The sequence below is a fragment of the Balaenoptera musculus genome, chromosome 5 (assembly GCF_009873245.2).
Source record: "Balaenoptera musculus isolate JJ_BM4_2016_0621 chromosome 5, mBalMus1.pri.v3, whole genome shotgun sequence".
In the NCBI taxonomy this organism is placed as follows: Eukaryota; Metazoa; Chordata; class Mammalia; order Artiodactyla; family Balaenopteridae; genus Balaenoptera; species Balaenoptera musculus.
Window position 1 is genome coordinate 14,847,074 of NC_045789.1, and position 268,356 is coordinate 15,115,429.

The 268,356-nt window shown below is 37.6% G+C and overlaps 1 protein-coding gene across 11 annotated transcripts; it reads left to right on the forward strand.

The window, feature by feature from the left end:
- Positions 1-33,538: 33,538 nt before the first annotated feature.
- Positions 33,539-242,528, forward strand: PDLIM5 (PDZ and LIM domain 5). 11 transcript variants are annotated; one of them, XM_036852964.1, is made up of 17 exons: positions 33,539-33,622; positions 36,789-36,926; positions 96,813-96,964; positions 143,465-143,507; positions 145,506-145,597; positions 154,149-154,166; positions 154,446-154,618; positions 154,981-155,017; positions 179,289-179,405; positions 181,460-181,600; positions 182,342-182,473; positions 189,765-189,952; positions 222,161-222,335; positions 231,949-232,129; positions 234,557-234,677; positions 237,447-237,562; positions 238,991-242,528. In XM_036852964.1, exons 2-17 carry the CDS (start codon positions 36,831-36,833, stop codon positions 239,078-239,080), a joined length of 1,872 nt encoding a protein of 623 aa, XP_036708859.1. In that variant the 5' UTR covers positions 33,539-33,622; positions 36,789-36,830; the 3' UTR covers positions 239,081-242,528. The 11 variants fall into 11 exon arrangements, with proteins under 11 accessions (XP_036708859.1, XP_036708852.1, XP_036708855.1 ...); XM_036852957.1 differs by lacking the exons at positions 179,289-179,405; positions 181,460-181,600; positions 182,342-182,473 and adding an exon at positions 151,717-151,731; XM_036852960.1 differs by lacking the exons at positions 145,506-145,597; positions 179,289-179,405; positions 181,460-181,600; positions 182,342-182,473 and adding exons at positions 148,553-148,569; positions 151,717-151,731.
- The last annotated feature ends 25,828 nt before the right edge of the window (positions 242,529-268,356 follow it).

Here is a 268,356-nt window from a genome sequence, read left to right on the forward strand (position 1 = left end):
TTTCTAGAGATTAAATATATAATATCTGAATAGAAATTATACTAGGTGTGATTAAAAGCAGATTAGACACCACAGAAAAGATTTGTGAACTTGAAGACACAGCAATAGAAACTATCCAAAATGACAAACATGGAGGAAAAGAAGATAAAAAAATAATGAACAGAGAGAGCATCATGACAGAAAGGACAGTATCAAGTGTTCTGACATACGTGTATGTGTGTCCCAGAATGGGAAGAGAAGCACAAAAAACTGTAAAAGCAATGGCTGAGAAATTTCCAAAGTTAATTAAAAATATAAACCCATGGATCAAAGAACATCAACAAAACCCAAGCAAAATAAACATGAAGAAAACCACTCCAAAGCACATCATAAATGCATTGCTGACAAGTCCTGATGAAGACAAAAATCTTAAAGGCAGCGTGAGAGAGAGAAAAAAAGAAAATACAGGGGAACAAAAATAAAGAAAACAGGAACTTGTTGTCAGAAACTATGCAAACCAGAAGACATGGAACAATATCTTCACGTACTGAAAGGGGGAAAAAAAAAAACCCTGCCAACCTGGAATTGAAATGCAGTGAAAATCTCTTTAAAAATGAAGGTGAAATACAGGCAAATAAAAACTGAAAATTCATCAGCAGCAGACCTACACTACAAAAAAAAGTAACAGGAAAAACAAAAATAAAATGAGACCAGATGGAAATTTGGATTCACACAAAAAGTAAAGATGCCCAGACATGGGTAAAAGATGGAATATAAAAGGTATTTTTCTTTTATTTTAAATCCCTTTAAAAGACTATTGACTGTTTAAAGCAAAAATAATAGTGCATTGTAGAGTGTATAATATATGTAGAAGTAAGGTATATGACAAAAAAAGCACAAAGAAAGATGGGAAATGGAAGAATACTGTTTTTAAGTTTCTTACGTGTGAAGTGGTATAATAGTATTTGAATGAACACCATGATAAGTTTAAAAACATACTGTAGATCCTTTGAGAAACCATGAGAAAATAAAACAAAAAGCTTAGGCTAATAAACCGATAGTGGAGACAAAATGGAATACTAAAAATAATTAATCCAAAAGAATGCAGGAAAGGGGCAGGAGGCAGGGTGGGGTGGAAGAGCTGGAAACAAATGGGACAAATAGAAAACAAATAGTAAGGTAGTAGATTTAAATCCAACTCAGCAATCCTACTTCTTGGTATCCACCCAAATGAACAGAAACATATGTCCACACAAAAATCTGTAAGCACCTCTGTATAAGTTTATAAAAGCTAAACAACTCAAATACCCATTAACTGGTGAGTGAATGAATAGAATATGGTATATCCATATGATGAAATACAGCACTAAAAAGGAAAAAACTACTTAAACATGCAAAGACAGGGATGAATCTCAATATATTATGCTAAGGGAAAGAATCCATCCACGAAAAAACTACACACTATATGATTCCATTTATATGAAGTTCTAGAAAAGGAAAAATACAGCAACAGAAAGCAGATCAGTGGTTGCCAGAAGCTGGAGTGTCAGGAAGAGGATTCACTACAAAGGGGCAGTGGAGGAACCTTTAGGGGGTGATGGAATTGTTCTATATCTTGATCGTGATGCTGGTTTCACAACTGTGTATATTTGTCAAGACTTGTTGAATTGTACTTTTAAAGCTACCCCTCAATAAAGCTGACATTAAAGTGAATTAATGATTTGACAATCACATTTTAAAAATAGTAAGTTGACATTATAAGTGAGCTAGTGAACGCCCTTGAAATAAGACCCCACTGTGGAGAGAAGGGTAACTCATTGGAAGAATGTGAGTGGAAAAGATTAGCAGAATAACCCATGTTCCAGGAATCCCGGGACTGAGTATATTAATAGAGACCCTAATCCCTTCTCTATAGAAATCTGTTAAAATGTCCTTGAGAGCTTTGGCAACTCTCTTATCTAAACAGAAAGAGTGACTTCATGACAGCTACTGTGCTAACTGATTTCATGTCAGAAGCATCAGGTGATATGGCAAGTTGGAATGCCCTTGTATTTTCTACCTAGCTCCAAAGAGCAAACAAACAAGCCTCATTTGACTAATCGAGGCCAGCTGGTTTTGGTCTTAAGCAGGCGCTGGATTAGGACAGATGACAAATGCTTTTGAGATAGATGTGTATAAACCATTTTAGAGCCTGAGGCAGGGCATATCATACTACAAGTGGAAGAGCAGGAGGCATAGCTGGGGAAAGAAAGCAAACTTTAAACTAAGGAGCAATGTGACGTTAATGCCAAATGTCAAGTTAGAAGGGCGAGCCAAAGATACACCTGTCTACTTCTAAGGCTCATTAAAGGGTTTAGAGGTTGGATAGTTTTAAAACCTCTCTAAGCAGGTAAATGCAATTGAATTTTCATTCTGTTTACCATGTAATCTCTCACTAACTCCTTAATTCTTAACTTTTTGACATATTTAAATTTTTTAAATAAAAATAATCCATGAACAAGATTTTTTTAAAAGCCTTGAACAGGCACAGAAACGTATTTTAAAAAATGAATGCATCTCTTCCCATTACCCATGTCTATTCCCTTCTAGAAACATAAGTCATGTTAAAGTCTCCCGATTTTTGTGTAAATGTGATCTTTATGCTGTGGCACTTAAGATTTAGAGATTTCTTATTTCTAACACTATACATATTTATATCATCAAGCGTCACTCTGATTTTCCTTAAGAACCCTTGCTCTCCTGTTTCCCTTGACCCCCCCCCCCAGCATCTCAGGTAACAGCATCCTCACTCATATGCTAAAGGCAAAAATATTGGGATCATTCTTGATTCCTCTTTATCTTAAAAATTACACTCCATATTTAAGCCGCAAGCAAATACCTTCAGATACACTCCTAAATTATTGCAGTATTCTACAACTTCCTACTATATCTACCATTACCACACCTAGATTCAAGCCACCGTCTTCTCCTAACTGGTTTCCCCGATTCTATTTTACCTTTTAAAGTTTGGGTAACTTATGGAATTATGTCCTACCCATATTAGAAACCCTCCAATGACTTTCTGGATACTGGAATGAAATCCAGACTTCTTTGTGGGCTACAAAGCCTGTCATCTTGCCTTTGGCTACTTCCCTGATCTCACATCAGACTTCTCTCCTTCTAGTTCATTTCACTCCAGTAAAACCTGCCTCCTTGCTGTTCTGAAAACAAATTCAATGCATTTCCTCCTCCAGATCTTTTTTGTTTGTTTTTTGCTTTTTATTCTACCTGAAATTCTCTTCCTCAGATATTTGTGTGGCTCACTCTTTTGTGTCACTCAGCAGTCTACTTAAATGTCACCTCCTCCAAAAGCTCTTACCCCATCCCATCATGTCATTACTCACTTATCCTTACCTGCTTTATCAATCTCTATGGCATTTATCACCACTTGAAATACTGTATGTACCTGTTTTATTGCCTATCAGATACACTAAAACGTTAACTCCATGAGGAAACAGTTTACTTTTAACAATAGTTACATCTCTACCTGGAACAGTGTCTGCCATAGAACAGAGACTCAGTAAATGTTTTTTGAATGAATTAATGAACCTTCAGCATTTTAGCTATCTAGATTGTTTAATGAAATGCTTCCTACTTCATTAAAATATAATCATTACTGTGATCACCAAGCACAGATCAATTAGAAGTATCTGTTGTTTTTCTCTATCTGAGATGCAAAAAAAGAGCTAACCAAAAATAACTGAACTAAGTCCATTGCTGGTTTTTAATATATTATCAATAATCAAACACACTAGACTGGTGATTAATTATGTCTTAGGATCTTTGCCTTAAGGTAAAGAAAAAAATTTAAAAATAGTGTTAAGGTTTAGGTATTTCAGAGGCTAGTTATTTGATCTATTCTTTTTAGACCGACAATCTCATTCCTCAAGAAATCTTGGCAGATGTCTCCCAGTGAAGGTTGGATTCATCAGCATTAATCACACATTCATTTGCTCCAGACACTATACTGGCTTTCAGGAGTCTTCAGGGCTGCAGTGTTCTATATTAAGCTGGATCGCTCCGATCCAGCTGGTTCTGGAATACTGCCAAAGCTAGGGACATCTTCAAAGGCCTTTTTAAAATTGCAGGGTAGAACTGTATTCTCTGAGAGTTTGTGTTCTTCATGACAGAGATGATGATCTTTCTTAACTTTGGACAACATTGTTAATAGATGGTTTCTATCTATTTACATCTACAAGAATACACAACACACCTGAAAGGAAAATTTGAATCACTCTTTACATCCCCCAATTTAAACAAATGAGATCCAAAGCACCCTCAGTTTGCTCCCCCAGCATATGTAACAATTTAATCCATTTCTCTGGTCCCATCATACATCTGGCAAGAGAGCATCTAGTAATTAAGTAAAACAGCCAATTCAAGGGGAAAATTTTACTCTGTTCATGGTTTCCAGTGAAATGCAGATGATGTTAAAATAAATTTAGGATGTTAGTCTAAAGTATTGCTAAGGCTGCCTTAATGAAAAGATGTCTTGATTTGAATGTTGCTTGTAGGTTTCACACACTCAAGTGGTCCTCATTTAATCAGGAAAATAATAAAGTCTCAGATAGGCTAGTAATTTAATCTAGTAATCAGGTATTGACATAAATCCATAATATTTGAAACCCTTAGATAGGAAGGGACTAGAACAGAAAGAATGGACTTACCAAAAACTGGATTATAAACTTATCTTGAGTTTAAAATATAATGAAATCTGTCTAAAGTGGCGATTGTGATGGTACTGATGGGAAACAAGGTGACATGGTTGAAAATCCATGGGAATTACCCACAATTGCCTTAAAAGTCAATAAAAAAATACCAGACTGCTTTCCAGATATAGTTGTTATATTTGTGGAATTGTCAATTGATCCATGTAATAATAGGCCTTATTAAAGCTAAGTTCTATTGTACTTCTTTAGTCCTCTCATTTGTAGTGAGGTCAGCGTGGATGTCTTCTTTAATCATCTTTCTACTGGTAGTGACCTATGTAGACTGTTCTTTAAACAGGAAAATGTTCTAGGGTTTTGATGAAACTGTAACAAAATTAAGGGCTTCTCCCTGAGCTAAGCATGCAATAGGCACTCAATAAATTCGATTTTCTTTCATTTTTATGCCATGTTGTCTAATTTCTGAAATGATGCTTGTATTCAGGTTTGGATTCTATACTGTATTGTCTTATATTTGCTAGACAGGGCCATGAAATAAATAGAACATGTAGAAAAGCTTTTACCCTTGAGTATCTGTTACTGCATATATAGCTTTCATTAAGAACTTGTTTATAACTTTCAAAGGAAATAAAAGGAAAAATTACTCAGTGAGTAGTGGAGTGGTAGAGTTTAAGAGATTCTCGGCAATGTTATTTTGAAGAATAAAAATAATTCCAAACCAAAAATAAAAAGTAATTCCATACAGAAAAGCACTCATGTTTGGCCAAATAAATAGCTACTTTCCACTATATAGCACGTTACCTCTCTTTCAACAAGGTTATAGTGTTCTTCGTATCTCAAGGGATCTCACAGTTTATAGAGATCAAGTAGTGGGGATGACCTGGCATTCTTGGACAGGCCTCAAAAAAAGGAATCAGTCTGAAGGATAAAGAAATGTTTGGTTTAGTCTATTCATGACTGTATTTATTGTTGTTTATTTAGGCACCTATGGGCCAATATGAAAATGCTTCTTCTTCCGTGTGAGTAAAAGTAATTACACTATAAACTAATTTTATAAACCAATCTCCATTGTTATAATTTGGTATATTACTGTTAAAAGATACACAACACTTTCCTTGGTTCCTAACTGCCTTCTTGGCTCTCCCTATAACCTCATTCACTGTTATTACTTCCTTCCCTATTTTTCTTTGTACTCTTAGGAAAAAACAAACAGCAACAAAAATATTTATCTCTTTGCAGAAATTCAGATACCATTTTATTTGTTTGTTTGTTTTGAGTAGTTTTAACTTTATCTTTGTATCAAAGAAATGGATGGAGGGTAGACTGGAATGGCAGTGCTCTAAATCTGAGGGAGTTAAGAGCCTCAGTTATGGAATCACACGTACCCAAACTGGAATTCCACCTCTACTATTTACAAGCATTGTTACCATAGAAAAGTGACTTAACCTCTCTGAGCCTCGGATTTATTATCTATAAGATGGAGGAAATAATAGCACCAGAAAGTAGTAACACGGGGCTGAGAAAATTAAGTGAGATAATGAATATAAAAGTGCGTGGCACAGGTCCTCACACACTGTAATACATGATAAATGCTAGCTAGTGGTTTTTCTGTTATTCACAGTGGTTCCTATTCTTTTCTCCCTTACCAATATTCTATTGTAAAAATGTTCAAATATACAGAAAAATTGAAAAAATTGTACAGTGAACACCCATGCATGTTCCACCTAGATGCTACAATTAATATTTTACCATACTTGCTTTATCACATATCTGGTCATTTCTCCAGGCCTCTATCCATCTAGCAATCCATCTGTTTTAGTTACTGTTGTGTAACAAGTTCTCCAAAACTTAGTGACTTACCATAGAGCTGTTTTGTTATGCTCATAGATTCTGTGAGTTAGGAATTCAGACAGGGCACAGTGGGGTTGGCTTGTCATTTCTCTACCATGTCTGTGGCCTCAGCTGGGAAGGCTTGTTGGCTGGGCACTGGAATCATCTGGAATCCCCTTCACTCCCATGTCTGGGGGTTGCCAACATCACACACCATTTTTAAAAAATTTATTTTTTGCTGAAATATGGTTGGTTTACAATGTTGTTTAGTTTCTGGTGTACAGCAAAGTGATTCAGCTATATATAGATAAAGATATAGATTTAGGTATAGATATAGATACATAGATATATTATTTGTCATGTTCTTTTCCATTATGGTTTATTACAGGGTATTGAATGTAGATCCCTATGCTCTGCAGTAGGACCTTGTTCTTTATCCATCCTGTATATAATAGTTTGCATCTGCTCATCCCAAACTTCCAATCCCTCCCTCCCCCACCCCCTGGGGCAACCACAAGTCTGTCCTCTATGTCTGTGAGTCTCTTTCTGTTTCATAAACAAGTTTATTTGTGTCATATTTTATATTCCACATATAAGTGATATCATATGGTATTTGTCTTTCTCTTTCTGACTTACTACACTTAGTATGATAATCTCTAGGTCCGTCCATGTTGCCGCAAATGGCATTATTTCATTCTTCTTTATGGTTGAGTAGTATTCCACTGTATATATGTACCATGTACCACATCTTCTTTCAGATACCATTTCTTTTTTTTTTTTTTTTTTTTTTGGCCGCCCTGAGTGGCCTGGGGGATCTTAGTTCCCTGACCAGGGATTGAACCCGGGCCATGGCAGTGAAAGCGCTGAGTCCTAACCACTGGACCTCCAGGGAATTACCTCAGATACCATTTTGAATAGTTATATAGGTAATACATGGAGGTAGGAATGACAAGTTTGGAATCTGTTAAACAGGAAGCAAAGTGGAAAAATCTGACGTTGAATGATCATTAGTGGAAGTGGGCATTTCCCTTTCCCACCACCTCCCTGGTGTTGGTATAACGTTAATGAAAAAACAGGAGAGAAATCAACTATACTTCAATAAAAAACAAAACAGGGGCTTCCCTGGTGGCGCAGTGGTTGAGAGTCTGCCTGCCAATGCAGGGGACGCGGGTTCGCGCCCTGGTCTGGGAAGATCCCACATGCCGCGGAGCGATTAAGCCCGTGAGCCACAATTACTGAGCCTGCGCGTCTGGAGCCTGTGCTCCGCAACAAGAGAGGCCGCGATAGTGAGAGGCCCGCGCACCGCAATGAAGAGTGGCCCCGCTTGCCGCAACTAGAGAAAGCCCTCGCACAGAAATGAAGACCCAACACAGCCAAAAATAAATAAATAAATTAAATGCTGGCTTAACTCCTAGAGAGTTTCATTAAAAAAAAAAAAACAAAAACAAAACAAAACAAAACAAAAACAGAAGAAGAGATTACTCTTTAAAAAAAAAAAGGCCTAATGTTTTCTTTGCATTTTTATTTCCTAAGTTCGTATATCAGCCAAACTTCAACCACTAGCTAGGTAACCTTGGACAAGTTACTTAATCTTTCTAAACGTCTGTGTCCTCATCAGAAGTATGATTTAAAATTGTTGTTACCTCTTAGGGTTGTTGCGAGAATATGCACACAAAACATCTAACCTAGTGCATTGTAAACAGTAGGCACAGAAGAAAGAGGACTATTATTATTTGTTATTCTTCTTAAACTAGGTAAGCAAAAACTTCATGCAGTTATACTGAGAAACACACTTATCCCTTTTCTATTGCTCCATCCCACAAGAGAAATTCACTTATTACATAAATATCTATTGAACACCTACTATGTGTCAATCACTGTGATAGGTGCTAGGGATATATTGGTGAACAAGACAAATTCTGCCCTCATGGTGCTTATGGTCTGGAAGGCAAGGGTGACATTAAACAATAATTACTCAAATTATTGTGTAACTACTATCATAACAAGGGCTGTGAATGGAAAGTGCAGGTGCTTTAGAAGGAGTAAATGCAGTGTGTGGAGGTGGATAACTTACTCTGAAGAGTCAGAGAATGCTGCCCCAGGAAAGTGACATTTGAAATGAGATCTAGAGTCAACAAGACAGATTTGGAGGGGTGGCACTGACAGAATATAGTGAAGTCATTCAAATGTATAAATAAAGCCACAAAAAAGATCTCATTTCAGCTAAAGACATTTTTATTTAAAAGTGATAGAAGAAAATTTCCTCAGGGTCCTTACAGTTGGAAACTATTATTATAGGGTATTACTAGATTATTAGACTAAACATGAATATTAAGGACATTTTATTTAGGAAAATACATTTAAATGGATTGATTTGTTACAAAGTCAGGTGTCTTATATTTAAAAAGCTAGAATTTTAAAAATCAATCTTACTAAACTTCAGGCTTCTAAGGTGCAACTTGCAAGTGGATAAGGTTTTATTTGCTTTGGGGAGTTTTTTATTTGTTTATATTTTTAGGCATCGTGAAGTGGAAAGAACATTGAAACTGATGTCAGGAGGTCTGGGTTCTATTTCTGACTTATTTGCTCACTGGTGAGCCATAGGCAAGGCATTTAAAGTGCTGCTTCCTTGGAGATATTACTTACAAAACCCTTGCATGACAGAAGCCTAGCAGAGCAGCACTAGCTAGCTTAGGAGATGACCTGATGGTACGGATTAGGGTCAGAAGGTTCCTGAAACTTCGTTCTTCTTTCATCTGTTTGCTCCTCTTTTCTGGCTTTATGACAGTAAAGAATCAGATGTCTCATTATCTTAAGATTGAAAGGAAAGTAAGAGAAAAGAAAAGACCAGCAGCTTTTGGTAACAGCAATGGAAAAAATTAATACCAGCAAAAGTTAACAAGTGTAAAGAGGACATGATGGGAATTGAAAATTTATCACTGCAGCTACATGGCAGTCTTTTATCTTCTGAGTGTGGTTGGGGTCCTGTTGCCAGAAATAATCATACTACTATGAGAACCAACCAAACTATTCCTATTCTCTCAGAATGTTTTTTTCTACATCTTGCTCTTTTTCCTAAGCAAATTTCTGCCTTCCCACATTCCACACTTTCTTTTTCAGTTTCCTTATCTCTTCTCCTTTGTTTTCTTTGCTTTCTCTCTCGTACTCTTTTCCCTATTCCTTCTACTTTCCGCTTTCTATTGCTTCATCCCACAAAAACACAATCCTTAATTAAAATTCCCTGAAGCAAAAATGCATTTCAATAAAAACCTTAACAGTTATAATCAGTTGTTATAACTACATAGAACAATAGCAAACTTGTCAAACAAATAACATAGAAAGGTCATTCCTCATGTTGCCCAGTACTACTTGCAAGCTTTCATTTGCAAGATAGTATCCTCCCACTCACATGGTGGCACTTACGTTTTTTAAGGGAAAAAAATGTGAAGAGTAAACACTACATTTATGCTCAATGTGTAGGCCAGTCTGAGCTAAACATATTATGCTCTGGTATTGTCAGATAATGTTATTGTTATTTTGCAGGTGGGCTCTTCAAAGAAATTATTTGTCAATCCAATCCAAATAGTGGTCATAGTTATATAGATAAGAAAATAAACACAGGTAAATAAACCTGAAGGAAAAAAAAGAATAGATTGCCTTAGATTTTTGTGGAACTCACCAGGGTATATTTTTATCTTCAAAACTAAGAAGTGAATTATTTTTGGTGAAATTATTTACATCCGACATTATATTTGCGTAAAGATAACCAAATGTCATTATTTTGGAGCTGTTACTGATAATGCTATAGCCCAAGAAATCCCTCAGCATCTCCACCATTTGTTACTACATGGTCTATGAGCCAACCATCTTGGAACAGACTAGCAGAGAAGGAAACTGCTCTATATAAATGCCAGAGTCAGAATGTGTGGCAACCCTTAAGGGTACAATGGAGTGCACTCCAATATTATTCTTTGGGTTGGAATTGATTTTTAAGGATTCATGTCAGGAACTTCCCTGGCGGTTCAGTGCTTCCAATGCAGGGGGCACGGGTTCAGTCTCTGGTCGGGGAACTACAATCCCACATGCCACGCGGCACAGCCAAAAAAAAAAAAATGAAGTCAGTGGACAGGCTGTTTGATCTAGTCAAATTCTTATGGATCGGCTAGGGTTGGGTTAGAAAGGAAGCCACTTAGAACAAATGAAAGAAGTCCAAAACCTCTGGCTCTGTTAACTAAAGTGTCTCATTTGTTACTTACTGTGAGAGACAGAGAGCTAATGAAACAGAAATTCTAAACCTGTTATCTGAGAGCTCTTTGAAATTGTTTAAATTCTCAACTCTTTGATAAGGAAAAGCTAAGATAGTAATAACAAATTGGTAGCAAGTGCATGCACAAAGGAGAAACAAAGAGTATGTTTTATTAATGTTATAGAGAAACAAATATTAATAGAATCAATAAGCTTGTAAAAAGATGAGAAAAAAAATTTTTTTGGTGTTCAAGTTGAAAATCTAAGCGAGAACTTTGATTCTTTGGGAAGCCATCCCATAGAGATTGAGTTATAGGCTAGTCTTTCTTTAACAATCCCAGAAAAAAAGCCAGAGTCCTTTCTCTGAAAGCTGGAAAAACAGGAAAAATCTGTATTTGTATTTTGCCTGTAGTCAAGTCTAAATGACCTGAGGGATGGTAGGTGGCACACCCAGGAGTCAATAGTTTCTAAGTAAGATTGCTTCCTAAACGTCAGCAACGGGGCTAGGAGTTTCCTTCCACTGGAAGACATTAATTTCAAATGCTACTCAGGTAGGTAAGCTACAAGCTTAGAAATTGGATATCTTCATAGCGAAGTGTTTTAGTAATGGGAAAAAAGCGGAAATTAGTAACTTTCCGCTTTAGGAAAAGTTGGAAAGAAAGCCCTTGTTAGTGCTTTCCCACCCTGGTCTGGGGAAGGTGTGTTATGAGCATCATAAGTGACCTACTGCAGTAGTCCCCGGCAAGGGAAAAGTCCATCTGGTTACCGCAAGAGAGTGAGGCTGTCCTTAACTTCATTCACCTCATTTTACTCTGATTCTATTCTTGCTGAGCAAAGTTCTAAATTTTATTTTTCAATTAGACTTTCCTAGAAGTGAAATGACCTGAACCTCCCAGATTGCTTCACAAGTATCCTTTGTTATAAATTAATAACCTGAACTTCTGGGTTTTTCATCAGCTTCTAGTGAGATTACTTATAGCACTAATGTGTCCCTGAAAGTCTGTCCGTTCCATAGTTGGACTAATAAAAGTGAATTCTCAACATGCTCAGTTTTCATCGTTGGCCACCTCACGAAGATTTATTTACCCTGAGAGTTTCAATCTGAAAAATCCTGCCAATTGTTTTCTTTTTTTTTTTTTTTACTAACTCTTTAAGAGTAACACGGATGAACTAAAATTCACATTCTTTCACTGAACCTGAAAACTAGTTTGGGAAATCTTGTCATGTATAAAACTTATTTTTGTTTAAAACGATATATAAAACTTTAAAATTATATTATTGATGGTAATCACTGAGGCTGGGTAATGGATACACTGGGAGTTTTTTATATTATTCTTTCTATTTTGTTCATGTTTGAATATTCTACTATAAAAAGTAAAAAAAACAAACAAAAAGACGTATCAGGAGATTTAAAATTCATCTTCAAAGAGCTCTCTAAAATTGAGGTAACGTGATTTGTTCACTGCCTGGATTTTCGGCGTGTTTGTCTCCATAACAAGCGAAACTTGAGCTCAAGTTACTGGGGCAGTGCTCTCAGATGTCTACCAGCTTTGCCTCTGCTCTTTCTTTGCCAGGAGGTACTATATTTGGATTTGTGTGTAACAGGTGATACTTTGGCTCAAGTTGGAATGAACCAACTCATTTCTTTTCCAGGAGGGATTGATACTTGTTTGCTCATGCGGATCACATTGAACTATCTGTGAAATAGATAGGATTTTGATTCTCCTAGGGGTGTTTCTGCTTTCTCTTAAAATAACTAGACGTTCTCCTTGTACTCTAAGGTCTCTGTCCCTTTGTACACCAACAGGATCTCTTATTCAAAACTGATTTATGCTCTTGTCTCTAGGTCAGAAACGCTTAAGTGTTTCAGAGGCTAAGTTCGGAAATGACGACACTAATTTAATTATTATATGTATAATTCACATATTATATTATACTATATAATATTGTATAAGTTCAGTATAAAATTCAAAATAGTATAAATTGAATAAATAGTGTAAATAATATACTTTATAAGTAATATAAAATTATATTAAATATAACAGCGAGGCTCCAAGCAGTTTTCAAGAAATCTGACCAGATAGAAAACTAGAGATGCCCTGTTTTTTCCCCCCTAAAGATTAAATCCTACGTAAAAAGACTTATCAGCCTAATAAATTTCATTAAAGGAGATGTTCAACTGATGTTAATTTGGAAAATGTGCCTCGTTTATCTCACTGTGGTATTCATTTTGCCTACGTTTTTCACAGTATTTTTTGTCATATTACTTTAATACTATGGTATGTTGAGAGTATTTGTTTAAAAAATTATCAACATTTTCTTTTAATGTTGTATGTAGCTTTGACTAAGATGGCTCTATTAAAATTGATGAAGGTGTCCCTATATCAAGTGCCTTGGTTAAATTAAAAAATAAAATAAAATTAGATATTAAAAATATCTAATAGTTTGGTTTTATCTAAACCGAATTTGTGAATATTTTATTTTTCAGATTTAATTTGGATGTTTGACTTTGTATTGATGGAACAACCATATACATGTTCTCAAATTTTTCTTCCTATGTTACCGACCAGGGTCCTTGGCCTCCTTAATCAGTAGAAATTAATCAGAAGCCAGACAAGGGGCTTCCCTGGTGGTCCAGTGGGTAAGACTCCACGCTCACAATGCAGGGGGCCTGGGTTTGATCCCTGGTCAGGGAACTAGATCCCGCATGCCGCAACTAAGAAGCCTGCATGCCGCAACAAAAGAAGCCTGCATGCCACAACGTAGATCCCACGTGCCGCAACTAAGACCCAGCACAGCCAAAATAAATATAAAAGAATAAAATTTGAAAGATTAAAAGAAAAGAAAAAAAAAAAGAAGAAGCCAGATAAGAAATTCAGGCAAGGCTTTACTGGGGCCCCTGCTGCAGCGGGGGGGAGTGAGAACAACAGGTTCCCTTGCTTGCTCTCCCCGGGGCGGAAGGCCGAGCTTGTCCCTTATGTGGGGTGAGGGTAGGGGTGTGTCCAGGGGTCGGCTGGAGGGGTGGCTTAGCGGTTTTGCCCACCCCTTAGGTCGTGTTGTGTGAAGGGGGCATGCACAGTGCCCTGCTTTGCTCCAGGCTCTTCCAAAGTGGCAGTTGGGTTTTTTGGCCTCTTTGTATCTTTTGTCCAGAATTTGCCCTAACTGTGCATGCATGCAGTTATTTTTAGTGCCATATAGTTTCCTTGTATTTGTAGCTCGAGGAGAGATGTGTCCAGGTACAAGCACTGCAGCATTGCAGCAAAAGGTCCCAGGTCCCAGCCTGTCACATCACCCTATGAGAGACTCTACACACTTATTCTTAAGGGGTAAGGGGCCGAAGGTCTCTTCTGAAACTTCTTCCTACGGGACAGGGGCCGCAGACCCTAGCCTACCCTAGAGCTGTAGAAGTCCCTCACTGACTGTTCCGAGGACCTGTAGGGACCTGGGCCACTTTCCACTGGAATGGGCTGAACTCCTTGGGCCATCATGAGCCTTACTTCAAACTGTTGGAGCTTAAAAGACACAAACTTAACCAAAAGGTTAAACAAACAAGGGCTAAGAAGGAGAACAACAATAGCCATTAAAGGGCCAGAAAGGGAAGGAGCCAGGCTAAATTTGGGCTTCCTTAACTGTTGACCAGACAGGGGAGGCGATGTTGCCCCACCAAAATTGTGAAGCCACTCTGCCGGGGCATATATTTCCTTCATATTAACTTTTACCTGTCCTGTCCCGTTGATCCAAGTGCAGCAGGAAGTATCAATTACCGCACAAACTCTACCTTGTTCTGCCAGAAGGTACTCAAGGGCCAGACAGTTGTCAAGAACCACATCAGCCAAGGAAATAAGAGAAGTCCCAAGTCCCGTTAGGGCTTCAGATAGGAACCAACCCACTACATCATTTTACTTATCTGTTGATGGTGCCTGTCTTTTGAATAGGTATCTCAGCTCTTCCACTGGCTCAGAGGTGTATTGTTCTTCTGTTGTGACCTGCGGGGTCTCTGGAGGTAAAAGCTTTAGTCTGGACAAATGTACCTAACTAGATACCCCTTGCATTTTGACGGCAGTAGGGGTGGTTAAAATAACTTTATAGGGGCCCTTCCATTTTGGCAATAGTTGGTCTTGTGGGGGGGGCCTCTTTCCAAGTTTTAAGAAGAACTTGGTCCCTGGGGTTTATTTGTGAAGGAACTGCTCCTTCCTCTGTATTTTTTAGTGGGAGCTGGCAGTGCCTTGTGGGCAGAGTCCTGGGTTGCCTTCTGAACTTGTCCTAGAATAATATATCTCAGGATCTGGTTCACTTCCTCATCCAGTAGAATGTCAGTAGTAAGAAAAGGCCTCCCTTAGGTCATTTCAAATGGGCAAAGTCTCAGACCACTTCTGGGGGCTACACGGACCCTGAGGGAAGCAATAGGAAGGAAGTTGTTCCAGAGTTCATGAGTTTCTTGGCAGAGCTTTGCTAAGGTTTTCTTTAAAGTATGGTTCATTTTCTCTACCTTCCCTGAAAACTGGGGGTGCCAAGAGGTGTGTAGCTTGTAGTCTATCCCTAGGGCCTCTGTGAACCCCTGTGTGATTTTGGCTATAAAAGTGGGCCCGTTATTGCTCTGCAGGGACTTTGGAAGTCCAAACCAAGGAATTATTTCTTTTAAGAGGGACTTACAGACTTCCATAGCCTTTTCAGATCGGGTCGGGTAGGCTTCAACCCATCCTGTGAAAGAATCAACAAACACCAGAAGATATTTATAACCTGATTGTGGGGGAATTTGGGTGAAATCTAACTGCCAGTCTTCCCCCAGTTATGTCCCTCAGTGTTGAATTGGCCTGAGAAACGAAGGGGGGGATTGGATGGGTCTGTGGGTTATTAAGGGCACATAAATCACAGGCAAGCGTTACTTGTTTTACTGTCCTTTCAAGCCCCTTCCCTGAAAAAGCCTTTTGCATCAAGTCCCATAGTGCACCCCTCCCATAGTGGGTGGCACCATGCAACTCTTAGTGACTTTGCATTGTTGGGCTTCAGGGATTAGAACTTTATCCTCCTTTTTATACCAGCCTGTGCTTCCCTTCTCATAGCCCCATTTCTCAGCATTTTCTTGTTCCTGTGGGGGATACTGGGAAAGGCTAGGGAGTTCAGGGGGGCCAATCACTAGAGCCATAACTTGTTCAGGTTCCTGCAGTCGAACTGCCTGTTTTGCAATTTGATCAGCTTTGCTGTTCCCTTGGCTCACAAAAGAGCCATCCCTCTGATGGCCTCTACAGTGGATTACTGCCACCTGGGTCAGAAGCTGCACTGCTTCTAAAAGAGCCAGAATCAAATCTTCATGTTTTATGGGGGGAATTTCTAGCGGTTAACATTCCTCTTTCTTTCCAAATGGCAGCATGAGCATGTAGCACGTGGAACCCATGTTGAGAGTCAGTAAAAATATTTAATTTCTTATCCTTCACTAATTGCAAAGCTCTCATTAATGCAATTAGTTCAGCCTCCTGGGCTGATGTCTGGGGTGGCAGGGTCTTGGCTTCTATGACTTCATCTAGACTAACTGTTGGCATACCCCGCCTTTTGGGTTCCCATTTCTACAAAACTGCTCCCATCAGTAAATCATTTGACCTCAGGGCTGTCAAGACGCTCATCTAGATCAGTCCTGCTGGAGTAAATTTGTTCTATGGTCTCTATACACTGATGCAGTAAGTCTCCACTCTCGAATGCCAGAGGCAGAGTCGCTGGGTTCAGGGTTTGGCATATCTTTAAGGTAATGTCGGGGGTGTCCATTAGGAAGGCCTGATATCTTGTTAACCTTCCCCCAGTCAACCAATGGTGTCCTTTGACCTCCAGCACAGATTGTACATGATGAGGGGTTAACACATCTAAATGTTGTCCCAGGGTGAGCTTAGAAGACTCATTAACCAACAGGGCTGTGTCTGCTACTGCCCGCAGGCAGCTTGGCCATCCCAGGGCCACTGAGTCCAGTTGTTTTGAAAAGTAAGCCCCTGGTCTCTGATCCGGTCCCAGTTTTTGGGTCAGGACCCCTAGTTCTATCCCTGACCTCTCGTGAACGTGTAGTGTGAAGGGCTTGTCCAAATGTGGAAGCCCCAGTGCTGGTGCTTTACTCAACTCAAGCTCTAGAGTCTCAAAGCCCTGCTGGCGGTCCTTATTCCATTGAAGGGGTTCCCTTTCTCCTCCCTTTAGAGCCTCATATAGGGGTTTGCCCTAAGGCCATAACTTGGAATTCAGATACGACAGAACCCAGCCATCCCGAGAAAGCCTCGGAGTTGCCTCTTTGTGGTTGGAGATGGTAATGCACTAATTGCTGTTTTCCTGTCTGTGGCCAGGGCCCGTGCCCCTGGGGTCAAAACAAATCCTAAATATTGAACCCACTGTTGTGAGATCTGAGCCTTGGAAGTAGAGGCTTTATATCCCCTTTTAGCCAGAAAATTTAGGACCCTAAAGTATTTTGATCTGAATCTTGTTTGGTCTCACTAATTATCAATAAATCATCAACATACTGTAGCAGAGTTCCCTTCTCAAGGCTCAGTTCCCTCAGTTCCCTTGCTAATGCGTTTCCAGAAAGATGGCGGCTGTCCTGAAAACCCTGCGGAAGCACAGTCCGGGTATACTGGGTAGACTCCAGGGTGTCAGGGTCCCTCCATTCAAAGGCAAAAAGGTATTGAGAGTCTGGATGTAGGGGAATACAGAAAAATGCATCTTTGAGGGCCGAAACAGAGGAATACTGGGTGCTCCCTGGCACTTGGGCGAGGAGGGTGTGTGGGTTTGGCACCAGTGTGTGAACAGGGATGACTGCCTCATTCACTGCTCATAAGGCTTGCACAAACCGATACTCTCTGTTAGGCTTCTGAATGGAAAGGATTGGGGTGGTGCAAGGGGATTGGCAGGGCCTAATGAGTCCGTGTTTTAGGAATTTGCTGAGCAGCGGTTGGATTCCCCTTAGGGCCTCAGGCTTTAAAGGATACTGTCTCTTCCAGGGGTATTTTCCCCAGGCCTTAATCTTGTTTTATTGGGGGAACACGTTTTGCCCTTCCTGGCACCGAGGTATCCCAAGCTGCAGAATCTACTTGTTCTCTAATTTCTTGAGGGGTGTCTTATCCCAGTTACATTTACTTAAAAATGTAATCATATCAGACTTTTTTCCCTGTTGACAGATTTTATAACAGAAACAATATGCACTTATTGACTTCCAGGAACCCTAGGTACAATGAAAGTATTGTACTTTATGTTGATGACCCTAAAACAGGTCTGTATTAATTAAATCCACAAGTTTAAGCTAGACAAGTTAATTTCTATACAACCAGAGATCTCATAGTTTTCCCGCTTGAATTTATTTATTTATTTATTTAAAAACTTTAATTAATTAATTTATTTATTTATTTTTGGCTGTGTTGGGTCTTCATTACTGTGCGCAGGCTTTCTCTAGTTGAGGTGAGCGGGGGCTACTCTTTGTTGCAGTGCGCGGGCTTCTCACTGCGGTGGCTTCTCTGGTTGTGGAGCACGGGCTCTAGGCGCACGGGCTTCAGTAGCTGTGGCACACGGACTCAGTAGTTATGGCTTGCAGGCTCTAGAGCTCAGGCTCAGTAGTTGTGGCTCACGGGCTTAGTTGCTCTGCGGCATGTGGGATCTTCCCAGACCAGGCCTCGAACCCATGTACCCTGCATTGGCAGGCAGATTCCTAACCACTGCGCCACCAGGGAAGCCCTCCCCCCCCCACACGCCCCCCCCTCCAGCTTGAATTTAAAATGGTCCTCTTTTTTTTTTTTTTCCTCAGTCTGGGGACTGCAGATGAATCAGGTAGTTCCTGAGAGCCCAGGCAGAACAGTTACATTGCAAAGGTGGAGGAGAGAGATGCAAGCCCCTCCAGCTCAGGCAGACTAGTTATATTGCAAGAGCAGAGGCGGGAAAAAGGCAAGCTCCTGTCTTTTCTTTTTGTTCTTTAAAATCCCACTAAGTAACCCGAGGCTAGAGTCTCAGGCAATGCGGGCTGCATTGGTATTTCAAGGCTTAAGTGCTCCACCATGACCACAATGTCAGCAGAGACTTGCAGGAGCAGTTGGACAGACAAAACCACAACACAAACAAAGATACCAATCACGAAACTTAAAGACACAAGCAAGAAGTTTTCAGGATAAAGGGGATGGGAGTGCAGGTGCGAGGACCAAGGGAGAGGTAAAGGGAGGGGGGACAGAAAAGACTGAAAAAGAGAAAGAGACAGAAAGAGAGAGATTGCCTTTTCAACCCCTCCCCTGCGTGTGTCTATTCAGGCACCGACCTGCGTGCTTCCAGAAAGGGCCAGGGAAGGAGAAAGCACCCTGTCCACTACCCACCGGCGTGATCGAGCCCAGAAACCAGCCAGTTGTACGTTGTCTGTGGGTCCCCAACCAACAGGTGGGACCCTCACCCACGGGTACACCAGTATACAGAAACCTGCCGCTTCAGCCGGTTCCCAGCGGGACTTCTCTTGGTGGCAGGAAAATAAAGGTGAGAATATCGGGATGACCGGCCTTCCAGCTACTACACGACATGAGGTTTGAACCTCTATCGCTCTCATAATTCTCCTGTCAGGAAGAGCCCGCTGGACCAAGGTCTGCACCGTGTGAGGCGAGCCTCTCCCGCCTCTGCTTGTCACCTGTCCAGGTGAGCCGTTGCCGGCCAGAGGGAGCAGGTCTCGCAAGCTGCGAGGAGTGACGCTGTCGCTGCCCGATGTCCACTCTCTCGGAAGGACAGGACAGAAGTGGGAGAGGACAGAGAGAGGAGAGGACAGAGAAGCAGAGAGATTTCAGGAGAGGGAACGGGACAAAGGGGAGGGGAAAAGGACAAAGGGGAGGGGGGAAGTGTTGCCTGGATGAGGGTACTGAGGCCCCGCAGGGGCCAGGAGGGTGGACTTACGAAAAGCGCTGATGCTGAAACAAGAGGTCCAGGCCGTTGCTTGTCACCCACAGGGAAGCTGCGTTCGGTGGTCCCGGAGGTGCCCAGATCCTCTCCCCAGAATGGGACAAGTGCCCCACGCTGGGCGCCACAAAGTATGTTACTGACCAGGGCTCTTGGCCTCCTCAAGCAATAGAAATTGATCAGAGGCCAGATAAGAAATTCAGGCAAGACTTTACTGGGGCCCCTGCTGCAGCGGCGGGGAGTGAGAACAAACAGCAGGTTCCCTTGCTCGCTCTCCCCGGGGCGGAGGGCCGAGCTTGTTCCTTATGTGGGGTGAGGGCAGGGGTGTGTCCAGGGGTCGGCTGGAGGGGTGGCTTAGCGGTTTTGCCCACCCCTTAGGTCGTGTTGTGTGCAGGGGGCATGCACAGTGCCCTGCTTTGCTCCAGGCTCTTCCAAAGTGGCCGTTGGGTTTTTTGGCCTCTTTGTATCTACTGTCCAGAATTTGCCCTAACGGTGCATGCATGCAGTTATTTTTAGTCCCATATAGTTTCCTTGTATTTTGTAGCTCGAGAAGAGGTGTGTCCAGGTGCAAGCACTGCAGCATTGCAGCAAAGGGTCCTGGGTCCCAGCCTGTCTCACCTAGAGAAATTCATTTAGGTTCTGTGGAGATTTTAATTTGACTTTTTAAAAACTCTTTTTCACATACTGAAAGATATGTTATTATTACAAGGCCTTTTTCTGTAGGGAAAGCTATAAATCTTCATAGAAATAATGGTTTCAGATTAAAATATTTAAAGAAAATTTTCCTTATGATCAAGTTTAGAGTTTTCTCTCTTAATCCTGAAATGACCTTTATTATGATCAATCTTTTTATCTTATTGTAACTTATTCACCTAATAGTTATGCGAAGACATAAAAATCATCAAGTTTACAAACTGAATTAGACCCACACTGGGCTGAATCAGACTTGCTTGAAAAGAAATTTTCAGAGATACAAACTTTCATAATATACTCTGTAAAAGCACCCACTTATTTTACATGTGCTCTGTAGTCAAATATTTTGGTCTCAAAAACTAGCTCTGCCTATACTAGCCAGCTGTATGACTGTAAGTTATATTAGCTCTGTACTTTCATTTCCTATCTGAAAATAATAGTACCTAACTCCTATGGTTGCTACGAGGATGAAATACATATAAAGGATTCAGAAGAGTATCTAGCTACTAGTATTTAATAAGTAAGAGTTATTGTTCATAATTTTAATTTGTTCCATATATATTTGTTATGTGTATATGCCAATGTATATAACAATGTTACATGTATTAATATATACAAAAAATGCTACTCTTAATTTTCAGTTTATTAGAAAAGTAAAATGCTTTCAGAGAAAATTTGAAAAGCACAAAAAGCAAATAGAAGTAAAATATAATTATACCAAGTTTCACTACCCAGAGGCAACCATTGATAGCATTTATATCTAGACTTCTTCCAGAATTTTTAAAATATAAGATTTAATGTCTAAAGTAATAATATTTAAGTAAAAATGGATGAATTTTGTTATTTATATATCAAAAACTGCAGTTATTTTGTTAAAGCTTTTAATTCTGAGAAGAAGCAGGTATCGAACTTTGGCTAAAGAATAGTTTAAAGATATATTGTTGCATGAAATAATCAGATTATGAAGATAGTTAAAGATTCCAGTTTCGTATCTCATAGATTTTAAAAAATGTCTTGTTTACTTTCTTCATTAGTTAACCTTTTCACAGCTGGCAGAAAATGGCTTTGAGTAAGTTCCTAGAATTCGTCTTATGAAAATAAATGCCAATAAATATGTGCATATTACATACTGGCAGAATTTGATGTGATGTATATTCCATTTTCAGTGGAATTAAGTATAGTTTTGGTTTATGTTATTGATCCATATTTATTCTTTCATATCATTCCTTATCTTAAAAATAATTCTGTGCTTTAATCAGATTTTTGATGAATTGATTCATCATTCTTAGTACAGCATCCCTTACATTTTGGCTAGGAATGACATGCTTTAATGCATTCCACTATGACTACACATGTGGACACCTTCCAATGAAAATATTAGTTTCTTTGCTTTTCCCAGAGTATGTAAATGGATTTTAAAAATACTTAGTAGAGGTACTATTTTTTGGGTGGAGAGATTTTACTGTAAATAAAGCTTGCTATGATTAGATTTCCTCAAGGATCTTTCCAATCCAAAATACCACTTGCTTAAATGACCTTACTTGTACACTAGTCTTGTTAATAATTATGTCCTCATAGCTCCACCACTGATGGGAGAGACACATGGAAAAGCATGAGAAATTCTAAACCCAGACAATGTGAAAAACTACCTAATGGATCAGTAAAGATTACATCAGTGGTTTGGGACAAAACCATACTTAAAGAAATTTAGATTTAAACACCAATTAAATTAAAATTAATTTGGGGCTAATATAAGTTTATATTATTATGATGAATTTAGTCAATTCATGTAGTTTTAAAAAAACAAATGCGTGTTGCTTTATTCTCATTATAGATATATTAAATATTCTATAAAAATCTGAAATTTAGAAAATTATAAAGGAAAAAAATAACAGCCTCATAATCCCATCTCCCAAAGATGACCACTGTATATACTTTATTATATATATATAGACAAGATCTTGATTTAAGAAGTATTTTATTTGTGATAAATAATTGCAATTTTTACTAGCTCTTTTACTGGTTAGAAAATTGACAATATAGAAAGAAAATATTTATTTCCAGATTTTAAGTGACAGTGAGTCATCACACAACATTTTAATAATGGGAATGCTTCTAAACAACTGAAAATGCTTAATATAAAGTCACCCATTACAAAAACCCAAAAAGCAAAATCTAATATTTTCCCTCAAATGAGTTTGCTTTTAAAATCACTTATATCAACAGAATATGAGACATGGTAAATCCTCAGTAAGTAAGCATGCATAGCATTGTAATGATTTATCCAGGGTGGTGATGATAAAAAGAATCACCAACAATGTTATCAGTCAGGATCCTGAGAGGAAACAGATGGTACCCTCAAAGGTATTTAATTGAAAATAACTTAACAAAGGGACACTGTATAGAGGTGTCGGCACAGTGTATTCTCCAAAAATGACCTAATACCTTTTATAAGTAAAATCTTTCTAAGTGGGCACTCTCACAGTGTGCCTTATTTCTTCACATTTTCCTTAACTAATTTAGTACAAATGTGCAAGATGTTATACATGGAAAGCTAACAATTTTCAAATTTATCTCTTTTTGGTTTCCTAACACACTTCTTCTTAACTCTTTTTACATGAAGGTAAATTGGAAACAGGAAAATGAATAAGGTTTCTTCCCAGCCTGTTTTGCCTCCCGGGCCAGGGAGATTGATGTCTTGGTAGTACCAACTAATAGGGAAGTTATGCTGAAGGCCCATTTCTTACTTTCTTGACTCTCTTCAAATAATGTTTTTCTTCAGCTTTTTCAATGATTGACCTACATGCTTTGTTTCTATCTCATCTCCAAAATCATATATTGGTCTATCCTTTCAAACTCCCCCAGACTCCTCAAAGAAATGATTTTATCTGAGCAAAACATCAGACTGGCTAAACCTGGATCTTATCATGAGGAATATTACTCCCCTTCTGCAGTCTCAAACTTGGAGCTCCTGAGGACTTTTTTCAGTGTCTTTACTATCTACCCTTCTCATTGATACCCCTCACTTACCAATTGGATTTTTTTGCTTACTGGAAATTGCCAGTGAAATGCATATTCATTTTAATACTTGCCACTCTTTCTTCAGTATCAGTCAGTTATTAATACCACCCCCAAAACCCAGACTTGAAACTTGAAAGCTAGTTTTAACAAGTTGAAACTTCTTTTTAACTTCTTCCTCAAGCACACGTTTACTCAGATACCTAAGCTTCACGGATCTGTTCTTAGAGTCTTTCTCATCCATTTCTTTCTTTCCATTCTCTGTGCCTGTTTTAGTTCTGGCCCTTCTCCCAGGAGTCAGTAGTAAGCTTTAGAATGACAGTATGCCTTTCTCCCTAGATTACCAAATGTTTCTTTAGGTATTGAAATAGTTAATACTTCCTCTCCATTCCGGATATTAAACGTTAAATACTCATACCTATGAGTGGTTTATTTATCTTTCAGGATTAGGACTTAAAAGATAAATTGACTTAGAGTAATGTAGGAACTTTTTAAAGACTGGCACTTTATAGTTTATTGGGTGCAACTGTAAAAGCTCATCACAGCCATGTCATCTTATAATTTAAAGTTTCTGTTATTTTTGAAGTACTGCAAGAGGATTCTGAGTCATACATCGGATAATAAAATGTTGGCGCAAACAGTTATACATGGAGGTAAATACTGTTTAGGTGGAATATTCTTAAAAACTCTTCCTGCTAAATTAGTTAATCTTTTGATCTACTTTTCTTTTCTAATTTAGCTTTTTGTGCACTGGTTTTGATAAAGTGACGCTAATATGGTTTTCTTTGTGGTGAGTGCCTCATTGCTTAGGCCATGGTGTTAATGAGGTTAAGGACGTTGGTCTGATTTCCCAATGGTTCAGTTATCTTCCTGCAAGTCTGTAGTCACACACTGACCTTCAAACCATGGCCAACCATTTCATAAATGTTAGTCATGAGGGAGACAGAGTAGGGGAGTCAGAATGGCTCAGTGTCAATTCATTCTAAAGCAAGTTAAGGCAGATGCCCTACCAAAAGTGGTTTAGGAGTTTTGTCTTCTCTTGTTTAGAAGTAACTCAGCATTTATTTAATTTCCATAATTTGCTACAGATTGCACGTCTATGGCCCTCAACAATGTTAGTTGCTATAGCTTTCCACCTTCTTTCTCTGGTCTTTAAGCTGGATGGCTTACTGAATTTACTGAGATGCAGTGTGTTGAGATGAAAAGGGCACGGTTTTTGGAGTCAGACCCTCTGCTCTACTTCTATCACTATTTAGTTGTGTGCCCGTGGTTAAATTTCTTGATCTCCAACTTTCTGATTCTTCCTTGGAAAAAAATACCTACTTTATATGGTTGTAAGAATAAAATAATATACATAAGTCAAGAAATAGTACCTGCATAATAAATGCTAAAGTTCTCTATTTGTCTTTTGTGATACATAAATAAATCTAATCAATTGGTTAGGAAAGTTTCATACGGCTACCTTTTTTTTTTTTAACATCTTTATTGGAGTATAATTGCTTTACAATGGTGTGTTAGTTTCTGCTGTATAACAAAGTGAATCAGCTCTACATATACATATATCCCCATATCCCCTCCCTCTTGTGTCTCCCTCCCACCCTCCCTATCCCACCCCTCTAGGTGGTCACAAAGCATCGAGCTGATCTCCCTGTGCTATGCAGCTGCTTCCCACTAGCTATCGATTTTACAGTTGAGGCTACCATTTGTTTAACGCCTACTTAGTGCCAAGCACGCTTTATATATATATTATCTCTACTCCTCATGATAACCTCAAAAGGTAATTTACAGTTATTTCTTTTAAGACGAGGAAACTGAGATAAGTTGCTGCTATCTGGGATGCATGGTTTTCACTGAAGCACAGGACACAGTAAATTGGGGATATAGGGATATTTCTAGGGAAGTGGTTTTTAAGCATAATAGTTGGATGATTACCTGGAGGGGGGTTGTTTGTTAAAAAGGCAGACTCTTGGGGCCCATCTGCAAGGATCCTGGGTCTGGAGCCCAGGAAATTGCAGTTTTAACAAGCTATCTGTGCCATTTTGATACAGTTGGTTCTTTGGAGGGCACTTAAATAAATATCAACCTATGCATCATTATTGAATTTGGTTCATTTCCCTTACACCCCCGGCTTTAAACTGTGGTAGGAGGAGGAGGAGAATTCAGAGGCAGGCTATCGCCTGTAGGCTAACACTAATTTGCATAGGTAAATAACACGCTCAACTCTTCATTACCTAAAGATGCTTACCCTCTAGTGACACCTCTATACACTGCCTGCAGTTCTTGATGTCTTGTCAACCTGGATTCATTCAGGCTCTAACTGTATTAGCAGCAAACAGATGAGGAGAAGCAGAGATGGGACTGTTACAGGGTAATTCCACAAATCGCCCTGTGGAACTGTTACAAGCTGCAATCTTTTGCAACTTCAATTTTCCTGACTGTAAATGGGATGACACTTGTCGTATAAAGTTATTGTAAGGATTACTACACTGTCTAGCACATGGCAGGTATTATAAGTGGCAGGTGTTATTATTTATTTATTTATTTATTTATTTATTTTTGTGAGATATCAAACATGATGACAAATATTAAAGCACTCTATAAACCAGCTCACATTAGGAAACCCTTCCCTCCAACATAATCTTTTGGAGAATGTGAAGAAAACTGTGGACTATAGCCATCCAGTGAAAATATAATAATGCCAGTCAACATAGGTAATTTAAAATGTCTCAGATTTGGTTCAAGATGGCAGAGTAGAAGGACGTGCTCTCACTCCCTCTTGCAAGAGCACCGGAATCACAACTAACTGCTGAACAATCATCAACAGGAAGACACCGGAACTCACCAAAAAAGATACCCCACATCCAAAGACAAAGGAGTAGCCACAGTGAGACACCAGTAGGAGGGGTGCAATCACAGTAAAATCAAATCCCATAACTGCTGGGTGAGTGACTCACAAACTGGAGAACACTTAATACCACAGAAGTCCACCCACTGGAGTGAAGGTTCTGAGCCCCACGTCAGGCTGCCCAACCTGGGAGTCCGGCAACGGGAGGAGGAATTCCTAGAGAATCAGACTTTGAAGGCTAGTGGGATTTGATTGCAGGACTTCAACAGGACTGGGGGAAACAGAGACTCCACTCTTGCAGGGCACACAAAGTAGTGTGCGCATTGGGACGCAGGGGAAGGAGCAGTGACCCCATAGGAGACTGAACCAGACCTACCTGCTAGTGTTGGAGGGTCTCCTGCAGAGGCGGGGGGTGGCTCTGTCTCACCATGAGGACAAGGACACTGGCAGCAGAAGTTCTGGGAAGTACTCCTTGGCGCGAGCCCTCCCAGAGTCCGCCATTAACCGCAGCAAAGAGCCTGGATAGGCTCCAGTGTTGGGTCGCCTCAGGCCAAACAACCAACAGGGAGGGAACCCAGCCCCACCCATCAACAGACAAGCAGATTAAAGTTTTACTGAGCTCTGCCCACCAGAACAATAGCCAGCTCTACCCACCACCAGTCCCTCCCATCAGGAAACTTGCACAAGCCTCTTAGATAGCTTCATCCACCAGAGTACAGACAGCAGAAGCAACAAGAACTACAGTCCTGCAGCCTGTGGAACAAAAACCACATTCACAGAACGATAGACAAGATGAAGAGACAGAGGGCTATGTACTAGATGAAGGAACATGATAAAACCCCAGAAAAACAACTAAATGAAGTGGAGATAGGCAACCTTCCAGAAAAAGAATTCAGAATAATGATAGTGAAGATGATCCAGGGCCTCGGAAAAAGAATGGAGGCAAAGATCGAGAAGATGCAAGAAATGTTTAACAAAGACCTAGAAGAATTAAAGAACAAACAAACAGAGATGAACAATACAAGAACTGAAATGAAAACTACACTAGAAGGAATCAATAGCAGAATAACTGAGGCAGAAGAATGCATAAGTGACTTGGAAGACAGGATGGTGAAATTCACTGCTGCAGAACAGAATAAAGAAAAAAGAATGAAAAGAAATGAAGACAGCCTAAGAGACCTCTGGGACAACATTAAACGCAACAACATTCGCATTATAGGGGTCCCAGAAGGAGAAGAGAGAGAGAAAGGACCAGAGAAAATATTTGAAGAGATTATAGTCGAAAACTTCCCAAACATGGGAAAGGAAATAGCCACCCAAGTCCAGGAAGCGCAGAGAGTCCCATACAGGATAAACCCAAGGAGAAACACGCCGAGACACATAGTAATCAAATTGGCAAAAACTAAAGACAAAGAAAAATTACTGAAAGCAGCAAGGGAACAATGACAAATAATATACAAGAGAACTCCCATAAGGTTAACAGCTGATTTCTCAGCAGAAACTCTACAAGCTAGAAGGGAGTGGCATGATAAATTTAAAGTGATGAAAGGGAAGAACCTACAACCAAGATTACTCTACCCGGCAAGGATCTCATTCAGATTCAATGGAGAAGTCAAACGCTTTACAGACAAGCAAAAGCTAAGAGAATTCAGCACCACCAAACCAGCTCTACAACAAATGCTAAAGGAACTTCTCTAAGTGGGAAACACAAGAGAAGAAAAGGACCTACAAAAACAAACCCAAAACAATTAAGAAAATGGTAATAGGAACATACATATCAATAATTACCTTAGGGCTTCCCTGGTGGCGCAGTGGTTGAGAGTCTGCCTGCCAAGGCAGGGGACGCGGGTTCGAGCCCTGGTCTGGGAAGATCCCACGTGCCGCGGAGCAGCTGGGCCCGTGAGCCACAATTGCTGAGCCTGCGCGTCTGGAGCCTGTGCTCCGCAACAAGAGAGGCCGCGATGGTGAGAGGCCTGCGCACCGCGATGAGGAGTGGCCCCCGCTTGCCGCAACTGGAGAGAGCCCTCGCACAGAGGCGAAGACCCAACACAGCCATAAATAAATAAATTAAAAATAATAATAATAATAATAATAATCTTAAATGTGAATGGATTAAATGCTCCAACCAAAAGACATGGGCTCGCTGAATGGATACAAAAACAAGACCCATATATATGCTGTCTACAAGAGACCCACTTCAGACCTAGGGACACATACAGACTAAGAGTGAGGGGATGGAAAAAGGTATTCCATGCAAATGGAAATCAAAAGAAAGCTGGAGTAGCAATACTCATATCAGATAAAATAGAATTTAAAATAAGGAATGTTACAAGAGACAAGGAAGGACACTACATAACGATCAATGGATCAATCCAAGAAGAAAATATAACAATTATAAATATATATGTACCCAACACAGGAGCACCTCAACACATAAGGCAACTGCTAACAGCTATAAAAGAGGAAATCGACAGTAGCACAGTAACACTGGGGGACTTTAACACCTCACTGACACCAATGGACAGATCATCCAAACAGAAAATTAATAAGGAAACACAAGCTTTAAATGACACAATAGACCAGATAGATGTAATTGATATTTATAGGACATTCCATCCAAAAACAGAAGATTACACTTTCTTCTCAAGTGCGCACGGAACATTCTCCAGGATAGATCACATCTTGGGTCACAAACCAAGCCTCAGTAAATCTAAGAAAATTGAAATCATATCAAGCATCTTTTGTGACCACAATGCTATGAGATTAGAAATCAATTACAGGGAAAAAAACGTAAGAAACACAAACACGTGGGGGCTAAACAATATGTTACTAAATAACCAGGAGATCACTGAAGAAATCAAAGAGGAAATCAAAAAATACCTAGAGACAAATGACAATGAAAACACGATGATCCAAAACCTATGGGATGCAGCAAAAGCAGTTCTAAGAGGGAAGTTTATAGCAATACAATCTTACCTCAAGAAACAACAAACATCTCAAATAAACAATCTAACTGTACACCTAAAGGAACTAGAGAAAGAAGAACAAACAAAATCCAAAGTTAGTAGAAGAAAATAAATCATAAATATCAGAGCAGAAATAAATGAGATAGAAACAAAGAAAACAATAGCAAAGATCAATAAAACTAAAAGCTGGTTCTTTGAGAAGATAAACAAAATTGATAAACCATTAGCCAGATTCATCAAGAAAAAGAGGGAGAGGACTCAAATCAATAAAATTAGAAATGAAAAAGGAGAAGTTACAACAGACACCTCAGAAATACAAAACATCCTAAGAGACTGCTATAAGCAACTCTATGCCAATAAAATGGACAACCTGGAAGAAATGGACAAATTCTTAGAAAGGTATAACCTTCCAAGACTGAACCAGGAAGAAACAGAAAATATGAACAGACCAATCAGAAGTAATGAAACTGAAACTGTGATTAAAAATCTTCCAACAAACAAAAGTCCAGGGCCAGATGGTTTCACAGGTGAATTCTATCAAATATTTAGAGAAGAGCTAACACCCATCCTTCTCAAACTCTTCCAAAAAATTGCAGAGGAAGGAACACTCCCAAACTCATTCTAGGAGGCCACCATCACCCTGATACCAAAACCAGACAAAGATACTACAAAAAATAGAAAATTACAGGCCAATATCACTGATGAATATAGATGCAAAAATCCTCAACAATATACTAGCAAACAGAATCCAACAACACATTAAAAGGATCATACACCATGATCAAGTGGGATTTATCCCAGGGATGCAAGGATTCTTCAATATGCACAAATCAATCAATGTGATACACCATATTAACAAATTGAAGAAGAAAAACCGTATGATCATCTCAGTAGATGCAGAAAAAGCTGTTGAGAAAATTCAACACCCATTTATGATAAAAACTCTCCAGAAAGTGGGCATAGAGGGAACGTACCTCAACATAATAAAGGCCATATACGACAAACCCACAGCAAACATCATTCTCAATGGTGAAAAACTGAAAGCATGTCCTCTAAGATCAGGAACAAAACAATGATGTCCTCTCTCACCACTACTATTCAACATAGTCTTGGAAGTCCTAGTCATGGCAATCAGAGAAGAAAAGGAAATAAAAGGAATACAAATTGGAAAAGAAGAAGTAAAACTGTCACTGTTTGCAGGTGACACGGTACTATACATTGAGAATCCTAAACTGCCACCAGAAAACTACTAGAGCAAATCAATGAACTTGGTAATGTTGCAGGAAAAAAAATTAATGCCACAGAAATCTCTTGCATTCCTATACACTAACGATGAAAAATCTGAAAGAGAAATTAAGGAAACCCTCCCATGTACCATTACTACAAAAAAGAATAAAATACCTAGGAATAAACCTACCTAGGGAGACAAAAAACCTGTATGCAGAAAACTATAAGACACTGATGAAAGAAATTAAAGATGACACCAACAGATGGAGAGATGTAACATGTTCTTGGATTGGAAGAATCAATATTGTGAAAATGACTATACTACCCAAAGCAATCTACAGATTCAATGCAATCCCTATCAAATTACCAATGGCATTTTTTTACAGAACTAGAACAAAAAATCTTAAAGTTTGTGTGGAGACACAAAAGACCCTGAATAGCCAAAGTGGTCTTGAGGGAAGAAAACGGAGCTGGAGGAATCAGACTCCCTGGCTTCAGACTATACTACAAAGTTACAGTCATCAAAACAATATGGTACTGGCACAAAAACAGAAACATAGATCAATGGAACAAGATAGAAAGCCCAGAGATAAACCCACACACATATGGTCAACTAATCTATGACAAAAGAGGCAGGGATATACAATGGAGACAAGACAGTCTCTTCAATAAGTGGTGCTGGGAAAACTGGACAGCTACATGTAAAAGAATGAAATTAGAACACTCCCTAACACCATACACAAAAATAAACTCAAAATGGATTCGAGACCTATGTAAGACTGGACACTATAAAACTCTTAGAGGAAAACATAGGAAGAACACTGTTTGACATAAATCACAGCAAGATCTTTTTTGATCCACCTCCTAGAGTAATGGAAATAAAAACAAAAATAAACAAATGGGACCTAATGAAACTTCAAAGCTTTTGCACTGCAAAGGAAACAATAAACAAGATGAAAAGACAACCCTCAGAATGGGAGAAAATATTTGCAAACGAATCAATGGACAAAGGATTAATCTCCAAAATATATAAACAGCTCATGCAGCTCAATATTAAAGAAACAAACAACCCAATCCAAAAATGGGCAGAAGACCTAAATCGACATTTCTCCAAAGAAGACATACAGATGGCCAAGAAGCACATGAAAAGCTGCTCAACATCACTAATCATTAGAGAAATGCAAATCAAAACTACAGTGAGGTATCACCTCACACCAGCCAGGATGGCCATCATCAAAAAGTCTACAAACAATAAATGCTGGAGAGGGTGTGGAGAAAAGGGAACCCTCTTGCACTGTTGGTGGGAACGTAAATTGATACAGCCACTATGGAGAACAGTATGGAGGTTCCTTAAAAAACTAAAAATAGAATTACCACATGACCCAGCAATCCCACTACTGGGCACATACCCAGAGAAAACCATAATTCAAAAAGATACATGCACCCCAATGTTCATTGCAGCACTGTTTACAATAGCCAGGACATGGAAGCAACCTAAATGCCCATCGACAGACGAATGGATAAAGAAGAAGTGGTACATATATACAATGGAATATTAGTCAGCCATAAAAAGGAACGAAATTGGATCATTTGTAGAGACGTGGATGGACCTAGAGACTGTCATACAGAGTGAAGTAAGTCAGAAAGAGAAAAACAAATATCGTATATTAACGCATATACATGGAACCTAGAAAAATGGTACAGATGAACCGGTTTGCATGGCAGAAATTGAGACACAGATGTAGAGAACAAACGTACGGACACCAAGGGGGGAAAGTGGTTGGTGTCGGGGGGTGGTCGTGTGATGAACTGGGAGATTGGGATTGAGATATATACACTAATATGTATAAAATGGATAACTAATAAGAACCTGTTGTATAAAAAAATCAATAAAATAAAATTCAAAATTAAAAAAAAAAAGACAGCAATGGTTACTGCAAATAAAATATAATGTCTCCTTACCCACATTAAAAAGCAGGCAAAATTAATTTTAATTATATGTTTAACCAAATATAAAAAATTTTATTTCAACATGTAATCAATATAAAATTAATGACATTTTACATTATATTTTTCATGATAAGTCTTAAAAATCTACTTCAATTATAGCTCAATTTGGGCACTACATTTTCAGTGGTAAAGTGAAATGTAGTCCTTCCCAAACAATAAAGTTTATGTTTAATGGAAGCATGTTATCCTACTTCAGTTTTTAAATTTAAATTAAACTTACATAAAACAAAAAATTCAGTGCCTCAGCCGCAGTAGACACATTTCAAATGCTCACTAGCCACACGTGACTAGTGGCTACCGGTTTGGACAGAGCATAGTTTTGGGTCTTCTCTAGAATTCTGTTTGCACTTCTAGTGGACTCACGGATCCCATGAGCCTTGCTTTACATGTCCCTTGGTTAAGAATTGTCCTTTTCACATTTTATAAGCCAATTCACTGTTTAAAAGAAGCCTACAAGTTACTTTCTGTATGTTCACTGAACATTATTCAAATTTGCTCATGAATAAATTCCTTGGGCTAAATCAAGCAACTTTACAGAAACTGCGAAGTGAACTATTGATCTGGATTTAGAAAAATAAGCTGAGGCTATAATGGTTGAACCACTTTTGGCCGCTGCTGTTTATCACGGTCTTATGGTTTGATAAGAGGAGTTAACTTCTAGATATTAAAGTCACTGATTTTCACTTTCCTGACAAGTAAACGTTAAGAGTCTTCACTTCTCAGGGCACATAAAGCTCACCCAAAAAACCGGGCAGTGGCTGCTGAACTTGCATAGATAGGGATTTATCCAAAGCCCTCTCCTATTTTAGCCAAAGCAACTGCTCGCCAATTCAAAGTTTCTTTAGAGAGAAATGCATCCACTATAAAACAGGCAGGGGGAGCGGACTTTTGCCAGGTACTGCTCAAAACCCCCTAAGACTACTGCCACCGAAAGTCTGTAGTGCAATTGTTTCACCGCAGCGGCTTCAGCTCGCCGCAGAAAGCCCGCTCGCTAGGCGCCGCAGAAAGCCTTCCTTCTCCCAGCGCCTCCCAGCCCTGCTCGGCCCGGGGGCGTGGCCGGGGGCGGAGGGGGCGTGCCTTGTCTCGGGGGCGGGGCCTGTGGGGGTGAGGAGCCAGGAGGCGGAAGTTCCCGGGGGCCGTGGGGAGGGCGTACACACCGCGAGTCACTTGTCAGCGCTCGTCTGAGGCGGAGGTATCGCCGCGCCGGACCCGAGGTGAGTGGCCGCCCGCCGGCGATGCGCGTCTCGGATCCCGGGTAGGGAGGAGGGAAAGAAGGGGTCGCCGTACGCAGAGCGCGTGGAGGGAAGCCCAGCTAGTGGAGAGGAGGGGGCGCGCCTCGCGCCGGGTGGCTGCTCAGGTGTTTGCCGGACGCCGATCAGCGGAGGTGGGAGAGCGGCGTGGGAAGAGGAGCGCCCGGGAAAGGGCGGCGCGGGAGCGGGCCCCAGGCCAGAGGACGGGCACTGGAGCCCGGGCGGGCTGGGACGAGAGCGGCGGCGTCGCCGGGCACGCACCGAGGCGTCCGGGGACACTCGCGTCCCGCGCGAGTCTCCTGGGGGTGTGGGGAGGAAGCGGGTCTAAACGGGAACGGCGTGCTGATTTTTTATTTGCTCTCACGCTACTGAGAAGCATTTATCTCCCCCCGAATATTTAGGATTGTGTAACCTGTTAGGGGACAACTTCCGTGCGTCCAGAAATAAAGCTTGTTTAAAAAAACAAATCTGTCACGAATGCCAGATTTATTAGTGCTCGCGTACTTGGTGGGGCTTTTTTTTAAAAAGACTGTGGTCCCGTTCGTTTGACAGTAAGTGGAAAAAGGAAAGGCGTATGGACAGGGCAGTCCTAGGAAAGAAAATTCGTGGCTGCGCTGGGCAGGGTAGGTCTCGGGTGTGATCGCCGGATCCTCTCCCAAGTCTGCCTTCCTGACCACGGGGCCGTTGGAAGCCGCCTGCCTCCGGAGCGGCCGGCTCGGGAACCTTATTTGGCAAACAGGGCTAGGCGTGAACCTCTGCTGGAAAACTGTCTCGTCGGTTACTTTCACCCGGTGCCCGCGGCTTTAGTTCTTCCGCTCTACCTCCGCAGTCGCTCCATCTGGGGAAGAAGAGAATCTCAAGATAACAGCTTTCATTTCAGACCCTTCTCGGAGAAATTCATCACGAGTTCTTTCCCTTCTCCCACCCACCGAAGGAGCTGGGATAGGAGTGTGGGAAATGCCAGGCTTCCTGCCTAAGGACTAGAGCGAAGACACTGTTTGGACTTTCCCCTAAAAGACAATCCAGCACGGTACAGAAGTGCCAGCATTTTCTACGTGCTTGAAAGCAGAAAGGCTGCTCAATATTTCCTGCCTGCTTGGTATTTTAGGAAGAGTTTGGGCACTAATATTACCAGCCCTGGAAAAGGCCAGTAGTATTACAATTGCTTCGGTTTCAGAATATTTTAAGGCACGTGAAGCTAGCAAAGGGAGAGTAGTGGAAGGGAAACGACACTAGAAATGAACTGACGCTGGTTCTGTAGTGTGGCTGTGACCTTGCCAGTGCTAGAGATTTTAATACCAAATGGGAGAAATCAGGAAGGGAGCTCGCAAGTAAAGGGAAGCTGCAGGTACATAGGTTGATATATGAATTAAACACATTTTCTTGTAGGGAATATTGAGATCAGAGGAAGTGGAACCTCACTTTCACATTCTTCTCTTGACAAAAAGTTAAAGATTAAAAAAGAAGGGGGGGTAGGCTGCCTGTGAAATGTCTGTTGGCGTTACACACTTTTGATCTATATTGTGTGCCATTATCCAGTCTTTCTCTACAACTTCTCTGAAACTCTTCTCGTTTATTACAGTGAGAAAGCAATTAGATTATGTGTGGCTCTTTATTACCTCCTATTTGTTTTTCACATATATTAACTAGTTTGACCTCTGGTTTGGCCTTTTCATCTTTTTAGTGTTTGTTGCATCAGTATTGACGTAATGTATTATTGGCTAGTAGTTCAGTGAACTACTATGCCAGTGGAAAAGCCCATTTTGTTTCTGGGCAGATGCAGGGCAGATTTTCACTGATTTTTCTTTAAGAACTGGACTTATTTGAAAATTTTGCCTCATTTTCCCCATATGAGAAGATGGAATCTGCTTGCTTTTAATATACCCAGTGGTTCGCATATCTACATCTGCCACTATTAATTTGGTGTGATGGAATAGAAATTTTCAATGGGTTAAAAAAATGGAATAATATTTTAAGACAGATAATAGGTGATGATTTGGCTGAATAGCACAGATTTTCCAAGGAAGCGTGTCTGAAACAGCTTCTTTTTTAAAAATGTGGTTTTAAAATTATTACACATCTGTTATATTATTATTTTTAAAGGGGGAAATAATAGGTGTCTTAGTATTGCATTTTAGAAGACCTCCATTCCTCCCAGTTTCTCCCGCTCACACATAACCACCATAACAACCAACACCAAACTCCGAGTCACGCTTTTTTTTCTTGAGTTTTTTTTTGTTATATAAAAGTACTACCATGAGAGTCATTATGAGCGCACTTCCAGCAAAACACAGAAGAAAGAAAGCACTGAAGCGCTGGTTGTTTTCTAAAGCTCTAATTCTTTCATGCATTAAGATTCACCTTTTATTCCTACCATGTTTAGTCAGACTTATACACTGTGTGGTAAATGCTCGCTCCACTTTGCCTGATGAGGTGTGTATATAAAACAAAAAGCAGGTTCTGATTGAAATATCATTGTGCTAGAGTATTGCCCATCATTGCCTGTCTGAAGGAAATGTAAATAATTTCTTTGCGTGGAAAATAACATGTCCCCAGAAGAGGAAATACAAGTTGTGGTTTATAATTGGAGAGAATAGTTTCATGCATTAAAAAACAACTTCTCGTTTTAAAGAATTTAGAGTTTGGAAAGCATGAATGAGAGTCTACTGATTTGTAGTTCTTTTCATATGTTAGGGTAACTTAGAATTTAAGTAAGTGAAATTGAAGGACTCTTGCCAACTGCAGGCAGAAGGACAGGGAAAATCATTTTGAATTAAACCTGAAATAAAGATTTGTTCTTTTTTTGTATAAAATGAAGTGTTGTAAAGTACTTTGAATTAAAGTTTGTATGCAAGAAGCCACAAATTGTATTGTAGCAAGTTGTAAAACTGATCAAATGTCTAGAAATATACTCTAATATGGAATTTTTAGACTATGGAAATTGGCATGAGTTTAGAGATTATGTATTAGCTCATAGATTCCTTTTCTTCGACTGAAATGAGAACTTAATATGACTTATTTTGCATATCCCCTCTTCCCCCCAAAACAAAATACTGAAGATCATTTAGTTGAAATATGTAATAGGTTTTAATATAAACATTTTTGTTAACCATCTAATTTTCTTTCACAGTTTCTTTCATTTTTGGGGATTGGACTTTGAGCCATTAGAACCATGAGCAACTACAGTGTGTCCTTGGTTGGCCCAGCTCCTTGGGGTTTCCGGCTACAAGGTGGCAAGGACTTCAACATGCCTCTGACAATCTCTAGCGTAAGCAAACTTTACAGATTTTATTGCGGGTGTTCATTCAATGCATAATCCTAGAAACATCACGGCCGAGTTGTTGAATTCTCTGATGACCTGCGCTCTACTTAATAGAATTGCTTATGGAATATGATCTCAGCAAACTTAGTTATCTATAGTAAAGGATGGGCTGGGGAGGGAATTTAGCAAGGATAATTGATTTCAGTTAAACTTATTTGCCCCCACCTTAATAATAAAATTGAAAGCATTTAACTGGGGGGACAGACTCCAAATCTTTGAACTGTCGCTAATTTGGGGAGTTCTCTGGACCTTAGTTTCTTCATATGTAATAGAAGTTTGCACTGTGGGATTTTCACGGTCCCTTTCAGCTCTAAAAGCTGTTTATTAGAAACTGTAGATCAATATTGTAAAATGACTGTTTTTGGTGTTATTTCCTCAGCTCGCTCTCTGGTGAGGGGTTAGCCTACAGTAAAATGGCCCAAAGCTACTTACCTATGAAGAGAAAATGAAGAGCTTGGATGGCCAACTAGATAGTCAGCCTTTGAATGCTTAAGATTTGGCTGTTTACCTCATTATGGATTTAGTTTGAATGTATTCTGTGTATATATTTTAATGATATGTTTTCATGATGATAATGACATTGATGGAGTAATTATAGCTTTCATTTATTGAGGTTTGGCTGGGTATCAGACATTGTTTCACTTTTATCTCCAGTAGGTAATTATTGCTATTAATTACTTGTGTAACATTTCAGAGGGTTTTTTGTATATTCAAATAAATATGAGTATCTATTCCCCTTTTACTTACATGGTAGCATCTTAATACACACTGTTCCACACATTGCTTTTTTTCTCAACAATTTACCTTAGAGAGCTTTCCCTGTTACTAGAGTTTTTTTCTTTTTCTTTTTCTTTTTTTTTTTTTTTATAACAGATGTATAGAATTCTTTTGTAGGGAAGTAAAATTTATTTAAGCAATCCCCTATTGAAGGGCATTTATACTGTTGCCAGTATTGCTATTACAAGTAATGCTTCAGTGGATATCGTATATACATAATTATATATGTATAATTTTGATAGGTTATGCCAGTTTGCACTTTTGTGTAATACATAAAAAAATCTATTCCCCCAACAGCATTACCAGCAAACTTTCGGATTTTTGCCAAGTTCTTTACCTCATCTCAGTTAATTCTCACACCAACCTGTGAAGTAGTGGTTTTATTCTCATTGTAAAGAACTGTGCTGTGAGCTCCCATGGCTGGTGTGGAAGAGCTGGCTTTCAAGCAGTTAATGCTCTGCCTCCTCCCCAATAAGCTTTATCATAAATTTAGGTAGATTGCTTCTCTAGTTACATATTTAGAGAGTTATCTTTTGGTTTAATTATATATGTACTTATTATTTAATTATATAGGTATAGATACTTATATATATATATATATATATATATATATATATATACACACTGCTTCTTACAGTATGTATATCCAACTCGATTTTGAAAGATTAAAAATAAGTTTGTAACAATTACGTATCTCTATTAAAATACTTCAAATCCCAGTTTGCTAATGAAGTTTTCCTTGTTTCTTGGCTATGGATTTTTAAAATAGTTATCTTTATCAAATTCCATCTTGATTCCAGTTACTCAGATTTTACAAGGAAACACATGTATGTAATCCAGCCTGAAAGTTTTAAGACTTTGCCTGGTTGGATGAAATTTTAAATGTAAAGCATCTGTGTGAAAATGTGTCTTGTGATTTATTCCTGTTTGAGGGGAGCAGTATCTTTTTGCCTCCTGCTGAAGAGCTATCATGAAGAAAGGAAGAATATTTGAATATTGTCTGTTTTCACATTCTGTTTACATTATTTTACATTAATTTTGAATATCCTAGTTTATGATAATGGGCTAAAGAAAATGATGGTTTAAATACTTCCATTTTTTGCTGAAAAAAAAGTTCAGAAGCAAATTAACACCTAATGAAACACACTTTGGTGTTTGATTGTAGAAGTGCAAATGGAGTATGTAAATGTTGTGGTACCATACCTTTAAAAAAGTTTTCTGTGCTTCAGTTTCCTGGCAGACAGTCTGAGTGCCATGTTGTGATGCTGATACAACAGAACACTGTGTACATACATATGTGCCCTCTCCTGGCGCAGAAGAAGTGCTTTCCTTGTGTAGACAGAGTGTTAATTAAAGGATTTTGAACACACTGATTAAAAGAGACTACGGTAACAAAGCTGCTGAGTTATTTCTGTTCTCTTACAAAAGTCTCTGCCATCTCCTGTGACCTTTTTGGGCCTTGTGCAGTGGGGCATGCAATTCATTCTGGATTGGCGAGGAGGGGAGGCGGAGGAGAGGGCATGTTGGTGCAACTGTGCAGCTAGGCTGTTGGCCTTTCATTGTAGTTATTTTTAACCCCTTGTGGGGTTCAGTTTTAACAGGCCCAGAAACATTGCCTAATAAAGATGGGTGCCTAATAACTAAACTATATTGTGGTAGTAAGATTATTAATGTTATACCTCATCTTAATTAGTTCTCTGGTTATATTTATTCTGCCTCAATTATGTAAAATTATTGGGATGTATTTCAGTGGTCACCAGATTATTTAATTAATAGTATCAAGAAGCAATTAAAACCTGAAAGCATGCCTTAAAACATGTAATTTAGTGATTCTCTTATTTTAATAATGTATGTGGAATTCTTAACAAGGTCTGGCATGGTATTCTCTCAGTTGTTATATTTTACAATAATATGAAATTAAAAAGAAAAAATTTAGAGACTTGAAACATCAAATCCCCCATAATTTTAGGGAACATAGCAGTTATATATTTTTTTACTTACGGTCTGTTGGAATTGATAAAGAAAAAAAAACTTACAGGTTTGTGCTTAGCTAGGAACCTGCATCTATATATAGTTCAAAAGTATACAGTATTTCCTCTGGTCATGTATTATTATGTTGAACTCCAAAGGGCTCTTTATGTTCTCTTATAATATTGGAGCTCTGTGATATCAAATGTATTTGAGATAAATAAGCCATTGGCTGAGACTTGAACATTCTGTTTTCTTGAGATTTTGTTACCAGCGTAGCAATATATGGATTATGACTTGCTTCGTAAAGCATACAAACTGTAAAATTTTAAAACTGTAGAACTGTAAAACAGTAAACAGTTTTACTGTAAAACTGTAAAACATTACTGTCAGATTTTGTTCCCCGTCTCTTTTGTATGAGTTTTGCATACTTTTTTAGTAGGTGGGTTTCTAAGATAAGATTGGTGATTGTTGCAAACTTTTTGAAAAGATCCTCAAATTGCTGTAATTGCCTGATCCCATGTCACTGTCTTCAATTTCCTATCCTTAAAGTGATGTGTTGGCTACTGGAGTTTGCAGGCTGTCTTTTTATGACCCTGTATTTATGGAATTGCCTTGAAGCCATGGTATGTGGGGATGGGTTTTATTGTAGCAGTGTGGGTTTGTTGGTCTTTGCCAATATATTTTATAAGAAGAAATAGGAGACTTGTTGCACAATTCAAGGCGATATTTTGGCAAGTTGCTGACCCTCATGATGGAATTACAAGAAAGATAGTGTATTTGTGAATAACATTTTAAGTACAGCATCCTAAAATTGAAATACTCTGCTTGTGTTATTTTCTGATGTATGATATTAGAATTTTTCCCTTAGCTGTCAATATTTGGATTTCCTGAAGGTGATCTCCCAATTCTCTATAAACACATCTATGGTGTTTCTTTAGCAGATAAAATGAGGTCAGACATTTTAATACCCAAATAATAGAGATTTTGATTCTCAAGAGTTAGGGGAGGATCATTTGTTACCAGGTCAGACAAGATTTTAGTTAGATTTGAAAAGCAGAAGACATGTACCATTTCCTGGAGTATGGAGTCCTGTTTAGGAGTATTACATAGAACAGAGAAAGAGCCGTGGAAACACTTTGCTGTGAATTCATTCATTCAGTAGTTAAAAGGATACTTCCTAGAAGCCACTGAAGAAGAGACAAAACATTGGGGAGTACAAAGGTTGGGGAGAAAAATAAATACAGTACTAGACAATGTCATAAGACCTGTCACAAGACAATATTTGATGGAATGATAGAGATACAGATAAGTGTTTCTCAGTTTCAGTGGGCACAGACCTTTCATATCTGTTTAGGGGTAGAGGGTTGGCTTCCTACAGGAGAAATTAATTGAACTGGTCCTTGAAGAATGAAATCTGAACACCCCAAAGTCAGTATTTCTCTGTGTTGGTTTTCAGTTCAAAGTGAAGACGAAGACTTTTTCTTGCCATTGCTTGAGTCTGAGTGAAGCTGTGAATATAGCTGAGTGATTCTCCAGACAGGCCAGCTGCAGAGTTTCCCTCCTAGAGGCGGGCAGAAAGAGACTTTCAGTCCTCAGGCTGAAATGGGAGAACCATCCTCCCTTGAATAAATGGGCCCATTGTTAATTTTAAGCTGTTGAGTATTTTCTTTTACATTCCCTTCCAACTACCCTGTTATTATGCCAAGTGAGAAAGTTGATAATTTAGCTTGTTTAACTGCATAATGTACATTTCACATGTATGTTCACCCTCTGCTTTTAAAATATTAATCACCTTTTGTGGGGGGCTCAGAGACCTGTCTTTTCCCACGTGGCAGTTTTCTGTCATCTGTGGTCCCGAGGGTCAAGAATCTCAAGATAATTCTGAAGGTGTTTTTCTGGTTTGTTATTTGTAAAGAAATGAAAATCTTTATCAGTATGTTTTATTGTAAGTTAATAGTTTGAGGAAAAAAAGGCTTTTCTTTTTTTTTTTTTTTAGTTTTTAATGAATATTGGACATTTTGGAGAGTTATTGGTTAAAAGGAATTTTACTGGTATGCAGGATTTCTGTATCTGATGGAAGAAACAATATTGTAGAGACTGGGTGAAGTAAGAATAGCACTTTAGACCTAAGTAAGGGAGATTTTCATACAAGCTATCCACCTACTCATGAGTTAGGTCTAATATTTGCTTACTTAAACTCAGAATAACCAAAGCCTATAGACTTGTTTTCAGTCATTTTCGAGAACTTTCAATGCAAAGAGCTTGTCTTTATGATGGTTGTTGGTTAGGCTGCAGTGTGAATATATAGTTAATCTGAATATACAGTTAGTCTTTGTCTGAAATATCCTGTTTGCAGTAGTTCTTACCCAGGTTCCCATGCACTGCAAGACTCGTCATGGCCTTTTCCCCCAGTTACAACTGCATGGAGGAGAAATCCGATATGAGTTAGTTAATCTAGGAGCAAACATTGCTCCAGGTAAAAAGGGGTTGTTTCTTTGGCATCTTATTATTATTATTTTTAATTAATTTATTTTATTTTTGGCTGCGTTGGGTCTTCGTTGCGGCGTGCGGCTTTTCTCTAGTTGCAGCAAGCCGGGGCTACTCTTTCTTGCGGTGCACGGGCTTCTCATTGTGGTGGCTTCTCTTGTTGCAGAGTATGGGCTCTAGGTGTGCGGGCTCAGGAGTTGTGGCACTCGGGCTCAGTAGTTGTGGCTCACAAGCTCTAGAGCACAGGCTCAGTAGTTGTGGCGCACGGGCTTAGTTGCTCCGTGGCATGTGGGATCTTCCCGGACCAGGGCTCGAACCCGTGTCCCCTGCATTGGCAGACGGATTCTTAACCACTGCGCCACCAGGGAAGCCCCTCTTTGGCGTCTTATAAGAGATAATTATGTTTCAGCTTTAGGAGGTGAGACTCTAGGCCTTTGTTTGAATTTTTGAGATGTAGAGATATTGAGTATACAATATAAAACTTGACAAAACAAGATCCTCACATGTGAAGTGTTAATATATGTATGGATTTGCAAATAAGTGACATAATATTGGGAATGAAAAGAAAACATTAGTTTAAGAAAGTAATGAGCAGTGACCATGGTGACCCCTAATTTAGGTATTCTGGGTACAGAGGCACTGTGTAGCCCTGCTGGTAATTCAGGTTTGTTTCTTTAATTACAGAGTGGGAAAATCACTTTTATAGCATAGACACTCTTTTTTTTAAAGGTAATAAAATATTTAGGTATGGACAGAGCAGACAGTATTGAATGAGTGTTTAAAGTCAGGCTTGGAAGAATTTTTTATAGTATTAAAATGGAATCTCTCAAATCTTCACTTCCCCATCTTCTGTCACCTTATTATTATCATTTCTTTCTTGTTGCATAAGTGAAGTTATCTATCCTTCTGTAAACACTCAGATTTCTTTTACAGCTGAGTTTGTTACCCATTTTGTGTGATAATTACTGGAACAAAGTTCATCAACCTCATTGGCATTTAATCCACCCGGCAGGGCTAAGTAGTTGCAGCAAATGTGCCTGTCCAGCCTAAATGGAGGAGAGTAAAATAAACTGGGGGACTTGATGGGAGGGAAAGAACAAGTTAGATTGAAAGAGAAAAAGAAATAGGCAATTTTAAAAAGGTCACAATGGGAACAGTTATTTACTGGGTCAGATTTGGTACTCAAGAAATCTTCACCCTTCACCCTTTTCCCCCTTTTAAAGTTTGGTTAATTTATGCTTTTCTTTAGGTAAGATATTCATATGAGTTGAAAGCCAAATGACTCAATAGCGTTTAGAGGAAAGAGCCTCCTGTTGTCCCGTCATTCATTTCCTCTGCCTGGAAGCAACCAGTGTTAGCAGTTTCTTGTATACTCTCAGGGATAATCTATACAGATGTGTGAAAATACGTATATATCCTCATCATCCCCCTTTCCAACACAAATAGTATCCTTAAAAATCTGCGCTTTTTTGGGCCTTTTGCTTTTTTCACTTAACCCCAAATCAGTAAATATATCCTTATTCTTTTTGTACAGCTGCATTGTATTTGGATTTATCATAATTTATTTAACCAGTTCCTATTGATGGACAATTAGGTTGTTAGGTTGTTTCTAATCTTTTTCTTTTAGTAACAATGTAGTGTAATTTTTGCATCAATAACTATATCTATCTATATATGGCATATATATGAGCATACCTGTGAGATAGATTCCTAGAAATGGAATTGCTGAGTCAAAGGGTTGTATGCAATTGTAATATATATATATTTTTTTTTGCAATTGTAATTTTGATTCATATTGCCAAATATCTCTATAGAGACACTCCTACCCACAATGAGAATGCCAGTTTCCTCATACCTGTGCTAGCACACGTTTGGACAGACTTTCATCTTTTCCAGTCAGATGGGCCTATTTCCATCTTTCTCCTTTTTTACAGGGCTTAATCACAGGTATTCTACAGAGGATTCTGTATGTTTTTAAGTGGCTCTTTTTTTTTCCATTTTGCGTGAGAATATACAAAATAAAGATGTGCTGACCTTCTTTAAATGATTTTATTAACTTCTGGGGGGATGCTATTTATTTGAATTTTTTCATTTAGAGCTTTGGTTAATAATTATCCTCTATCATTTGTTTCCTATTTCCAAACGGATTTCCTCTCTCTGTTAACATATTACTTCCAATTACATGGTGAAAGATTTTTTTGTTTTTTGTGGAATAGTTTTTGGCATAGTGCCCTGTCATAGACTTTCTGAAAAATTAAGCAAATCACATTTAATAGATTTCAGGTTGTTGCCTTTGGAGTTTCTCCAGCAGCCTGATATATTGTGGAATTTCACATCCTACTCTTCTCTAGCTCCCCTTATGGATGTGACAGAGAGACTGACCATAATGAGGTATTTGGCCTGGTCCTTGGACATAGTAAAATTCACCCTTAGGAGCCTCCCTGTTTTCATATCAACTGTTATTCTCCAGTGGAGCGTAACAAGGCACAACGGTTTGCAGTGTTTCATAGCTTAGTGAGTCAGGCATCGTGAAGGCATACTAACGTGTGGCACAATACATTTCTTCATTTTACCTGGGCGTAAGCAGCAGAGAGTGTAAGTGTTGGTAACCTTGGTGACAAGAAGAGTCAGAATGCCAGGGATGTTTGTATTTTATGTGCTTAAAGTTGAGGGGAGGAGGGATTTCCCTTTACTATGCTGTAAAATTTTTAATATGATGAGAAGTGTTTGGAACTAGATAAGAAGTTGCACCATTTGTTATTTGAATTCTGTGACTTGTTAAACACTTTTTCCTAGGATTCAGAAAGTGATTTAACAATGACCACTGTTCTTCATTATAATTATCTTGGGTAAATTTTGATTTACCAAAAGAGGAAGTGTTTTTTTTTTAATGACATTAACAACCGACTCCCATTTACCATTGATTCCATCAGGGGCTCAAGTGTTGTGATTTGGTTCCATTGAGAATCCAGTTACAGTATTAGACCAGTACTTCTCAAATGATTTCTGAGATATTAACTTTTAGAGATGGTGAAACTTAAAAATTTAGTAAGGTTGTGTAATGCTAGCCAGAGGAGATTGTAGATATGTTCTGAAAGTGTTTTCTTCTTGAGAAAAGATACTGGAGGACAAATATCCTTTAGAAAGCAAATGCTTTGTTGCTTAACTAGCAACCCTTAGGGATGTTCTGGAGAAAGACGTTTGTAAATAAATACAAGCATTGTTATACATGTAATTTTCATGACTTTGGACATTCTCTTGAAGTATCTCCATGCTACTAACTTCCAAATATTCTACAAATGGTTCTTTTAATCGTTTTATATAGGCATTTCTGTTTATATGTACCTTTATTCATTCTGGAAGATTCTAGTTCGTATCAAATTCTCAGAGTGACACTTTGATAGCTTAGCAGACGGAGGTGTTTCCAAACTTCATCAATGTCTTGTTGCCTCCTAGGCTGTTTCCTCATCTTCAGGGTGGCACCTTGCCGAGGCAGGAATTCTAAAATCCTGCATTTAATATATTAATCCCGTCAGACCCACTTGACAGAACTCAGTTTACAGTCCAAAATGCCTGTTTTGAACCCTGAAGTCCTTGGTCTCTTTATTCTTCATGCACGGTACCGTTAGCCCTACCCATCCATCAGGGCACGTTCATATACTAGGTGCTCTTTGAAATGTTTGACTGCTCCGACTCACTTGGGTCTCCTTTCTTTCCTATATTAAATAATAATAATGAAAATACACTGACATTTATTGAGCCCTTGCTATTGTCTAGGCCCTGCTGTAGATATTTTGCACATGTTCGATTATTTAATTCTCATAGTGACCCTCTGAGGAAGTATGATTTAAAACCTCTGATTTGCAGATGAAGAAACAGAGAGACAGAGCAGTTAAATAAGATGCTCAAAGTTACACAGCTAGTAATTGGTTAGGCTTAGGATTTGATACCAGACAAACTGAGTAGTAATACTGTAATGCTTTTAACCAGTATACTCTGTTTTCTGGGAATAGGTGACAGTTTTCACTACTGACAACCAAGTTTGTATGTGTTTCTTAAAGAGAGAATCAAAGACTTGTGTAAATGGGAGTAACTGAGATTATTTTTAAAACTATGACTAGTTTCTAAACTAATCGTTAACATCATGAGTGAGATTTTTAAAATGTACCTTCTAGGCCCAGACTTTGAATTCAGGATGTTTAGGGATTCTCGCATGCCTTATGGATGTTTCTCGTGTACCATCGAATCCCATTTTGTACACTAATGTTTGGGAACGTTATGTAGCTTTTATTTTTAAAAAATATTTTTACTATGGATCTTTTGTTATTTAGATCACTTCATCAAAAAGATTAAGGCTAAATTGCAATGGAACTGCCACTGACTAAATAATGTGACAGATCTGCTTTTCTCCAACTACTGGTCTTTTCACTTTTTTCAGAGTTCAGTCAACATAGGTCAGATCCTTTTTGGAAATAAATGTCAGTTTTAATAATATATGATATCAGGCTTCAGTTCTATTTATGACGCTGAAAGTATCTTTAGAACACTTTGAAGTTGGCGCGTTACTTATAATATTTTAATACTATAAAATTTAATAATGAATGTTAAATTTACCAAAGACTTCTGGAGGAATCTTTAGTAAATTTAACCAATATTTAACCAAGTATATAACAAGTATAGTTGGTTTTGTTTCATACCTCATTGTTAAGCCTAAAGTGGTAAAATTTATGTTAAAAGGAACTGCATATAGTCTTTTTAAGGCCAAATTTTTGGTCTTCATATTATGTTTCATGGTGGTACAGTTTAAGTACATACAAATAGGTCATATACTTTGCTAAATCATGAACCTCTCTCACCAGGAAAAAAACCGCTACAACTCTGGGTCTTATTTACTCAAGATCATATTAAAATTCCCCGCACATGTTTAATAGCTTTTGACTGATGATCATAATGATGATGGGGACAAATGGGAAGCTGGGTTGCGGTTGTAGTTGTTTCTTCTAGAATTGTTTTGTTAATGAAAATGATTAATAGTTATAATTAGCTGATGAGACATTTTGGTTTTCTTTGTTTTTAATCCTAGTCAGGGTTTGTTTCTAGGAAACGCCCCCAATGTTACTTAATGTAATAGCCCTCTGCCTCCCTAGGTACGGAGTCTTCCTGTGTGTCAGCCCGAGTTTGTTTTCTCTGTATTTGACCCAGTGGTTCTCTTTCTGTCCTTTAGTGTCATGCACAACAAAGGATAGCCCTCGCTCACATTACAGCCTTTCCAGTAGGTGACCGAGTTGTATTTCCTTTTAAGTCTTGTGGATCTTCTGTTGGAAGCCATTTCTTCAAATGTTTCTTTCTTGACGGTTGCCTCTCTTCACACCCCTGAGCATTTGCCTTTAAAAGCAGTTCAGTTTTTAAATGTCTCTTTATGTGTGACTCCCAGAACTGAACCTAACACTTCATACATTAAGACCAATGCAGAAGTAGAGTTACTAAGTGAGGAAACTGATTTTTGTGACCAGACAGTGCAGGGTTTAGAACTGCCCTGGGGACTGGGCTTGCTAGAATTTTTACTGTTTTCTCTGTATACTATTATACTGTTTGAAATTTTTACAATACGTGTGTCTTTTGTTTAAAAAGTGAAAGGAAATTAAAACTGGACTGTGCTTTGTAGACATGCAAACTCAGGCTTGTCTGGACATATATGGAAGTTAGGAGAGCATGAGAGGGGCAACTGTTTGTGTACGTGTGTGCTGTTTGCATGAAAGATAAAGGGACTTCATGGGAAGGAATTCAAGAAACACGTAAGTGAGGTGTGTTCAAGCTTAGTCCTTGGAGATTTTATTATTATTATTTATTATCTTTTAGGAGAGATGAGTAAATTCCTGGTACAGCAGAGTACGTCCTCTTGGTATTGTCTTCTGATGCTGCCCTTCTCCTGAATGGCTCATGCCAGAGCCCTAAGAGAAGGTGTTAGGTAACATATATTCGTTAGTCTCTTACTGTGTATTAGGCTTGGATAGAGAGGGTGGTTCTCTGTTTTCTGACAAAAAGGTACATGGACCACGATACGGAATATAAGAAGGAGCTTGGAAGTAGGAGAGGACATATATGTAGCGAGACTTGGGCAAAGACCACAGTGATATGCGCTTTGATCATACAGCCTAGTTAGGATGGTAGGGAACTTCTCGACTAGCGTCTATAGAATCCGTAGAGGAGATAGAAGTAGCAGCGGTGGACAGAATTTACTGTTCCTACGTCTGGGCATGGAGCCATTTATTCAGTATCATTATTGAGCACCTACTGTGTGCTCAGTCCTGGTCTAGGCACTGAAAGTACACAAAACAAAGTCATTATTGTTATGAACCTTATATTCTAGTAAGAGGGGCTGTTAACTCACAAGTGTATCGATAAATAAGCAATGTAATTTAATAAGGTGATGTGCTAGGGAATAATTGGGGGAAGGGTATATGGGGGAAGGGTTTTACCTTAAGTTGGGCCGTCAAGACAGGCCGTTCTGACTGAGGAAGCAACATTGACTTAAGAATAAGAAGCCAGTCATGGGAAGAGGAAGGAGAACAGCGCTGCAGGCATCAAAAGGCCTGGAGACAAGAAAGAGCTTGGCATGTTCAAGGAGTAGAAAAGCAGTGGCAGGAGTGCAGTGAGCAAGGAGGCAAGTGGAATGAGATGGGGGATGGGAGGGAAACCTAGTGTCAGAATAAGAGATAAGGAGGCTTAAGGGAGTGAGATGACATTGGGGGTGATGGTGGGACAACTGGGGGTTTGAGAAGGATTCTGATTCCTCTGGATGAGAGCTGAGCTAGGAAGAGTGGGTTACTATTACTGTGATTTTACCCTATCTGCAAGCTGGTGTGTTTTTAAATTGGTTTTGATAGAAATTTCAGGGGAAGAATTCCAAAAATATTTTGAGCAAAGGAATAACCATATAACCTTCCAAGGTGGCTACTTGGAAGTAAGATACTCATTTTAATATGTTTGTTTGGAAAAGTTATTTATAAGTTGTAACACATACATTATTATTTTCTCATTGTTATTTGCACACTGATTACAGTTTTTCTCTTTTGTGTTCTTTTAAGTTTTATTATCGCTGTAAGAAGTGGCTTGTTTCCCAGATGGCTTCTGTTTTCATTTCCTTGTGATGATATGACCTTTTCTACTTTAATAAGGAAATGTTGCATACACCTTCAGGAGTTGTATACAGATTATGCTGGTAACACTTTTGCTAGAGTCTGCCTCAAAGATAAAGTGAGTGTTAGGGTGTTTATTCTAGGTCAGATATGTTGAGCTGGAAAAGATTTTAATAGTGTCTATTTTTATTTATTTTTATTTTTGGTTGCGTTGAGTCTTCGTTTCTGTGCAAGGGCTTTCTCTAGTTGCGGCAAGCGGGGGCCACTCTTCATCGCGGTGCGCGGGCCTCTCACTATCGCGGCCTCTCTTGTTGCGGAGCACAGGCTCCAGAAGCGCAGGCTCAGTAGTTGTGGCTCACGGGCCTAGTTGCTCCGCGGCATGTGGGATCTTCCCAGACCAGGGCTCGAACCCGTGTCCCCTGCATTGGCAGGCAGACTCTCAACCACTGCGCCACCAGGGAAGCCCCAAGTGTCTATTTTTAAAAAGAATGTTTTAGCCTGTTGGTTGGTTAATGTGCCCAATGCCAAAAGTTATGTTTTGTGGCCTCTTTATTATTTCAAGTGGAGGGAGTTTATGAGATTTAATGTTTTTCATTTCTGAACCTTTCAGAGAGGTCACTTGAGCGGGATTAACATCTCATAAGAGAAGGCTGACAGTTGACACTTCAGTAAATTCAGATTTTCATGCCTTAAATACATTGTTAATGGATAAAAGTGTTGCCAACATCATGTAGCTATAGGTCTGTAATAATAAATCATAATGCTTTAGCAAATGATGTAACTTCATACTTCATATTTAAGGTCAACTTCTTATAAATTCAGGGAAAGAATGAGTTTCCTATGAGTTTTGGGGTATATTTGCAAAATAACACTTTACAGCCAATTTAGGAATATCTGTGTTATATTAAGTATGACAAAATAATAATACTAGTGTAAAAGAACTGTCACTCTAGATAAAGTTTTCTTAACGACTTTATCTTAAGATTTAAAGTAATCTAATAGTAATTAATTTCCAGCCTTAAAAAAACACTACAGGCAGTTGTGATTATATCATGATGAATGGTCAAACGTCCATGACTCTGTTTTATTACCAAAGCTAATATAATAGTCTTGTATTTTTTATTAATTTTTTTTTTTACTGCAGTCCTTGAAGGTTTATTTTTTCTCCCAATATACCATTTTAAGATTATATTTTTAGTGGACAATATTCTACATGCTGTTTAGTGTAGTTATTACCAGTGCAAGCTCTGGAGCACAATGCCTGCCTGTGAATCCTGGCTCTGTAATTTACCAGCTATATATATCTGGACAAATTACTCGACTGTGCCCCAGGTCCTTAACTGTCAAATGGGGGAAAAATAATATTTACATCATAGGTTTGTTGCATTGAATAAATAAACACCTGTAAAGTGCCTGGCACATAGTAAGAACTCAGTGAAGTTTACCTAATAAGAACAGAGGTTATCTTAGAGTAATAACTATTTACTAGTAATATCTAGTTGAAGCAGTTTTGGCACTATATATTTCTAGATCCCTCACTTCTTAGATAATGTCATCTTCCAAATTAATTCTGGTTTTCTTTTTCATAGGTTTTTATAGAAGATTCTTTAGAAGCATGCTTCTCAGTACACACACAGACATACACATGCACATGCACACACATACACACACTGCAGTTTGAATTATTTCATGTAACATCTTTTATAGAAGGTACATAATAAATATTTGTTGAATGAATAGCCCATTTCCTTCTTCCGTCTGTCATGATCTGGCATAAACTCTCAAAGAGATCTGAAAGGAGGGTTTGCACCGGTAATAACCTCCAATTCGACATTCTTTGCTTAGTGATTGCCATTCACTATAGTTTTTTGTTTTTTTAATTCTTCTAAAGAGGCATGGTAAGCTATATTGCTGGTGAGAGACAGTTGCTCTAGGGAACAATTTTCTCCTCCAGTGAAGGATAGACTTGATTATAAGAGAGAATATATAAGTGGAATGTAGACTAGGCAAACTTAGCAATGAGTCTGCCATTTGTACCATCTCTTTCCAGGAGTTTTGGTGCATCAGCCTTTGTGTATTGGTCTCTGTGATCCTTACCTTGCCCTCCTGCTTTTCTGTCCATAGCCAACTGGACCTGGGATGGGTGCTTGACCATCTATAGGCAGTGTAGCAACCTACAGACAAAGCTAGAAGATCTGTATGTGGTCATACTATTTGCAAGCCTTATGAATTTTATGAAATATAAAATTTAACTACTCTGAACTTAAGCTGTACAAATCAGTATAAATAAATCATTGCTGTTCCTTCGTTGACTTATTTATACTTACTCCACAGATATTTATTGAATGTTGTTATATGCCAGGCACTGTCCTAGGCCCTGGGAATACAGTGGTGTGAATAAAACAAAGTCTGCCCTCCCAGACTTACACTTTAGGGAAGTGAAAATAAATAAATAAAAATAGTTGGTGATAAATAGTATGGGGCAAAGCAAAGGAGTATGGGGAAAGGGAGTGGTAGTTGAATGTGAGTTACTGATTTATAGAAGGTGAGCAAATAAGGCCTCGTAGATAAGGTGACATTGAACAGAGACTTGGATGAAGTGGGGCGGGGGAGAGAGTATTTTGGGCAAAGGGTAAAGACCATGAGATGAACATTTGCTTTGCATGTTTCAGGAACAGCAAGACTTGAGTGGCTGGAGTAGACTAAGGGGGAGAGTGGTAGAGGATGATTTTAGAACGTTGAAGGTAGTTATTTCCTAAGATTAATTGTATTAAAATCTACAGCAGGTTAGTTGATAGGACAGAGGCATTTTGCCGCTAGTTTAAAATAAGACCTTGTCAACAAAGTGATAGGTTTGGGTTTTTTTGGGGTTTTTTTTTTTGGTTTGTTTTTGGAAAACAGTACTGTGGTACACAGAAAATATTTCTCTGAAGTCTGAGAAGTCTGCTGACTGCAGTGTTATTTTATTCAGGATTGATACTAGTTGTTAATGTATTTGAGGCTTAAAAGGTTGTAAATATTGGTATTTGTATCCTTAGTACTGTTGTTCATATGTAGGAAGAGTAACTAGAAATGAGAAGTGGTGTCAGATTTAATATATAGTTCAGTGATAGTAACTTTTGTGGAGCGGTGACTGCTCAGTAATTTCATTGCTGTCACCCGTACAAGAATATTTAGTTGGAAAGATAAGGTGAAACAAAAAATTATTTTTGTCTTTTCTCTTGTCTCCAAGATTTTGGTTTTACCCTTATTTTTCAGTTTTATAATGGAGATTGAGAAATTTTGGTATCTGTTGGGTAATTACTAAAGTTAACAGGCAGATTTTTAAAGGCATATTAGTATGTAAAATGATTCAGTCTATTTAGGGATTTGTCAAATAATATTTGAAATTGCCTTTTAAGTTTTACTTCCAGAAACATTTCCTGGGAAGCTGTGGTCTCATTACAATGGATGATCATTAAAACATTTCATTTACACCTGGCAGGAATGACCCTTTGAAGTCAGCTAGCTTCTCAGGTGGACCGGTAATCATTGTCCAATTGTCTTCACTTCTGTTACAGTCACAAGACTGTGTTCTGTTGAAATTTAAAATAAAAATAGCTAAATATTTTCTTGGGGAAGGGCAGTTTTCCCAAAGTATTTATTTTATTATCACCATTAGCCTTCATCTTTTTTAAGCTTTAAGTTTTATTATTGCTGGACAATTATCTGTTATCCCAGTGAAAAATTTCATAAGCACTTGTATTACCTTTTCCGTCAGTGAAGCCCCACCCTTTGAATTTGTCTGAAGCAGGGACAAGAAGTGTTATAAACAAATTTTCTCATCAAAGGAGATTGCTGTGTAAAGGACAGGTTTATTCTAATGGAGAGCTACTTTCTAATCTAATGGTAAAGCTCTCAATGTAATCCAGGTAATTTGTTTTTCTAGAGTTGTTAACAATTTTAGACGGATTTTTCAGTGACTTTGTGAAGCAAGTGTTTTCTTCAGCAACATTTGGAAATTGATTTATTTATCAGGCTGTTTAAATAATTAGGTCTTGTGCTTGTCTGGTTTTGATAATTCACATTTTGGCAAATGCAATAGACTTGAGTTTCATGGTCAAATTTGGCCTTTGCCAGAAATAGTGATTATTATTTGCATTGATGTTAATTTTATTTTAACCTCAATACAGTCAAAATTTTTTATTTTCCTCTTTAAAGAAAAACTAAAAACGATAGCAGAAAAGTAGAATGGTGGTTAAAGGGGCTAGGGGGAGAGGGAGATGAGGAGTTGTTTAATGGGTATAGAGTTTCAGTTTTACAACATGAAAAAGTTCTGGAGATCTGTTGCACAACAGTTTAAATATATTTACCACTACAGGACTACACAAATTGATATGACTTTTCTTTGATCAATAGAAAATGACCAGCTTATAAGCCTTTGCTATTTCTTATAAGTGTTACAAATATGTATTCTAAAAGAAAGATTTTTTTTTTCTTGAAGTGCCAAAGAAATAGTAATAGCATTTAGACAGGAATGAGTAGACAGCAAATTACTAACTTTTACTTGAAATTGTGGGAACTAAAATTTAACTTCAGGGATTGGTATAGTTATGGTAACATGATTTCTTAACGAAATTGAACCAGATTTACCAGGGAATAGCCTCTATATTTAAAAACAGTGGAAAGTTTGTCAGAATTGGCAAACCACCTCCCAGTTCAGTAACTCTAAGGCAATTCAGTTCTGTGTTCTCTTCAAACACATGTATATATCACAAATATTATATTTATATATAACATATAAATATATATGCTCCCAGGTCTTTTAAACTATTAAATAGTAACTCTTAAATTTGCATCATATCTAAACTAAAAAATGTTGTAAGTATGCCTACATATCTCATGAGTATGAAGTATGAATGCACTTGACAATTTAGTGTTAACTGATTAACACTCTGAAACTTGATTCTTCATATATTGGTGCAACGTGCATACAAAGCTTACACATGCATGAGGAAACCAGTGTCGTATTTCAGTTCTGATGGTCTAGAATCATTCCCCTTGTTTCCTCTATAGTTTTGTAGCACATGTTATTTCTGATTGGTTGTTGTTTGTAATTCTGATATTTTGAACATTTTAGTGTAGGTGGATAAGAGTGTCACTTTGTTTTTTAGGTAACTCAAACTTCTTCCCACTTCTTTCTGCCTAAAAATATAGTCTGTAGAATTGTGAAGAATCGTTATATTTTAATTAAAGGTTGTTCTTTGTCATTGTCATCTTTTTTGTAAGCAGTAATTTATTACAATCTAATTTTCAAGAGGAAACAAATTTTGTTTACTTTCGATTATAAAAATTTTATGTATATATGTATACACACACACACACACACACACATTCTAGTTGAAAATGCATAGGAAACAATGACAAAAAAAACTGAAACCAAAACAAAACACCTCACCAAACCTGAAATCCAGCTACTCAGAAAACTGTGGACATTTTCATGAGTATCCTTAAAAACAGACACTTTACCAACATTCTTCATGTAACAATTCATCTTGGATCTTCTTCCATCATCAATATATAAAGACTTTTATCATCTCTTTTTTTGGTTGTATCTTGTTTTACTGTGTTTCTCCATACTTAAATATTTTGAGTTTTTATGTTGATAGTTTAGAAGAGATATAACAAGTATAGGGATAGAGAGGCAGGATATCATAGTGTGTAAGAGCATGAACTCTGGAGCCAGTCATTGTGTGTTCAAATCCCAGTACTTACACTTTCTTGCTGTGTGACCTTGACCAAATTACAAAGCTCCTCTGGGTCTCTCCTTTCTCATTTGTAAAATGAGATTAATTAGTAGTGTACTTATATTGTAAGATTACTGTGAAGATTGAGTTCATATTTTTTAAGTACTTGGAATACCTGGCAAAGAGTGCACGCAATATAAATATTAATATAAACTATTTTTGCTGTTATTATGGGTATAATGGTTGCTAAAATTTAGTGAGAGGTAGATATCAAATGATTTTAGGTATTTAGTCCAGGCATCAACACATATCCTTTTGCCAGTTCCGTATCTCTTCAAAAGTTTGTGCATGATACTATTAGGTATTTGTTGAATGGAGGTAGGATGAGGGGAGGGTGGTAGAAAGGAGGTTTTGAATTTCAGAGACCTGGATAGAATAACTGTGGGCAGTTATCCAAGCTCTTCTGGCCATATTGCCTTTGGCGTATCTTGGGTGGCCTTTGACTAGAGCTGCTCTAAGCAGAGCCAGCCCTACTTGCTGTATCTTGGAATCTAGGGAATAGTTTTAAAGGTTCTCGATCCAGTAAAAGGCAATTTAAGTTAATATGAGTTCGTGAATTTTGGCATGGAGTCTAGCCTGGAGATGCACTCTGTAACCTTACTGACCATTTTCTTTCTTTTTGTGTTTATTCTTAAAGCATCAAAAGTAGCATGCGTTATTTGAGACACTTCTTTTTTTGGAATTTGCCTTTTTGACTTCTCCATGTATATAGTTTTCTTTTTTTAAGTTTAAATTTGGGGGAAAAGAACTGTGACTTCTAGTTTTTCATATTAAAGTGGTTTTAAAAAATGGCCTAGAATAGATGAAATGAAACAAAAAATTTAAGAAGATTTGGCCTGTGGTTTCATGGATTTGTAAAATTTTATTTTAGTGTAGTCTTCTATGAACCTCCTTAAAATTAATGAAAAGTTATTAATCAAATGATCATTTTTTATGGTAAATATAAATTTAAAATAATATTTGATTTCTGCCTACTAATTTTTATGTATATTTCACTTTTGATAACAAGTCAGGCACATAAGAAGTTAAAGAAGCTTACTGTGACCAGTAGAATATGGTTTAGTGTAGTATTTAGTGTACAGTCACCCCATATATCTGGGGGTTCCATATCTGCAGATTCCGCATCTGTGGATTCAACTGAATCGAAAATATTCGGAAATTTCCAGGAAGTTCCAAAAAGCTAAACTTGAATTTGCTATGCTGGCAGCTATTTACATGGCATTTACATTGTATTTACAACTATTTACATAGCATTTACATTAGATATTATAAGTAGATGATTATTATAGAGATGACTATTATAAGTATTCTAGAGATGATTTAAAGTATATGGAGGATGTACATAGGTTATATGCAAATACTATGGCATTTTATATAAGGGACTCACGCATCCCTGAATTTTGGTATCTGCAGGGGATCCTGGAGCCAATCCACCCTCCTCCTTACTGAGGGATGATGACTGTACCAGGTGACAGTGAAGCTCGGTCTGGCTGTCTGGCTTGAAGTGTTTTTTTTTACTTCTAGTTCTGTAAAAAAATGCCACTGGTAATTTAAGAGGGATTGCATTGAATCTGTAGATTGCTTTGTGTAGAATAGTCATTTTCACAATATTGATTCTTCTAATCCAAGAACATGGTATATCTCTCCATCTGTTTATATCATCTTGGATTTCTTTCATCAGTGTCTTATAGTTTCCTGAGTACAGGTCTTTTACCTCCTTAGGTAGGTTTATTCCTAGGTATTTTATTCTTTTTGTTGCAGTGGTGAAATGGGATTGTTTCCTTAATTTCTCTTTCTGATCTTTCATTGTTAGTGTATAGGAATGCAAGAGCTTTCTGTGCATTAATTCTGTATCCTGCAACTTTACCAAATTCATTGATTAGCTCTCCTAGTTTTCTGGTGGCATCTTTAGGATTCTCTATGTATAGTATCATCTCATCTGCAAACAGTGAGAGTTTTACTTCCTCTTTTCCAATTTGTATACCTTTTATTTCTTTTTCTTCTCTGATTGCTGTGGCTAGGACTTCCAAAACTATGTTGAATAATAGTGGCGAGAGTGGACATCCTAGTCTTGTTCCTGATCTTAGAGGTAATGCTTTCAGTTTTTCACCATTGAGAATGATGTTTGCTGTGGGTTTGTCATATATGACCTTCGTTATGTTGAGGCAGGTTCCCTCTATGCCCACTTTCTGGAGAGTTTTTATCATAAATGGGTGTTGAATTTTGTCAAAAGATTTTCCTGCATCTATTGAGATGATCATATGGTTTTTATTCTACAATTTGTTAATATGGTGTATCACATTGATTTATTTGTGTATATTGAAGAATCCTTGCATCCATGGGATAAACCCCACTTGATCATGGTGTATGATCCTTTTAAAGTGTTGTTGGATTCTGTTTGCTAGTATTTTGTTGAGGATTTTTACATCTATATTCATCAGTGATATTGGTCTGTAATTTTCTTTTTTTGTAGTATTGTTGTCTGGTTTTGATATCAGGGTGATGGTGGTCTCCTAGAATGAGTTTGGAAGTGTTCCTTCCCCTGCAATTTTTTGGAAGAGTTTGAGAAGGATGGGTGTTAGCTCTTCTCTAAATGTTTGATAGAATTCACCTTTGAAACCACCTGGTCCTGGACTTCTGTTTGTTGGAAGATTTTTAAACACAGTTTCAAGTTCATTACTTGTGATTGGTCTGTTCATATTTTTTATTTCTTCCTGGTTCAGTCTTGGAAGGTTATACCTTTCTAAGAATTTATCCATTTCTTCCAGGTTGTCCATTTTATTGGCATAGAGTTGCTAGTAGTCTCTTATGATGCTTTGTATTTCTGCGGTGTCTGTTGTAACTTCTCCTTTTTCATTTCTAATTTTATTGACTTGAGTCCTCTCTCTCTTTTTCTTGATGAGTCTGGCTAAAGGTTTATCAATTTTGTTTTTCTTCTCAAAGAACCAGCTTTTAGTTTTCTTGATCTTTGCTATTGTTTTCTTTGTTTCTATTTCATTTATTTCTGCTCTGACCTTTATGATTTCTTTCCTTCCACTAACTTTGGATTTTGTTTGTTCTTCATTGTCAGGTTCCTTTAGGTGTACGGTTAGATTGTTTATTTGAGATGTTTCTTGTTTCTTGAGGTAGGATTGTATTGCTATAAACTTCCCTCTTACAACAGCTTTTGCTGCGTCCCATAGGTTTTGGATTGTAGTGTTTTCGTTGTCATTTGTCTCTCGGTATTTTTTGATTTCCTCTTTGATTTCTTCAGTGATCTCTTGGTTATTTAGTAACGTATTGTTAGCCTCCATGAGTTTGTGTTTTTTACCTTTTTTTTTCCCTGTAATTGATTTCTAATCTCATAGCATTGTGGTCGGAAAAGATGCTTGATATGATTTTGATTTTCTTAAATTTACTGAGGCTTAAATTGTGATCCAAGATGAGATCTATCCTGGAGAATGTTCCTTGTGCACTTGAGAAGAAAGTGTAATCTGCTCTTTTCAGATGGAATGTCCTATAAATATCAATTAAGTCCATCTTGTTTAATGTGTCATTTAAAGCTTGTGTTTCCTTATTTATTTTCATTTTGGATGATCTGTCCATTGGTGAAAGTGGGGTGTTAAGTCCCCTACTATTATTGTGTTACTGTTGATTTCCCCTTTTATGGCTGTTAGCAGTTGCCTTATGTATTGAGGTGCTCCTATGTTGGGTGCATAAATATTTACAATTGTTATATCTTCTTCTTAGATTGATCCCTTGATCATTATGTAGTGTCCTTCTTTGTCTCTTATAATAGTCTTTATTTTAAAGTCTATTTTGTCTGTTATGAGAATTGCTACTCCAGCTTTCTTTTGATTTCCATTTGCATGGAATATCTTTTTCTATCCCCTCACTTTCAGTCTGTATGTGTCTCTAGGTCTGAAGTGGGTCTCTTGTAAACAGCATATATATATGCGTCTTGTTTTTGTATCCATTCAGCAAGCCTGTGTCTTTTGCTTGGAGCATTTACTCCATTCACTTTTAAGGTAATTATTGATATGTATGTTCCTATGACCATTTTCTTAATTGTTTTGGGTTTGTTTTTGTAGGTCCTTTTCTTCTTTTGTGTTTCCCACTTAGAGAAGTTCCTTTAGCATTTGTTGTTGTAGAGCTGGTTTTGTGGTGCTGAATTCTCTTAGCTTTTGCTTGTCTGTAAAGCTTTTGATTTCTCCGTCGAATCTGAATGAGATCCTTGCCAGGTAGAGTAATCTTGGTTGTAGGTTCTTCCCTTTCATCACTTTAAATATGTCATGCCACTCCCTTCTGGCTTGTAGAGTTTCTGCTGAGAAATCAGCTGTTAACCTTATGGGAGTTCCCTTGTAGTTATTTGTCATTTTTCCCTTGTTGCTTTTAATAATTTTTCTTTGTTTTTAATTTTTGTCAATTTGATTACTATGTGTCTCGGTGTGTTTCTCTTTGGGTTTATCCTGCTTGGGACTCTTTGTGCTTCCCAGACTTGGGCGGCTATTTCCTTTCCCATGTTAGAGAAGTTTTCGACTATAATCTCTTCAGATATTTTCTTGGGTCCTTTCTCTCTCTCTTCTCCTTTTGGGACCCCTATAATGTGAATGGTGGTGTGTTTAATGTTGTCCCAGAGGTCTCTTAGGCTGTCTTCATTTCTTTTCATTCTTTTTTCTTTATTCTGCTCTGCATCAATGAATTCTGCCATTCTGTCTTCCAGGTTAGTTATCCGTTCTTCTGCCTCAGTTATTCTGCTATTGGTTCCTTCTAGTGTTTTTTTCATTTCAGTTATTGTATTGTTCATTTCTGTTTGTTTGTTCTTTAATGCTTCTAGGTGTTTGTTCTTTAATTCTTCTAGGTCTTTGTTAAACATTTCTTGCCTCTTCTTGATCTTTGCCTCTGTTCTTTTTCTGAGGTCTTGGATCATCTTCACTATCATTCTGAATTCTTTTCCTGGAAGGTTGCCTATCTCCACTTCATTCAGTTGTTTTTCTGGGGTTTTATCTTGTTCCTTCATCTTGTACATAGTTGTCTGCCTTTTCATTTTGTCTCTCTTCTGTGAATGTGGTTTTCGTTCCACAGGCTGTAGGATTGTAGTTCTTCTTTCTTCTACTGTCTGCCCTCTGGTGGATGAGGCTATCTAAGAGGCTTGTGCAAGCTTCCTTATGGGAAGGACTGGTGGTGGGTAGAGCTGGGTGTTGCTCTGGCAGGCAGAACGTCTGTCTTATGCCATAAGGAAAAGGTACTGGATCTGAAATCAGATGTTCTGGCTTCTCATGCTCTTCATTATTTATGTAGTATAAACTTGGATAATTTTTTTCAAATCACTAAGCAACATTCTCATTATAAATCTGGATAATTTGCTACAGAACTTTATTGGGAATGAAGTTGAAAAATATGTAAATGAAAGGAATTTTTTTTTTTTTAATTTGCAGAATAAGTTCTGAGTTCATATTAATGTCATTTTTTCCATCTTAGTAATATAATCTTTAATAGGGGCTTCCCTGGTGGCGCAGCGGTTGAGAATCTGCCTGCCAATGCAGGGGACACGGGTTCGAGCCCTGGTCTGGGAAGATCCCACATGCCGCGGAGCAGCTGGGCCCGTGAGCCACAATTACTGAGCCTGCGCGTCTGGAGCCTGTGCTCCGCAACAAGATAGGCCACAATAGTGAGAGGCCCGCGCACCGCGATGAAGAGTGGCCCCCACTTGCCGCAACTAGAGAAAGCCCTCGCACAGAAACGAAGACCCAACACAGCCATAAATAAATAAATAAATAAATAAATAAATAAAAATTTAAAAAAAAAAATAATAATAATATAATCTTTAATAAGTACTTGGAAGTAAGGATTCATTGCCTTTTTAAAAAGTTTTCATAGAGGTCTAACTAATAAAACAATAACTGGAAAGCATCTGTGTATGTTTTCTAACACAATTTGTTCTCCGTGGAGTTCCTTTTTCTGTAATTGGGAAATTCAGTATATTTACATTTCATTCATTTGGTGAATTTTGATAGGCTCTGGGGATACAAAAATGCATAAGATGTATTTCATTTCCTTGGAGAGATCACAGTCACATGGGCCATACAGACTTAAAAAAAACAAGTGAATTTCAGCAGAGCATGAAAAAGCTTTATTAGAAGATGAAAGAGTGCTGTGTAAGTTTTGGGGAGAGATTAGTTATAATTGTGTGATATTATGTACAGGACAAGACTCGTATTTCTGTTATTTATCTAGACATGAGTAGGTTATGCCCATATGGGGCTGTTGGACTGTAAGTTGTCATGAGTAGCTTTGTGGAAACCGCATGTCATTAGTCAGATGGGGTCTTCTGTCCACCAGAAGTGCCTCTGCTGTTAAAAGATGGGGTGCTGTGAAGGAAAGGAGTGAAAGGGGAAAGAGAAGCTAATGTTTTGAGAACAGAATCACAAGGTGAATGCATGCCTTAATGGGCATCTGTTACTTGACAGAAGGACAGAAGAAAGTACAAATCTCCACCTTTATCTTTTTGAATCTGGCCAAACTCTATTTCTCTCTTGTTCGTCCATCTTTGCTAGTTTCCAAGTTTATTTCTCTTAGGCTTATCTGTTTAGTTATGATAGCACTCTAGGATTACAACTGCAATATGTCTTCTTTTGGTTATATATTATTATTGTGCTAGAACTATGTCATCAAGTGATATAATAAAATATTCTACAAATAAAAGCATTTGTTTCACACATTGCATGACCAATGTAATATATATGCAGTTGGGAAATTATGTGGTTAAAGTGAGGTGAACTAGTGCATACCTCTTATGCTTAAGGAATATTATCACCTCCAGTGGCTATTCTATCTCTTAAAAAACATAAATCATGTGGCATCTGTGTGGTAAAAGGTGAATGGGTTATAAATCTGGGCTAAGGATTATAAGAGGTCTCAAAGGTCTTCCTCAAGGTCAGGAGGGCAGAACTGGGGAGTCATTGTGCTTCTCAAGATCCCTTAGATTCACCTCTCAGATGAATCCTACACATCTAAGTTCTGCGACCATGATATTAGTTGTATTTCTTATGCACCAACCACTCAGAGTAGATCTGTAGGTTACTACCTGTAAGTATCTACCTTAGCACTAGAATTTCTTTCCTTATAATAGTCTTTACATTTTTTTGTATTTGGAAATATTACCAAATAATAAAGGATACTATTCAGTAAGGATTCTTTTGCTTTTGATAAATTAGGTAAGGTTTACATGTAGCTTCCAGATAAAAACATTATACTTGCAGTATTAAGGCTGTAGGAGATAAAAGAAAGATCTTTTGTGAGTAGGATAGGCTGGTATGTTAGATCTCATGGTAAGCTCTCTAGAGGGAAATGCTGACATGACTTTTCTCATAAGAAACTTTTGGGTGACAGACACTTCAATTTGCTTATTTAGTACTTTTCATCAATGCTTTTCCTTACTATAAGTTCTTTATGGGGTGGCAATGTGCCCGGGTAAGAGATTTGCCTTTGTAGACTCATTGCAGTGCAGTCTGAGTGGATGTTTGCTAAGGTATGTTTCTGTTTGCCTGAGTGAGGTGCCCCCCATTCCCTATTGATTTTCTTCTTCTCCTTGTCAGGAAAGTGGACATGGTGCTTGGACTTTCTTGCTACCATTTGTGACAATTAAAAAGTAGATGAGGGGCTTCCCTGGTGGCACAGTGGTTGAGAATCTGCCTGCCAATGCAGGGGACACAGGTTCGAGCCCTGGTCTGGGAAGATCTCACATGCCGCAGAGCAACTGGGCCCATGAGCCACAATTACTGAGCCTGCGTGTCTGGAGCCTGTGCTCCGCAACAAGAGAGGCCGCGATAATGAGAGGCCTGTGCACCGTGATGAAGAGTGGCCCCTTGCTGCAACTAGAGAAAGCCCTCGCACAGAAACAAAGACCCAACACAGCCATAAATAAATAAATAAATAAAAATTAAAATTAAAAAAAAAAAGTAGATGAAATCTATGTATGTGGGTGGCTGAGGAGAAAGAATGAGGAGCCTGGGACAAGGATGTCATCGTGGAACTGCCTTGGACTCTTACCTTTACACCTCTCTTTATGTGAAGAAAATAACAATTTCTTTTTTATTAAAACCTCCGTAGAAGGATTTTCTGGTATGTGCAGCTGAATATAATCCTAACTTTGCTTCATAGGAAGCATTTTGTTTTATCTTCACGCCAGAGCCTTTGTTACTAAAAGCTATTAGTACATGCCAGATACAGATTTTGTCAGTGAACTTCAACTAGTGTTGAACTTGACTAGCTGGTATGGAGGGATTATGAGAAAAAAGCATATATTTCAATGTAATTTGAAATTAATATTTCATCAGGAATCATGTGATTCAAGACCATTCTCCTCCTGAACAGGAAATTGAAGCAAACTTTGAATCCAGATAAGTTCTTACAGTTTGGATTCTGTAAGTTGTTTGCAGCTTTCTGATCTCTTGCAGCCTGGCCATTCCTTAAGATACAGCCCCTAAGACGATGGCACATACACGTATCCAAAAAGTTGCTGGGTTTCTCCTTGCTGAATTTAGCCTGCTGGTACTCCACGGGAGTTATTCTGAAGTGCGGTGGGCGTATTCAGACTTTCCCTTGAGTACTTGCGGACGGCTGTGTGCGTTTCTTAAGAAGCTACAGAGGGTGTAGAGGAGTCTCTGGAACAGTGTTAGTCGGCCCACCTGTATCAGAATTACCTGCAGTTCTTAATAACAATACACATTTCTGTGCCTCACTCAAGACTCACTGAATTAGAATCTGTAGGAGTAGAAAGTGGGAATCGGTGTTTTTAACAAGCAGTGCAAGTGATTCAAGGACACAAATACTTGGGAAGTATTGTTTTCGAGCCTTTCTGCGTTCCCCCAGCCTCTTCCACAAGACCTTCAAGTTGCGTGTTTGTATTAAGACGCTGAACTAGCCTGTCCCGCTGGTGAGCGCATCCTGCACTGCGGGCGTTTGTTGTCGATGACTTCCAGCTTCCGGAATGGTGGCTTTGTGTGTGAAGTCAGCTTTTCCATCGATTTTACATGAGTGGTTCATGTTTGAGGAAAGTACTTTATCTTGGAGTAATTGGTACTATTCTTGAATTGAAACAATTTTTGTCTACAAATCGCCAGGTGCTTAATGGTGCTTATTTGACTTGCAAGATTCATATTCGTTCAGGTTTTCCAGAAACTCCTACTACCTTCATTTTATTGAGGCGATCTTTGTTCTCTTTCATAGGTGTTAACTTTTTAGTCGCTCTTGCCCAAGGCCCTTTAGAAAGGGAAATATAATTTTTAAAAATCGGTGCCATCCTTACAAAAACTTACTTATACCTTTGAAAAAATGCAGTGTCACTTCTAAACCATATCTTTGCCATTAAATGCGTATTATAAGTAGCCATAAAAAAACTCTTGTTATTTTTTTGGTACGAAAATTTCATTTCCAGGTAAGATATATAAGCAAGCAAAACCTTTCTCTGAACCTGAATCGGTACGTCTGTAAAATGAAACACTTAACACAGCTTACAGTGTTTGTACTTTTTGAGTCAGTTCTTCAGCCATGGCAAGTTCAGTTTAGCTAGCAGGTGTTTTTGAGGCCTTCTGGTGAGCACGTGTTTTTCACTCCGCCTTACCACCTCCTTCTTTATTGAGCTGTTTCAGTCATCATAAAATGCGTTGCCCTTTACTAAAGCGAATGCCGAATGCCGTAAAGGATTTGCCTCAGGGGCAACTATTTCTCCATGAGTTAAGGTGGAGTAAGAGTACTAAGGAAGTGAGGTCAACACAGAGTTCAGCTCATCTCCTTTTTCGGAAAGTAGTTTTGCAGGAAGAATTACTTTGCACACCACCCACTGAGAGTGAGGCAGTTCAGAAGATGCCCCTTTTGGAATGGTCATAAACATGTGTTTTCTTCTGTTGATGAAATGCAAGTAGTTCTTCCGTCTCAGATAGTATGTGGGCTCTTTTTAGTCATGGGGGAATAGAATGGATGATCGAGACAAGTAATTATCCTAGCAGCTGTGAAACAGGCACACATCAGTCTGGGACACTGTCCCTGGTTCTAGAATTTGACAGGCCGATTGGGAATGTTTGATCATCTTAGGTTACATGAGATGCAGTTCCTATGAATGCATATGCATGTAAATTATATATACTTTAGACACACACTTGTATGTGAATGATAAATATCACGTAAATGGTGAAGTCATTCTACAGTTTGATTATCAGGCAGTTAAAATTTGTTGCTTTTATGGTTTTGGTCATAATATGAACCTTACTAATTAGGTGTAGAATGTCAAGAATATTGCCTAGTATCTGGTAGTATCTTTTAAAACAAGTATCTTTATCTAAAAATTAAAGTTTAATGAACTTGTAAAATATTCAAATAATATAAAGTATACAAAGTATAAAGTAAAATTTCCTCAGACTTTTCCAGCCTCCTTTCTTAACCAGATGTATTCTTTCTGGCTTTTTACTCTTTATTTCTCTGTTCCAATGTGCACCACTCTCCCCCACTAATACATGTTGTTCTGCAACTTTCCTTTTGTTCTTTTTTTAATATAAATTTATTTATTTTATTTATTTATTTTTGGCTGCGTTGGGTCTTTGTTGCCGTGCGCGGGCTTTCTCTAGTTGCGGTGAGCAGGGGTTACTCTTTGTTGCGGTGCACGGGCTTCTCATTGCGGTGGCTTCTCTTGTTGCGGAGCACGGCCTCTAGGTGCCCAGGATTCAGTAGTTGTGGCTCGCGGGCTCTAGAGCGCAGGCTCAGTAGTTGTGGTGCACGGGCTTAGTTACTCCGCAACATGTGGGATCTTCCCGGACCAGGGCATGAACCCATGTCCCCTGCATTGGCAGGCGGATTCTTAACCACTGTGCCACCAGGGAAGCCCTTCCTTTTGTTCTTTAATATGTATCATGGATATGTTATCAGGCCAGTACATATAGGTATTTATTATTGATGTACATAATTTATGCATCAATGTTTTTTAAGTAATTATCTTTATATACAGATTTTTAAATGAATGTTTGCTTATTTATTTATTTTTGCCCAATACATATCTTTATGTGGCTGTTAATAACAGAAAAAGTTAAATATAAAGAGTAAGTAATCTTATTAATGAGTGTTTTGGTGAGTTATATGCAAATTTCCAATTAAAATAAAAAATAATCTGAAAACAACCTAAACATCTTTGTCAACAAGGACTGTAAAATATTATAAACTCTGTTTATGAATATTTTTCTGTATATTTGATTCTATGTAAAATAAGACTCAAATGATTTCAGATTTTTTTTTAAATCTTTGAAACTTTGACATCTGCAAATATGCTTTCCATTCAGTTTTTCTCAAAATTAAAAATATGTAACTAATACATTATACCTCTAAAAATGTTTATTTAAAGATTTATAAAGTAGCCAGAATTACAATCCCATATGCTATATATTATTTATCTATAGTACTTAAAATTCCTGAACATGTCCTTCCATATAACAGTGGATAAAAAATTAGTGAGATGACCCAAAGGAGTAAATGGTCAAAATTAATTTCTTTTGTATATTGCATTCTTTCTAGAATTTCTCTTTAGTTTGATATTTATAATCCTATTTTATGTAGGCTGCTATTAAAATAAGTCAGTGTTTCTGATAATTGTGCAAATGGTAAATGGCAGCAGAAGCCAATTTAGGATTGAAAAAAAATGTGGCTGGTCTGCTTATCATATGATCCAGATATGAAAAACTGAGAGATGATTCAAAAAGTGATGCTGCAAGAAGGTAAATGATTCTTTTAGACTAGCGTTTTACTGAATAGCCAATGTTGCAGTGTTAAGGTTCAGTAAATTAATTTGGGTTCTACCCAGAAGAAGGTAAGAGTGGATTCTTAATATACCTTTCAGTTCTATGTTTGGTTCTTTTTGTATTATATGTGAATATAAATTTTGTACTAAAATATTAAATGACCGTGTACTGTTGTTTTTTACACAGCTTTATCTGTCAGAAGCTCTTTATTCTCTATCTCAGTCACAAAGCAGCACTATTTATTCCCAGTGGAAATTTTTACACGCTAGTGTGAACCTTGTTTGTGTTCACTAACAGAGATCCTTGATATTTTGATTTAGGGGTGTGGTCACTTGCTCATTGTATAGAAAATGCAGTGATCATCACCTTATTCAGAATAAAAGCCAGAAATGGATTCTGGCATTGATTTAATTGGCCTCTAGCATTTGCATTTGAGATGAGAAACTTAACCCACTTCCAAGCTCTTGAGCTATTCAAGTGTTTGATTAAATCATTTCCTTTCATAACTTCTTAGCTCTGACATTGATTTTGATATTTTTGAGTTAATATGATCATGTTGCTAGTTCATACTTAATCCTGGGACAATTTCCTTTTCTTTTTGAACTGGGAATAAATTGGATATTGAATAATCTCTTCAGAATGTATCTTCAGTGTTTGGCTAACTTGCGGAATACATCACTTGCATATTATATTGCTATTCCTTTATGCCTTCGCGAGTTTTCAGTGACAACCAAGGCTCATAATCTTTACAACTGACACGTATAAACTGAGCTTTATATTTTCATAGCATTGGTAGGATGAATATCCATTTCATCATCTCTATCTCATTTAAGTTAGAGATTTCTTATGCCAGAATCAGATAAGGGAAGGAATATCATTTTTATAGTAAGATGGAGATCTTTCACCTACTTTTAAAGTATGCTGCTCTAAAAATAATTACATAATTATCAATATTGGTATACTTTTTTCAGCTTTAAGATCCTGAACTAATTCCAGAGTAGCTATTTAATTTTAAGAGGTGCTTTTCCCCCCCTCATTTCGCAATGGTTAAGAGATAATAGGACCAAATTAAATGTATGAAGCAGAATCGCCTATATGTGTTTTGTAGATTAAAAGACACTCCAGATGTTTATAGCACAGTGTGTTGGAATTAACTGATTTTTATGTTGAACTAAGCTTTCTTACCTAGTAGAAGTTTAGTGTTTTTTTGGTTGAATTACAGACAATATTCAAATACATCTTTTTTCTTTTTTTTTTAATTTTTATTTATATTTGGTCGCACTGGGTCTTAGTTGCAGCCGGCCGTCTCTTAGTTGCGGCTCGTGGGCTCCTTAGTTGCAGCTTGCTGGCTCCTTAGTTGCGGCATGTGGGCTCCTTAGTTGCGGCAGGCAGGGTCCTTAGTTGCGGCATGCATGTGGGATCTAGTTCCCTGACCAGGGATTGAACCCAGGACCCCTGCATTGGGAGCACACAGTCTTAACCACTGCACCACCAGGAAAGTCCCCAAATACATCTTTGAGTTTCCATGATGGAAATAAAAAAGAAAAAATACCTTATAATCCTAGTAGGAAATATATACTACCAAGAAAACTGTGCATATAAATATTTATTTTGAAAATGCAGAAATGGAATCACTATATATGTTTTGTAGCCTAAATTTTTAGCTTTATTGATGTTTAGTTGGCATGCAATATCGTACTCATATTTAAAGTGTACAATTTGATAACTTTGGACATGTCTACACACCCCTAAAACTACTCACCACAATCAAGAGAATGAACACATTAATCACCCCCAGAAGTTTCCTGGGAGCTCTTGTAGTCCCTTCCTTGCACTCCCCCACCTCCCCGCCGTCCCCTCATCCCAAGCAACCACTGATATGCTTTCTGTCACTATGTTACTGTAGATTAGTTTGTATTTTCTAGAATTTTATATAAATAGAACTATATCGTATGCACTCTTTTTTTTTTTTTTTTGGTGTGAGTTTTTTCACTCAATTATTTTGGGATTCATGCATGCTGTAGCTAACAGTAGTTCATTCCCTTATATTACTGAGTAGTATTCCTTTGTGTAGATATAGCATTGTTTGTTTATTTACCTGTTGATGGGTATTTGGGTTATTTCCCATTTTTGACTATTAATTTATGAAGAAAGCTGCAGTGAACATTCATGTACAAGTCTTTGTAAGGACGTGTGCTGTCATTTTTCTTGGTTAAGTACGTAGAAGTGAAATGGCTAAATTATATGGAAGGTATATGCCTAACTTTTTTAGAAATTGCCAAACAGTTTTCCTGAGTGGTTGTACCATTTTACATTCCCATTAGCAGTGTATGAGAGTTCAGTTTCTGTGCATCCTCATTAACACTTGGTATGATCAGTATTAATTTTAGCCATTCTAATAGGTATATAGTATCTTTTTTTTAAATCAAGATAAATTACTAGAGTCTTCAACATGTGACATACTGTTCAAGTTTTTTTTTTTTTCTAATTGAAGTGAAATTCACTTAACAAAAGTAACCATATTAAGGTGAGCAATTCAGTTGCAGTTTAGTACATTCACAGTGTTGTGTAACTACCACCTTTATCTAGTTTCAAAACATTTCATCACCCCGAGAGGAAATCCCATCCCCATTAAGCAGTTACTCTCCGTTTTCTCTTCCCCTCAGCCCCTGGCAACTACCAATCTGCTTTCTGTCTCTTACATTTACCTATTCTGAATATTTCATATGAAGGGAATCATACAATGTGTGGTCTTTGGTGTTCGACTTCTTGAACTTACCGTAGTGTTTTTGAGGTTCATCCATGTTGTAGCAGATATTAGTACTCCATTCCTTTTTATTTGGGAATAATAGTGTATTGTATGGCCATATCACATGTTGTTTACCCATTCATCAGTTGATGGATATTTAGGTTGTTTCTAATTTTTGGCTGTTGTGAATACTGGTGCTGTGAACATTCATGTACGCATTTTTGTGTGGACATATGTTTTCATTGCTTTGGGTATATACCTATGAGTGGAATTAGTGGGTCATATGGTAACTCTATGTTTAACCATTTTAGGAACTGTGAGACTGTTTTCCAAAGAGGCTGCACAATTTTATTTCCTAACAGCAGAGTTATGAGGATTCCACTTCTCCACATTCTTGTCAACACTTGTCATTGTCTGTAGTCATCTTAGTGGGTATGAACTGGTGTCATTGTTGTTTTGGTTTGCATTTCCCTGATGGGTAGTGATACTTTTTTTATACTTTATGGACATTTGCATATCTTTTATGGAGAAACACGTATTCAGATTCTTTGGCCATTTTAAAAGTAGGATATTTATCTTTTTATTATTGAGTAGTAAGAGGATTTTTTAAAACATATATTCCAGAGGCAAGTTCCTCATCAAATATATGATTTGCAGATATTTTCTCCTGTTCTGTGGGTTATCTTTTCACTTATCCTTTGAAGCACAAACGTTTTTAATTTTGATGAAGTCCAATTTATCTATTTTTTCTTTTGTTGTGCCTTAAGTGTCACATCTAAGAAGATTTGCCAAACCCAGAGTCTTGAAGATTTACTCCAATATTTTCTTCCAAGAGTTTCATAGTTTTAGCTATTGCATAAGTAGATGATCTATTTTGAGTTAATTTTTGTGTATGGTGTGAGGAAGAGGTCCAATTTCATTCTTTTGCATGTGGATGTACAGTTGTGGAAAACCATCTTTTGGTTTTAATTTATTTCCTTAATGACTGATGATGTTGAATGTCTTTTTTTTTAATTAAAATTTTTTCCAGCTTTACTGAGATGTAATTGACATATAACATGTAGGTTTAAGGTGTGCAACATATATTAAAGTATATAATGTATATATTGTGAAATGATCACCACAATAAGGTTATTTAACACATCCATCACCTCACATAATTGTAATTTTTGTGTTTGTGGTGAGAACGTTTAAGTTCTAGTGTCCTAGCAACTTTCAAGTATATGCTACAGCATTGTTAACTATAATCACCATGATGTATATTAGATCCCCAGAACCTATTCATTTTATAACTGGATTGAGCATCTTTCGTTTGCTTCTTTGCCATCTGTGTATTTTCTTTAGTGATATATCTTCTCCTACTTTTTCACTTAGTATTCTATGGACTGAAATTTAAGTATATAGATCATTCAGTTATTGACATTGAAAGAGATCGAATTCCATGATCCTTTTAATCAATGAATAATATTTAATTTCATGAATATATTATGATTTTTAAAACTTTGTACCATAAAGATGGTTATTTACTATTATAAAAACTGTTACCCTGCACTCTTATTTGACAAAAGTAAGTACTTAGAGGTCTAATTACTAGGGCCAAAAGCTTATGAATTCTTAAGGTTTTTGATAATTATTGCTAAATTGCCCTCAAGAAAGACTATACTCCAACAGTGGGAGCATTTGAGAGGGTCAGAAAAACCTTTAGAAGCATGCATTGACCATAGAATATCGTAATGTGCCTTCTCATTCTACATACTAGATCTTGATTAGACCATACTATTTCTTGACTAACTTTCATGTCTCTGGGGACATTGCAGCTTTTTTTCTCCTTCTGACACATGTTTCTTACATATTGTTAAGATTTTTATAGCTACATTTCTTGGTGCTTTTGAGCTCTGTATATCTGGAAAGTCCCACACATCTTTTAAGGTTGAAGCCAGTGTGGCCCTCCTCAATGAAATCTTTCTCAGTTTCAACCCCAGAGTGTAAATTTATTCTAAGCATGCAGTACATTTTATATATTCATCTTTGAATTCCAGAACCTACCACTGTGCCTGGCATCAATACTGACTAGTTAAACTACGCATAGATCAAATCAGGTTTCTGGTCTATATTATTTATATTCTACAGTGTATCTTTCATATTAATGCTAATTTCAACTTGAAAAGTTTATTGGTGTGATTGTACCCCTAACTTCTAGCATTAAGTGAGAGATCATAGTTAGGTTTGGGAATCTAGATATCATCAATATATATGTTAAAATAATTTTTTGTTTGTTTCAGGATTTTGTAATCTCAAATGACACAACTGTATGAGCCTGGTCTGGTTTTACTGTTTAGAATTACAGAATAAAAAGTTTTGTTAAACTTTAGCTTCAGATTTTTTTAAAGATTTTCCATTAAGTTACAGTAAACTGTAAATACGGTTCAGTTAAGGTTGTGTTCTAAGTTGACCTTGACAACATCTTCTGTTAGGTAGCATGCCAAAATTAAAATGGAGCTTAGTTATTAAAAAAAAAAAAAAGGTTTAGTATCGTAGTTATTTGTCCATCACCTCTAGGCTTACAGATTTGTCCATCAAGCAGTGAAGACATAAATTTCATATAACCAACTGTCTAGGAAATTTTTAAAAATTAGAATCTTTTGAATGTTAAATTGAAATTCGTAAGTAAATATATTAGTTGCTTTGTATGTAAAAACAGAAAGGACTATTCTATTAGAATTCTTGTAGAAGTCTTACTGAATTGATGAATATGTAAGGGGACATTTTTGTGAAGATCAGTACAAGCCGTTTCCCAAGGAAAGTCTGGGGAGGTATTTCTGCAACTTGAACAGCGCTCATGCAGGAATGTAAATTGATACAGCCACTATGGAGAACAGTATGGAGGTTCCTTAAAAAACTAAAAATAGAGCTACCATACGACCCAGCAATCCCACTACTGGGCATATACCCTGAGAAAACCATAATTCACAAAGAGTCATGTACCACAGTGTTCATTGCAGCACTATTTACAATAACCAGGACATGGAAGCAACCTAAGTGTCCATCAACAGATGAATGGATAAGGAAGATGTGGCACATATATACAATGAAATATTACTCAGCCATAAAAAGAAACAAAATTGAGTTATTTGTAGTGAGGTGGATAGACTTAGAGTCTGTCAAACAGAGTGAAGTAAGTCAGAAAGAGAAAAACGAATACTGTATGCTAACACATATATATGGAATCTAAAAAAAAAAAAATGGTTATGAAGAACCTAGGGGTAAGATGGGAATAAAGATGCAGACCTACTAGAGAATGGACTTGAGGACGGGGGAGGGGGAAGGGTGAGCTGGGACGAAGTGAGAGAGTGGCATGGACATATATACACTACCAAATGTAAGATAGATAGCTAGTGGGAAGCAGCCGCATAGCACAGGGAGATCAGCTCAGTGCTTTGTGAGCACCTAGAGGAGTGGGATAGGGAAGGTGGGAGGGAGACGCAAGAGGGAGGGGATATGGGGATATATGTATATGTATAGCTGATTCACTTTGTTATACAGCAGAAACTAACGCAACATTGTAAAGCAATTATACTCCAATAAAGATTTTTTTTTTTTTAAAGTAGGTTCATTTGGATTGTACCTGCAGAGAGATATTAGAGTTACATTTATTCCTCACTTAAATTCAGTGGTAAATTTAAAATTGAGTATCCCCATGAGTGATTTCAGAGGTCTTTTGCTCATGGCTAAAAATGAAAATTAAATATATTTAACAGAGACGCTTTTGTGTTTTTAGTATTTCATTGACTTTTTATATATTTTACTATTGTAGTGGTGTATTTCCAGCTCAGGATCTTCACACATACTGATCTTCTTTTTTAAACTCTCTCTGCCTGGCTAACCCCTGGACTTCCTGAGTAACCTGGTTGACCCCTAGACTGGTTGAGATAGCTGTATTATTTGCTCTCATATTACCTTGCATTAAAAAAAAGGCAGTACACTTATGAGAATTATATTTAAGTGCTGTAATTATGCTAATTATTTAATTAGTGTCTACTTTCTATACTAACTTCACCAAGGCAGAACCTGCATTTTTCTTGTTCACCACTATATTGCCTATTTCCCATTGCCTCCTTGGTGTATAATGGATGTGTACAGAATGAATGAGTACATGCATGTAGCCATTGTAAGATGAGGAAGGGGAAACTGAAGCAGGAGGGAAGATGTCTGAATAATATATAACTTTATAATATATAAAGTTTTGAGGGTTTTTCCCCCCCCTCTTATAGCTGCTTTGGAAATAGGTTCTTCACTCCTTATTGTATGACTTTTCACAGAGTAATTATATTTTTGATCACAGCTCTTTGCACTTAATTATGTGACCTTATGATTATAACTGTCTAATATTTTACTCTCATTTAGCCTGTCAGCGAAAACAATAGCTGTAAAAGCTGTTAATGGTATAAATTTCAGGAGAAGGAACTTTGCCCATAGGTTTTGGTGGGGTTTTTTTAAAGTTTTTTTTGGATGTGGACCATTTTTTAAAGTCTTTATTGAATTTGTTACAATATTGCTTCTGTTTTATGTTTTGGTTTTTTGGCCGGGAGGCATGTGGGATCTTAGTTCCCTGAACAGGGATCGAACCCACACCTCCTGCATTGGAAGGTGAAGTCTCAACCGCTGGACCGCCAGGGAAGTCCCTACCCATAGGTTTTTACTGCAAATGATTTCATGGAATTCTTTAGGGTTGGGCACTCTGGTCTACTTAGTAGGTAAAAGAAATTCTATTCTAGTCTTTCATGAAGAAATTCTATTCATTATTCAAGATAAGATTGATTACACCACCTGTTCATCAAAGTATATTTTGTGTTAATAGACGTTTCTAGAAAAAGTGAAGAAGACACTTCTATAAGACACTCTATAGAAGACATTTCTTATGGTCAAGAGGCATGTAATAAATTATTATTATTTTTATCTAATATAATATATTCGACTAGATTATATTTTATTATTATTTACTGCTGTGACCACAGGTCTGTATTCAGTTACAGGAGATGAAACATAAAATTGAGAGAAAAAGTAATTATTTATGTCTTCTCTTCTCCTTTCTTGAGAGTACACTTAAACTTTCATTCATTTATTTATGTATTTATTGAATATGTAATACATTTGTAAGGTTCAGATAACAAACATATATAGTAAATAATCTGTTACCTGTCTGCTCTTCCCGGTTCCAAATGAGTAACCTCTTACCTCTGTAACCCCATATCTCTGTCTCCTGTGTGCCTAGCCTCCAGATCAGTAACTGCGATTAGTAATTTTTTGAGTATCCTTTCAGAATTTTTTCTATGTAAATAGAGACATATGTGAATTTGTGTTTATTTCCCCCTTTCTTGTACAAATGGTAGCATTTTGTTCACACTGTTCTGTGCCCTGTTTTTTTTTTTTTACCTTAATCTGTTATCTATATAGATCTTGCTTTATCATTACTTGAAAGCGTCCTCATTTTTTTCAGCTTTCTTGAGGTAATTGACAAATAATTTCTTTTTTTTTTTTGCAATTGCAAAGAATTTCACTATGTAGATGTTCCATAACTTATCAACTATACCATCAGTTCTGCTATCATGTTTTGAAAACATGAATTTTTTCCAACACAATCGATGTATCAGGAAACAATTTTGCACAGTAATGTGAACCAAATTTTGCATTTGCTTATGTGTGATTTAGTCTGGGAGAAACACTAGATGAACATAGAAAACTGTACCCAGCTGAACCAAACTGCTTAGGAATACACAAAATACATACACCTCAAACATCTGCTTATCAGTTTATCAGACATGTTAGGAGTCACCTCCATCCTCATCTGGTGTTACAACTTTCCATCCCACTTTGGATAACCCTCCTTCCATCACATCGAAATAACCAACTCCCATGCTATAGCCCACTTCTACTAGCAAACTTCTGGTCTTTTTCAAGGTAAAGTCCCAGTGTTGTGCCTTTAACCCTATTTTCCCCAGAAGCCCTATTTTCCCCATCAGGTTCTTATGGTATGATTTTGCACAGCACAGTGATTTCTAGGAACGCATGTTGCATTATGGCAGAATGACTGTGTATGATTTCACCCATGGGTGAAGATATTTGTAGGATAAATTCCCAGAGGTAGAATTGCTGCATCAAAAAGTATATACAGGAGTACTTCATTTTATTGCACTTCACTTTACTGTGCTTTGCAGGTACTGCTTTTTTTTTTTTTTTTTTAGGTACTGCATTTTTTATAAATTTAAGTTTGTGGCAACCCTGAGTCCAACAAGTCTGTTGGTGCTGTTTTTCCAGCTGCATTTGCTCACTTTGTGTCTCTGTGTCACATTTTGGTAGTTCTCACAATATTTCAAACTTTTTCGTTATTACTATATTTGTTATGGTGGTCTGTGATCATCTTTGATGTTACTATTACAGTGGTTTTGGGGTGTCATGGCCTGCGTCCATGCAGAACCGCAAACTTAATCCACAAGTGCTGTGTGTGTTCTGTCAGCTCCACCGACCTGCTGTTTCCCCATCTCTCTCCCTCTCCTTGGGCCTCCCTATTCCCTGAGACACAACAATATTGAAATGAGGCCTATTAAGAACCCTACAGTGACCTCTAAGTGTTCAAGTACAAGGAAGAGTCAGTCAGTGCGGCAAACGTCACTGTGGTCCTATTTTAAGAAGTTGCCACGCCACCCCAGGCGCCAGCAACCACCACCCAATCAGTCGGCAGCATCAACACTGAGGCAAGACCTTCCCCCAGCAAAAAGATTACAGCTCACTGAAGGCTCAGATGACGGTTAGCATTCTTTAGCAATAAAGTATTTTACATAAAGGTAAGTACACTTTTTAGCCATAAAGCTATTGCACACTTCATAGACTACAGTATAGTGTAACCATAACTTCTGTATGCACTAGGAAACCAAAAAATTCATGTGACTTGCTGTATTGCGATATTTGTTTTATTGTGGTGGTCTGGAACCGAACCCACAATATCTCCAAGATTTTGCCTGTATACACACTTGTAATTTTAACACGTATATTGCCAAACTGCCCACCAATATTGTATGAAAGTGTATATTTCCCCACATCCTGGCAACACACAGTTATCACATTTATAGATCTCTGATAGGTGCAAAATAATTTTAGCATTTATCTACTTTTCATATGTTTTAAGAGCTGTATATATTTTCTTTGGGGGCAGATTCTTTTAATATTAAAACCTTGTACATAGTGGAGAATCCAAACGTGGTATTACTTTGCCAATGGTGACTATTCACACCTGACAGTATAATTTTTTTCAAAGTATAATTTTTTTTCTGAACAAGTTACTGTGCCTGTCAGCAAAAGCAGCTCCTTTCAGAGCATCTAAAACCTTGTAAGAGTATTTGAAAAGTTGTGAATTTTATTAACATCTGTGAATTCTTTCATTAATTTTTAGCCAAAGGGACATGTGTAAACACAGTTAACATTTTAACAGATCTTCCAAGCTAGGGGATCCATACGCATAATATCCAGCCTCAGGAAATTTTACATAAGTTATGCATACATTTTTCTTTTTACACTGGGGGAATTGAAGGCTGAGTAAAGAGAGGAGGAACACGCAAAAAGTCTAAAAAGGTAAAAAGGCAGAAATGATGTTTTGGGTATTCAGGCTTTTATGTATCATAAAACAAGTTATAGCAACTGAAATGATATCTGTTTTTTAAAATTTTATTTACTTCTACTAATTTTAAAAATATAGAGTATAAAGAAGAAATATTATAAAGTTGCCCATAATCACGTTGTCTAATCCCTTCTGGTAATTCCTGTTGACACTTAGAAAAAAATATGTTTCTAAATTTCTAAAAAAAAATTTTTAACTCTTTTAAATATCATGATATTTAAGGCACAGAAATTGGTCTTTGATGTTCTAATACAGTGTTATTCGTAGTGTTGTCCAGAGAGTCGTCAGTTTGTGATAACGTAAGTTCAGAAATTAAGTATTTAGAAATTTTTATAGCATTTTGACCCAGTAATTTTATTTTATCTTATTTTTAAAAAATTTTTATTGCAGTATAGTTGATTTACAATGTTGTGTTCGTTTCAGGTGTACAGCATAGTGAATCAATTATATATATACATATATCCACTCTTTTTTAGATTCTTTTCCCATATGGGCCATTACAGAGTATTGAGTAGCGTTCCCTGTGCTGTACAGTAGGTCCTTATTAGTTATCTATTTTGCATATAGTAGTGTGTATATGTCAATCCCAATCTCCCAATTTATCCCTCCACCCCTTTCCCCCTGGTGACCCAGTGATTTTATGTCTGTTGAATCTAGTAGTAGAAATTTGGGACTTTTATTTTATACACTTTTAAAATTAATTTTTCAGATAATTTTTTTGTTGTATTTTTATTAAGGTATTGGTCTGAAACAGATTGGAGATTTTTTAAAAAACTGGCTCTTCACAGATGCTTTGAAGAGATATGCTCTATATTATTTCATTGATCAATCATATTTCATTGATCAATTATATTTCATTGATCAATCATACTCCTACCTCACCAGCCTCCTCAGAGAGAGGCTTCTGTCATCATTCATCAGGGGCATCTTGGGGAAGATCTTCCTACCAAAATTAAAATGTTGGGAGGAAATATGGTACTGCCCCATCTTGGAAGGCAGAAACTGGGCAGGCTACCTTGTCTCTGCCCTAGGTGAGCCTATGAGTTGGATTTTGGAGTAAGATTAGCTCAGTAAGAGAACTGATTTTAAAATGAAGAAAGGAGATTGGGTGGAGGGGGTCCTGTCTTTTCTGCCACTTTCCCTCTCTTCCTTTACTTTCTCCTCCCTCTTTCCCCTCTTTTTCCCTCCTGTCTTCTCATCTTCAGCTTCCTCAGTTTCCCTTCTTTTTTGGTCTGCATGGTTAGAAATTTTGACTGAGGAATTTTTTTTTTTTTTAACTTGTGTGATGTATGGATACCTATTTTTGGATACCTGAGAGTTAATCAGGGTAACGGTTTAGAGCTAAACTTTAAGGGAGAGAGATTTGCCTCCTGCTTTATCCAGCCTAGTTTATCTAAGTTAGAGGGACAGATAGATGGGATTTAAGGGAATAAACTGTGAAGAGTAAAATGTGTACATTTGGCTGGAGGGTACAGTGTGTTATCTCAGGAGGGAGAGCGACAGGTGATGTGCCGGGTGGGAGGGCAGCCCAGCTGGGGTCACAGGATGGACCTTGAAATCACACTGCCTGGGTTCCAGCCTCAGCACTGTGACTTCCTAGCTCTGTGACCTTAGACTAGTAACTCTCTAAGTTTCCTCACTCACAGATTAGGAATGCTAGTGCTTTATCGTGTCTTTCTGAGGTTAAATGAATGAATACCATCTAACTCTGCAACGTTTCTTCCCCTTTCCTCCTCCTCTTCTGTATTATCAGCATCAAGCCTGTGCCAGGCAGCATGTTGAAATAGATATCTGTGTGGGTGTTGTCACTGGTGCAAGTACCAGCCAAGTATTTTGCAGGATGGGCACGTAGTCAGATTTCTTCCTTCCTACTTTACCGTTTTGAAAGTTTTGTTGTTGATTTTTAAGTCAACAAACAGAAGTTTGTGATAGTGGCTATCTTTTTGTTTTCAAGATCGGAGGTATTAGATGTATCAGATGTTGGGTATTTCTGAAATTATTCAGTTATTTCCCATCTCCCCATGGAACCAATGGTCACAAACAGGCATAGAAAGTTATATTGTTAGTGGCAAGACACCTTAGATTATACAGTCTAAATTATCTCCCTTCCCCCGCCACTTATTTTCTTAAATAGCTGAACAAGCTCCAGACAGATGCATTCAGTGTGGGTGTACTTCCTTTTAAAAATAACTTTCTTGAATATTAATTCAGTATTTAAATGATTACTACAAGAGGATTCCTTAACCTTTCTTTAGCCAGTAGAATTTTTAATTAAGATGGGTATTTTTCACTGATCTCTCCCAAAATAATATTGTTTTATAGTAGCCTTTCATCATGTAGACGGAAGGTGTTTTTGATGGTGCAAGTTCACATTGGGACAAAAATAGGAGTAATATTGTCCAGGTCAGATGTGAATTTATTTTAGAGATCTGCCAAGTTTCTCCTCCTAGGTGTTTGTATCTGTCACTTGGCCACCAGAAGAAATTCTTTTCTTACCAATTAAACCACTCAAAATCTGACAACGGTCCTGTTTTAAAAGGCCCAAACATCTTACTACTTGTACCACCTTCGCTATCTGAGACTTGCTTCTTATCTATCAAACACTCAAGAAAGGTCATTTGAACATCTAACTCCAGACCACTCGGAGTTCTACCCCTTTTATGGTTTTACTCTTTTGCTTGTTCCTGTGAGCTCCTAAACTGCAGGTTGTGATTTTGACTGTCTAACATCTAGTTACTTAATATGAGAGTTTATATTTATTCTATACAGAATGATAGGGAAATCGACTGCGTTTAGCTCACACAGCATATTTTTATTCCTGTTTGGAGTGATTACTGTTACATCTTTATTGGACAATTTAAATATTCAGTGTAGAGATAATTTATAGTACCCTGAATAATCAATTCTTTCTGGCCTAGGAAACCTCCTCCTCTCTCATTTCTTCCATTTACCAGTGTCGTCACAGTTTAAAAGAAAGTTACTGTACTTCTTTTTGAAAGTATTTTGAAGCTATGCTTATTATTTATTTTAATAATATAAATTCAGTTTCTCTGAACGCTAGCTAGATTGAAACTCAGTTTTCATTTTCTAGCACTTGCTATGGTAAAACAAAAAATTTTTGCAATCTGACTGAGATGACTGATGTGTAATGAGAATCAGAACTTCATGATTATATTACTCTCATGGAGAAAGCCCATTTACAATGTGTGACTAAAATTATGTAACGGTTTCTTGCATCTGGCCATTTACTCCCCAATAATTTATTGTGTACTTACTCTGTTTTTCATGTTCAGGTTCATGTATCTCCTGTGCGGTACCCGTGGCATGTGGCTGTCTGCCTTGTGCTTAGACATACCCAGAAATAGGAATCTCATTACTTTGCAAGGAAACCATTTCATTTCTGGAATGATCTGAATGTTTTCAAGCCCTTATCTGTGCTGAGAATTGAAATCTTTCTTTCTGGAACCTGTACCCACGGACCCTCGTTCCTGCCTAGAGGATTGTTAGATTCCTGGGTCCTCACTCATACTTTCTAGATGAGAATCTCTTGTAATGAGTCCCCATCACCTATACTTTTAAAAAGTGCCCTGAGAGATTTTGATCAGCTGAGTACGGGAATCACTGCTTTGTAGAACACAGTAATTCTTGTCCACTATCATATACACTCAGTCTTTTCACTTTTCAGCAGTGAACATGGGGGTGCATATATCTTTTCAATTTAGTGTTCTCATTTTCTTTGGATAAATCCTCAAAAGTGGAATTACTGGATTGTATTATAGTTATATTTTTAATGTTTCGAGAAACCTCCATACTGTTTCCCATAGTGGCTGCACCACTTTACATTCCAGCCAGCAGTGCAGGAGGGTTACCTTTTCTCCACATCCTTGCTAATAATACCTATCCTTCTCAAATTATTCCAAAAAATTGTTGCTGATTTTTTTTTATGATTGTGGAGTAATTATCAAGTGAAAATCAAGAAAGATTTCATTTATTTAATTAAATACCTAAATATAGTTTTAGATTTTGAGTGAAGAAAATAAGTATACTAAAACATCCATTTCATCTGGGGCTGGGTCACGTCTGCCAGTTTTTGGGTTTTTTGTGTGTTTTACATTGCTTTAAGGAGAAAAGTTTTTGGTTTGCAAATCACTTTGGTAGGGCAAAATGCCTACTGTCTCTCCTTCCTCCCTTCTTGCTTCCAAACAAAATGAAATATAACAAGAACAACAACAAAACCCCACAATACTTACTGAAAAAATCTTTACCCTTGAAACTTGCTGTAACTCTTCAGAGAATTCTCAGTAAAAATTTATGTTTCTATTCCATTGGTTTTGTGCCAGAACAGTTTTTAGTCCCTGAAGTGTGCCTGTGGTTAAAGAATCTGTTGCAAGGGATATGTTTCTCACCTGAGTGTTTCTGAGCTATTAGACATTACATGTGAGCACATTGGTCTCTAGTTTATGTCTATAATGTTGAACAGTGTTGCTGGAGAACTTACGGACTAGTTACAGGCTTTTACTTCGGAGTAAGAGTTTTCTAACTCAAATAATATTGTAATATGGTGTGCTATTTTCCATCTTACTTGGAAGTTGGGGAAATGGCTTACAATAATTGTTAGCAGAGAATAATACCTAAGCTAACCAGGGGTTTGCCAGATAGATTTTCTTGGAAATGTATTCTTAACGTTTAACTTTTTGAATAGATGTTTGCATATATCGAAGAAATTTTAAGGCAAGATGTTAACCCGTGAGATGGAAGAGCAAATGTGACATTTTTCATTTGTTATCTGATCTTTGTCGTTTTGCATATGGAAATGGAAGGTTTTGTAAAAAGAGAAGGTCAACAAGTGTCTAGCATAGTGCCTGGCATGTGGTGAGTACTCAATAAATGATAGTTAGTCTTATAAATATTATGTTAATTTCACATACTTCTAACAATTAAAAATATAACTCTGTTACCTCCTCTTTCCTGCCCCCTCTCCCCCACATACTCTCTCTCTGTCTCTTACACACACACACACACACACACACACATGCATGCAAGATACCTTAAGCACTGGTATAATCAGGTACTCAATAACCATTCACTGAAAGAATGGAATTTATGTCAACTACCGGGTTGGCCAAAAAAGTTCGTTTGTTTTTTCTGAAAGATGGCTCCAGTAGTGCTTAGTTGCCTTTAACTTTATTTGAAACAATTTTGTTAGATTGTATTGTGACAGCTGTCATATCAGCATGAATTTTTTAAAAAACTTATCAAAACTGGTGAAATTTTGTGTAGCCATTTCAATATTCAAGGTAGAAGAAAAAAAGCAACATTTTTGGCATATTATGCTTTATTATTTCAAGAAAGGTTAAAATGCAACTGAAACACAAAAAAAGATTTGTGCAGTGTATGGAGAAGGTGCTGTGACTGATTGAACGTGTCAGAAGTGGTTTGTGAAGTTTCATGCTGGAGATTTCTCACTGGACGATCTCCACGGTCGGGTAGACCAGTTGAAGTTGATAGAGATCAAATCGAGACATTAATTGAAAACAGTTACACCATGCGAGAGACAGCCGACATACTCAAAATATCCAAATCAAGTGCTGAAAATCATTTGCACCAGCTTGGTTATATGAATCACTTTGATGTTTGTGTTCCACGTAAGTTAAGAGGAAAAGGCCTTCTTGACCATATTTCCGCATGCGATTCTCTACTTAAACGTAATGAAAACGTTCTGTTTTTTAAAACAAATTGTGACGGGCGATGAAAAGTGGATACTGTATAATGTTGTGGAACGGAAGAGCTCGTGAGGCAAGCAAAATGAACCACCACCAACCACACCAAAGGCCGGTCTTCATACAAAGAAGGGGATGTTGTGATTGTGGTGGGATTGGAAGGGATTCCTCTATTATGAGCTTTTTCTGGGAAACCAAATGATTAATTCCAACAAGTACTGCTCCCAATTAGACCAACTGAAAGCAGCACTGGACGGAAAGCGTCTGGAATTAGTCAACAGAAAATGCATAATCTTCCATCAGTATAACGCAAGACCACATGTTTCTTTGATGACCAGGCAAAAACTGTTACAGCTTGGCTGGGAAGTTCTGATTCATCCGCCATATTTACCAGACATTGCACCTTCAGATTTCCATTTATTTCGGTCTTTACAAAATTCTCTCAATGGAAAAAATTTCAACTCCCTGGAAGACTGTAAAAGGCACCTGGAACAGTTCTTTGCCCAAAAAAATAAAAAGTTTTGGGAAGATGGAATTATGAGGTTGCCTGAAAAATGGCAGAAGGTAATGGAACAAAAGGGTGGATACGTTGTTCAATAAAGTTCTTGGTGTAAATGAAAAATGTGTCTTTTATTTTTACTTTAAAAACCGAAGGAACTTTTTGGCCAACTCAGTACCTTACCTCAAAGACTTTTAAGTAAGACGTTGGTCTTTCATCATTCAGGAATGATCAACAGTTGGTAGTACTGATATTTTTGATTTATACAAGAAAAGCTCTGAGACTAGATTTACCTGTAACCTCTGCCAGTAAATTCTTGCTTTCTTTAACAATAATGGCTTTAGTCCTATCCTTATAGTTAAGTGACCCTGGGCTCTTACTGTGAAGGGAAGAGGTGGTTTGATTCATCGAAGTGCTGATGTAGTAAGTGGGAAACAGGGTGAAGATGAAACAGCAGACGATATGCTTCAGGCGTATTCTACCAGGCAACCAAAATCTTGGCCCCTTCCACTCCCTCACTCCCACCTCTGTGCAGGCTTTGCACAACTGGGAACAGTGACATTGCTTAATAGACTTTCCCTGACGGCTGTCAGCACCCTGACCCCTGCCAAGTCCCATTTGCCCAGAGCTCAGACACATATGGCACACCAGTCGCACTGAAACAAGAATCCTTCAGTGTTGCTACAGTCCCTTTTACTCTTAGTTTAAAAAAGGAAAAAAAAAAAAAATAGTGGCATTGACGTAAGAACATTTCCTTTTCATGTGTAGCTGCTGTTTGTGATCACGTGTTTGCTTTCTGTGGAGGGAGTAAAGCATCTAGGGTAAATCAGTGTTTTGTGACTAGAGACCCGAGTGCTAGACGTGATCTACCAACAATTGGTGCCGTCTCAATAAAAGCCAACTGTGCAGGCTGGATTCCTGGTCTAGAAAAATAAACCTGGGATGGCAGGAAAAGGCACAGGAGACCCATAAAGGTGTATTGGTAGTAGTTCCGACCTAAAGAAAGAGAGCTGGAAGGAAAGGATTCCCAGGGGGTTTTTTTGTTTTTTCTTTTTCCCCCTCAACAAATCCCAAGCGGGATAAATAAAATAATTCATGTACAGAAGTGTTAAATCCTTGGGTCCAAGTTTTGATGAGTCTTAGTTCTTAAAGGCTACAAATGTACAAAGGAAAACTGAGATCACACTTCCAGAGATGGGAATGGAGTGAAGACTTACCCATCTTCTTTAAGGGATGAGAGAAAGGGCATGGTAGAAACAGCACTGAAAGGAACCAGGAGTTGACAAGCATGGATTTCTTGGAACAGTATGGTATCCAGGAGTAAGAGTTGTAAATGTAAGCAGTCTGTTCTAAGCAATGAAAACGTGACGAACACCCACATGCGTTGATGTGGAAGCAACTTGTGGACTTAGATTCTTCTGAAGTTATTTATTGTCACTTACTATTCCCTTTATTGTATGCCTGACATTTAATTAGTTATCTGCATTTTTATATGTTGGTTTTCTCTTTCCAGTTGATTGACGTAAAGTTCCACGAGGGCATGGATTCATTTTGTTTGTTGTTTCACCGTGTCTAGAATAGCCTGGCACATAATAGACACCTGGCAAGTATTTGTTAAATGATGGAGTGAATGAGTATTTGGTTTCCCCATTAGCCTAATAATTTATTCTTATAGTCATTAGCATCTGGTCCATATGCACTCACTCAGTATGAATGAAGGCGTAACTCAGCATTAAATGCCAGAAGGCTCAGCTGCTACCAGTGGAAAGAAGATTCTTGTCATTTAGGCTAATTCATTCTAAAAGAAAAACTCATTTGGGATCTGAAAAAGTAGATAAGCTAGATTCTCTTCTCTCCTAATTAGCTCCAAAATCCAACCTTTTGAGTTTCTGATGTTGACACAGTTTCAGGTTTTTGAAAAGCACCCATGTTTGCCATTTTAGTGTTTTGTAATGAAGAAATGAGAGTAATATGTATGAAGTAATTGGAGAATAATACAAAATTCATTTTAGTGCCTGAGTAACAGATACTGATTGTAATGACTTTAGACTAATGAGAGGTTGTAAATTCTGTGTAAATATTTATTATGGTTTAGAGTTGAAAGGGACCCTAGAACATTTGATCCAACTCTCCTGTACAGCTGAGCAGAATGAGGCCAGAGGGGTAAATGACTTGCCCAAGGTCACAGGATTTGTTAGTGGTAGAGCTAGAATTACCCTCGGGTTTCTTTTATAAAACTAAGGATCGCAAGGGTGTGGATAACGGACATTCTCATACACAGTTTGCAGGATTGTAAATGGCTGCAAATATTCTTGCTGGCAATCTAGTGTCGCGGATCAAAAATTTAAATGCACATACCTTTTTAGAAATAATTCCTAAAGAAAAAGTCAGATGAGTGTGCCAAAATAAATGTACAGTATTATTCATCACTTTGTTTAACATAAGAGCAAAAAAAAAAAAAAAACCGGAAATGGGTTAAATTATTAAATAATAGCCTATTTACTAAATACCTTTAATTTCCAGTGTGGTGAGTCATCACATGTTTATTGTGTATTATGTTTAAGTCTTTGTACAATGAACCTGAAGAGAAATAAAAGATGTAGTTCTTGCCTAGAAGGAGGCTCCTTGCTAGTCTTCAGATCAGCAAACTGTCAGTTACAGTTTGAGATGAAATAAGGATAGAAATGAAGAGTAAGTATCTAGAAACTTCTGTCATTTGACAGAGTAATTTTATGTTTATTGACTCTGATGATAAAGAATTTGGTCTTATATTTTGAGTGGCTTCTTTAAATTTTGTTTTTTCAGTAATTTATTGTAGATTACAGAAGAATTGGTAAAGGCAAATGGGGGGAAATCTTTCTCCACAGATGGTATCTTCCACCACAGATAGTTTGAGGAGCACTGCTTTCTGGAGAGTTGCAATACATGTGGGAAAAGTTAATTAGTAGAAAACGGTAGATGAGGGGAAGGGCCATACCTGTTTTCAGAATTCAGTATTGAATGTAGTGCCTCATTGGAATAGAGACTCTTATTAGATGTTAGTGATTAATGCTATGAAGATTTTAAAAGTTTAAAAGCGAGTCCCCGCTTTTTAAAGCTATACTTATCTGCCGTTAGCATGTGAAGTCATGATTTTGCACCACTTTGAATAAACATTCATTCTGTCCTGAGTTCTTAAATTTTCTTGATGCTAACAGATTTTTGTTTTTGTTTTGAAACATCTTTAGCGTGTGGGTTTTGAAGGGCTTGTGATTTGTTTCCCCTGTCATTGAAGTATGCTGGCACTGGTGGTTTCGGAACCACACTTTGAGAAACAGTGTTCTAAGATTTCACTAAGTCATTAGTTCGGAACATTTCTTTTGGTCATAGATGCCTTTGAGAATTTGGGGAAAGCTGTGGACCAACTCAGTGGAAAATACATGTATACTTGCACACAATTTGCATACAATTTTGAGGGAGATTCATCTCACCATCGAAAAGAACCTTAAGAGGAGGGAGGGTTGAAATGTGTGAATTTCAGTGTTAATCTGTTCTCAGGGAAACTAGAGTTGACTAATTCATTTTGAACCTGTATAGCTCTCTGACATTTCTTACCATTTTCCTTATTATTATAGAATGGACTACATAGAAACACTAGTTTCTCCATAAGTAACAAATTTGTTTGATTTTGAGATGTTTGTGGATGTGCTCTTTTTTTTTAACAAACCTCCATACTGTTCACATTTCTGGTAGAATTATATTCACACGTGAACTACAGAGCACATTAAATCTCTGGGCTTAAACACATATGGATTAACTGAATGAAAATGTTATGTGGCATCTTAATAGTGAATTGCAGTTTAAGAAGGCGTGTTTCTATTTTATTAGGTCACTGGTAGAGAAGAATAAAGATGTTTCGATTAAGTAGGACTCATCAAGGAAATACGTTTAGACTACTAGAACAAACATATTAGCAGAGCAACATATGTTTTTTAACTAGGTAGCTCAGTGGCTACATAAGGAAAGAGGAGTAATCACCCTCACTTCCGTTTGCTTTTGTAAGGCAAAATGACACATACTTTGAGGTATTCTCTTCGTTGCTACCATATAAGGTGTATTCTCAGACTTTTGGGTAAAACTGATTACTGTTTAACTCATAAGCTAAAAAATAAGGCCCATAGTTAAAGTAACCAGTGCGCACGAGTCAGGATTTTACAAACATACTCACTGAGAGACATCAGTGATTGCTTGTTTTATCTCCCTATTCTGACCTACAGAAAGCCAAGTCAGTTTATTTCACAAAAAAAGGTGTTCAAATGAATTCAAAGTAGCCTCCAGTTTTAAAGGGGCACATTCACATTAGACATCCAGGCCAGAGATTGACATTTTGTATGTAGTTGAGTTACATTTGTAGGCCAGTGGAGGTGCCAACACTATATAACAATAAACAGTGCAAGACAGAACACCTTTAAGGGTTGAGTGTAGTAACGCAGGGCAGATTAATAAGCACCGGAGTGGTAGTAAATAAATTGGGATTTGAAAAAAGGCTTGAAGGATATGTTTGGACAAAAATTAGTACTTAGTGTTCTTCTCCTCAATTTGGTGGCTGAAAACTCTGACCATTTTTCTTTATTTGTGGTTTTTCTTGGTAATTGAGTAGCATTCATCATTTGGCAGGGAAACAAGTTCTGTGAGTTCTCTCTTTTGGAATAATGCTCATTTAGTCTTAGGTATTTTTTGGGGGGGTGGTAGTATAAAAAAATCATATTCACAGTATTCTGGGAAGTATGTGGGAGATAAACACCTAGATACTTTCAACCATAGGCTCATAACTGGATTCATATTTTTTATTCTACAGTAGGTACTACTAGAAAATACATTTTAAAGCAAAATTAAAGATCGCCCATTAATTCGGTAGTTTTTAAAATGAGATTTTTCTCCGTGCTTTCCTCTGCCTCACGAAGATCCTGTTGGTAAGATGGGTATAATTTTTTTAGTATATGTATTTCTCTGAATTTTGGTAACGGCACTGTTAGAAAAACAATAGCTTTTCTTTTCCCATGGTTTAGTTCCCATGGTTTTTGGACATGGGAAATTTCTGTTAGTGTTTCTTTCTGTAGCTGTCATATTTATGTGTTCCTTTTTTACATTTACTAAGCCTGATGGCATTCCTGTCATACCCATGGCGTTAGGGTCACACATTTCCAAGCATTCCATATTTGTTGAAAATATGCAGAAGGTTGAAAACTGGACGTTGGCAGTGGCTTATTATATAGGTACCTGTCTTCTATTTGTTACCTGTAGCATATAATAGGATTAATACCAATCTTGATCTTATTAATCGGATTAATACCAGTTCTTTTGAACCAGCATAAATTGTTCTCAGTAAACATCTGACTAATACAATGTTATCTGTATTATAAAATGATCTCTGTAATGTTCTTGGGCACATATATTTTCAAAAAATCATTTCTATTGCTGGCACCTGTTCTGAGGTTTGGAACTGCTGGCTTATTTGCAAGGGAAGACAGAGGTCTCTGTGTGCATATTGAGAATTCCCTATGATTTGGAAGGATACATTTCATTAGGGAATTCTAAGATAGTGTTGGAGTCACTGCTATGACTAAACATTTTGCCTTTTTATGAAAAGGCTGCAGACAGTATAGCAGCTGTGTTAAATATTCATTTTAGAGAGAAAGCTTAGGCAGTTAGACTTACTTAAAATGATATCTGCCATACTGGGTTCTAACTTTTAAAAATGAAAGCTCTATACTTTTTTTTTGCTATGAGTTCAATGATTGGTTTGCTTCTGTGATGTGCCTCTTAAGAGGTAATAGCTATGTGGAAGGGTTAGTTTAACAGGGATAGCTATAACTCCTTATGAATCCCAAGTAGTTTACTTCTTTATGGATAAGACAAATTTTCTCTTCAGTGTGTCTTTGAGATCCTTGTCTAAGTGGTATGCTATCTTGAGATAGTATTTTACTTTCAATGCAGTTTTCTGAAGACATAGTACTACTTTCTCCTTTTGTTAAAAAGTTTTAAGAAAAAATACTGTTGGAACCGCACATTTGTATAGAGGCTAATAAGCATTTGGGAGAGGTTTAGTTATAAATTTTACTTGAGTCCAATAAAGATAATGACATGTTTGATGACATACATAAATATTACTGTGAGTTAATTGGCTCTGCATCATAGTTATTAGTTATGGTCATTTAGGTTATTTTAGTTATTCAATCAAAGTGTAAGATCTTCTTGCTTCTATAATTAGTTACTATCTTGATGTTCTGTTAAATATTTACACTATTTTGTGCACGTGCACGGTGATGTACAACACACCCAGAGAGAAGGCCTGGACCCCAAACCAGGGACATCTCATGACCCTTTCTTCGCTCGTGACCTTGGTTCCCTATTCTGCCTTCTTCCCAGTGCCCTCCCTTGTCATGTGTTCTTCTGTTTTCTTTCCTTCCTGCCCTTCCCTGACCCCCAGTTCAAGATTTCTTCACCAGTATCACCTTATTGATTCTTATCCTTTGGCCTTTTGGTACAGTGGCCAGACTGTCCTGGGAAGTGGTGATCTTGAGGCCACCATCCTGTGGGAATGGAGTTTGGAAAATTCAGACTTGAATAGTGGTAAGCAGGGAAGGAGGACACGGGGAGCTGGGGTTCTGATTCGGTGGCATATTAAGCTCTTTTGGTAAGTGAAGAGAAAGTTTAGGCTTAGGAGAAGCAGAGGGAAGAGAAGAGGGGTGTTTGGTCTTCCTTTAAGGAGGGAAGGGAAAAATCAGGTCTGACTGGTCAGTTTGAAAAGTTGTCTTCTCTGCCCTTAGGTGCTTGGGGTAGATGTCCAGCCTATGGGAATTGATGGCGTAGTCTGATAACAGGTGGTTGATATTAGATCCTTTCTTATCTAAGTCAATGGGGAGGCTCAGTAAAGATACCATTCTCTTGAAGAGCATACAGTTGTCCTAGTTTCTGCATCAGTAAACAGAAGTTCAGAGGTAGTTCTGACATCTGCAGCCATGTCTGCTTGCAACTTAAGTGAGACCACAAAGCAGTGTTTTTAAAGACGCATACAGCTACAATTAAATTTATGGAAAACTGGACAACAGTACTGAAAAATGTATTTAAAGATCAAAGGAGAAGCATTTGCTTGTGATTAGTTTGATTTATAATGAAGCTGACTCAGGAGCCTCCCATGACTGCTTCCTTCCTACACATTGTGCATTTATGAGATACACACACATTTATGGCTGTCATATAGTATGTACAAGATTTACTCATGACAGAGGTTATTACTGCTTCAAACAAATGCAGACTATTTAGGCTTGAAAAAACAAAGGAAAAAATGAACTATGCAAATAATGAGTGACCTTGTAGTCTTTTCGTAGCTGCTCACAATTCCTAAGAGTGATACATCCTACCCAATTAAGGCAAAAAATTTATCTTTCTATGGAGTGGATGCCTTGAGGAAGTAGTTCTGGGGATAAATGAAAGCTCATAGGAGTTTTCAATGAGATGCCACCTTTAACAAGCTTTACATTTGTTTCTGTGCATTGGGCCTTTCCCGTTGGCGTTCGTTTAGGCTCTTCCTGCTCTTTAGTTTAAATAGTGAGTAGAGAGCCTGAGCATTGAATAATAAAGATGGTTAGAGATTTAGAAAAGATGTTAATGTCAAAAACCCAAGATGATTAAAATTCGTAAGCTCAAAAAAACTGTAGACAAACAGGAGTTTGTTTGACAGTTCAAATAACATGAAAGATTGTACAGATGGTGATGAGCATTTGTTTACATTTCTGATAACTGATTGAGAAAGGGTTGAGATTAAATACAATTAAGCTCTTCCTAATACTTGTTAGATAAAGTACCAAGGGGAGTTGTGACATCTCTTTGGAAATCCTAGGAAAAATATAGTAACTAACTATCCAAAATGGATTTACTTTGTTCTACTGAAAATACAGTTTGATTTTTGACCTTTCTTAGGTTAGCTCAGCCTAATGTTTAACTGAAGATTCTCATTTTCAGATTAGAATCTATTTTTCTCTCTTTGGTGAATTAAGTATATTTCTATCAGAATTTCACATATTCAACTGATGGATAGATTTACTGATTTCTTACTTACTGTGGTTTAATCATCTGTTTTTCTAGTACCTACAATCTTCAAGGCTCTTGAGAACATAGCATAAAATATGATCCCTGACCTTATGGCGCTTGTTTTGAAGTTGGAAACAGCTTGATGACTAATTATAGATTGCTTCTATTTCAGGCTTCAGCTTTATTCTACACTGTAGGAAGCAGAAAATATTTGAAGTTGTTCACCCTCATTTTATAAATAAATATTTATTTATTTATTTATTTTTGGCTGTGTTGGGTCTTCGTTTCTGTGCGAGGACTTTCTCTAGTTGCGGCAAGCGGGGGCCACTCTTCATCGCGGTGCGCGGGCCTCTCACTATCGCGGCCTCTCTTGTTGCGGAGCACAGGCTCCAGACGCACAGGCTCAGTAGTTGTGGCTCACGGGCCTAGCTGCTCCGCGGCATGTGGGATCCTCCCAGACCAGGGCTCGAACCCGTGTCCCCTGCATTGGCAGGCAGACTCTCAACCACTGCGCCACCAGGGAAGCCCCCACCCTCATTTTATAAATAGTTGACATGATGGAACTCTTCAGTGTGAAGTGGTAGTAGGGTCACCATTATGGAAATACAGTAAGATGGAGGAAAGGGCAAGGAACATGCAGAGGTTGGCGGTAAGGAGGTCTTTAGAAAACTCTTACTGTAGGCACCAGGCAAGATCAAGGTGACAGATGATCAGGATATGGACTAGCATGGGAGAGGAAAGGAAGAATCAACAAAATTTAGTAATTTCCCCTGGATGTGGTACTCACGGAAACGGCAGAATTCACAGGGGCTATATGATTTCTATGCTCCATGTTTTGAAGATAAGAGTGGCAGAGTAAAAAGCAAGCCTAAAAAGATAGGTAATTCTGAGAAGTTGGATTTGAACATCTTGAGATCATAGGCTCTCAGAATCGAGTAGGCAGCTGCAACAAAGGAGTAAGACAAGTTTTATCTAGTGTATGACATTTGATTTGATTAGATTATTTCTCTTTTTTTAAAAACATCTTTATTGGAGTATAATTGCTTTACAATGGTGTGTTAGTTTCTGCTTTATAACAAAGTGAATCAGTTATACATATACATATATCCCCATATATCCTCCCTCTTGCGTCTCCCTCCCACCCTCCCTATCCCACCCCTCTAGGTGGTCACAAAGCACCGAGCTGATCTACCTGTGCTATGCAGCTGCTTCCCACTAGCTATCTATTTTACATTTGGTAGTGTATATATGTCCATGCCGCTCTCTCACTTCGTCCCAGCTTACCCTTCCCCCTCCCCATGTCCTCAAGTCCATTCTCTGCGTCTGCGTCTTTATTCCTGTCCTGCCCCTAGGTTCTTCAGAACCTTTTTATTTTATTTTTTTAAGATTCCATATGTATGTGTTAGCATACGGTATTTGTTTTTCTCTTTCTGACTTACTTCACTCTGTATGACAGACTCTAGGTCCATCCACCTCACTACAAATAACTCAATTTTGTTTCTTTTTATGGCTGAGTAATATTAGATTATTTTCTTAATTGTTCATTACCTTTATATTACTGGACTGGGAGTATTTAAATTGCTTTTGTTGGGTACATTTTGAGCAAATGCCCATAGGTTTCAGTGTTTCTATTTTAAGGCTACCTTATGTGAAGAATGGTGAGGTAGGTAATTTAGCTGTGTTCTATTTCTGGTTAAAAAAAGAAATTTTTTTTTTTTGGATGCCCTTCTTGGCTAAAACAAAATCTAGGATAAATTATGTTTATTTTTTGTCTTATTATCAGGATTCAAATTTCCATTCATTTATTTTAGTAGGGAATAGATGTTCCTTTGCCCTACCATTCAGATATGACTCTTATTTTAGGATTAGAGTTATACCTTTGTATAGACAGTTCACAGATAGATAAAACTTTTAAGACTGGAAGGGACCTTAGAAGGCCTTTGACATCATCCAGTACAACCTCCACATTTCTTGAATTAGTAATCTGAGATCAGGAGAATAATAATAATAATAGCTAACATTTATTAAGCTGTTATCTCACATAATCTTTATAAAACCCTACAAGTAAGTCCCATGGAAAGTGGGCGGCATTGCTAGCTTTAGGAGTTGTTTTCTTTGTAAATGTCCTTCACAGTTTGAACAATTTAGTTCTGTGCAGGAGAGATGAACAGTTAGTATTTGTTATTAAATTAAATTATTTCTTTAATATTTATATTAATAAAAAAAGAAATACTAATTATTAAGACAGTCCACACCTATTATTTATTTAATTTATTTATTAATTAAAAAAAATTTTTTTTTTTTGGCTGTGTTGGGTCTTCGTTGCTGTGCGCAGGCTTTCTCTAGTTGCAACGAGCGGGGGCGACTCTTCGTTGCCGTGCGTGGACTTCTCATTGCAGTGGCTACTCTTGTTGCAGAGCACAGGCTCTAGGTGCGTGGGCTTCAGTAGTTGTGGTACGTGGCTCAGTGGTTGTGGCTAACAGGCTCTAGAGCGCAGGCCTCAGTAGTTTGTGGTGCGTGGGCTTCAGTAGTTGTGGCATGCGGGCTCAGTAGTTGTGGCTCACGGGCTCTAGAGCGCAGGCTCAGTAGTTGTGGTGCACAGGCTTGGTTGCTCCGCAGTATGTGGGATCTTCCCGGACCAGGGCTCGAACCCGTGTCCCCTGCACTGGCAGGCGGATTCTTATCTGCTGCGCCACCAGGGAAGTCCCCACACCTGTTTTTTAATACAGTAAAACCATAGTATTTAACGTAGGTATTATTATTTTTAAAGACTTTTTTCTTACTCCCACCACACGCATACATTACTTTCATATTTTAATAAATATATCTGTCTATAAAGTATTTTAAAATATACTTAATAAAGTTCTATCTTAATTTTTTTCTTCTTGATCCTATGATCCTGGAATTCAAAATGAACTTTATTTAATTTTCATTGAATTTTGGTATTACTTCGTCAGTCATATACTATATAATAAAAAGTGTGTCTATATGTATATATATACATACACATGTGTGTAATATAGCTGTGTTGACAAGTTTGATATGCATTAAATTTTAATCTGTTTTATTACTCTGGAAATTTATTTCTTTATTGTCAACATTTCATTAATTTTTCTTACCTTTAAATATCTGGGCAGCTGAGAGGAGTTGTTTTGTTTGTTCACATTAGTACAAAGATGAAAACGGAATCACTACAGTTGACCCTTGAACGCTTGGAGATTAGAGGCACTGGCCCTCTGCGAAGCTGAAAATCCGCCTGTAATTTGTAGTCTGTCCTCCGTATATATAGTTTGGTTCCTCCGTATACAAACACGCAGATCATGTAGTTCTATAGCATTCACTGTTGAAAAAAATCCGTATGTAAGTGGACCCACGCAGTTCAAACTCACGTTGATCAAGGGTCAACTCTATGTACTATGTATGTAATAGAGAATATTTCATTTGAAAGGTTTGAAATCTTTTATTTTACACTTTGTGTCTGTTAGATTTTACATATTCTTGCTCAAATAGATATTTTTTCTTACTAATTTCAAGAACTATGTCCATCATTTGATAGTTATATGTTAAATGAGATAAATTTCAAATTATTTAAAATTTTAGTTCTTCCTAACTTTGCACTTTAAAACAAACCATAGATTTTGCCAGTGTTAAATAATAAATATGTGGCATCCATTCATTCAGTATATATTATGAAGGTCTATAGTGTCAGGCACACTTCTAGCTTTAGGGCAGTTGGGGAGAAGCACAGACATGGGCGCTGCCTGGATGGATCTAGCAGTCAATACTGTTTTCTTGATTTTAGGTCCAAAGAGTTGTTCTTGTACACTAGGATTGATCTGCCTTGATCATTATTTTTTAAGGAAAGAATTTGACAACTGATGGTAATCAAAACCTATCTGAGCATACAATATCCACTTGTATTTATTGCTTTGCTTCCAGATTATGAATTCTGGCACTCAGCCCTTGTTCAGTTTGCTGAGGGATGTTTTTCTTTTAATCAAAAAGTAATTTTAGTAAAATGTTCTCTAAAATATTTAGTTTTTGTTAGTTTTTTAAAAAATGTGGTAAAATATACTTATAAAAGTTAGACATTTTAACCATTTTTAATTGCACAGTTCATTAATTGCATCAAGTACATTTTCAGTGTTGTGCAGTCATTACCACTATCCATTTCCAGATGTTTTTCATCATCCCTGCATAAAATCTACACTTTTAAGTATTAGAGAAATAGTGCTTATTTTCTTTCTTTCTTTTTTGGGCCTAGTCTCACCTGTCTTCCAACAGCCCAGTATTCAGTGTGATCTGCTTGTACTTAATGAATTCTAAGCTTGTCATTTTAATTAGAATGGTTCCTTTTGATTTGTACTTGTTCCATGTTTCTGAGTATCTATTAAAATTGCATCATCTTTCATCTTACTGTCATTTTATATTTGTTTGCTCCTTTTGGAGCAATGCAATAGATACATATGAAGTTTGAAGGAGATCAAACTAAATGTAAACATGTAGAAAATTTTGTAAAAAGGGAAAAAAGATTGGGGATTAAAGATCGTGGTACACAAAAGAGTCTGACAGTCTCAGACACAACTGGTTTTCGTCCCCTCGTTCTAAATGCCTGGAGCAGGAAGCACAGCCAGCATAAAAGATATTTGGGCCTGTGATCTAAAAGAATTCAGTCCCTCAAACGCTGGATATGAATTGGACTCAACAGGAAGGATAGTTCAGTAGATCCTCCATCTGTGTTACTCTTTGTGCTCAAACAAAAATACAGCTGTTTAAAGAGTTTTAAAAATTATTTCTAAAAGAGTATTAAATACCCTATTCATATTACTTTTTTTTCCTGCTAAAATGTAGTTGCCTTGCTTACTTCTCTTCCTTATTTGTAACAATCACACACTACTGTTATACAGTAAAGAAATGGAGAACTTATCAGGGACCTTTTCTCAGACAATTAGTTCAGTTTTTTAGAAAGCAAATAAGAATTTAAGAAAATAAGTATGAAAGTATGATAATAAGCATGATAATATGTATGAAAGTCATTTGAATTTTATTTAACTTTACCTGTTAAGCAAGATAATTTGTATTACTTTGTCTAATAGTACATTAATATACTTCTCTTTTGATATAACAAAAGTGTAATTTTCATCTGTGTTTATTTTTAAAGAGTGACAATTCTAATGAAACATATTTTTTACAGCTCAAAGATGGCGGCAAAGCATCCCAGGCAAACGTAAGAATTGGTGATGTGGTTCTCAGCATTGATGGAATAAGTGCACATGGCATGACTCATCTTGAAGCCCAGAACAAGATTAAGGGTTGTACAGGCTCTTTGAATATGACTCTGCAAAGGTAAATTGCTTTTTGTTTGGCTCTGAGAGAGAAAACAACACTGAGGAATGTGTCTTCGTGTGTCTGATTCATGGTGTTAACTAAGAAGCAGTTTCTGTTGCCATTGTTGCAGGTAGGTAAATAAAAAATAGAATGGCTTTTAAATTGGGTAATTGAGCAGCATGAGAATTGGTGAAAGCTTTGGATTATAAGGCATGTATTCACATACGCATAAAGATTGTGTGTGCAGTTTCAGAGAGTTTAAGAATTCCTGAAATTTCTCAATGGAGTGCAGCCTAAGAGTTCTTGTTATAGGGTAAAACTCTTGGCCTTAATATTCTGGGCAGTATATTAGGGGTATTCTTTTAAGATATGATTTGGCTTTTCTTAGTCTGTCTTTTTCCCTTTCTTTCCCTGGGTAGAAAAATAGAATTTTAATATACTCATTTGAAGTCCAAGTTTTCTGAACTCAGTTTGGCTTCAATTTTAAAATAATCATCTCATTGATTGTACTGTATCAGATCTTTTCAGCATCCCAACATTTGAACTGTACTGAGATCACCTGGATTGCTTGTTAAAAACAGTGATAGGAATCAGAATATCTGGAAGTAAGGACCAAGAATTATGAAATATATGAAAAAGTTTTCTATGATTATTATGAAATATGAAGTTAGAACCACTGCAGTGTCTTGGGTTGAGGGGAAGGGAGGAGAAAGAGGGGATAGAGGGAGGGTGATTGAATGATGGCTCTGAACCTTTAGGTTTGTAAGGAAGTAGCTATCATTTACCAGGTGGTCATGGAGGGTTTTAAGCAAGTCTTGCTTTTGATAATTACAGAAGTGTTCTCTGGTCTATAAAATTTGGAAAATGCCATTTACCCCAAAAATATCTCATAGGCTTCCATAAATTGTTGTCTTTATTATAAATCTTTAAGAGGGGACCAACATGCCATACCTTCCTAACATTTTTAGCTAAGAAACCTTTTTTTTTCTTGGAGTCTCTCCTGGGAGTATTTAAAGGATATATACAGGGCAAATTATATGTACTTGTCTGGAAGAGTATCAATTTGGTCTTAAAACTGAATAGGAAAAATTTAGAAAAACTTAGACTTATAGATTTACTTTGTTGTAGCATGACTTTCTGACCAGTTCTCTTTTGGGGGAGTGTGTGTGTGTCTGTGTGTGAAATTGCTTTCAGTGGAACTGTTGAATCAAAGGTCATGTGTATTTAAAATTTGAAAGCTATTAGCTATACATTTTAATGCATGGAAAAGTAATCAATGAGAAAAAATAACCTTGCTTAAAAGTCCTGTTTCGATAGTATCCTTTCTGTCCTATATATTTAGACATGTAACACAAAAATTGTTACTAATTAAGTGAAAATAGTCATTTTTACTGAGAGGCATTTTTGCTATTTTGAAAGGGAACCAAGAAGTCAAGAAGCTTAACTTGTCTGAGATATCAACAAAGCAAAGCAAATACAGATGATGTCGGGCTGTTTCTCAAATTCTAAAGTGAAAGTTTATGTAGGGTATAATCTTTTTTTCTGAGCTGTGTATCATTTCTTTCATAGTAGCCTACTTGTTTTCACATTGTGCTCCCTATTTTACAACCTAAGACTCAGTATCTTATTTTCTATTGACAGCACTTCTGGTTCCATAAGAGTAGATGAAAACCAGATGTTACCCTGTTTGGATGAATTTGCAATTTAAGTAATCTGCTACTGACTCTAATACAGATTCTTTTAAGCTACTTGAATACAAAATCTAACAAACCAACTTGTTATAAACATTTGGAGATACTACTTAATCTTATCTTCGTATTTCTGAATATGGATATTCAGAGACTCAAACTATGAGAGAGAATTTTTGAGTCCTGTTGTTATTCATTGTTATTCTCCTTAAGTTTTTGAACACTTCTTGTGTTAGGTAATGTCAGCCTAAAAGAGATTTGCACTTAAGAGAATTCATGGTATAACATTGACAGTACTACTGAAGAAATACTTTTTGTTTTTTATGGAAAAAATAAAACTTTGAAGAGTTGTCATCAATTCTTCCCTACACCGAAGCCATTTTCTTCTGAAGTTCTCTGTTTCTTATATCAGAGCAAATATTTTTTCTTCCGCTTGTTTCTGAGTTTGAACAACAGCACCCTTAGTTGGCCTCCAGTCACCTGACCCTCTTTATTCCATCTGTCACCAGCCAAGCTGCTCAGCATTCTCCCTCCAAACCGAGTGACCCACAACGGTATTTCCTCTGGGTAACTGTTTTCTTCATGAATATCTAGTATTTGCCTTTACAGGCTTGTCTTAGTCCAGTTTCCCTAGAAACAGAACCTGAGATGGTATTCATGTGCAAATGCTGTATCAAGAGAGTTCTCTCACATGTTACTTAAAGGGGAGTAGGTCAAGCGGGATTGGGAAGAAGAGGAAACTGAGATGAGGAAGGGTTTGCTCTCATTGGATGTCTAGCCTCAGCTTGACCCAGGAGGGAACTTTGCAACAGAATTGTACCATAGAGCCTGGCTTGCCTTGAGGCAAGGGAACTGGGCTTTTGTCCCCTCTCCCCTTCATTCGTTAGTCGTTGACCAGCAGCTGTCCTGGAAATGTGTGTGTGTGCAGGAGCGCAGAAGAGGCTAGGAGGTAGCTTCTGTTGCTTCCACAGGAAGTTGCTGGTATGAACCATTAGCAATGCAGGGGGCACCTTTGGGACTGGATGTACCAAACCAGTCGAAGGGTTCCAGAGGACCCAGCTGGGCACCAGTAGCACGTGCTGTGAGATTCCTTCCAGACTGGAGTCCTTTGCTCAGAGGATTAGGCTCTCTGTGACCCAGGCACACTCAGACTGTCCTCCCCCTCGGACTTCCCTGGCAGTCCAGTGGTTAAGACTCCGTGCTCCCACTTCAGGGGACGAGAGTTCGATCCCTAGTCAGGGATACATGCCGCCTGGTGCAGCCAAAAGTTTAAAAAAAAAAAAAAAGAAAGATTGTCCTCCCCAGATCATCACTACTCGTCAGCGAATACCATCTTTCCATTTAAGGTGGGTTTCGTACTGTCCCTCACGTGCCTTTTTTGTCCTCTCATGAAATTTGCTTCATCTGGAATGCCCACCCACCTCTTCACTGCCAATACATGCCTCCACCTCCACAAATCCCATACCAAACCTCATCATCTACCCATAGTCTTTTCTTACTATTGCAACTCATTCATTTTTTTCCCCTCTAAACTCTTATGACAAGTTTATACCATTCGACTCAACGTTTAATTGTACACTAGGTATAACCAGGAATAACAAGGCAGATTCCATGAATCATATACAAATAAACCTAATTGGTTAATAGTCATACCTAATACTGCCTATGTAATTAACTAATTACTCTGTGTTTCACCAGCTAGACTCCTTGAAAGCAAAGACCTTGTTTTTTGCACTATTTGTATTTGACATCTTGTATAGTTTTGTGCTTTTAGTGTCTAATAAATATTTGATGGGCACCAGCATTATTTCTCAAACTTGGCATCATTTATTTATTCCACAAATACTTTTTGAGCTATTGCTATGTGCATGGGCTTTCTCTAGTTGCGGTGAGCGGAGGCTACTCTTTGTTGTGGTGCACGGGCTTCTCATTGCAGTAGCTTCTCTTGTTGCAGAGTACGGGCTCTAGGTGCGCAGGCTTCAGTAGTTGTGGCACGTGGGCTCAGTAGTTGTGGCTCATGGGCTCTAGAGCGCAGGCTCAGTACTTGTGGCACACGGGCTTAGTTGCTCCGTGGCATGTGAGATCTTCCCGGACCAGGGCTCGAACTCGTGTCGCCTGCATTGGCAGGCGGATTCTTAACCACTGCGCCACCAGGGAAGTCCCCCATGTTTGTTTTTGAAATCAAAGTTACCAGCAATTTTGTTTTGTGAATTTTTTTTGTATTAAGTATTATTGTTATATATCTGTTCATTATATATATATATATATATATTTAATTGACCTCTTCTTTAAGCCCAACCTCAAAATCCTAAAATAAGATTTAGATAATAAAAGGTTAGATAAAGATACTTGCTTGAGTAAGGTTATTTTGGAACTTTTTTTTCAATCTTGTCTGATTTGGGGGTATGTAATAAAGCAAACATATGCTCTCTCATTGATATTCTAAAAAACTAAGACTTGACTCACTATATTCTAGTATCTAATGAATATAGAGGTGTGGAAGATTTCCTTTTGATTTCTTTTATCGTTGGAAAAGATTGGAAAATATTTTTTCCCCCTGAAACGGGCACTGATTCTAAGAGTGCTACAACTGGACAATGAAAAATTCTATTTGAAATTATTTTTCCTCTTGGGAGAACAGGCAAATAGTAGTGTGCTTGTTTTTTAACATCAAGTGCTTTTTGCCTATGCTTTTGATCCCCGTCTAAGTGGATCATTTAAAAAATTACATTATTTCAGCTAATAATAGAAGAAGACTACTTTCTGAAGTTTTGATGTCTAATAACTTTATGAACTATATTAGAGTTGGAGTCTATGAATAAGATTTTTAACTATTTCATTTTATTTCATTAATTCTTTGCATAACATAGATAAACTTGCTACTGACTTACTGTATGAATTGGGGTAAGTTGCTAAACTTCTGGGCCTTAATTTTCTTGACTGTAAAATGAGGTCATGAGTGATTTCTAAGTTCCCTTAAATTCTGGTTCTTGTTCTAGTTTTTTAGCTGTAAATGGATAAGCTCCCTAAAGTTTGCTATTAGATCAAACTGACTTCAGTTTGCTTGTTTTGGCTGAGAGAATCAGGAAATTGGACTTTCTTCACTGGAGTTATCTTAAACTATGCCAGGTTAGCAAAGTGACTTGTACTACCCTGCCGACTTCAAGGTGAAAGGTAGGTCAGATGGATATTCAAACAGCACTTAATCATAAAAAAATACTTTATATACTTGTCCTTATTTTATATTTTAAAATTAATCCTTTCAGAATCACAGAGAATATATATAACTTTTCTAATCTTCCTTGTTCTTTACATTATCAGTAGTGGCATATCTGTGGGTTTATTTACTTATTTACTTTGGTTCCTTAAATTTCATTTAGTGTATAACTTGTTATGATTGGAAGTGAAAGATCTAGAAGGATTGAGTTTTGAAAAATATTGATGTACTCTCTTTCTGCCTCCCCCTTCTTCCTCATCCTTCAAACAGCAGAAAAATTGTCAGAGGTCCGGTAACTACTACTAATGAATGACAGACTGGAATAATTTAATAGGCACAGTGAGTTACAAAAAAAAAAAGAAGTAGCTGTGGTACCAGACTGAAGCTATTAGCCATCTTTTGTTTCATTTTAATGGATTGCTTAACATCCTGTTACTGTTAACTTTAATGAGTTCACCTCTGCTCTTTCTTTCACTATTAGCATAGCGGCAAGATATTAAAAAATATTTTTTTTAATCCAAGTTTTCAGTTCTCTATCTGGGATGTTTCAATTCATGTGAATTAAAAGACATTTAGTTCGATTACCTTTTCGTTTAATTGGAGTTGCACATTATCCCACCTCAGGTTCCTTTTTCCCCCTTGGTATTTCACATACTTTTTGAATGTGTTTTCTGCAATTTAGGTTTTACTGTTTGTTTGTTTGTTTGATCGTTTGTGTTGGTTTTAGTTTCTTTTTTTAATTCTTTGTTTGGAGGATAACTTTTCCAGAAGGACTGTCTGATTAATCCTCCCTCTCCCTCATCGTTAAAATTAGAAGTGCTGCTTAGGAAAGGGGATGAGGACAAGCAAGCGTTGACATCTCTTCTGTGCAAGGCTTTTCACATATGCATTTAATCCTGTTATCAGTCCATTGAGAAAGGAGTTAGCATACCCATTTTTCAGATGGTTAATTTATGGTTTCGAGGGTTTATGCGACTTGTATAACAAACCCAGGTCCGTTCAAAGACTGTTTCCCTCCCCACTTTCTTATAGCTAGGACTTGGCGACTATAGTCTCCTAATAAAATTTGATAAGACAGGATAGTAATTCAGTAGGGGTAACTCTTTGACTCTTTCACTTGTAAGCAACAGTGTCTCTGTTTTCACACTCACCTGTTGGTATTCTGTAATAAATATTATGCCTGAATTATTTTCTATGTGCTTCGTAGACCCTATAGGTTAGAATAAAAGTAAAAGAGAAAAAGGAGGCTAAGTAGGTTCATGGGTCACTAGATAGGAGCATTCATTTGGATACTGACTTGTATATATGGTTGCCTGTCCTAAATCAGAATACCATCTTTTATTTTTCCCTCCCAAGTTTATAAGCCTGTTCACTATATTTGCTAAATTATTACTGTATTAAAGTTTGAAGACTTTGTTCTTCAGCAGGCTTCTGTGTATGCATCCCATGAGTAACTAAGGGTTCAGGAATTTAAAAAAATACATTTTTAAGACTTTCTGCTCAATATGACACTGACTGGAAAAGATACCAAAACTGTCAATCAACAAATCCATCAACAGACATGGAAGAGAAGTATTTCTCTTCTGTCTCTTTTTCTTCAATTCGGTAGGGATGAAGATTGCTGAAAATGAACTTGAAGGCTCACATTAGTACATCTTTTTTAATAGTCTGTAGCAATTTGAATATGGGTTCATCGGGGTGTATTTTGCATTTTGAAATTCTTCCCTGAACTTTGCCTCTTGAAAGTGCACAGTTATTTTATTTTATTTTTTATAAATTTATTTATTTAATTTTTGGCTGTGTTGGGTCTTCGTTGTTGCACGCAGGCTTTCTCTAGTTGCTGTGAGCCAGGGCAACTCTTCGCTGCAGTGCGCAGGGCTTCTCATTGCGGTGACTCCTCTTGTTGTGGAGCACAGGCTCTAGGCACGTGGGCTTCAGTAGTTGTGGCACGCGGGCTCAGTAGTTGTGGCTCGCGGGCTCTAGAGCGCAGGCTCAGTAGTTGTGGCGCACGGGCTTAGTTGCTCCGCGGCATGTGGGATCTTCCTCCCTGACTAGGGCTTGAACCCGTGTCCCCTGCATTGGCAGGCCGATTCTTAACCACCGCACCACCAGGGAAGTCCCTTTTATCTTTAACTTTTATTTTTTAACATAAAAGTCTTACTTATTTTTCTGAAGGAAAAATTACTTCAGTTATAATCCTTTGGGAAAATAATCCTGGGAAATAATATATTTAAAGACATGTTTAAAGCTTTATTGTAAAATTTTAATTTGTAGAATATTTCATCTCTGCAGAATTTTTAAACGAAGCCACGAAATAGAGATATAAAGAAGGAGAATGGTAATAAAACTGACTTTGAAATTAGGCAAACTTGGTGCAAACCTTGATTCTACCACTTGCCTAGCTTAAGCAAGTTACATAAGTGAGTTTCAGGTAACCATTTGTAAATGGGCATAGTAATAACTGCCTTCTAAGGCTCTTGTAAAGATTAAATAACAAATGTAAAGAACCTAGGATATAACAGATATAAGTTTTCTCTTCTTTCTTCCTATTTCTCCAGTATAAGTAAGTATTAATATAGTATCCATTGTAAAGTTACTTCCAGGAGGTTATATTTATTTTGTTTCTTAGCAACAAAATGCGTGTGACTGGAGGGAAATAGGGAGAAAATGAGAGGGCAGTCGGGTAGGTAGTTATCTTGGAAAGTCAGAAAGATGATTATGCAAGTGTTAGAAGAAAGGATTGTTTAGTCAAGTGAGTGGTTTTTGATCATACAGTTGTAAAGCTTTTTAAAAGCATGAGGGGATACAAACATTATGCTGAGTGCCAGCTAACTACTGCTTTGGTTAAAAAACTCTCAACCAGTAATATATGGCAGCGAAGAGAAACCAGTACATACCTAGTCTTGTTTTTTCTGCTAATTCCTCTTGTTCTTCTTAGAGGAAGAATGCAGATGTAATTCTCTTTCACTGTGGGTTAAGCCAGAAAGACAAACAAACAAAGCAAGTATTTTTTCTGTCACTCTCCCATCCAAATTCATGTGTATTCCCTTTAAAGTAATTTAAATTAGTTAAATTGCTAACTTTTGGACTGTGTTATGATACTTTTAGAAATACTTTTCTCTTGTAACTTTTCATCAACACTGTCATTACTTAATTAGTTGGAAAATCTCATAATGTTCCAAATTTTTGAACATTGGACTTCTCTAGATTTACCTTATGACCAGAAGCCATAAGGGGTAGATGTAAAGAGAGTGATTTATGATTTCTGCCTTTAAGGAACTTATGTCTATTTATTAGGACATTCATTGAGGTAAGAAGACACAGAAAGTGCTACAGAGGTTCAAAGAGGGCAAGATCTCATTGAAACGGAAAGGCTTCCTGGAGGTGCTGCATCTTGGGCTAGGCTTTGATGAGAAGGCCATCCAGATGGAGGTGGCCAGTCCCCAGGCATCTGTGGGGGGGAGTATGTGGACCAGTTGGAAATGGAGATAAGAATAAAAGTTAGATTGAAATAGTGCTTTGCAGAGTCTTAGACACTGAGATATTAAAAGTTTTGAGGGGCTTCCCTGGTGGCGCAGTGGTTGAGAATCTGCCTGCCAATGCAGGGGACACGGGTTCGAGCCCTGGTCTGGGAAGATCCCACATGCCGCGGAGCAACTAAGCCCGTGAGCCACAACTACTGAGCCTGTGCGTCTGGAGCCTGTGCTCCGCAACAAGAGAGGCCGCGATAGTGAGAGGCCCGCGCACCGTGATGAAGAGTGGCCCCCGCTCGCCACAACTAGAAAAAGCCCTCGCATAGAAACGAAGACCCAACACAGTCATAAATAAATAAATTAATTAATTAATTTAAAAAAAAACAGATAAGAGTGAAGTGTTCTGGTGTTGTAAAAACAGCACTTCATACTTGGCTAAAAAAATAAAAAAGTTTTGATCAGAAAAGTGACATTTTCTGGATAATATTTAGTGAGATAGCTTGGAAGAAGGTGGAGAGGCCAGAGGCAGGGAGACTGGTCGGGCAAGAATTACGGTAACGTGGCTATTTGAGGGCTTGGAGTGGAAAACAGAGGAGAACTGGGAGAAATGAGAACTTGTGAGCAGTAGTTCTGAAAGCCACAGTAATGGTGTGGATGTGAGGGAAGAGGGAAGAACCGAAGACAGCTCAGGTGCTCAGCCAGCTGGACCCAGGCTTCGTTCTCCTTCCATCTCCCCCTTGTTCCTCTCCTCACCGGAGCGTAGCTGCTGCCGCTGTCATGTCACCGAAACTGACGCTTGGGCGTCTCACGGGTTCCCCAAGCTCAACATGGTCAAAACTGAGCTCCACACTGCGTGTCACCAGCTTGCATCTCCTGCTGCGCTCATCTCGGTGAAGGGCCCACCATCCACCCTGGTACCCAGATCAGAAAGACCCATTCCTTGCTGAACCTCCCGCACCCATCTCTAACCACCTGTCAGCGCAATTTGCATAGATCCCCAAGCACACTATGAGTAGAATAGAATAAATTAGCATGGCCTCAGGGTGGGTTGGTGGGGAGAGACACAGCTCCTAGCCCTAATGCCTGTATCTTAAACAGAAAGGTTTAAGGTCCATCGGTTTGGCATATGCTAACTGAACATTTGCTGTGCTGGTCACTGGGGAGAGAAAGGGAGTCCTCACACCTGCCCTCAAGGAGCTCACAGGGTGCAGCAGTGGCTTCTGACCTTAAATAAGGACCTTTTTTTTTCAGTGTCAAATATTTCATGGGCAACCCTTCCCCCACCACGTTAGGATAACAATTATTTTTTAAGTAACTGCAGATTTTGTAAATATTATATTGCCGTTTTAAATGAAGAGGAAGATTTTTTACGTGTATGTGTAAGAATCTACATTTATTTAAAAATCCAAATATATAATACATGATTTAAGCAGACTTTAGTGTTTAGTACATAGATGAATTCATGAGTCATTTGTGAAAACTTAGAAGTGTGTGCCCGTTACCTCCAGCTGCTTCAAGTGTGGTTCACAGATTGAGAACCACTGGCCAAAAACATTTAAGCCATCTGGAAGTAGAGAGACAGGGGAGCAGAGACATCCACAGGGAAGGCGAGACTGAGGAGAGACAGCATGAGGATGGCGAGGGAAACAAAGACAGAAAGACACAGACTGCAGGACCGTTGAAGGAGTAGAGTAACAGGAGAAGATTCTCCTGGTCACATCGGTTTATAGCAGATTAAAAAGACCCATGGTTCCACAACATCGGATTCTACCAGATTTACCTTCATTATCATTTTAAGAAAAAAAGCTAATTTCAGAGTTTAAGAGGAGAAGCATGCAGTTATTTCCTTGTATAAAAAGGAATAGCTGAGAAAGATGTAACATGCACCCTAAGTGGAAAGAATATCACGCCCAACTTTTGAAGGGAAGAAATAATATTCTATTTTTACACGCTCCAGTGCCTATCACCGCGGCTTGGACATAGAAGATACTCAGTAAATAGTTATTGCCTTGAATAGTAGAGACTGCTACTTTTAAAAATACAGTAATTTTTCTACTTTTGCGTAACAAACTTAGAAATAATTCACGAGGAGTTATTAGTGAGGTAGAGTGACAGACTGGTCATTCTTGTGTTTTGAATGGCAGCAGTCTCCTTGGAATTCAAAATAAACATTGTTGTCCATCGCATTGAGAGCTTTTGAAAGGATTGAAATTCAGGTCACTCCCAACTGTTTCCAGCGGCTGTTGTTGCTATTAGGGTCTCAAAGGCTGAAATAGCTTAGGCTTTATACCAGTTGGAAAGTAAACAGGAGTGAAGGGCTGTGCAGAACACAAGCGGCAGAGTATTTATACTGTTGAACTTTGCAGCTTACTTCTTCTTTCATGTATTTCAAAGGCTGTGTTTTCCTAGTAAACCAGCTTTATAAATAGATCTCTAAATGTTACTAGTCCTAATAATTTCTTTTATCAGCTATGATCCCTATTAACACTTGATCTGAAATTTAAAGCATATGAAAAATAGTCTTTCATTCATCTGTTTTTTGTATGTATGAATTTTAATTTCTTGTATAATACAGCAAGAGTTCATTTCTGCATTACAATAAAAATCCATAGATGATAATCTTGAGTTCAGTGACCTCTCTTACAATCAAGTCTGCCTTTATCTTGACTGTTGTGGCTGAAGTTTATGGCACTGTTTTCCTGTGTAATTCATCCCGTTACAATGAATACGAGGGGCTTTCCAGATTCTTTTGTTTTATTGGAATTTTGTTATATAGACTGTGTTTTGAAATAGTGGATTATTTATTAGTTCAGAATGTTTTTGTTATCCTGAGGTTATGTCTGGTCACTAAATTATTGTTAAAACTAAGAAAAGTATTTTTGTATTTGGAAGCTAAGCTAGTTAACTGCCTCTTTCAAACTAGGATTTTAATCTCTTTGACACACTGAAATATAGAACAACATCTCTTTTCTAGATTTCATAGATTCTGTAACATTCACATAGATTTCATTTTCTAATGAGAACCTGTCTTTGCTTTGGTAAGGCAAAGAGTTATCTCCAAGGGATCAAAGTGAATTGTTACTTTATTGAAACTTTGCTGTGATGTTTTTGATTTTTATGTGTAATTTTTATTGCTATATAATATTTACAGTTGAATTTTTTTAGTATTATGCAGAAAAGTGTTCATTTTTATTTTCCCTTTAAAGAAGCTTGTATGGGTTATAGCAATATTCGTGTTCCCAAGGACTTTAGGTAATAGTTTTTCTTCTGAGATAGCTGATGGAAAAAGTGTTCAAGTTGCTAGGGATGCCAGTGTTCATAGCAGCATTATTTACAATTGCCAAGGTATGGAAGCAACCTAAGTGTTCATCGACTGATAACTGGATAGAGAAGATGTGGTGTATATACACAATGGAATACTACTCAGTCATAAAAAGGAATGAAATCTTGCCATTTGCAGCAACACGGATGGACTTGGAGGGCATTATGCTAAGTGGAATAAGTCAGACAGAGAAAGACAAATACTGTATGATATCACTTAGATGAAAACAAAAAAGAAGTAGACTCACAGATACAGAGAACAAACTTGTGGTTGCCACTGGGGCGATGGAAGAGGGGAGGCGCAATATAGGGTAGGGGATTTAAAAAAGGGTTATTATGGGATTATATGAAGTCACGCGTGTGAAACTTTTGAAAATTATAAAGCACTATAGAATTTAAAAATAAAATAAAATACCAAACACTTTAAAAAAAAAGTTCCTAGGAATGCTATTTCAGTCATGTTTCTTAGTACACAGTAGGAATTTAGCAAGTAAAGCATATTAAAGAAAAAGAAACTGGAATTTTAAATTTTTACTCCAACAAGTTACTAAGCTAGGAGCTTTATATACTTTAGTCATTTAATCTTCACAGCTGTTATTGTGGCAGATATTGATATTATCCCTGCACTTTACAGGAAAGTTAAGTAAATACTTCAGAGTCACACAACTTGTAAGTAAGCCAGAAGTCAATCTCGGATCTGTTTCCCTCCTAATATAATGATTTTTCTACAGTGTTACACTATCTCTTTAAACAAAGGAACTTTAAAAATATTTTTATTGTACAGTCATCGTAATACATGTTGTCTAAAAGTTCATTTTGCTTTTCCAAATACACCACAAAATAAGCATTTTTGCCATTAACTTTGTTTGATATTCCAGTAAATTTCAAATTCCATGGAAAACACTAGCAAGGAGTCAATGCTCTTTGAAAAATTTGCTTTTTTAGAAGCTCACAAAATATTCTAGCGGTAATATTACCTCATTCATTCCTTTAGCAGCTCCAATGTATACATTTTCTGGGTAAATTAAAGCAGCTTTAATAATACCTTCATTTGTGGAACAGTTTTTCAGTTGAATTAAAATGCATGGCTAAGTTCAAGTACAGGGAACAGACCTTGTAGATTCAGAGTATTTTAGAGTTTGGAGCAACCCCAGCTGTCAGCCTGTGGAGCTCTTAGTCCATCTACACAATTTGTCTCTTTTTGTACTTCACAATTTCTTTTTGATCTGTGTAAAAAATACCTACGGTGCCCACGCTGTGACAGTCGTGACGCCGCGTTGGAGCCGTACAGCAGAGGAGCTGAGGTCAGCCTGTGAGCCGCCCCTCCTCACCCCAGCGCCTTTCACCTGGCTCTGCGCTTTTCTCATGTGTTTTGTGGTCTAATTACAATGTTCTCTTAGGTCTCTCATTGGTATCTTAAGCCGAGAGTGGGAAATAATGCTGGATTTAGTGGTAAATCGGTTTATAGGAAATACCGTAACTGCTAAACAAACCAACATGTTTCCTCTTTTCTCTAATCTTTTCTCCTACTTTCTTTAAGTTGCTTATCTTCCTGCATTTCTTTCTTTCTTTGGAGCCTTAAAATCCCTCCTCTTGGCTCTAAGGTGTCAAAATGTCCTCCCCAAATTATATGTGTCTGGTGCTTGAATAAACCGTATGTAATTGAGTTACAGAAATAAGTAAAATATTTTTACAGAAATAAGTAAAATGTTTATGTTGTTTCAGTGGATATCGAGACCTTAGAAACGCTACAATACAACCACCTCCACCCCCCCCACCACACCACCCCTCCCCCACCGTAACACACACACACACACACACACACACACACACACGTGGGATGAGTGGTGATGGCAGGAAGGAACAGAGTAGCATTGTTCAAGCACCTGAAGTTTTGAATTCTGAAAAGGAAGAATTGTTTAGACCAAGGGCAGTGAGAAAGTTTGCCGGGACCCCAGAGAAGAGAGATCCTAGTTCAGGGTGATTCCATGATTAAAATACAGGGCAAGTTATAAGTTAGTACAAAAAGCACTCTGTTTTCCCAGGAATCAAATGAGATGCGCTGCCCTGGAGGTTAAAAGGACTGTAAAAGCTTCAGCAGGATGTGAATGAGTGGCAAGAGGAACTGAGTTTTCTGTAACTTGCACTCATGCATGTGTATCTATATATAACACCAAATTCATACCCCCAGTTCCTTTGTAGTGTAGAAAACTTTGTAGTGTAGTGTAACGAACATTGTAGTGTAGAACACTTTAGGCTGCTGACTGAATGTTCTGACTAAAGAGGACATTTATGAGAATGGAGAAATGTCGGGGAATCTTGGGGCCACTGAGGCCATGAGGTATGGGAGAGAAGCACCCTCTTTTCCTCCCTCCCTTTCTCCCTTTCTTCTGAAAGCGTATGTTGAACTATAGTTAAATATATGGGCAGTGACTATGCTAGGATCAGGGACTAAGTAGGGAAATAAATGCATCTCTTAGTTCAAGAAGCCCCTGGTGGGAAGAAGCAGACATTTTTATAATACAGGTGAGTGCTGGTCAGAATGCAGGTGTGTACAAGTAGCATCTGGGACGTAGAGGAAGGAGTCAGAAGGAGGCAGAGAAGATACTCCATGAGCTAAGGCATGAGTCGAAGCTTGAATGTAGAACCGGGGCTTGCCAGGGGGTCAGCAGTAGGAAGAGAGAGGGCATTCTAGGTAGAGAGGGCGGCACACCCTGCCCTGAGAACTTGTCAGTAGTCCGCTGTGGCTGAAATGTAGCTTTTGAGAGAACAGGAAGAGTAGGAGATGGTTAGAGGGTTCAGAGGGTTCAGATTATTCTAAAAGGTGCTCAGCTGCCATAAGTCACATTTTGAATTTTGGTTCTTTGTCAGTGGGAAACTGTGGAAGAGTTATTTGGCAATAACAGGTTCAAAAATAATAGCTAATATTTATTGAGTAGGTACTGTATGCCAGGCATTCTTTTAAATGCTTTACGCATAACTCATTTAATCCTTTCGAGAACTCTGTGAGGCTTGGATGCTGTTATTATTCTTCTATCAAAGATAAGGCAAACTATGCCTGCAGTCAGCTGCGGGATTAGGAGCCCAGGTGTTCGGGCTGCGTGCAGGATGTGTAGGGCCTGGAGAGGAGGATGCCAGTCAGGAGACCGTTCACAGGTGCAGGTGGGAGCGAGTGAAGGCCCGGGCTAGACAGAGGTGGTGAGAGTTCTGCTGCTGGTGAGGACAGAAAGTTCCAGAACTGCTTGGATAACTTTCTGGTGAGCAGCTATGCTGATTCCGGTCTTCCTGCCTCCTTGCTTATTGCTTTTTTCTCCCATTTAGAACTCAATTCTGTTCCTTCTGTTTAGTTTTTCTCTCTTCTCTCCCGTTAGTAATGCTTATGTCCTCATTCTTTTAACAAATATTTGTCAGGTTTTTAGTTGGTGTGAGGCTGCATTAATTACTGTGCAGTTACAGAAAAGAAAAAAAAAGAGAGAGAGACACACAGTCCCTGCCTTAACGAGGTGTATGACAGGTCAGATAAGTGCAGAACCTGTAATTCAAGTCAGTGTGAGAGGGGCCATCAGGATGATACAAACTTCTGGAAAAGCCATGGTCATTTGTGTATAGTTCATCTTCTGTTTGTATTTCTTAAGCGATTTGAGGGATTCATCTGGGCTGGCGAGGTCTACAGTTCCCTAGCTTCTCAAAGTCAGATCTGGGCCACTCATTGGGCCATTATGTAGCTATTTTTAGGGGCATAGAAGACTTACCGTCTGTGTCTTCTCCTCTTCTGTCTCTTACATGGAGATTTGTCATTGGATATAGGGTTTACTCGGGATGATCTCATCGCCAGATCTTTAACTTAATTATATCTTCAAAGACCCCTTTTCTAAATAGGTAGCATTCACAGGGTCTGGGTGTAAGGACATGGACATATCTTTTTGAGGACCACCATTCAATCCACTACAGGTACATACTCTTATTACCCCAATTTTCCAGGGAGGCACTGAGTGAGTGGGGGGTAAATCTGTTATGACCAGAAGCTGTACCTCTCCACCACCACACTGAGATGCTGTGCAAATTTATTCTGCTCTGTTTGTAGATGATCTGTTTTGAAGTATTACCTGTGTGATAGCTAGTCTTTTAATTAATTAGGAATGAATTCACGCTTGGTAAGTTTTTTCTGCTTGTTGCATAGTATCTGTTTTGGGATGTATATGCGTAAGATTCATTGATGAATTCTCTTGATAAAGACTGGAGTCACTGTGCCATGGGTAACTCCAGCAGAGAAGAGGCAGTATAGACTAGTTTTTCTGGTTCAGTGAAACCAGTCAGAAACACCAGAGTTCTAATCCTGACTTCATCACTTACTAGCTCTACTATGAGCAAGTTACTTCAGCTCTTAAAACCTCAGTTTATTTACCCATAAATTAGGAACCCCTATTCTGTAGAGTAGATCGATTAGTTGAAAAATTAAACCTGAGCATTTAATAAGTAGTTTGCTAAATCAACTGTACTTCAGTTTAAAAAATTAGTTTGCCTAAATTAAGCATATTAATTTTTAAAAACTATAATTCCAATGTCTATGAATTTTTAAGGCTTATTTAACCCTCTTTACTAGTAAAAGCTATACTTTTTAAACAGTTGTCTGTATCACAAATGATGGCGCTTGCTTCTTCTTTTTTTTTTGGCTGCCCCACGCGGCTTGCGGGATCTTAGTTCTCTGACCAGGGATTGAACCCGGGCCCCCTGGCAGTGAAAGCGTGGATTCCTAACCCATGGACCGCCAGGGAATTCCCGGAGCTTGCTTCTTTAAATTAGAATTTTAATACATGAGCATCGTTCATTATCCATGTACATATATGGTATTTTTTAAAGCCTAGATAATATTTGCTTTGCCTGTTTGTGGTATCTCCCTCAGCACACTTTGGTTTTATTGTTTATGTTTTTCTTTTTAAAAGATCATTTCTCTTACCCAGTGCCTGACACACATATCAAAAAGGTAAAAATTACAAGAAAGAATGTTGCTCAGGTCACAATATTGGATTATTGTACTCTCAGCATTTTGTGAGCGCTAGCTTCTTCCTAAGGAGACATTCTTGTTAAGGTTGGAGGTCACTGTCTCTTTTTAAGAGCCCTATGTTCCAATTCTAAATAATATTTCCTAGATGGAAAACATGACCATCTTTCATTTTATTGCCCTTTTAAGGTAGATGTTTACTGAGAATACTGGATGCCGGATAAAACAAACTGCCCCAGTCTAGTCGTTCTTACTTATTCTTGTTTGTTTTTCACTTACTCATTCTTGTTATTCTTGTTGTGTAAGCCCATTTGATAATAAGGTCATGGTGCTTGGCTATATTTTTCATCTATTTTTCTGAGGAAAGGACTGATTTTTTTTTCAATATTGTCTTCTCTTATCCTATTAAATTCCTGACAACTGAGAAGTTTTCAAAAATAGATATTTTAGAAAACAGTATTTTTTGAAATATGTCTTATTTTTTGGTATTTTATAAAAACTCTTAGACTGTAGTCTTAACATAATCTGTCTTGAATAGGACTGTTGTTTAGATAATGCGAAACGCTGTGAAGTGTTAGGCCCAACTGAGTAGTATTTGTAAATATTTTTTTTCCACTTTTGTGCAGATAGTACAATAATAGCTGCAAAGTTTTTGACCATTAGCATTTATGAAGCTTGCTTCAGGCAGAGTATATTATCACAGAGTTGAATGGAGTGATGGATTTTTTTAAAATTAATTAATTTATTTATTTTTGGCTGCGTCGGGTCTTCTTTGCTGCACGTGGGCTTTCTCTAGTTGCGGTGAGCGGGGGCTACTCTTCGTTGCTGTGTGCAGGCTTCTCACTGCGGTGGCTTCTCTTGCTGCGGAGCACGGGCTCTAGGCACGTGGGCGTCAGTAGTTGTGGGACGTGGGCTCAGTAGTTGTGGCTCCTGAGCTCTAGAGCGCAGGCTCAGTAGTTGTGGCGCACGGGCTTAGTTGCTCTGCGGCATGTGGGATCTTCCCTGACCAGGGCTTGAACCCGTGTCCTCTGCATTGGCAGGCGGATTCTTAACCATTGCGCCACCAGGGAGGCCCGAGTGATAGATTTTTTAAAATATTCTGACCCAAATGATATTGCATTACTCATACTGCTCCTACTATTAATCTTTTCCTGGAGTAGAAAACGGTTAGTTCCTACCACACCCCGTTTAAACATCCTCACCCCCTCCTTCACACACACATATACACCCATGTGTACACACCCACATTTCTAAGTGGATGTAACAATGTAGAAAAAGAAGATAAACTCCACTTAGAGAAGTATATGTAAGTAGCAGTTTTCCTCTCTGCATTTACTTTTTCTTTAAATTGATATCAAACAAAAGCTACAGGCATACCTTGGCGATACTGTGGGTTCGGTTCCAGACCACCGCAATAAAGTGAATATTGCAATAAAGTGAGTCACATGAAATTTTTGGTTTCTCAGTGCATGTAAAACTTATGTTTACACTATGCCGTAGTCTGTTACGTATGTAATAGCATCATGTCCAACAATGTACGTACCTTAATTAAAAAATACTTTATTGCTAAAATATGCTAACCATCCTCTGAGCTTTCAGCAAGCCATAGTAGTAAAAGATCATTGATCACAGATCACCATGACAAATATAATAATAGTGAAAAAGTTTGAAATATTGTGAGAAATTACCAAAATGTGATGCAGAGACTCGAAGGGAGCAAATGCTGTTGGAAAAAGGCACCAATAGATTCACTGGATGCAGCGTTGCGACAGACCTTCAATTTGTAAAAAAACAAAGTGCAATAAAGCAAGACGAGGTCTGCCTGTATTTGGAAATCTTTTGGAGTTTGCTCTGAAAAGGTTCCAGATGTGTTGTTTTCTGTACCCTTACTCTTTAGGAAATATATTAATATGTTTAATATTTAATCTGATATTAAATATAAATAAAAATTTCTGTTATTAATAGAAGATGTTTTGAAACATGTATAGGTGTTCTTGATTATTTAACATACCATCTCTAATTTGAAGTAACTTTTAAAACATAAAGCTGAATTTAGTCTATGGAAGAGATATGAAAGCGTCAGGGATGTCAAATTTTTAAACTTGAATATTTTAGGATTTTTATACACACACACACACACACACATCACTTATACTTTTTACTTAATATATTCAACCCTAACATTCCTTTTGGCAACAAGCCATTCCTTTTTCAAATCTAAATATGTAATGGATTTAAAGTATTAGAAATTGCATCTGGGTTATGTTGTGTTATCTCAATTAGCATCGTAACATCTAGTTTTACAGTTACTGTTAGTGATTTTAGGCTTAAGGAAACAGCATTTATCAAAAGTTAGTGGTAAAACTTCAGTTACCCCCAAAACCTCAGGGCATAGCTAATTCTGAATAACTGAATTTTCTAGATAAATTGACATTAAATACCTCAATTCTTTAAAATGTTTGCTGTAACATTTTCCTAGAAGTCTTTCAAAAATGATTTCTTTGTGTATTAGTTTCCTATTGAGGCTGTAACAAATTACCACAGACTTAGTGGCTGAAAAAAGCCCACAAATTCATTATCTTACAATTCTGGAGGTCAGAAGTCCAAAATGGGTCTCACTGAGCTAAAATTATGGTGTTGGCAGGGTTGCCAGGGTTCTGGAGGCTCTAGGGGCAAGGCTGTTCTCTTGCTTTTTCCATCTTCTAGGGACTGCCTGCTTTCTTTGGCTCCCATTCTTTCCATCTTCTAAGGCGACAGAGACTACAGAGTCTCTCACCTCACATCATTCTAACACTGACTCTTGGGCCTTCCTCTTCCATATTTAAGGACGCTTGTCGTTACATTGGGCCCCCTGAATAATCCAAGATAATCTCCTTATTTTGAGGTCATCTGATTAGCAGCTTTAATTCCACTTTAAGGGTACCTTAATTCCCCATTGCCATGTAATTTAACATTGTTTAGAGGTCTGGAGATTAGGATAGGGACATCTTTGGGATGTCCATTTGGGTCATTATTCTTCCTACCACACTTTGCCTTCTTGAAGTGTCGAACAATGTGTACTGAACTGACTGTAATTATGTAGATTGCACGAGATAGGAGGTCTGACTGATTTAGTTTATCACCATCTACTGCCCCAAAGTGAAATTAAAAGTCCCTTGCAAGCTTCCTCAGCTTGGTTGCTGGACCTTCTTTGTGGTCCACTAGTACTTTTTGTAGGTGACTATACTTCTGCAAACATAGTAGAGATTTTCTCTACCAGAGTCGCTAAGGGCTATTATTGGGATACAGATCAGTGTTTTGACACCCTTGTCACTCCTGGGAAGTACAGTGCTCTTCAGTAATCTTTCATTTGTCCACTCTCTTCATTACCGAAAAGCCATTCCCATCCTTATCATCACATCTCTCATCATTACCACAGTTGATGTATCTGCCTTCTGGTCACTTAGGGTGCCAGTTTTTTAAGACGTCTGATCTTTGTCAGATTCTAGTGTTGCCCTGGTCTTTTTGCTGTCTGCTGCACCCTTTGTTCTTCTTTTTTTTTTTTCCTTTGTGTACAAGAGTACTTTTTGTGTGTGTGTGTTTTAAGATGAAGAAATGGAATTTTGAGTAACTTGCACAAAGTTACTCATCAATGGCTGATTCAGGATTTGAACCCAAGGTTACTTAATCCAGGAGAGCCCGGGTTTACCGCTCTACTGAATTGCTATCCAACGTTCATTCTAAACCCTGAGCTTTTTCTTTTGAAATCCTTTCGTCGTGACATCTTAATGAAGACGGCTTTGCAACTAGAAGGGAGAAACTTACATTGCACATAATTTCATTTACTAGCAGGAAGATAGGAATAAGATGGACGGATGCTTTCACTCTGCCTTGCCCCTCTAGAGGGCTGAAGTAGGAAATCTGAGGGATGATACCTTTGTTTTATCGGATTAAGTAGAAACAGTTCATGTAAACCGAATTCTCAACTTGGGAGGAGATAAGGAATTGGGCTGTTTTTGTGACAGTCTTCTAAGGGAAGATAAGAGAGGAAATAAAGGGGTGAACTGAAAGACATCAGATATAAAGTGCCTGTTTACTCCCTGTGAGTCACTCACATTATTCTGCTTTAAAAACATGTTAGGAATTCATCTAATCTTCTTCGAGGCACACCCACTTCCCTCTAAGCCTAGTATAGTTCACAGATAAATCGGTGTTTCTCAGCTCACCACTTCTGCTATGCAGTTACCTTGCCAGCGGTGATTTGATGTCCTGCGGCCGGGCCAAGCTTCCTCTTCTGTCTCAGTTTCTTCCTTATATAAATGAGTACCTGATGACTAACAAATATTTTACCCAATCCTGAATGTTCCATTGCCTTGGCAATATTTCTGGGAGCTGAAAAAGCCGTCTAAGGTACTAAGTACATAGTGATGGTCACTTTATCTTCTAATTCATGTTTTGCTTTATTTGGCTACTCTTCGTAGTTGCCTACATTCTTGGTTTCCACAAATGATTATTTGCAGAAAACATCCATTTTATGCATATTTGCTCTCTGTCCTAAAGTTTAGGACACTGTATGCAGAGTTAATTTTCCTTCATTTGCGTGCTTTTGTACTCTGTTTGGGCCGTATAATGCCTGAAGCTTCATATTCTTATGTACAGTGAGGAGATTTTATACAGAGCATATAGTTAGTTGCTAAATGACTTCTATACTCCTTAACTCCTTCCCTTCCCTCCCCTCCCCTCCCCTCCCTCCATATGCATTCTCATTCTCTTGTTAGGTTACCTGTTTGTATGCGTTCCCAGAAAAGGCCCTTGATGGACTTGAGCTCTGACAGTTGGAACTGATACCTTAACATATTTATATTTCTTTAGTTTAAAATTTTTCTTTTAGAAGAAGAGAAAGCATAAAAAATATTCTCTATATTGGAAACTGTACTAGAAATCAGGAGTCCTAATTGGAGACTGTACTAGAAACAAGGATTCACGCTCTTTGCTTCTATTGTCAACTTTTTCAGAAAGATCTAGAAATCTTTTATGCCTCATTGATTAAACCATAAGAATGACTGAAGTTACTTAGAGATTTGGCATCTGAATAGTCCAAAATATTGAAGTCGCTATTCTTGAAAGTAACTACTGCCTCCAGCAAAAATGTTTTGAAACTATATATATGATAATTTGGAGCTGGGAAAATTTAGTTAAAACCTGAGAAAATGCCTTGGCTATAGCAAATTATTACTATCTGAATCTCCTGGATAAATGAGTTATTCTCTCTAGCTGAAGGAGACTATGTGGTACAATGGAAAGAATATGAACTTCATTGTCAGACAGAGCTGAAGTTTATCTGGGTAACATTGACTTGATTTCTGTATTAGAAAGTACATGATTTAACATTTCTAGGAGTTCAGAATCTTTTTTATAAGCAGCATTTATTATAAGGTGCCAAAGATGCAGTTGTAGGTAGCGGCAGGCTGTAATGAAAAAGTTTTTGATTAAAAAAATTGCTAGCAGAGTAGAAAGCGGGCACCTTCTTGTCCCCTACTCTCCGGTGTCACTTGCAGTGTCATGGAGTGTGAGAGACCATCCCTGATGAGCATAAGAATTTAAGCTGACCTTTATTTATTCCAGTGCTTGCATATTTTCCTCAGGCTTCAGAAGATGCATCCCTTCTGCTTTTGGCATATGACCATGTCACAGGCATCTTGAGGGTTTTTTTTTTTTTTTTCTCTTTTTAAAAAAAATTTTCTAGTTTGAACTGAATTCTGGGTATTCGGCACATTAACCTTTCGTAATAGTCTGAGAGTTTGGTATTTTATCTGTATGATAGATCAGTTCTTGAATGAACTTTTCTAATAACATTCATTGTCTGAGGTACACCTTGCTCCTGGGTGCCTAGGAAGGTGGTGGAGATCAGGACAAGAGCCAGGTACTGGAACACCTGTCACGTAATTAATAATAGCTAAATCATTGTTCTAACTGATTTATATATATGAACTCATATAGCACTCATAGTATCTTTTCTGTGAAGTAAATGATATTCTTATTCAGTAATTTATATACGAGCCAAGTAAAGCACAGGATTAGGTAACTTGCCCAAGACCATCCCTTTAGTAAATAGCAGCACCCTGCGCGTTGAACCCAGCCTGGCTCTCGCTCTGTGGTATCCTACCCTTAGGTTAACAGATGCATCTTTAGTGTGACATTCTGGTGCTCTTAGGGACTGCTGAGCTCTAAGTGACTGTCAGCTTAGCTCCTCCTGTCGCCTATCTCTACCCACACCCTGCGCAAATGCCCTATGGCGGCCAAAGTGCTATTGTGCTACTAAATTTAGATTGTACTTTGACTCACTGTTCTATTTTCTGGTTCTCTTCTCTGAAGTCAACATTGTAGAAAAGCTGTAACCTATTGGAGCACCTTCTCTGTCGGCACCCTGAACGGAGCACTTTTCTAAGCCATGTTTACTTGCCCTGATCGTCAGAGGTGGCTTCTTTATTATTGAAGAAGGGGTGTTTTGCCAACTACTTTACTCATTTATTCTTAACCACTTATTAAACATCCCTGGGCCAAGTTCTTTACAACTGTTAGGAGAATGGAGATGGGTAAATTGTAGCATGACCAGGAGGCTTGGAGTCTAGAATACCACGACTCTAAGATTCTTCAGTAAATCTTCAGGAACATAAATCTGCAGGAAAATGACAACGATACCAGTACCTCATATCTTTCAAATGGTTTGCAGAATATAAAGCTTCTATTTATATGCTTCCTTGCTGAAGTCAGTGGTACAATATCTGGCATACACACAAATATACACATATTGATTTTATAATAATATAATATTATATAATTATATAATGATTCAATAGAATTATCATCTGAACACATTTTCTTAGTTTGCTTATTTATAAGGCTTGATTTAAGACATCTCTGTAGTCTTAAGTACCATTTTTGTCCTAATCTATGATTGCATATGAATTATATTTCTATATGAAATACATTTTATTCTCACTTTTTGGATTCAAAACTAAGACATTTCAGAAAGATTTATGCATTAGCTATTTAGTAGAAATCTTTCAGTCACTTTCTAATATGTAAAGACTAAATGAATCACAGAAGAGGAGGAATTTACAACAAAAGACTTGTTAGCAAGCATTTAACATGTACTGCCGTCCTTGTAAAATTATTTTAAGCTCTATCTGTTGTCACACACTGAAGGATGAAGGAAACAATGTGGCTTTGGCTGGAGCTTATCACTTCTCAGAATAACTTTGTTGTATTATCTTCAGTGGCATTTTAGCTTAGTTGGCCCACTTCAAAATATCCATCAGAGACACTAGAGATTGACTTAAGCATTGATGACTTGCAGCTCCATGCACGTCTAATTTTGGAACCCTCAAAGTTTGGAATTCTACAACTCTAATTTTGAAATCCTGCCATGTCCAACAACAGTTCTCCCTACTTGAGGGGCAAAAGGAAATAATAGTTCTAATATTTGTAATTAATGATTTTTTTACTATTCTCTTATTAAAAATTACCCATTATAATATTTCAGCATTTTATTTGCACAAGCATTACTAGAAAGAAGTCCATGAAAATAGTGTGTAACCTTTTTTGAAATTACACTCTACCTGAACTATGAAGTCGGGGTCCTTTTCAGAATAAAATTAAATAGCTATAGAAAGAACCAAGAGAAGGAGAAATGCCAAAAAAAAAAAAAAAAAAGAATAGAAGCTTGAACTTTAAACATGCCTGTTTAAAAATTCAAATGGAAGAGCAAACACTCAAGAAGAGTTTAGAAAATCTTGAAGAACAAAGTGAGAGGATTGTCCTACAATATATCACAACGTAAAGCCAAGGGCAGTGTGGAATCACCGCTAAGAGGCTGAAGAATCATTTTAATGCTTCTGCTGGAAAAGATCATTCTCATCTCAGAGGTTTCTGGCTGATCTGTCTCTAGTTTAGTTAAATCCACAGGTTTCTTTCCTAGTGAAGCTATTTCATTTACTAATTAGCATTTATTTGGTAAATTTATTGTGTACCTCTTTCATGCCAACCATTCTGCCAAATGCTAAGGAGAGAAAAATTGGTATCTGAGGGAAGACTACTGGATTTACTGTTTATACAGGGCCCCGTAAACTGCTTGTACTAAAACAGGATCCTAGTGAATTTATGAGTGTGCAGTAAATCAAGGGGCATCCCTTAGATCCTCCAAAATCAAGACCCTGAAACTTTATTGAACTTAAAAAGCTCGAGGCAGATTACTGGGTTCCATCCCAGAGACTGATTCTAGAGTGAAGTCTCTCTCACTCCACAGCCCATGTATTTACTGGCCCTTACTGCTTGTTTATTTCATCTCCCCCAGCAAATGGTAAGATCCTTGAAGGAAGGATTCATTTCTTATTCTGCTCTGTGATATCTCCTACAAACCTATAACAGAGTCTTAATGTGCAAGTGATGCTAAAATATGCGTACACATGAGGAATTAAATCCAGGTAACGTAGTGGTTTACCTGACCAGCCTCTATGGCCAGTATATGTCCCATAAAGGAAAAACTGAAAACAACTGAGGTCAGCTCAGAAGGAAAAGTCTTTTGGTGCAGCTGAATATAAATTGTTCTCTAAGAGGAAATGGAGGAGTGGAAGAAGCTTCCTTTCTTTTTGCTTTAGGAAATGATATTCATTCTCTGAAGAAGGACTGATTGACTTTTTGACTCTTTATGAACTGATTATTTCTTATATGATAAATAGGCAAAGATATTGTATAGTAAAGTTCACTTAAATATGGTAGGATTTTTGGCTCTGCCTAATGATTTTCAAGCTTGCTTAATCAATTCTCAGAAGCTACCTATTGGCTAACAAGAGTGTGCTTCTCCAGCTGAGATGATGTGGACATAGATGTGTGTTTTACTGCTGTTGGAAAATGCATACTTTGATGATTCTTCTTTATGTCTCATCGCAGTTAACTATTTTCAGAATGTGAGGAGCTCAGTCTCCTTTGTAAGTCATATATTCCATTTAGTGGCAACTGTTTCTTGACAGTGTAACATATACTCTAGTATAATTTAAAAATATCCTCAAGTTGTCCGGTTGAGTGGCTGAGAGATTTGTTTGAAGAAATGTGGGCAACATTCTTGTGGTTGGAAAAAATAGGGAGAAAATGAAATTATTGTTCAAAAGATGTTTTTAAACTCGTATTATGAAGTGGATTATATCTGAGATTTAGGGCCTGTTTTTAAAATAAAAATGAGAACAGACTAAATGCTAGCTCTGTAAATATTGGGTTGGCCAAAAATTTCGTTCTGGTTTTCTGTAGCAGCTTATGGAAAACCCGAACGAACTTTTTGGCCAACCCAGTGTCTTCTAAATAGGAGTTACGTAAAGAGACAGTATTAAAATTAACTTCTGATTATGCATTCTCTGACTTCAGTAGAGCACTTGTTGACTAAGTGAATGAAAATAAGGTATAAAAATCTCTTAATATATAGCAGTGTACTATAGGTAAAAATCTCATTTTAATGTATACTAGTATTATGTAAGTCAGAATAAGAAACTTTCCCCAAGCAAAAAACTGTAAGAAAGAACACAGAGAAGGAAAAGATTTTGTCCCTCAGATTTTGCTTCATAAAATAGTGATATTTGAAACTGGCTAAAAAAGGACTGATCTAGTTTCATATAGTGGCAGTTGGAAAAAAGGCCCATCAGAGAAACATCAGGCCCATCTGTGACATGGTCATAGAGCCTGGAGACGGCAAGGCCGGGTTGGGTAACTTTAGGTGGTCTGGTTTGATTAGTGCTTCTGGAGCAGGAGGGGAGTGGCTAGAAATGTAGTGAAGTTGTGTGTTGGTAGATATGGGTCTCCTTTGTTTTGCTTTGTTTTTTAGTAAATCTAATTTTCTTATGTGATATTTGAAATTATTAGGCATAAATTCTCTCTTTATATATGTCCCTAATGTTTCTACCTTATTTTATATTTTGAACCACCAAATGTACTTCTTAAAAGTTAGCTTTATTTTTATCAAAATGTTTTATGGGGCTTCCCTGGTGGCGCAGTGGTTGAGAATCCGCCTGCCAATGCAGGGGACACGGGTTCGAGCCCTGGTCTGGGAAGATCCCACATGCCGCCGAGCAACTAGGCCCGTGAGCCACAACTACTGAGCCTGCGCGTCTGGAGCCTGTGCTCTGCAACGAGAGAGGCCGCGATAGTGAGAGGCCCGCGCACCGCGATGAGGAGGGGCCCCCGCTTGCCGCAACTAGAGAAAGCCCTCGCACAGAAACGAAGACCCAACACAGCCAAAAATAAATAAATAATTAATTAATTAATTTTAAAAATTAAAAAAAAGTTTTATGCAAATAGTATAAGAAATTAAAAGTTTTATATACAAAAAAAGCTCCTCAGCAGTCCCTTTTTTGCACCTCCACTTACCTGGTCTCTTCTATCAGAGGCAACCAATTATTTCTCCTGGTATTTACCTTTGTATTTCTAAATAATAATCATCTGCTAACTCTTGAATCATCAGTTTTAGTTATTATTCACTGACTTCCTCTTTAGGTAGGTGAGAATTTTACCTTACTTCTAGTTCTGTTTCTCTTCCAGTTTTGTCAAGATCATCATTTTGGGAGGATTATTTAACAGTAAATTTTTTAAAAAATCTATATTCAATCTTTTCATTCTTAGGACAATATAAATATTCAGTGCTGAGCCAAAGTTTGGGAAAATTCAGTGTATCAGAATTCAACAAGAGGGTTGACAGTGCCCCACAGAGACCAATTCCAGGTATTGTGGGCCCTAAAGGAGTGTATGACCCATGGCCCCCTCACTCTGTGGATTAGCTTAGTGTGCTGGGCTGGTGATTGCAGGCCTTCATTTCCATAGATATATGCATATATATATATATATTTAGCATTTCAGAGAGTATATATAGATTGGTATTGGAGGATGACTGGATTAAGTAAGCTTGTGGGAAATGGGAGAATATTTTCCAAAAATACATTTTATGAAAAAACTCTTCTTTCACATTCTTCATATATTTATTTATATTGTTCTACTGTGTTGTGTGTACAGATAATGTCTTTGCTAGGAATGAGACGTGCATCTTCCCTTTTGTTATTGGACTTCTCTCTCATCTTTCTTTTGTCTTTATACAGTTTTCATTGTTTTATTACTTAAAGCTACTTAATTGCTTTTCTCTGTCCCTTTATGTGAGTAAAGGGACATGCCGTAATCCCTTTTAGAGGCCATCTTCCATCAAGAGATTACAAAATCATTTGAGTTGAAGTGGCTTTCAAATTAATGCTGTTGTGTTCCTTGTTCTCTGTTATTTTTTATTTCAAGCACTTTTCTCTTTAAAAAAATATTTAGTGGCTTCTTCCTATTTGTAAAATAGTTACACCTTTCTTGAAGAATATTTGGAAGATACAGAAAATAAGAAACTCATATGCCATCCAGAGAAGACAAACATATTTTGGGATATGCTCTTCTAGTCTGACTATATACATACACATACACAGATAATAGGAGATAATCAACATATAGTAACATAATTAATTATAATTTTGACAAATGCATGTGGTATAAGAACACAAATAGCTTTTTAAAAAATTAAAGTGTAGGGAATTCCCTGGCAGTCTAGTGGTTAGGATTCGGCACTTTCACTGCTGCGGCCCCAGGTTTGATCCCTGGTCAGGGAACTAAGATCCTGCAAGCTGCGTGGAGCAGCCAAAAAATAAATAAATAAAATAAAATAAAAATTGAATAGTTGATTTACAATATTATATTAGTTTTGGGTGCACAGCATAGTGATTCAGAGAACACAAACAGTTTTAAGGAAGGGACTAGCATTATCAAATCTGCAAGCAGATTTCATCATTTAAAAAAAAACTTATTGTCATAATACATACTAAAATGCCTCTGTAATATATATATATATATTCTCCAATGTATGTAAATTTGTCAAAAGTTATTTCTCCTTAGGAGATATTACAGAATCGTGGCCTAGTAGCATTGAATACTAATGTGAAGAATCCTTCTGCTTTTAACTTTTATCTTTCGTATGTAAACTTTTTCATTTGAATCTTTCATTTCAGCCACTGGTCAAGTGCCAGAGTAGTGAGACATACTGCTTATACTGAATTTGCCCATGAAAGTACCATATGATGATTTTAATGTTAAGTAGATTTATTTTATAAATACATGGAAATGCCTACATATTCTAGGCTATTTTTTAATAGTTCAAGTTACGGTATAGTGCTAGCTAATTTACATCTATTACATCATTTAATCCTCAGAATAACCCAGTGAGATAAGTAGTAAGCTTTTTTACAGATGAGGAAACAAATTTAGAGAAGTTAATTAACTTGGACTAACTTACTGTTGTGAAGATATCAACAGTAAGTCTTGCTTGGCTCCAAATAAAATTCATGCTTTTAATTTTCTTGATATTATGCCCTCGTCTTGTAATGGTGAGGTAGATGAGTAGGAAATATTATACCCACTTCTCAAATGAGAAAACTGAAGCAAAGAAGAGACTAAGATTTCAAGTACAATGTAAAAGGCAATGAAATAGTAGTCAGCCTATTCTTTCTGAACTTGACTTTTCCTGTCTCTGTATAAGGGGATTGATTCATCTGTATCAAACTGCGCTACAGTGGTGGTACCAGGAGGCCAGTGGGGTGCATTCTGAATTTTCTGCTTATACTTGCAGTTCAACTAGAGAAGCTGTACTTTTTAAATTTGCTTTATATATTGGACCTTGAAACACATTTAAGCGTAACGAAGGATTATGTTCCTAACCTAGCTTGGAAATAAAAATTTGGACTTTCAGGTTTGATTTGCTACTTTACTTTTATTCTAGGTGAGATCATAAGTAAATCAGTTCTCTATTATATTTTTCTATAAAATGACCTGTCATGGCCTTTTTTTGGATAGTAAAAAATTTAATGAGAATTAGTTTATATAAGTGGGTATTGATCTTGATGAGTGTTTTTTTTTTTTAGAAATTCACGTTCTTTTTATTTATTTATTTATGACTGTGTTGAGTCTTCGTTTCTGTGTGAGGGCTTTCTCTAGTTGCGGCAAGTGGGGACCACTCTTCATCGCGGTGCGCGGGCCTCTCACCATCGCGGCCTCTCTTGTTGCGGAGCACAGGCTCCAGACGCGCAGGCTCAGTAATTGTGGCTCACGGGCCCAGTTGCTCCGTGGCATGTGGGATCTTCCCAGACCAGGGCTCGAACCCGTGTCCCCTGCATTGGCAGGCAGATTCTCAACCACTGCGCCACCAGGGAAGCCCCTTGATGAGTGTTTTTAATAACAACGTGCGTTGGATTTCCTATCCAAGTAGTTATGATGAATTTTTTTTTTTTTTTGTCTAAAGCATTTCATATATAGCAATGATATTGAGTCTGTTTATAGATATCCATGCTCCGTATTTTTGGTGAACTAAAGAAAATAAATTTATATTATAGAATGAGAAATTTTGATTAGACTAGTAGGAAATTGTGATAATTTGACATTGACTAAGTTATTATAGTTTGTCTATCAGGCAGCCTGAAAAAATAAAGATTTCATTATGATTTTGATGTTGATATTAAGGAAAGTCAGTCATGATGACCAGTTAAGATCTGTGTGAGTCTTTGATTTCTCAAGCCTTTTCTGAGAATTTTGTCGTTTCAGAAACTGGCCTAGTTTTCTGAATATCCAACTTTATCAAATATAGGCTATACAAATATCTAAGATACAGCAAATATTATTGGTTATTCTGAAATGAAAAATTGTAATGATCTCAACTGGACCTTCTGTCTAGTGCTATTTTTACAAGTCTGCTGTACCTCAACAAACGTTCCTACTAAATAACTGGTTTCTTACAGCCATACACATCAATATTCCAGCACATTTAACTGCTGGCCTCTTTTTTCAGAACTAACGTAAGACACATAATTCAACCAGAGCACAGTGAGTCGTGCCACGTCTTGTTTTCATAGGAGCACCAAAGCATAAGCATATGCCAGTGTTTGCTTTGGGGTAGGTTTCCCTAGAAAACAGGAGATCAGTGAGGTGCTAAATTGCAATTTTATGTGACAGACAGCTGAAAGCAAGGCCACGCGTGAAAGCAGCCAAACCCTTAGATGTTGTGCATGTCAAAACGGGAACAAAGGTTATAATGCAAGTTTAATTTCCTTAAATATGGATCCCAACATTAATTGAGGTCTGCAGCTTATCCACAGCCTTGGGTGTGGCCTGTGAACACAGCTGCTAACTCTGATCTGTAATTTTTATATATTGTTTTGCCATGTATGACTGGGCCTTTGGGTTGTAACCACTGATGCAAATGAAAATGAAGGAAACATAACATACATATTTTTGGCTTTGGTGTTTGTGTCATCAGAATTTTTTTTGTTCATAGAACTTCAGTACTTGGAAGCACTTTTGGAGAAAGTTTAATATGCTGGATTTCTTTGTGGGGATTGGAAACAGAGCTTGTTCTCTGGCCAGTCTGTGATAGTTTCTTATCTATGCAAACTCCATTGCTAATCACTGTGATGGTTTCAGAGGCATCCAAGGCCCACACTGTCCCCCATACAAGACTTCTGCGGGCAGGTGCACATAACTGCCTGCTTTGGTGAGCCTAGGTGTTGTCCTTGTACCTTGGATTCAGGGAAGTGCCTGAGGGGAATTCAGAAAAGGAGAGTCATTGACCTCACCTTTCTCCTCCGTCTAACTTTTCAGAAACAAATGTAGCCAGCACCAAGTCCTGCATTGTTGTTAGGTGAAAGAACTGTTTAGAAAGCCAGTTCTGGGGATTTAGGGGTGATTCTGTATCTTATGGATGATTTGTAACTGAGTTATCTCTGCCATTTCCCATTGCCGCCAAAACTCCCCCAATTACTTTCCCATGATTATGGTAGCCAAGAACTGACGTTTTCTGAAATGGGACCTGTGAAGTGGCTTTCACAAGACTATATTGTGTTTAATGTTAGACTCTTCTCTTCTCTTACAAAAGCCTGGAGCCTGAAAGATTATAATTGCCATTTATGTTCAGCTTTCATGTCATGGAGCATGATAAGTATCATGGCTGACACTATAATAGTGCATATTTACGTGGCAAGCACTATTCGGAGCACCTTACATTGTTCCTTTTGTTCTCACAATGCCCTATAAGATGCATTAGTGATGGCTTAATATTGTTATTATTCTTATCTTACATGTGAAGAAACTAAGAACGCCTAAGTAACTTTTGTTCTAGGTCGAACAACTAGTGAACGGAGGAACTAGTGTTACTTGAAAACTGGGTTTGCCTCTTGGTGGGTGTCGAGCCAAAAGACACAACCAAGCCAAAGATCAGGAGAAGGGGGATTTATTACTTGCAGCCAGTAAGGAAAACCCTGGGGATCTTTCCCACAGCAGTGTCTTCCCAAACAGCAAAATTGGGGACCTTTTAAGCTAAGGATACAGACATATTCATGAAGGGGTTTGAACAGAGAAGAATTCAACATAGAATTGGGGAAGCGGTTCACAGAGTCCAAGCTTCAGTGGATTGAAGTCACAAGGGTCAGAAAAGGTCAACATCATCGTTCCTTAGGTTCTGACCAGTCTGCGGTTTTGGCATCCTCCAGCTGGGTGGGGGCCTTAGTGCCTGCAGAGCTCAAAGGTATGAGTCAGATGGTTATGTATGTATATCCCCCGAGGAGGAACTGGGACTCGGTTTTATCACTGAACTAGTGTCTCTTGACTGCTTTTCCTTTGTTCCTGCATTCCCTCGATTTCCTTAAGATCACTGATTACTGAGACCCTTCAAAGGCAAGCATTGTGGCCAGGCTTAGATCACAAAATGGCTTAGGCCAAGATGGTTTCTCTCATGTCAAAAGCCATGTCTGGTTCTCTTTCTCTGGGGACTCCCTACACTACCTGCTTACACTAGGATTTGACTCAGAGAAATCCGCTTCTCAACTCTGTGAGATACTGGACCATTCTAGGGACTACATTGCTCATCAACGTGACCAGGCTAAGAATTTCTATTTTTTAAAAAAATATTTATTTATTTTATTTTTGGCTGCATCAGGTCTTAGTTGTGGCACGTGGGATCTTTGTTGCGGCACGTGGGATCTTCGTTGTGGCGTGCAGGCTCTTTGCTGCGGCATGTGGGCTCTCAAGTTGTGGCACGTGGGCTCTCTAGTTGTGGCGCATGGGCTCTCTAGTTGTGGCTCATGTGCTCAGTAGTCGCGGCATGCGGGCTTAGTTGCCCTGTGGCATGTGGGATCTTAGTTCCCCGACCAGGGATCGAACCTGCGTCCCCTGCATTGGAAGACGGATTCTTAACCACTGGACCACCAGGGAAGTCCCCAGGCAAAGAATTTTTTAAATTTACCTATGGTTTACTTGTCTTTGAGGGCAGTATTAGTGTCGGGGTTATTTACCAGTCTGTCCTGAGTCTCACACCTTGTCATATATACCTAAGGGAAATAAAAGAATTAGCTAATATTGACAGATTTTCAGAAAGAACAAGAACACTGTATGATACAAGCTGTGTTACAGAGGTGTTTGTGTTCCTCTGAGCTTGAAGGGATCTTGTGGCCACTTGGTCTTGTCTTCTATGAAAGAATCCCTGCAGCAGTGTTACAGGTCCTGTGTGAACATCACCACTGGACAGCCCATTCCAGTTAGACGCCTCTCATGGTCGGTGTTCAGCAAGAACATTTTAGAAAAGCAGCCAGAAGAGTTAAATATCAGAATCCTTATGGAAGAAAAGGAACATTGTTATCTTGAAAGGAATCAGGAACTTTGGTGTCAGAGTTACATAAATGCATTTTCATTTATTGTAAAGAGTTTTCTACGGATCACAGTATAGAGCACATTGTGTGTTTGTCTCTGAACTGGTTCTAATCTTTTGTGAGGTCTCAGGTCCTTCTGTGAATTTTTGAAAAGAGGAAGTAAATAGGACAAGAATCTCCTATTTCTGTTCTCTAGAGATGTTTTAGGGGATGCTTAGCACCAGCTTAAGGGAAACATCACATTAGAGGTTGTGTTTTTCTTTCACTAAAGAATCAAATACATTTCAGGTTATTTGTCTTAAGAGTTAAGTATTAGTGTTCGGCTTCTCTAAATTTTCACACATTTTCAAATGGGGAAAATGTTCATTATCCACTTCAGTTTTTAAGTACTTGCTGGAGAATGTCGTTGATGGAACAATACGTGTAGTAACCTATGGTCAGCACTTCTGCTCTTCTCAGTAATTATAATTCTGTCAGAAGCAAATTTGGTGAGATGGAGCTTTAAGACATGTCCTAGCCAGAACTTTGTGTTAATTATTGTTGATGCTACATTTGTTTATGTTGCGCCTTTAAGGATATTATTGAATGCAATACTTCTCACAAATTAAAACCAGGTTAATATTGTTTTGTGAATGAGCTGTTTCAGTTCAGTGAGAATTATTGTATGACCACTGTTAGGCAACCATCATGTTTATTATATGACCTATCAAGCTTCCAAACCCTTCTGAGTTCTCTGCCCACCCCCTGACCCCCATCAAGATTACTCTTTATCAAACTGAGGCTTATTATGCATTCAGTTTATGGAGTCAGGGCCAGCATCTGCCCTAACCCCCTTTTTTTGTTTTGTAAATAAAATGGCCTAGAACAAAACGTAAGAATGGATTGCATATGAAAAAATGTTTTTATTGGTTCAGATTTGTACCATGTAGGTCATGATATAAAATATATCTCTGACTGTGTATTGTGATGAAAAGTTTGAAAACAGTAGTCTACTTCGGTGCTACTCAGTTCACAGCCCCTGAAGTCTGGTGCCAGTTTGAATTGTTTGTTCCTGGTCTACAATGAGATAAGTACTGAAATTGAGAATAAGCATTTAGAAATTTTGTAGCAATTTGACATTGCCACAATTTTCAAGCTTTGGATCAGTGGATTTGTCCTGTTGAAATATGTAGACCAGTTTGGGTGTCGTTGAACATTCATGATGAGTCACACATGTTTTGAGTTGTGTATTGTTGAGAAGCACTATTCTAGGGTCATTTTCTAATATATTAGATTCACACTGTGGTGGAGGGAATTAATTCTCTCAAGATAACAAGCATGCTTTTTGGTAAAATAGGCAGAATCTGTTTGTAATTTGCTAGTTTCAGATTTTCTTCCTGTAATGACAGAGGTATTAGAGAATATAATGTTTTATATTGTCTCTTTGTTTAAAAAAATAATATTTTGTTAACATTGGAAAGCATTGGAATTCTAATATAGCTTAAATTTTACAACAAAATCCATTGAATTATCAATCAGAAATATAAGTAATACTGTCATTTTATAAACAAATTTTTGTTTCTATAAACAGAAATAAAGTTTCTTAAATAAAAGAAGCAATTAAATGTGTTTCAGCCCTTTCTGTGTGATAGTATAAATGTGAAGTTAATCACAAATAATATACGAATTTTTTTAAATGAACAAATATATGAACACTTACTGGCTTTAAATTTTCTTCTTTCAGATTTAGATATTATTATATAGAATACTTTGAACTAATTTAGTAAGATTCAGTGATGAGGAGGATTCTACTTCTGAACTGATAAATGTGAAATTTGCAGCTCATCTTAAAGTTATTAAACAAGGATAGACCTGGCTTATCTATGGCTAAAATAGCCACATTTGATCACTAATTTTTAAATTCCTAGACTCTGAGTACACCAGATTTTTAAAAAACCTAAACCCACCCCCAAGTTATTTTTTAAGAGTTAAATAAATAAATGGTTAGACTACAAAGAATGAAAGTTTAGACTACTAAGTTTAGACTACAAAGAATGAAAAGTTTTCATTTCTGTGCTTTCCACAAGACAGCAGACTGACTTTGTTTTCCTAATAAGGCTGTGCTAAATGTTGGAATGCTTGTCCCCTTGAATTTTATTGAAATACCTAAAAATACCCACTTTACCAAAAAATTTTGCAATTGAATGTGCTTAGCCTAGACAAGAATAGAAAAAGATGTATCTGGAAAAAGTTAGTGCCAAAATTGTGCCTTCAATATTAGCATAGGACAGAGCATATAAAAATGAGCCTCAAAGAGCATTTTCTTCCACTTTGGATGTTTGAAGGACAAATTAGATATTTTGCTATTCTCCATTTGTATTCTGTTTGTCTTGATGTATTTAAGATTTGGGGCAAGTTTTAGTCCCTGTCTCTTCCCTTCCTTTAGTTAGTAAGTAGGCTTCTACAGTTCAAACATATTTATAGGCTAATTTATTGGTCAACACTGTGTTTAGATTTACTGTTCTTTAATTTGAGGTTTGGGTTTAACTTTCTTACAAGATGAAGAACTGTATTTAGAAATATGTTTCTGTCTCACTTAGAGGAGTGGAAGGCAAAGATCGTATAGTGGCATGGAGTAGCTTATGTGTCCTGGCTCCCAGTTAGCTTTCTGGTTTCATCTGTCACTGCTCTTTTTGCTTTTCCTCCCATTCTAGCCCGTTGGCACATTCCTGCCTCTGAGACTTCACACTTGCTATTTGGTCTGCCTTGGAATTCTCTTCTTCAGGTCACTGCTCAGATTTCATATTAGAGAGGCCTTCTCTGACTCCTTCATATAAAATAATGTATCCCTGCCCCTGTCTTGCTTTATTATACTCCATTACACTCATTACCATGTGACATTCTTTGCTTGTTTGTTTTTAATCTGCCTCTTCCAAGTAGAATGTAAGCACCTTCAAAGTAGGGGTTTTGTCTATTATTCATTACTGTTGGTGAACCTCCTACAGCAGAGCCTGCTCCGTTAGGGGCTCAATAAATATTTGTGGAATTAATTAATAAATTAACAAAATAAATTAATTTAAGGAAAATATATAGCACAAGTATTGCCCTTGAACTTGAAGTGGCATTAGGTGTAATACGTATTGGTCAGGAATGAGAAGTGCTTGGTTAAAATAATTTATGGTAATAGAGAAGCGCATACTAATTATAATAGATCTGGAGGGTTAACAGGAGTTAGAGTCTGACCATAACATAAGGGTGTGTGTTTGCTTATAAAAGTATAGGCTGATTCAAAAAGAATTGAACCCTATTAAAATGTATCATTCAGTGACTAGGTGTATATGAATGTATGTAGCTAAACCAAATTGAAAAGGAAGCATCATGGTTATTTCTGTAATCTTACATGTGCGGTATACACCCCTGTATCACAGGGCACACATCAGACCGGCAGTCTTACTCATTCTGGGTTATTGGTAACATATCACCATCAATAGCTGTAATGGGGACTACAATGGTCCTTTATTTTCTCAAGATCGTCAGGAAGACGAGATATAAACATGAGGTTCTCGATACATGCCCACAAGAAGATCTCATGATGTGGTATCTTGGGATCTGCATGGCGGCTAACTTCAGAAGCTGGCTGCTATTTTGACCAGAACACCTAGTTTAGCACCATAGGTGATGTTCATTAAGGAACCTCCAGCCCCATCCTGCTGGAAAATGAAGTTATTAAAGAATTCCTATTACTATGGGGAAAAATATTCCTCTTCTCTGGAACAATAAGGAAGAATGGACTTAAGGCGCTTGTTTCTTTGTTTTTGCATGTTTATAAACCTTTAACTGGCAATTTCCTGAAGTACTTAAACTCTTACTTATGTGTATATTGTTCATGCTGTAAAATGTGTACTTTCTATAGATCCAAGAATCAGATAGGTAGATAGATATCCACATATATCCTCTCTCTATATATATCTATATGTTAACTACATATGTACACATATATGTATGTATTACCATGAGTAACTTCAGTTTTTACATGAATTCAACCAAAAATGACATTCTATAAATAACATGATTGAAAAATGAATAGTTATTAGTTAATAGAAAATTAATAGTCATTCATTGTTTGAAAGCATTTCTAGATCTCTGAAGTTCTTTACTAAAGTTACTTTTATGACTTTCACTTTGATATTATTTCTAGAAGGCAGAGTGTTAGAGTTGCATTTAAAGCATCTGGAGGATTTGGGTTCAAATCTTGCCTCTGCCATTTTCAAATTCTAAGTCATGGTCAAATTATTTAACCTATTTGAGGTTCTCCTTCCTGTAATTAAAATGAGCACAATACTACTTGCTCAGGAAGAATAAATGAGGTAATTTACGGAATGGGCCAAATGAAATTATTAGCATTTGGTACGTACTCATTAAGTGATATTTTCTCAATAATTTCTAGTTTGTTGTTGTTTCTGTTGTTTTCTCTTGAAACCTATCCTGGTAGATAATTTGGTTTCGTTATAACAGTATATAATCAGAAGCAGAGAATAATTTCCAGAACTCCAGGGTCGTATCTTCTACATAAGGGGTAGAAAAGTAGTGTCTGTTGCTGCTTACTTTGTGCCAATCACCGTTAGGTGTGTTACATACATGACCTCATTCCATCCTCAAAACAATTCTATAGGGGAAGAATTACTGTCCTCATGCTGACAAAGAAACTGTAGAGTAGCTGTTCTATTTTGTTGGTAACCTAGACTTGCAACCTTCATTAGCTATTTCTCCTGTTTCTCAAAGTATTCCTCTATCAAGGAAGACCTTGATAAGAGAAACCCTGAATATGAAAGGTAGGAGGTTCTCTCTGTCTCTTTAGGGCTCTAAGCTTTTCCTAAAAGGAAGGAAAAAATGAGTAGACAAACATCAGGGTGTGAATCGTACCTACTTGTCTTTTATCCTTCTCTTCAGTATCTGACTCTTATCATGCATTGCTAGATATCTGGGAAAAGCCAGTTATGCATATGGTTTGTTATTGATGCCTACTCTCTTAATGTGAATTTTAACCACATTTGTTGTTCAAGGGCGTTTTAATAATGTCACGAAAGAACCAGAAAAATGTAGATGTATAAATGGAACTCCTGATTTTTCACAGGCAGATTATTTGCTTTGCAAATCTATTAGTTTCTTATTAATAATGAAGTATTATGTTGATAGTACTATGTTGATAATTTTTTTTTCTCTACCAGATGGGTTGGAAGAGAAGATATATTAAATAGAATTATCATCGTGCCCTAAGGAAGGTATAAACCTAGTAGGTTTTGAGAGAATGCAACTCTGTTATAGATTGCTTGTTTATATTAATCCTAAAAGTATTATAATCCATGTCTGATATGAAATAAAAAATAGGGTTTTGGTGGGAAAGAAGGAAATTACACTTCTCAGCTTCTCTTACAGGATGTATGGCGCATCCTTTTTAGTTGTTCTTTTAGAATTAAAAAAAAATTACATTACTAATAGTTGCATTTATAATATGTAGAAGCAGAAGGTGAGAGAGGTTTTTAGTAGCCTTTATCATGCATTAGTAAAGGAACTGCGGTGCAAAGTTAAAAATAGTGCTTAAAATGTCATCCTTAATCCAATAATATTACACCTGTCCCTTTACCAAGCTTCAGTATCAGTGCCCTGTGGTGTGAATTTTACTTGGATGGGTGGTTTGGAAGTTTAGATGGATCATTTAACGGCAGGTAGTATGAAAGTTGGAGGTAGAGGAGTTAAGGGGGATTGAAAGGTAGTGTCCCGCAACCACAGAAGGAATAATGGAAGCTCAACTCTCGTTTCTTATGGCAATCAGTGTCTGAACAAATTGTAATCTGAGGTTTTCCATTATGCAGAATCGTTATGAGGTTTAGACTGCAAAAGAGCCGTGGTCATGTAGGATATTTCCTAGAATGTTAGTCAAAACCATAAAATAATCTAAACGAGGGGTTGGCGAACTATGACCTACAGGACAAATCTATCCCCCTTCCTGTATTTATAAATAAAGCTTTATTGGAACACAGTCAGGCTCACTCATATTTTGCCTGGATCGTCTTCCTAGCTATAATGGCAGAGCAGAGTAGTTGAATCTACGTCCTGTGACCCACAAAGTCTAAAAGATTGACTGTCTGGCCCTTTGCAGTAAAGTTTGCCATTTCTTAACAATGGGGCATACAAAAATAGCCTCCTTGTATAAAACCCTTTATTGAAATGGTATTTTCACTCTAAAAGAATTTTACTCATAATAAGAATGAATTATCCTGAACTTTGAAATCCCTTTTATGTAACCTTGAACACATCTAAAATATTATATAATCTCTTCAACATTCTTTTTTATAGAAATTATTTTATAAATACTAGTTAGAAAAGTGCATTCTTTTTCCTTAAATGAGGTTGAGGTTATTGGGAGTGTGGACATGAGGCACGACAGACAGATGAAACTTTCTTCCCCGATAAAAATGTTCTTTTTGAAATAAACGTAGGGTAAAAAAACATTTCTTCTATCTAGAATCAAGTAGAATAATGGGAAATTTTGGATTTATCACTTTATAAAACTACCTTACTTATTGACTTATTATCTGCCTCCTCCATTAAAATGTAGATTCTGGGCAAGGACCTTCTTTGGCTTGTTTTTACCACCGTGTTCCCAAACTTGGAACAGTACTTCAACCGTAGAAAATAAAGTAGCATATCATGAGATGAAGAAATATGTGTTAATTTGTTGGCTCCTGCTAAGTGAGATGGATATATTAGAGGGAGGATAATGTGGAAATTGGCATTAAACTTTTTAGTGGTCCAAGTTATTTAACATTTCTAGACTTTATTTCTGAAACTTAAGCATTGTATATAAGGCCTTTAATTCAGTATTGAGCTGCTAGTATGACCGACCCCAGTAAATGGTAGCTGAATGCCAACGCTGATCCTCTCATTGTTCAAATAATGGGAAGTATGTTATCATTTTAAGTTTAGCCTAATGCTCCCTTCTCTCCCCTCCCCCCCACCCCCTTTTTTTCCTCCTTGATAATACTGTAACCGTGTGGGTCAGGGAAGCTCAGTAGAAGTCCTTTCCTTCCTTCCTCACCCTCTCTCCCTCTGTGGCTTGATTTAGAACTGGTTGCTGAAAATTTCTTCTCAAGCCCCATCAACTCCTGTAACCACCTGAAAAGGATCTTTACAACAAAAGCCCTTTCCCTTACCTAGGGAAGTAATTATCAAGTGGTAACGGCCTGTTCTGGATTTCTCTGAGCCACACCCAATTTCAAGCCAAGCCCCAGCAGAGGGGGTCCTGGGTACTCAGATGGGCTCCAGCAGTTCCTTTGCTTCTCTCTTTTTACCTTCTTTCTCCCACTCTTCAAAGTCTGTCCAGCTTTGGGTTATTTCTTACTCTCTAGAGGGAAAAAATATACTTTATTTAGTACACATAGTAAAACAGAGCAAATGCAAAGAGAGAGAAAGAAAATGAGACTGTGTATGAATGCATGTGTATGTGGTGAATATAATCTTCTATAAGCTAAACGGTGTTATAACGTGCTGATATATAACTATTTTGTACTTATGTTTGTAGAAAAAATAATCTTTACGTGTTCTCAAATCATTTGGAAAAAACCACTGATGCATTGCCATCCGTGATTTAAATGTTTAAGGTTTGAGTTTTTAGGAAAGCCGACTGACTAGAAGTACAATTAAATATAGGGCAACGGTTTAAAGAGACATCCCTCTACACACTTGAGTGCTCACTTTTTTCCCCTCTGGAGTTGCTTTGTTATTGCAAATTGACAACTTTGCAATTAAAGTGATTAATGATGTGCCCTAGTGTTTATGGGTCCTGAGGTCAGTGAGCCCAAAGATGGCCATGCTGTGGGAAACTTAGATAGCGCTCATCTCACGGAAGATGAACTAAAAACCCTCCTCTTTTCTGTATGATTGTTTATGAGTTAAGTGTATTAGATATGGTTGAAGGCTTCACCAAGGCATAATGAGTAATGTGAGCAATCTTTATCAGTCCAGTTCTGTTGCATAATTCCTCGTTCTTAAACACTAATGTGAACATTCATTGGCGACTTTTATTAGCTAAAAACGTATTACTTTATACAGCAGTATTAGAAAATTCATTGAGTGTTCGAACAATGCAGTTTCTCATGATTCCTTTGAATCTGATCTTTAATAGATCTGTCGCTTATTTATGGTATTATTTTTCCTATGCATTATTCTAACCAGGGCACCACAATTCCAGTTTTGAATACAACATTGTAATTTAGAACTCCTTTCAACTGTTCAGCCAGAAGTTCTGAAACTGGTTGTAATGCATCAGGGATTTTTATTTTGGATACTGCTCTCACAAAAGTCAATCAGCTTTCAAAATAGATTGCTCTGGCCACACTGACGGCTTTGTTCTTTGAATTCCATGAGCTGAGGATAGTACCGGGCCAGAGCACTGTCTCCCGCCATCGTGGCTTACTCCCGTACAGGGGCTTCGCACTAAGGGAAGAGAGAACAATAAGCAGACTGTTGGACCCGTGGCACCAGGCCACTGCCAGGATCTCTTCTGGTTTGAAACACACCACACTGCACAAAAGTGACTTGTGTCCTTCGCTGTGGTTGAAAGGGAAATCTATTATCCCATTGTGTATTTCCCAGGATTTGAACAGAAAAATGTAGGAATAATTTTTAATAATTATACATCAGGTTTTAAAACTTTATTTTAAAGTCTTTATACAATTATTTGCTTTTAAGTAATCTATCACATTTCTAAAGTAAAGGAGCAGATGCTCAATCTAATGTTGTTCTAAAAAAAAGAAAGGCAACTATAAAAATTTTAATTTTGAGAACTAGCTTTCCTTATTCATATATTAGGATTTTCTCCTCAGGGAATATAGGAAATATATATTTCAGTTTGGTGAAGGAAATGAGATTTTCCTCATTAAACATCGATTAAATTATGCTCAGTCTTTGGGTATCTCATTTAACAAAGTTCATGAAAGCACCATCTCAGTAAGAACGATATTCTGTATAACAAAAGGTTTCGAGGATTTTGTGGATTGTAATGTTTCTCCCTTAATTGTAGCCACCTGGAGGAGACTTAAAACTTTTCGGACTGACAGAGATTTACTCTCTTTACTGTTTCTTTAAAATAGCATTTCTCAGAGAGTTTTTCCCTTTCCTAATAACTCCAACCTTGAGAAAGGTTTCCTGAGCAAATGAATATTCTGAAAACGAGTTCCATAAATGAGTATTCTAAACTCCAAATGGGTGTGGACCACGAGCCACAGTATTTTCTTCCTGGGCATTTAAAGGCTTTGAGTAGTCCTGTGGCTACTGCTTACCGGAACTTGAACTTCAGGTTTTCCAGTATCTTTGATAACAGAACCTTTGTTTTGGGGGGTGGGGCGGGGTTGTGTTTTAGAAAGTAGTTTTCTGTGAAGCATGCTTTGAGAAATAGTCTTACTTATTATAAAAAGTAGCACGTGTACAGTGCATAAAATATGGAAAACACATGAAAGAGAAGAAAACAAATATCATTCATAGAGAGCTTCTACTAAAATGTTGGTGTGTTTCCAGCCACTTTTTTCCATGCATTGATCATGCTGTATACGCTATTTTATATTTTCCTTTTTTCACTTAATATCATAAAGTAAGTATGTTATCGTGCAATTCAGAATTCTTTCTCAAAATGATTTTTAATCATTGCATAATGTTTCATCATTTGGTTATATTACAGTTAACCATTTCCTCATTGTATATTTAATTGGTTGTTTCCTATTTTTCACTATTATAAGTTATACTGTAGGGAATGAGTATATTTTTACATAAAGTCTTTTTCCTATTTTAGGTTATTTCCTTATGATAGACTCCCAGAAGTTGATTTAATAAGTCAAAGGGTGTGAGCTTTCTTCAAGCCTTTTATAAATAAATGCCAGATTATTTTCCAAAAGAGCTGTAATAATATATAATTCTTCCAGCAACAGAGTATTCTCACAAACATTATGCATTAATATTTTTTAAAAATCTTGACACTTTGAAAATAAAAGGTGTTGTATCTTTTTATTTTGTTGTTTTGTGATAATTAGTAAAGTTTGATTTTTAAAAAACTAGTGTGATTGCTGTTCATTATTCAGATTTCAATTGTCATGTATTCTAAATTTCCCAAGCCACAATAGTTTTAGTGTTGTAAGAATATGTAATCACACTTAAATATGAGATTTATGTACCCTACTGATCTTTTAAAATGTAAATAATGTATGTTATAGATTTGTATACGTATTTTGTGTGTTAAAAATGCTTTTGCAAATATTTTTAACGTGGACCAGTTGACTTCTTCTGTTTATTCCAAAAAAGCAAAATAACTAACACATTACAATGAAGGCCATTTTAAACAGGATTCAAAAAATTACATGTCTTAAACTGTGAGCTCCTATATATATTCAAACAGAGGTCAGACGTATATCTGATTGGCATGTAATAGAGTAACTCTAAGGAACCTTCTAAGTTTTAATGATTCTATGACTCATTTGGTAGTTAGGTAAATAGTTAAACCAGAACTAATTTTTATTATATCTAGTGTTCACTCTTTCATTTGACATTTAATTATAAGCCAGTCTTTTTTTTATTTTTTCCACCTACAAAATGATGCTTGTGTTTCTAACACGTAGTGGACTCAATCCTGGAATTCTGAGGACAGGTTGTCCCTCTTTGACTGCTTTTCTTTTCTTCATGTCATTGCACTTACGGGACTTTATCAGAAGGCAAGCAGGGCAGATATTCAAGATCCAGTTTAAAATTTTTTTGTGAATTCCATATTTTAAGAAGTATTTTTGTAGAACTTTCAATCCATAAAATATGTTAAGACTCATTATTCTATGCGTTCTCAACAAACTAAGAGGTTGGACTCCAAAGTTAATGAAAACTAACCATTCTGGGGCTTTTGTTGTTGTTGCTAACACTGTTTAAATAAGAACTAACACCTAGAAAAAACTAAGGGGTTTGTTTTCATAGACATAGGATATGTGTGTTTTCTTCTGTTTGGAAACCTAGTGACTGTTAAACATCCGTCTTTTGTATAAATTGTTTTTGTGTTGCTAGAAGAGCTCCATGTACCTTTAAGTGTCCGGATTAAAAATGAAAAAGGATATTGTCTTCTCTATTATGGCAAGCTTTCTTTTTTTTCTTTTTCTTTTTTTTTTTTTTGGCTGTGTTGGGTCTTCGTTGCTGTGTGGGCTTTTCTCTAGTTGCAGCGAGAAGGGGCTGCTCTTTGTTGTGGTGTTGGGGGCTTCTCATTGTGGTGGCTTCTCTTGTTGCGGAGCACGGGCTCTAGGCGCACGGGCTTCAGTAGTTGTGGCACGTGGGCTCAGTAGTTGTGGCTCCCGGGCTCTAGAGCGCAGGCTCAGTAGTTGCGGTGCACGGGCTTAGTTGCCCCACGGCATGTGGGATCTTCCCAGACCAGGGCTCGAATCCATGTCCCCTGCATTGGCAGGCGGATTCTTAACTACTGTGCCACCAGGGAAGTCCCATGGCAAACTTTAAATCATGTCTTGGGTGGTTTTAATGAGTAGATCCTTTGTGATTACATCTTATTGTGAAATTTCAATGAAAGGAAGATTCCACTGTTCTATAGTTGAACTTGTTTCCTTTGCTTGTTATAATAACCCTATAAGCTAAAAGAGAAATTGTCTGATTGAGAGCACACGTGGAAAGTTGTACAACTGCAGAGGGTAATTCTACATGGCACTAACTGAATGTTAGCAGCCATTGTGGTCTCTCATTAGGTTAGCCAATTATTCAGTCTGTGCCTGCCCTGGCTAACCAAAATAGTTGTTATTGGAAAATTCAGTTGCTGCTAAAAATGTTGATCAGAGTTCATTACTAGGTTATGATTATGGAGACCAATATCCTATGTTAGCTTCTCTGTAAGTAAATGATCTCATGGTTTGCAGCTTAAAATTATCACTTATTATTTACCTACTGTGGTTACATTTCTTGACTTCTGCACTTGCTGTCTTATCCTCAGGCTTATGTGTTATAAGAGGAGTCAGACTGCTTCTGACATTATTAAACATAACATGTACCTTAATTCTGGGAAAATAGCCTTTAAATCATTAGAAGCTCTCCAATCATTTAGTTACTGCCCTTGACTACAGCCAGTGTATTGTAATATATAAGGACTGTTGGCCTTAGCGCCATCCTAGAAGTAATTTACTTTAATTTTGGAGTTCCTCATGTGAAGAAAGGGGATAATGATAGTTGCTACTTTGGTTATTTGTCATGATTATATGACATACTCCAAATCAATTATCGTTATTATTAGTCCATGTTAACCAAAGGGACAGTAATAATACAAAAAAGCATAGATTAAGAATAATATATTTGAATATGAGAATAGTTCTGTGCATGGATTTTTGTCCTTCTCCCCCGTTCTCTCCTTTCTACACTCATTACTGATGACCTATTACATGCCAGGCGCAGTGCTGATATAGACACAAGTGGGGCGTGGTCATTGCATTCACTGAAATTATAGCCTAGTGGAAGAACTTACAGTTTGGTTTTAGCAGAACAGATACATTAACGTGCACTTAAGAATATAAATACAAAATTAATATGCATTCAGTGACCCAGTTCAACCAGAATTTATTCAGTATCTTCACAAAAAGATCCAATGTCCTCTGGGCATATTCATGGATGATAGGAGAAAAGGCAGATACTATTGGAGATAGAGATGCAAGTTATTTGTTGGGAACCATGCAAGGATCAGAAAGTCATGTTTATTTTACCTTACCCTTTTTGGTAGGGAGTAGCCTTAATTTAAAGGTTAAACATGGATGCATTAGCAACCAGGATCGGTGTTTGTCTTTCCTCATTGAGTGGGTAGAGTGGGTATTCATACACTAATGAATACCTGGCATAGAGGTATTGGATCTTACAGCATTTGAGCTGCATGAACTAATTACGTAGATTGTGAATAGTAAAACCATGATTACGAAACTCTAAATTCTGATGATTTAGTATATTGAGGTATATATAATAAAAATTCCATTAGTAAGAAGGTTGCAAAAAAATTCATGTTATTTCCTTTTTCCTCTTTTTTCCTCAGAGCATCTGCTACACCCAAGCCTGAGCCGGTTCCTGTTCAAAAGGTGCGTTTCTAATCTAGCATCACTGGGGCATTATTTGACTGTCCCTCTTGAGCCACTGTAACTTCCGTTCCTGTCTCCAGTCATACTGACAATTTATAGTTTCGATGCAGTTCTCCGCACAGTTCTTTTTCTTTAAAGATGACGAGGGAAAGTGGAAGTCAACACATACATAATATCATCCTGAAATTATTCCTCATCATTTAAACATTATTTCAATGTCGTATATATCATAACTCATATCCAGATTTCTTACATTCCACTTTTAATTTGCCTATCTCTATTCCAATAATCTAAAGAGATTAAAGAAGTGGTTACCAAAGATGATATCATCATATAAGTCTTTAATAACATTTTATTAGTAATATTAATGAGTTTTTAAATTACATTTTCAGAGTATTCTTGGATTAGGTTATGGCAAGTACCCTTTTTTTTCTCATATAATCCTGAAATTGTCACCAAGCCATTATTCATATAATTGGTTTGTGCTTTTGGGGTTTTCTCCTTAATTTTACTTGTGCCTTTCCATTGAATTTATTTATATTGACTCCCAGAGGTATGAAGCTACTTTATCCCCCTCAGTTAGCTTTATTATTTCTGTAACATTAATTTAGATTACTTTTTTTTCCTTCAAATTAAACATAATAGAGCCACCATTGTATGCTTTTTAAGGAATTTTGATTGTTTTTCTTTGGGGATGGTAGGGACTTATTCTTGAATGTCATAGAAGCTTAAGCTGTTGTTTTTTGTTTTTTGTTTTTAACTTCATACTTACTCTGGGATAGGGGTTTGCAAACACAAATTCTGTTCATTTTAGGAGGAATTGATCTTTCTTAGTTGTTGTTTTTTTTCTTTGACTGATGGCAGTGAAGAAACATCTAAGATCTTTTTTTTCCCCTCATGTAACTACTAAATATTAAATATTTATTTTCGAAAAGGAGAAGAAGTTAGTCCATCTTTAGTGATATCTCACAACATTCCAGAGAGAGAAACAACAGGTGGATTACAGGAAAGGGAAAGGATTGATTTTGTTTTGTTGATTTGTTTGCTTTTTTTGTTGAGATTTTTTTTTTAAGGAGCAATTTCTTGATTCGAAATAATTAGAATGTGCCCATTTCTGAGTCAGATGAAAATGAACATTCCTTCGGTTGTTTTGTTTTGTTTTGTTTTTAATTGAAGAGTTAGAAATGTGCTGCTGCTTCTGCATGAATCAAATAATTGTACTCTGGAGAGTAATTAAACATGTTTGAAAGATGGAATTATAATTGAGACTCTGGATATTTTAAAATAAATATTTTGGTTAATGATGTTTTGTTTACTGTGGGGTTATTTAGAAAATTTTCCTTTGGAATATGTCTGAATTGGTACTTATTTTGGCCTTTAGGCTTTTTGATAACTTTCCTAATCTATTTCCTAAATATTTTGAACTCCTTTCATTTTTATTAAAAAAAATATATCTACTCAGTATGTGCCTCCGTGTTATGCATGTTGGGACCAGTTGGCATGCATACTGTGTTATATCAACTCATTGTTTTTATCTGAAAACGTGTAAAGTTTGGCCTGCTAACATGATTGTGTTTGTCTTTTTACAAACTAGCTGTGTGTTCTTTTCAGTGGATCTATTTTGCATGTCTTTGGCCTGTTTTTGTGTATGTTTATTTTTATTTTACATAGGGAGAACCTAAAGAAGTAGTTAAACCTGTGCCCATTCCATCTCCTGCTGTGTCCAAAGTCACTTCCACAACCAACATGGCCTACAATAAGGCACCACGACCCTTTGGTTCTGTGTCTTCACCAAAAGTCACATCCATCCCATCACCATCGTCCGCCTTCACCCCAGCCCATGCGACCACTTCATCACATGCTTCCCCTGCACCCGGGGCCGCTGTCACTCCTCCCCCATTCGCTGCATCTGGACCGCATGCTAATGCCAGTCTTAGTGCTGACCAGCGGTCATCTGCACTGAGCGCTGGTAAACCTGCAGTTAATGTCCCACGGCAGCCCACAGTCACCAGCATGTGTGCCGAGACTGCCCAGGAGGTAGCGGAGGGACAGAGAAGAGGATCCCAGGGTGACAGTAAACAGCAAAATGGGTAGGTGGCCGAGGGTGCTTTCTGCTCTCATCAAAACTCTTCTTTCAGGCAATTTCCAAGCAAAACTTAATCTCCATCCCCCCCCAAAATCAGCTGTTCTTTGAAGGAAGGGAGATGAAGTTTCATTTGCTTCATTAACATGTCGCGTTATGTTACATACAATACAGCGCTTTCTGCAAGGCGATTACAGGTTAATCCAGACCTAATTATGCATTTTGACCTGTTATGAACCATGTAACAGACTCTGTAACTCTTTTTCTCCAAGTCCCGGCACAACAAGTGGAGCAGCTGGACCTTATAATGCAAGGCAAACCTTGAATCTTTCTTCCTCAGTTTTTCCATCCTTTAATGCGCCACCAGAAGTTGAAACAAAGTGGTTGCAGTTGTGTCAGCTTACGTATCTCATGCTAAAGAGAGAGGAAATGAGAAGTCTGTAAGAAGCTTTTTTTCTAGGAAGACAGAAAACAAATTTAGTTTTGACTCATGTCTATGTATGATGCATTAGCTTAGGTCAGCTAGCTAAGCAACATTCTTTTCAGATAAACTTATGCTGGAATTTAGTCTTTAAAATCAAACAGTAATGAGAGGACAGTAACATTAAAGGATGCTTAAAAAATATCAGAAGCAAATTAGAGGATATTTCACTGTAAAAATATTTCTAAAATTTAAAGCAGTGGACACTAAATATATAATGTTAGCAGAATTTTTTGAAAAATCCATTCCTTATAATTTTCCCCTCTTTATGGTACAGATTTTTAAAAAACTGGTTGAAGTCTATTTTCAGCAGCCTCCATTAATAGACGGTTATTTTATTCTTTTTGGAATCCAGTGACCGTACTTTAAGCCAAAGTCATTTTTGTAAAATCATTTTGATCAGATTTATTGTGACAAAAGTGTCTTTTAAAAGGAAAACAGAAGGAAATAATCTGCATGCGTGATTGTTTTTACCAATGCCGGTTCCCAGGAAAATATAATTAAAATAATTGTGTAGATAGGTCCTTTCTGAGATAATCCCTTCTGAATGTTAATTCATGTAATGAAGGGGCTGTGCTTTCATAGCACTGCTGCCATGGCAACTTGGGGGCTTTGAAAAAGAAGGTGGCAGGGTTCCAGGCTGTTGCAGAGAGGAAGGAGCAGGTCTGGAAGGACAGCTGCTGGGCCCTACATGTGGTTTTGTGGTGGTGGATGGCTTTTGGAAGTTTCGATGTATAAATTGAGGAAAACTAGTGTCCTAAGTTATCTCTTCTTCCATGTGAGGAAGAGAAGTAGTATGTAGTGTTGAGGTGCGTTTGGTTATATTTTTTTTGGTATGTCTTTTTTAAGACAATAGATTTTAGAGTAATCAAAGTAGTACCTTGAAAAAACAGATGCTGCCTGTCAAATGCTAGCCCCACAGAAAACTAAAAGCAGAAGTTTATTATGTTTGTTAAATTCCAGGCTCAGTAGAAAAAAGTCCTTTGAAGGAAGTATTTGAGTTAAAATCTTTTCTCCTTGCTAACATTTCTTGAAATTTTATAAGAAAGCCTTCTTAATGGAAAGAAAAATTGTAGAGATAAAAGCAAATTGAGGTTACGGAAAGGTACTACACTGAAAACATGTGAAAATACCAAGCTGAAATTTTGTGTTTTATGAGTACAGCTTTGGTGATCAAACCTGAAATGACTTAAAGCTTATTATTTTCCAGCTGAAGCTGTAGGCAGAGGTATGGTTACAGGGTCTCTACAGTGGCTTCTTAATCAATCGACATGTGGTTATCGAGCACATGCCTGGTGTTCAGCACTGCACGAGGTTCAGGACAGAAGGGATTATTACATATTTTGCATCATTAACAAGCAAGTTACTGCTTTGCATTCGTAAATTGATTGCATTTAAAAATAGCTTAATTTCAGATGTTGCCCAGATGCCTTAGCACGATGAAAGCTTGATTATCTTGAAAACAAAGTATCCATGAAGTTCTAAGACAGATTTGCAGTACGCTTTCTCTTACTACATTTAGAGCAGAAAAATCGAAAATAAATCACACATTTTACTATTTACTAGTCAGTGATGTGTCATTTTGAAGAGCAGGTGTTTTGTGATATTGACGAATATATTTCCTGCATCCGGTGTCAAACTATCTTCCTGAAATCACTGTCAGCGTTTTTACTAATTATGTGATTATTGCATTTTCCACATTTTTATAGTGTTAACAAAAGATCTTCAGCAAAACTCTTTCACAGTTGAGAGTTGTTACTTTTTTTTTAAGAGAGACTTGTTACTTTTTATGAATTACTTTTTATTTTAAAACTAATACATGCCAGTAACCAAAAATTTAGGAGTTTAGGAGGATTGAAGTTAAATGCATAAGTTATCTTTTTCTTCAAAGCAGGAGGACTATTAGTTTTTAAGTGATTTATAGGCATCCCACCCAAATTTATCTAGGATTAATAAACATAAGACACAAATAAGTGCTTATGAATTATGCATCATTACTGAGAAATAGTTATTCATCCTAATGGTATGAAATCTAACGATTGTGTTGCTATCTTTATAATATTTCTTAATAATACGTTAACATTCCTGTTCCTTCTTATAAATAATAATGAACAAGGTACTTCTAAGAAATTTTTAGTCCATCTTGTACATATATGAATTTTTAGTTTTGGCTTACTGTCTTCTTTATTACTCTCCTTACTCTACTTAGAGCAAAATGGAACTTTATATTCCAAACTGGAAAGGAGTCTATTTTACATCAAGTAGTTTAACTGATTTACCTTTTCCCTTTCCATATGCCCTTGCATTATAATGTGCCACTGCTTTCAAGAGGTAAGTCTTTCATGCATCCTTAATTAATTTTAATTTCATTGGACTGCAGTTTCTTCTAACAGTTCTTATGTGGGATTTTGAAGAACCTGGCCTTGGAAGATACAAAACATGATATGATAGTAATATTTTTAAATGCTTTTCTCTTTACAGAAAACAAAAGTGACAGAGTTAGTATCCACATAACTGGAGAGAAAATATGGTGACTTATATATGAGTAAACAGCATGAATGCCCAATGTTTGCAAAATTAAGCTAAATTTTGCAAAACAGCTGTAATTTAGAATAACCACATTTAACCTTTTCATTAAGTTTGGTTTGCATTGCTGTGTTGTGGTGAATTCCTTTATGGTAGTAAATAGTAGTGTTTAACTTTTATCATAAAATATATGTGGGGTTTGCTGTGTAATGGTTTAGAAGAGGTAATGTTCGGGGTAATTTGTATCAGTCAAGACTATTAGAAGACAAAGATAAAGATAGAATGTAAAGCATAAACATATGTACCACTAGTGAATAGTACATATAAAACTGAGTTGTTTTCCAAATTCATATCAAAACCCAATATTTCCCAGGTAAAATCTTTAAGAACCTTTTCGATTTTTCAGCCAGTGTTACTGAAAGGTTTAGAACGCTATATGCAGTTGTGTGTCACTGGATGATAAAAAGTCTGTACACCTTTGCAATTAGTTAAGAGAGTTAAGTACCAGCTTGTTAAGTGTCACAGGTAGTTGGCATAGGCATTGAAAATTACTGTGGTATAACTTCAAAACCTTGCTTTTGTGTCTGTTGGTATTGATGATGAACTGGTGATTACTAGCTTTAAACATAGATAAAAATCACATTAGGTAAGAACTTAAATTAATTTTGCGTTATGATTATTCTGAGCATGTGCTGAAATTTCCTTATCATCATACTCTAGAGTAGAATTGGAAATATGGAATATCTATCTTAGACACACTTGAGGGATTAACTATTGAATTATTAGAGCAACTTTATTCCAGTATGGCTATGATCTCACTAATTGAATAGTTTCATGTTATAGACACATAAGAATATTGCACAGTGCACTAGAGAAACATCCCCAAGCCTTGATTTATTGTTTGTCTATTTGAAGTTAAATTCTTATACACAAAGATTTTCACTAGTTACTAGATTCCAGTGTAACAATTTGACTTATAAAGGGGAAAAAAATGGGACTTGGAAAAATAAATTTAAGCATTTAGGTTAAATATACATTTTTAAAAATTCAGATTAAGATTCATTAATTTATTCATTATTACTAAGCATTGTGCTAGATGTTTTTAAATGCAGTATGTGATTGAATTCTCAAGTGATAGAGCTAAGATTCAAGCCTAGGGTTTTTTGAAGCCAAATAAGCCCTGGGCTTATTTCTGTTACTTTGAATTAATATTTGTTTTTCATGGTTACAGACTTGAGGATAAATTGAGTGAATTGAGGCTACGTGAGTGAATAATGTGCATAAACTACAGTTGGGTTTGATAATACTTTTTTTATGTTGAGTTGCTGGAGGATCTATTCTAACAACAAATCTGTATTTGTATAGTTTTCAGAGTGCTTTCAAATACACACACACCCTTATAAGAATTCTGAAAGATGGAGAAATTGTAATCCATTTCGCCATTGAGGAAAAGGAGGCTTCTTGGGGATTGCAGCTTGTCCAGGCACAGAGGAAGTGGGTGGCGTAGCTAGGGTGAAAAGCCACGTCATCTGACTTGTCACGTTGGCACAAATGCCACTGTGGTGTATGATGGGCTATTCCACTTGGGCACTTTTTCTAAAATTCATGAAAGTATCTGTTCAAAGTATTAAAATTGGCATCTTTAGGTTTTAACCAATCAACCCTCTGCTGGCTACCCCTTACCACATCATAGAATATTTCCCCCAACTTCATTTTGACATAAAACTTCTTCCCTAAATTTTAAAATGTTTAAATATATATCTAAGATTTTATTCTGAGGTTATTCAGAGGAGGTTATTTTGAAAAACTGTTTCCCTACTATTTAAAATAGCAAGGCAGAGGAGAGAATGCTTTGCATTATGGCTTAGAGAAGAATAAATACCCATAAATTACTGAGATTAACTTAATCCTGCGTCGCACCCCCACTCAGCAAAACTCAGCCCTTTATTGAGTTAATGAAACTGACTTTGACGTGTGGAAATACCACTTAGCTACAGTGCACAGTCTTAGTATTCAAACTGGTAGGCAGTTTTTCTCACTGCCTTTATAATGAGTAATTAGTTACTCTGACTAAACATCATTGTGGTAGGATTGATTCAACAATGCATAGAGCAGCTATATAGCGTTTCATACTTTCATCGTCTCTATACATAATAGAATGTGGATATATTTGTTTTTAATGATTTTATGCTTAATAGGCTATATGAATGAATTATGTCTTTCCTCTTTAGGTGTTATTAACCTAGTTCTTTTATCGTATCAAACATGCCTTTCTGGGCAATAATTAGGTTGCTGATAACACAGAACTCTGGAGTTCCTACAAGTGAGCTCTAAACTTCCTGGAATTTACTTCTGAATGAGGGCGGTGGTAATGATGGACAGGGGAGAGTATGAAAATTGAGTTATAGCCTATTATTTATGACCCACTGCTTCATATATTTTTCATCATAATCACTCCATTTTAAAAAATAAGAGAAAATTTTCAGATAGCATATTATTCCTTTATAATGTATGGCTCAGGATAATTTATGTGAGAAGATTACACTTGCTATTAGTAATGTATACTTTTATATTATGTGAGACTGAAAGATTTTCTCCTAGTCTGCTCTGATTTTAAAAGTGATTCTAAAATGATCTGTTTCTATATCTTACATCTAATTTATATTTTAATCTCTGCCTTTTGTTAGGAACCATGGTAGGAATTTGGATTCACTCTAAAATAAATTTTATAAAAACCTAGAAAAAAATGTTAAATAGTGAATCTTTCTTGGTATTAGTAACTTGAGACTTCAACTACCATTAATATATAAAATATTTTTCAGTGTTTTTTGGAAACAAACAAAAAAACACAGATAAAACTGTTCTCCAAATAATAACAGTGTAACAGAATTTTGACTAACACTTGTTCATTTTTGTTTGTCTGCATTTACGTGATTATTTTGAAGCATGATGTTTGGTGTAATGTCTTCATTTTTTTGAATTTTGTTATTTCATTTTTTCTTCTTCTTCTTCTTCTCCTTTTTTTTTTTGGCCTCATCTTTGTTGCCCATCATCCTGAGAACATCACTGTCTTCTCTACTCTATCACATCTTTCTGTGTGTGTGTTATTCCTCCTTCAGTAACCCTGGCACTGTGTAAGTACCTCATCAGTGGTTTCTTTTCTAATTTTCATCATTGTCTCTCTGCAACTTTTCATCTGGCTTTCAACTTAACACCATCACCAAATTTTGTTAGTCTCTTCTCATTGCTTAGAATTTTCAAATATATTAGGAACCTAGGAAACTTGTTTTTCATGCTAGAGAGCTTCGTGTGAATTAGTGGGTGTGTTTAGAAACCCACACTTCTGCAGTGGAAGAACTTAGTAAGCTAAATCTTCAGAAAGATAGATTATTATTATAGACAGTATATACTGGAGTTAGAGATATGGTTGGGGCCTCCCTTGTTTAATATTTTTTAAAGTTTTGAATAAATTTGCTAATTTTGAATGTCTGTATTTTGAAATAAATTGTTTGCTCTTGATAGTTGAATTTATATTCTATCCCAAATACATTTCAGAAAATCAAATTATTGAGATTATTCCCTTCTTTAATCATAGTCATGAGAGTTTTCAAAGCCAGTAAAATGCTTTGAAACTTTCTGTCACTTGAACACAGACCTTAAGCTGGTGGTGAATGTCACAAAAGAGTCCAGACGTACTATACTTTTTCGCAAGTGTGTTGTGGCTAAAAAATATTCTTAAGTGGTGACATCTTATTAATCTTGGTGTCTTAGCTTAACACTATTTTTTGTATTTTTATAGTCCAAACCTTTATAGAGGATAAAATAGTCTTATAGCTGAAATTGGTACCATTAAGAGTAAACACTTACTGACTATAGAGAATTTAAAACTATAAGTTTTAGTAGCTTAAATATAAAGTTTTTCAAGTAATTGCATAAGATAAAGTGTTGTCCTGTTTAGGAATCTGCCAAAGACAGTGTATTTATGAAGTAGTGGATGTCTATGATTTTCTAATTAAAGAAAATTATGTCTATTTTAAAAAGGGTTAGGAGGTGTTGTTCAATATCAGTAAAGGTATTTAGGTATTTCACTCCTGGAATATTAAAATTTTTATCATAAATAATAGTTTGAATTACTATTAAAATATACTATTAAATATACCATTAAATAGTATTAAAATACTATTATTAGTATTATGTGTAAATACTATTGATTCTGTTCTTTATATATATGATGACTTGTAGTCTTAGAACATGCCTTGCAAATAATTTTTCTAGTAATCATAAAAGAACACCTTATGTTACTTTGTGTTAGTTAGTGCGGAAAGCACTTTACATCCTTTACCTACCTTATTTATTCCTCAAAACAACCCTTTAAAGTAGATGCAATCCCCATTTCTCAGGTGGTAAAAATCGAGACTTGGAGAAGTTAAATGACTTGCATAAAATACACACTGAATGGAGGATGTATGCTTAGAACTACTATCTGTCTGACTGCAAAGCTAGTGTTAACGTTAATTGTATCATGCCCCTGGGCAAAAACTCTTCTAGTGTACTGAGACAGTTTTTGATGGTGTCCCTATCAAAATGACAGCAGTCACGTGGCATTCTGATAGCAATGTGATTTTTCAGCAGTGAGTTAACCTAGCAGGTGTTGCCACACACATCTGACGCTCTTAGGGTACCTTCTCTGCTTGGATCTTGTGCCAGTTGTCTGCAAGTCCAGGCTCAGGTTCCTTCTTCTCTTCTGAAATGAAACTCATAATTTAGTTTGCATTTATTCTATTTGGGGGGCGGGGTTGAGAAGAGAGGAGTATTTATAAAGTTACCTAGATCTTAGGTTAAAGTGTTAAAATAATGTACTTTGTAAATTCCGTAATATTGGTATTTATGCTTTCTTAATAGAAAAAATGAATAGTCTTAGCAAACTCGAAGTTCTTGAACTCTATAGTTTACACATCCCTTTCACATATATTATTTCATTTAATCCTGAGAACAGTGCTACTTTATATGTGATATTCTTATCTTATAAATGAAAAAACTGAGGCTCAGTGAGATTGACTAGTCAAAAGTCATAGAGCCACAATTCATATCTTGGTCTTTTGATAAATATTTCATTGGTTTCTGATAGACCACAGCTCTTTACAGCAGTGATCCTGCCCCCAACTTTATTTAGGGTTAGGGATATCTATACACATAAATGAGAATACTGTAGAAAATAAGTTCTGACCCTTTTCAAAATTGTGTTTGGAATTGTTGGTTTAGCCTGTACTAAACCGTTCATGGCTCCTGGGCCCGGTGAAGAAATGATCATTTAATTTTGTGAAAGCCAACATATTTTAGCAGCATATGGGTATTTAACAGTGGTTGTGGATGTAGTCTATATCTGCTTCGTTAGCCATAAGATGAACAATGCTAGTAATTTTGAATTGTTTGATTTTAATTACTGTGGACTTTGCAATTTCTTGTTATTTTCCTTCTTTTCTTATTCTTTTCTTTTCCTTTTCTTCATGTTGAAATCTCTCTTCTGCTGCCTTCTTCTGTCAATTAAAAGGAAAATCCTACCCAAACGGTAACCTTTCTGTTGAATAGCCATCTATACTATTATTTTATATTAGCATATAAGTACCTTTTTTTAAACTAACTTAAAAAAATAACCTAGTCTACTCTATTTTAGAAGGATGCTTTCTTTTTTTAAGAAAAATTGTTACTGAGTATACTTGAAAAAGCAAAATACCCAAAGGGAACATTGAGGATTAAATGTATAAGTTATAAATAATATGGGAGAAGATATTTTGTCCTTAACATAATTACAAATATTTTAATCCTATTTTTTCCTTTTTAACCCTAGCCCACCAAGAAAACACATTATGGATCGTTACACAGAGTTTTATCACATACCTACTCACAGTGATGCCAGTAAGAAGAGACTGATTGAAGATACTGAAGACTGGCGTCCAAGGACTGGAACGACTCAGTCTCGCTCTTTCCGAATCCTCGCCCAGATCACTGGGACTGAACGTAGTAAGTGCATACCTAGGGATTCTAATGGATGGATATTTCTCTGCCACAGAGAGTGGCATTTAGATTGATGGACAGTTACTGGAAAATAGTAATTTTCCTGAGACAGTTTGCTTTTAAATTATGCCATGCATAGTGGTGCTGTAAATAAGCAACCAGCCCAGGAGAGTTATACTGAAAAGTGTAGCAGTAGTAGTAGTCATAGTACTGACTATAGCGTGTAGCCAATGCCAACGTGATAAGGAACTTTTTAGCGGCTCTGTGTAACTTGACCATTTGGTATTAATCGATACAGGTAATTGCTTAAGTGATTTTAAAGTTAAAAAAAAGCAAACTGACATTGGCTATTGCTTATTTTATTTCAGTGAAAGAATCTGAAACTGATAATACAAAGAAGGCAAAGTAAGTTGTCCTTTCTTTTGGTAAATTGAATGCTTTCCTTTTATGAATGGTCTCAATTTGTGTTTTTTCACCTTTTCAAGTGAATGGTATGGCATTTTGTCTTTGCACCTAGGAGCTAAGCTTAACTTTGGTGCCTTTTGTGGGACTGAAATGTACAACTTACAGATTTTTAAATCAATTGATGCTGTCTGAATTTTTTGTCTGCGGCTTGTTTTCTCCAGTATTGAAGTGAGTGGGCAGAAGGGTATACCTGGGGGCGCTTTGCTAACACTACAGATGTTTGTGAATGAGTTCATGTGTTGTCTTGCAGTCGCTTTGTTTGGGGAATAAAAATGGACGTTTCCAAGAGGGCTCTATAGATTAATTTCTGTACTTCTAAACATGCTCTACCCTTGAAATCTTCGCTGTTAAACAAAACAGCTCTGTGAAATTAAGCTTTTGGAAGGCACGTTTTCTGCATGGTGATCTAAGTGTAGAAAGCTTTTCTTTCTCTTTCTTGTGACTCTTCTATCACTCTCTTTTCCTCTTTCTTTTCTTTTTATTTCCGCAGGGAAAAGACACCCCTTCACGTCTTTAGTCCCAAATACACAAAATTACGTGACTGGCACCATGAAGTTTCAGCACGCGCTCTTAACGTACAGTGATTTATGAACCTTGCCCCAAGAGCAGCCAGCACATGCCTTTTCGTTCCCTTTTTCTTTTCCTCCAACTTCATAGCAAAATCCGTATTAAATTTGCCTTACGAAAGACAAAATACAATCTTTTCTATACTTCTCTAACCATTTCCTGCCGTTGTGAAAACGAGGAGGATGAACGCATTTTGTGCTAGTTGGTAGTTCACAAATGTTAAACCGAGAGAGCGAAGTAAGGAGCCATATTGATTCAGTGGATTTACATCTGTTTTTATGGTTATTATAGGAGTAACCTTTTCCTTGGAAAAGGAATTCTTTTCGTAAGTGGAATCTGGTTGGTTGGTTGAAGCAGAGGTGGATGAGTAAATAATGTCCTTGTCTAATTTGGAAAATACTTCCTTTATGTTACTGCATGTCTCAAGGTTACTTTATTGTAAAGTTCATTATTACGTAATGTTCAAAGTGGGCTGTAAACACTTCTAAGTAAGCAAATATGAGGAGGCAAGATAAAACAGAAATGACTTTGTTAGAATAGAGTTCATTACAGATTTGGGTATTTTTGTAAAGCAGAAACTATTGAGGATGACTGTCTGAAGAGCAGGAGGGCCCAGATTTGGCTCCCAAAAAAGGAAAGAAGAGAATTCTGCCCCTGTTTGCAATGGGGAAATCATAGTGTTTGTTTGGTTTCGTTGGTTTTAAAAATCCTATTTTCTACCAAAGGAAGTATTTCTAAGCTGGTGGATGTGTTTAGGATATAGACAACTTCTAGGTATTAGCTAGTAAGTTGTAGAAAAGATAGCTTTGCTTTAGTTCTGAATCAGGGGAAATGAACATAAAATAAATTGCAATATGAATGGTTCTTTATGCAACATCAGAGAAATATTTTACTTAGTGATATAAACTATTATGCATTGCTGCTGTTCCAAGGAAGCTCTGCTTTGGGCTTTACATGCAAGCTAAATATCTGACCAGAAATGCTTTCTGTCTTGTAATATAATGTATTATATATTAGATTAAATTCAATAATAAATGCATTTTGAAGTTTGGAAAAGTATTGTAATAAAGTTGCCTTTAACTTAGCTTTGTAGTTGTTTTCTGTTTCCTTGAAGCTAGTAGTAACAGCCTTCCAGACGTACATTATCACTTGGGTAAAATAAAATAATTCTCCTGACATTTAATATTTGGACAACGTTTTTAATTTTGTGAGGTTTGCTAAAATGTGAGTGTGGAATATGACGAAGATCCATATTTTTTTTCCCTGCATTGTTTCATTATTTTACATAATGTTTATGTGAGTAACAGGTAAGATCAGTTAGACTGGGGCACGACATAGAATGAGGCTTTGTGTGAAAATTATTACTGAAGCATCTTTGCTTTCATTCAGAAGGTTCCGTTTTTATTTTTCCAGGTTTTCTTGATTTTAATGTCACTGTAGAGTAGGAAAACTGCCTGGTAATTTTGAGAAACTAACATTAATTTCAGTTAGTGATTACTATTTAAAATTTGGCATGCCAAATGCATTTTTTAAAATAATTCTAGGATTTATCTATGTTCATTTTTACTATACTTCATAATATATTACGATGTCTTTCTTTTAATTTTATCAGTACTTTTTCAGATGCTCCTTATGATTTTATGTTTCTGACATCAATCCCAGTTACCACTGTGTCTCTGCCCTCTGTAAGAAAATCTATTTACTTACACCAGCTTCTCCTATACCCTTTAATTCTTCATTGATCTCAAAAGATGATGCTTGAAAGAAGAATCAAATTCTCAAGAAAATAAATGGTCTGGGTAGAGCAAACATGGTATTTTACACCAAGAACCGAGTTTCTAGAATAACTTCAGAGTTGAGAGAAAGAAAGTACGTTTTAGGTAAATAAAAGAATTTTTCCTTAATAAAGACAAGAGAACGTATGCATGCATTTATGTAGAGCTTTATAACTTGAAATAGGTGCAGTTGAAAATAGGAGTTTAATACCTTGCCTAATTAAAGATAAAATACTTGATGTCCTACTGAAAGCGTAGATTTAGACAAATGGAATGATCCACATTTGAGCATGAGGGTAAGTGTTCAGCCAGGATCTCAAAGGACATTCCATTTGACCCCGTCAGAGGATGAATTCCTGTGCTCAGCTAACCTCCTGGGACATCTTATAATCCAGGCTTAAAAACTAGCCAAAAATTATAAAAACTTCTTGCAAAAATATTGTTGTAAGTCTAGTGACCTAATTTATAGCTTGTTTTTGTTTGTCTCTCTTATACAGACTTTCTTTATCACAGGCTTGTTTTTCATGTAAAATTAGAAAGTTACTCTTCAGAACTTTCAGCAGTTTTTTTCGTATAATATTTTACCAGCCAGAAGATAGAATGCCTCCCACACAGTCAGTCTTTTTGCTACTTGAAAAACAATTATCTGTGGAAACAGAAACCTACTCCTTTTGTACATCATTATGCCCTTTAGGAAGACTCAGGTAAAAAACGTCCTAGAGAGCTTGTTTAATAAAAACTGTGATGTTAAGAAAGAGAGTAGCAGTCCCTTCTTTTATGCATGTTTTTTTTTTTTCCGAAATATAGGATGAATCGATTTCCCAAGACAAATAATTTTGCAGTCGTTGTGTTGCTGATGTGTATTTAAAATCTTATAAATTGTAAATATTCATTTGTTGCCTGCATTCACTCTTTCACATGAATAATTACTGAATGCTTAAATTCCAGGGACTGATGTGTGCTGGGGATTCAGAAGAATAGCATGTCAATATATAAACAAGATAATCTAAGATAACTGTGTTATCAAGATAATAAAATAAGTTAATATAAAGGAAGTTTGCCTTAGGTAGGGTGGGATTACTTAGATTGTGTGGATTTCTGAGGAGATGACCTTCATGCCATCACCTGAGGGAGGAAAAGGGGTCAACCGTGTGATGGCTTGGGGTGAGTGCTCAAGGCAGAGGAAACAAATGTGGGAATCCCGAAGTGGAAAGGAGCATGGCAAGTTCACAGTGTGGCCAAAATGTGGCATGTGAAGGGAACCACGATCCAAAAACGTAACGCTTAACGCATAGAGACAAATAATACACGTTCCCAGTACTGTCCACAGCATTTTAAATGGGAAGTTGTCTAATTATCATATCTAACCACCTTCAAGTAAAATTAGAAAATGAAGAATCGGGGAGGTTATCAACTTGCTAAGTAAAGTATACCCACCTAGTTAGTGCCAGCCCTGGGCATAATGATCGATTTAGTGCTTTTCCCATTGAGACCCACTGAAGTCCTAGAAATGTAGTAGATGTTGGTAACATATTTGTAGGGAACAGAATGCCCCTTAAACATACATAAAGTCACTCAAAAACAAAACTTTCACGTGTAGAAATGTGACATACGATGCTCTCTTCATAATTTAGTGATGAATTTAACAATTTAATCTTCTCTATAAAAACCTGTCTTGGTTTTCCCATGTCACCTCAGCTCCAGCCACCCACCCCCTCCTGCAAGGCCATAGTCTCCGAGAGTGGCGCTGCCCACGTGCAGTGAACTGAGGGTCGGGGGGAGGGCGGGGACGAAGCCTGGCCGCTTCAGCGCAGGTCAGGCCGGCTGACTGGGGAGGACCGTGCTGGCTCTGTGAGGTCCTGGTTTGGACCTCGGTTGCATCCATTCTCTTCAGCGTGGGCCTTGTCTTCACCTTCTCATCATTCTCTCTGGCTGGGACACTTCTCATCCCTTCTCCTACATTTTGAAACCAGATCACAGACACCGTTTAGGGAGATCATTAAAGTGAAAGATCAGTTTAGGGTAGCCTGAAACGTGTATGGAAGTCAAAAGAAAGACACTTTTCTTTCCCTCGAGTAAAGGATGTGTGTCGATTCCATCAGAAGCACCCTGGGAGTAATGAGTAGGTAAAGGTGTTTCTATTATAAATAATTTCCGTTTCCTACCTTGGTGTTTGTAGGGTTTTGTTCTTTATCCTTGCAGTAAAGCAAGTTTACTGGCAAAAAAAAAAGAAAGAGAAAAGAAAGAAATCAAATATATCAGGGCTCTATGAATGAATGAATGAAAGAAGAAGCTTCAAGACAGAAATTTAAGATTAACTCTGAACAAATGTGATAAGATCTTGTAACTGGTGAGTGGCAGGATAAGTTTTGTACGCAGTAATTTTCCATATGCCATTTTTAGAATCACATGTGTTAGTCATTTAATGGGTCACGTAATACGTTTCATTTGAGCACCTCTGCCATTTCCTTCACATCTTTAAAAGTTTACCTCTAGTTCTTCTCTCCTGGGGGAGACGCTGCTGCTGAGCGGCCTTTGGAAATGTGTAAGGGGATCTTACAAGGTCAGGAGGGCGCTACTGGGGGACCAGGGGGACCAGCCGTCTTGCAGTGCTCTGAGTAATCCCGCGGGATCTAGCGTCATCTGCCCGAACGGCCAGTGCTGTGCCCCAGAGAATGCGGGCCGAGCGCAGATGCTCCCTCGTCCCAGCCCCTCTGCTGCCTCCTGAGCCCGTCCACCGCACATTCTTTCCTGCAGCGCCCCACCCCCACCCCCACCCCCACCCCAACACTTCCCCCAACACCTACCCCACCCCCGCCCCAGCCCCACCCCCACCCCAACACCTACCCCAACTCCACCCCCAGCCCCACCCCCACCCCAACACCTACCCAACACCCACCCAACACCCACCCAGCCCCACCCCCACGGCAGAAAGAGCCTCACTTCTGAAGTAGCCGTTGTGCTGTTTTTACCACTCTCTGGCACCTCCATTTCTAATTTGTACTGTGGATACTTGTCTGCATGTCCTGAATCTCCCAACTAGAGTACGAGCTCCTTGAATACCAGAGTCTCGGTGTAATATAAATTGGGGGGAAAAGGCATTCTAACAGGCATGCTATCTCTTTCTAGACGTTTATACACAAATATATATGTAAATATGCCATAAAAACATAAATACATAAATATTTAAGTATGTAAATACAGTTGCCCCCTGAACATGGTGGGGGTTAGGGGCGCCAACCCCCTGTACAGTCAAAAATCCACATGTAACTTTACAGCCAGCCCTCCCTCTCTGTGGTTCCACATGCATGGATTCAACCAAGCATGGACTGTGTAATACTACAGTACACATTTAGTGAAAAAAATCCACGTGTAAGTGGACCAGTGCAGTTCAAACCCGTGTTGTTCAAGGGTCAGCTGTATATAAATATACAAATTCAGTTTGAAGGTGGGTGTTAGGAGTGTAAGTTTCATGTCTAGTGAACCACTTCCTAAATTACAAATATACTACAGTAGTCAGCTGAGGTGGCCATAACAAGATACCCAGACTTGATGGCTTAAACAACAGAAATTAATTTTCTCCCAGTCCTAGAAGCTAGACGTCTAAGACCGTGGTGCTTGCAGGGGTAGGTTTCTGGTGAGGCCTGTCTGGCTTGCAGATGACCACGTTCTCACTGTGTCCTCACATGGCCTTTCTTCCAAGAGCTCTGGTGTCTGTCTGTTCCCCTCCTTCAAGGACACCAGTCATTTTGGATTAGGGCCTCAACCATTATGACCTCATTTAACCTTAATTACCTCTTTATAAGCCCTGTCTCAAAAATACCGTTGCATTAAGGGTTAGGGCTTCAACATGCATTTGGGAGAGGGACACAGTTCAGTCCATAATACACACCAGCTACCTTTCTGTATTAATATTCATTTTGGCAGATGAGCATTTAAGAAAAAGTTATTCTGCAGTAGAGTCACTGACTTAGACCCAGTTGAAAGTAGTATTGTTACCTCTGTTGTGGTGCATCCTTTTCTAATTTGGTGACAGGTATTTGTTTCCATGTCCTATATCCCTAACTAGAGTATAAGCTCTTTTAACACAAGTTGTTGTATTCTTCACCACCCCCCACCCCCATATTTGCTTCTAATTAGCACTTACTAATGGTACCAATTGTATATAATTGCATATTTCTCCAATTCCCTAATTGTTAAATTTTAGGGAGATTGTTTACAATATGGTCTATGTAACTTTTAATCGAATAAAAATTCAACATTAGGTCAAAATTTCATAAAAATACCAAGGCATTAATATCTATACTGAAGGTAAAGTAGAATCATACCTAAGCTGCTTGAAAGGAGAACTGTGCTCTGGACAATCTAACTGGGAAAAGTTGATGCTTTTCCCTTGGTATTATCTGTTGAATATTATCTGTTGAATAGTCATGTTGAATAGTCATGCAAGATTTTTTTTTTTTTTAATTAAATGAACGTTTGTTCCTTAATCCATCTTCCTTTGTGTTTTTGGTCTGTTTTAACATGAATAGCTCAGTGACTCCTGTGAGGTGACAATACCTGACTAATTTTAGAAACAGGCATATGAAATGCGTAGTGCTTTGATTGGAACAACCAACAGAAATTTTTATCATTACTAAGAAACAGCTGTTCCTGCAGCCTGTAGACCCTCTCAGGCTTAGAGTCATTTGGAGTTGGCTGGGCTATGGAAAACTCTGAAAGTTACAGCTGCTGACCCATCCAAGAGAACATAGAACCCCTGACCTGATTGGATGGATTTTCCTAGCAGCATTGATGAGACCCATTCTACAGTCTTCTTAACTGGTGAGTCATCCACCAGAGGGCAGAGAGCAGAAGGAAGAAGAACTAAAATCCTGCAGCCTGTGGAACAAAAACCACATGCACAGAAAGATAGACAAGATGAAAAGGGAGAGGGCTATGTACCAGATAAAGGAACAAGATAAAACCCCAGAAAAACAACTAAATGAAGTGGAGATACGCAACCTTCCAGAAAAAGAATTCAGAATAATGATAGTGAAGATGATCCAGGACCTTGGAAAAACAATGGAGGCAAAGATCGAGAAGATGCAAGAAATGTTTAACAAAGACCTAGAAGAATTAAAGAACAAACAAACAGAGATGAACAACACAATAACTGAAATGAAAACTACACTAGAAGGAATCAATAGGAGAATAACTGAGGCAGAAGAACGGATAAGTGACCTGGAAGACAGAATGGTGGAACTCACTGCTGCGGAACAGAATAAAGAAAAAAGAATTAAAAGAATTGAAGACAGCCTGAGAGACCTCTGGGACAACATTAAACGCAACAACATTCGCATTATAGGGGTACGAGAAGGAGAAGAGAGAGAGAAAGGACCCGAGAAAATATTTGAAGAGATTACAGTCGAAAACTTCCCTAACATGGGAAAGGAAATAGCCACCCAAGTCCAGGAAGTGCAGAGAGTCCCATACAGGATAAACCCAAGGAGAAACACACCGGGACGCATAGTAATCTAAGTGGCAAAAATTAAAGACAAAGAAAAATTATTGAAAGCAGCAAGGGAAAAACGACAAATAACATACAAGGGAACTCCCATAAGGTTAACAGCTGATTTCTCAGCAGAAACTCTACAAGCCAGAAGGGAGTGGCATGATATACTTAAAGTGATGAAAGGGAAGAACCTACAACATACAACCTACAACCAAGATTACTCTACCCAGCAAGGATCTCTTAGCTTTTGCTTGTCTGTAAAGCTTTTGATGAAGAAATCAAAAGCTTTACAGACAAGCAAAAGCTAAGAGAATTCAGCACCACCAAACCAGCTGTACAACAAAATGCTAAAGGAACTTCTCTAAGTGGGAAACACAAGAGAAGTAAAGGATCTACAAAAACCCAAAACAATTAAGAAAATGGTCATAGGAACATACATACCGATAATTACCTTAAATGTGAATGGATTAAATGCTCCAACCAAAAGACACAAGCTTGCTGAATGGATACAAAAACAAGATCCATATATATGCTGTCTACAAGAGACCCACTTCAGACCTAGGGACACATACAGACTGAAAGTGAAGGGATGGAAAAAGATATTCCATGCAAATGGAAATCAAAAGAAAGCTGGAGTAGCTATACTCATATCAGATAAAATAGACTTTCAAATAAAGAATGTTACAAGAGACAAGGAAGGACACTACATAATGATCAAGGGATCAATCCAAGAAGAAGATATAACAATTATAAATATATATACACCCAACATAGGAGCACCTCAATACAGAAGGCAACTACTAACAGCTATAAAAGAGGAAATCGACAGTAACACAGTAATAGTGGGGGACTTTAACACCTCACTTACACCAGTGGACAGATCATCCAAAATGAAAATAAATAAGGAAACAGAAGCTTTAAATGACACAATAGACCAGATAGATTTAATTGATATTTATAGGACATTCCATCCAAAAACAGCAGATTACACTTTCTTCTCAAGTGCTCACGGAACATTCTCCAGGATGGATCACATCTTGGGTCACAAATCAGGCCTCAGTAAATTTAAGAAAATTGAAATCATATCAAGTATCTTTTCTGACCACAACGCTATGAGATTAGAAATGAATTATAAGGAAAAAAACGTTAAAAAACACAAACACATGGAGACTAAACAATACGTTACTAAATAACCAAGAGATCACTGAAGAAATCAAAGAGGAAATCAAAAAATTCCTAGAGACAAATGACAATGAAAACACGACGATCCAAAACCTATGGGATGCAGCAAAAGCAGTTCTAAGAGGGAAGTTTATTGCTATACAAACCTACCTCAAGAAACAAGAAAAGTCTCAAGTAAACAATCTAACCTTACACCTAAAGGAACTAGAGAAAGAAGAACAAACAAAACCCAAAGTTAGCAGAAGGAAAGAAATCATAAAGATCAGAGCAGAAATAAATGAAATAGAAACAAAACAAGAGCAAAGATCAATAAAACTAAAAGCTGGTTTTTTGAGAAGATAAACAAAATTGATAAACCTTTAGCCAGACTCATCAAGAAAAAGAGAGAGAGGACTCAAATCAATAAAATTAGAAATGAAAAAGGAGAAGTTACAACAGACACCTCAGAAATACAAAGCATCCTAAGAGACTGCTACAAGCAACTCTATGCCAATAAAATGGACAACCTGGAAGAAATGGACAAATTCTTAGAAAGGTATAACCTTCCAAGACTGAATCAGGAAGAAACAGAAAATATGAACAGACCAATCACAAGTAATGAAATTGAAACTGTGATCAAAAATCTTCCAACAAACAAAAGTCCAGGACCAGATGGCTTCACAGGTGAATTCTATCAAACATTTAGAGAAGAGTTAACACCCATCCTTCTCAAACTCTTCCAAAAAATTGTAGAGGAAGGAACACTCCCAAACTCATTCTGTGAGGCCACCATCACCGTGATACCAAAACCAGACAAAGATACTACAAAAAAAGAAAATTACAGACCAATATCACTGATGAGTATAGATGCAAAAATCCTCAACAAAATACTAGCAAACAGAATCCAACAACACATTAAAAGGATCATACACCACAATCAAGTGGGATTTATCCCAGGGATGCAAGGATTCTTCAATATATGCAAATCAATCAATGTGATACACCATATTAACAAATTGAAGAATAAAAACCATATGATCATCTCAATAGATGCAGAAAAAGCTTTTGACAAAATTCAACACCCATTTATGATAAAAACTCTCCAGAAAGTGGGCATAGGGGAAACCTACCTTAACATAATAAAGGCCGTATACGACAAACCCACAGCAAACATCATTCTCAATGGTGAAAAACTGAAAGCATTTCCTGTAAGATCAGGAACAAGACAAGGATGTCCACGCTCACCACTATTATTCAACAGTTTTGGAAGTCCTAGCCATGGCAATCAGAGAAGAAAAAGAAATAAAAAGGAATCCAAGTCGGAAAAGAAGAAGTAAAACTGTCACTGTTTGCAGATGACATGATACTATACATAGAGAATGCTAATGATGCCACCAGAAAACTGCTAGAGCTAATCAGTGAATTTGGTAAAGTTGCAGGATACAGAATTAATGCACAGAAATCTCTTGTATTCCTATATACTAATGATGAAAAATCTGAAAGAGATTTTACTCTTTAATGGGATTTTTCCCATTTACTATTGCAACAAAAAGAATAAAATACCTAGGAATAAACCTACCTAGGGAGACAAAAGACCTGTATGCAGAAAACTATAAGACACTGATGAAGGAAATTAAAGATGATACCAACAGATGGAGAGATATACCATGTTCTTGGATTGGAAGAATCAATATTGTGAAAATGACTATACTACCCAAAGCAATCTACAGATTCAATGCAATCCCTATCAAATTACCAATGGCATTTTTTACGGAACTAGAACGAATCATGTTAAAATTTGTATGGAGACACAAAAGACCCTGAATAGCCAAAGCAGTCTTGAGGGAAAAAAACGGAGCTGGAGGAATCAGACTCCCTGACTTCAGACTATACTACAAAGCTACAGTAATCAAGACAATATGGTACTGGCACAAAAACAGAAACATAGATCAATGGAACAAGATAGAAAGCCCAGAGATAAACCCACGCACCTATGGTCAACTAATCTATGACAAAGGAGGCAATGATATACAGTGGAGAAAAAACAGTCTTTTCATTAAGTGGTGCTGGGAAAACTGGACAGCTACATGTAAAAGAATGAAATTAGAACACTCCCTAACACCATACACAAAAATAAACTCAAAATGGATTAGAGACCTAAATGTAAGACCGGACACTATAAAACTCTTAGAGGAAAACATAGGAAGAACACTCTTTGACATAAATCACAGCAAGATCTTTTTTGATCCACCTCCTAGAGTAATGGAAGTAAAAACAAAAATAAACAAATGGGACCTAATGAAACTTCAAAGCTTTTGCACAGCAAAGGAAACCATAAACAAGACGAAAAGACAACCCTCAGAATGGGAGAAAATATTCGCAAACGAATCAACGGACAAAGGATTAATCTCCAAAATATATAAACAGCTCTTGCAGCTCAATATTAAAAAAACAAACAACCCTATGCAAAAATGGGCAGAAGAGCTCAATCGACATTTCTCCAAAGAAGACATACAGATGGCCAAGAAGCACATGAAAAGCTGCTCAACATCACTAATCATTAGAGAAATGCAAATCAAAACTACAATGAGGTATCACCTCACACCAGTTAGAATGGGCATCATCAGAAAATCTACAAACAACAAATGCTGGAGAGGGTGTGGAGAAAAGGGAACCCTCTTGCACTGTTGGTGGGAATGTAAATTGATACAGCCACTATGGAGAACAGTATGGAGGTTCCTTAAAAAACTAAAAATAGAATTACCATATGACCCAGCAATCCCACTACTGGGCATATACCCAGAGAAAACCATAATTCAAAAAGACACATGCACCCCAATGTTCATTGCCGCACTATTTACAATATTCAGGTCATGGAAGCAACCTAAATGCCCATCGACAGACGAATGGATAAAGAAGAAGTGGTACATATATACAATGGAATATTACTCAGCCATAAAAAGGAACGAAATTGGGTCATTTGTAGAGACGTGGATGGACCTAGAGACTGTCATACAGAGTGAAGTAAGTCAGAAAGAGAAAAACAAATATCGTATATTAACACATGTATGTGGAACCTAGAAGAATGGTACAGATGAACCGGTTTGCAGGGCAGAAGTTGAGGCACAGATGTAGCGAACAAATGTATGGACACCAAGGGGGGAAAACGGCGGTGGGGTGGGGATGGTGGTGTGCTGAATTGGGCGATTGGGATTGACATGTATACACTGATGTGTATAAAATTGATGACTAATAAGAACCTGCAGTATAAACAAACAAACAAAACAACTAATACTAAACGTTCTTTGGGTTATTTGTATGGAAGTATGTTAATATAAATGTTTCAGACATTACATGAAATTTCTAAAAATCTTAAAAAAAAAAAAAGCTGCCATATTATTAGTTAGATATTAATACTGAAAGCTAATAGTAATATGTGGCCTACCAGTATAGAGAATTATGGGATGCCATAGAAAATTTCATTTAAAGAGAAGTCTTTTAAAAGCTTATATACCTAAAATATATTATTGTGCCAAGCACCATACAATTTATTTTAAGTTAAAGGGTGATTTTCTTGAGCTCACTATTTTCTCAGTTTCTATTTTCTATAGTACAGTATTTATCTAATAGGCAGTTTCCAATTTTTTATGCTTGTATAGGTTTATATAAATAAGTATAAATATAAAGCAGCGTTTGTTTAGCAAAAAGATGCCTAAAATTATCATGATCAAAACATACTTTTATTAGTCTTTCTTTTCTCTCGTTCAAGGGATGGTAGGTTCTGATTTTTCACATATTACGATTAAGAATTATAATGTATGATGTGCTTTCCCAGTTTTCAGAGACTTAAAATATAGTCCTCAAGGGAGGAGTGACGCCTCTCCCTTTAGTTGGAAAACAGTTCCAACTCCAGCCACAAGTTACATTACCCAAAACTGAAGCAGTTATGGGAAGAAACTATCCTCTTCTCGGCTGTCCACTGGCACTAACTAACGTCCACGCGATTTTCAGCTGAAGGCCATCGGTACAGATGTTAAGTTGCTTCTTGAACAGAAACTTATCACCTTTGTACATTCATTGAAAGTTTAGAAAGCAGAACCTACGTAAGTGCTTCCAAACACTCTTTTTACAGCAAGGTTTTAAACATTTTAGCTTGTTCACAGACATTCACAGGATCCACATAAAATAGATGAATGAAGAAACACAGTTCGCTGACCTGCCATGTCTTCATTATTGCTGTTTCACAAATACACTGGACTCGTGTTGCCTATCCTTATTAGGACACATGTCATTTGAGTAAAGTACCTAAAGCTCTCCTCTATAAGCTTTGCAGAGAAATCAGGACTCATTCCCTAGGCTCATATTCTCACATATTTTCATGAGGTAAGAATTAACAATCAGATTTGCCCCCAAACACAGAATACCAAGGCTTTCACAGCATAGTCTAAGTTTAAAAAGTAAAAATAAAACATTTACAGCTAGGTAGAATCACTTAGCCTATATTATCATATACATTCCTGCAAAGTTATTTCAGCAACCTGGAAAAAAGACCACAGGTTCAAAAAAATGGGTATATAACCAAACAATAATTATTGTCTGTTGCAAAATATGGTATTTGTAATTTATCTCCTTTCATTTTCTACTGTTGGATTACACTGTCCTAGGCTAGTACTGGTTTGGTGACTATAGTGTAAAGGTCGCCATCTATTGGACATAAGTAATTACTACACTTGAGTTTCTTGTGGGAAAAGTACTTAAAAATGATTGAAGCGAGAAACATAGTTCCTATCTGCTCTGTATTTTCACACACAAATTGTTTAATTCTCTGTTTAATTATGGAATTACTTGGGTACTTTTCCCAAATTAAACTGGGAAGACTAGCATTTATGAAGTTTTTTTCATAAAAATCAATATTCATAAAAAGCAAAAATTGACTTTCATAGTCCAGAATATGCACTAAGTTCTTTAGAAGTTTTATCAGGCCAGCAGTGCTTCTCTTATGATGCTGTTTGAATAAATTCTTTTCTCTTCACCTTTAGAGAGGTGCATTAAACAACAAAATTACTTTATTGAATTAAACCAGAAAAAAAAGGAACTTATTTTCTTAACTAATACTCAATATTGAAGACACCTCCTGCAGCTTACTTTTTTTAGTTCAAAGGAAATTACAGCTTAAAAGGATTAATTAGGGGTAATGATAATTGACAGGCTTCCCCATGGTGGAAGGCTTAATTTTCTATCTTTTGCCACTATCCAGTTTTACATATTTCAGTCATGTTGAAAATTTCAGAAGCCCAGGTTTTTCTACCTTTATGTGAAGGTGTGTTTATTATGATGGTATGATTTTATAAAAGAAAATTGAAATAGGGTATTACATAGTGTAGCATAAAGCATATGACAGGTATGGACATTTGACGTCTTAATTTTCTTCTTAGTCAAAGTAAAGAACTCTATTTTCAAATTACATTAATCTTAAAAGCGGTCTCAATTGTCCATGTTTTCTCTTTTGTATTTCTCTATTTTTATATCTATTAACAGTTGTACATTGAGTGCTGCTTCTTTGTCCAACTTAGATACAGGCGTTCATCTCCCAGGTTCACGTAATCAATTACTTCTGAAGAGTCTGTATTCATTTCTTTGAACAGAAGAATATGTTAAAGCGAGGATAACACCTCATTAATTTTTGAGTTAGTGGTACCTATGTATTTTATCTTTTCACATACTTTATTTATCCCAATATGCTTGTAAATATCCTCGTAATTCGTGGATAGGAAAAATATCTGAGGATAAATTTCTGAAAGATTCTAGTGGCTTCAGGCAGTTGTATATCACTGTTTAGATAACGAGTGAACATGAGATTTGAATACAAAGAAGTGAAACTTTTGAACAAACTTGGTGTACTCAAACTTATCCTTTGCTTACAGCAATGGAATCAAATATCTCTTGTTAAAATCAGCAAATCTCTTAGCAGTGATACTAGCAGGGATATTGAAGCAGTACCACATGCATGCTAAGAAAATATACACACACATAACAGTCATTTAAGTGTAAAAGATAAAAACAACCAGGCAACGTTAATTCAAGAGATAAAAAAAGTTTAAAAAAAAAAAAAGGGATGTTGTCAAGGATTATTATTAAAATAATAAATGCTGGTTGTTGAAAGATCTTAACAAGCAAACAAAAGTCAGTCAAACCCAGAGATAAATACTGAAGAAGTTTAAGTTTGTCTACCTTCTGGAGGAAATTGAAGCCCCAGGTAGAAAGTTATTCTTAATGAGCTCCCTGTGGTCTCTTTTTTCTCAATGATTTATAGCGTAAGTATTTAGAGAACTTACAGATGAGATTTGCTAAGTAACACAATTTTTTTTTTTAAGTCTGGAGAATGGGTAAGAAAGTGGAAGACTGGGAACAGGAAATATAGTGCTGATTTTCAAAAAGGAAAAAGGTCAGCTTCTAAACTATTAACTAGTTTGAACTTGAGGTCGCCTGAGAAAAAGTCTAGAAGGCATTCTTTTTTTTTTTTAAAGGTTATTTGAATTTATTTATGGCTGTGTTGGGTCTTAGTTTCTGTGCGAGGGCTTTCTCTGGTTGTGGCGAGCCGGGGGCCACTCTTCATCGCGGTGCGCGGGCCTCTCACTGTCGCGGCCTCTCTTGTTGCAGAGCACAGGCTCCAGACGCGCAGGCTCAGTAATTGTGGCTCACGGGCCTAGTTGCTCCGTGGCATGTGGGATCTTCCCAGACCAGGGCTCGAACCCGTGTCCCCTGCATTGGCAGGCAGATTCTCAACCACTGCGCCACCAGGGAAGCCCTAGAAGGCATTCTTAAAAGCCAGCTAGCGAGCACTGAGAAAAGGAGGGCAGGATTGCCAGGACCGAGAAGTAAGTTCTCAAGAAACAAATCACCCAGCTAACACATTTTGGATAGATTGGAGGAAATGTTAATTTTAACAGATTATCGAAGAAAAACTTTTAAGATCCCATTTAATTTAATAATCAAATGAGGCTAACGATTACCAAGTTTTTAGATTCATAACAGATTGAAGGAGTTTAACCAAAGGCTGTTGTTTAAAGAGGAATCAGCGCCTTGGATGAGGACCTCTACGGCTTGCTGCCTAAATTTGTGGGTGACGTGAAGCAGGGAGGTATAGCATTCATGCTTCATAACCAGATCCTCCTTCAAAAATATATTGGGCGTGTAGGAAAATGGACCAAATCTAGTTTAAAAAAAATGAAAGAAGTTTCATATGGTTGTGTGCACTTTGGATCACGTCATTGCTCTTCTGGGGCATATGCAGGGCTGGGGTTGGGATAAGGTTAACAAAAACAAATACTTGAAAAACTAGGGGTTTTAGAAGAAAATGAACCCAATATGAGTTTGCCATGTCACATGGCCTCTAAAATTATAAGGCAAGTCATAGTTCTGTTCTGTGCTAGTAAACGCTCATGTGGCATATTGTGTTTAATCTTTGGCATTAATCTCTGACAATTATATAGATAATCCCAAGAAAATCAACTGAAACATCATGGGACATTTAAGCTGTCTTTGGGTCAGAGGCAGTTATGTGAGTGCTTGTTTTTCGCTGATAGTATGAGCTAGTTCCTTGACCTGAATCCACAGCTATGTCTTCTTCCACAAACATTCTCCCTCAGTCTCAGGCCTCAGAGATGGCAGTGGAGAGTGATAGGCAATTGAGTGAAGAAGTAGTCAGGGGGCAGATCACTTACTGCCTTGTAGGTCGTGTTAAGGGGTTTAGATTCTTACCTCAGTTAAATAGGAAGCCAGATAGAGGATTTTAATCATGGAAGTAACATCTGATGTATGTTTTTAAAAGATCACTCTGAATGCTATGGAAACTTGATTTTAAGGGAGAAATAATGGAAGCAGGAGACTAGTTCTGTGTATTTTCTTATTTCAGGCAAGAGATGGTAGTGGCTTAGGCCATGCAGTTCCTAACAGAGATGCAGAGAATTGGACGGGTTTATATTTCAGAGGAAGAACTAACAGGAGTGTAGGAATCGTGGGTGGGGGAGATTGGTGATGGATAATGGAAGATTGCTGAGTCAGTGAGTTTGGTAAGAATTAACTCAGTTGGTAAGAGTCAGTGAAATTGATGAGTCGCTTCAGTACAGTAAAAAAGCTAAGGGCATCAAGAGGTAGAGGAGTTGAGTGAGTGAGGAACAAAGGGGCTTAAAATCCAGATTTTAGACATGTTATACTTGTTGACGAAAACGCAAAGGTTATGAATGTTGGAATGCGTGGCTAGGGTATTCCAGGCCTAAGACTTAACTGTAGAGGGATTATCCTTGAAGTGAAGAAGTCAAAGAATTTAGCAGTCCGGTCATTCAGTGATTCAGCATGAGAACACTGAGGTCATCAAGAAGGATTGTTGACTCGGGTAAAGAGGAAGACAGTGAGCCGGGGGCTCAAGCAAACGGTGGGCGCGGTCGAGGCAAGGCAGTGACTGGGTACTGAGTCAGGGGTGTAGTCTGGTGACACGGGCCTCCAAGGACTTGGCATTTTGCAGGATCAAAGATGATTGAGGGTGTCAGAAACAGTAATGGAAGGACATCTATCTCCAGGTTTATAAACATATGCAGTTGAGAGAAAAGGGACTTCTGTGTGAAGGGACTACAAGGAAGGTATAGAGTGGTGTAGAGGGTTTGTGAGGGCTGAGAGGGATGGAAAATGGATCAGATTAGGAGATACACAAAACACTAAAGAAATAAGAGTTCAGGAGGTGATGGATGACTCAAGGGGTCTGTACTTTTGGTTGTGGCAGGTAGACAGGGATGGAAAGTATGATGGGATTGATCCTCATGGTCTGTTAGAGGGAAGTGGACACTAGACTGTAAGCTTCATGAGAGGAGCTTCAAGTGGGCAATATGCCTGGCATAAAGTAGGACTTCAAATATTTTGTTGCTGAGCGAATGAGTGGATGCGATGAGTGGTTGAATGGGAGAGCTCAGGACGTGTGATCCAGAATATTTAGCCAGAGAGCATGTGGCCCTTGGCTTTTGTTCTCTAACGTTGGAAGGACATTCTCGCTGGGCATGGGGTGCTGTGGCAGCTTTCTCAAGACACGTGGCTTCTCCAAGGACTCACAGTGGTGACTGTTGAACACTAGGCATTCAGACAGATTTATTTATATTTTCAAATCGGTAACAGATTGACTCAACACTGTTGAATAATACATCCTTTTAATCTGAATTTGGAATAATACTTTTATCATATATTAATTCTTTTTGTAATGTTAAGATTACATTACTACTAGAAAATGGCAGGTTTTTGCCCCATAGAAGAAGCTATTCCCAACTAGTAGAAATCACTGAAATCACTAATAGGAATGATCCAGTGATGAAATTGATGACACACAGTGAGAGGAGCTAAGGTTGGTGGTAAGCACGCTGCTGTCACTGAGGGACTCGTACTTTTATCAGGGGATTGTTACAAGTGATTTTTAAGTTGGTGTTACACCTTAAAATCTTTATATTATATTGGTATTTTTTATAGACATAGTATAAATATATGCTCATTCTTTACCTATCTTATCTTTAGACCCCATACTACATTTTCTCTGAAGAGATCAAGGAATAGTATAGATAACTAAAGAGTTCACATCATATTAAGACTGGACATTTAATAACGTAAGATCCATTACGGGAAGGCAAGAGCAGAGAAATGTGTGAAAGCTAAGGCGGAGTTTGAAAGGCGCTGAAGAAAATGGGATATAACGACAAAGAGCAAATTCTTTCCCCATAACAAATAAGTTCCAGTTCCTTCAGGATCTCCCTTTAGGTTTCCCTCTTTTCTTTGCATCGGTAAATTAGAAAGCTCCAAGAGAAGTTTCTCTGAGCCAGTCCTTTTCTTTTGCTCTCACAAAAAATAAACCTCATTTTGGGTGATATTATTATTCACTTCATAATCTTCTTTTAACCTCTGACACTTAGTCCCCTCGGCCCCTCTATGTGCAAATCAAGGAGGCACCTACTTGCTGATTTTTATATTCTCTTCAAGATGCCATTTATAATACCTGTAGAATTAGCAGGCTCAAATAATGTTTTTAGGCTGCTAAGGAAACAAAGGCTGTTGGAGTTAATTAGTAAATTTAGCTTGTGATTAAGAGCATCAGAAATTTCCCACTGAGGTTTAGTTTTTTTAATTTTCCAGAGGGGAGATTGTAGTTACAAGTGAATGCACTCACCATATTTATTGTCAGGAAGCCAGTGGAGGATACCCATTTTCCCTGATGGCAAGTAGTTTCCTTGGCTAAAATAAATAGCTTTGCTATACCAGTGAACCCCAAAATCACAAAATACAGCCACGATCCTGGTATATTCCACTTTCTGCTTAGCAATATTATTCTGTGAATGTTTGCTTTGTGGAAGAGTGAAAATACCAACAACAATCTGTTGTCATTTTCCTCCTTTACCTGCTATAAAATACATATTTTAAGATTTCTAAATTTCTCTTATTGAAAACCCGCCATGTAGGGATGTAATAAGTCACTTTATTTGATTATTTTGTGACATCGATATGGAAAGTGAGGAGGCACTGACATTTGTAGTTGGAGACTTGAAGTTTTCATACTGCAAAGGAGAGTTTCTGCGTTCTTTTTCAAGCTTAGCCCTTGTGAAGAATTTATCCTTACATAGTTTGGATGTCATTCCATCAAAATATGGATGAGCCAAATTAACATTTTGAAATCCTATTACTGATGCTGCGTTTTAACATCCTGCCACCAGGAATAGCCAGTGAAATAGTACTAGAAACAGGCAAGTGTCGAGGTAGGGTCAGGGCACAGAAGACAGAAGAAGAGAAGGCATTGTCAATTGGGTCCTATGCCGAGACTAAGTGAGATGAGGAATGAACCCCAAAAGGCAAAACAGTATGTTCCCACCTGTGTGAGGTACCTACAGTGGTCAGCTTCATAGAAACAGAAAGCAGGATGGTGGTTACCGGGAGCTGGGGGAAGGAGGGAAGGGGAGTTGTTATTTAATGGGTATAGAGTTTCAGATTTGCAAGATGAAAAAGTTCTGGAGATCTGTTTCACAACAGTGACTATACTTAACACTACTGAACTGTACATTTAAAATTGGTGAAGATGGTAAGTTTTTTTTTAATTGAATTATAGTTGATTTACAATGTTGTGTTCAAGTTTCAGGTGTACAACAAAGTGATTCAGTTGTACATACTCTTTTTCAGATTGTTTTTCGTTATAGCTAAGATGATAAATTTTATGTTGTGTTTTTTACCACAATAAAAAGAAAATGAGGAATGCAAATTGTCAATTGAATTTAGCCCCAGAGAGGTCATTTGTAACCTCAGCAAGGATATATGGCTTTCTAGGAGTTGGGGAGTGAGCCCCAGTGAGGCAGTGGACGAGGGGCAGGCAGGTGAGGAAATGGAGACTACGTGAGTAAACGGTTATTTCACAGAGTTTGAATGTTAAGGTGAGTGGGAAAATAGAAGGTGAAGGTACTTTTGTTGTTGCTGTTGTTTTAAGAGAAACTATAGCATTTTTGAATGGGGATGCTTTGCATAAAGCCTGCGGTGGAGAACTGGAAGAAGTGAGAGAAACAGAGATTGATTAATTGAGGCCCCTGAGAAAAAGGGAGGAGACGGAGTCCACAGCATAAGGTTGTGGCTCTTTGACAGTTGTCAGGACTGGTGGATAGAAAGAGAGCTCCTCTTGCAGGTCCCGCAGGATGGTCAGGTTGGTAAGTTAATAAGGTGGGCAGCCTCACGCCTGCTTTGCCTGGGCAGATAGCTAACATGGGTCCCCGGTTTCCCCACTGAAAAGCGTACAGTGACTCAGTGCGGAGATTATGCCAAGAAAGGCACAACTGCAGAGAGAGATAATGCACAAATAGCTTTTTGTTCATTTTTCCTAAGAAAAGCAGGCCAAAAGGCTGCAAGCCCAACTCTCCAGATGTATCTGGGAAGTCTTCATACCTCTCTCTGGTGAGAAATGGAAACTCAAGTACCAGACAAAGCAGAAAGTCTGGCTGCTGCAGAGGTGCTATTAATCAGAGCTTCTTCCAACCCTAAAAAGAATAAATATTAGGGAATGACAATGAGAATAGATATTGACGTCTGTTCCATATTAAATGAGGTAATTTTAGATTTTCTTAAGTCTAGTATTGGCTAAGCAAAGGAATAGGTAATCAGTGTGTGTGTAACACATGGGAAACCTCCCAAGTGCATTTGTTTGGAAACTTGGATATCTGGCTTTCAAAGGTATCTCGTGAATTATATGAACTTTATTCTGAAGTGGCATTCATTTTTCCAGTCAGCCTAGTTCGTGGAGGTGTTGGAAAACTCAACTTCTCCAATTCACTCTTTTTTCTTACCTGTCCTCATTATATATTAATATATAGGTATTGATAATTCTTTATAACTCTATTTTCTTTTTTCCAAGATACTGATACTTCTTTATATTTTAAAGGATATTTTAAAAGGTATTTTTGGAGTTCTAGTCACTTCTTTGAGGTTGATCTCGTATCAATTCTTAAGCAGTAATACCTGTTTCACCTGAATTGGGAAGCAGTCTCTAGAAGGTACAAATATGTTCTGAGAAATACGTGTATATTTTGAGTGAGTTTGTATTTGAAAACAATAAATTTCTTTCATGCATTTATTCAACAAATACTTGTTGTTTACTGTATGGTAAGCACTTTGTTATACCAGTAAACATAACTGTCCCTGACCTCAGAGAGCCTCTACTCTAGCGAGGTAGTCCAGATTCAAACAAATAAACACACAAATTGTATAATTATAATAATAACAAATTCTGTGAAGGAAAAGTACAGGGTAGTATGAAAGTATATGACGTAGGCAACCTTAAGGTGGGGAATCAGGGAAGCCTCCCTGAGGAGGTGATATTTAAACTGAGGCCAGAAGGATACTTAAGAATTAGCATAGTAAAGGTGTGGCAGAGAGGTGGGTATAGAAAGTGAGAATAGACTCTGCAGAGGCCTTGAGGTGGGAAGAAGTTTGGCCTGTTTAAGAAGAGATGGAAGACCAGTTAGACTGGAGCAAGCCAAAGAGAAAGCTCCGTAAGAAAGCCTGGCGAGTAGGGAGTCCAGCATCACAGCTGTCCATAGAGCAGTGCTGGAAGTATCTAAGAACCAGACAGGATCAGATTTGTGTGTTAAAAGTTCACTCTGGTTGCTGTATGGAAACATTATTCTCTGTGACAGGAGTCAGCAAACTTTTTCTGTAAAAAAGCCAGATAGTAAATATAATAAATTTTGTGGGTCATATGGTCTGTTGCAACTACCCAACTCTCCATGTTTTATGAAAGTAGCCATAGACATATGTTAGTGAGCAAACCTGGCTCTGTTCTATAAAATTTATTTATGGATGCTGAAATTTCAATTTAATACAGATTTTTATGTGTCACAAAATATTCTCCCCTTTATTTTTTTAAAACCACTTAAGGGGGGCTTCCCTGGTGGCACAGTGGTTGAGAATCTGCCTGCTAATGCAGGGGACACGGGTTCGAGCCCTGGTCTGGGAAGATCCCACATGCCGCGGAGCAACTAGGCCCGTGAGCCACAACTACTGAGCCTGCGCGTCTGGAGCCTGTGCTCTGCAACAAGAGAGGTCGCGACAGTGAGAGGCCCGCACACCGCGATGAAGAGTGGCCCTCGCTCGCCGCAACTAGAGAAAGCTCTCACACAGAAACGAAGACCCAGCACAGCCAAAAATAATAAAATAAATAAACTAAAAAAAAAAAAACTCAAAACCACTTAAGGGACTTCCCTGGTGGTGCAGTGGTTAAGAATCTGCCTGCCAAGGCAGGGGACACAGGTTCGATCCCTGGTCTGGGGAGATCCCACATGCCGCGGAGCAACTGAGCCCCGTGCACCACAACTACTGAGCCTGCGCTCTAGAGCCCACGTGCCACAACTGCTGAAGCCCACGCTCCTAGAGCCCGTGCTCCGCAACAAGAGAAGCCACAGCAATGAGAAGCCCGCGCACCGCAACGAAGAGTAGCCCCTGCTCACCGCAACTAGAGAAAGCCCACACGCAGCAACAAAGACCCAACGCAGCCAAAAATAAAAAATAAATTAATTAATAAAAAAAAAAAACACTTAAAAATATGAAAGCCATTCTTAGTTCCCAGGCCATACAAAGATAGGAAGCAGGCTGACTGACCTGAGAGCCACAGTTTGCTGACCCCTGTTATAGCACTTGTATTTCTTATTTGTTTAAGTTTTGTTACTCTGCCTCTTAAATGATGTTTTACTTCCACCTTGACATTTTTCTTAAGTTGTCTACATTTTTTTCAACACTCTGGTAAAGGTATGACCAACGCTAAATAAAAAATGGGAATAACCTCTTCTTTTCTATTTCTTTATCTTAGTGCTACATTTTCCATTTGAAAATGACATGACTGACCCATTCTATTTTTTATCCACAGGCTTTTTAAAAAATAATGGGTAATTTTGTGTTTTTCCTGTTTATTTTCTTCTTGCCAAAGTGTTATACTTGGTGCTTTCTTCTTTCAGACCTAACACTGAATTTTTCATCTTTTCTTTACCTGGTAATAGTTCTAAAATTTAATTCTGGCATTCAAAACAAAAAATGATAGAGACATCAGAAGAACAAAGTGAATAATATTCAAACAACACAATTGCATGTAAATATTTATTGTGTGACTAGATAAAATACTTTCTTTACATCAAGATAAACAATATCCATATAATATCAGATCTGCACATACATCATTCTGATTTGAAGGGAAATTCCTAGTTGCTTCTGTGTATTGCACTATTCAGCCCCACAAGATGCTGGAAAGCATAACGTAGTGGAAATAGTACAGATAGACTTGCTTTAAATTCCATCTGAGTCTTACTAGGTATATGATATTGGGCAATTTAATTAATTTCTTGGAGCCTAAGTTTCCCTGAAGCATGCAAAATACATAGTCAGTGATGGAAATTCCCATCCACCTTTCTTCCCCTGTAAGCATGATCTTTCATCACATGAAAGTCGCCATGTTAAAAAATTAGGGGAAAAAACAGCCCGTATTTGGTGATGGTGAGGGTGTTTGGTATTAGTTTTAATCTTATGCAGATATGAAGTTAAAAAAAAAATCTAGCAGTATTCCAAAATGGAACCAATGTACTTTTAAGGTAGTATACATGATAAATGTCTATACTTTTCATTAATATTTCCTCTGCCTTTATTTTTACTTCTGAAAACTCAGGTTTGACAGTTCTCTGGAAGATCTACCTAAGAGTGGACCTCACCCACCTGCAACTCCTCAGGTTTTACATATTGGTAGCCAAGTAGCCACACTTTCTAAAGTAACTACGTATTCTAGGTAGAGTTTTTTCCTCTTGGTATGTCTGAATTTTAATGCTGGTGGTGAAATTAAAATACTAAAACTGTTTGACTAAAAAGGAAAAAGTGATCATAGATTACAGAACTGACATCACTAATATATAGACAAAGCTTGGCCTCAGCCTTGGAACACTGCTTTACACTGCTTTTATATTTTTAATTTTTTGTTTAGATTCCAAGTTTTAGAGTCAGGAAATCTGTGCATTTTGTTTATTCACTGTGATTTGGAAAGTCAGCTTCCTTAAGTTTGACATAAGTCTGCTTTACTGAATTAGAGCATTCCCCTCTAAAAAAAGAGTGATAGAGATTATGTGTTCCAGTTGCCCAGATATTCTAAAGGTATTCTGGTTAATTCTTCTTATGAGATTTTGCTGGACTCTGCTGATACTGAGTCTTTTTATATTATTATTTGTGATACAATATGATAAAAGAAATTCATTAGTTTCCTTTTCTCCTTACAGAAGAGGGATAATTTAGCTGATTTATTTTTTTAGCTGACTTTTTTATAGATTTCAGTTTCTCGTCATTATTCACCATTACTTCCCTCAAATAGTAGCCATTGCCTCAAAGATGCAGAGTAATTGAGAAACTCAAAGTTGAGTCATTGATAACTTTATTCTTCCACTTGGCATGACACTCATATTCCCCTGCTCTGCCACTGATAACATCTTTCTTTTCTCTTTCTTAGCCCCCATTCTTTATTTTCCAGCCATTCACAACAGTTAAAACATAGCCATAGAGTTCAGTTAAATTATAGACTTACCAAAAAATTATACTTAAACAATTCTGTGTGTGTGTGTGTGTGTGTGTGTGTGTGTGTGTGTGTATGTATTTAATAGCTTGCCACTGTTTTTTAAATTTGTCTTCTAATGGTTTGTAAAATTATAGCCAGTGGAACTAGGAATAATGGATTATCAGATTCTTCTGACAGGGAGAAGAGACGTATGTCAACCCTCACTGTTTTAGACATCTGAGCTCTCATTAGCCTGGGTTGAGTTTGGTACATAATTACTTTGTTTTGGAGGTGGCCATCGTCACCAAATTTTTGGAAAAGGTGATCGTAGTGTAGTGAGGATGTTCATTAAGAAGTTGCACTCATAAATGAAGGAGACACACGTTTCACCCCATGCATTTTAGACTTTCTTTTTACTTAATAAAAAAGAAATTCTCAAATTCCAATTTGATAACCAGACTTGAAAATCATTACAGTCCTCATGATGGAATGTTAAGTCCTGTCTAGGTGTACGACCTTTTCTAAAAGACTAAAGGAAACTAATTATTATTTTAAGTAATAAGAATTCTGAAGATAAGATTTCATACCAGCATTTTTGAATCTTTACAGGGCTAACTGAAAATAGAAATGCAGAGTGTCAGCAGAGAAGGTGATCTTTTAGTCATATTCACTGTAACTACTGTTTATTTTACGAAGGTGCTTGCCCTCCGCAAATAGTTTTGCTCTCAGTATTTTAAAGTTATTTCTTGTCCATATTAATACACAGAGCTGCTTTTGAACAGGCAGCCGGTTGTACCTGCTTCTCTTGAAAACACAGGTCTCGTTAAAATGTGAGGCTCTGGGTGTGTATCGTCTCTAAGGTAAAACTCTTTATGTAGAGACTTTTTTGAAAAAATTAACATAACCTTCCTTCTTTCTCTGCTTATGGAAATTCACAGTACATGTTTGGATTTAGTTTCTACTTAGTTGTTGACAAATCAGTCTTCAAATGTGTGTTTGTTATACTGATTTCATTTGAAATAGGATTAGAGCCAGTGAACTTAAAAACATTCAAAGAAAGTTTGTGTGTTCAGAACATCAGTTTTATGGAGGATTCTGTATCAGATTTTAATTTCTGAGAGAAATCCTAGCAACAGTAAATAAAGGACCCAAGCTCCTTTTACACTTGTGACATGTCACACCTCTATAAAATCTAAATATTAATAGAGCATGGCTGCTATCTTATCTTTATTATGCTACCTCTTCTCACGTTCCTTTTTGTTCCTCTCCTCTGTTTCTCTTTCTCTACTGATCAATTTAAGCAGCTCCACAAGAAATGTGGCGACAGGTTCTTTGGAAGGGTCTCGAAACTTGTCTGCCTTGTCTTCTCCTGCTAGATATAGCGCTGCCGTTCTGAGCAACGCAGCCGCTACGGTGTCTGCTGTGCTTGCTGCAAAAACCAGGTAGAGCTACGTGTACAATGTGCGTCGCGTGTGAACCCAGCGCTTTTCACTGTCTTACAACTCACCTCCGAGAAAACTTACCCATTTGAAATAGTCACAGCCCTATTATGAGATCTTAATTGCATTGGGGACATTTTTTCTAGGTTGCGGATATATCCTATCCCACAGTGTTTATTACTGATTTTTCTTTAAATTATCCTTTTATCTCTTTTCATTACCACCATTTATCTATGATACTTCTCAGTTGTGTGGATTGTTGCATGTTGTGTGCCTTATGACTTTTTATCATTTTTAATCTTTATATCTGAAACAGAATCAAGTATAAATAGGTATATTAAGTTTCTGTTGGTTTTACCTTCTCCCACTAACTGGTTATGTTTGAGGTTGATCTAAAGCCTAACTATTCTAATATCCCTTTCTCCTATAAAAATAGTAAAACCTTTTTATTGTTGTGGGGTTTTGTTTTTACATAAGTTATAGTCGTCTTCATAGCTTTAAATGCTTTCCAAAACATTGCCTTGATCAGTTTTGGTGAAAATTTAATCAATTCTGTGTTAATGAGTAGAACAACATAATAGACTTTTCTCTTCACCCTCTTTCTACTTCTCTGTTCTCTCTGTCTCTGTCCCTATCTCTCTCTTTCTCTGGAAATGTTTCAAATCATAAACTGTAAAAACTGCCTACTTTCTGCGCTTGGTAGTGTGATTTATCAACTCAAAACTCTTTCTGAATGCTCGCCAGGCTCTCCAGTCCTGAAAAACATCACTCACTCCTGGATGCATTTTGCATCGACCCTGTTTCCAAGCCTTTAGCTTTTTCGTATCTCCAGCCCTCGAGGAAATCAACTGGCTCTGTCCATGTTAAGAAAACCAGGTACTGGGAGAGCGGATGTCACAAGGGGTGGTTTGCTGCGGAAGGTACTGCTTTCTCTAACACTGAAGCGTCATATTAACAGCCCAGATGAGAAAATCCGAGAGCTGATTTGCGTCCAGTTTTAAATTCACTGTAATTTCAATGCAGTGATAATGCACAAGCATGTTATTTTGTATGATTATTAACTTGCCTTTTAATCCTTTGTGACATCTTTTATTAGCACATTTGATATTTGGTATGAAATTACAAGTAATAGTACAAGTATTTAACTTAGAGTAGAACCCTGTTTTTTATTGCTTGGATGTTGCTATATGAGAAGAGTTAAATGTTTAATAAAACATACCTTTATACCTTTTGAAAAAATGAAAAAGAATAATAAAATAATTGGTTTTGATTGGCTACTATCTTATAGCTCGTAGATATGAAGGTTTTATGTGGGCAGACAACTTAATTTTCTCCCTATCTGGGAACTACTGAAACACAAAAATGAATTTTTCTCCTAAACTTAACAATTATGCTAAAATTATTAGGTATAACATAAAAATAAAAATATCTTAAGTGTTTACTAAAGGTATAATCTTAATGAAATGACTACATTATTTCTGACAGAACATAAAATTAATGACAGAGGGTACAACTATGACTATAATTTGTAAAAGCATGATATGACACAGGCTGCCTATTGATCATGTGTTTGTGTCCTACCCACTGTTACGGATGTTCTCAATATGCTTAATTACAAGCATACCTCGGAGATATTACGGGTTTGGTTCCAAACCATTGCAATAAGGTAAATAATGCAATAAAGTGAGTCACAAATTTTTTGGTTTCCCAGTACATTTATATAAAAGTTATGTTCACACTATATTGTATTCTGTTAAGTGTGCAATAGCATTATGTCTAAAGTTAATGTATACACCTTAATTAAAAAATACTTTATTGCTTAAAAATGCTAACCATCATCTGAGCCTGCAGTGAGTCGTAGTAGTAACATGAAAGATCACTGATCACAGATCACCATAACAAATGTAATAATAATGAAAAAGTTTGAAATACTGTGAGGATTACCAAAATATGGCACAGAGACACAAAATTAGCAGCAAATGCTTTTGGAAAAATGATGCCAATAGACTTGCTTGATGCAGGGTTGCCACAAACCTTCAAGTTGTAAAAAAAAAAAAATGCAATGTGTGCAAAGCACAGTAAAGTGCAATAAAATGAGATGTCCCTGTATAATTCTGGATTACTTTTAAGGGAGATGTTTAAACAGGGGGACAAACAGCAAAATGTACAAGAGGTCATTGTACATTTTGCTCTAAGAAAAAATATACCTGAAATTATTTTATATTTGTGGAATTGTGATTGTTAAATGAGCAGAAATATTACATTGCCAGGGCTAAGTCTGTACAGAGACAGGTTACTAACTACCCTTGGAATAAAAGGTTCCTTTGAGAACCTAATGGAATGCTCTAAGCATTGATTGACATCAAATGGAGATGGGGTGGGGAGAAATGCTGATTATGAGAAAATACCCCCTTTCTCCGTTAGTGCCATGCTCATTCAGCTTTTAGCTTTATATTCCAGTAAGTTATTTTGTTCTCCCTGTTTTAACAGAAAAAGAACAAGATAAAAATCTTGGCATACCTTGTTTGATTGGAGAATTTTAATGGTTTTCATTTATCATTGTAAAACTGAGGACAGTTTTATAACTTTTTTGTATGTAGTTGTTACATGTAAGGCAATCTGTAAGCAGGAAAATTTACTCTAAAAGAAATGAATCCTAGATAGTTTTTCCTTCAAGTCAGGTGTCTTATTGTTTAAATAAACTTTTTGTTTTAAAAAAGGTGTGCCTGTACTTATGGACTAACTGAATATTTATCCATGCACCCACTTCTAGAGGAAGTGTTAGTAGTCATTTACATTACTTTTTATTAACAGCAATAGGCACAAACTAGATATGTTTCGATATTTGGGAAAGGAAAATGGTTCTCAACAAGGTAAGCTAGTTGGCATTCTGCAAAGCTGGAGTGCAGGGTTTCCTGAGGAGACCTTGCCACTTCATTGAGAGGAGTACCAAAAGAGCAGTTGGGTTAATGTCAGGGTTATTTTATCTCTGATGTTTGCTTTTGTATAACAGTAATCTTTAAAACTATAATAAAGTGTAGTATAATACCAGAATTGTGTCTTTCCATTATAGTATATTTAACATGTTGAATTTTGATACAAAAAGTCTAAGTTAAAGAATTTTGCTTAGGAAAATACAAAAAATTTTCTTGTAAATAGGATTCTGGAACAAAGGAGACTCATGACTGCTCTATACATCTAGGTCCTTTCATAGAGTTCTGACAGGAGAATTCTGTTGAAATTAAAAGTTGTTTATAATTATGACCTTCCAGAAATACTCCTTTCCTACTACTTCAGAATCTATGTATATCAATTTTTGTAAAACTTTAGCTAAAAACTGTGTAGTTTAAACACTGATAATTAAACCTGCAATGTACAGCTGGCTTTTAAAAAAAAATTAAATGTGTAATTAGAATAAAAGTTACCTCGAGATTATTCTTTTAACAGAGATTTTCCTTTGAAAATAGACTTGAAATTTCTGTTCCCAATCTGCAGCTGAAATTGATTTGTTGTAATAGTTAAACAAATGTGGGAAAAGAATGTAAACTCAAGATAAATCAGGTTGCTGACACTGAAAGTTAACTTCCCTTCGTTTTTCTTTTGTCCTCGTTAACTCAGTTTTGAAAAGAAGCCTTTGCTCTGTCAGTATGTTTTTCTCCATTTTCAGTTTTTTAAATATGAAACAGAATCTTTGGTATTCTTGAGATGGAAGTCATATTAATTTAACATTTTATTTCAGTGCTTGTTTATTTGGCAGACTAGTGAAAATAACCATATTTGATTGTTAGCTTCTGTGGTATTAGCCAACAGTATTTATGGATTTGCTCTGATTTCCTCACTAGAATCTTTCAGAAAGCATTTTAATTTTGTTTAGAATTTAGGTATACCTTAAACAATTTAAATTTAGAAAAAAATATATATGAGTCATTACTTCAGAAATAAGATACCAATCTAAGTATTCATGACATATTATATTAATAAATTAGTCATCAATTTGAAATATTTTGCTGTTAGTGATTACCGACAACATTTTTTTCCCAAATATAAAATTACATAGCCAGTGGCTTTACTAATTTTTTAACCTTTAGTACACGATACCTAATGTTTATGTATTTTCTTTAAATAGTAGCTAACAGTTAAAAATTGGAAAAAAAGACATGGGATTTTTAGAGACCTATACATCATATATTCCAATATGTGATTGTCTAGATAAAACCTAATATTTCATTCTTTTTATGGCTGAGTAATATTCCAATGTGTGTGTGTGTGTGTGTGTATGTATGTATACACCACATATTTTATCTATTCATCTGTCGATGGACACGTAGGTTTCTTCTATGTCTGGGCTATTGTACATAGTGCTGCTGTGAACATTGGGGTGCACGTATCTTTAGAGTTTTCGTCTTTTCCAGATATATGCCCGGGAGTGGGATTGCTGGATCATATGGTAACTGTTTGTAGGAGCCTCCATACTGTTCTCCGTAGTGGCTGCTCCAATTTACATTCCTACCAACAGTGTAGGAGTGTTCCTAAAAGTAGTATTTTAATCTCATTTCACAAATGAGGAAATTTACCAAGTCTAAGTGACATATCAAGGTCACAATAAATGCACCAACCTCAAATGGTTTATAATGTAGTAGAGGAGACAAGATACATAAAGAAGTTACTATTAATTAAGAAAAACTGTGGCTATTACAAATTGAAATGTAGCTTTATGCCATGCAGTTAATATCTGCCATGCATTGAAGCAAGGGGTGTCTTTACTTCTAGAAGATTGAGTGATTAAATAAAATATGTTAATTGCTTAGCACAGTACACAATGCATGATGGGTATTATTGTGCTACTACTCCTATTGCTAATTATGGGTAAGATTTGGACAGGTGCAGAGGGAGAGTGGGGGGAGCACCTTCCATGTAGAGCCTGGAAAAGATGTAGAGTTGTGGACAGAGAGGAGCTATGGCAAGAATATAGTTTGTGTAGCAAAGTGGTAGGAGATACGACTGAACAGATAGATTGTAGCTCTATCTTAGAAGGCTTCAGATGTCAGGCTGACGTGTAACTTAGTCCTCCACTCTCTAAATGGTTAGATCTGGTCTACAGCATCTCCACCTTTTGTTAAGTGCCTTCTGGAAACAAACCTCTCATGGAAAGTGTTGTTTCCTTTGGATGATTTTTCATATTAGGAAGTACTTCCTTTTATTGAACCTAGTCTATCTCGCCATAGATTCCACTCAACCTTCAGCAAACAGAGCGTAGCAATATAGAGTGAATCCACATGTCAGATATTTGAGCATTAGTCTTATGCTTCTTCTGAGTTTCTTTCATACCATGGGCCAATTAACCAGTTCCCTCAACCTAACTTCACCAGGCTTGGCATTGATTTCCTGTCGTCCTGGTCACTTTCTTCTAAGTAAGTTGGCAACTCTCCTGTAATTAAATTTTAACTATTTCAGGTTATTACACATTAAATGATGATTTGGGTTTGATTATTATTTTCAGATTATGTGTTTCATCTGTAAGTTCTAGTATTGCTTGGTCATAAATTCTCTTTTCAGAATTGTGGCTATATGGATTATTAGTTGTTTTTTTTCCAAATCCTCATGAGTAATTAACCCTAGAATTAAAATGGTCTATACTTCTCTATTACTTTCAAAAATAATTTGTTTGTAATGTGTAAAAATATTGAAAATAAGTCTTTATTATTTGAATACATTAATTATCTTTTTCATATGTTAAGCTCATATTCTGTGTCCTAGAGTATGGCTGAGTACTTTATACATAAATATCTTAATTAAGTCCCTGGGATTCTTATGAGCAAAGCATTATCCCCATTTAAAGTTTAGGTAACTGAGGCTTAGAGAAGTAAAATAATCTGTCCCTTACAAATCTTTTGTAAGGACTGACCTATAACATTTAAACCCTGTTTCTATTAATATTATTTAGTGTGTCATCTTTACTGATAATTGTGTTCAGCACTACCATTAAGTAAGCCGTCTTTCACTTTTTATTTATGATAAAAATTATTAAATTGCTTAATTTTTTCATAGTATAGTATGTTTTAACATCAAGCAGATGTGAGTTTTTCATTAAACTGATTAGAAATGTTGGAAGAAGGTGATGTCTCTACTACACCTGAATTTGAGAGGACAGTAATAGGGAACAGTATTAATAAGAAAGTTAAAACAGCTCTAATATAATTTTTCAGAACTATTTAGTGTCAGAGGTGCCCAGAACCCACCCCAAGGTGTGATGACTCACTAGAGGACTTGACAGAACTCAGTCCATCGTAGTGCTCCTGACTGAGAGTTATTACGGTGAAAGAATACAAAGCAGAATCAGCAAGGAGAAAGGTGCATAGGTACAAGTCCAGAAGAAAGGAGGCTCAAGTTTCCAAAAAGTCCTCTCCCAGTGAGGTCATACAGGATGTGTGGATTCCTAGAGCAGTGAGTTATGAGAAGACGTGCAAAATGTTCTCTACCAGAGAAGCTCTTTAGAAACTAAGTACCTAAGACATATTTAATTGGGGCTTGTCATGTAGGCACGTTGTGCCTTGTTCATACCAAAACGCCAGACTCTCAGAAGGAAAGCAGGTGTTTGGCATAAACCACATTGTTGATATAGTTTAGGCACAATGAGCCACTGTTTATCTTTTGGAGAGACTTTTATATGACCGTAGGGAACTGTTTACCAGCCAAGTTGCCAAAAGCCAGTCAAAGGGCAACCTTGCAGCAGGCCTTCCTGCAGCCTCAGGCCTGCTCTGTTAGGTGTTACCCAGGCTTCAAGAGGCATTGGGAAAATTAGGTAATCTTGGTCATTTGGTAGTAGAGTGGGCATGATTGCATTTGAAATTGCCTTGAAATTTCAACCTAACAGTGTAATTAAGGGTATTTATTTTACTAAAGTCATTTATATAGTATCCTGTCGTTATTGATCTATTCCTCTATAGCTGTTGATTTCAGGTATTGAAGGAACTGAGTTTCTGTGCATGGAATTTTTAGCAAGCGGAAGCTAAATTTCTCTTGAAAAGTTAGTAGGATGTGTGTATTATTGTTGTTACTATTATTATACTTCACTTGAGAGAAACTTACAGTATTGCATCATTCCAAAGAGCATATTTTATTATTTGAACTACCTAAAATTATTTTTTTTGAAATGATGATATATAAGTATAAATAACAAATGACTGGGATAATAAAAGCCATATGATCTTCTAAATCAAACTGGAACCACCTGTTTCACCTGTTAAGCAAATAGCTCAGATTGAAAGAAGACAATGGCAGACTTGTTTCTTGTTTTCCTGTAATCCTGAACACAGAACACTGGATGTTGCGTTAGGCGGTGGATGTTGTCTTTTGTTCACCACTGTGTAACACAATGTCTGGAACATAGTAGGTGCTTAAGTATTTATTGCATGAATGAGTGACTGAGTGTGTGAGTGAAAAGAGCGACTGGTAAGACGTCAGGGAAACTTGGTTCATAAAATACTAGAAGGATGTGGAAAAGAGGGAAACAGCATCTGTGCCATTTCATAAAAATTGTCAGGGAGTCTCCAGTAATTAATTGTTTTAATCTAGATGACCCTTTTGAAACATTGAGATAGAGGAAATTAGCTTCTTATTTAAAAGGATTGGCTGTATAAGTTTTTCAGTGCTGAATTTCTCATGGTAGAACTTTTTAAAGAGAATTTCCAAAGCATTGAAAGAACTGCAGTCTGACTCCTTTCCTTCCCTTTTTCTTTTTTTCTGTTTTAAAAAAAGGCAGCCCCTCAGTCATGGTATTAGAGTTTTTCTTTTTAAAATAACAGTTAATTAATTAGTTTTTTTTTAACATCTTTATTGGAGTATAATTGCTTTACAATGGTGTGTTAGTTTCTGCTTTATAACAAAGTGAATCAGCTATACATATACATATATCCCCATACCTCTTCACTCTTGCGTCTCCCTCACTCCCACCCTCCCTATCCCACCCCTCTAGGTGGTCACAAAGCACTGAGCTGATCTCCCTGTGCTATGCGGCTGCTTCCCACTGGCTATCTATTTTACGTTTGGTAGTGTATATATGTATTTTTGTTTTCCTTAGAGATTTAATAAATTGAGGAACGAACGAATCATTGCTGAGTTAGATCGCTGCCGCGTCACCAAAAATGCTTCCTTCTTTTCTCTGCAGCAGCGCCCAGGAGCCCTCCCAGCCGCCGGCCGCCTCCGCAGCTGCAGCCGGGAGCACGCCCGAGGGGCCGGGAAGCCCAGGCTCGGCCAGACCAGGGGTGGCCGGGCTCACCACTGCTGCCGCCTTCAAGCCTCTAGGGTCCACCGGCGGCATCAAGTCACCAAGCTGGCAACGGCCCAACCAAGCAGGTACTACGCCCGAGAAATCTCTTGCTTTTTGCATTTAAGTGTAATTATGAAAATGTGTTCTGGGATATATGATAGAATTCACTAGTGAAACCCATTCTCAACTAAGATTTACAAAGGACTGGGAAGAGTAGGTACAGCTATTTTCCTCTCTGAAGTGTCTCATAAACATTCTCTGTGTGTGTTTGACACAATTGCCACTTGCTATTTATAATTATAGAATTGAGAGCGTTTCCTGGTTTCCTAGATTACCCAGGAGGCATGGGTTCAATTGTAAATTTGGGGTCTTATTAACAAACCATGTTGTTGGAAGGTTAGCCTTGGAAATACAGCATTTTAGTTTTGATCATGTATACAAAATAACAACAGAAGCACTTGTTGCCGTCAAACAATTATTGAAGAAAGGTCTTTCACTTCCTGTCCTTGGGCTCCATCTGGAAACCTGAGTTTTCATTCACTTCTACAGATAAATAGCTTTAAATGAAGTCACTTAACCTTGACCCTCAGTTTTCTTTTCTTTTTTTTTTTTCATTTATTTTATTTATTTATTTATGGCTGTGTGGGGTCTTCATTGCTGTGCGCATGGGCTTTGTCTAGTTACGGTGAGCGGGGGCTACTCTTCATTGCGGTGCGCAGGCTTCTCACTGCCGTGGCTTCTCTTGTTGTGGAGCACGGGCTCTAGGCGTGAGGGCTTCAGTAGTTGTGGCTCGCAGGCTCAGTAGTTGTGGTGCACGGGCTGAGTTGCTCCGTGGCATGTGGGATCTTCCCGGACCAGGGATCAAATCCATGTCCCCTGCATTGGCAGGAGGATTCTTAACCACTGCACCACCAGGGAAGCCCGACCCTCAGTTTTCTGATCTGCAAAATGGAAGGAGACTAAATGCTTCTCCCAACATGAATGAAGGTTATGGTTATAGGACGAAAGTACCTCTCCTAAGAGGAAGATGGGGCTATACTTAAATGTCGCTGATCCCACCCTTAGTCTTACCTCTTTACACTCTCCCTGAATGATCTCTCACCCAGGTTCCTTTTACTACCCGGCCACTGATAATTTACAGTCCTCTCTCTCCTGATCTCCGTACCCTCAGACTTGTTGACCTCCTTACTGTTTCCAGGTGGCACCTCAAATGCAGTGTGCCTGAAAATATCATACCTGTCTCTGGAGATGTCACAGTCACCCAGGCGCCAAAGCTAGAATGGAAGCTTGAGAGTCCCGCCTCCACCCCCATGTTCTCACAGTAACTAATACCTAACGATTCCACATCTTAGTATTTCTCAAATTTCTTTTCTCCTCTTTGTGGTCATAGCCATTGGCTTGGTTCGGGCCCTGGTCTTTACAAACAGCTCCTAACTAATTTCCCCATCTCCTTCTCAGCCTGTCAGTCTGTCCTCCTTACTGCAAGTGACCTTCTAAAGCTCTCACTTGCCCGTGTCACTCTCCTGCTTCAAGTGCTGGCCTGTTTCCCCCTTCTTCACTAATCATTAAGACCTTTTCCACTCTGACCCCTGCTAACTTTTCAAGCTCATTTCCTGCTGCTCCCAATTTATTATCTGTGCTGTGGTTTTAGTAGAGTATCTTCAGTTACTGAGACATGCCATGCTACCCTGCTTTTGAAAGTTCTGGTTCCTCTGCGAAGAAGGAACTTCTTTAACCTAATCCCCTATGTATTTCTAGTCTTCCCTCATCAGTTTTGGGATGAGTATTGATTGAATACACAAGGGGCTGCTTTGAAAAATATGATAGCTTTAAAAATAGGTCTTTTTTTTTTTTTTAATTTTTTAATTTTGCTTATTTTTGGCTGCATTGGGTCTTTGTTGCCGCGCCCGGGCAGCGAGTGGGGCTCCTCTTCATTGCGGTGCGCGGGCTTCTCATTGCAGTGGCTTCTCTTGTTGCAGAGCACGGGCTCTAGGTGCACGGGCTTCAGTAGTTGCAGCACGTGAGCTCAGTAGTTGTGGCTCACGGGCTTAGTTGCTCTGCGGCATGTGAGATCTTCCCGGACCAGGGATCGAACCCGTGTCCCCTGCATTGGCGGGTGGATTCTTAACCACTGTGCCACCAGGGAAGCCCGGTCATTTATTATTTAAGAAAATTTTTTTTAACAGTTCACGAGAGTGGAAAAAGTGAACTTGTAATTAATTAGGAATCCATCTTTGTATTTTCCATAGCATTTAAATACATTAACACTAACTTCACTTATTGTAAATTATCTTTAAGAAATCATGAATTTTTTATAGAGTTAAAATTTATTTCATAGTGTCATTTTGTGTATTCTTGAATTACCATTACTAATTTTGCAAAGAAGCTCAAAGCTTTGTGCTGTGGGAGAAAGAGGAAAGCTACTGTATATGATCTAGACTATTTTAAAGAAAAGCCTATTTTATTACTTTTGAAAACTTAAACTATTTAGGCTAATATCATTAGCCTCTGAAATTTCTGGACTATTAATTGACTTAGCAAGACCTGTCCTCTTGGAAAAAATGCTGACACCTTAGCCCCACACATTTTTAATTATTTCCATTTACTTAAAGCTTATCTATGTCGATGGAGAGTTGCTGTAATTATTTTGTATGTGATTAGAATACTGAAAGCAACTTTCATAAAAAAATTTTTGGTATGATAATTGGAAGGGAACAGGAGAATGTTTCCTAAAAGAGCAAGGAAAAGGCTAAATTTTAGAGGTAGAAACTGAAGGGAGGCTACAAAGTATATGTACTGTGAAGGACAGAAAGTATATGTAGTGCCTTTGGAAATTCAGAAACTATGGACAGAAGACCACTCTGCCTATTACTAGAGTAAAAAGAAAAAATTCCAGTTGACGTGGAACTCCTGGAGGATACACTACAGCAAAATTACCACAAGAGGGCGATCGAATCCTTCTTTCTCTCAGTCTAATTTAATAATCAAAGCAGGCAACTAACTATAATCATGATTCACATGGTTAGTATTTAAAATATTAATCTTTTTACAGAAGGTATAGCTGAATCTAATTTGAGCAAAACTATAACAGGATAGAAAATTATACATTATATAACGTAAAGCGTTAATTATTATTGAAAGAAAATGTTTTGCCATTGTGAAGTCTGCGTTGAATTACATCATGATGCTTAGCTCAAATCAGAAAATATTTGCAGAACTCCTGCTGTTTATCTTGCTCTGGGTGCTACAAACTGGCACTTAGTTTATGTTATGTAAAACTTACTTATTTTATGCTATTTTGTAAAAATTGTAAAATAAATACAAAATTCCCAGTCACTCAAGTTCTTTTATTCTACTCTACCTAACAGTATACCATATTTCAAAAAAACCCAAAACAAAACAACATTCCAGAATCTACTCTTAGTCTTTGATAAATAGTTTCAAGGGCTTCCTAATGCAAATGGGAAAAGTTCTTTTGATTCAGAAGGTGGTAGCTGTCACATGATGGGTTCTTATGTTCTTCACAACTCACCCGTGAAAAGGACAGTTCCGACCAAAGGGTGCAAAAACTACAAAGGCAAGTCACTGCACTAGTGTGGACTCAGATGAAGTGCTAAGCAGGTGGCATTGCTTCTCTCACATTGAGAACTTAAGGTGTCTTTCTCTTGGTAATTCACAGCTGTGCCCTAGTGTGGGTAAAGAAGGAGGGAAAAAAAAGATTTTTTATTCCCCTCACCCTCATACCGTCACCCAAGAGTGCCTATCACTAATGATGTTATTTTATTTTATTTATTTATTTTTAAGGCATTTCTTTCTTTTTTAAAATTTATTTATTTAATTTATTTATTTTTGGCTGTGTTGTGTCTTCGTTGCTGCATGCGGGCTTTCTCTAGTTGCGGCGAGCGGGGGCTTCTCTTGTTGTGGAGCGCAGGCTCGAGGCGTGCGGGCTTCAGTAGTTGCAGCACATGGGCTCCGTAGTTGTGGCGCAAGGCTTAGTTGCTCCGCGGCATGTGGGATCTGCCCAGATCCGGGGATCGAACCCGTGTCCCCTGCATTGGCAGGCGGATTCTCAACCACTGTGCCACCAGGGAAGCCCCACTAATAATGTCATTTTAAAGTAATTCCTACAGTTGAGTGGGAAGGATGGGATTAGAATCACTAAAATGCAGTCTGTGGCCTGCTTAGTTGATTATGAAACAGTTTAATGGATCATAACCAGTATTTTCATTAAAAAATGAAATTGAATAGAAAATATGAGAATATTCTACTATATGAAGTATCTTAACATATTAAGGGTAGGTATCATGTTATGAAAATGTGGCTTTAGATTATATATATGTATATAAGTGTATATCTATACACACGTACAAACATATATTTTAGATCAGCAGGTAAAATGAACAGCAGGTAAAGTGTATTTCTTATTGTTTTTTATAGTTAGGAAAAAGTTTGGAAGTCACTTACTTAAGTAAGTATTTTAGTCATACTTTTGTCTATTTGGGATGATTAATTTAGTTTTGAAATGATAACAGAAAAAAAAAAAAGACTGCATTGAAGGGGCTAATTGAAATTTCAAGACCTACTAGTGTATTCTGAACCTGTTGAGGTTTCTATTACCTCCATTGAAATTCTGACTTTAAATCTTAGACCATTTCACTTGTGGTGTACTATAACCTGTGTATCCAGAAGTCTTTCAAGAAGACAGTAACGTAATACCAGTTGGTAAATAGGAACTAGGTGTGTATGTAACAGCATTATGGTTTAGACTGGATCCTTTTGTTTTTCTCGGGCATATAGTTTTCATGTACACCACCACACATGCACAAGCTTGCCAGTGAGTGACAAAGAGAGAAATATTTTAAGATGTAAAGTGTTAAAAAGTTCAAAGTCTACATGAAAGTAGCAAGATACAAAAGAAGTGAGAATCCATGCTTGAGTTTTTAAGTAAGCTAGCAATACTACTGCCTACTTGCCCTGTGTTTTGGTAATACGTCCATAATTCAGATGCAGTAGTCCCTTTAGAAGTGTTTACTTGTTTACTTGATCTAGAAGAATACATAAAAGGTGAGATTCTTGATATTTTTCAGAACTGAGGATTTGTACTTTTTTATACTAATATTTTAATTCACTATATTTGTATGTCTAATAGGTTTTTTAATACTCAAAACCATCATATTATATACAATAAGTGGTTAGATAGATATTCTTAAAAAGTTCATAAATTTAATCATATAAGTTTAAAAATATGTTCCTGTGTTTATGTAGGTGCCCTAATTTGCTATGTAATATTTTTTTTAGATTCTGTTTAGGTTATAGGTACCAGGTTAGGTAAATTTAATTCATTTGACACAAGTATATATATAAAATATTACTATCTTAACAAATATAGTCAGATGTTTTTTCACAAATCCAGTCTTAAAGTTCTGAAGGACTATATGTTTGATGCACATCAGTTTTCTAACTTTAGTTTAATTATATAAACTAAATGGGAATGACCAATTCATTAGAATATAAGCAGTGCTTTGCTAGATCAGGCCTGCTGGGTTTTTTTTTTCATTTTTATTTTTATTTTTTTAACCTTTTATTTATTTTTATTTTTTATTTTTTTTAACATGTTTATTGGAGTATAATTGCTTTACAATGGTGTGTTTTTCTGCTTTATAACAAAGTGAATCAGCTATACATATACATATATCCCCATATCTCTTCCCTCTTGCATCTCCCTCCCTCCCACCCTCCCTATCCCACCCCTCTAGGTGGTCACAAAGCACTGAGCTGATCTCCCTGTGCTATGCGGCTGCTTCCCACTAGCTATCTATTTTACATGTGGTACTGTATATATGTCTATGCCACTCTCTCACTTTGTCACATCTTACCCTTCCCCCTCCCCAAGTCCTCAAGCCCATTCTGTAGTAGGTCTGCGTCTCTATTCCCATCCTGCCCCAGGTTCTTCATGACCTTTTTTTTTTTTTTTTACATTCCTTATACATGTGTTAGCATGCAGTATTTATTTTTCTCTTTCTGACTTACTTCACTCTGTATGACAGACTCTAGGTCCATCCACCTCACTACAAATAACTCAATTTCGTTTCTTTTTATGGCTGAGTAATATTCCATTGTATATATGTGCCACATCTTCTTTATCCATCCATCTGTCGATGGACACTTATGTTGCTTCCATGTCCTGGCTATTGTAAATAGAGCTGCAATGAACATTGTGGTACATGACTCTTTTTGAATTATGGTTTTCTCAGGGTATATGCCCAATAGTGGGAGTGCTGGGTCATATGGTAGTTCTATTTTTAATTTTTAAGGAACCTCCTTAATGTTCTCCATAGTGGCTGTATCAATTTACATTCCCATCAACAGTGTATGAGGGTTCCCTTTTCTCCACACCCTCTCCAGCATTTATTGTTTGTAGATTTTTTGATGATGGCCATTCTGACCGGTGTGAGATGATATCTCATTGTAGTTTTGATTTGCGTTTCTCTAATGATTAATGATGTTGAGCATTCTTTCATGTGTTTGTTGGCAATCTGTATATCTTCTTTGGAGAAATGTCTGTTTAGGTCTTCTGCCCTTTTTTGGATTGGGTTGTTTGTTTTTTTGATATTGAGCTGCATGAGTTGCTTGTATGTTTTGGAGATTAATCCTTTGTCAGTTGCTTCATGTGCAAATATTTTCTCCCGTTCTGAGGGTTGTCTTTTCGTCTTGTTTATGGTTTCCTTTGCTGTGCAAAAGCTTTTAAGTTTCATTGGGTCCCATTTGTTTGTTTGTTTATTTATTTATTTATTAACATCTTTATTAGAGTATAATTGCTTTACAATGGTGTGTCAGTTTCTGCTTTATAACAAAGTGAATGGGTTATACATATACATAGGTCCCCATATCTCTTCCCTCTTGCATCTCCCTCCCTCCCACCCTTCCTATCCCACCCCTCTAGGTGGTCACAAAGCACCAAGCTGATCTCCCTGTGCTATGCGGCTGCTTCCCACTAGCTATCTATTTTACATCTGGTAGTGTATATATGTCCATGCCACTCTCTCACTTTGTTCCAGCTTACCCTTCCCCCTCCCCGTATCCTCAAGTCCATTCTCTAGTAGGTCTGCATCTTTTTTCCCGTCTTGCCCCTAGGTTCTTCTGACCATTTTCTTTCCTTTTTTTTAGATTCCATATATATGTGTTAGCATACAGTATTTGTTTTTCTCTTTCTGACTTACTTCACTCTGTATGACAGTCTCTAGATCCATCCACCTCACTACAAATAACTCAATTTTCTTTTTATCGCTGAGTAATATTCCATTCTTTATATGTGCCACATCTTCTCTACCTATTCATCTTTCAGTGGACACTTAGGTTGCTTCCATGTCCTGGCTATTGTAAATAGAGCTGCAATGAACATTGTGGTACGTGACTCTTTTTGAATTATGGTTTTCTCAGGGTATATGCCCCTTAGTGGGATTACTGGGTTGTATGGTAGTTCTATTTTTAGTTTTTTAAGGAACCTCCATACTGTTTTGCATAGTGGCTGTATCAATTTACATTCCCACCAACAGTGTAAGAGGGTTCCCTTTTCTCCACACCCTCTCCAGCATTTACTGTTTGTAGATTTTTTGATGATGGCCATTCTGACCGGTGTGAGATGATATCTCATTGTAGTTTTGATTTGCATTTCTCTAATGATTAGTGATGTTGAGCATTCTTTCATGTGTTTGTTGGCAATCTGTATATCTTCTTTGGAGAAATGTCTATTTAGGTCTTCTGCCCATTTTTGGATTGGGTTGTTTGGTTTTTTGATATTGAGCTGCATGAGTTGCTTGTATGTTTTGGAGATTAATCCTTTGTCAGTTGCTTCATTTGCAAATATTTTCTCCCATTCTGAGGGTTGTCTTTTTGTCTTGTTTATGGTTTCCTTTGCTGTGCAAAAGCTTTTAAGTTTCATTAGGTCCCATTTATTTATTTTTGTTTTTATTTCCATTTCTCTAGGAGGTGGGTCAAAAAGGATCTTGCTGTGATTTATGTCATAGAGTGTTCTGCCTATGTTTTCCTCTAAGAGTTTGATAGTGTCTGGCCTTACATTTAGGTCTTTAATCCATATTCAGTTTATTTTTGTGTATGGTGTTAAGGAGTGTTCTAATGTCATTCTTTTACATGTAGCTGTCCAGTTTTCCCAGCACCACTTATTGAAGAGGCTGTCTTTTCTCCATTGTATATTCTTTCCTGCTTTATCAAAGATAAGGTGACCATATGTGCATGGGTTTATCTCTGTGCTTTCTATCCTGTTCCATTGATCTATATTTCTGTTTTTGTGCCAGTATCATACTGTCTTGATTACTGTAACTTTGTAGTAGTCTGAAGTCCAGGAGCCTGATTTCTCCAGCTCCGTTTTTCTTTCTGAAGATAACTTTGGCTATTCGGGGTCTTGTGTTCCATACAAATTGTGAAATTTTTTGTTCTAGTTCTGTGAAGAATGCCAGTGGTAGTTTGATAGGGAGCATTGAGTCTGTAGATTGCTTTGGGTAGTATAGTCATTTTCACAGTGTTGAATCTTCCAATCTAAGAACATGGTATATCTCTCCGTCTGTTTGTATTATCTTTAAAATCTTTCATCAGTGTCTTATAGTTTTCTGCATACAGGTCTTTTGTCTCCTTAGGTAGGTTTATTCCTAGGTATTTTATTCTTTTTGTTGCAATGGTAAATGGGAGTGTTTCCTTAATTTCTCTTTCAGATTTTTAATCATTAGTGTATAGGAATGCAAGAGATTTCTGCGCATTAATTTTGTATCCTGCTACTTTGCCAAATTCATTGATTAGTTCTAGTAGTTTTCTAGTAGCATCTTTAGGATTCTCTATGTATAGCATCATGTCATCTGCAAACAGTGACAGCTTTACTTCTTTTCCAATTTGGATTCCTTTTATTTCTTTTTCTTCTCTGATTGCTGTGGCTAGAACTTCCAAAACTATGTTGAATAATAGTGATGAGAGTGGGCAACCTTGTCTTGTTCCTGATCTTAGTGGAAATGGTTTCAGTTTTTCACCATTGAGGATGATGTTGGCTGTGGGTTTGTCCTATATGGTCTTTATTATGTTGAGGTAAGTTCCCTCTATGCCTACTTTCTGCAGGGTTTTTATCATAAATGGGTGTTGAATTTTGTCAGGAGTTCTTTCGGCATCTATTGAGTTGATCATACGGCTTTTCTCCTTCAATTTGTTAATACGGTGTATCACATTGATTGATTTGTGTATATTGAAGAATCCTTGCATTCCTGGGTTAAACCCCAGTTGATCATGGTGTATGATCCTTTTAATGTGCTGTTGGATGCTGTTTGCTAGTATTTTGTTGAGGATTTTTGCATCTATATTCATCAGTGATATTGGCCTGTAGTTTTCTTTCTTTGTGACATCTTTGTCTGGTTTTGGTATCAGGGTGATGGTGGCCCTGTAGAATGAGTTTGGGAGTGTTCCTTCCTCTGCTATATTTTGGAAAAGTTTGAGAAGGATAGGTGTTAGCTCTTCTCTAAATGTTTGATAGAATTCGCCTGTGAAGCCATCTGGTCCAGAGTTTTTGTTTGTTGGATGATTTTTAATCACAGTTTCAATTTCAGTGCTTGTGATTGGTCTGTTTCTACTTTGTATTTCTTCCTGGTTCAGTCTCAGAGGTTGTGCTTTTCTAAAAATTTGTCCATTTCTTCCAGGTTGTCCATTTTATTGGCCTATAGTTGCTTGTAGTAATCTCTCATGATCGTTTGTATTTCTGCAGTGTCAGTGGTTACTTCTCCTTTTTCATTTCTAATTCTATTGATCTGAGTCTTCTCCCTTTTTTTCTTGATGAGTCTGGCTAATGGTTTATCAATTTTGTTTCTCTTCTCAAAGAACCAGCTTTTAGTTTTATAGATCTTTGCTATTGTTTTCTTCATTTCTTTTTCATTTATTTCTGATCTGATCTTTATGATTTCTTCCCTTCTGCTAACTTTGGGGTTTTTTTGTTCTTTCTCTAATTGCTTTAGGTGTAAGGTTAGGTTGTTTATTTGAGATGTTTCTTGTTTCTTAAGGTAGGATTGTATTGCTATAAACTTCCCTCTTAGAACTGCTTTTGCTGCATCCCATAGGTTTTGGGTCATTGTGTTTTCATTGTCATTTGTTTCTAGGTATTTTTTGATTTCCTCAGTGATCTCTTGGTTATTAAGTTGTGTATTGATTAGCCTCCATGTGTTTGTATTTTTTACAGATTTTTTTCCTGTAATTGATATCTAGTCTCATAGCGTTGTAGTCAGAATAGATACTTGATACAATTACAATTTTCTTAAATTTACCAAGGCTTGTTTTGTGACCCAAGATATGATCTATCCTGGAGAATGTTCCATGATTTCTTGAGAAGAAAGTGTATTCTGTTGTTTTTGGATGGAATGTCCTATAAATATCAATTAAGTCCATCTTGTTTAATGTATCATTTAAAGCTTGTGTTTCCTTATTTATTTTCATTTTGGATGATTTGTCCATTGGTGAAAGTGAGGTGTTAAAGTCCCCTACTATGATTGTGTTACTGTCGATTTCCCCTTTTATGGCTGTTAGCGTTTGCCTTATGTATTGAGGTGCTCATATGTTGGGTGTATAAATATTTACAATTGTTATATCTTCTTCTTGGATTGATCCCTTGATCATTATGTAGTGTCCTTCTTTGTCTCTTATAATAGTCTTTGTTTTAAAATCTATTTTGTCTGATAGGAGAATTGCTACTCCAGCTTTCTTTTGATTTCCATTTGCATGGAATATCTTTTTCCATCCCCTCACTTTCAGTCTGTATGTGTCCCTAGGTCTGAAGTGAGTCTCTTGTAGACAGCATATATACGGGTTTTGTTTTTGTATCCATTCAGCCAGTCTGTGTCTTTTGGTTGGAGTATTCAATCCATTTACATTTAAGGTAATTATCGATATGTATGTCACTATTACCATTTTCTTAATTGTTTTGGGTTTGTTATTGTAGGTCTTTTCCTTCTCTTGTGTTTCCTGCCTAGAGAAGTTCCTTTAGCATTTGTTGTAAAGCTGGTTTTGTGGTGCTGAATTCTCTTAGCTTTTGCTTTTCTGTAAAGGTTTTAACTTCTCCCTCAAATCTGACTGAGATCCTTGCTGGGTAGAGTAATCTTGGTTGTAGGTTTTTCCCTTTCATCAGTTTAAATATGTCCTGCCACTCCCTTCTGGCTTGCAGAGTTTCTGCTGAAAGATCAGTTGTCAACCTTATGGGGATTCCCTTGTATGTTATTTGTTGTTTTCCCTTGCTGATTTTAATATTTTTCTTTGTATTTAATTTTTGATAGTTTGATTAATATGTGTCCTGGTGTGTTTCTCCTTGGATTTATCCTGTATGGGACTCTCTGCGCTTCCTGGACTTGACTATTTCCTTTCCCATATTAGGGAAGTTTTGAACTATAATCTCTTCAAATGTTTTCTCAGTACCTTTCTTTTTCTCTTCTTCTTCTGGGACCCCTATAATTCGTATGTTGGTGTGTTTAATGTTGTCCCAGAGGTCTCTGAGACTGTCCTCAATTATTTTCACTCTTTTTTCTTTATTCTGCTCTGCAGTCGTTATTTCTACTATTTTATCTTTCAGGTCACTTATCTGTTCTTCTGCCTCAGTTATTCTGCTATTGATTCCTTCTAGAGTTTTTAAATTTCATTTATTGTGTTGTTCGTCATTGTTTGTTTGCTCTTTAGTTCCTCTAGGTCCTTGTTAAACGTTTCTTGTATTTTCTCCATTCTATTTACAAAATTTTGGGTCATCTTTACTATCATTACTCTGAATTCTTTTTCAGGTAGACTGCCTATTTCCTCTTCATTTGTTTGGTTTGGTGGGTTTTTACCTTGCTCCTTCATCTTTTGTGTGTTTCTCTGTCTTCTTATTTTGCTTAACTTACTGTGTTTGGGGTCTCCTTTTCACAGGCTGCAGGTTCGTAGCTCCCGTTGTTTTTGGTGTCTGCCCCCAGTGGCTAAGGTTGGTTCAGTGGGTTGTGTTGGCTTCCTGGTGGAGGGGACTAGTGCCTGTGTTCTGGTGGATGAGGCTGGATCTTGTCTTTCTGGTGGGCAGGTCTGTGTCTGGTGGTGTGTTTTGGGATGTCTGTGACCTTATTATGATTTTACGCAGCCTCTCTTCTAATGGGTGGGGTTGTGTTCCTGTCTTGCTAGTTGTTTGGCCTAGGGTATCCAGCACTGTAGCTTGCTGGTCGTTGAGTGGAGCTGGGTCTTGGCATTGAGATGGAGACCTCTGGGTGATTTTTGCCATTTGACATTATGTGGAGCTGGGAGGTCTCTGGTGGACCAATGTCCTGAACTTGGCTCTCCCACCTCAGAGGCACAGGCCTGACGCCCAGCCAGAGCACCAAGACCCTGTCATCCACACAGCTCAGAATAAAAGGGAGAAAAAAAAAGAAAGAAAGAAAGAAAAAAAGTAAATAAAATAAAGTTATTAAAATAAAAAATAAAAAATAATTATTAAAAGTAAAAATAAAATTTTTTTAAGTAATTAAAAAAAAAGAAAGAAAGAAGAGAGCAACCAAACCAAAAGACAAATCCACCAATGATAACAAATGCTAAAAACTATACTAAGAAAAAACAAGAAACGAACAAAAAAACAGACAGACAGTACCCTAGGACAAATGGTAAAAGCAAAGCTATACAGACAAAATCACACACAGAAGCATACACATACACACTCACAAAAAGAGAAAAAGGGAAAAATATATATATAAATATATATATAAATCATTGCTCCCAAAGTCCACCACCTCAATTTGGGATAATTTGTTGTCTATTCCGCTATTCCACAGATGCAGGGTGCATCACATTGATGGTGGAGATTTAATCTGCTGCTCCTGAGGCTGCTGGGAGAGATTTCCCTTTCTCTTCTTTGTTCGCACAGCTCCCGGGGTTCAGCTTTGGATTGGCCCCGCCTCTGTGTGTAGGTCGCATGAGGGCGTCTGTTCTTCACTCAGACAGGACGGGGTTAAAGGAGCAGCTGCTTCGGGGGCTCTGGCTCAGTCAGGCCCGGGGGGAGGGCGTGGTACGGATGCGGGGCGAGCCTGCGGCGGCAGAGGCCAGTGTTTCGTTGCAGCAGCCCGAGGCGCGCCGTGCGTTCTCCCGGGGAAGTTGTCCCTGGATCACGGGACCCTGGCAGTGGCGGGCTGCACGGGCTCCCGGGAGGGGCGGTGTGGAGAGTGACCTGGGCTCGCACACAGGCTTCTTGGTGGCGGCAGCAGCAGTCCCAGCGTCTCATGCCTGTCTCTGGGGTCCGCGCTGATAACCGCAGCTCGCGCCCATCTCTGGAGCTCATTTAGGCGGCGCTCTGAATCCCCTCTCCTCGCGCACCCCAAAGCAATGGTCTCTTGCCTCTTCGGCAGCTCCAGACTTTTTCCCGGACTCCCTCCCCGCTAGCTGTGGCGCACTAGCCCCCTTCAGGCTGTGTTCACGCTGCCGACTCCCGTCCTCTTCCTGGGATCCACCTCTGAAGCCTGAGCCTCAGCTCCCAGCCCCGCCCGCCCCAGCGGGTGAGCAGACAAGCCTCTCGGGCTGGTGAGTGCTGGTCGGCACCGATCCTCTGTGCGGGAATCTCTCCGCTTTGCCCTCCGCACCGCTGTGGCTGCGCTCTCCTCCGTGGCTCCGAAGCTTCCCCCCTCCGCCACCTGCAGTCTCCGCCCGCGAAGGGGTTCCTAGTGTGTGGAAACCTTTCCTCCTTCAAGGCTCCCTCCCACTGGCGCCGGGCCCGTCCCTATTCTTTTGTCTCTGCTTTTTCTTTTTTCTTTTGCCCTACCCAGGTACGTGGGGAGTTTCTTGCCTTTTGGGAGGTCTGAGGTCTTCTGCCAGCGTTCAGTAGGTGATCTGTAGGAGTTGTTCCACATGTAGATGTATTTCTGATGTATTTGTGGGGAGGAAGGTGATCTCCGTGTCTTGTTCTTCCGCCATCTTGAAACTCCTCCAGGCCTATTGTTCATCACAGTTTGTTGACTGGAGGGGCCTAAGAATAGGTACCCCTGACCTCGGGTAGGAATTTCAGAAAGCCAGAAATGTTCCCTAGATGGAGGATTCTGAGCCTTCGATTTCTTGATCTATTAAAATAAGTGTCCAGAAAGTCCACTAGAGCATTGTTCGGAAGTTCAAATGATATAAATATATTGAAGTGCTTGGTCCATAGAGGGTACTCAAGAAAGGTTAAGTTTGTATCCCTTTATTCCTTTTAATGATAGTATTAGTAACTTACACTGTTACCATCCAATAAAACAGTTCTCCTCCTGTGACTTCCCTGCTTGAAAATGTTTTGGGCGCTCTGCCGCCCACATATTAAAGGTCTGGCTTCTTAACGGGGCTTACAGCCCTCTCGCATCCTCGTGCCAGCCTCTCCTCCAGCCGCGTTTTGTGACGTCGTTCCTCATGGCCCCCCAGTGCAGCCACACTGAGGTTCACGAGTTCATACCGTTCCTCAGGCACACACCTCTGAGCTTTGTACAAGAGGCTCCTTGTATTTGAAATGCTTTCCCACCCTTCCACCCCTGAAATTTTCTCTTCACTCTTTACGACCAGGTGTCATGTCCTTTGTGAACCTTTCTTGAGCCTTCTAAATAGTTGCCTGTTCTTCCTCTGTGTTCCTACATAATTTTGATGATTGCTTTGTTATAACATTCATCATGTTCATTTTGGTCGTTTACATATGTGTATTTCACCACTGTTTTTAGATCCCCTTAAGGACAGGGACCAAGTCTTACTAATCTTTGTTTTATGGCGCTTACCCAATAGCTGGCACCATTTATAGGCCCTCAGTAAATGTCAGTGAGTGAGTGAGTGAGTGGGTAGATAGGTTAGTTTGTCTTATTTTGGACATCTTCACATGATTTGAGGAATTCTCCAGGCTTTGTTCTTTCCTCCTATCAGACTTGAAATTCCCGCAACAGTCCTTGAACAAAGGTGGACGTCCTATCTGCCAATGGCTGCCATTAAGAACTATACACATTGGTAGAGGAGAAGGGGACTCCACTGTCCTTGAAGCATTAAACTCCCAGAAGCCTTAAAAGTTGTGAACATTAGCAATACTCTAACTAGTGCTCTTATTTTTATTTTCCAGTAATTAAAAAAAATTAGTAATAGATCTGAAACCGTATCACAGGATATTTTTTCTCAAAAAATTTGGAAACTTAATGGCATATAAGGAACCAAGCAGTGGAATGCAGAGGAAATATTAGGGATATTCACCCACCTTGTCTCTATAGACAAATTAACTTGGATGCAAAACGCCAGTAACAGAAATCAATTTAAAAAAAAAAAAACCCTCAAGGTAAATACAAAGAGTTAAATCCGATAACAAGATCCAGAAGGCGTGGAGGTCTGGATCAATGGAAAGGGGAGAAAGAGCCCATAACATTCCAGTGATACAGTCTTGAGGTGTAGTAAGTGTTTGTTTATAGTGGAGTCGTATTTTATGCAAGAACACAGTATTCATGTTTGTGCCTAAAGTAAAATTGTATGAAGTCAGTGTTCCTTGAATATTTTTAGGAAGAGGCCAAGATGGAGAGAGAACAACATATGCAAAAGCTGTCAGAGAACTTGCCTTCTTGGTGGAAGGGCAAGTAGTTCAGTATATCCAGGATGGTACAGTGGCTGGAAAGAAAGCTGGATGCGTTAGTGGGGCTGGTCAGAAGGGGCTTTGAAAGTAAAACAGTGTGGATTGATGCCGAAAGGAAGCCATTACAAAATTCCTAAGTTGGAAAGTGACACAGTCAGATTTGCATGATTAAGAGGTCATGATAGTGTTCATGTGTTTAAAAGATTATGATGACTTCAATGTAGAGATTAAGACTGGAGTCCTGCAGAATATTGAGAGGTTGTTGAGGTAATCCAGTATAGGGGTGATAATAATGAACATTACCCTGGGCATTGGCAGTGCGAACCAAGAGAATTCCAACAAGAGAATGCAAAGTACTTACACTTAAACCTGCCGGGGAGGCAAGTTCTAACCAGTGCTTCCCTAGGGAGCTTTATCCCTTATGGAGTATTCACGTATCCTCTGTTAAAACCTGGTAGAGGATTGTACTTGGCTTGAAGAAACTATACTTTGTCCTAAGTCAGACTATGGCACAGAAATTTGGTTGAATACAGCTTTGTTTATGTAACGTGTGTAGTTACAAAATATAAATCTGAGTGGATTGCATTTTGTATTGTACTTGAGAAATAACTTAAAGTTTACTTTTATAACATAGTCTGTTTTTGCAGCATTTCCTCAGGTGAGTGCACTGATTTCCCCGAAGTCAGCATTTTGTAAATGTTGACTCTTTCAGTTCTTTATAGTGGCAAATAGGAGACTGGTGGCTTTGGCACGATCCTCACCGAATTGCTTACCTTTGCAGGAAGCACATGTATTATACTACATGTTGTCATGGAAATAAACATTATGAGATGGAAAAGAGGTTTCTTCCAAGACAAAAGAAGAAAAATTCTGTAGAATCTCACTGATCAAAAATTAAATACTCATGTTGTTACTTGTATGTAGTTCTGAAAGCTTTAAGTCTGTAAATAGGCTTTCAGGTTTTTTTTTTCATTAATTACAGGCTTTTTCCTTGTTTCCCACTTTCAAAACATGTTGATTTTGAGAGCATTTGTAATAATACTTCATTGTGTTAACATTGTGATAAGTTTTTAATAAATAACTTGTAATTTCTTACTCAGAAAATCATGGAGCTATATAGTCTTGGCTAATACTTTAATCACCATTTTCTATAGAAAGCAGTGTGACCTTATTTCATAGGGCCATTGAAAATAAAAAGCTTTGTTATGTTTTCTTTCACAGTAGTTAGTGTTGTCTAGCTGTGCTGAAATTTTTCCTTCTTCTGTTTTCATTATCAGTTCTTATAGCATTTTAGAACAGTGCCCCCTTCGTGCTTTAATACACACAACTCTTCGTTTATTCTTCTGTCTCCTAATGTTAGCAAGAAATTATTGGATTTCTTTTTTTTACTTTTATTGTTAAATGTGTCCAATGGAGAGAGACATTCTACAGAGGAAAGTAAAGGTATTTAGTGTCTATTATAGTGACATACTCAATACACTGGTAGTATTTTATCATTTAATATTAGACATTCTTAACCTCTGAGACTCTATATTGAACAAATATTTCCCTGTGTTCTACTTATGGCATCATTCCCTTTATATGTATCAGGTACAAGTTTCTCCTGCTATCTGAAAGCAGAGGTTCTTGTGAAACCTTTCATTAAGTCAAAATCACGTTAAGCAAAGAAGGGATTGCCTTTTTTCATAAAAGTGAAAATCGGATTTCTTCTGAGTTAGTGAAAATGAGTACCAACGAAGGTCTTCCATAAAAGCAAAGTGGCGTAAAACAAACTTTCTAAAAGCGGGGGATACCTGTATATAGGCTTTTTATTAGTGAATTGCTTTTTTCTTTATGGAGCAATTTTAGTATACGTAGTAAAGGCAACGGCTCATACTTGACAATGAGACTTGTAAAAAGTTGTGATTCCTTTTTAAAATACGAATTGTGTTTTGAAGAAGCACAATGCAAGTAAGCTATAAATAGAAAAGTTGGGATCATTGGAAGATCTTTTAGTAACACAGTAAATTTATTTTGGTCAAATGAAAAAGGGAAAAAGACACAAACTTGCTTTCAAAATGAATATTTAGTTAATTTTAGTTTCTGTTGCATCCTGTCTTTGCGGAGTACTCATCATTCGGCCATTTGGAACTCAAGACTGTAGTTGGTAGCCTCGAAGGGAACAGATATCCTCTTTTAACAGTAAAATGGTGGGTATCATTGATTAGTAGTAAAAAAATTATGTTTTTATAATACTTGGAGCTTTTAAAAGTATCTTTTTATTCAGAGTGTACAGTAAGAGAATGTCATTAAAATTTTAAATGGGTATCATTTTCCCAATGAGGTGGCAGAGTCTGAGAAATGTCAAAAGAATTGTTCAGAGTCCTGTAGTGATTTGAACCCAGTTATTTTGACTGAATAGTTCAATTTTCTGTATTACAGGGTAAAATCAGTGAATATATTTAGGGAGAACTAACTCTCTTTGGGATAGTCTAGAAAGGATTGCATAGGGCGGATAAACTAGGTAACTAGCAATTACTAAGATCTGTTTCAAGTAACATTTTCATTGCATCTCAACTACATTTTAAAAATTTAGCTAAGATTCTAGTTAACATGACCCTTTATCATACCCTGCCTCTGGTGTATGCTACATTTTAGCAATAAGAAAAAGCTTCTTTATTCACTATGGACAGAGCTTTGGGGAGATCTGATGTATTCTTTGTTTTTTTCAAGGAAGACTCGAATGTATTTGTGAGATCTGATTAGATCAAAGACTGAATGATGTGCATCTCAGTTATAAGTGGATATAAATTCTATATTTTATTTGAAGTCTAAAGAAGATAGGGGTGAGAAAGGAAATTACTGTTTCTACAACCATCCCAAATTTCATTGTAGGCTTTAGGCTGCCGTAATAAATCGAGATAACTAGATTTGCTTAGCTAAGATGGATAGATTTATTGGTTCCATTTTTAAATTTTGATATGAATAAGTAAACTGCTACCAGTTGCGTATGTTTCATCTCTTCTAATAATGTTTTATTGCCATCTGCTCCCCTGCATTTTGACATCATTAAACTAAACAGTCCACTTGCCGTAAAGGCCTGACTGGAGCTGTCCATTGTCAAAATCATGGTGTGAAGCATATAAATATGCTCTATCTCTTTATGTAACAAATATATTTTTGTTTAGAATTATGGCTCTCATATAGGAAAAAATAAAAGTAGCAGCCATGAAAGGCCCTCTTTTTTTTTTTCTTTTAAATGTCCTCTTACTGGAATTTTTTCCCATGTTGGAAGCTTCCCAGTTCTGATGCAAGTGCACTGTATTGAAAGCTCTTCTTTCTCCCCATTTTCGTCTCATCCTGAGATTAAAATATTAAATCTTTTGTAAGGGAAGATACCTGGATTTATTCACATATGCTTTTCATAAAGAATTATTACTTCCTTAAGTCGGAAAGAGAAAGACAAATACCATATGATATCACTTATATGTGGAATCTAAAATATGACACAAATGAACATATCTATGGAACAGAAATAGTCTCACAGACATAGAGAACAGACTTGTGGTTGCCAAGGGGGAGGGGGTGTGGGGGGAGGAAAAGATTGGGAGTTTGGGATTAGCAGATGCAAACTATTACATATAGGATGGATAAACAGCAAAGTCCTACTGTATAGCACAGGGAACTATGTTCAATACCCTGTGATAAACCATAATGGAAAAGAATATGAAAAAGAATATATATGTATAACTGAGTCACTTTGCTATACAGCAGAAATTAACACAACATTGTAAATCAACTATACTTTGATAAAATTTTTAAAGAAAGAATTATTACTTCTTATTATTAATGCATATGATTTAAACCAGGCAGTGGCAAACTATGGCCATTGGCCGCATCTGGCCCACCACCTGTCTTTGTAAATAAAGTTTTATTAGAGCACAGACATGCTCATTCATTTACATGTTGTCTGTGGCCCCTTTTGTGCTCCAGGGGCAGAGTTGAGTAGTTGCAACATAAACCATATGGCCTACAAAACCTAATATATTTACTCTCTAGCCATTTACAGAAAAAAAATTACCAACCCTAGGTTTAAACCACAGGAATAAGTAAAACTATGCTTGATAATTCTGCACAGTAGATGCACACTTTATTGGGGGTCATGAGCACTCTTGACAGGCACTTAATCCTAAAGCACTCTGTTCACTTTGATTGTGAACATCACCCATAAGAAGATAAATTCTTCGGGGGCAGGTATCTTATTTTGGGGTGTATTTTTCATACCAGAAGAGTTCCTAGATCTAAAACACTGAATGTGCTCACTAGGTAGCTCTTGAATGAGTGGATACTTTATTTTTTTTAACCATGTTAAGATCTTATGTCAGAGTATAAAATAATTGACATTTATGAAGCATTTCTTACACATTCAAGGAACTATAAGTAAACACTTATAGTACCTTATTTAACCCTCTCACACTTTGAGGTAGCTATTATTTTTGCTGTTTTACAGATGAGGAAACTAAGTCCCCAAATGATGGAATTTCGAAGTTCGCACAACTAGAAATTAAAAGAACGAGGAGCCCAAGTGTCTCTTAACGTCAGTCATTATGCTAGAGATACTGCTCCCTGCAGCATAAAATAGCTGAGCAATGTTCTCTGCTTTTAAAAGATATGAAATTCAAGCATAACTTTGGATAATGATAATATAGTTTTGTTTATTTTAGAGATCTAATGACTTTAATTGAGAAAGATACCTTAGAGAATTAATAGTAGTAATAGAAACGTAGGAGTATCCCAGGTTTTACATTTTCCAGTAACTTGTATTCATCATTAGAGACATGTTTGGTATTGTTTGACATGGGGAGCTCTTCTTAAATTTTCTTTCCCTTTCTGCTTCAGTTGTTTTGCCTACCTTAAAAGAATCCTATTTATATGAGCACTCAAGTCTGAGGTCACTTTCTCAGACTTTATTTCTAAGACTAGGTTGCTTTCTCACTAAAATAAATAGGTGAAAATTGGTGGGAAAATGGTAAAAAGCCAAGCGCATTTGGATTTCATGTTACTTTGGCAATAAAATATGTGAGAACTCTAGACATAATGTGAGTATAAATAATTTTAATATATGTCCTTATGGTTTTCTCATTCAAATATGAGTAAAATTCTACCAATTTAGTATTTTAAATAAATTCTTAGCTTACACAGTCTGTATGAGTTTACCAGTGATCCTCTTTAGTATGCCTGAGGTCATGAATCACGCCTCAGATTTGTGGGGTTTTTAACTATTTTATCTGATTTTGTTTCGTTTTCTTTATTTTCCCCCTCCCCTCCCTCTCTCTCCCTCCCCCATGCCTCTCTCTTAGCATGAAGCACATTGAGTGCCCATGATTAGAGCATGGTCTTGTCTTCCCATTATAAAATTAGAAATTGGAACAGTGGTATTGAGATGATTTAGAAAACTCTGTAAGTGATAAATAATTTGTTGGTTTTAATAGAATGTTGGCAAAAACAGATATTTTAAGATCTGTTATCTTTATTTACAAGGTACAGACTGGGTTTCTTTTAGTTGTAACTCTGACCAAATGGGAGTTTTCTATGTAAGGTTAGTTAGTAGGGTGATAAAGGCAAGTCTTTGTATCCCAAATTTTAATGATGTGTGAAGCAAAAAATTGAAAAAGAAGAGAAAACCTAATCCAAGTCCCCACACTCACTTTAATTAAGACACCCGAGATCCAGTTTAATCTGCGTTCTTAAGAGTTGAAAGGCTGGTTGCTAATGGAAGAAACAAACCTCCTGAAGTTGCGGAAATATTCGATACTTTGAGGCTTGGGCGCACCTGTTCCAATTCTTTATGGTGTACATACCAGCATTCTCCACTGCTTAGGGAAATGATAATAGTTTAATCTGTCCAATTTTGCTTTTAATCATTGAATTAAAAAAATTTTTGATTCCACTTAACAAAAGTTGTACAAACCTCTCTAGAATGTATTTTCCTCTGATCCTAGATCTTGGCTCAACATTAAACCTTTTCTATTTCTACTGGATATGATTTCATGCCTGGATTATGACGAGTAGACTGTTGTTTATGCTTTCAACATAAGGGGCTTGACAGACAAAACGCACAGATTCTACGCTTCTCATGGCCACCATCTGTTTGAGGCGGTTGGGGACAGGACAGAGAGGAACGCGCTTGCTGCCTGTGATAATATGCAAGTGTGTTGCCAACACTGCTACCCAGTTTAGTGTGTGTAAAATTTCTACCATACCTTCGTGAACATCTTCTCTGAGATGTTGAATTATAATACTGTATCTCCCCAAGAGTGCCAGAGTGTCACTTTGATGTAGCCCAGTTATTTATATGAGGACACCGTCAGCCTCAGTGTTTATAACAGGAATATCCCTTGTGGTAGAGCCGGTTGTTTTTGACACCGTAAAACCTCACATATGACTCCTCCGTCTTGTCCAGGCTGTAAACATCTGTCCTTTTTCTTTTTCTTTTGAGGGAGAATGTTAAGATTCTTAATTTCAGCCTTATTTCTGACTTAATGAGAATGAAATATTACAGGATTCTTAAAACATATTTCATGGTTATCCATAGATTTACTGCTGTAACTTTCTCTGTTGCTTTCTCTTAATTCAAATATAGTAGTTGAAATATTTACATCCATATAGTTTGTACAACAAAAATGTATTCAACATTTAATGCTTCAGGCCTCTTTGTCTTTAGCAAAAGCGTTAGATCTATAATTATATTTCCCTTTCTAAAGCAGTTTATGTAAATTCTCTGAAATGTTTCTCAAAACATAAAGAATCAGCTTTATAGCCAAATGTTATATTTTAAGAACTTTGAAGCCATTAAATATAATGGCTGAAAAGGATGGGCAGCCAGGTCTAGGAAAAGAAAGTTAGATCTCTGTAATAAACTTATCTTTTACAGGTACATGAAGGACTTAAAAGTGATAATCTAAGATGTTAGGCATACCAGGGCAAACAAAAAAATAATGCTTTCATACATTATTCCTAAGTTTACCGTAGCAGCCTTATTAAGAAAATTAAAATAGCAGAAGATAATCATCATTATCATTATCATTATCCCCTCCTTCTAAACGGGTCTAGAAGTTAGTACTTCCACGTTTAGATCACAGTCGAGAAGATCTGCCTTCGTATTTTCCTGGGTCAAGGTAGTGCCTGGCAAAGAGCTTGGCACACAGTAAGCACATAATAAATATTTGGTGAATGAATGCTTAGGGACATAGGCTTTGGAGTCAGATAGAATTGGTTTTGGATCCCATGTTCTCTACTCTGTTTCTTTGGCTTCCGTGATGCACTCTCCTGGTTTTTCTCCTACCTCTCTCTCTGTTCCCAAAGTATTTGTCATTTGTCTTGTACCGTAGGAGCTTTTCTATTTCATGCTACTCTTTCCCTGAACAATTTCATTTATTCCCACAGCCTCAATTGTCATCAATATGCTGATAACTCTTGAATCATTCTTCTAGCTCAGATCTTTTTCCTGAGTTCATATATTCAGTAGACTGTCTATACTTAGATGAACCACGAGCACCTCCAACTCAAAAAAAAAAAAAGGCTTGAGCTCTATGAGGGAAAGGGCAAAACATGTACACCTACTCTACTCGGTACCTGCGTGTAACATAGTACCTGCCACGCCGTAGGCTGCAAGTATACACTTGACTGAATGAACATCTGTAATTAAACTGATTATCTTTCCATCATTCTAGCACTAACCCCACTATAACATAATTGACTAATTACTGGTCTGTAACCTTCTTTAAACTCCATGAGGACAGAAATCCTATCTGTCTTGTTTGCAGCAGTAAAGCCTAGCGCATTATTTGGTACATAGTAGTTATTCAAAAAATATTTGCTTCATTTTATTGCTGTACATGTCTTTGGGCAAATCACTTATCCTTTCTGAGCTTTGTATTCCTGACCCATCAAATAGTAATAATATTACCTTATATTGTTGTAAGATGAAACAATTCAGTTTAATATGTATAAAATTTTTCTTTAACTTTTTACTATAAAAAAAGTTCAAATACACACATAAACATGTAACTAGAGACTTAAGTTTCTTCTACATGTATATTGCAAGGAGTGGGGAGATGGAAAGGATTACAGACTAAAAGATTTAGGAGACATACACCAAATGTAGTATATGGACCTTCCTTATTTGGATCCTGATTAACATTGTGTTGGGGTATGTGTGGTAAGCCGAATAATGCCCCCCCAAAGATGTCCATGTCCTAATGTCCAGAACCTGTGAATATGTTATATTGCATGTCAAAGGGGAATTAAGGATGCAGATGGAATTACGATTGCTTATCACCTGACCTTAAAATAGGGATATTATTCTGGTGGGCCCATTGTAATCACGAGGGCCTTTAAAAGTGGAAGAGGGAAGCAAAGAGAGGGTCAGAATGCTGTAGCGTGAGAACGACTCAACCTGCTGGCTTTGAGATGGTGGAGGAACCGTGGAATTTGGGCAGCTCTAGAAGCTGGAAAAAAGCAAGGAAATGCATTTTCCCTAGAGCTTTCAGGAAGAAACTCAGCCCTGCCAACACCTTGACTTTGGCCCGGTAATATCAGTGTAGGAGAACTGTAAAATAATACACTTGTGCTGTTTTTAAGTCAATAGGTTTTTAGTAATTTGTTACAGCAACGAGAGAAAACTAATACAGAGGTTAATCAGAAGTAAATTGGAAAATTGGTTATTTGATGATGATAAGGAGACTTTTGTTTTATTTTTGGTGTGATAATGATATTATGGGTAGATTTTTAAAAAGAGTACTCTTAGAAATGATGTTGAAATATTATGGATTAAATGATAAATCTTGAATTTGCTTCAGGGTAGTTCAGAGACGGCAGGGAAGTAAGAGAATATAGTTGAAACATGATTGGTTATCAGGTGATAAATTGTAAAGCTTGATTTTTTTCCTCTTTATTAAATTTTATGGGTTTTTAAAATAATGAATTGTTTCCTTAGCATCCTCTAAAGATGATCAATGTGGTTTTTTTTAAATTCCAGGATCATTGTGAGTTCACGTTAACTTATTTGAAGTATTTCAATCCTTTGTAGTTATTATTATTATTAATGCTCAGGCTGTCTCATCTGCTTCTTTAAGTCCATTTGATACAACTCTAGTTCTTTGATAGCGTTCTTGCTTTCTAATTTGACAAGATATTCTGGACTTTGCATGTTCATTGTTTGTCCCAATCCTAGAATCAGCAGTTTCTCTAAGGAGTCTGGTTCCTTTCAGTGGGGAGACAATAATTTTGGTGCCGGAGTCATTCATTCTCTAAACAAAGATTTGTTAAGCAATATGCCGGGGACTGTTCTAAGTGCTAGAGATACAGCAAAGAACAAAATAGACAGTGTCCCTGACCTCAGGGTGTGGAGGGAGAGATAAAAAGCAATAAGAAGAATAAAAAATATGTTAGATAGGCATGATAAACCAGTTGAGGAGTCTAGAGAATGCTGGTTTGGAGGGAGAGGGCTGCGGTTTTTGTAGGGTGATGAGAGAAAGCCACATTGGTAAAGTGGCCTCTGAGCAGAGAACAGGAAGGAAACGAGGGAGCAAGCCATGCAAACAGCGGGGAAAAGATTTCCAGCCAGAGGGACTAGGAACTACAAAGGCCCTGAATTAGAAGCATACCGGCCATTTAGAGAAATAGTAAGGAAGACAGTGTGCCCTGTAGCCCGTGAGCAAAGGAAAAGCGGCAGATCAGGCCAGAGAGGTCGCAGGAGTCAGATTCTATAGGACTTCGGGTTTTAGTTCTGAGTTAGAAGGGAGTTGTTGGAGGGTTTTTAGCAGAGGAGCAGCATGATCTGATTTAGTTTTTCCTGGCCTCTATGTCGCTGGAAGGGTAGAGCAAGATCTTTAGGCAGTCACTGCAATAAGCCAAGCAAGAGATAATGATGGCTTGAACTGGGACGTACTCTGGACGTTGTAAGAAGTCATCAGGTTATATATTTCTCATATTGTCATGGGCAGTTCATCTTTCAGTACCAACTTGCTCTCCTACTGAATGATATGTTCAGCAATTCAAAAGCACTACATCTAGTAAGAGTAACCCACCTTGGAAGACGCTGCGACATCTGTTTGTTTAGGGGGATATCATCCCCTAGCCCCATTTGACTTATGTTAAGTTTCCAAGTAAGGTTTGACGTAATGTAGTGTTTTTTCACCGAATATATGCCAGTAATAAGAATATCTTACTGGTAGTTGAATAATTTGACTTGAACCAGAGAGTTAACTGATGAATTTCATGCCTGTTCAGGTACAGCCTGGCCAGGTATTTAACATATACATTATAATCTTCGCTACTCTTTTTTTACCAATATTGGTTTAGAGTTAACAGCTGTTTTTGAAAAAATATCATATAACCCACCTTATTCTTAACATCTGTTTATTTATTTATTTATTTATTTATTTATTTTGCAGCATACGGGGATCTTAGTTCCCTGACCAGGGATTGAACCCATGCTCCCTGCAGTGGAAGCGCGGAGTCTTAACCACTGGACTAACCCACCTTATTCTTAATATAGTTGGAAAACATCTGTTTTCAGAGAGTTCACACATTGTACTACCTGGAATTCTAATGGTCTTAATCTTTGTTTTCTCTCTGGAAACTTTGTGTATATAAAACAAGAGCCTTTTAGTGAGCTCAGCTATATTTGAAGCACATAGTAAATAGATAATTTCTTATTCCTTATATGTTACATAGTCTTTTATAACATAATACTCTACAAATCCACAGTAATTATGTGGCCCATTACTGAGAAGTTACTTGGATAAACTTGAAAATCACATAGTTAGGGCCTTAAAATGGTTAGAAAAGAAAATTAAACCTCAGGATAAGATTGCTTAAAACTTGTGTTAACTAATTTGCTAAATGATGCAAACTTGAATCATCGGCTTGGGGAAGAATGCAATTAAGGTCTTTCTAGAGTAAAGAGTTTCCACTTTATCTTTCCAAGTGATATACCACAAAGATTTCCCCAATAACAGGAGGTACGTGTTCTACTAAATTAATGAATATTACGTGGTTCAATGTTTTAAAATTCTTTATCACCAATTTATAGTCTATAGTCCAAAAGAGACCTTATTTCTTTGTAGTAAAATTAAATTTCATGGTTAGTAAGTCAGTGGTCTGTTTGCTTTTTTAAAAAGTATTGCCCCTTAGAATTCTCAGATATATCACTATGACAAATATTTTAAAAACTAGCAACTCAACATATTGTGCGTTGGTTAAATTTTACTTGATTAATTTGACAACTTTACATATTATATACTGAGAAAGTATTCTAGTGTGCTGCTAGGTTTCCCACTAATTTATATTAACTTATTTAATGATAATCTTTGTAATGTTAGGTTTGACTATCATAGTGCTAAAAACAAAAGCTTAGAATAAGTATGAATGTATGTCATTGCAAACCTTTAAGACTCATAAATAATCATTCTAAAGTTAATAAAAGATATCTCACTAACACTGTTCGTTTGGAGAGTAGCTACTGGCTTTAAATTTCTCGATGAGTTTTATGATGCTGAAATATATTTAATACAAAAGAAAAAAATTTAACTGTTAAACGTGGCCCCATTGGGATAGAGATCAGCCACGAAAGAAGCCTAATTTAATGGAAGATGTTCAAGATTAAGGTTACAAAGGAAAACTTGAGTCAAGAACTAACCTCCCCTTCATGTTCTCATTGTGACACTTTACTGACTTACTCATTATTCAGTGTGAATAAGTCACTTAAATTTTTGTGACTTAGGTTCCTAGATTATGAAATAGGGCTAATTCAATGCTCCCATTTAATTACCTCTATTAGAACTTAAAAGAAAAATCTGGTTTTATTACAGATAAGTAGATTGAGGTCTTTAAACTGCTGTCTCTAAAGAGATTTATATTTTTTTCTACATAAAATTTAGTTTTATGGCAGGTTCAATAAATTTGAAATATTTTGGTCTCTGTACTCCCCGTGGAAGACTGTTTTTGTCTGTGTGGTAGTGCAGTCTTATACAGAATTATGAAGGAAGCTGGGCTCATTTTGTGGTGCTTCCCCTTTTCCAAAACTTCACCTTCTTACACCTCCCTCTCCCCAGTAAGCCAAGGGAGCAGAGGCCAGTGAGTTGGCACTTGACAGCTTAAAAGTCACCCACTCCTGTGCTGGAGTAGTGAGAAATTCAATCAGAAGAAATGAAACAGCACTTTATTCATAGGGGAAATAACTGTTCCTTGGAAATGTTGGGGGCTTGGTAATTAACAAGGCTTATGTAGCTTTGTGTGAGGGCCAATGTACCAGCATCACAGCAACAAAACGGAGGTGTGAGAATTTCTATCTTATCCAAAGTGGTTAAAATGGGGCAGTAACAAAAGGCAAGGCTTTTCTTCCCAAGGAAGGAACAGCAGTGAGCTCAGAGCCTCTTTATATGTGTTTAAGACACGGTACCATGTTTCATGTTTAAGAATGGCTTCTCGTGTTAAATAAGTTAGTTCCCATGTACCTTCTCCTTGAGGCATGGGCCAGATGGATTCTGTCCCATTTTACAATGACTGATGGAGAATTACTACACTCTTTTATTGCTAAAAATGTCTCAGTGGCTCAGTACTTTAGGGCTTATGCATAGATGTGATGAAATAAAGGCATATGGTAGATGAAAGGGTTTGACTCTCTTTGAGGTCTGATTTTCACATTTTTCAATTGGTAACTTTCCCACTGTTTGAAATCCTGAACCTAATCCATATTTTAAAAATAGCTATCTCAATTGTGTTCTTTAAAAAGGCAAAATGAAAGTGATTCGGAACCTTTCCTTTTTCATTTACTTGATTAAATATTAATTTTTTGCCTTCTATTTTTAAGGCAGTTTTCTGGTAATGGGTAGAAAGAAGTTAATAGAAAGAAGTTGTGATTTTGCAGAGTTTATCATTGACTTAGGAAGGAAAAATATTACAGGATATTGATAAATAGCAAATATATTACATAGGTGGAGGTGTTAAAGATGTTAGGAGGGACAAGAGAACACTTCTGACTGGGATAATCAGGGAATACTGGGGAAGAAGATGGAATTTCCATGAGCCTTACAGAATGGGAAATCCATGGAGAAAGGGACATTTCATCGACTGTGCATCCTAGAAGCAGGGCCTGTCACGGCATGTCCAGGGGACAGTGAGGAGACGATAGCATGGTGTTGAAGAGCACAGACTCTCGAGCTAGACTGCCTGGCTTTAGGGGTGCCCTTAATTTGCTGTGTCACCTTGGGCTGCTTTCTTAACCTCTCTTTGCCTCAGCTAGAGTAAAAATGTGGTCCTAATCGTGCCTAAATCGTAAGGCTGTAATAAGGATTTGAGAGTAGTGCCTTCAAATAGGGATGGCACAAGTTAAATGGTAAACAAAGATCCCCGAGTTAGATGATAATGGCGGGGATGTGGGTGAGCATAAAAAACAAGGTTGTAAGGAAGATTGGAGTGAGCTCATGCAGGGACTGGACTGTCAGGGATGCATACAGTTTGCAGGGAAGAGTTACGGAAGCTTTATAAGCAAGAAAATGTGATCAGAGTAGTGTATTTGGAAAAATAATCCAGCAGAATAGGCTGAAAAAGAGACTGACGACAGAGAGACTGGTTAGGAGACGTGTAATTGCCCAGACTTGAGGGATTCAAGACCAGGACTCAAACGCTAGAGCATGGGTTTGGATTAAGGGACAGACCTTGGAAACATTTCCAGTGGAACAGTTCTTAGGGTCCGGGGGCTGACAGGGACAGAGGAGCCGGAGGGCCATGCCTGAGTGAGTGGGAGAATGCAGACATACAGGAATAGTGAGGACGAGCTGGTAATGTGTGCAAGCAGATGACATCCTTGCTGCCTGTCTTGAATTTAAAGATAAGAACAAGATTTGCGACAGTGAAAATGCATATCTGCATTTCTCCAAGAGCAGTCAGGCCTGGATCTAGAAACTGAAGGAGCATTGTGCTATGCAAGCCAGTGAGGGAATTAGGAAGAGAGTGGACAAAGCAAACATTACAGTAACTTTCTTTTGCATTTCTGTAAGAGAAAGTGTGAGTCTAAGAGAGTGAAAACGTGTTCCTAATCCAGTTGACTCACTTGAAACATGGACACTAGTCGAGCTCCCTGGCCTGTAAAGTGCCATTTCACAGCTCAAGTGCCAAGCAGAGCGCTGGAGGAGATGTGCTAGGTGTTTATAAATGCAGGGTTTCTGGATCTGCAATTGCACATCATTGCAAACAGGCTTCATTCTCATGAGGGAGAAATAGCCTTTCAAGTATGCTAATTAACCTCATCCAATTCTAACCACGCCTTTCATATGAATCCTGTCAGCACACACGCACACATACACAACCACACACACAATTTATATTATTTATATGCTTTTCTTAAAAGTTGTTGCTTTTCAACCATTAGAATATATGCCTTTTCTCTTCCACTACATTTTAATTACCTGTGGGTAAGGAGCAGACCTGTTGGTTTTAATCCTTCACAGTTTTTGCTGTTGTTCATTTATGTATTGATTCCACTTTACTCATTCATTCATTCATTTATTCATTCCAGACACTGTATTAGTTGCTATGGTGAAGAATAAGACATAGTTCCTGCCCTCAGGGAGCTTCCTCTCTAGTTGGGGAAGAAAAGACACAGATATATATAGTAGAGGCAATAATCTAGTCATTCGGAAAATTACGGGAACGTGGGGAAAAGACTTTAATCTGGATTATGTGGACGGGGAAGCGGGGAGAGACAGTTCAGGGAGGAGTTGTGGAGCAGTTGACTCCTGGGCTGCATCTTTTTTTTTTTTTTTTTTTAACATCTTTATTGGAGTATAATTGCTTTACAGTGGTGTGTTAGTTTCTGCCTTATAACAAAGTGAATCAGCTGTACATATACATATATCCCCATATCTCCTCCCTCTTGCGTCTCCCTCCCACCCTCCCTATCCCACCCCTCTAGGTGGTCACAGAGCACCGAGCTGATCTCCCTGTGCTATGCGGCTGCTTCCCACTAGCTATCTATTTTACATTTGGTAGTGTATATATGTCCATGCCACTCTCTCACTTTGTCCCAGCTTACCCTTCCCCCTCCCCACGTCCTCAAGTCCATTCTTTACATCTGCGTCTTTATTCCTGTCCTGCCCCTAGGTTCTTCAGAACCTTTTTTTTTTTTTTTTAGATTCCATATATATGTGTTAGCATAAGGTATTCGTTGTTCTCTTTCTGACTTACTTCACTCTGTAGGACAGACTATAGGTCCATCCACCTCACTACAAATAACTCAACTTCGTTTCTTCTTATGGCTGAGTAATATTCCATTGTATATACGTGCCACATCTTCTTTATCCATTCATCTGTCGATGGACACTTAGGTTGCTTCCACGTCCTGGCTCTTGTAAATAGAGCTGCAATGAACATTGTGGTACATGACTCTTTTTGAATTATGGTTTTCTCAGGGTATATGCCCAGTAGTGGGATTGCTGGGTCGTATGGTAGTTCTATTTTTAGTTTTTTAAGGAACCTCCATACGGTTCTCCATAGTGGCTGTATCAAATTACATTCCCACCAACAGTGTATGAGGGTGCCCTTTTCTCCACACCCTCTCCAGCATTTATTGTAGAGAGATGCAAATCAAAACTACAATGAGGTGTCACCTCACACCAGCCGGACAGGGCTGCATCCTAATGAGTGGTGGCTACTAGGTGAATAGGAAGAATGGTGGAGAAGTGAGGGGAGGACAGGCTGTGAAGAGATAGACCCATTCACAGGGGAAATGAGGCAGTGATAGACCCATTCACAGGGGAAATGAGGCAGTTGTGTATTCACTGTAGCATAAAGAGAAAGGCAGAGGGTGGTGACAGATGAGGCCATGCGGCAGGCAGGGACCACTGGAGGGACCTGCATGTGGTGCTCAGAAGATTGCACTACACTCAGTGGTCAAAGAAGAACGAGATCCTTGAAATGGTTTATGCAGAGCTGTGATCAGATAAGATTTCAGTCCTCGGTGGCAGTGGGAGTATGAATTTAAGGAGGATAAGACATTGGTGGTTAGTCCAGGTGGGAGACTTTGAGGACATAAACCAGGACAGTATTGTAGGCATGGAGACGAGGGGGCAAAATCAGGAACCATTTGTGATGTAAAGTCAGCAGGACCCATTATAACCATAGAGGAGGGAGAGGAAGGCCCTAGGATGATTCTTATGTATCTGCCTTATATGACCGGGTGACCGATTTCACAGTCTACTTAGGCGGTACAGGAAGAGACAGAATATAGGGAGTTCATTTTTGCTTTTATCTTCAGCACATTGAAATCTTTAATGTGCTATGACATATTTTGAGTTAAATCTACTGAATGGTTAGCACAGATGTCTGGATGACTAGAAATATTTCAACATCAGTATTCAACATTAACCATATCTCCTCTTGGAAGCAGAGGTGACTCTGCTTTTCCTACAAAACCCTCTGCATTCATCTGTCATAACTCTTTCACTGGGTTGTAATCCTTGAATTTTTCTTTTTTAACTCTGTAGTCTCAGACCAGTGTTTGGTCCGTAACCTCTCCATAAGTGTGAGTGAATGAGTGAAGAAGTGAGTGGATAGATTATTTTTTAAAGTCATGTTACTATTTGATTATCAGGAAAAGTTTCTGTTTGGCTTGTTGTCATTCTGATTCTTCTGTTTCAACTCCTAGCACCTTCTACCGGAAGAGTCGCAAGCAGTGGCACGGTCACAGGAGCGGTGGCATCAGCCAACTTGGCCGAAAGGCAGCCCCAGCCCAGGGATGAGGACACCTTGGTGCAAAGGGCCGAGCACATTCCCGCAGGGAAGCGAACGCCGATGTGTGCTCACTGCAACCAGGTCATCAGGTTGGTTATTTGATTTTAAATTTTTCTTGAAAGGACTTAATACCAATATGGATTTTTTTTTTAATATTCTAAAAGATCAGAAATTTTATTAGTGAAAATATTCTTGCTGTATTTCTATATAATAGTATTGAAGTAGACACATATGTATATATACACTTTTGTTAGAATCTATTTTAATAAAAAGTAATTCTGGGCTCTGTGAAAATAAAACTAGAGATACCAATTTAGTCAGTTATTAATTCCTATCAGAACTAAGGGAAAATAATGATTAATGTGGCTTTTCAGAGAATAATAAAATATTAAGACTCAAAGGGACCCCGAAGAACTTCATTATTTCACAAATTATAAAAGTGAGGACTTTCATTTAGATGAAAAATAACTAATGATGTAAAATAAAGAACTTTGAGTCCTTGAGAAAAGAAGATTGGATTTTCAAATACCTAAGCTCTAAAAGATATAATTACCTTCAGATCTATTCATAAATGCTTTACATTTTAGATTGGGTCATAATCTGCTTCTTTAAAATATTTTTTATCCCAGTGTATTTTATTGTTTCTTTAATTCCGATAAGCAGAAAAGGCTAAAAGTAAGCTCTTAAGTGAGTGTATTACACTGGCACTTATAGACCTCAGCGTTTCTGAACAAGTGGCTTTTAAAATGTTATGAGGTTTAGGTGTGAATGTTAACGCAGGGATCCCACCACAGGACCCTGTTGCCTCTGTGAGTTGTCTTGTTGGCAGTAACAGATGATTACTTGAAATGACGGCTCAAGCGCTCTCCTCGTTTTTAATTTACCCCGTTTTGTAATAGGTGAAACAACAGCGCCTCTAAAGCTGAAAAAGGTTAAGACTTACTTGCATTTTCCCCTCCTCTCTTACATAATTATTGCGTAGGATAATGTTTCTAGTTACTACTTAAAATGGAGCCCAGGAAGTCTCAATATCTTATTTAAGAACCAAATATAAATATTCTTCTCCTTAATTCACTACTAAATAATAAATGTGTCAAGAACACAGCACAGAGTACATGATTTTCTAAAAAATAGCTTTTGCCTTTTAAAGGTAGTCTGTGTTCATTGTGACATTTCCAAAATATAGAAAAACAGAAAGCAAAAATAAAAGTTCATACATAATTCCACATCCCAAGGTAACCACTACTAGTATTTTAGTCCACACTTTTAAAACACACACACATAAGGACAGATGTTGTTTTACAGAAATGGAATCATGATATTTTGTAAGCTGTTATTTTTCCCTGAGTTTGTGTTTTCCGCAGCGAGCACCTGCTGTATAAGTACTAGCCAGCAGCCGTGGCAGGAGTAATAATGGTTATGGGGAGAAGGGGAAAATCAGTAGAGGCTTCCAAAGTCTAGCACAGCATCTGACACACAAAAGGCATTCGGTGAATGTTTGACCTGCACAGATCATACATGACTCTAGACCCACTCATCCTTCAGGTCATAGTATCAATTTGGTTAGAGACATTTTTTTAAAAGTACTACTCTAGGGTCTTAACAGAAATATTTAAACTATTATAGAATCTAGTGTGGGACTGCTTTGTCTCAATAAATAAAGCAATGTTTTTAATTACTCACTCTATATAGGGTTATGTTTTTAAGGTTAATGTTAATAAAAATAAGTTTTGACTTGTAACATTGTTTCTGTAAGTTACGGTACTTTGGTTACGGAGACTGGTATGTGGGGATACTATAGTCTGGAGAAAAACACCCTTTGTGGAGACAGCAGTCACTGCTGTTTGTGTCCTGTTGTAATAAGCAAGTGATTACTGGATGGATTAACAAAATGTCAAACCGTATCAGTTTCTGACTCTTGTTGTCTGATTACAAAATTCTGTGGTATCCTACTATCACCACTGCCAGCACATCTGAAAAACTTAGTATGGAGAATATATGAAGATCAAAATAGAAATTACATTCCCCACCCCTAACTGCCATGGTTTCAGTTTTTAATGCTAGCCTAGGATATAATTTTAATGCACAGTCTTCTGCCAAGTAAAATGAATATTATGTTAAAATCATGAATGGCCACCACTTATTGCCCCTTCATCTGTTAAATTTTATACTACTCTGGATTATCTCAGCACTTGTTATCAGTTAAGCATTAGAGCTTCATTTACTGGGGAAGTTAACAGGAACAGGTATTAGCTCATGTCAAGATCCTATAACAGTCATTAACATAGCACATTTGCTTGGTGCTCAAATGCTAAAGCAGCTTGAATAGATTGTGGTCAGTTCAGAGAGCTAGTCAAAGCATAATTCTAGTTCTTGGCCTCGGTGTCAGTATCACTTACCAAAGCAAGGAGGCGTTAGGTCAAGTGACATTCTCTTGGACACCTGTTTTAAAAACAAGCTGCAGTTGTAGGCTTGATACTTTCAATATAGAATATTGTAACCTGGCAGAGCCTGAGAAGTTTAAGATTATTTTATAATTTATATTATTGTTTTGTTTTCCACAGTGTAGTTTACATTATTTGTTTATAATTTATATTGTTTTATATTTATTTTCTAAATGTTTCAAATTTTCAAAAATATTTTTAAGTAAAGGCAAACTAAGGCAAATTTTATGTTTTATTTTATTTTATTTTTTAGAAAAGTTCATTGTTTTTGGAAAATCTCAGAAACCTGGATCACTGAATGTTAGTACTGAACTGATTATCGCTTATTGAACATATTTTTAGCTTAAAACTCCATAGATCATTTTATTTTCCTCTAATGTTTATAATTCTTTGGTTTATTTGAATCTTGAAAAGATTATGGATGTTTTGCCTAAATTGTATTATTTAGGCAATACTTTGATTAGTTAGTTGCCTTTTACAGATGGATAGAATGTTACATTTTAGGAAATTCTACTGAAGCTCTGATTAAATTGCTCTAGAACATTTCCAATCCGTTTATGATAGAAGTACCATTTCTTCGACTCATACTCATGAACAGACTGACTGTTTGGCTGATATAATAGGGAAACAGAAGATCAGGCTACTAATATAGCCAAAGCCATATTTAGTTTCTCTGGTAGAACGGGCTTATGAAAACACTAGCTTATTTCTGAACTGTTAACATCTAGTGGCATTAAAATCCACTTGTATTACATGAAGTTAAATGGACCGTTCACATTTAGCTTCTTAGCATTTTGGTGAAAGAAGTAAGGGATTCACGGTGCTTGATTTCTTCTTTGATATGAAATGCTTAAAAAAAAAAAAATAGCCACAATTGTATTATCCTGTCTTTGCCTACAGTCCAGCACCGGAACAATCACATTCAGACAACTCATTGTTTATTCCAGTGACAGAGAAAATTTTAACATTATTGATTTATTTCCTGCTCACTTATTTTCAAACTTTTCTCATAAGGAGGGCCATCTCAGTTACTCCAGGAAAAAGCCAGCAGAGATTTTGCCTGTCTCACCATCCAGTTCTATCCCTGAGCACTCCATTATTAACAGGTTTTATTTATTTTCCCTTCTGGTTAAGGTTTTACCTGAAAATAAAAGGCTTCTTGGCTTAACGTGTTAGTCCTTCCATTTAAAGAAACAACCAGAGACATAGACCAAGATTTATGAGCAAGGCATAGACCAAGATTTCAGATCTACTGTAGTGAAAAATTGGAAAGAACAAAATGTTCAGCATCTATATGATGTAATATTATGGTGCCATTAAGATGCTGTTTTTGGATAATAATTGTTTAATGTATTCTTAGCATATGCCAGATACTGTGTTAAGAATTTTAACTGAATTCTCATTAAATTCTTATAACCTTGTAAGACAGTTATTATAATTGCCTAATTTCACAGATGAGAAAACTGAGGCACAGAAAAGTTACATATTTGCTGAAGTTACCTAGATAGTAAATGTAAAACCTGCATCTGAGCTCAGATCTTACTGTAAATTATATTCATGCTTTTAACTTCCACTACTTAGGAAAAAGTTATAGTATTAAGATAAAGAAAAGAACTATAGAACTCTAAATAAAATATGATTCTAACTTTGTGTAAAGAAAATACATACCAAGATATATAAATATATAATATATATAAATATTGTGACTGTATGTACATGTAATCATATATACTACTATATTAAATCAGGAAAAAAAACAGCTTAAGCAGACCTGTCATAACTTGAGTGTGGCAAGGTACTCTTCTTCTTCATGTTAGAGTGGGAAAGTGAGAAAGGAGAAAGTAATAGATAGGCTGAACAGTTACAGGTTCTTTCCTCTCCACCAAATGACTTTGTACCCCATACATGCATTCCTAGACTCATAGAGATGACCGAGGGGATGAGAGGTTTACTTTTCCAGTTTCTCGTCTAACTGTAGACGAGACTATAGGATGACTATATTTCTACTTCTCGTAGAAATATAGCCATCCTATAAGCAGTGCTCATTGAGTATTTTATGTGCCACCTCCTTTAAATACCAGTGATACAGAAATCAAAGACATACTTACTCCCTTCCCTTAAGGAAGTTACTGTTATAGACTGAATTGTGTCCCCCCAAAATTCATATGTTGAAATCCTAACCCCCAATATCTCACTCTGACTTTATCTGGAGGTAGGGTCCTTAAGAGGTAAAATGAGGTCATTAGGGTGGGCTCTAATCCAGTATGACTGGTGTCCTTTTAAGAAGAGATTAGGACACACACACATACAGAGGGAAGACCAGGTGAAGGTGACCATCTACAAGCCAAAGAGAGAGGCCTTAGAAGAGTTTAACCCTGGCAACATCTTGGTCTTAGACTTCTAACCTCCAAAACTGTGAAAAAGTTAATTCCTGTTGTTTAAGCCATCACATCTGTGGCACTTTGTTAAGGCAGTTCTAGCAAATTAATACTGTTACACCCTGGTAAAAAATACAGACAAGCAAATCAACAGCCATATCAATGTGGTAAGTCTAATAAAGATACCTCCAGAATCCTGTTGGTGCAAAGAGGAGATATGGGGATTATCTAGCTTCAACAACCAATTACTTTTATTTGAAAGCAATTGCAAGCAATAAAGTTCAATAGTCTACTCATAAAATGATACTTTTATACAACAAATATCCATCGAAAACTATAAAGTGTTAGCTAATGCTAAGGTGGGTAATCATATTGCAATACATAAATGTATCAAACCAACACATGGTGCACCTTACATTTACACAGTGTTATATGTCAATTACATCTCAATTTTTTTTAATATATTAAAAAAAGAAAACTTAAGTGCAAGTTGCCAAACTAGCACCATAGTATATAAATAAGAGGCAGTCCCTGATTTCATGTATTTTATCATCTGATAAGGAAGCCAGAGTCCTGACATAGATAACCATAATGCAGTAATATAAGTGTCATGAGCAGTACGTAGTACCCTTACGGTAATATAAGTAATATATATGTACTGCCCTTATAGCCATAGTAAGGAGTCCTGAATCATGGTACTGAGCAAAAGTCATGAGATATCTATAGGGCTCTAAATTGTCATAGTTGTAAAGTTCAAAAATTAATCTTGCCTCAGGAAAATCTTTAATAATGGGAATTCATTTTGGTGATTTCAATGCTTATATACATATGGATCTGGTATAATATGTCACATCTTCTGCTTGAGTGATCCCTGTAGCCAACTATAAGATTCCATATTTATTTTTGCGCATGTGAGTTATTTTTTATGTGGCTTTGTTTTTAACTTTTGTTAATTAACTTTTGATTTTTTTTAACTTTCTTTTTTTGTTTTTAACTTCTTCTGATGCAGTTCACTTTTGGTTAAATAAAAAATTTTAATCTGTAGTGGCTGGGCCCTGGAGGATTCCAGCTGTCCAGTTCATGATCCACGTCATCTCAGAGAAGTTGGCAAACTTCTCTGATGTTTTCTCCATCTATTTATAGAGTTAAGTTCTATCAGTGAGGGTTACTGTTAAGAATTAAGTAACAAAGGGAAGCAAGAAGTAAGCCTTTGGATCAACAGTGCTGTATGTTACCTTTGAAAGTTAAGAGAGTAAATCCTAAGAGTTCTCATCAACCAGGAAAAATGTTCTTTCTATTTCTTTAATTTTGTATCTGTATGAGAATGGTGGATGTTCAATAAACCTATTGTGGTAATCAAAAAAAAAAAAGAAGAAGAAGAAGTAAGCGTTTGATTTTCAACCTAAATCCCTATTAGCTGTGCCTGTTGAAATTTGCACTTCTTTTCACCTTTCTAACTAAGCTGTTCTTTTCCTCTGAATTATTCCCTTAGCATCCTTCCCTACCTTTCCTTCCATTATTAATAATTTTTTTTTGGCATCAATCTCACAGAAGATGAACAGGGTGAAAAGTTCCACGCCATAGCTCGTCTCTCTCAGCCAATCCGTGCTTCAGCTCTCTCCCCTTCCTTCACTTGTCAGCCAGCAGGGATTTAGGGAGGTTCACCGGTGCAGAGGGCTCGGAGAGGGAGCTGAATACTTCATTCCACTGTGTAGTTATTCAAGCCTGCCGTTCCAGTTCCCAGACGGAAACCCGATCCTACCTGGGACAAGAAGAACGTATCCTGTTAATCCTGTGTTAATGAATTTGTTAGATTAGTCTCTGCTGACACGGACAAGACAGGACTCTGTTATATGTGAGATTTTATTGTTTATACATAACTTCCGTGGCATTGATGGGGGAGGTGCCCTCTCAGCTCAGCCGAGGGGTATCTGCACAGAGCCTGTTTATGCAAGAAAGGAGGTCTGGCAGGAGCACAGGTCACTGTCGGCTCACTGTTTAAAGGTGCAGAGGGAGTTTCTTTACTGTCATTAAGATTGTTCACTATTCAAATTTGATAAAGAAACTTAAGTAAATACCTTAAAATACCCTTTCAGTGGGTTATTTATTTATTTATTTATAGTGGACTCTATCCCAGAAAGCTATCGAAAAGACTTTTTAAGAATATATGAAATATAAGAAAACCTTCTAAATTACAAAAGGGAGCAAAAGAAGAATGAAAATCATGGATGGGACTATTAAAAATGAAGACTGGAGAAAAATTTGTCATTGTGTCTGGACAGTAGTGACATGTATACTTGCCTATGGTTAGACTGAATCTGGCTGTAAGCCTTCTAGCAGCTGACCAAAAAAAAAAGAAAATTAATTTTGCAAATTACTGTTCAGTGAGATTAAAAAACAAAAATCTCTTCCTCAGAAAAAGCAAAACCGTTCTTGTTACAAAAACCTGAAAGGAACTTCTCGCAGGAATCTGTGTAAAAATGGCCATGTGTGATCTCACAAACAGCACTCTCGACAGCAGCTTCCAGGAAGAGCAGGGGTGGATTTCGTGGAGCTGTCTCCTTTCAGAAGTGTCAGCGCAGACTGCCGGTGTCGCACTTGGCACCCATCATTAAAGGAGTTCTCCTGTGGGACGGGCCAGGCCCCGTCTGCTCCGATTCACGGAACAGGGCTCTCTGAGTTGATCTCAACACATATTTTAGAAAGTCTAGAAAATGCAGTCAGCTGTTCTTAAATGTCTTTTTTTTTTTTTCTCAGATGAAGTTTGTTAAATATTTGGTAGCACTGATGGCATGTTTCAAGAGGAAAACTCTTTCTTCCAAGTGCATACTAACACGCTTTAACAGAAAGTGGAAATGGGGATTGAATTGAGTTCTTCTGCAAACTGAAGAGTCAGTCAATAAGGATACTGGCCGCAGGGGCTATCTGCCCTTCTGGATGAGCTGAAGATGTGCCCTGATAGATTCACCCTAGTAAATAGTTTAGAATCTGCTTTTATGTCCAGGCAGATCATAGCATGAAACCCTAAAGTTCTACCATACTCTGCGTATGGTCACAGTAAATTTAGCCTGGCAGATTTTTCAGGCATACATGGTGAGATACCTACCTGGTGGAAAAGCTAAGTGCGCTCCTAAAACTTTGTCTGGCTTTGAGCATTGTGACTCTGGCTTATCTTTGAAGGTAAACTACTTGCCAGGTATATACTGAGAAAATGAAATGAAGTCTTGAGTAGAACTTTTGTTTATAAACCAGTTACAAGTTGAGGGACAGCCTACCAAAAGCAACATATTCGGTTACAGAATAAGTGATCTGTAGCCCTTTTTTTTTTTCCTGTCAGGAATTAGTTAACAAAGGCATTCCTTGTTAGTGGTAACAAAAATGGTACCCTAAAGTTTAAAAATAATAAACTACTTTTCTCAAATGTTAAGAGAGTTGCATGCACTAGCTTATACAAAATGGCATCATATTAGTAATAAGAAACAAGTTAACAAAAAGTAGGTAAAAAATACCCTCTTATCCCCACAGAACACATTTTAATCATTCATCAAGGACCTTTCTACTTACCTGACTCTTGCAGAATTAGGTGCTGGTTCTGAGAAAACAACAGTGTGTTTGCAAAGAAATTCCCAACGGAAGATAGTTACTGAATACCAAGGTTTCTGTTATTGTCAAAGGCTAAAAAATGTTTCGACTTTGTGATGCTTGTTACTGTGACTTTTCCCACTAGTCATATCCTATGCTTCCTAAGAATTAGTTACCCTGTGGTTACTCAGTGATGATAATTGATGGTAGTGTGATCAGAGACAGAATTATCATTTGACTAGAGCAGTGTAATAGAAAGCAGGAAATTCAGCTTCTGGCCTTCATTCAATCCGCGATTTTACGATACATGTCATACCTTGTGAACATTCTCTATCTCGGCTTCTCCATCTGTTAAACTGAGTTCATAATAACTGCCCTGGTCTGTCTCACAGGAATGTTGCATGGACAAATTAGATAAGTGTAAAAGTGCCTTGGAGGTAAAGCCACTCCTGTGAATAAAAATTAGTGTGATGTAGCTACTGAAAAGTATGTCGCAGAGGCTAGAAAGGTTAATCTCCGCAGGCTTCATGACTAGATAAAGCTTCATAATGGATTCCTGTCAAGCAAACCAAACCCATCTTATCAGTTCATGGCTGTATAGTATTTAATGGAAAAAAATCACTTTACAAACATTTCGTACCTTGATACAAATGTGCATTAAAAATCAGTCATGCTTGAATTAAATAAAACCTTTCTAAGTAGCTTCAAACCATCTCTAATACCCAGTTGATAATTTCTGTAGTCATTTTGGAGGGGGAGGATTTGGTGTGTTTCACAAAGTTGAGAAATAAGTATAAGAAACAATGTATGGGGAAGAGAAATTGACTAGAATGTTTTTTCCGGTAATTAATTGTTACTGTTTTTAAGACGCTGACATTACCAAATTGAGCTTTTTTTCCTTTTGTTTATTTTATGGAAACTTCAAACTCTCATTTCTGCCTAGCCCATATATTTTTTTCCTGGTTACTTCATTGTCTGTCACAGTTAATATTCTCATTCTCAGTCGCAATCATGACGCACTCACTCATTGCAGCTCAGAAAACCTAACTACCAAATCCCTTGAATACAGAAAACCGGGGGGCAGAGATGGCCTTTCTTGAAGGAATCCCTTCAGGGCTTATTCCTCCCGCCTGTTCTTTTCACTTCAATGCGCAGAGTTCCTAGGTAAATTTCCAGCACCCTTGAGAAGGAGAATTGAGCAAGTATTTAATTGTTTGGACATTGCGAACAAGAGGTCCTCTTCAGGCTAACTAGAAACCTTTATTCCTAAGCCAACTTGATCTCTTTTCTTTTGGCAGGGGGCCATTCCTAGTGGCACTGGGGAAATCTTGGCACCCAGAAGAATTTAACTGTGCTCACTGCAAAAACACGATGGCCTACATTGGATTTGTAGAGGAACAGGGGGCCCTGTATTGTGAGCTCTGCTATGAGAAATTCTTTGCTCCTGAATGTGGCCGATGCCAGAGGAAGATCCTTGGAGTAAGTATTGGAAACCTTTTCACTCTGAGTGAGTTTTAAAGCAGAACAGTTTTTTGGTATGAAACCCTTCTGTCTTTTTTACTTTCTATTTTCTTCTTGCTTGATCCCCTCTCTGCTTTCATCACTATTTATTTTTGTAAAACAAAACTAAATAGACCTCTGTAGAAGTATATCAGACTCATGGGGTTAAGTTGTCTTTGGTTTTGTCTTACTGAGTGCTGGCTTGTCTGGTGAAAGTCTAGCCACTGTGGGGAAAAAATAATTTACTGTGGGTGTGCTACCTCAACAGGACCCTGTTTGCTCAGGAATGAAGAGGTCACACAGGACCACACACATCTGAGTTCTCAGAATTGACACCTTCACTGTTTTAAATTAAATTCCATCGCTTTTATAAGAGCGGCACTTCCCCATTTGTCAGGGTTCAAGCTCAGGGCACAGATCTCATGAAATATATAAAACATGAGGCTTATAAATGATATATTTGTCTTGAACGCATATAATGTTTAAAAATATAACCTCAGTTTTATGAGAGTATACATGTGATAGAAAAATAATCAAGCCACACCTTTTTTTTTTAACAAAAAGGGAGTAATTTAGGATTCAGATACATAATAAATAATGATGAATTAATGAATTTCCTGCTCTGGAATACCCAATTAGCAGTTGTGAAGTAAGGGTAAGGCATTTCCTATGGGTGACCAGGAGTTGAAATTTTACTTTAGAAGCAGCCAAGGTGCTTGGACTCATACGAAACTCATACAACTCATGCAAAATTTGGAAATCACATTGCTGAGTTCTAATATGCTCAATATGAAAATACAATAATGAAACTGTAATTCATACCAATTGAGAGAAAAGCTAGTATGAATTATTGAGTAACCTTAATTTTAGAATACATCTTTAAATGGGTCTAAAACTTTGAAGACACTTTAAAATTATAAATATACTCCTGGAATATTTCTATATTATTAATTTGTACAATATGTGAAGAGGAAAAGAGGAGAGTGATTCAGGCTGTACCTTTACAAATGACAAATAATAAGTAGGATACATTAATACCGTTTTAGTATATAAATGTATTCCATGAGTTCTAGAATGATTAATAAAGTCGAGTAAGAGTCTTAGCACCAAATGAGGTTCTAGGAAATGGAAATTTTAAACTCATTGCTTCAGACATGGGCCAGAACTTCACTAAAGGGACAGATTTTCTGGATTGTGTTTTAGTTTGATAACCTATTAAAGAAGGGATAGTAATCTGTCTCAAGGATAGAAAGTTGAATAGATACTAGAAGCCTTGGGAAATGATTTGGTTGAATGTCTACTTGTACATGTTCATGGTGATCTCTTTGGATATAAATAACTGCCGTTTCTTCCCAAAGCCCTTCAGTAGTGAAATATGGCATTTTCTATGGCAAATAACTTATCTATATCATTTTCTTTTTTTTTTTTTTTGTCTTTTATTTTGACAATATTTTTTATTAGAAAAGAAAATATTTCACTCTACAACAATTAGAAAATACAAAACACGTAAAGAATAAAATTAAAATGATCTATATATTTACCAGTCCCAGATAACCTTAGGATGTGTTTTCTTCCAGTTTGCTCCTTATGAGTAATTCATTTACAAAATTGTAACCATACTTTATGTATAGCCTCCTCCTTTTTGTGATAAATGTTGTGGAAAGAGTAAATTCCTGTATTGTTAACTATTCTTCAAAAATGATTTTTAATGACTCCATCTCGTTCTGTCAATTCAAAGAAACAATTCCTTGCAAAACCAACTCCCCAGAACTTCTTTTACTAATTAAAATCTGGCCCAAGTCTTTGATACTTGGTATATGTAACCATAGGACTATTGCTGACTAGAATCCATGCTTTATGGTTCAAATTTTAGACACTCATATGAATGTGTGCTTAGTACAGTCATAGCTGATTTCCAAGATCCTAAACATGTGTTAAACATGATTGGGTTACACTGATTAAGTTGTTGCTTCCATTGTGCGATACAGTGTAGGCTTGTTTTAGTTTTTAAGTGTTTTGCCATTCCTCCATGACATTTTCAAGATAATACTGTGAAATCTTTACAAGTTAATGTTTCCTGACACTCTTTCAGGGAAAGCAGAATGTAGTGTAGCAAACACTTATGAAATGCTTACTTGGATTCACCACATTTATAATGTTTAAATAACACTAATCATTCTTTAAGTAAGTTTATTGATGTGTATTTGTGAAAGTGCATATTTTATATGATGCATCAGTTTAGATGATTTGTGAGTCTGTCCTTCAATACCTCTAGTTCATTAGATGAGAAGCTTAGGCAAAGACAAAGCATGTGTGTCTACTTTGGGTCAGTTTAAAAGGACTGTATTGGTACAGCTAGTAGAATAATCATAATCTTTCTTTACATCCATTTCCTTTCTATAACAGGAAGTCATCAATGCTTTGAAACAAACTTGGCATGTTTCCTGTTTTGTGTGTGTGGCCTGTGGAAAACCTATTCGTAATAATGTTTTTCACCTGGAGGACGGTGAGCCCTACTGTGAGACTGGTAAGATCCTAAAGCCAGGAGTTTCTTAAGTTTTGAATGAAGACAAAGCATTATCCCTTATAGTGCTATAAAGCTGAAAGGAAATATTAGGCAAAATAGTTTTGCTGGATGTTCTAGGAGCGCTTAATGTTGCTTTGAATATATAGCAAAAGAACTATGTAAGATTTGTACGTGACTTGGTCAGAACATATTCCCAGCTTCATTAAGAGAAATGACCATGTAAGCAATTTAGAAAACTATTATTCTTGAATCCCAAATAACTTCTGGATATAAATCCTACCAAATCGTGTCGCTTAAAGCCACCTCTTACACTCCACTAGTGAACTTTTAGTGGTTATAAAAATGAGAAATATTCAACTTTTGAATATAGTAGTGATATGCTCTTGAAGACCACTGCTTTGACAACAAATTGGAAATCCTTTGTTACTTTTACTGAATGGGAGGGTAATTGTGGTTTGGACTGCTCCCTTGGTTAAGATTATTATTATTTTTTTTTATAAATTTACTTATTTATTTATTTTTGGCTGTGTTGGGTCTTCGTTTCTGTGCGAGGGCTTTCTCTAGCTGTGGCAAGTGGGGGCCACTCTTCATCGCGGTGTGCGGGCCTCTCACTATCGCGGCCCCTCCCGTTGTGGAGCACAGGCTCCAGACGCGCAGGCTCAGTAGTTGTGGCTCACTGGCCTAGTTGCTCTGCGGCATGTGGGATCCTCCCAGACCAGGGCTCGAACCCGTGTCCCCTGCATTAGCAGGCAGATTCTTAACCACTGCGCCACCAGGGAAGCCCCAAGGTTATTTTTTAAAAAACAGGCTCTAAAGACCAGTCTACAACATTTGTCCTATTACCTAAACTCTGAACACTTCCTTTTCCTTCCCAGAGGCTATAAGTGAGCTTTCTTAGCACTTATTTATTAATATTATCCTTACTTAGATGTTACTACTCCACATACATGTTTCAAAAAATAAAATATTTTTCCTTTATTATGCCTCCACTCAGTACCCCTGCATTGCCACTATGGGGTTTTATTGTTGTTCTACCTTGCAATTCAAAGGGTGGTGCTGGACAAAGGGAATAGTCCATGGTAGTCAAGTTAAAGAAGCAGTCAGCTTCTAATTTGAGGCTGGTCAACATGACTTGACCCTTCTTTGCCCAGTCTAATTAGTAAATTCTAACAGTTCTACCCCCAGTGGATATGGAATTCATTCATTTCTCTCACCTCCACTGTCCCCACTAAATCCAGTTCACTGTCATTCTTTGCCTGGGCATTATAATTGCCAGCCAGAATGGTTTATCTTCTTCCGCCCCACCCTCAGATAGCTACGGTAATACTTGCGTGAATGTGAATCAGCTTGTGCTTGACACCCTTATGGCTTCCACTAGAGTAAAAACTATACTCCTCCCTAGGGCCAGCGTTGCCAACCTCATCTCCTCCACCTGATTTTCTGTCACTGGATTCTAGCCATACCCGGCCCCTTGGTTGTTTCTGAACCTGCTGGTTACTTCCGGCCTCAGGGCTTTTGTACTTGCTATTTCTTCTGACTGGAATGTCCTTCCCCAGCTTTTCTGAGGTGATTTCTCCCCCCCTTTTTTTCAAGTCACAGCACAACTGTTTTCTCCTCAGGGAAGCCTTTCCTAACCCCCTCTAGAGTGTAGTATTATACACCTCCCCCAATTGTTCTTTATCGCATCACTCTTTTCTTCCTTTATGGTCTTTGTCACAATCTGAAGTTGTTTATTATCATTTATTTTTAAAATATAATAAATGACGACATCCTGCTCCCGGTGAGACTGTAAGCCCCATGAGGTGAACAACCCCGTCTGTCTTCTCCCCTGTGCCCCCAGCCAGTGCCTAGTACAGCGCCTGGCGCACAGTGGGGCTCTGTGGGTGCGTGTTGAACAGCTGGCACTGAGCAGTATTGGGGATTGCTGGAAAGGTGGCTCACGCCGCGGGTGGTAGCCTACTTTCTCCTCCAGCCCAGGTGGGATTAGAAGTGTCCAGAGTCACAGAGTGAACCATGAGTGAACACACATAGTAAGAGCAGCTGCAGAAAGAAAAGAAAATTGCCAGTAAGTTCTAATGTAGTGATAATACAGAGACATCTTGTCAAAACTGCTTTCTTCAGAAGGAAGATATTAATATTTTATGACTCTAATCTGTGTCAAGTAAGAGGTGTTCTCTGGCTAAGTATTTTCTGCATGAAGTCATAAAATGGAAAAGAAAATATGGCAAAAGAAATAGTGGCTAATATTGTTGTGATACAGTCCAGCCAGAAACTCAGTCACAGCATTCATTCATGGAGGTTTCCTGTGACTTGTTTTTCTTCCTTACCAAGTCAGATGTGCTATGAAATTTGCTAATATCAGGTATTTCTTCTTCATTTATGGTCATTGGTCTTACTGTTACTAGTCACTGGAAGTTCTCTTATATTTTATTGAAACAATCATGTCTGTTGATAACTTATCAGAGAACAGTGCTCTTCTTCATGCCTATCTGGGCACTCAGGAAGTTGGACAGACCTGAGGAGTATTATATGGAAGAATATAATAGAGGATGTTAAGCTGCGTATATAACGTTTACCAAGGGTAACCTGAGATATACTACGCGTGTATCTCAAGTCAAATTTTACGACATCTGAAAATTTTCCAGTTACTAGTAACTTTGTCTTCATCATCTCATTTAATTCCCATTTTGCTGCTCTTTTCTAAAACCTATCATTCTAAAGCTTTGTCATGTTTAAATTGTGTCTATCCCTACCCCTGCCCCAATACAGATTATTACGCCCTGTTTGGCACTATATGCCACGGATGTGAGTTTCCCATAGAAGCTGGTGACATGTTCCTGGAAGCTCTGGCCTACACCTGGCACGACACTTGCTTTGTGTGCTCAGTAAGTAAACTCTTGTTTCCGACGTGAAGGAGCGCGGTACGGCCGGTGCCAGCCTCAGCACTAAACGGAAATAACGGTTTTTATATCTTTCAGTACTTCAAACCTAGAAATATTTTTACAGTGATTTTGAAAATTGTTTATGAAAATTTTCAGTACGTTTTGAAATTGTTTGGCACAGAATATGATGTTTACCCCTTTAGAGAAAATCCTATTTTTGATACATTTTTGTCTATAAGGAGAAGCTATATATTTCTTAAAAAAATAAGAGCCTTTTACTTTTTTTAAACTAGGTTTTACTGGAGTGTTTTTAGTAATTTATGAAAACATAGGTACTTCTTAAAATAGAAGTAAACTGTTATAAAAATCTATTACTGACTTAACACTGAAAGTAAACTGTATGTTGATCCATTTCCTTCCTTAGTAATAGTCTATGGATGTTCTTTTCTTTTTGAGACTATAATAAACTTGTAGTAACATATTTACCTCTTTCATTTGATATTTTAATATTTTTGGTTTTATTTTTAACGATGAGTATAGATTCAGAGATTAACATGAACCTAAGATATATATTTTTTAAATTTAGAAGTAAATATCTAATAAAGTATTCTGTTCAGATGTTTGTTTTTTAAAATTATATTTAATATTTCTAATAGTTTTTAATACCCATTGTAGGAAGGGGAAAAAGGCTTGTTAATTGAAGTCAAATAATTTCCTCAAACATTACCATTGAACCCTGTCTTGTTTTACCTCATCCATCTCTTAGATTTCATAAAATCTGTAAGAAGCAACAACTTTTAGCAGATTTGCCTCCTCCTATTCTCTGGTAGATCTGCTCGGGAGCATTAAAATTAACAAAGACAGTAGGAAAAATAAGAAGACACAAGTGTGAATAGTTAACTTACGACATAACTTCCAGCAGCCAGATATTGACTAGGGTTTTCATTTTAAGAAACAAAGAAATGAATTAAAAAGAACTGTCAGGTATTCTGTGACTGTATATTTAGGGGCTTGGGAATGTGTGGCAAAGCAACTGTGCTGGGTTTTTTGGGTTGCATCTCTGAATGCTTTGTTTCTCTACAGTAGGAGGCAGATTTAAAACATTGGCTAGACTCTGAGAATAGAAATTATATTTAACGTGACCTATTTATGTGTTAATTTTTTCACTAGGGCCAAGTAGTCATTCCCAATAGAGAAAAATAATGATCAGTGAGTTTAAATAAATTAGAATGCATTCCAGGAAAAAGTCATTCTTCATTGCTTTTGAAAGATTCCATGGAATATAATAGTAATCGTGAAATGTTAGGGGGTCTAACACAACCAACTAAAGTGCTTTGTCATGTTATCCATTGGGTAATAAAAATCATTTTCCCCTTGTTAGGCGTACTTGATAAAATAATGATATTCTCTCAAATAGTGCTTCTTTTTCAGGTATGTTGTGAAAGTTTGGAAGGTCAGACCTTTTTCTCCAAGAAGGACAAGCCACTTTGCAAGAAACATGCTCACTCTGTGAATTTTTGAAAGTCAACAGTCCAGGGGAAGAGAAGAAATTTGAAGAGAAAGAGGAGAATTTAAATCACCGATTAAGTTTTAGATTTAATATTTATATGGAGTTTTGAAAAATAATAGTGGCCCTGAAGGGATAAATTCCAAGCTTTGAAAACCAAGTCTATGAGGAAATATCTGGCTTCGTAAAGTAAAGAGACAGTTTGGTGTTTATTATTACTTTTTTTCCTGCATTTTCTGCCCATAAAATAACTTTTATAAAAACCAGTTTCCTGGTTGACTGTTAAATTCATCTTAGAATAAATCAGTGAAGAATTAAATTTTAGAATAAAAACCTTCAACCTCTATGCTGAAATAATTATACCTTCTTTCCTTACTAGGTAGTTGTGAGTAAATCTATAAAAGGCAATAAAAATGCCTTACAGTTAATTAATAAGTGAAGCATTGTGTTTTTTTTAAAAATAGTGTTTATCTTTAAAACAGTAAATAGGAGTTTAAACAGAATTTTATCAGTAGTAGGTGTCAGGGTTTTTTAAACTGTATACTTTTTTTTTTTTTTTGTCTTTACCGTTGATCATTCCAGTAGGAAAGGCCAATGAGATTTTGATCAGAATGTGTGATGCCCAAAAGAGATGTTATATTTTTCTCTGATCCCCTCCACCCCAAAAAAGCTACCATATAGCTTATAAACTTTTAATTTTTGCCTTTTATTAAAATATGACCATTTCTATTCATTGTGTATGTTTCACCACCTATATTAGTCAAACTATTTTTTTTCCCTTCCCCATGCTGAGGTAAAGAGCTTGTTGAATAACTTTGGACTCTGAAAGTTTTCTCTGTCTTTAAAGAGAATAAATAGAAAAGAATGCGGTTGGGAATTATGGTAAATCAGAGGATTAGATCAGAAAATTTTTAAAATTCCCCCTTTTTGGACAATGAATCAATTAGATCAGTTTCAGAGTTATACTACTGACTGATGAAGGTTTGAAATTTCTCTTTGCAGAATAATTTTTTTCTTTAGTTCTACATTGGAAACATAAAAGATTGGCTTGAGGATGTGATAAAAATTTAGATTTTTTTTTCTTTTGGTAGTTCTTTCTCAATAATAAATGAACCACTTCCAAATGTAATCATGAATTTTGGGATTCACAGAGGTTTGATAGTATAGAGAGGAATGTGATTAATTATTCAGACCAGCCTTTCTTTGTTCTTTTCATTTTAGGGAAAAAATTATGTAGATACCACAGGAAGACAGAGAAGCAATTGTGGTAAAATTGTGGGTCCTATTGATATTTGAGAAAAGAGATTATGGCATTTGATAGTTTTATTCTTTCTTTGTTACCAAAATGGACAAAAGCCCATGATCACATTGAGTTATCATTTAAGTTTGTTTGGGGAAGGGTGCTTTTATAGTTGACACTGAGCCCCAAGCCCTGCCTGTCCCATCAGTCACTTGCGACTTCACTTCCATTGTGTGCATGTTTGTTAGAGAGGGGGGTTTTACGCTATAATATTTGTTTAACCTCCCTAAGAACTTTTCAAGGTATCTGTCCTGAAAGCTGCTAATTTATTGTCTAGCAGACTTATATGCAGATAATAATTAACTGGGGATAAAAGAATGAGAAGGGTGACACAAAGTAGCAAACTGAATGGTTCACCAATAGCAACCCCAAACTACTTCCTCACCCTGCATCTGTAGGGAGGCAGGAAGTTTTCTGTTGTTTGTTTTCTAAAAGCTGGAACTGAATTGTGCGTTATTTCCCATTGCTGCTGAAACCACCTGTAGAAGACATGCCGGCTCTGTGCATTGTCACGTTACCTTAGTGTCAGTCCTTTGCTTTACACAACATAAAGTTGGTGGTTTTGTTTCAGTGTGGTAGAGATTTGTTGTTGTTGTTGTTGTTATTTAGTTTTGCCTTTACAGATTATATGCCAAGATAGTATTTGATAAGTCAGTGGCATTGGAATGGCATTTGGGTATTTCCTTCAAAGAATTTTATTTCATCTGGATTTCTTATAAAGTTATCTTACATTAAGCATTTCATTTTTATTACACTTTTCTTTCTGCATATTATTCATGGAGCATAATGTTGCATTTCTCTAAATTTTATCCCTAAAAGGATAACGTCGCTTCCTAACTTAACATTTTGTCTTTGTGCTTTGTCCTTCTCTTCTGTGGCAAAGCCTTCTTCTGTCTATTCCTAAAACAGTTAATCCTGTGAAATAAATATTGATTATAACCCAGAAGAATCTCTGTATTTTACAGTGGGGAATGCCATATTTAATACACCAGCATTAATCTTTTAATAACTGGCAGAGAGCACTTTAATCTTCTGGTGAGCTCCCTGAATATTTATTTTTCTGATTATAAATATTCCATGTCAGTAGCATTTTTTTAATTATTACCTCTTTATTGTAGAGCATTACTTTTAGTCTCTCTAGATGTATATTTTGGAATGTTGTGCTTAGGATAATACAGATTAAGATCACAGTACATGACTCTAAAGCATCCCCTGCTTGAATTCCCCAGTTTCCAGATGTTAGTGATCGGTTCAAATGTACAGCATTTCTACAGGGACGGAATGTTGCTCACTGAAGTAGCAGCCTAAAAATAATGCCCTCTGCATATGCTTGTAGCATTCGTATTTCCTATTGATTCAGATACAGTTAGAGTCTAAAACTAAAACCTGATCATTTGGTCACTGTATGAAGACAAGTAGAAATAAGAGTTTAATCTTCAAAATATTAGTTCAGCATTATGTTTAAAAATCATCTATACAAAAAGGCATTCGTGGTACCATTTTCAAGGACCACTTTTATAGAAAATAATTCCTCCTCCCTGTTCAAGTGTGAATCTAGAGTTATATTAACATTTTTGTGATATTTGGAGTTTAGTCATTCCTATTGAAAGGAGAAGCTTTTCAGACATAAGGGAAGGGAAAACACACTGAATGATTTTACACAAATTTAATGTGGCTTCATTTTGTCCCCCATCACCCCCCCAAATGTTTTAAGGTTTTGGGTTTGGATTTTCAATGTGTCATTTGCCTTATGTGTTAACCTCTATCTGCTGTTTCTTTACATTTTGCAATTTGTATATGTCCGTGCTGTTTTGCTTTTGGATACATTTTCTAATTAAAAACCACATGAGAAATATAATCAGTATAGTAATACCTTAATGTGCACACACTTAGTAAATAAATGGCTACAGTGATGTAGACAGGCTTTCCTGGTTTTTCTTTTTGGGTGGCAAGTGGTTTCCATTAAGTCATGGGAAAAAAATCATGTCCACAGGATAGGCTGAGATGTGATAATTCTCAGGAGAATTCCTCTTTTATGGTATTTGCCTATCAAAATGTCCCAGAAACAATATGTTTGAAAATACTGTCACTTTTATTCTATTTTATTCCGTATTTATGCTCTGCATGTGGCATGTGCACAATAAATGGTTGTGAATAGATAAGTAAGCTCTAATTGTCTTTCTTTTAAAAATATTTATTGCTGAAATCATTTATTGGAGTAACCTGTCCTATCAAGCATTATATTGTACCATATATCATATTCAAACAACATCAGTCGTCATCTGCATTTTCATGTCTTTCATTGACCAGGGTACGTTACTTCATTTTTAACTCATCCTGATCTCATTAGCTAACTTTTCTGTAACTAGGTAGGCTCACCTATTCCTTGTTTGTTCATTGCTTTCAGATTTTTTTTCCAACTGTGTAAATTTGAGAGGAATGTTTCTGTTGCAGGCTGTATATTGGAATAAAAGACAAATTCAAGTGTATTTGCTCACAGTATATGAAACTCCAGAAGCCAAACTTATAAGAACATCAAGTCTGCATCTGACATTTTAATAGCTGCTCTTTGGTTTCCATCAATCACGTCATTGCACATTAAAATGCACCGACAAAATAAGAGATCTGTCATTTCTTCGTTAAGAAACAGTAATCCAGTACAAGATTTATAGGCTTAAGACTCAACAGTGTGTGTTCACAATAAATCCCCATTCAGTGCTCAAACCAGAACAAGCCTCCCTGTCATTCAATGTTTCTGGTCAAAATGTCCCCCATGTAAGATTATCAAAGGTTTTCTTACAAAACTACATATAAAATCTTTTTTGCCAGCAAAAGCTTAATTTAGGTTGGTGGTTTCCGTTTCTGAGTCCTCTCAGACAAGATCTTGGTTATATCAGAAACACATAGGACCTGATGTATTATTAGCAGGCCTGGTGTTAATTAGGGAGAATTACCAGAAATAGTTTGCTTTGTGGGAATTTATTACAGAATCACACTTGACTGATGGCAGGATAGGAGTTGCTGAGAGAGAGCAGCTCCTACTCATAACCACTCATTAATAAGGTGCCAAAATTCCACAGAGGAGTTTTCATCCCCAGTGTGGGAGCCACCCAGGGAAAGTGGTTCCTTTGCAGTATTTAAAATTTTAAAGAGGAAAGGGGCTAGGACACATGGCTACCCAACAGAAATCTCAGACTGATACGGTTTTGTGTTGTATTTATGAATGAGAGCATTTAACTCAGGAAACACCAAGTCCAGAAGTTTGTGAAAGAATCCCTTTCCCTCCAAAAGTCAAAGTAGCCTGTATGTTTATCATACTAAGCAGATACGGATAGTATTTGGTGGCAAGTGTCTGATCCCCTCAACTGTTCATGTTATGAAGAATAGATTGTCTGTGGTATTATATTACTGAACTTTTTAGTCCATGATTTAGAAGCTGACTGAGTAGGTAGCAAGATTGCATCAATGATTAATAGGAAAGGCGTGGCTTCCACACCTTAAACACAGAGCTGGGGAAAAGCAAGGTGTGTTTAGTGATTGGCACTCATGGCAAAACACTGGAGGAGCCCTATTAAATGAAAGTTTGCCAAGAAGGAATTTTTTTTCCTGTGTCTGTAACTATGTTAATCATATACAAGAAAGCTTGGAACCGTTGCTTAGTGTAAAAGAAGAAAACATTTCCATGTGAGAAAAGCACTGATCACTGACTTCGGGGAAAAAATAAAACAATTGCGAATTCACAGAGAGTATCATTTGTCAATTTCTCCTGCGCTCCCAAGGAAAATGACTTCTGTGCTAGCTCCATGAATTGATTGACATGATCTCTAATGCGTCCATGTTCCAAAGGACAAAGTTTCTGTTTAATAATTGGGTTCAAATTAGTTTTTCAGCTTCATGTTCTAAATTGTCACATTTGCTAAGTTCAAATATACTTGTTTTTTTTAGTTTTTTTCTTTCCTTTTCCCTTTTTTCCTTTTGCTTGTAAAGCACACAAAGCTGGTGCTATTCTGTGCACTTACTCAAAAATAATGTTGTTTGTTTAAGGTATTTTAGTAGTCTGTAGTATTCTTTAGAGGTGTCTTTTGATTTTTTTTTTTTCCCCTAGTGTATCACTGATACGCCAAACTGTTCCCTTGGAAAGTAGGAAAGTAAACTGAACTCCAATGACTTCTACCAATATTAATTTTTGCATAAATAAAAGTTTTTGCTTAGGTAACCTCCTATTGGTGTCATCTGAACCTGGAAGTTTTCTCTACCCTGTTTGCTTGAGAACATTGACAATCCCAAGCCTCCTTATTTGAACGAAACGAAGAGCAGAAGAATCCATGGTGCTTTTCAAGTATGAAATTTGAAATATAAGTTAAAGTAATTATGGCTTTATCAACTGAAACTTACCATTTATTCTGCTCTGTTTATTATGCTACTGCTTACTAATTTTTCTGGTACTATTATAAATGCTTCAAATAAAAATGAACTTCATAAGCAAGATGAGAGGCACTGAAGTGAACCCAGTACTTATGCCTGAAAAGAGACAAATCAACGCTGTGAATCTATTATAGTTTTCTTATGCCTGAATCAGGGAGTTGTAGATGATCTTTAACAATATATCAACATAATACAGATGTTCAGAGTATAAATTAGAGCTTGCAAGGGAAATGTGTTTGATTAGTCCTGGTGGATCAGCCTAAATCCCATCGGGAGTCAGATATTACACAGTAACTTAACAGGAGAAGTTTAATGCAAAGAATTACTAAGCTATGATAGGAAAATAACTATGAAAATATAAAGAGAACTCTAAAGGGTAACCTTGGGCTGAGAGAGAGGACCCAAGGAAGGACAACTTTAGAAGGAGGTCCCCTTCCCATGGCCGGAGGTCAGACCTTGTTGAAAAAAGTGTGGTTGCAGCTCACGATGACACAGAAGTTCTCTGGACCAGAGCTGGTCCTCAGTTGCCCAGAACTAGGAAACAGCCCTCCGAATACAGGTAAGCTAAGACCGGTAGGTAGGTGTGCAAAGGGCATCGGGGTACTGCTGGGGGCACGAGGCCTGGAACAGGGAGTATCCACGTCGAAGGGGCTTTGGCAAGGCGGTCACCAGGCCCAGGCCAGGGACGTGAGGTCATTGAGGGACCGTGCACGCTGGACACACAGCTGAGGCAGAGCTCCAGCAGACATTCCCACACACCTGCACCGTGACTGAACCCTGCCGCTGGAGCAAGACAAAGCCAAATACAGCACCCGGAGCCGGGAGGAGAAACCCCTGAGTTCTGCACTGTTCCTTCAGCTTCCTTGGCTGACAGCTGGCAGAGCCTAACACTGTGCTCACTGTACAGGAGAAATGGTTGAAGAGTCCGGTGCAGCATCACAGAGCAGGTACTGAAGGGTGAGTTTGGAACTGAAAATCAGTAAGCTGTTAATTGGCATGTCTGGGTGCAAAATAAAACTTCAGATTCTCAGCTAAATTGAAACCTCCATTATCCAGAACATCAATACCTATTGTTGATGAAGTGGAAAGTAGAACAAGAAATTCTTCTAACTTCTCTCTTTATTGTCAAAATTCTCTGATAATTAATATACCTTCAATATGCAAAGTAAACATAATGTAGCACTGATTGTTTTTCTCAAGAGCTACCATCCAAACATACCATATAATTGAACAGTTCTGAATATTTCAGAGATTTAGTTGGATATATCCTAAGGTAGAACCAAAAGGTTCTTTAATGAGTTTATTTTATTGTACTAATGCTTTCCTATGGTTAAAATGAGTAAAACATTCTTAAATGAAAGTTTGTGTTAGTTAATTGGAATTTCAGTTAATAGAAGTTTTTCTGTATAAACCTAAACCCCTATCAAATAGAAAAAATGGATTATTTTCATATTAGTAATAGAAAGCAAAGAGATTAATAATTTCCCCTTCACAATAAACCATGAAAGATCAAGTCCAGTGGATCTATAATAATAACTTATATTTGTTGTATAGTCATTGTAACTTGTGTGGCATATTATCTCATCTCTCACGCTAGGGTACACTAATACACTCTAAGGTTCTAATAAATGGAGAGTCAAGTATTTTTAACCCACGTGTTAGAGATGAGAAAATGAAGACTCAGAGAAATGATTCTCTAACAACATAGTTATTAACTGGCAAATCTGAGACTTTTTAAAAGATTAGAGAGAAAATTTAGTATTTCATTCACATTCCCTTAGAGTTCCTCTTATTAATAAGGGAGAATTCCCATATATTCAGTTAGTAAAGGACAGTTTTAGGAATTACTTAATTTTGATAGAATGTGTAAAACTTAAAGCTGTATCTATCTGACTTATACAGTTGGCCTGCCACACAGATGTCAATATTTGGGAGGTTTGCAGATGGACCATCTGTTCTTCAAGGGTATTTGTGATGCAGTAGCCCCCTCTGCACTGCACCATTTGCTGTTCTTTGTGTTGCTTCATTTCAAAGAAGCATAGGAATAATGAGAGTAAGTTATGTTAGTTTGAAGTGGAGATAACACCCAATGTGATACCAAACAAATGAGAAAGCTGTAGGAAATGCAATTTCCATTACTTCCACACTCAGAGGTCAATAATAACCTATTTATAACATGTTGGAAAACAGGTCAGGGTGGTTGACACCCAGTTCATTGTTACCTTTGCAGGGTGATGAAGTTAGCTCCAGGCCCTGAGTGAAGAGTGGAAGGTGGAAAAGGTGAGAGCTCGGTGAGAAACTGCGTATACATCCAATTATGCTGACAAGGTTGCCTAATATTCTTTTTTTACTCAATTGAAATAAAATCTCTCTGCTGTTTGGTAGTGGCAGGCACCACTGCTAAGTCCACTGAAGCATAGCTGGAAAATCCAGCTGCCCTCACATCTGTTTTACATGACCTTTCAATCATCAGCAAATACTTCTGCCACTAGGAATGGAAGTCTGGGTAGGATATGGCTATGTGACTTGCTAAGCTATCACTATGGAAAACATATTGAAACAAAATTCACGCATGCCATGTACTGTGCCCAGAAATTAAAGACTTGTCTTGGTGGTGTTAAGGTTTTGACCTATCAAGAGTGCTCACACCTGCTTCTTACATTCAAGTTGTTAATCCTTTGTTCACAAAATGAGACATATTATGAAATATGTGAACGGACTTCTCTGGCTTAAGTCTCAAGTGTTTAGGTTCTTAAACTGGTTCAAGCTAAAATAACGCTGATGAAATCGTGTCTTTTAGACTTGTAATGATTATATTTATTACATGCAGAATCCTGTGTGATTTGACTTCACCCTCAGCTGCTTTGAGAGCCCTGACTTGGTTACAGAGCTTGCTTGAGCTCCAGGTTGTAACAAAATGTTCTGAAAATAAAAACGAGGGAAAAAATTACTGTAGAATCTCTTGAAATGATTGTAATGAAGTTCACGCCTACGCTAATAAATTTCACTCTCACGCTAATCTGATGGGGAACCAATGGAATAGGTTCAAGAACACAGTTCAGTTTATCTCAAGACCAACTTTAGCTGTTGTCAAAGTAGAGCGGTTATACTGAATGCAGTGGTTGTATGTAAGTATTTGAGTCAAGCGTTTAAAGAGAGGGAACTTTGTTTAGGAGGAATACAGGCACCGGCGTTTGATAAGCCTCTCGGAGTTGAATCTTGATGACACCCAGGTTGAACTTATTTATAGGGTTGCCACAGGCAGGCTAATAATTTGGATCACCCCCAAGTCAACGGTGTTGCTTTTTTTATATTTTTATTCAACACTTACGTAAAGGGAAGGCTACACACTTTGTTGCAGGGAAAGGGGTAGGTGGAGGGTCCCTGGAAGCAGAGATCAACTTCCTAACATGCTCCGACCCAGTTAGCTCTGCCCCGTGCTTGTCCGTCCCCCTCAGCAAAGAAGCCCTCGGCCAGGATTAGCGGTGTTGCTCCAAAACCTCCCTTAGGACTCTCAATCCCTGACTCTGTGCTGCTTATTAGAGTATCCCATTCAACCCCATGAAGTTCTCTCCCCAAGAATCACCCTAATGAATTACAATTTTCTCCATGAGATGTTTACTGTTTCCAGTGATGTTTAGAGCTTCTCATGCATGGGCACCCTGGGCAATTGACCAGCAGACCAACTTCTTTGGTGTTCCCTCCCTGAGGAAACTTCTGACCTTGGAAAAGCTACAGAATTTTGTTGAGTCTGTGCTTTTTTTTTTTTTTTTTTTTCCCACCATCTTGGAGGATAATTCTCCAATATCTAAGTGAGCTGTCGAGACACAAATAAGACAGTACCTGTGAACATACCAGAGCTATAATCTAGTCAACCTTTTTTCTAGGAGACAATAAGAGACATTACTCAAAAAACAGGTTCAAACTGTTAGTCCTTTGTTCAGAAAATGAGACATATTATGTAATATCTGAATGGACTGCTATAGCTTAAATCTTAAATGATCCCAGATAAATTTGGGAATTGCCATCAACTATCTCAGAGATTTACAATGCACATTTAAACTGAGTAATCTTACCATGAAAAAGAAGAATAACAGTTTTAACTATGCGTTTCTTAAATATATTTAAAAACATCTATGTATTCTACATGATACAATTTGGGAAAGACTAGCTCATGTTTTTTCTTTTAGCATGAATACCCTTAGTCGTGCCTGCCTTGACGTTTTAAACCAGTGGTTCTCAAACTTTGGTGTGAGTCAGAATCTTCTGGAGGCCTTGACAAAACTAGATTTTTTTGAGCCTCACCCCCAGTTTCTGATTTAGTAGGTCTGGAGCAGGTGAAAATCTGCATTTCTACCAAGTTCCCAGGTGAGGCTGATACTGGTGGTCTGAAGACCACTCTTTGGGAAGCACCTGTTATAAATCTAGACCCTTGCTTCTCACTTTAATATGCAAATAACCTGAGGATCTTGTTAAAGGGCGTTCCTGGGCCCACCCTCAGAGACACTGATTGGGTAGGGCTGGGATGGGGGCCAATAAATTTGCACTTCTGATAAGCCCTGCCTGATGCTGCTGGTCGCCTGACCACACGAAGAGGAGGGATTCTCTCGCTTGCACGTCCTGAAACAAAATGGTGAGGGGCCTTCAGAGAAACCAGCGTTTTCTCTCTTCCTCTTGTGTCTCAAATCAGACTCATGCTTTGATTTCTGAGAATTTAGACACGTAGGAAAACACCATCTACTCTGGGAATTCTGCAAGTTTCTTTCACCCTTTTTTCTTTCCAGGATTTCTATGGCGCTCGTGGAAAGCAGAGCAGATAACAACAGATCCCATACCGACCTGCCCGTTGGCCGAGCTGGAGCCCTGAATGCCCCAGTGAACGTGCAGCCCTGCCAGTAAGTGAGGAGTTACATTAAATCTCAAGTGGTAGGGGCTTTCCTCCTCATTCCATATCAGGAGTGTTAATTTCCCTAACCTTTAAAGAAAGTTCACGGGAGGTGGGGAGCGGATGCGGCAGCAAGTTATAAAAGAGCATGCGCGAGCCGGGAGGAATGGATTTGGGTGTTTGCTCCGGTTGATCGCGAGTTACTTCTTTGATCTCGGAAATGGCCTGGGTCCAATCCTGACCAGACCGTCCTTCTCTATAAAAATTAACTAGATCGGTGGAGTCTACATTTTGATTGTTTTCGTAACTCTTTCAAAACATCTTCAGAAGCTAACACATTGAACATCCCAGAGGTAAGCATTTGGCGCGTTAATTTCCTAGATTTTTTTTTTTTTTAAGCAAAAGATACTTCTGATTTGCAAAACCACCAAAGAAACTCTGGGCTTCTCAGGTTCTTAGGAACGAGGTTTGGAAGCCGCCTAAGGGAAAGGCCGCCTGAATCGCTCCCAGTGCGGGCACGCAGCCGCCTTTGGGGATGGTGGATTTGTTCTGCTTGATACACATGCATTCACATTGTCGGCAATGACTTTGACTTCTCAAGAATAGTTCTTTGGTTTTGTTTTTAATCATAATCCATGTCTTCAGTGCTTCCCCACCCCACCCCATCCCCGGAAACTAACGAGCAGCGTTATTTGTTGTTGTTTTTTTCTTTTCAAACTATTGAAAACTACTTGGTCTGGGAGGGGGAGGGAAGAGGAAAGGTTGTCTGCAGCCACTCAGGGAGGTCTGGGAGTTGCTCTGCTTTCTTAGCTGTGCTGCGCAAATGAACTGAAGGTTTAACACTAAGGTGCTGTTTGAAGATATAATACTGCAGAGCCCAGAGGAGGGGTTCCGGGCCCGCCATTGCCGGCCTTGCCCAGGGTCCCTCGGTACAGCTGCTCTGGGAGCCGCAAAGCTACAGTTTGTTGCCGTGGCTTAAACCTAAACAAAGCCCTGCCTGTTCAGGTGTAGGTTATGTTCTTCGAGGACAGCGCTGCTCACTCACTCCGCATCCATCTGTGGGACATAAGGGTTTCAATCGTTCCTCCCCCCTCTCCCATGCTGAAGCTGCGGTTTGTTATATGATACAGTGCCTTGTCACTTAGCAGCAGACGCCACCACGTTGCAATCGGCCTGTTCCTCCAGCTTTTCCCCAGCTATACTGGAACCTCTGTCCTCAGGGACCTTGCTGTGAGACCACCTTGCAGGCGTTAATACTTTTCCCACTAAACCCTCTTGGCCAGAGGCCAAGGTGAATGCTGTTCTCAACGGAGCAATGGAGATTCCAGGATACATTTAGGTTAGTCTGGAAGCAAGGCAGCACGATATTTCTCCACTGTTCCATCAGGGTCATCTTCTTTTAATTTCCCGTTTCTCTCTCTGTTTCTGTGTCTTTCTCTCTCTGCCCACCTTCTGGGAAATGACTCGCCTCTTGGTTTATTCCAGTACAATGATATTTGGCCTGATTTTTTTGATTTCCCTCCATCTCAGAGGGACTTGGAAGCAATTTTAAGAACATGGTCTCCTAGGAAACAGCAAAATAACATTACTTCTAATGCTATGCAACATAGTAAGGAGCAAGAAGATACACCTGTCAATAGAGAGCATAATAGCAAGTGAAAATTATAAAACTTAAAAAAAGCACAGATAATTTTAATTAGAATAGCCCCTTACATGTGTGCACAATTTCCCTGTATTGGTAACAACGGTGGTATTACATTATTATTTTCCTGGCAATTAAGAGAAGGGTGCTGTGTGGTCTGTATATTCAGATTTAAAAGATGCAAATAAGTGTTGTGAGGAAGCCTCTTGGCCCTGGATTCTTAAAGGAATTTGTGTTTGATCCTTGGGCCATTTTGTTACCCAAGGTCTCTTGCACATGTTTTCAATCTTGGAATGGGTAGGAAAAACTATCATTTGTATAAAGTCATGTTTATTATCAGCTCTAAGAGCAAAATATTAAATCTCATCCCAGAAAATACTTCTGCAAGGGAGTTGAAAAAATATGGTCCACATACGTTGGTGCCTCATCCATCCTTTCACACATTCGTTTACGGAACAAACGTGTTGGAGCACCTAGCACTTAACATGCCCCATCTTCGTCACTTGGGATTTAGCACAAGTGTCTTCCCTCCAAAAGCTTACATTCAGTCAGAGGCACACTGAACAAGGTAGCAATTGAATCTATAGAATATCAGCTAGTAAATGAAGCAAAATAAAGAAAAGTGAGGGAAATGCAGGGTAGGTGTTGGTGAACCAGACAGGGAGGGAGGGAGGGAGCCACATGGATATTTGGAAGAAGGTTGTTCCAGGCAAAGGAAAAATCTTGGCACATTCAGAGAACAGCAAAGAGCCAATGTGGCTGGGGCGAGTGGGAGAGAAAGAGAGGGGTCTGGGGAGGGAGAGAAGGGGATTGGGAAGGCTCCAGAAGGGGGGACTTGGGCTTTTACTTTAATGGAAAATAGTTAACAAGTCCTTTAGGATGGCATGTTTCTCTCCTCTCCCTCTCTCTGCACATCCCCACTTGTGAGGTGGGTCTTTGGCAACTGGAGGACCACATTCCAATGTCTAAATGAATGAAGGCCTGAGTGTGTCTGTAGTGTTACTAACCACCTTTGACTTTTACTGTGATTTGCTCACAGGGCAGGGCTTCCTGAACACTCTATTTTTGGCTTGTAAGAGAAATTATGTCGTTCTCATCTTGATGAAATTTCACAAGTCTGGACTTCCCCTAATTTCCGTGATACAAAATTTAGTAGTCTCCAATTTTCCTTTTCTTCTTTCTTGCCGTTTCTGGGCCTGGGGGAAGCTCGTTCTCGCAGGGCTGCCACACTAAGACATGAGCCTTCCATAACTCCCTGCTCAAATCGGCTCTTAGGCACAGAGAAGGGGCTTCCCCTAGAATTCCTCAGGGCCAGGATGAGTGGGAAGTAGATGAAATGACCAGCTGTTACGTTGCTGAAGGCCCAAGAGGTTAAGTGGGTGTACCTGCATCCACAGGTGAAGGAAATAACCTCTGCCTTCTTCCCGTAACCCCTCAAAAGAGGTGTTGGGGAACTTCACTTGCGATTAAAAGTAGGAGACTCTTGTATTTTGTTTTTCACTGATTACCTCTCTTAAAGTGTTGCTAATCACCGTTCTAGAAACCTGCAAAGCTTTGGGAAAATCACATTGTAATCTCCACCCCAAACATAACTATCGGCAGCAGCTTAAAGGTAAAAGCGAGTCCCCCAAACAAATCATGAATGTGTGCATGTTAAGAGTATGGGGATTTACACTCGGTCTTGGTGTTGGACTTGGTTGGTGGTGGAGGCTATGGTGTGGCTTGTTTAGCAGTGTCAAGAAAAACGCTTCCTTGGCTGCCCTCCTCCTCCCTGCCCTTGGCTCCGTCACCTCGAGTTACTATCCAGCTGGACAGCATTTACCTTGTTCTTCAAACTGCTTTCTGGCCAGGCAATAAAGTTTTCAAATCTTTACAGATGGTTCCCTCTAAACACATAGAACAATGTTTTATACTCAGGACAGTATTTGTTCCTTCTGGAATCCAGGTACGCCGTGTGTGCGTGCCAATTTGTATGGTGCATTTTATGAGCTTCAGAAGGTTATGAACCGTTGACAGTTGATCGCTTAGCCCAAGTAGGAAAGGCTTATTGGTGTTGCATTCTCCGTTACCACCCTCCTTGACCCCTCAGTCCTGAGAATGATTCCCGCAAACACTTCTCTCTAATTCTGTTTCCAGATCACCACCTCTATGTGACATCATGGGAACCTAGTGCAAATAAATCTCCAGAGAAACCTGTGCTGGACAGATATTGAAATGGATTGCCGCAGGAGAGCGTTACTTATCTCCTTAGAGAGCAGGGTTTATCACTAAAGCAAGGCTTTGACAAAAAACACTCCTGGGGCTTCCACCTACCTTGGTGTAGCCAAAGCATTTCACCATCAAGTCTGGACATAGCCCAGAGCAAAATGAGAGCAGAATCTTAGCAGCAGCTCAGAACTAGGACCGTGTTTTGGGAGACAAGAGGAAGCAGCTGTGACAGTACATTCTAATTATTATTGGTGTTTAACCAGCAGAGTAGAACAGGTTCCTAGCTGTGGCTATTGAAATTTGGTCCTTGTCGGTATCAAAAAAAGCACCTGTTAAAAAGATACCTCTCTTCCAAATCTCTGAGCTATCCAGAGTGGAAGTTCTGTGTCCCTGCAGGGGGGGCGTATGGTTTTATGTACAGGATAATGCTTAGGACTAATCGGAATTTGAAAACTACAATTTCTGAGCATGTTCTCTTTTCAAGTCATTTGAATCTTTCTGAGGTTATAATTTGAAAGTGGGAATTATCTTCAACACCTTCTCTTAAATCCAGAATGAGACAGAGGAACGACAGACCAAAAGAAAATATTTGATTGCAAAAAACAAATGTTTATGGAGAGGATGAGGCCGATAAGTCACTCCAGATTTAGCTGGTCTGAAAGGGCGGCATAGGGGCGTGGTATAGATGGTCAGACCTTAACGTTTGTGCAGAATCCAGGAGGATGGCATGCGGAGAACAGGCCCAAGTAGAGGCCCAAGATGTGTCCAAAGATACTTCCAGTCTGGAAGGAATAGGGAGAGGGGGGCGGGGAGGCGGGCATTTAACAACCCAGAAGGGAAGAATTAGTGACTTTATTTTAAAGCTAGGGAAACTGAGGTTCAAAATAGTTAAGTATGTTTCACAAGGTAGCAAAGGACAGAATCAGACCTCGTATTGTTCTGTGCCCTCATCTATAAGTCAGAAGTGTTGGACTCACTTGCTGATTTCAAGACATAATGAAGAGAATGTTTGGGGCACCAGTAGAAGTCAGGGCTACATGACAGAGTCTTGACAATGAGAAGTTTTATCCTTTATGTCAGAAGTTGGAAACAACCAGCCTCCCTGCCAGTTGCAATCTCTATATGGCCTTTAGGTTAAAAAAAACTTTTTTAACATAGTTGGCAACTGTTTAAACTCTGAAGATTATATACCCAAAAGTCAGAATTCTGTCTTGGCGCTATGAAGACGTGGCAGCTTTCAGCCTCCCTGGTGGGAAGGTGCTGGAACCAAGTGGCTGCTGTCGCTTCTTTCTCAGTTTGCTCCTGTGGTCCTGCAGGCTATTCACTCATCTTCGTCATCTGCCTGTTCCGGCAAACACTCGAGTGCCAGGCCTCTGATTTACTAATGAACAGCTACGGAGGGCTCTCAGTGGGAGAGGAACATGATGAAAGAGTTTTAAGAGGCAAGAAAAAGGACAAAGGGATACATGAAAATAGACCTTTAAATTTGGTGCATATGGCACTTTATGCAACTGCTATTACTCCTTAATATCCACCAACCTCCATTCAAATCTCCCCACTAAACAAGCTACTCTGGGGAGCAGAGAATTATTTGTTAGTGTTGGGAGGTACGTTAGCAACTGAGTCCAACCCTTGTTTTACAGTTGAGGACAGAAAGGTCTGTCTAGGAAAAGCGATTTTACCCAAGGTTGCGTGGCACGAGAGCTGTTCTCTGTTGAATATGTGTGAGAAAGTCCATTTGTTCGAAATGATAGAAAATGATGCAAAGTACCAGGTTTTGAGCAAAGGTCTTATTGGAACTATACATTTCATAAGGAGCCAGATATTTTTTCTTTATCTTTGCATATACGTTTCTTTATAACCCATATATGAATGCATATATGTTTCTCTAGAACGCTTCTCAGTGGATTTCATGGTGGGCTGTGGCTCTCTATGCAAACCTGTTTGCCCTGAGACCGTGAGAACATGGAGAAGGTCTAGGCACCCTTCCCCCAACCCCAATTCTTTGACGGAGAATAAGTTGGCCTATGTCAGAGCAAACCAGTGGCCGGGAAAATAGAAAATACAGTCAATCTTTGGTTCTGACGCCTTTGGATTTTCTGTAGCATTCACGTTTCCAAAAAACCAAAAGTCAGAGGCTGCCGGTTTTTAAACTTGTCACAGATTGACAGCTATCATTTGCTTACGGAAATCATTACATAAAAGAACATTTTAACATCAAAGGAGTTGAAAGGACACAATCTCAGAATAACCAACAACTTTTCCTAAGTAAACCTTGTTGACAATCTAGCCCTGACATACATAAATTTATTTTATTTATTTACTTTTGGCTGCATTTGGTCTTCGTTGCTGCACGAGGGCTTTCTCTAGTTGCAGCGAGCGGGGGATATTCTTCATTGCGGTGGCTTCTCTCGCTGCGGAGCATGAGCTCTAGGTGCGTGGGCTTCAGTAGTTGCAGTGCATGGGCTCAGTAGTTGTGGCTCGTGGGCTCTAGAGCACAGGCTCAGCAGTTTTGGCGCATGGGCTTAGTTGCTCTGTGGCATGTGGGATCTTCCCAGACCAGGGATCGAACCCGTGTCCTCTGCATTGGCAGGTGGATTCTTAACCACTGTGCCACCAGGGAAGTCCCTAGTCCTGACATATACATGTAAAAACAAATGCATATATGTAAGTGTTTACGTATATAAATTTGTCTGATGTTGATCTGAATGAGTGAACGTTTTAACATAGTCTGGTATTTGGGAACATTTGTTCTAAACAGCACCCAAATACAAACTGAAATATTTTTATTGCCACTGTGACTGAATTTTGATTATGGCTTTGTTTTCATGTTAAGCCATCTGCCAAGTTTTTTTTTAAATGTGAAAGAGCCTACAAAAGCCATGCTCATAGCATATTTCTCTGCTTGTAGAAATTGACACATATATTTACAGTCTGAGCTCTGTGCCACTTCTGAGTATACGCCAAAACCTCGCGGAAAAGGAGCCGTCGGCCCTGTGTTCTCGAATTCACAGTTCTGTCTGGTTGTAGTTTGTTACTTTTAATATAAGCTGTGCTGTTGAGGTGAAGTTTGCTTGCTGGTGGTCATGGGTAAGGCAATTACGAAGTCTGACATTATTCTTGGAATGACTTTAAGCAAAATATCGTAGTTCATCAAAACCTGTCTGCAAAACGCCAAGTTAATAGTCATTTATGTTCAGAAGGAAAACATTATGGCTGCCAGACCGCCTTCATGTGGGAGGTTTGGCCATAAATTTTAAATAACCATTGTGAGAATTATGTGTAAGGAAATCGGCATCCTGCAGTTTTACGAGTAGGCCTAGAAGGGCATAACGCACAAGAAATGTAAGCAGAACAGGCAAATAAGAAGGCATCTCTGAACCTTCTGGCACCTCCTACAAGGCTTTAGGGAAAGGGCACTTTTCCTAAGGCTTTTTTATTTATTTATTTATTTATTTATTTATTTATTTATGGCTGTGTTGGGTCTTCGTTTCTGTACGAGGGCTTTTTCTAGTTGCGGCAAGTGGGGGCCACTCTTCATCGCGGTGCACGGGCCTCTCACTATCGCGGCCTCTCTTGTTGCGGAGCACAGGCTCCAGACGTGCAGGCTCAGTAGTTGTGGCTCATGGGCCTAGTCGCTCTGTGGCATGTGGGATCCTCCCAGACCAGGGCTCGAACCCGTGTCCCCTGCATTGGCAGGCAGATTCTCAACCACTGCGCCACCAGGGAAGCCCCACCTAAGGCTTTTTTTAAACACAGAGTGGTGGCGTGGGTTCCTGACTGCTTTAAACACTTAAAATTGCTACCAGTTTTGAACACTTCTATGTGCTAAATATCTCATGTGGCTCATCTAACATAAGCTTTGGAAGAGCCCCATGAGCTGTAGATACTGAAGAAGCTGAGGTTTACTGAGATTGGTAACTTGCACAAGTTCTCAACCTGGTAGGCTAGCCTGTATCTGGCCGTTGTATCCAATCAAAAGGCAGCATCTAAGGGTGGATGGATTATAGAAAGGTACTCCACTGAGCAGTGGAGTTATGAAAAGGTGCCTGTCCTATGTCTGCATAGCCCCCCAGCAGGGATTCAGCTAAGACATCTTAGAGTGTGGGCATCATTTTTGTAACAAAGAGATACTACTTCCTCAAAGCAGACACAGCCCTGCCCCAGGGCATAAGCCTTGGGGAGCAGTACGCAGAGGTTTAACTCCAGTTGTGGCCTAGCTTCCCTTGCAGCTTTGATGCCTTACATCGGTTGTCCTAGGCAGACCACGTGGCAAGTAGAGGGCCTGGGACTCAGACCTAGGCAGCATGACTCTGGAGGTACATGCTTAGGTGCAATTTTCCCTTTCTCATCTTTAAATACCAAGTTCAGCCCCATGGGAGACTGAATGCTCCCAGCATTATTCTCCTTTCTTCCCATCACCATTCCATTTACCTAAGCCATGCATGCATGTACTTCCCCAGGGAATGAGACGTGAACACCGCCCTCAAAGAATTCATGTTCAACAGGCATCACCATTTCACAAATAATTAAATAAGAAGTTGATGCACCTGGTGGTAGGTGCAGGTAGAGGGAACATAAAAGGAGCCATAAGCACACAGGGCAGAGCATCTGACCCTGACTCAGCATCAGAGAAGACTTCTGGGGGCAGCCGTGGCTAAGCTGGTAACTTGGGAAGAAGAACAGGAATCAACCGAGAGAAGGGTACGGGCAGCGGTGTGTGATAGAGGCACACGAGGTGGGCTATGGAGGGAAGCAAGGCACAGTTCTCAGAGGACTTCGTGGGCCATGTCAAGGAGCGTGCACCTTATTCCAGGGCTAAGGGAAACCTTTGAATTCTTTCAAGCGGAAACATGTCTTCTAAAATAATAATCCTGTGTGTTCACGTAGTCACGTTTTCAAATGACTTTACAACTTTGCTTTTACTTTATAATCACATTATATAATAAGATCTCATCTAGTTGTTAATAATTTCAAACCATTTTCACAACCACTTTCTAGTCTTCCCCCAAAGGTTAACTGACTTACTCTGGGTCTCCAGACTAGATTTGGCCCATCACTGCCCTTCTCCATCACAGCATTTAGCATGATTCCATTGACATACTTATTTCTGCAATGCTTTATTTGCCTCCGCAATCTGAATATAAGCTCTCTGTGGACAGGCACCTTGTCTACCTTGTTCACTCACATAATATATTCAACAAATACTTAATGAGTTAATATCCCATGGCAAGTGGTCACGCTGCTGCCTGATATCTAGTGGCTCCCCGGCACCTTCAGTCCTTGGGAGCAGGTGCCTGAGACATGAATCGTGAACTCCCTGTCACTGAGAGTTTAGAACAGGCTCTCAGGCTGAGCAGTTAAAACTGTACTAAACAGTTTTAACTGTTGACATTACATTGTCATTGTAGTTCCTTTTAGGAAGTCTATGTCCATTCACCGCCTCATTAAGAATAAAGTAGAAGTTACTGGAGCTACTCACCAGCCAGTGAAACCGAAGGCTTTGGCTGCTTTGGCAGAGAGATGCCCAACATCATCCTAAGTTTGGGAGGACCCTAGAACCGAGGTCTTCGCAACCCATCACATCTTAATGTCTTTTTACATCTCACATTTGGGGTTTCAAACCAGGTTACACATTGAACGTTATCAATCCAACAAACGTTTGTTAAGTGTGTGTGTTTCTAGATGTTGACTCAGGTTCTGAATTAATCAAGAGCAGATAGTCATTCTCTTTAGCCAACGTATTAGTTTCCTTTTTCTGCTATAATAAATTATCACAAAATTAGTGGTTTAAAACAGTACAACTTTATTACCTTACATTTCTGAAAGTCATAAGTTGTTATGATATATAATAAGAAATATATATTTGTTCTTTGTCCCCACTCCTGGCACATACCTCCTAAAACCCTTAATTTCCTAAGTGAGGAGAGCAGTAAGGATGGCTTTTGTTATGTTAATGAGGTGACTTTTAGAAAACACTTAAGGGGGAGGGGCTGGTTGACAGGAGTACCAACCACGTGATTGGAGGGTAGAAACTTACAGTTCCATCCCCCTTCACCCTAACCTCTGAGGAGGGGAGACGAGCTGGAGATTGATTAAATCGTTGGCCATTGGTGATTGAATTCAATCATGCCTCTGTCATGGAACCTCCATAAAACCCCCAAAGGAATAGGGTTCTGGGAGCTTCTGGTTTGGTGAACACGTAAAGATTTGGGGAACGTGTTGTGCCCAGAGAAGGCGTGGAAGCTCCAGGCCCTTCCGTCCATACTTTTACTACACATCTCTTCTATCTGGCTATTCCTGAGGTATAGCCTTCTTTAATAAACCTGTAATCTAGTAAGTAAACTGTTTCTCTTCGTTCTGTGAGCCACTCTAGCAAGTTAATTGAACCCAAGGAGGGGATTGTTGGAACCTCTGATCTGTAGCTGGTCAGTCAGAAGCACAGATGACAACCTAGACTTGTTCAACATCTAAAGTAGGGGCAGGTGTGCAGTCTTTTAGAACTGAGCGCTTAACCTCTGGAATCCAGTGCTATCTTCAGGTAGTGTTAGAGTCGAGTTGAATTGTAGGCTACCCAGCTGGTGTTGGAGAATTGCTTGATGCCATGGGGGAAAAAATACACAGACATCTGAACTGATATTGGTACGACAGTTGAAGTCCAAAATGGATCTTCGAGGGCCAAGAGCAAGGGTTTGGCAGGGCTGTGTTACACTTCTGGAGGGTCTAGGGAGGAATTCATTTCTTGTGTTTTGCAGCTTCTGGAGGCTGTCTGTACTCCTTGGCTGTCGGCCCCTTCCAACAATCGCATCACTGTGATCTCTGCTTCCAGGACACATCTTCTGACTCTCACACTTCAGCCTCCCTCTTTCATGCATAAGGACCCTTGTGATTACGTCAAGCCCACCTTCATAATCCAGGCTAATCTCTCCATTGCAGAATCCTTAATTTGATTACATTTTCAACTTCCCTCTTGCCATGTAGACCCCATGTTCCTATGTTCTGAGGGGGAGGATGTGGACATCTTTGGATGACTAGTATCTGCCTATCTCAGCTGCTGTATGGTGCATACAACACAACTGGTATAGAAAAAAATGGTGTGAGTCAAACTAGACCTAATTCCAGATCACTTCTACCGCTTACTAGAAATACAATCTTAGGAAAGTTACTTAATTTGTCTAAGCCTCGGTTTCCTCATCTGTCAAGTGGGAAAGATATTATCTCACCTCAGAGTCATGAAGTTTATTGACAATAGTACAGGTCACTGCCCGTACCTAGTAAGCACTTTGAAGTGTTAGATATAATCCTTGTTAACTTGTTTTCCTTGAGCAGGCATCCCTGAGGGCACAGGAGTCTCTTTGACTTGGGGAGATTTTCAGAGGTTTACCATCGTATGTCACTATTTTCTTAAAGATTTTTGTTAACTTGAAATGTTACAGTTTTCATAAACGGAAGTTATGAAATACTCAGTAGTAAGTTCAGAAATAGTCATTGAGAGCAATACAAATTCTGAAAAACAGCTTTCAATTCCAACAAGAATTTAAGGGCCGGGTATGCCCTCAGAAATATTTTAAAAGTACATCATTCCAATTTCAATGGGTTCAAGTATCCCATCAGCCTTGGATGCTTGTGGTCTTTATCAGAATCTGCTTTCCTCTCTCTTTGAGGCTTGACAGAAATTGCTTCTGGACTCTTACTAGAAATCATCATGACATATTTAGGGCTAGCCTTGTAAATTAGACTGTGCACACCCTACTCACTTCTATTTCTAAATTCCCATAGAATAAGACTTATTTCCTGCTGCTTCTTTCCCAGCTGACTTTTGGATAATTGATTTCCTATAAATTCAAAATGAGATGCCAATTTGCCATAAAAATTTTAAAAAGATCCTGAACAGCCACCGCACTTGCCTTGAGGCAAGGTTCTATTACATCCTTTCCTTTCCTTTCTCCTCCTCATTGAAGAACAGGTCTGCCTGCTGCAGTGAAAGCTCTGTTCCCTGCTGACAGCTGGCACTGTCTCTGGGCAAAAAGCTGAGGTCTATGAGCATGTTTTGAAAACTTGAATAGAAAAACAATTTGAGAACGATAAATGCAACCCCCCCTCCAGCGCACATGTTCCTGCATACATAACCATACACAACACACACATACACATACGCTCAGGAATTTATGAAGAAGAATCCCTTGAACCCCAGTGCAGAAGTGAATTGCCAGAATAAAAGAGATGATGCCTTTGAGGCCATGCCTTGAAGCTCTGAGCTTTGGACAAGGACAATTCTTGGCTCTCACACCTTTACCTTAGAGTTAGTAATCAAAAGTACAATTATGGAGTAATAAAGTTGTTTCTAAAAAAACATGCCAGAAATTCTACATCCAAAGGTTGTCAGTCATCCATTCATTCATTGCACTTAAAGGTATTGAGTGCAATAGATATTGTTAAATGACCAGAGTTTTCACCCGTGAGAAGTGAATGTTAAACCCCATGATCACACAGTAAATGTAGATTATTGCTTTGACAGAATAGATCATTCCTGAAATATTATGTGAGTTAGATTTTTTACAATTAAGTTGTTATTAATGCCCTAAAGGATCTAATTCTTTTAAGCCTCCTTGCAGTAAATCTTTTTGTATAACCAATATGTTTTAAAACAGTAATTGGAATAGTATTGACACAAGGATAGACAAACAGATCAATAGAAACAGAAGGTCCAGATTCAAATCCATGAACATGAAAATTGGATCCATATCAGAGGCGGCTTTGCAGATCGGCCAGAGAAAGTCACCTCTTCGATAAATGATGCTGCTATTAGTTGGCCATGTACAGGGAAAATTGGATTTATACTTTATATATAACAGAAATTTATTTCAAGTGTATAAAGATGTAAATGTGAAAAGTGGACCTTCAAAAGCGCTAGAATAAAATACAGACAAAAATTTTTTACTTGTAGGTAGCATAAGAGTTTTAAAATACCACACAAATACACACAAAGGAAAATATTGATAAATTCTTTTTCATTAAAATACAAAAGCTAGATTTGTCAAAGAACATTTTTAAAAAATGAGAAGATAAGCCACAGTCTTGGAGAAAATATCTGCAAAGCATAAATCAACAAATTAATTAGAAACAGTGTATTTTATAGACAGTAGGTATGTATTAGAAAAGATGCATATAATACTATAAAAATATAAATTTAGGGGCTAAATATTTTTAAAGGAGGTTATAAATGTTAAAGTTCTCTATAAATTCATTTATTATATTTGAACTAAGTGAAAAAGTCTGTGATATGTTCCATTGCACGTGAAACATGAATATTGTTGAACTGTGGTTATGAGATGGGTTTTATAATAAGATTGTTTTTCAAATTTACTACATAGAAAAATCACTAATTTTAATAGTTGCTACCAACCTCCTACTCATTTGATCCGTGTAAGCTCAAATTATCTCTATGGACACAGGACTTCCTCATCCTTTCCTTCCCACTGATTCCTTCTAAATACAAGGTTGAAGAAAACTGATTCAAGAATTGCAAAACCACAATTTTATCATGAATAATTATAACAACAATTTTTAATCACTTCCTGTGTGCTTAGCATTGTGCAAAGAACTTTGTATGGATTATCCCTTTTATTTCCTACAAACCTATGAGATAGGTACTATTTTTAACAACGCGATTTTACAGATGAAAAAACTGAAACCGAATGACTATGTAATTTCCAGCCTACTGGCTTGCCCTACAGATTTGAGACTTGACAGCCCCCATAATCGTGTGGGCCAATTCCTTAAAATAAACCTTTTCTCTCTCCAGTATGTCCTATTGGTTCTAAATACTTCTCTGGAGAACCTTGACTAGTATTTATCCACAGAGAAATTGTTTATTAGAAAAAGATGATTACTTTCAAAAAATTTTGATTATTTTTAAAGTGCGAAGTGTGAAGAACATAATTTTGAGAATATCAATAAGTAGATTTTAGTTTATGATATAAGATGACTTTTCCCTGTCACAAAGGGCCAGGGCTAAACCTGCTAAACCTATTTAACAGCACAAAAAAGCATAAGCTTTGTGGACAGCCTACCACCACTGGGCTCCAAGAACTCTGCAGTCATCAGGAAAACTTACCATATATGTTCCTGGTAGTCACCGTGTGGACCCATCCTCTCCTACACTGGCTCCCAGATACCAATCACCTAAGGATACTGGAGTCTCTCCAGACTCCCTGTTTTCAGTCCCCAAAAAGAGTCCTGGGGCACTGGTAAGGCATTCTGCTTGAGCTCCAAGGATTAAGCTTCTTTCACTGATGGATCTAGGGCTGGTATATGGGGGCCAACCACTACTACTACACTGCAGTGGATTACTCATCACTTACCTTCCCATGCTTGTTTTACTGTTTAGTCAATACCCAAGTCAATACAACCCCGTCTATGAACATCGTATACCCCTCCATTTATTTAGGAACCTTTAAAAGTTTTTCAGTAAAATTCTATAGATTTCTGTATAGTCCCTGTATAGCTTGTGTTTTATATATATATATACACCTAGGACCTAATAATTTTATCATTATTTTATATGATGTCTTTAAAATTACATTTTCTTACTGTCTTTTACTAGTGAAAATGTTAAGATGACTTAGAGTGTTTCTTCTTTTTCTTTTCTTGGATTGCTTTCTGTAATATAGGATGATTTCTTTATTAAATGTTTGGTAGATGTTTCTGGTGAAGCCATCTGGGCCTAGGTGTTTTCTTTTTTCTTTTTCTTTTTTTTTTGAAAGTCAATTTTTGATTTTGATTTCTTCGTATTATAGGATGTTTCAAGTAATTTACTTCTTGAGGAGATGTTGGTAGGTTACATTATCCCATAAGTACATTCATTTCATCTATATTTTTAGATTATTGGCATAAAGTTTTTAATACCCCTTAGTTTCCTTATGTTTGCAGCATATGTGGTAGTATTCCATTTTAATTTCCAATAGTATGTAAGTTGTGTTTCTCTCACTTTTTTTTGAATTTTATTTTATTTTTTTATGCAGCAGGTTCTTATTAGTTATCCATTTTATACGTATTAGTGTATACTTGTCAATCCCAATCTCCCAGTTCATCCCACCCCCACCCCCTTGCAGCTTTTCCCCCTTGGTGTCCATACGTTTGTTCTCTACATCTGTGTCTCTATTTCTGCCATGCAAACCAGTTCATCTGTACCATTTTTCTAGGTTCCACATATATGTGTTAAAATATGATATTTGTTTTTCTCTTTCTGACTTACTTCACTCTGTATGACAGTCTCTAGATCCATCCACGTCTGTACAAATGACCCAATTTCGTTCCTTTAATATGGTTGACTAATATTCCATTGGATATATGTACCACATCTTCTTTATCCATTCGTCTATCGATGGGCATTTAGGTTGCTTCCATGACCTGGCTATTGTAAATAGTGCTGCAATGAACATTGGGGTGCATGTGTCTTTTTGAATTATGGTTTTCTCTGGGTATATGCCCAGTAGTGGGATTGCTGGGTCATATGGTAGTTCTATTTTTAGTTTTTTAAGGAACCTCCATACTGTTCTCCATAATGGCTGTATCAATTTACATTCCCACCAACAGTGCAAGAGGGTTCCCTTTTCTCCACACCCTCTCCAGCATTTGTTGTTTGTAGATTTTCTGATGATGCCCATTCTAACTGGTATGAGATGATACCTCACTGTAGTTTTGATTCACATTTCTCTAATGATTAGTGATGTTGAGCAGCTTTTCTTGTGCTGCTTGGCCATCTGTAGGTCTTCTTTGGAGAAATGTCTATTTAGGTCTTCTGCCCATTTTTGGATCAGGTTTTTTTTTTTTAATATTGAGCTTCATGAGCTGTTTATATATTTTATAGATTAATCCTTTGTCCATTGATTTGTTTGCAAATATTTTCTCCCATTCTGAGGGTTGGCCTTTCGTCTTGGTTGTAGTTTCCTTTGCTGTGCAAAAGCTTTTAAGTTTCATTTTGTCCCATTTGTTTATTTTCGTTTTTATTTCCATTACTGTAGGAAGTGGATCAAAAAAGATCTTGCTGTGATTTATGTCAAAGAGTGTTCTTCCTAGGTTTTCCTCTAAGAGTTTTATAGTGTCCGGTCTTAAATTTAGGTCTCTAATCCATTTTGAGTTTATTTTTGTGTATGGTGTTAGGGAGTGTTCTAATTTCATTCTTTTACATGTAGCTGTCCAAGTTTTCCCAGCACCACTTACTGAAGAGACTGTCTTTTCTCCATTGTATATCCTTGCCTCCTTCGTCATAGATTAGTTAACCATAGTTTCATGGGTTTATCTCTGGCTTTCTATCCTGTTCCATTGATCTATATTTCTGTTTTTGTGCCAGTAACATATTGTCTTGATTACTGTAGTTTTGTATTATAGTCTGAAGTCACGGAGTCTGATTCCTCCAACTCCGTTTTTTTCCCTCAAGACAACTTTGGCTATTCAGGGTCTTTTGTGTCTCCACACAAATTTTAAGATTTTTTGTTCCAGTTTTGTAAAAAATGCCATTGGTAATTTGATAGGGATTGCATTGAATCTGTAGATTGCTTTGGGTAGTATAGTCATTTTCACTATATTGATTTTTCCAATCCAAGAACATGGTATATCTCTCCATCTGTTTGTATCATCTTTAATTTCTTTCATCAGTGTCTTATAATTTTCTGCATACAGGTCTTTTGTCTCCCTAGGTAGGTTTTTTCCTAGGTATTTTATTCTTTTAGTTGCAATAATAAATGGGAGTGTTTCCTTAATTTCTCTATCAGATTTTTCATCATTAGTGTATAGGAATGCAAGAGATTTCTGTGCAATTTTGTATCCTGCAACTTTACCAAATTCATTGATTAGCTCTAGTAGTTTTCTGGTAGTATCTTTAGGATTCTCTATGTATAATATCATGTCATCTGCAAACAGTGACAGTTTTACTTCTTCTTTTCCAATTTGTATTCCTTTTATTTCTTTTTCTTCTCTGATTGCCGTGGCTAGGACTTCCAAAACTATGTTGAATAATAGTGGTGAGAGTGGACATCCTTGTCTTGTTCCTGACCTTAGAGGAAATGCTTTCAGTTTTTCACCATTCAGAATGATGTTTGCTGTGGGTTTGTCATATGTGGCCTTCATTATGTTGAGGGTAGGTTCCCTCTATGCCCACTTTCTGGAGAGTTTTTATCACAAATGGGTGTTGAATTTTGTCAAAAGCTTTTTCTGCATCTGTTGAGATGATCATATGGTTTTTATTCTTCAATTTGTTAATATGGTGTATCACATTGATTTGCATATATGGAAGAATCCTTGCATCCCTGAGATAAATTCCACTTGATCATGGTGTATGATCCTTTTAATGTGTTGTTGGATTCTGTTTGCTGGTATTTTGTTGAGAATTTTTGCATCTATATTCATCAGTGATATTGGTCTGTAATTTTCTTTTTTTTTTTTGTAGTATCTTTGTTTGGTTTTGGTATCAGGGTGATGGTGGCCTCATAGAATGAGTTTGGGAGTGTTCCTTCCTCTGCAGTTTTTTGGAAGACTTTGAGAAGGATGGGTGGTAGCTCTTCTCTAAATGTTTGATAGAATTCACCTGTGAAGACATGTAGTCCTGGATTTTGTTTGTTAGAAGATTTTTAATCACAGTTTCAATTTCATTACTTGTGATTGGTCTGTTCATATTTTCTATTTCTTCCTGGTTCAGTCTTGGAAGGTTATACCTTTCCAAGAATTTGTCCATTTCTTCCAGGTTGTCCATTTTATTGGCATAGAGTTGCTTGTAGTAGTCTCCTAGGATGCTTTGTATTTCTGAGGTGTCTGTTGTAACTTCTCCTTTTTCATTTCTAATTTTATTGATTTGAGTCCTCTCTCTCTTTTTCTTGATGACTCTGGCTAGTGGTTTATCAATTTTGTTTATCTTCTCAAAGAACCAGCTTTTAGTTTTATTGATCTTTGCTATTGTTTTCTTTGCTTCTATTTCATTTATTTCTGCTCTGATGATTATGATTTCTTTCTTTCTACTAACTTTGGGTTTTGTTTGATATTCTTTCTCTAGTTTCTTTAGGTGTAAGGTTGGATTGTTTATTTGAGATGTTTATCGTTTCTTGAGCTAGGATTGTATTGTATTGCTATAATCGTCCCTTTTATAACTGCTTTTGCTGCATCCCATAGGTTTTGGATCATCGTGTTTTCATTGTCTTTTGTCTCTAGGTATTTTTTGATTTCCTCTTTGATTTCTTCAGTGATCTCTTGGTTATTTAGTAACGTATTGTTTAGCCTCCATGTGTTTGTGTTTTTTATGTTTTGTTCCCTGTAATTGATTTGTAATCTCATAGCGTTGTGGTCAGAAAAGATGCCTGATATGATTGCAATTTTCTTAAATTTACTGAGGCTTGATTTGTGACCCAAGATGTGATCTATCCTGGAGAATGTACTGTGCGCACTTGAGAAGAAAGTGTAATCTGCTGTTTTTGGATGGAATGTCCTATAAATATCAGTTACATCTATCTGGTCTATTGTGTCATTTAAAGCTTGTGTTTCCTCATTAATTTTCTGTTTGGATGATCTGTCCATTGGTGTAAGTGAGGTGTTAAAGTCCCCCACTATTATTGTGTTACTGTCGATTTCCTCTTTTATAGCTGTTAGCAGTTGCCTTCTGTATTGAGGTGCTCCTATGTTGGGTGCATATATATTTATAATTGTTTTATCTTCTTGGATTGATCCCTTGATCATTATGTAGTGTCCTTCCTTGTCTCTTATAACATTCTTTATTTTAAAGTCTATTTTATCTGATATGAGTATTGCTACTCCAGCTTTTTTTTGATTTCCATTTGCA

What these genes read in the sequence shown, in the direction of transcription:
- PDLIM5 (XM_036852964.1), top strand. Translation starts at nt 36,831, where the DNA reads ATGAGCAACTACAGTGTGTCCTTGGTTGGCCCAGCTCCTTGGGGTTTC. An exon ending in TGCCTCTGACAATCTCTAGC is followed by an intron (nt 36,927 to 96,812) that starts GTAAGCAAACTT and finishes TATTTTTTACAG; the next exon opens with CTCAAAGATGGCGGCAAAGC. An exon ending in GCAACGGCCCAACCAAGCAG is followed by an intron (nt 189,953 to 222,160) that starts GTACTACGCCCG and finishes TTCAACTCCTAG; the next exon opens with CACCTTCTACCGGAAGAGTC.